The sequence below is a fragment of the Lynx rufus genome, unplaced genomic scaffold (assembly GCF_022079265.1).
Source record: "Lynx rufus isolate CCGP_SWC_20201006 ecotype Redwood Valley unplaced genomic scaffold, mLynRuf1.p SCAF_6, whole genome shotgun sequence".
NCBI lineage: Eukaryota > Metazoa > Chordata > Mammalia > Carnivora > Felidae > Lynx > Lynx rufus.
The window spans coordinates 2957607-3238666 of NW_025814878.1; the positions used below are offsets into that span (position 1 = coordinate 2957607).

The 281060-nt window shown below is 47.2% G+C and overlaps 4 protein-coding genes and 2 long non-coding RNA genes across 11 annotated transcripts; 3 read left to right on the forward strand and 3 right to left on the reverse strand.

Annotated features, from left to right (window-relative positions):
* Nucleotides 1-3662: 3662 nt before the first annotated feature.
* Nucleotides 3663-12727, reverse strand: LOC124529389 (uncharacterized). 3 transcript variants are annotated; one of them, XR_006966322.1, is made up of 3 exons: nucleotides 11969-12727; nucleotides 5965-6071; nucleotides 3663-4968 (listed from the first exon to the last, which is right to left on the reverse strand). It is a non-coding gene; the product is annotated as an uncharacterized LOC124529389 (long non-coding RNA). The 3 variants fall into 3 exon arrangements; XR_006966323.1 differs by having other exon boundaries at nucleotides 3663-4965; nucleotides 5965-6068; nucleotides 11969-12726; XR_006966321.1 differs by having other exon boundaries at nucleotides 3663-4965; nucleotides 11969-12726.
* Nucleotides 12728-12811: 84 nt separating this feature from the next.
* EZR (ezrin) lies at nucleotides 12812-64873 on the forward strand. The gene is given in 15 exon segments (XM_047103288.1): nucleotides 12812-12899; nucleotides 13794-13881; nucleotides 38888-38971; nucleotides 43884-43979; nucleotides 44906-45180; nucleotides 45776-45859; nucleotides 47077-47223; nucleotides 54565-54661; nucleotides 59737-59900; nucleotides 60195-60325; nucleotides 60977-61137; nucleotides 61488-61580; nucleotides 63177-63239; nucleotides 63241-63429; nucleotides 63551-64873. Coding segments are annotated over 14 exon segments (1761 nt in total). The 5' UTR covers nucleotides 12812-12899; nucleotides 13794-13869; the 3' UTR covers nucleotides 63716-64873.
* A 284-nt stretch (nucleotides 64874-65157) lies between these two features.
* Nucleotides 65158-148425, reverse strand: SYTL3 (synaptotagmin like 3). 4 transcript variants are annotated; one of them, XM_047103285.1, is made up of 15 exons: nucleotides 147944-148425; nucleotides 144736-144954; nucleotides 126297-126361; nucleotides 107497-107548; nucleotides 106399-106468; nucleotides 103768-103846; nucleotides 99661-99785; nucleotides 92071-92202; nucleotides 80264-80442; nucleotides 74971-75073; nucleotides 70899-71069; nucleotides 69034-69139; nucleotides 67940-68045; nucleotides 66828-67048; nucleotides 65288-65487 (listed from the first exon to the last, which is right to left on the reverse strand). In XM_047103285.1, the coding sequence occupies exons 1-15, from the start codon at nucleotides 148051-148053 to the stop codon at nucleotides 65378-65380; spliced, it is 1848 nt and encodes a 615-aa protein (XP_046959241.1). In that variant the 5' UTR covers nucleotides 148054-148425; the 3' UTR covers nucleotides 65288-65377. The 4 variants fall into 4 exon arrangements, with proteins under 4 accessions (XP_046959243.1, XP_046959241.1, XP_046959242.1 ...); XM_047103286.1 differs by having other exon boundaries at nucleotides 66843-67048; nucleotides 92071-92205; XM_047103284.1 differs by having other exon boundaries at nucleotides 92071-92205.
* Nucleotides 148426-156202: 7777 nt separating this feature from the next.
* On the forward strand, nucleotides 156203-159463 carry LOC124529391 (uncharacterized). Its single transcript, XR_006966324.1, has 2 exons — nucleotides 156203-157626; nucleotides 158669-159463. It is a non-coding gene; the product is annotated as an uncharacterized LOC124529391 (long non-coding RNA).
* Nucleotides 159464-166209: 6746 nt separating this feature from the next.
* Nucleotides 166210-173929, forward strand: DYNLT1 (dynein light chain Tctex-type 1). The gene is made up of 5 exons (XM_047103290.1): nucleotides 166210-166291; nucleotides 169177-169218; nucleotides 172408-172531; nucleotides 172927-173004; nucleotides 173513-173929. Exons 1-5 carry the CDS (start codon nucleotides 166265-166267, stop codon nucleotides 173581-173583), a joined length of 342 nt encoding a protein of 113 aa, XP_046959246.1. The 5' UTR covers nucleotides 166210-166264; the 3' UTR covers nucleotides 173584-173929.
* A 668-nt stretch (nucleotides 173930-174597) lies between these two features.
* Nucleotides 174598-226930, reverse strand: TMEM181 (transmembrane protein 181). Its single transcript, XM_047103289.1, has 17 exons — nucleotides 226888-226930; nucleotides 214408-214511; nucleotides 207829-207884; nucleotides 205960-206050; nucleotides 204164-204285; nucleotides 200823-200933; nucleotides 190282-190362; nucleotides 188432-188531; nucleotides 187725-187855; nucleotides 187429-187520; nucleotides 186171-186228; nucleotides 183785-183887; nucleotides 183124-183175; nucleotides 180878-180960; nucleotides 179694-179783; nucleotides 178270-178336; nucleotides 174598-177849 (listed from the first exon to the last, which is right to left on the reverse strand). The coding sequence occupies exons 1-17, from the start codon at nucleotides 226893-226895 to the stop codon at nucleotides 177771-177773; spliced, it is 1428 nt and encodes a 475-aa protein (XP_046959245.1). The 5' UTR covers nucleotides 226896-226930; the 3' UTR covers nucleotides 174598-177770.
* Between the last annotated feature and the right edge of the window lie 54130 nt (nucleotides 226931-281060).

Here is a 281060-nt window from a genome sequence, read left to right on the forward strand (position 1 = left end):
TGAGTGACAAACCCAGGTCTGTTTCTCTCCAGAACTACCCGGCTGTAGGCAAGGAGCTGAGGATATAGAAGATGGCGGCCTAGATACCATTGTCATACCGGGTGTGATGGGTTGAATTGCATCCTCCAAAAAGACATGTTGAAGTCCTGCTCCCCCATACCTCAGAATATGAGCTTATTTGGAAGTGGGGTAATTACGGATTAATTAGTTACAGTAAGATGAGGTCAGATGGAAGCAGGGTGAACCCTTAATCCAATATGACTGGGTTCTTATAGGAAGAAAAGAGACACGGAGAGAAGGGGGCCATGTGATGACTAGGCAGAGACTGGATAATGTGGCCACAAGCCAAGGAATGCCCAGGGCTACTGAAAGCCAGAAGAACTGGGAAATCACTGGGAGGTGGTTTCTGAGGGAGCACGGCCCTGCTGACATCATGATTTCAGCCTTCTGGCCTCCAGAACCGTGGGACAATAAATTTCTGTCGTTTTAAGCCACGAAGCATGTGATGCTCTGTTATGGCAGCCCCAGGAAGCTAATAAACCAGGTTAAATGAAGAGTGTTTTAATAGAGGTATGCAGCAAGTAATATAAGACTGAGTCTGTTGGGGCACCTGGGTGGCTCAGTCGGTTAAACGTCCGACTCTCGATTTTGGCTCAGGTCACGATCTCACGGTTCATCGGATTGAGCCCAGCGTCAGGCTCTGAGCTGACAGCACAGAGCCTGCTTGGGATTCTCTCTCTCCCTCTCTCTCTGCCCCTCCCCTGCTTGTGCTCTCTCTCTCTCTCAAAATAAATAAACATTTAAAAAAAAAACTTAGTCTGTTATGTAAGAAAACAGAGTGGGAAGGCCTGAAAAGAGAAAAAAAAGTGCTCGTTTGCACTTAGTCTTTTTTTTTTTAATGATTTAAATATTTTTCTAATATTTATTTTTGAGAGAGAGCAAGCACAGGGGAGGCACAGAGAGAGAGAGAGAGAGAGAGAGAGAGAGAGAAACATAGAATCCAAAAGCAGGCTCTGTGCTGACAGCAGAGAGCCTGATGCGGGGCTCGCGCTCACAAACTGTGAGATCATGACCTGAGCTGAAGTTGGATGCTTAACCGACTGAGCCACCCAGCACCCCTGTACTTGCTCCTGAAGGGTAAGTGGGCTTCAGGAAGTGAATAGATGGGGCGGAGCGCTGAGCATCACAGCCAGGCCACGGAAAGGCACAAGCCCAGGCACAGAGGAGGCGGCCTCTGATCCGCCTGGAAGGGGAGAAGGCCTGTGTCAGTGCAGTAAGGGGGTGGGGAGTGGTTGTCGGGCTGTTGTCCCCAGCCTTGTCCGGCACCCCTTCCTCAATGAGGGGTCCAAGTTGTCTCCTCTGGGCCCAGGACCCATCTTGCCCTGAGGCAGCTTTACTCTGCGGGACACAACACCAAGCTAGCCAAGGTCTGCCCCCTTTCCTGCTTGTTTTTATGACACCTTCAGGTTCCCCAGTCTCCTTGTGCTGCTCAGTCTAGTAACCAGGTTACTCCATTCATTTGCAGGTCCCCTCCCTGGGAATCGAGTCCTTCCTCTGTTGCCTGGGCCCTGGACCTTCCCGGAGCCTGGTGACTCCTTCCAGGACCTTCTACCCATGATCACGCCCACTGAGCTGCCTGGCTGTGCCCTCTGCCCAGCTGGGCCAGCCTGTCTGGCCCCACAGATGGCCTGGTTCCAAGTCCCAGTTCCTCGCAGCCACTCCAGCAGGCCCTGCCTTGAGCTAGAGCCCCGAAGGTTTGCGAGCAGGAGTGTGACATGATCCAAACCATAGCTCCAGCTGCCGTGTCAATGTTGCGCTGAAAAATAGATCATGTGGAAGCTGTATCTGGCAGGAACAGGGTGCTTAATGAGTATTTGTTGGCTCACCTAACAGATTAAAAGGCAACAGCATGAAGACTGTTGTGATTGTCCAGGGCAGAGGTACTGAGCACCTCAATGTGGCCTTGTTTCATTTCATTTTATTTTATTTTTGTAAAAGTTTATTTATTTACTTTTGAAAGAGAGAGAAAGAGAGGGAGGGAGAGAGTGGGGTAGGGGTAGAGAGAGAGAGAGAAAGAGAGAATCCCAAGCAGGCTCCATGCTGCCAGTACAGAGACTGACTCAGGGCTCAAACCCACGAACTGTGAGATTGTGACCTGAGCTGAAATCAAGAGATGCTTAACCGACTGAGCCCCTCAGGCGCCCTGGCTTTGTCCCATTTTAGATACAGATGACAGCAGGACAAGGGACGAGGGGCCTTGGGCTCTATGATGTAGAGGGGAGAGTGAGGGCTTTGCTGTTCAATCGTCTGGCTCCAGTCCTGGTTCTGCTGCCTTGGGGAAGTGACTTCACCCCTGGGCCTCAGTTTCCTCTCATGGCACATGTCATGTGAACACCCACCTGTCAGAAGGACTGGAAGAGTGAGTGTGGAGCATGTGACCGTTGACGTATGTGGTGGTCTGCCGTGGGAAACGGGTCAAGGGGTGGTAGACCCTCACCCCAGCCTCTAATTGCTTGGGGGAAGAATCAAAAGAATAAGGCATCACCGAGGTTCTTGAGGGTCTGGGGCACCTGGAGAAGGGGGTTACCTGGCAGGCACGCAGACTCAGAAAATAAAACTAAGGCGGTTGAGAAAACATAGACCAATTACACACATGACTGGATCTGGGAGCAACAAGAGAATAAGAAGTAGAAGCCCAGGGGTGCCTGGGTGGCTCAGTCGGTTAGGCGTCTGACTTCGGCTCAGGTCATGATCTCGCGGTTTGTGGGTTTGAGCCCCGCGTCGGGCTCTGTGCTGACAGCTGAGAGCCTGGAGCCTGCTTTGGATTCTGTGTCTCCCTCTCTCTCTCTGCCCCTTCCCTGCTCATGCTCTGTCTCTCTCTCTCTCTCTCTGTGTCTCAAAGTTAAATAAGCATTAAAAAAAAAAAAAAAAGTAGAAGCCCAAAGCCAGCCGGACTGCCCTGATGCACACTGTGGTGCCAAGTCCCAGAGTGTTCGGTCCACACAGCCTTGGGGCTGGCAGACGGCTGGTGTGGACCGAGTGGCTCTAGCTGGGGGAGAGCAGGGCTGGATGCCAGGCTGAGAAAATAGCTGCGGGAGTCAGGCCAGAAAAGAAGAGGTGGATATGAGTGGAATCGTCCAGATCCGTCCAGAGGGTGTGGATGGGCAGAAGATAAGGAGCTGAGAATGAGACAGATATTTACACCCAGGCTGACTGCCAAGCGGGCGCTGAGCCCCTCCAGGGGCAATGTGGCCCGCAGCCTGCCTGGCACAGCCGTGGAGTGGAAGCCGTGGACTCCCAGAGCACCTGGCTGTGGACAGGGCCGGGCTGCTCTGCCAGTTATCCTCTCAACTGGCAAGCCGGGCACAGTCCTGCCCACATGCCCAGGTCCCTTCTCAGCAAAGGGGCCCCGACACGGTGTGCTGCATTCACTTTTTCAGAGGTTTGTGCTCCAAAGCTTCGTAACAATTATAATTGAGTAGAAATGAAACACCACTCTGAGTTCTACAACCAAAATTTTAAATTTGTAAACAGAGAGAGAGAGAGAGAGAGAGAGAGCAAGCAAGTAGGGGAGGGGCAGAGAGAGAGAGGGAGACACAGAATCTGAAGCAGGCTCTGGGCTCCGAGCTGTCAGCACAGAGCCCGACGCGGGCCTCGAACTCATGACCTGTGAGATCCCGAGCTGAGCCTAAGTCGGACGCTCAGCTGACTGAGCCACCCAGGTGCCCCACTGAAGTCTTTAATGAAGAAAGGTTTCGTTGTCTCAGGAGGCATTGGGAGAGTCCAAGCAGGAAGTTTCTGGCAGTCTGATGGCACTGGAGGGACAGCCATTGCTTTCCGCTTGTGTGGGCAGCCTGGGGGAGAGACTAGGGGTGCCTTTAGAGTGTGAAGGCACCTAATACAGAACGCTCCTCTTTCCCACCCTGGTTTCAAAACAGTGGAGAAACACTGGAAAGCTTTCTTGTGCTAAAGCAGCTGATGGGAATGTGGCCTACATCTGCGGGCAGGTGGACATCCTAGAACCACAGAATTAGAGGGGTATGCCGCCCTCCCAGAGGTGGCCCTGCACCACGTGGGCCTCCCAGCTGGGGCTGGGCCCTACCACACATGTGGCCCGAAGGGGCAGAGCCCCCCTCTTGGCCGGTGAGCTGGCCCCAAGAGAGACAGAGACAGGCTTCACATGACCAGGTTCTCCTTCCAAATGAAGGCCTTCTCCATCGAGGGGACAGCGGAGGCCAGACGCGTTACCCTCGTGGAGCTCCCTCAGAGGGAAGGAAAGAGTCTGTCTTCCACACGGAAGTGAGGTAGGTGTTCCTCAGTTATGGGATCTTCTCAGTTGCAAGTTCCAGAAGGCCACGGCCAGGCTTTGGGATAAAGGAAAGAGGACGGATAACACCAGAATTCTGAACTTTGAATCTGTCAGCGTCTCTACCCATTTGATCACTACCGGCTGGCTATCACCCGCCCCAAAGTCCTGAAACCCGGGACGGGAACCCCAGCAAACTCGGCTCTAAGACTTAACATAGCTTTGGGATCCAGCGTAGGCTGCTTTGCCTCCTTTCGTAAACAATTTCAAAATAAAGGCAAGTCTTGGGAGACGCATGCCTAACACCCCAGGTGTGTGGTAGGTGGGTCCAGGAGGAGAAGCGTGTTCTAGGAGGGTCGGACATCTTGAGAAGAAGAGGGCTGCCTGGAACAGCAGCTCTGCACCGAGTACCCACATGGCGTGCTAGGTCGTCTCTGTGGCCTCCCCGGGGGAGGTTTTGTGGCGACAGAGATCAACTAGCGGAGGAGCTGGCCAACGACAAGGTTGTGAGCCATTGCTAGTCTAGGTGCAAAACGGGCTGTTCTGGCAAGGAGATGTGCAGAAACCCAGAAGCTCCTCTTGCTCGGTGGGTGCATATGCAGGGCAAGGGGCCGGGCAGGCAGCTCGGACGGCACCATAGCAGCCATCGCGGGGAGGACCTGCTAGGGAGGACCGACACACAAATGAGGAGATCCCTTCCCTGAACATCCCTTAAGTCTAAGCCCTTGAGTTATCAGCCGTGCCAGACAATCCCCAAAACAGAAAGTATGACCAGAAGTATGTGCAGAACGGAAAGACTGGATAGCAAGGCCTGGGGACCACCTGTTTTCTACCGCATCCCGACGCGTGGAGAACAGCCTCTTCCAGCTGCTGCCCACAGGGCAAGAGCATGTCTGCAATGACAGCACTCTGGAGCCGGGGGGCGCAGGCAGGGGCGGGGGGGATACTACATGCACGGCGTTGAACCCACGTGCACCACAGATAATCAAGCCGGTCTGTAGAGCACAAGGCAGTGGATGTACACACCCAGTCTACAGATTTTGTTTGGCTTGCAGCGTGTTTTGGAAAAAAAAAAAAAAAAATTTAACTCACTGCCAAATGTAAGAATTGGGAAATTTCATGTCAAAATCAGGATTTCAAGCTTTTCTTGAAAGGGTAGACATGTGGCAGGATAGGCTCACATTCTAGCCTGGCAATAGCCATCAGCAGAAACCGAGGGGTGGCTGGTCCTCTAGACGGTCCTGCTTCTCCAGTGACCACCATTCCTTCAGTCTGGCTGCTTCCCCGCTGTAGCATTCTCGTCTATAGTGGGGTCTGCAGTGGTGTGCCAACAATCCCAGATAACGGCGGGTTGACACCCGCTCCAGATCTTACAGTTGTCTTTGGATGTCCAGCCATCCACGCATTCCTGAATCCAATTGGTGTGTGTGTGGGGGGGGGTCCGTTGAGGACCAAGTCCCAGGAGGTGGCTTGGAATTGCAGACTGGCCAAGTGACAATGCCAATTTCATGGGAATTCACAGGAAGTCTGCTAAACCCCCAACAGCCAAAGGCCAAGTTTTATTAAGTGTGATCTTTAGGGGTTTCATCTGTCTTGCTCCCCCCTGTAACCCACTGCATGACAAGAAGCAGGAACTCAATATTTGTTGAATTACATACGTAGTCCGTGTTTCATCCTAAAAGCCTTGCTCACGATGTTGTAAAGACGAGTTCATTCCGTAGATATTCAGTAAGATCCAGCCAGGTCAGGTAACCTTCAGCACCTGCTACAGAAATTTGCCCTGTTAGCAACCAGTTTTTGTTGTTGTTGTTGTTGTTTATTTTAAGTGTCAAATCTTCAGTGTACGTTCAAATCTCTAGGATCCACACATTTCAATGCTTAGTGAGATAATATAGTCACTACAAATGCGCAGGGCTCTGTGTTTGATTCAGCCCAATAAATATTTACTGAGCTCCCTTTATCTGCAGGGTTCTGTTCTAGGTACATGAGCTACTAAGAGAGCAGATTCTGGCTTTCCCTTCAAGGAGCTCATGGTCTGAGTAGACAGCAACCCAAACAAATGCTAAAGCTACCTCTGTCATGCCGGACATTTCCAGCTCATTAACCACTTTATTAACTTAGCTTTTGTGAAACCAAAAAAAAAAAAAAAAAAAAAGAAAGAAAAAGAAAGAGTCATGATAAAAATGTTTATGGTTGATTATATTCTGCAACCAAGCACCTGATTAATAATAAGTAATTTATTCGGGACCTAGTCAGCTTTCACATTAAGTGTATTTTTTTTTCATGTAAAGCATTAAACCAGGCATGGAAGAGACACATCAACTTTAGAATAGGAGCTTCTCCAGGGGAGGGCTAGGTGGGCTTCAGTGCTTTCTTTTTTTCATGAAATGTGAAGATAATGTGATAAAATATTACCATTTGTTAAATCTGGATAGCGGGTACACAGTTGTATATTGAATTATTTATTTATTTATTTATTTTTAATTTTTTTTCAACGTTTTTTATTTATTTTTGGGACAGAGAGAGACAGAGCATGAACGGGGGAGGGGCAGAGAGAGAGGGAGACACAGAACCGGAAACAGGCTCCAGGCTCTGAGCCATCAGCCCAGATCCTGATGCGGGGCTCGAACTCACAGACCGCGAGATCGTGACCTGGCTGAAGTCGGACGCTTAACCGACTGCGCCACCCAGGTGCCCCTTGAATTATTTTTTGAAGATGAAAACATTTTGGGGCGCCTGGGTGGCTCCGTTGGTTGAGCGTCCGACTTTGGCTCAGGTCATGATCTCGCGGTCTGTGAGTTCGAGCCCTGCATCGGGCTCTGGGCTGACAGCTCAGGGCCTGGAGCCTGCTTCGGATTCTGTGTCTCCCTCTCTCTCTGCCCCTCCCCCGCTCATGCTCTGTCTCTCTCTCTCTCTGGCAAAAATAAATAAACATTAAAAAAAATTAAAAAAAAAAGAAAACATTTTATAATTTTTACAAATTATAAAACAACATGCTTCCTGATAATACAGAGGAGACATAAATCCGTTTCCCGGGAAAACTATCATTAGGAACAGCATGGGTTCCACTTTGTGCCCTTGGGGCCCCTGAGGGATGTGGCCCTGTCTGTCTCTGGCCTATGTGACCCTAGTCGGCTATATTTGGGTTATTGTCTGTTCTTGGTAATATTTCTGCCTCTTTGCCGTCAGGCATTGCGTCTTACTGCTGTCAGGGTGTCTGCTCATACCTTGCCGCCTCCTTTCTAATCTGCTGTGTCCTGGGAAAAGAGCTCATCAAACTTGTTAGAACCCCAACTAAAACTGGAATGAAGGGAAACACAGAAAGAGTCTTAATAGATGAATTGTTGAAACAGTTTTCCCCCACCATCATCTGCTTTTCAAGGGTGTTTGGGGATCTAAGGAAGTCAAGCGTTTTCCAGGGCACAGCAGTAAGGCGTGTTGGATAGAAAACTAACCTGACTCCTGTGACTTCGATACTAACTAGCAGTGTTCATTCATTTGTTTATTCAACAAATATACATTGAACGCCAACTAGGCGCCAGGCACTGTTCTAGCTGCTGAGGGCATAGCAGCGAACAGACAGACAGGAGGAGCTTCAATTCTTGTAGGGGAGGCAGAAAACAGCCGCAAACAAGCAAGACACAGCAGAGAGCCTGAGGTGCTCTGAACACAGCAAATGAGGTGAAGGAGCAGGGAGCCACCTGGGAGGTGGCACTTCTTGTGGAAAGGTTGGGAAGTGCTCTCGCAGAAGGCAGTATTCGGATAAAGGCCAAGTTGGCAGAGATGGGGGAAGGGCATTCTAGGCAGAGGGAGTGTCACATGTGAGGTCCCCGAGGCAGGATAGGTTTGCTACATTCACGGAACAGAAACTCTGGACAGCTGGGGCACGGTTAGCACAGCACCAAGGAGACCAACAGCGGGTGCAGGTGGAGAAGCAGGCAGGAGGGGATCCTGAGGGGCCGAGGAAGGGGTGTGAGTGTCATGCTAAAACCCACTGGCTGGGGAGATACACAACGGGGCACATTCTGCGAAGCCGCTGGTAGGTCTGCTGGATTGGATGCAAGACGGATGAAGGATGAAGTGGGGTCAGGGGATAGAGAGGAACTCAGGCTGGCTTCTAGGTTTGGGACCAAGCAACAGGGCTTGGATGCGCCTGCTGTTTGCCAAGAAGGGGAAGGTTGGGAGACGGGAGACACGGAGTAGAGAGTTGTTCCTGGTGGGGGAGGTCGGGGCTGGGAATGCTATGTTAGCCTTGGGACTGGATAACATGGCCTAGGGAGTAGCTGCACACAGGTAAGGGCCCAGAAATGAGCTCTGGGCTAAGCCTGCGGTAGGAGGTTGGGGAGAGGGCCCTGGAGATGGGAGATCGGAAAAAACAAACCCTAAGAACAGAATGCTCCCGGGGACTGTTATGTGTGGGGAAGGCTGCTCAGGAGAAGGGTAAGATGAGGCAGAGAAGTTTGGCCCCTGGATTTAGCAAGACGAAAGTCACTGGCTATCTTGACAAGAGAAGTTTGGGTGCAGAAGTTCGGGCAATTAACTCAATTTCTGTGGGGCTATTTCCTCTGTGAAGTGTGGGTCATGGAATAAATGACATCTGAGGTCCCGTCCACTACCTCATTGTACAATTTGTAAGCTGGATTAAAAAAAAAAAAACAACTCATAAAATGATCAGAGATAAGAAAAATGAGAAAAGAAGCTATACTAAAATTTTAGGGCATTTATTAGTTAAAAAGTTGTGTGGTCATTAATACGCTTCTACATAAAACCCAGTAAGGCTATTTATGCAAAGTTTTAAATAAGCTAAGGAAACTTTAAAATAGAACACGGAGTGGCCAGAATTCTTAGCAGACCCAAAGTATAGAAGCTGTTCGATCAAAACTACCAAGAGACTCCTTCTAGCTTATTGGCTGGGAAGTCCCTTAAACATGATCTCTAGACACAAGGCAGTGGCCACCTGTCGGGCTGCCTGAGTTCTTACCCCTCCTTTGCTCTTTCACCCACCGTCCTGAATTTTCACACAAGGTTATTGAGTCCTGAGAAATAACCCCAATTCTTGTTTGGCCAAGGGCACCCTGCAGTCTTCCCTATTGCCTGTTGCCTATTCTTTTGAAGTGAGAGAGACTAGAGACTGTCATACTATTTGTGAGCTTCGGTTGAGATAATTCAGCACCAGTGGGAGACAGGCTCGGAGGTGATCTCGGAGGAAACCTGCCCTCGAGGGATGTGCCTGCTCTTGTCCTTGCTGTTGTGTCTAAAGCCACCTTGAGCTGCCCTGACTTTAGTATAAACTTGCCTGAAGAACTCCAAGCAATTTACCAACGGCCTTTCACCAGGTTCAGGGGGAGACATAGGATTTCCCTCATCTAGCTAAAAAACGGACGCCCTGAAATGAGAAGGGAGTCAGCCAATCAAGGTGATGGGCAGGTTCAACGAGAGCAAGGAATGGAATCCAAGACGCTCAGCTCCCAGTCTCCTCACTTCTTTCCGTGACATGGGTTACCAAATGTGAACAAAATCATGATTTACAAATACAGGGGAATAACTTTACAAAAGAAGCATGAAGGGAGGGTAAGTAATATTTGTCAGGATCCTGACACATCCTAAGTCAGCTGTTCTCAAATTCTGGTATACATCAGATTCACCTGTGAGCTTGTTAAAGCCATAGGTCCCAGGGTTCACCTGAGGCTTACTGGCCTGTCATTCCTAGAGGGGCTCTTTGGATGATTCTAATAATGCACACTGGGGGCGCCTGGGTGGCTTGGTCGGTTAAGCGTCCGACTTCGGTTCAGGTCATGATCTCACGGTCCGTGAGTTTGAGCCCCGCGTCGGGCTCTGTGCTGACCTCTCGGAGCCTGGGGCCTGTTTCAGATTCTGTGTCTCCCTCTCTCTCTGCCCCTCCCCTGTTCATGCTCTGTCTCTCTGTCTCAAAAATAAATAAACGTTAAAAAAAAAATTAATAATGCACACTGAAGTTTTAGTACCACCGTCCTAAGCAATTCTCATAGATGCCTTGGAATTCAGTCTTCTGTGTGTCCTGGGGCCACAGGAGGGAGAGTGGGAAGGGGTTTAGGTCCGAATGTCAGATGAAAATAAATTTCTCCTGGTAAATCCTCTGCAAGCACTCATAAGATACAGCACAAATGTTTTTTGTGGGGGCAGAAAACCCTGTACATGTTAGTATAATGCTTACAGTTAAGATGTGAATACGTATGCAAACCATGCCTCTATGCTATTTTAACTCACACGGGAAATTATGCCTACAAGTCAAAACTAAATGCTCCACTCTATGACTCAGTGACCCAAGAACACCATGGAATATGTATTATTATCTCCATTCTGCACATGAAGAGCTGGGAGCTCGTCACTTTAAGAGACTCGCCCCAAATGACCGGGACCAGAATTCAGACTTAGCTCTATTTGCTTCTGATCTTTTCATTAAACTTCTTGAGATTATCTGTAGATTCACATGATGTAAGAATGTGATCTAGGGGCGCCTGGGTGGCACAGTCGGTTAAGCGTCCAACTTCAGCCAGGTCACGATCTCGCGGTCCGTGGGTTCGAGCCCCGCGTCGGGCTCTGGGCTGATGGCTCGGAGCCTGGAGCCTGTTTCCGATTCTGTGTCTCCCTCTCTCTCTCCCCCTCCCTCGTTCATGCTCTGTCTCTCTCTGTCCCAAAAATAAATAAAAAACGTTGAAAAAAAAAAAAAAGAATGTGATCTTTTCATTTGGACCACGTTGCCGCAGGCCAGTTCATTTTTAAGCATTCCCCTGAAGGGCAAAGTTCGGAAATGCTCCAGAAGGTCTTAGGGCCACTGCTATTTCAAACATCCAATTTAAAAGATGATAAACTGGGTAAGATAAAAAAAAAAAAAAAAAGATTAGAGGCCTATCCTATGAGAAGAGTTGGGGACCAAACATGGCTAATGAGACTCCAGACAGTGATAATGAGCTAGAGATAGCGTGCTAGGAGTGACCAGTTCCATCCAAACTATTATCACTGGAGGGTATTTAAATCTCTTTTCATAGTTCCTACCACAGTTACATCTCATTTTAATATAAAAGAAAGTCTCTCTTCAGGAACACACTTGTCAGAATACAGGACAAAATCTCAGAAAAGGCCTCCGGCCACACCTGTGCCCCTGCAACGCTGTGGGCCTGCAGCTTTGGGGGGGGGGTTACCCCATGAGCCATCTGTCCCTGTGACAGGTTAGGCCTTACAGGGAGGTTGGCACTGTGCTAGGCACTTTGCATGCATTATCTCATTTAACCCCTACCTGTCCTTGCAGGAGGTGCTAGTCGCATCCCCGGTCGACAGACGGGGAAACTGAGCCTTAGAGTCTGGTGCTTTGCCCAAAGTCACCGGTTACTGTCTGTGCCAGGATAGATTTGAGCACTGTTTTAGGCATCCTCCACATATCACCTCTAATCCTCATAACGACCCCATGAAATAGGTGCCATAACTGTGCCATTTTACAGATGTGAAAGCACACACGAGCTCAATAACTCGCTCAACTCACGTAGGGAGTTAGTGGTGAGCCCAGGAAAGGAATTCAGGAGAGGCTCTGCTCTCAAGCATTGAGCCTGCATCACAATCACCTGGAGGGCAGGGAGACACAGATTGCTGGGCCCCAGCCCTAGTTTGTGATTCCGGGGGCGGTACCTGTGAATTTCCATTTCTGCAAGTTCAGAGGTGAGGTCGACGCTGCTGGCCTGGGAAGCACGCTTAGAGAACCACTGCCTTAGAGTTAGCTGTCTTGATCACTGAGTGACAAATCCTACTGGCCACCAAAGTCCATGTGTGTTTTTAAAATGTCCTCTGGAGAACCATCTGCAAAAAAAAAATATTTAAAACAATTCCTAGAATTCCTGCCTATGGAGATTTTACCATAGCTCTGAGTTAGTCAAGTCAAATTAGACCACAATGTGCCCTTTAACCGGAGCGTTCAGCCGTGGAGCGTCTTCTATGCTTGTGTCCTCAGCCGAATCCGAAGCCAGGAGCTCCGACCACGTGCACGAGAACGGCGGCCCGCGGGTCTCAGAACCCGGCCTCGTCCTGGTGCAAGAACTACAAAATGACCTGACCACAGGGGCTGCCCCACTCTAAAACGGCCCAGGCTCCCCTGGGGCCGCCGGCTCCTTTGGGTTTATTTACGTTTTTCCCCCGCTCTGTCCGCTGTGGAGCGAACGATCTCACACCCTACATCTGCCATTAGGACTCGAACCCTAAATCCGGCAAAGTCCTCCGCAAGGCAAGGGGACAGGCAGCGAGAAGGGAAAGGTCTTTACGACACAGGCGGCGGGGGACGCGCCCACCGGGTCCCCGCGCCCCTCGGGAGGCGCCCGGCGGGGTGGGCGTGGCGTGGCTGGGGGGCTCCGGGCGGCGTGGGCGGGAGGCGCCCCGGGGCGCGGGCAGCGGCCGCAGCCATCTTGCGCGCCGGGTGCACCTCGCAGGTCCGGCGGGCGGGCGGGGCAGTTAGGGGCGCGGCCCCGGGACCCCGCCCCGCCGAGGACTCTCGGGAGCGCGGGCCGCGGGCTCACTTCGCCGACACACCGACAGCCGGGAGCGCAGCGGTCTCCTGCAGGCGCCGCGGGTGAGCCGGGAGCGCGGCCGAGGCCGGGGGGCGGAGGGCCGGGGCCGGGGGGTCCGCGCCCCACGGAGGGGATCGTGGCCCGGACTCGCCGGCAGGTGTGGCGGGGCCCGCCCGGCGGAGGGGGCGGGGGGCTTGCGCGGGAGCCCGGAGCCGGTGGTGCCCGGGAAGAGCCGGGGTGGTCCCCGGGCCGGTGGGGTCCCTCGTCCGGCCCTTGGCGCACGGTTCTCTCTTTCGGCCCAAGTAAGAGGCAGGTGAAGCTGAACCTTCCGGCGTGGCCGCCCCTGGTGCTCCAGACCTTCCTCTTTCGACTCTGTCCCCGGGGGTGCCCCACCCGAAGTGCCCGCGGAGCCCGGGCTGCGCGGGCGCGCGTCCTGCCCGCGCCCCTCCCGCCTCGCTCGGCCCGTGGCCCTCTGGCCGCTCCGGGGCGGGGACCATTTTTAAAAAAGTGTTTCTCAAAGGCTTGACGGTTGCGGTTTCAGCCCTGGGGCAAACGGTTGCTTCACAAAGTGAAACTTGCTGTCGGCGGCGTTCCCGCCTGGCTTCCTGGAAGTCCGAGAACTACCTCGGTGTACCCCCCACCCCCACCCCCACCCCCACCCCGCCCCGCTCCGTTCCGCTTCCGCGTCCCCGAGCGGGACCCCGCGCCCCCTCCCCGCCGCCCACGTCCCCCGCCGGGGTCCCCCGCGCCCCCCTCCCCCGCGCGGCCCGGCCCCCCTCCCCGCAGGGCCCGCCCGGCCCGCCGTAATTGCAGGTTGGGCGGTGACTCACGCCGGCGCCCGCCCGGCCGGTTCTTAAGCAGCAGCGCGCGGGGCGGGCGCCGAGTGTCGGGCGCGGCGGCGGGAGGAGGCGGCGGCGGGCGGCTGCGCGCTCTGAAGGGCTCTCCTCTGCCTGCAGGTCGGGAGCGCGGTCTCAGCTGCTGCGGCAGAGTCGAGTTTCCAGGGGCTTGAGGAGAACCCGCCAGGAACCGAAGATGCCGAAACCAGTAAGTGACCCAGCGTCGGGGCGGGTCGGACGCTGCGGGCGTTCTTGCCGGGCGGCGCTGCCTGGGCGAGGTGCTGGGGCCCTTCTTTGTGCCACCGGGGTTCTCGTGCAAACGGCGAGACGGCCGGAGTGGGGAATTGTCTCCCCTCTTCGGGATTCTGTTGGTCCTTTTGTGTGGAACTCTTGGGAAGTCCACTGTGCTGCCCCTCTTTCTACCGTCTTTTTGTTTGTGAACGCCCCCCTGCCCGCCCGGGTACTTTATGCTCTTTTTTGTAAAAGAAAGTTTGGTCTGCTTTAAAAAAAAAAAAAAAAAAAAGTGTATTCTAATGCAACTTGGGAGTTGTTTTTTTTTAAAAGAAAAGTCGGGTGGCTTCCGAAGGCACATCAACTCCCGACTCCCTTTAAGCACCGGAACCCGATTCACCCCAAGTCTGCCTTTGGTGCTTTAAAGGGCGTCCAGCTTAGAAGACCCCGTCTTTCTGGCGGGCAGCTTCCTGCCAGGCCTGTGAAGTTGTGCTCTCTTAACCTGGGAATTTGCTGCTGGCAGCAGGATTCCTATCTCTGAAAGCGGTTTAGTAATGAACTTGAATTGCAGGTGGAGGAAGGTTCCCCTGCGCTCCTGGTCGTGCGCTCCTGGGCTACATCATAAACGTCAGCTGATTCTGGTGCCCGCACCTCTGTCCCCTGAATCTGATTAGGCCGCTATCGGGGTTAGATTGCTGGCCAGGCCTGGGGTGAATCACTTTCACTGAAGTTGTGGGAGCAAACAAGGCAGGTGCTTTGTGACCGGCGTTTCTTGGAAAGTTGTATAGATTTACCTGCTTTAACACAGGTGAACGGTGACCAGATGCTGCAGAGAGGCTTTAACTTTTTTTTTTAATGGTTTTAAATCATGATGAAGAAAATTTCTGGATTCATGAAAAATTGCAGTAAAAGATACATGTGGGATTTTTCTAGTTTTTCAAACAATTTGGTTCTGTAGTCGATGTTCATGTGCTTTTTGTACCATGAAGTCGTAGATTCTTAATAAAAGGAGCTCTTTATTAATAAAGTCTGTACTGTTAGGTTAAATAACCATGTTAATATGCTATCAGAGAAGAAGTCAATATAGTTTTGCCTGAATTACATGATTAAAATGATTCATTCATGATGTAGAAATTTTTTTTCCTACACAAATTTATTTTTTTCTATTTAAAAAAATTTCTTTTAGAGAGCACAAGTGGTGGGATGGGTGGGGGGTTGGGGAGAGAGAGAATCTCAAGCAGGCTCCAGGCTCAGTGCAGAGCTGAAGCAGGTTCCATCCCACGATCTGGGATCATGGCCTGAGCCAAAATCAAGAGTCAGGCTCAACCGAGTGAGCCACTCAGGGGCCCCACAAAATTCTTTTCATTTCCACTTGCACATAACATCCAGGCCTTACAATGCCTGTGATATAAAACTGACCTAAAAACACAACCTTACTCGGGGCACAGCCCCCATGCAGCCTTTTGCAGAGCTGTGGTCAAGATATTACTGTAGGTATGGTTTTCTTTATTTCACTAAAAGAAAAGATGCAGAGTTCAGCTTTGAAGATCTCACTCTGAAAAAAGTCAGTAAACCAGTTTCCTGTTACTGCTTTTCTTTCTCATTTCTCAAAGTGAACCGTAATTTCTTTTATTCTGTTTTTTTTTGTTGTTGTTGCAGTAAAATAATACATAATATGCAATTTGCTGTCTTAACCATTTTTTTCAGTGGCATTAAGTACATTCATCCATCTGTAGAACTTTTACATCTTTCGAAACTGAAACACTGTACCCATTAAACACTAACTCCCCATCCCCTCCTCCAGCCCCTGGCACCCACCCTTCACTTCCTTTCTCTATGACTTCGACTGCTCTGGGTCTCTAATATAAGTGGAATCACACAGTATGTGTCTACTTGAGACTGGCTCATTTTAGTTTAATGACCTCAGGGTTCATCCATGTGGTAGTGTGTATTAGAATTTCCTTCCTTTTTAAGGCTCTTTGTATTTCTTATGGCAGGCATATTTTAATTGTATGTGTAAATATAGAAACATCTGAATAGTTGGGGTTTGAGGCTTCTACCTGATCCTTTGAATTCAGTATTTTTGATTGATATCTAAACTGTGAGTAGACAACTTTATAAAAACAGTGTAAATGAAATATGTATTTGCTGCTTTCCCTCTTAATACTGCTTCTCGAATCACTACTTGCTAGAAAGATGGAGTGTTCTCTCATCTGGCAAGCATCTGTCCTGCAAGCTGCGTGTGCAAAGTGTGGGTGGGTGAGGCAGCTTGTCTTCAGGGAGCTTATAGTCTGGGACCTGAGCCCAGACACATGCAAATGCTAAAATAGAAGCTGGGTCACTCTGAGTGCCACCAAAGAGGGAAACAGGCTTAAGTCAAGTGTAACACAATTAAGAGGAAAATCATCCAATGGGGAAATGGGTGGACTTCATTGAGAACCCTTCAGCTGAGTTCTTGCTCAAGGCCTGTGGGTAGGATTTGATCGGCCTGGGCACTCAGAAGGAGAGCTGTTGTCTGGTTTTATTTTTCCCACAACTGCTTTGGGGCTCTACTCATGTGTGACTTGTAGACAGACTTCCAGGGAGAATGATCTGAGGCCTAGAAGGCACTATGTACGCCCTCTGCTCAGCTGATATGTTTGGCCTTGTGGGTCCTTCTTATTTGGAGAGAGCCGCGGGGGGGGGGGGTGGGGGGGGGTGGGGGGGGGTTGTGCCCAGGGAGCGGTCTCAGGAAGCAGTCTTTGTGCCTGTGGTTCAGCCAAGGGTGACCTGTGGTATCCTTCCTCCTTACTTCTTACCACTACAGCTGCTCTCTTCATCATGATAGGAAGGAGGCATAGGGCGGTAGGAAGGAAAACCACAGCAGTCAAGCTTAGGAATGAAAAAGGTGTTGCATTCAAGGCTAAGCTCTCAGAATCTGTTTTCTGAGTTTAGCCGCGAGCTGCCTTAAGTGGTACTGGCAGATGCCTTAAATGTTCCTTTCTAAAGTTTTGATCTGGAAGTTTCTGATATAAAAGCAAATATTCTCTTCAGTAGGAAAACTGTGAAAACAGGTTCAAGATTCTGCCTTTTGCCAAAATTTGAAGATAATTTCTCAAATTGCCTTGTCTCTCTGGGAATATATTTTTTCCCCTTGAGTAGATACCCGGTATGGAATAAGTCCTTGTTTCTTAGCTTGTTTCTGCAGGTTCATTGTCTATAAAATGGGACTGCTGGCATCCTTAATTCATATTGTTGCGCGAGACAATGTCTACTAAATATTTCAACAGGCACGGGATTTACTGAATATACACTGATACATTTTCCATCCCCTCTATCAATTGAGAAGCACACATGGGATATGTTTTGTGTATCCCTCCGTCTTCAAAATGGGCAGATGGTGAATTAGCTAAGATTTTCCCATGTGGTGGTGAGAAGTGCTGGCTAGGATTAGTCATTTGTCATCATCACACTGTCTGTAAGGCACAATGAGTCTATTTGTACATTCATCCATTAGTTCAGTCATTTATGCGTTATTATGGTAGATGTTGAGGTTACCAAGATGAGCAGGCACAGAAATAGTCCTTGTCATCATGGATTTACAGTCTGTTGAGGGGAACAGACAACAATCTTAGAATAACTTGATTGTGTACCATGGCATGCATGTGGTGGTGGTGGTTGGGGGGGAGAGTTAATCGGGCAGGACAGGAAGGCACTCCCAAGAGGCAATGACTATTCTGAGCAATGTAAAGAATGCAGGGCCATTCACTAGGTGAAAAAGGGAGGCAAGGAGTGTACCAGGCAGAGGGAACCCACTTGTGCAAAGGTCCTGTGGTAGAAAAGGGGGGGGGGGTAGGATGAATTCAGCGTTCCAAATATGGACGAGTATAGCTAGGGAGAAAAACAGGCCAGCTGTGCCTAGCCTAGTAGGTCTTAAGAGGGCATTTTCAGGGCTTAACTCAGGGGGAAGCACTGATGGGTGTTGATTGGAAGGAAGTGACCTGATCAGATTGGCTTCTGAAAGGTCACTGCACCTGCAACATGAGAATCAGTAGGAGGTGAGAGGTGGAGACTGTAGACTATTGGAACAGCCCAGGTGAGGGGTGGTAATAGGATCGACCAAAGCAGTGTGATGCAAGTGGAGAGAGGTGGGTGTTAGGGAGCTCTTTGGGAGGTATACGTGATAGGACTTAGTGATGGATTGGATGTGCAGGGGCAGAGGGCGGGTGGAAGGCTGACTTCTGGCTCCTGGCTTGCATAACTGGACGGATGGTAGTGCCATTCACTGAGATAAGGAACCTGGAAAAGGACTGGGTGTGGGAGGGAGGGTTGAGTTTGGTTTGTACTTGCTAATAAATTCGTGACTGGAAATGATGAAAGGAGTCCCTTTGACTTCTCTCATTATTATAACCGCTACCTCCTGAAATACAATATAGATGTCAGTGTTTTTCTTAAGCTACCGGTTTTTAAGTCCACGTAAAGTAAAAGTAATCCACCGGCTTCTAATTTTTCTTCTGAGTGCGTGTACACATTACACATAAAGTTAAAGGTGAGGATTAATTTAGTGCCGTGTTTTCCGACTTTAGTATCGGTAATTATCTGGAGATCTGAAGATTCTGGAGTCTCTCACAGTTCTACTGAATCCCCGTCTCTAGGGCCAGGTAGGATGTGCTTTCTAGTAAGCTCTCCAGATGGTTCTGAAGTGCCCCCAGATATTGGGAATTGCTGATTTCATAAGAAAGGGACAGTTTTTACATAGTTCTCCCTTTGGAACCCCACCAGTGCGGTGAGGCCCTCTTGATACTGGTGGTTGTGTGTGAGCAGAGACCAGAGCCTGTGGTGTGTTTAGGGGGGGCGGCAAAATCCAGTGTGATTCCAGAGCACCCATTCAGGCAGATGTTCTTGTAGGGAACATCTGTGTAGCAGTGGATACACAACCACCTTCTTAAAGTTCCAGCTTAAATGCCTTAGGTGCCATCATTGGTATTTAGAATGCGGCTGGGGTGGGGATAAAGGAGATAGCTGGATGGTTATCAAACTCCAGAAAGACTAGCTAAGATGTCCAATTGAATCTCTCTGATTTGAACTTCTCTCTGTGGGGGTTTGGTTGTGGAGCTTAATTTGGCCGCGACTGGTGTGTGGTCTCAAATTTTGGCTGTCTTTGTTTTTAAAGGGGAAGAAAAGCCAGCCGTTTTCCATTAAATGGCAGGGAAGAAAGAGATCCCATTCTTATGTTCCTCTTTGCTCTTCAGGCCTTCCACACTGGCCTCACTTAGTTACTGGTTTTTTGTTTTTTTTAATGTTTTATTTATTTTTGAGAGAGAGACAGACAGACAGGTAGTGCAAGCAGGGGAGGGGCAGAGAGCGAGGGAGACACAGAATCTGAAGCAGGCACCAGGCTCCAGGCTCTGAGCTGTCAGCACAGAGTCCGACGGTGCGGCTCAAACTCACGAACCCTGAGATCACCACCTGAGCCAAAGTTGGATGCTCAACCGACTAAGCCACCCAGGTGCCCCTCCTTAGTTACTATTCTAAGTAACTAGTGATTTCTAACAAAAATTTCATAAACTTACAAATACTTACAGGTTGGGTAAGGAAAACATTACTATTCTTACTGAATTACCATAATTTCTTTATTTTACTTTAACTTCTGTTTAAGTGTCTTTGATAATTTGAAGATTCTTAGGATGATTCAATATATGCCTGCTTTCTTAAAGTATTTAGATGTTTTACCTGCAGTCTTAAGCAGTAAAATTCAGTCTGCTTTCAGAATCACTGAATGCATATTTTATGCATTATATTTTATTTCATTTCAGTAGTAACTGCATTTGGGATTCCCCAGCTACTCCAGTTAGTTTTTAGTTTAAGCACTAAATGTTTGGTTGCCACTGCTAATTACATGTGAATATTTATTGAAGAGACCAGAAGGTTGCATTATTTTCCTTCTAAGAGACTTACCATCTGTGCCTGTGGACATAAGGAAGATCTTATTCTAGATGTCTTTTTAAAGTTTACTTATTTTGAGAGTGAGAGGGAGCACAAGTGGGGGGAGGGGCAGAGAGCGGGAGAGAGAGAGAATCCTAAGCAGCTCAGAGCCCTATGCAGGGTTTGAACTCAACAAACCTCTAGATCATGACCTGAGCTGAAGTCAGAGGCTCAGCCGACTGAACCACCCAGGCGCCCATAGACTTCTATAAATGTTTTTTTGTTGTTTTGTTTTTGTTTTTTTTTGTTTTTTAAAATTTTTAACCTTTATTTTTTTGAGACAGAGACAGAGCACGAATGGGGAAGGGTTAGAGAGAGGGAGACACAGAATCCGAAACAAGCTCCAGGCTCTGAGCTGTCGGCACAGAGCCCGACGCAGGGCTTGAACTCACAGACCATGAGATCATGACCTGAGCTGAAGTCGGACGCTCAACCGACTGAGCCACCCAGGCGCCCCTGTTGTTTTGTTTTTTAAGACAACTATGCTATAATGTGAGTTGGAGCGTTATGGCTAAAAATGCTTAGTATAGCTAATATACATATTTTTTCCAAGTAAAAATACACAGCCATATAAAGAATAGTTTCATAATTAATTTGGTATTTTACTTGTACTTTGGCAAGCTTCTAGGAACCTCAATTTTGTCCTCTGTAAAATGGAAGTGAAGTTTTTACATGAAAAGAATGTTACATAAACAAAGCTTCTATGAAATCCAAATAATTTTATCTCCAGGTGCTGTTTCTTGTGTACATTTTTTCCTGGAAACGAGCTTTACTGACTTTTCAGTGTAACAGAGAGCTAAAACTAAGGGTTTTAGTTTCCAAGTTGCTATTAACCAGGTAAAGTCTGTCACTAAGCCTTCTAAGAAAAACAGCGATGTGAAGTGTTTGGGTTGTGTAGTAAAAGGGAACATTCTTTCTCATCCTCTTGTAGTTGTGCAAATTCCCTGGGAGGTCATATGGGCTCCTTCCTTACCCCATTGAAGGCCTGTTGTATGCCATTACATTCTGAGTGCTAGAACTATGAAAAGAAATAAGCTGGATTGTTGCCTTTAAGGGATTCTCAGTCTAATTGGGGAGTCCCATATGTAAGCAAAGAATTATAGTGCAGCGTAGTAAGTATGATAATAGAGATACCTACAGAAGAAGAGGAAGTGTGCCCTGGAGAGCTAGGGAAAGCCTCTCAGCTGGTGAGATGCTTGGGGTGGGTGTTGAGGGATGCCTAGGAGCTCACCAGTACACAGGGGCAGAAGTGAATTTAAGGCAGCAGCACCGGTCAGTTCTATTTTCCTTTGATTGTGAGTCACTTTTCATTCTCTAAGCTGTTTTTAATACCGATAGGTAAATGGTAATACGGTTCAAAGAATGGGGAAGGCTGCATTAACATAGTAATTACCTTTTTAATCTAATGTATTTGAGAAAACCTTAAAAGCAGAATGAAAATTTCCTGACCCTGACCCAACTTTTACTGTCAGCAGAAAGGAACAAATACCACCGAGGAGGATCAAACTATAATAGCCAAGTATAGATTTTGCTTACCTTTTTGTTAACTATGAAGACACTTTCCACGTCCTTTTTTTTTTTTCTATTTTTGCCTGAAAGCCAGTTTTAAGCTTTCTGTATCAAAATCATCGTGTCAGATATCGTCACAAATAATCGCTTTTACTTTAGGTGGAATAGTAGGCCAAGGCCAAATCTGGCTGTGACGGTTTTGGTAGGGGATACCAGCTAGGGATGGTTTTTACATTTTTAAAGGGTTGTTTACAACAAAAGAACAGCAAATCTGCACCAGATACCAAAATGGCCCGCAAAGCGTAAAATACTTATCTGACCCTTCACGGAGGATTTCACCAACCCCTGCTTTCGGATAAAAAGAATTACTGTTCAATATGCTATCCTTGTATATATTTTATGACTAAGCTAATATTTTGAAGCAGACCCACACCAATTATTCCAGTTTTTAAAAATTTCTTCTCAAAGAGCAAGTAATCTGTTTTCTTAGCCAGTATTAGGTGTATCACAGGCTCTGTGCCTGGACAGGTATTGGGAAAGCTGTCATCACCTAGAAGCAGGCATGGTTGGTGTTGAGGTAATACTTTAAACAAGGCTGGTCCCCCAGCAGGTCTTTTGTTCTGTGGAGAAAGTGCTAGTATCTTGTGTCACACTTGCTAAGCCATTGTATAATGACAGATTTCTGGCATATACTAAAAGAACACAATTTGTATCTGATATTTGAGTCGAAAGCAGAATATTCTATAAATGAGTTGCTTTTTTTTATCACTGACAGTTTGAAATTAACTTTTGAAATTACTATCGCCTATGTGAATTTCTGACTATAGATGGTTTTCTAATTCAATCCCTAATTTAGACCACTCTAAAATAGAACCTTCTCACTGTCCACCCTTTGGCCCACTTTATTTTACTTAATAGAACTTAGTTCTATCTATAACAATGTTAGATACTTGGGGTGGGGGGTGTTTTTTATTTTTTGTGTTTTTTCTTTCCTGGCCACGAAGCAAGATGCAAAGTGACTTAAAAAAAAAAGGCATTGTTACCTGCTTCAAGAACAAACTTTAAATTCCTACTTTATTGGCTGACCGACTAGATAAACATGCCTGCCTCTGACAGGGTGTTCTGCGGTGAGCTTGTCAACCTCCCTGTGCCCTGCCCCCTCACCTGTGAGACATGATCCAGGGACCTACCTCCCAGGTTCTGATGAGGCAGGACTGGAGAGCCTAGCACCGGAAGCTTCTGGCCTCGTGCCTGGCACCCGGGCACCGTCTCTTCTCACCATAGAGAACAGAGTAAATGGCAGAGGAACTCTACTTTAACTACTAAATTCTAATCTGATTAAAAGCTTTTGTAACTCATGATGGGCATTCTTTTTCTGACTTAGCCTAATAATGCAATATATTTTCCTTTTGCTACGATGAACATCACCCCCCTCCCCCCTTCTGTAACCTCCACTTGTTCATTAACAAGTAGAGCACCTACTATGTGCCAGGTTCTTAGCTCCTAGGGTTACACTGATGAACAAAAAGGGGAAAATCCCTGCTTCCAGGGGCGCCTGGGTGGCTCGGTCGTTGAAGCCTCTGACTTTGGCTCAGGTCATGATCTCATGGTTGCCTGGATTCAAGCCCCACGTTGGGTTCTGTGCTGTCAGCAGAGCCCGATTTGGATCCTCTGCCCCTTCTTTGCCCCACCCCCTCTCGTGCGCGCTCTCAAAAATATTAAGAAAATCCCTGCTTCCAAACCTCTAACATAAAGTCAGGGAGTGATAGCAGCACTGCTGTTGGTTTTCATCCAGGCTTTGCCGAGAGGCAGAGGTGCTTTTTTTCTCTCACTGACTCTTTGTTGGGTGACCAGTTAAAACGACTGGGCAGAGTGTGGTTTGTTTTTGTCTGTTTTGTTGTTGTTTGGTAAATCACTCTTGCATTGGGCAGTGAGCCAAGATACTTCTCTAAGAACTTGTTTTCAAGTAGGTTTGATGATAAGCATGTCATCATTTGCCATGCCCCTGTAGATTCTTCCATCATTTCTCAGGCATTGAGGTTCAGGGAAAATTAATTCTTTTTGAATAATATTTGGACTTTTGCACCATTACTGCATCCATAGGTTTCTTGTAAAATATGTCTTAGAGGGAGAGCCAGCCATGGTTATTATGTTTTTAAGGAGAAAATTGAACCACAGGTCACTTGGTAAAAGCTTAGAACATAAATATTATTTTGGAACCACCTCTTTATGAAAATACGTTATGTATATTAGTGTAGTGTTCTTGTTAAGGTGTTTCATTGCTTTGGTTAAATAATTACGGATGTTGCTTCTTCTTTTCAAGTATCTGCTTACATAAGTGGGACTTAGATGGGGAGATAGGGTGGGGAAAACTGGATGTTTGTTAAGAAACTGACCAAACAGGGCAGCTTGGAAATACAGTATGATGACAAGGCTGCAGAGTGCATGACACAATTCGAGGAATTCAACTGTAAAAAGTTTTTGAGACAATGGATAATTGAATATTAACTGAATTTTAAATATTAAGGAACAGTTTTGAATTATGTTGGAAGTGATAGTGGTCTGGTGGGTAACACTCAGAGTCCTTTCGAGCTACGTACTGAAGCTTTTACGAGTGAAATGATCCTGTGGCAGCCTAAAAAATGCCAGCAAAAAAATTTTTTTTTATCTTAAACTGGAAGAATATTTGAATCGAGAATGTTAGAAAGTTAATGGCATCCAGCTGGGTGACAGACAGTACATGAGGGGAGGGGGGAGTCCTTGTACTGTTCTATTTTTGTGAATGTTTCAGATTTTCCAAAGTAAAGTTTGTTTTTTAAAAGCACATAGGGGTGAAAGGGAAAGATGCTGTCACTTTTACAAACCGCCAAACGCTGGAGTGGTTGGAGGGCAAGCAGGAAGGGATGTCTCTGCCCTGGGATCTGGAGTCCCAGGCGGGTCCTGCTGAGCGGCTCTCCACAGACCCCCGAGTGGATGCGGTTTCTTGGGAGACCTTGGGTGTTCTGATCAGATGAGTGACTGACCTAACCCCATCTGGACCCTCTAACCTCCCACATACATATTTTATTCAAGGGGGACCTCCAGTCAACATTGCAGTTGATTTGAAAACACACAGAAGTGTTTGTTCCCAGCTAGTTCCAGTTACTCTGTATTCCCACAATCTTGGGGGTGGGGGTGGGGGTGGGTTGTGCTGTGTTCTGAGCCCTGGCTGGAAATAGGTCATTGTCTCAATGGCAGCATTTGCGCAGCTGAAAATTGGAAGTGAGCGTAAAGCGTGGGGCATTCCGGGGCAGGGTTTTGGAGCACTGGGACCATGGGTAGGGGTAGGGGCGGGACGAAGCAGCACAGACCTCCCCCGCCCCCTTCCCCTCCACTAGTTATGTGCATAGATGTAATCCATCCTGGACCTGACAGACCAGATTGTGACCAAGTATAAATTGAAGGCTTTTGTTTTTGTTTTTCCCCGACACTTAGTGTAATTTCAGAAACGCTGGGCCGTTTAAAGTAAGTTTGGTTGAAATGTGCTTATGCAGGCAAATTTTGTAAGGTTACTGATTTCATATGGAGTTTTAAAAAAGCTAATGGGGTCTTGCTCTCTGTTTTTGAAGATGTCAAAAGTAAGGGCTTCTTGGTCAAGTTCAAATGTATTTTGCCTAAGCTTCTTACAAGGGAAATGTTCTGTACCCCAAAATATTATGGCATATGTGGTTTTAACACTTTTTATTTTTATTTTATTTTATTTTTTTAACGTTTATTTATTTTTGGGACAGAGAGAGACAGAGCATGAACGGGGGAGGGGCAGAGAGAGAGGGAGACACAGAATCGGAGGCAGGCTCCAGGCTCCGAGCCATCAGCCCAGAGCCCGACGCGGGGCTCGAATTCGCGGACCACGAGATCGTGACCTGAGCTGAAGTCGGATGCTTAACCGACTGAGCCACCCAGGCGCCCCAACACTTTTTATTTTTGAAATACTCTTTACACCCAGCATGGGGCTTCAACTCACAAACTCAAGATCAAGAGTTGCATGCTTGGGGCGCCTGGGTGGCGCAGTTGGTTAAGCGTCCGACTTCAGCCAGGTCACGATCTCGCGGTCCGTGGGTTCGAGCCCCGCGTCGGGCTCTGGGCTGATGGCTCAGAGCCTGGAGCCTATTTCCGATTCTGTGTCTCCCTCTCTCTCTGCCCCTCCCCCATTCATGCTCTGTCTCTCTCTGTCCCAAAAATAAATAAACGTTGAAAAAAAAAAATTTAAAAAAAGAGTTGCATGCTTAACCGACTGAGCCATCCAGACACCCCTACTGCACATGGGATCTTAAGCAGGGGCAAAGATCTGTCAAAGAAAGAAATGGCACAGGATTTAAGTACAATTTATCTTTTATGTCCTTGCCTAAAACAACAGGTTAGTGAAAAGAATTCTGCTTGGACATTTCTATTTTTTCATAGGCTTCCCCCCACATCACGCCCCCTCCCCAGTAGGTTAGATAGGAGAAACCCTTCAGAGACCTGTAACTTTACAGAGAAAACATTCCAGGTGGGTAGTGAAGTTTAATCTATAGGCCTTTAATTTCCTGTATTTTATGAGCCTAGAATTAAAAATCATTGCAGCGAGGGGCGCCTGGGTGGCGCAGTCGGTTAAGCGTCCGACTTCAGCCAGGTCACGATCTCGCGGCCCGTGAGTTCGAGCCCCGCGACAGGCTCTGGGCTGATGGCTCGGAGCCTGGAGCCTGTTTCCGATTCTGTGTCTCCCTCTCTCTCTGCCCCTCCCCCGTTCATGCTCTGTCTCTCTCTGTCCCAAAAATAAATAAACGTTGAAAAATCATTGCAGTGAGTGGTGGCCATCGTGGCCCTGGCCCTTCTCTTCTTTTATGGGATCCTCAGTTTGTGGATATAATTAACCTCCCTTTTCAGTGGACTAAATTGATGCTGAAGTATGTATGACACATCTAGCAAAACTGAAATCACGTGTTACAGAATCAAGACTTCACAAGCTTATTAGGTAAAGAGAAAGTGATCTTTGAGTGGGGAGAAAAGGATGTAGACAGCATCTGTGTTTCTGGAAAGAAAGAGTTTCTTTTGTGGAACGTGACATTCTTTGATCATTGCCTCCCCTTTCCTAGGTCAGGTGTCCAAGCATTGTAGCTAGTTTAGTGCCCATATTAAATCTACACACACAGTGTATGTCATTTCTACTTACAGACTCTCACAAAAAAAGGTTCTTTAAAACGCACAGCTATGGGCGCCTGGGTGGCTCAGTCGGTTAAGCCTCCGACTTCGGCTCAGGTCATGATCTTGCGGTCCGTGAGTTCGAGCCCCGCGTCGGGCTCTGTGCTGACAACTCAGAGCCTGGAGCCTGTTTCGGATTCTGTGTCTCCCTGTCTCTCTGCCCCTCCCCTGTTCATGCTCTGTCTCTCTCTGTCTCAAAAATAAATTTAAAACGCACAGCTAGTAGGCGTCAGGAAAATGATTTTTATGTGCCCTCAAGCTGATAAGAAAATGTCCACCAGTATTCCTCTGCAGCACAGGTCATTGGAACTTGGGTGAGAGGGCCGATCCTTTCATTTTGTCACATGTCTGGAAAGCAGTGTCTTCCTGCCTCTGTTTCCTCCTTCTAGAAGCGGTGGCTGAGCCCATGAACAGAGGGGAGCACGAAATGTTCCCAGCTCAGTTTTCAAGTAGTGGGAACTGACCTTCTTTTTAGTGGGGCTGCTCAGAAAGTTCCCTTCTAGCTCTAAGGTTGTGATTTTCTCTGGTTATAATGAGTACAAACAAGACTGGTTTGTCTGCTTTTTGTATTGCAGCTCTGCTTGACAGGAAGTGGGTCTGGGGGCAGGAAGTGGCTTATTTTCAGAAGCAAAAGGAGCCATTTAGAAAGACTTGGGGTTTCATTACGTGCTCTTGAAATTATGCGATGGTTGATCTGGGCTCTTCCTTTTTGTATATCTATAATTTTACATAATTTTATCCTGGAATTTGGAAATATAAACTTTTCAGAATTGAAAACGATTGAGTTATTGAAAGATACAACTTTAGCAATAACATTTAGAAGCCCCATAGATACAAATAAGTATTTTTAGTAGCTGATTATCAGAAGTTGAGGAAGTTGCATACACTTTTCTGGGCCTCAGTTTCCTCAGCCTTTCAAAGAAAGTTGTTGGACAAGGATAACTTTTCACCTCTCACCAAGCAGTACCCGTTTAGAATCTCCCTACAAGATAGTTTTACCTTGTCACTACTTTTGTTGTTCCGCTTATAATGTATGCATTTATGTAACATAAAAATATGATCTAAAATGTAACGTGTAGAAAGTTCTTTGGAAATCCCAAGACCCAGCTGTGATGTTAACACTCTGCCCTATTGTCCACTGCACATTAAAAATTTGACGTTTCTAAAGTTAAGAAAGGAGGTAAAGGGTAGATAGTGTTAACTCTTATTATGATTAAGTTACCCTCAAAATTCCTTAAGTGGTATCGAATTCTTAGCTAAAATGATGTTGGTGCCCCCCTCATGGTGTCAAAACGCTCTTGGGGTAGGAAGCAGGGGCCTGGCACACCCACCCCTGTATTTCCATGGTCAAAAAGATATTTTTAAGTGTTTACTTTTTAGAGAGTGTGCGCACACGTGCACGCAGGGGGGGGGGTGGGGACAGAGGGTGTGAAATGGGCTCTTCGCTGACAGAGAACCTGATGTGGGGCTCAAACTCAAGCCGTGAGATCATGACGTGAGCTGAAGTCAGACGCTTAACCTGCTGAGCCACCCAGGCACCCCATCCGGGTTAAAATTTAAACTCCCATTCCCTACTACTAAGGACTGTGCTTAACCTGAACTGAGAAACTCTACTTACAGCTACTTGGTTGATAGTGGAGTTGAGCTGGCTATTTGTCATTGAACTCTGTGATTGTGACCTTACTTTTCATTAGTAGTTAGCATCTGGGCAGATGTTAACCGACCACTGCTGTTTTTTACACTCCCATCTAGAAGGAATAGGAGGGGAGGGCACAGGATTGCTTTAATCCAGAAGGATAGTGGCCCATCCTGAGGCACTAGATTGTGGCAGGTTAATTTGGTTTCTTGATAGATACTCCCTCCCATTGGGACATTCTCAGGCTCCCATGAACTGTTAGCATCAGCTCACATGTAGCCAAGCTTGAATTGTCCAGGGGAAATGACTACCATCACCAGGAATGGAGTATCTGGAGCCCCGTGATGGGCACCATGAGACGGGAGGACAGCCATCAGCAGCATCGCCCAGTCCTTCTCTGTGACTTTCAGTGCTTCCTATTCTCAGGAATAGTGGGACCACCCGCCCATGGTTCCTGGGAAGGTTCCAGGAATTACTGAGAACCGAGGATCAGCACTTTGACCTCTGTAGAAGTGCTGTATTTTGGTTATCAGAGCTGTCAAAATGGACTCTTGGTCAGCCTTAACATTTGATGATTTTATTATTCCTGTTACGAGGCAATAAAAGACTGGAAAAGACCAGTATGTTGTCCTAGTTTTGTATAACTATTTGAAAACTATCAGAACATGAGTTTTATATCTATTCTGCCCTTCTGTCTTCAATGGTTTGTTGTGCTGCAGATAAAACGATGATGCATAGAAGAATTTTTACTGAATTCCCTGACCATTTTTGTTATAATCCAGCCTCTACATTTGCAAAGGTGGTTGACCGGTTCTCTTTGGCATCTGAAAACGTTCCTGCCCCAATCAACCAATTTGTTCACTGCTACTCAGTTTCTTTAATCTTGAAATAGAAGAACATATAAAATGATGTGATTGGGTATAATTTAAATGTAAGATACACAGGAGCTCAAAAGAAAGGAATAGCAGTATTTTGAGTCCTTATCCGTTGATTTACAGGTTTGCTGTTAGTGTTATTTAATTAGTAAAATGTATTTATACTGCTTTTTCCATCTTCTCTGAAGGTCTGGTGTTAAGAGCTAGCACTAAACATGTATCTCTGGAATTTTAAACTTTGAGCCCAGCCTGCTTTGGGCGTGTGGTGACATGTGGTTCTGCTGGTGGTGGGAACATTTCAGGAGGGACTGCTGCCCCCCCAGCTCTGACCGACCGAGGTGCTGGTGTCGGGTCATTACGGACTTGTCTCCATTTGATGCACAATCGTATTTTAAGGACCACATTTCTATTTTCCTTGTCTTCTCTCTGTACATCAGTGTTGTGCTGTTGTGGTAAATACCTCCCCATAGCAACATACCGGTTTTTCTTTTGGCCTCTCTATCCTTAAAAGAATGGTATACGACAGCAGGGTGGTTTCTGGACTGGCTTTCTTCAATAAAAGCCGGGCTCGTCTAATTATATGCTTATTAGAAACTATAACAATGTAAAATATGGTCACTGGATTTTCTTTTTTTTTTTTTTTAACGTTTATTTATTTTTGAGACAGAGAGAGACAGAGCATGAACGGGGGAGGGGCAGAGAGAGAGGGAGAGACACAGAATCGGGAGCAGGCTCCAGGCTCTGAGCCATCAGCCCAGAGATCGTGACCTGAGCTGAAGTTGGACGCTTAACCGACTGAGCCACCCAGGCGCCCCTGGTCACTGGATTTTCAATGGCAACTACTTCTATATAATTTTGTTGTTTATATAAACAGTGTTACTGGGAGCAGCGATGTCCATTTGAAACAAACATTTTATATCCTAGGTAGAAAAAAGTTATCTTTTAAGTAGTAGTCATTACCATGATCCCCTAAAAAGGGCTGATGATATAGAGGGAGAAAAGCTAAAAAAATCGATTTGCCTTTGGGGCTTGGCTGAATTCATGCATCTGCATTTCTACACTAAGCCGATTAAGGTTTGCTAAGTTAACGGTCATGTTTACGGAGCTTGGTCATTTGTTAGCTAGCGTTTGTGAAAAATGACCACTGTGTGTCATAGCTAATGTTAGGATTATTTATTGAGTTGGAGTATTGCTCATAAGGACTTGATCTTTATCTCAAAGATCGGGATCCAGAGAGACGACCAAAATAGGGGGTCCATCTGTTGGGATATGGAGTATGTGGGATGGGAGAGCATAGGTCTGTAACTGTTTTTAGTTCTAATGAATGAAAATTTAGTGAAGATATTTTTACGTAGTGGATTATAAATAACAGCAATAAATGCATTAATTTGGCCAAAAGGCTGTGGCTTCTTGTATGTTCGGGATAGTAACCTCTTGCCCTGAGAGCAGGGGCTGTCTGGGGTGGCTCACCTGTGAGTTTGGTAGAGCGGTGTCGACTTATGGGCTCCATCCCAACTTACTGAGTCAGACTCTCTGGGCCTGGGGCCCGGAAAGCTGTGTCAACAAGCTCTTCAGGTGAGTCTTTTGCGTGTGCAGGTTTGTGGAGCACTGAGGACCCAAGGAGTAGCTTATAAGGTGCAGCTGGCTGTATTTCTTAAACGATTACCAAGGGACACCAGATTTCCTACAACATGTCTGGTGTGGTCACGTCCTTTGGGCAGCAGTGAACAGGGCTCTGGAGGTGTTTGTGTTAAGTAGCTGTAGCGTGCCCGGCACCATCAGAGTTCAGTGTCGAACAGAAGACTCGGCCGCCTGCCTAAAAGAGCAGGAACACGATTTACTTGGAAGAACCCTGAACAAGAGCCTGGGTTCTCCCCTCCTCTCCTTGGTGGTGAACGCCCAGTTGTCTTCCCTCATGTGTAAGGGGAAGGAGTCGACTAGAATTCATGATGCTAGAAATACTGCTGACTTCAGAGAGTAAGTGTGGGAGCATAGGATTCAGAGTGTCTTCTACTGTGTTCTCATCAGTTTGGCAGCTTGGACCGTCTTCCTGTGAGCACATAGAATATTTTCATTTACAACTTACAGCAGTAAACTTAAATTGAATTTTAGTTTTTAAAAATTCATTTTTCTGAGTTGCTGGGCTGGCTCAGTCGGCGGAGCATGTGACTCTTGATCTCAGGGTTGTGGTTTCAAGCCCCACATCGGATGTAGAGATTACTTAAAAATAAAATCTTTTAAATAAATACATAAAAATTCATTTTTCTTTCATCTTTATTTTCCCCTAAAGATTTTTTATTCTTACGATTTTGAATGCCAAACTGACAGTAGTTAGTATAGTTCATATTTGCAATCACTAAAGCAACATGGAGCTAGTTAATAAGATACTCAACCAAATGTCCCAAATGGTGAATGGATGGACAGCAGTGACGTATCCACACACTGGAATGTTCCTTGGTGATAAAGAGGGAAGCCCCAGTACAGGCTATATCATGGATGAACCTCGAAAACATTACACTGACTGATGGAAGGCAGAGTGTTTATACGCCCTGTTGAGAACAGGGAAATCTATGGAGACAAAAAGTAGATGAGTGTTTCTCAGGGCTGGGGAGAAAGGAGTATTGGCAGGGGTGACTGCTAATGGGCACCAGGTTTCTTTTAAGGGAATGAGATGCTCTAAAATTAGATAGCGGTGCTGGTTGCATAACTCTGCTGAAAACCACTGAATTGCATGTTTTAGATGGGCGAATTGTGTGTAAGTTATATTTCAACAAAGCTGTTATTAAAAAAGAACACATAATGACTCAACATGAAAATCAAAATACAATAGTCTCTATAATTATTGAATTACATGAACCAAAATAGCATTTCAGAAAACTGTTATAAATCATTTATTATCTGTTGTGAGAATTTTTCCTTGTTCTACTTCCCTGCTTCCCCCATTTGTGGGAGAAAGTTTACTGTATCTACTTCCTATCAGAGCATTTCTAAGTATTTGAAAGGTCTTATCCAAATATTTGAAAGCTGTTAGAAGTTGCTGAAGTGGCACCTTCGGAAGAAGGCTGGAATGTTGGAAAACAGCACTGACATTTTTAAGTGATTATGAAAGGTCAAGCTCTCAATGTAATCTTGGTGGCGCTTGGATGGTTCTACTGAGGCTAATTTTTGAGTAAATGCAGGTGTGATAGTATAGGGATTAATCTGTTATCACTGAATCCACTGCCTGAAATTCAAACATTCATCTGTTACGGTTTGTATTTCGCTGTGTATTTTAAATGGTTTTCCTGCTTAAGTAGGTAGGAAAATCACTGCAAACTTTCTTCCCCCACCCGCCGACTAAGATGAAATCTGACTGCCTTGCCCAAGAAGACAAACGAGCGCTTGCCTGTAAAGGCTGTAGAGGAATTGATTGATCTTGAATGTTTCCTTCTTGGTCTTTAGTGCACTATGAATTTATTCTGTAAAAAGTGTGATTAGAGAGGTAATCTTTTTTTTTTTTTTTTTTTTTTTTTAGAGAGGTAATCTTAAACCAAATTCATTGTATTTCAGAAGGAAATGGGCACTTCCCAAAGGAAAAATTGCGGTACTGGATTTATTTACCAAAACAAGGGAAAGAACTGGCAGATACTATGACAGCCATACGTGGGTTAGAAGTAAAATACAGTATTTCATTGTCAATATCATTTTTATGCCTCTCAGACTCTTAGAAGGCATTTTAGATACCATTTTGATCAAATAAACTGGGAAGACTTAGAAATCATGTTTTCCAGAGTACATTCTGAGACCTACCAGTCCTTTGGGATATTCCATGGAAGAAACTTCTGTAGGTAGAACATTCCTGGGGAACTTTGACTAGGACACTGCCCTGGGGTTTTGCACCAAAGATATTAACACAACAAAGACACTCAAGCCTTTCCATTAAAGAAAGAAAAAGAAAACAGAAACCACCTTAACATATGTGACCTCCAGATAGCCCCCCCCCCCCCCATTTGTATCACCTCTTTGTCTCCCTATGAAGGTCAGATAATGTTCTACAGAACTGCACCGCCCCTGACTTGGGTGGTGTCAGAAGCCGTTCAGATAGTTTTTTAAGTTATAGAATGTTACAGTTGGGAGATCCCTCGTAGATAAAACGTTTCCAGTCACAGGACTTCATATTACAAATGAGGGGAAGGGGCTTTCTTCAGGATGTGGACCACTGGGCAGGGATTGGCCGGGATGCCTAGGGAGGCGGGTCTTGGCCCCCTACCTGCTGTCAGGCCTGTGCTTGTGGTTTCTCAGCTTTCTGGGGGAGTGAGCAAAGGGAACAATGGGTTTCTTTTTTCTTTTTTTTAAAGTTTATTTATTATTCTGAGAGAGCAGGTGGGGAGGGGCAGAGAGAGAGAAGCCCAAGCAGGCTCTGTCAGACTTGGGGCTCAAACTCCTGAACCATGAAATCATGATGCGAGACGAAATCAAGAATCAGTCGTTTTGACTGAGCTACCCAGGTGCCCCAATTTATTTTTGTTTTAATAGGGTAAATTGTTAATTGAGTTTATTTAAAAAAAAATTGTGGTTTAACACACTTACATTCTCCTCTTGGAAAAAGAGGTCAGTTGCATCAGAGCAATAAAACGTGTACTACTCTGTGTCCAGCCAGAGAGTTGCATTTTCCCTCCTGGAAATGTGAAATCAGGTATGAGCTTTCCTTTTACCCATGAAAACCATCTCCTGGCCGGCTTTTAGTAGCATCACAGTTGGCTATTTTTCTCTCATCAATCTTTCTGGTCCGTCCACACAGCTTTCCTAAGAAGACAACCTACCTGTTTTCACAGCTCCAGCCTTCATTGCGCTCCTGCACCTCCCTGGCGCTGTTGGACTTCAGACCTAGCATTTCTGAGGTGGAAGGGACCTCGGGACTTCTAGTCCAAAACTTCAGCTTGCAGACAAAGCGGGGTGTGAGGCCCAGTGGGAGGAAGTTCTCAGGCTACAACACCAGCTCTCAAACCCGGGCCCCCTGGCTGCTGTTCTCTTGCCCGTGTTTCAGTGATCCCCGAATTCAGCTGGTTTTCTTGGGCTGAGGCCGAGAAACTCAGGCTGCACTGGGGATTCTAATAGTTGGACCCATTTGGAAATAACTGTGAATGGGCGCTACTTGAGACCCATCTCTATCGATCATGTTGTAAGTGACAGAAAGGCGAGAGAAGTCGGACTCCTCTGTCTGCAGTGCCCATGGCACCCAGGGCACCCAGTAGGCACCCAGGCACCCAGTGAGCGAGCCTCCAGGGCATGCCATGTGCCCGCTAGCTGGGGTGGGTTGCCAACAGTGAAATAAAACCCCTATGGTTCATTGGCATGTAGTGTCACAGTTTTGAGCTGAGCTAACCCATAAGAGCAGCAAATAGAATTTTTTTAGAGTAGATTATTAAGCGGAGGGAGGACAGAGACAGCATTACAGTTAGGTTTTCATTAACTTCATTAACTAAGGCAAAGATAGGTCTATGTGTTAAATTCCCTATCAGATAACCTATTCGTTATCTAGTCAAGAAGCATGGCTCATACACCTGTGAAACAGCAGTCATTTCATAAAAACTAAACATGCATGGCATTTTGCTTAGATTTAAGAACTTTTACTGGCCAGATTTGTTCTTGTTTTAGAAATGAAACTTTTCATTCCTATTTTTGTTTTTATAGCCTTTGTCTCTTTCAAATACAGACCGACCTGCAGCATATACTAATATTCTAGTAATCAAAAACGCGCCTGTCTTACTGAAATGAGAACACAAGTTCCCCACTAAGCTAGGCTGCTGGGGCAAAAAGAAGAAAGATTTTTCTGCTAAATATGGCCAGTGTGGAAAATCTGCATTATACTCATTAGAGCCTCATTTTTTTTGGATGTGTTGGGGCATCTTCATTAACATGTTTTCTTGACTTGTGTCTAAGCAAGTCCTCTTACTCTAAAATTTATGACATGGCATAGAGCAGTAGAAAGACCTCATTATTTTTAATCTGTGGAGTTGAAAAAGCTTTTGCTAACTTAACTCCATTATCTACAGTTATTTATGAATTCCCATTATACGTAGTGGGGTCTGGTTAAGTCTAGTTCCTTCTATGTTGTAACATTTTAGAACTCTCAGTATGGCTTTGTTTCTTAGTTTCAGTTGGAGTAGCACGGGGAGGGAGACATGAATTGTTGAGCTACCGTCTACACCGTCCACGGCATGGGGCATGTGTGTCTGTGTGCACGTGAGGGGGAACTCGAGCAAAACTCAACTTGAATCACTGTCATCACCCCTAAACAAAGCAGAATGTTTAAAAGGCTTTCAGGCTTTCAGTATTGTGTCAAGCCTGAGAGAATCCCTGCCTTTTGGGGTTAGACTTTCAGTGACTGACTGCATGCTGTCTATACACACGTATCCCACACATTACTATGGGATTTTGCTGCCTTCAGCAGATGTTGCCTTTGATAAGAAAAACTTAACCTGGGGGTAATTACCAGACAATAAAAGTTGCAAACCATGCATTCTTTCCCCCAACGTTTGCACACGGTTTGGGTTTGTGTGATAGTATGTTTTAAGCCTGTGGACCTCTGGCTTTTTTTGTGGAACCATGCTCACATTGATCGTGCAGGACCACACAAGCCCACTTTATTTCTGTGGCACCGTTGCAGATACGAGCATCAGCTTCCATCCCAGTACTGAAAAGAGTTGCTTACCGTGGAAACTCAAGACAAAGAGAATCAAAAAGGAGAGTTGGGATTTAGACATGTTTCCTTAATTGCTAAAGTCTGATTTCTTTTAAAGGTACTGGATAAGTGGATCAAAATATGTATATAAATGGTCTTGTCATCTGAGTAAGTGCTTCATTTTAAACTTGGATACAAGTTTGTGCCATATTTCAGTATTTCATTATTAAAGATCTATAAAATTGAAAATAATCTTAACAGGCTTTGTAAACCCAGAGCTCTATATCCTGCTTCTGATGAAGACAGCGCCTCTCTGTGGCCCTCAGTCTGGGTAGCAGCCTCCCGTTTCCTCAGCATCTGGAAATGATGAGAGCACTTTTAGATTGTCCCAGGGACTGGGGACACTTGTGTTTAGTAGGTGGGCTCAGACCTGCACTGGAGATAGTCTTGGCAGAGCGAGCACCTGTGCCTGGAATGCCATTCATGCCCCCATGAGAAACACTAGCGGGGCAGTGACCTTGTCCAGGAGCACGCACCTGTGACGCAGAGCAGCTCGGCCACCGGTCATCATGTATTGTTCGTTCACGTGTTGTTTAGGGTTCCTGAGATATCTCGTCCCAGCCTCCTATCAATATTGTAGAGCATGCACTATATATGAATATACCTGTATGTTGATAAAATTCATTTGATTTATAATTTGGGGGCGGGAGATTGAAAATAAGAAAAATTCTGTTGTGTCTCCAAATCAGAACTGGAAATTACAGGGCCAGGAGACCAAACAATGGAGGAAAGCCTATTTGTTTCCTGTTATTTGTCCCAATTTTATTTGTTACTGCAATGCCAGATAAACTCACCCTGATCTTTATTTAGGCTCACTGTCTTTGTTGGAGATTCTGTACCACACTTCATGCTTGCCGGTGGGTGTTGGGCCTCACAGAAAGAATTCTCTGGAAAGACCAGACCGACTAAAACTTGGCAGAATGGCTATGTTGGAGCTGTGGACGGCAGAGTAGGTCCTTGTGGTGGTTTGTGTACTTTGTGGAGGTTATGCAGACCTTCTCTTCATGCTTCATTTTTAAGAAGTTTACTTTCTACGGACTACTGGCCTGTTACCCCCATCCTCAGTAAAACTACTCATTTTACTGGATATTTGCTTTTTCAAAGAGTTGTGTGAACTTGGAATCAAATGTAGATCTGATTTAAACCTTAAAATCATTTTTTTTTAATATTCCTGGTAATCAGTTTGCAATCAGTGAATCAGAAAAGCATATCGAAGACCCCGTATTTGTGGGCCTCCACCTTAGTTTTGGGTGTGATGTATCCTTGTGGGCTTATGAGTGTGTAATTGGAGCGACATTCGTCTACTGGAATGTTTGACTTGGGGCTGCTTTTTCATCTCCAATATGTGCATTTGGAACCATAATTGAGAAAGGTACTTTTATCTTCTGCTTCATAATAGCTGTTTTGTGATTATTAAAAAAATAAATTATTGCCAGCAGGGAAAGAAACTTAGGTTTTTATGTTTTAATATAGTTGAAGAATTTACAGTATGTTTCCTTTTGCTTCTCAGTAAACTCGAGTTTTTTAATTTGTAGACTTGAGATTGAAAGGGAGACTTTTCTTGAAATCCTGGAAAATTTATGCCTCCCTTCTCTTTACTATCAACCAGAGAACCTTTAAGACACAGTGGATTGTATCAAAGTATCTCTCCACTATCAGTCTTCAGGGTTAGGGGGGAAAAAAACATCCCTAAAGACTGGTTTTGTTCCTAAAGAGACAACCAGAGTGGTGACTGCTAAGCATGTGTAGTGTGCCAGCTCTCCTTAGACCTTTGTCAGCAAAGCGTTAGTCCTGTTGCTCTGTCCCCATGATATTTACATCTGAGGAAGGAGGGGTTTAGGGTACACGTCTATCCAGCTACTTACGTATGTCACTCGAAAAATGGTGAAAAGCAAGCGTTTCCTAACATTGAGCATTCTGGGGTGCCTGGATGAGGCACTGGTTGAGCGTCTGACTCTTCATTTCGGCTCAGGTTGCGATCACTGGGTCGTGGGATTGAGCCCCATGTCGGGTTCTGTGCTGAGTGTGGAGCCTGCTTGGGGTTCTGTCTCTCCCCCTCTGCCCCTCTGTCTCTCCTGCTCACATGCGCTTGCGCTCTCTCTTTGTAAAAACATAAATAAATAAAAAATAAAAAAGATAATTAAGCTTTACTCTTGCTGTGTGGTGGTGTTTTTCTTTAGGACAGTCACATAAAGTAGTATGTTGTCTGTTTCATATGCTGGTGAATTTGAGTTTTCTCGAGTGATATATTTGAAAACTACTTTGAAATGAGTTTTTTAAACAAAACACTCCATGGGAATGTTAGAGACCTCGTTAAGGCCCCTCATCGCCCCCACCTCAGTTCCTTGTGCTCCGACCATCTTGTGATCTGTCCGTCCCCATGTCGTACTTCTGTCTTCTGCTGGATGGCTCTTACAGGTTTGTATTGATGGGATGTGTGCCATTTTGCTTGTCATAGCTTTCATTTCTGAAGCAGTTTTCCACGTTTCTACCATCTTCTTAATTAGCATTTCAATTGCTGCACAATATCCTCTTTTGATGTGTCATCAGTCATCTGACCGTTTCTCTTTTCACTATTCAGTTTCTGATGTTTCTAAACCTTCTGGTATATTGCTTGCTCCTTCTCTGTTCCTTTCACTTACTGTCTTGGTCTGACTTCTCAAGGAGGCTGGCCAGCCCCCTGGTGCCTTCCTTGGCTGTTGTGAGGGTCAGTGCGAGCTGGTGCATGGAGAAATGTTAAATGTTTATCAAGGTATTTTTGTAGAGAACCAGCTTAGATCTAAATGCGAATGTGATTAGTAAAGCAAAGGAGGCCTGCGTTTGAGTCCAAACTGTGCACACACTGAGACTCAGCAGCTGTCCACTGTGAGTGGACACTCGCAGCGTGTGAGTGTGTGCGCATGTGTGTGTCATGACAGCATGAGAATGGATGTCAGTGAGGAATTTACTCTTGCCGTGTTGCTAAGTAGCTTTGAGTTTATGCCGACGGCTCAGAAGATCATTACAAGAAAGGAGCACCCAGTTAAGTGTAATTCATTTTCGTTCTGTTTTCTAGATCAACGTCCGAGTTACCACCATGGATGCGGAGCTGGAGTTTGCCATCCAGCCAAATACAACAGGAAAACAGCTTTTTGATCAGGTTGGTCTTTGAGCTTAGGAGGGAGAATCCCTAATTAGAAAATTATTTTTTGCAGATCTGAATAATTTTGCTGAGCATATTGGCTTGCAGCTTACCTCTTTTTGTAGAGGAGAACATTTCTCCTTCTTCCAGGGGGTTCACACTGTTGTAAACACCCTGTGCGAGTAGCCCCTGTTCACAGCCCTGTGAGAGGAAATTTGGGGATGCTCTGAAGTCTTCATTAGCACAGCCCGTGAGCTAGGCAAGGCAGAGCACGTCCACATCCCTGCGTATTTCTTCTTGAGACCTGAAGGTGGATGCAGAACGCTGATCATAGTGAGCCACCCAGAAAGCGGTGATAATTCTGCCATGGAACAGTTCCAAGTTTTGGAACAAGATCTGCTTCTCTGGGCTAAGTAAAGTCTGCTCCGGGGCCAGGGCTCCAGGAGGGCAACAGGCGCAGACATGAGTTTACAGGTCCCTTGAGCTATAGTCTGCCTGGCTAAGAGGCTCCGCTGATGGGACAAGTGATGTTCTGAACCCTAGCACTAAGCCCAGAAATTGGAGTGGGTGGTGATCAGGAGCTGAGGGAGGGTGGGTGACTTCTAGCAAATTTCGAAGGTGTAGGGGACTGCCTCCTGCGTCTGGTCATATCTCCTTCTTGTCCCCAAAAGTGAGCACCCGGTAGGTTCATCCCCACCATGTGCTGGGCCAGCACTGGTGTGTGTGCTGGGCTTCGTGGGGTGGGCAGGGACACCTCCGTTCTGCCTGTGCTGCTCTCGTGAGGTCATTGCCTGGCTCTGCCCATACCCAGTAAGGACAGAGGCATTTACTCTTCGCGGTCAGGCTGGACTTGGGGCAAAAACCTAAAGGTTTCTTCTGAAAGCGAATCCTGAAGTAAATTAAGTGGAGCCAGCCGAGCCCTGTGTGGGTTGGGTCAGTGGTTCGAACGTGGGTCGTACCAGAGTCCTTGTCTGTAAATGAGTGGTGGGGCTGTCCTCAAGTGACTGTTCTAAAGCGGAGACGGAAACTGGGGGTTAGTTACAGAATTTCGATGCCTCGGCCGTTTACCTGCCCGGCCTCCATCTGCCTTGTTTGTTCGCGTGTCGCTTCTCCGACATCGCGTGAGGAGTCCGCGGTGACACCACTGCCAGTGTCCGAGACATCCGTGTCTGCCTGTGGGACCCTTTGGAAGCATAGGGAGCGGAGAGAGCAGCGGGGCCTGCCCTGCTCCCTGAAATACTCCGCTTGGGTGGTCCGGTTCCACGGACGTTTTTTTTTTTTTTTTGTTTGTTTTTTAATTTTTTTTTTTTTCAACGTTTATTTATTTTTGGGACAGAGAGAGACAGAGCATGAACAGGGGAGGGGCAGAGAGAGAGGGAGACACAGAACCGGAAACAGGCTCCAGGCTCTGAGCCATCAGCCCAGAGCCCGACGCGGGGCTCAAACCCACGGACCGCGAGATCGTGACCTGGCTGAAGTCGGACGCTTAACCGACTGCGCCACCCAGGCGCCCCTCCACGGACGTTTTTAACCGCACGCTCGTGTGCTAGGCGTGGATGGAGCTGCGTACCGCTCGGGGTTCACCCCGCTTCCTGGTCCAGGGTGCCACGTTGACAGAACTCGGCATGTTCCTACATGTTGAGCGATTGTACTCGTTTGGTGTTTGCGTTGGTTTGGTTTTTTTCCCTGCATTGGTTTAAAAACAGGTATTTTTATTAGATTATCTGCTTAACAGAAGCATGGAGCTGTGGGTTAATAGGTATACAAAAAATGGACCCTGAACTCAGTTGGTAGGTGTGGGTTATTTTAAAAACGTATTTAATAAATCCAGTCAGCATGCCAAGTCTGGATAAATTCAGTATCTAAATTGTTCCAGAGCTCGTTAGCCCCATCAGCCACATTCAAGCGCGATGATACTGTTCCCCAGCCCTGAAAGTGAAGTCCCCAGATCTGTGTGCTAAACAGAACACAAGGCCACATCCCACTTGAACCTCTGTTCCCAAATCATGTTTCCTGCCCGAATCTCAGCCAGCCTCCAAGACAGGTAGTGAGATTCTACCACCAGTCAGTTATCAGAAAGGGAAGTAGTGGGAGACAGAAAGATCCCGAACTCCGCCTTCAACAGTAGGACCTGGATCACAGAGTTCACATTTAATTTCTTTTCAGTTTGGTGTGTCCCTAAAGAAAAATGCGATATAATCTGAGGGTGCTGAGGTTGGAGCTGACCTGGAAAGCGACTAACTCTATGTGTACATGGACACATGGAAGGACATGGAAGTTAGAGAAGAGAGTTGCCTGAGGTCATAGTGCTCACCAGGGCCCGGGCAGGTTCTGGCTGTGTGGCATCATAAGCCTGCTTACACTTGTCTTTTTGAAGATCCGTTTGTTTATCCTTCTGTGTCTTTCCAAGGCAGCACATGACACTGCGAAGGTCCCGCCTTCCCGTGAGTAGGTCATCAGGGGTGCCCTGGGTGCTTTCCGGGGCTCCTTCCCGCACCCCAGCCAGGCTGCGCGTGTTTTCTTCTCGATGCCTTTGGAGTCTGTGTCCTTTTCTCAGTTGCTCCACCTGATTCTAGGTTTGGGCCAAACTACCAGGCACTAGAATATGGTCCTTAAGTAGAAGGGGTTGAAAGACACTTGAGAGGTAAGCTCGTCCGAAGCCTTCTCTCCCACCGCATGAGCAACATGAGTCTCTTCTGTGGGTCCCGGCCCGTCCCCGTCCCCGTCCCCGTCCCCAGCGCTCTTGCTGGATCTGCCTGGATTCTAGTCCAGGGGTCTGACTTGATGGGGGGCCTCCCAGGCCAGCACCGCACAGCCAGGTGAGATCGTACGGTTCCGGAGGCAGTGAGAGAGCTGTGACTTTGTGTGCCCTTTGTTTCCATCATCACAACCTGTGTTCAGCTGTCACTTGAGGTGGAGTCAAGTAGACAGACTTGTCCCTGCATTTTCCATTCCAAACTGCCATGTAAAACACTGCTGAAGCAGAAATGAAGGGATATTCTCCACACCTGTTCAAATTCCGCTTCCGTGTTGCGTATCTGCTTTAGTAAGCCAAGGATACTCGCGGGGGAGGGTGAAGTGTGTTTTTTCAGGAATATTGGATTTCCCTTGTAAGGAGGACTTAGGGGTTGGTTTTTGGAATGGACTGAAGGAAAGCAGGTTAATTCAAGTGTGCCGTTTTGGGGAAGCCATAGAAATAGAAGTAAGGCTCTAAAATATACTCTGCGGGCAGTTACCCTGGAGTGGGGAGATTCATGCCACAGAGACGTGTGGCGGATCGGGGTACCCAGGGTTAGGCGTTTCATTGCGCAAGGGTTCTGTCCACAGCGTGGTTCTGGAGTCTGTGATCTGCTTTGCCAAGGGGGCTGGCTGCCTCATAGCAGAGGGGAAGAGAAGTCTGAGCTGTGGCTGCGGCTATCAGCAGGGGTCTGACCCGGTGGGAAGGGAGGTGGAGCAGACAGAATCCTCTCACACTGGTTGGCACCCAGGCTAAGGCTCCAGTTTGGTGCATGGAGTGGAAAGACCAGATGCTTCTGTATGTGGGCCTTTCATAGGTCACTCTGAGACCACCTGAAGAGGAAGGCAAGGCAGGTTTTATATCCAGATGCTGAGACGGAGGTTTATAGAGAGTGTGAAATTAGCAGGATTGGGTATGGAAAACCTGGTCTTCAGATCAGCGTTCCCTGCACTTAGCTGCCCTGACAGGACTTAGGCAGGGTTCCCAAGAGACTTGGGAGTCAGCACAGAACCATCCAAGTTCTTCCACATCGTGCCATGATGGGGCCCTGCCCCCCTCCCCCCATGGGAGAGTGGAACGAGTGGGATGGGAACAGGTCCCTCCTGGGGGTGTGACGACCAGGCTCCTGGAGCCCCAGCAAGTATCTGGTCCCCCAGCAGAGGAGAAGACACGCTCCCAAGCAGGAGTCTATTTGGAATTTCCAATTTTATTTTAAGCAAATGCTCCAGATACCTGATTTGTCATTTCTCGTGTGTTTGGGTCTCTTTCCCTTTATGACATTTGAAGAATGGTAACCTTTTTATATAGAGGCTGAGCATTGTATGTCATGGGACTCAGCATTTAAACTGCAGCAAAGCCCTGGGACTCAGTTGTGATGATGTGTAACAGGTGTCCCCAGGAAGCTGCTTTTCTGTTCCTAAGACAAAAGAATAACCAGGATGGGATTCTGTCTGTAGTGGACCACAGGAGACTTTTTCTAGTGCTGTGGAGAATTTTAAAATGTGAAATCCTTACGATGACCTAGGTTGAATTACACCTTCCTATATCAGAATTCCAAATTTCTGGAGGTTGAAGGAATGCTAGTCATCCCTTGGTGTGTGAAGCATAACTCCCCTGCCCCCCCCTTTCCCTGGAAGTTTGCCCCCATCTTTCTCCTGCCTCTCTGGGGACTGCTGTTGCCCTGTTCCCAGTTAAGCAGAGGCCTGGGCCACTGAGAAGCAGAGACAGGCAGCCGGGGAAGACCCAAGTATTCCTTTGCTTCACATTAGTGACTTTCAACCCCTTTTTCATGGGAGCACACCTGACAGGGGCATTCACACTGGGCCACACACCCTCCCTGGTGTTCCCTGGTGGGGTCCGGCTGTGTGTGCTCGCTCCACCCCAGCTGGTTGTCTTTACTTGGGAAAGCGTGGGTGGGGTAAGAGGAGGGGGGGGCAAGAGTTTACAAGGTCTTAATGATTGTCTGAGATTTAAAGTGAACCCTGAATCTGCTCAAACGTATGTTAAAAATAAGCCATCTGTGGCTTTGGAGGAGCAGCCTCTGTTGGTAACAGGTTCCCTGGGATGGTGCAGGAGAGGTGTTGTGCAGTGGGACCGGGCAGCCGGCACCTGGCTCTCCTGGCGACCCTGCTGTGCCGTGTGCCTCCTGCCCTTCCAGACGTCAGCCTCTGCCCCTCTGTCTCATTCACGCAGGTGGTCAAGACCATCGGCCTTAGGGAAGTGTGGTACTTTGGCCTCCAGTATGTGGATAATAAAGGATTTCCTACCTGGTTGAAACTAGATAAAAAGGTAAGTCAGAGTTAACTATTCACAGGATATTTGAGTGTTGGTCTGCTCTGCTAACTTTGAAACTGGAACACCTTCTTCTGTCTTTTGTTTTTTGTTCTTTTTATTTGTGTAAAAGTTTCTATAGACAAAAAGGTTACAGGTTTCCAGTAAACGGGGATATTGGTTGGAAATTAGATCCTGGGATTTCTCCTTACTGCTCACTCATTGGAGCATATGATAGTTAATTGCTTAGCTTTTAGTTGACCTTAGTTTTTTTCCCCCCAATGAGATTGTTAATCTTCTAGACCATGAATCATTCACTGTTTTGTAAGAACCTGTTATTGCTTTGTTTGAACCTGTGATAGATTATCTTTCAACTCGAAAGACTGGATAATTCCATTAACAACCGTAAAGAAAAGCAGGAAGCTTAAATGTGTTTTCTCCACACAGTTTGAAAATGTCCCTTTTCCCAAACCTGCATCTTCCTCCCATATTACTACAGCAAGCCTGAGGGCAATTAGAGATGGCAATGGGCAGGGGGGTACATGAGCAGTTACTAAACATAAGTTCCGTGGCTCATGGCTCGACTGGCCGCGCAGGCAGATGCCAGGTTCACAGGTCACTAGGCAGGCCCTTTCTAAATTCGAGTTCTCTGGAATTGGTAACATTGTTCCCAGAAGTTGGGGCTGGTTCTAGTGGCTTGGTGAGTCCCTAACTGGCTGCTGCTAGACTTCCAGCTGAGTATGGGAGGGCGATAGGACTTTAACTGGCCTTTTCTTGTCTTACGTGCTAAAAAGGTGACTTTTGGAGTGAATGCTATCTCCTGAAAACTGGCTTGCATGATCCTTTTGACCCGGTGGTTATGACCTGTGTTTAGGGAGGGAGGGGGCGGGGGGGTTGGTCTCATCCTCTACACTTGCAGAGGGCATTTGGCTTTTGTCGTCCAGGTGTCTGCACAGGAGGTCAGAAAGGAGAATCCTCTCCAATTCAAGTTCCGGGCAAAGTTCTACCCCGAAGATGTGTCTGAGGAGCTCATTCAGGACATCACACAGAAGCTTTTCTTCCTCCAAGTGAAGGAGGGAATTCTCAGCGATGAGATTTACTGCCCTCCTGAGACCGCAGTGCTCCTGGGCTCCTATGCTGTGCAAGCCAAGTTCGGAGACTATAACAAAGAAACGCACAAGTCTGGGTACCTCAGCTCTGAGCGGCTGATCCCCCAAAGGTGAGCACAGGGTGGCCAGGCCTGGACGAGAGCGGCGGGTTGCACCCTTGAAGGGCATAGGTGGTGTGTGTGAGCAGAAGCAGTTGGCAAGCACAGGGGTAAATGCTTCTTGAGGCTGGGGCTCTAGCACCCGCTAATCTGCGTGCTGGCCCGCGTGTGCTCTGGCCGGCACATGCTGCGTGCTGACCCGCCATGGCCTCCCCTCGGGCTCTGATCCACCTGTACAGGGTCTGTGATAAAGAAACATAGCAGGACGGGGACCATTCCTAGCTCTCCCTAGCGTATAATGATTTGGCCCCATTAAATCTGTTTGTATTCACTGATGGTCACATAAATTACCCCTTTTGGAAGAAGAGGCCCCTTAAAATATAAAATACCTTTTTAAAATTCTCCAGCAAGACTGGGTATGTCTCATTCCAGGTTCTAAGTCTTTCAGGTCGTTAATGGTCAGAAATGCTACACATCAGGAAGTAGAAACACTCTGTGTGGTCTTATTTGAAAGAAAACTCAGGTTTGCAGGTGAGCAGTGGCCTGCTGCTTGCCTTCTGTGGCCCTTTGTGGTGACAGTTCTGTGCCCTCTTCCTTTGCAACCCAGAGTCATGGACCAGCACAAGCTCACCAGGGACCAGTGGGAGGACCGGATCCAGGTGTGGCACGCGGAGCACCGCGGGATGCTCAAGTGAGTGCTGGGCGGCCCCTCCCTCCCTCCCGGCTCCTTTGCATGGAGTTCAGTTGGGGTCCCCAGGGTGGTGCTTCAGGAACCCCACGGGGCTGCAGCCTGGGTGCCACAGAGCAGTGAAAGGTAACGGTTGCACAGGAGGTTTTCCCTAAATAAAGCCGGGTGTTCCTGACTCTGGGGTAAGAAGCAATTTAGTTCAAGCTTAAGGCCCTAAAGTCTTCTCCCTTGTTTGTTTTAGAGGAGAGACCGTCCTGTGTCTAAAACACTGTTCTAGTCAAGGGGGAAAGAGCATTATTTTTCTTTCCTGTCATAGAGGTGCTGGCTTGTTCATTGTCTGTAAAGTGTTTCCTTTCAAAGGTGTATAAATGGGAAAAAATTGATCCCAAGTGAGAACCCCTTGCTATTCAGGGAGCATGAAGGAGGGACATGATGTGACATGTGGCTATTAGGTGTAAGAAATGGCCACATTCTGTTGCCCTGGATTCTTCATCTCGGGCGTCACGAGCAATTCTCTGTGTCCCTCCCCTCAGCCTCAGAAGCTCATTTACAGTTTGGGCCTCACAGCCGTTGTGTCCTTCGAGTATCCTCTGTCCCAGGCATCTCTTGTTGGAGGGAAGGGACTCAAAGCCTAAGTGGCAAGTGCTGGTGAAATAGACAGTGGGAGTCCCTGCAGCAGTGTGTGGGCAAGAGAAAGATCGTGCCTACCGATACGATTTAAAAGAAAGATCTTTGGGGCGCCTGGGTGGCGCAGTCGGTTAAGCATCCGACTTCAGCCAGGTCATGATCTTGCGGTCCGTGAGTTCGAGCCCCGCATCGGGCTCTGGGCTGATGGCTCGGAGCCTGGAGCCTGTTTCCGATTCTGTGTCTCCCTCTCTCTCTGCCCCTCCCCCGTTCATGCTCTGTCTCTCTCTGTCCCAAAATAAATAATAAATAAACGTTGAAAAAAAAATTAAAAAAAAAATAAATAAAAGGAAGATCTTTGTGTCCAGAGAAAGCAGCATGAGTCCGTTCAGTCCTTTCAGAATGTCTGAAGCGCATCGGTGGTCAGCATCCAGGACAGCTTGGGGCGCAGGCGTGGACAGTCAGCAGAGGGGCAGCCGCTAAGCCACGGCTGTGGGCCCACCCTGCACGACCTGCCTGAGGCCGAAGACCCTGGTAGCGGATTCATGGCTCGGGACGCGGCTCTAATGACCACGCTTGTTTGTTCCGCCCGCTAGAGACAGTGCCATGTTGGAGTATCTGAAGATTGCCCAGGACCTGGAAATGTATGGGATCAATTACTTTGAGATCAAAAACAAGAAGGGAACAGACCTTTGGCTTGGAGTTGATGCCCTCGGACTGAATATTTATGAGAAAGATGATAAGTGAGTTGAACTTTGTAATTATCTTCGGTGGGTGGGGTATCGGGGCTGGAAACGGTGGAGAAAATGGCATCTGTGTGTGTAGTGTGTTTTGACACATTTGTCTAGCGCGTGACTCTCTTAAGGGCTTTTCGGCTGTGATGTGCCCACGTCGTGTCCGAGGTCAGCTCGAGGTGTTTGCCGTTTCTCTTCCGTCACTGTAGCCTGTTCACTAGCCCTGGTGTGTGCTGACCCGTGACCCCACATGCCGGAGCTGCAGGAAGGCCTCCCCTGCCCATCTGCTGAGGCCCGGCCACCAGCTGCCCATAGGCACCAGCACACCCACAGATACCACCCAGGCAGCCCTAGCTGTGCTGGTGGCTTAAGGCTTGTGCTAATCCAACCAGGGATGGTTACAGTGCTATCAGAGACCTTAAGGTTCTGTAAACAGTGGCTTATGTACAGACAGTTTAGCTAAATCCTCTGAGCCTGTGAGAGTATCTGATTGCCCCGTGCTAGCTGTGTGCATTGAGTAAGGTCTGCGAGAGCCAGAGCCAGCGTGGAGCCAGCTGGGCCCTGCGGCTTCCTTTGCCCTTCCCTGTGGTTACAGACACTGCGCATGGGTGTCTGCTTTCTGCCAGGGAGCTAGATACACAGAGAAAAAGATCTGAGTCAGCGGGGGCAAGGTCTCCATGGTGTCTGTGGAGAACACATCTCCTCCCGTCGCAGCTCTTCTCCATGTCCGGGCTCTCGGAGCCCCCCAAAACCCTCTCTCTGGCCTCCATGAAGGGCATGCTGCTGCCCGCGACTGGTGATGTCACGTGAAGAATCTGTCTTCTTGCCAGAACCCAGGGTACGGATACCTTTGACTTGGGTCAGGCAGAGGCCCGTGGCAGGCCTTCCCAGACCCTCTCCTGAGTGCCAGAATTGGAGGAGGACAGTCACTCTTAGGAAGTTATGGTTCCAGTCAGGGAGGACTCTGGTTACGGTGTAGGACCTGATACGCTTATCAGAGAATGGCAGGAACTCCCCCAAGAATCTAGAAGTGAGTTATTGAGGACTCCTGGTGTGCTGCTTCCCCAAGTGTGCTGGCAGCCGTGTTGTAGGGAAACGTCAACGGTCCGGGAGACTCCAGAAACCAGCGCCTGGTCCTTCCGGAGGCGCCTCAGTTGGAGGGTGGTGGCTGGTAGCGGGCGGTGCACACACAGTGAGAACGCGGTGCCCTCGTGGGAACGTGTGTGGGAAACTGCCTGTGTCTCTGCACTCATTTCTTGAATGAGCAGATTTTGTAACATAGCCGTGGCCGGGGCTGTCCGGACAGGTTTTTCCAGCTGCAGGAAACAGCCACGGGCAGGAACTTGCTGATGTCAGCTGGTAACTACCTCCAGCCCACAAGTTATATGTTAATTTTTCCCAAGTAAAAATTAGAGTTGCACGGCTCATTCAGTCGATCCCTGCTCTCCTCCCTCTGCCCCCACCCCCAGTTTACCAGTGAAACTGACAGTCCTCTCAAAGGGGTCTTCTCCCCAACAAAGACTGGGGCGTAGGGCGACCTCACTTCTGCCTCGGAGGGCACCCCTCTTTTCAGTTAGGAAGAAACACTTAGCCAGACATTCGGTCACCAGCGGGCCCAGGTGGTTCTCCTCGCCAGCAAGGATGGACAGCTTGCTTACCAGCGCCAGCAGGACCCTGCCTCGAGCCTGAGCCGCGCTGGGACAAGTCCTGGCTGTGGCGGGTGTTGGGTTACCCCCCTCGGTGCAGGGCCAGCAGTGAGAACTGATGTTCGTGGAGCGCTGTTCAAGTGAGAAATTGGATCTTTTGAGTATGTAAGTTGGGCGAGGAGAGACTTAGTGCACCTGCAGATAAACAAATATACCTTTATTATCCCTTTTTAGAACTAAATATATCCTGGTTGGGAAATGTCTCTTGAGGTCCCTTTTCAGTGTGTACGTAACCACGGAGTGGGAACGCGTGGGACAGAAAGCATCTTAGTCTTTTTCATTCTGTAAACCGTAGATGAAGAGGGAGCAAAGGAAGTTCCCATTAGTGTGTTATGTGATCCTACCTGGCATCGTCAGACCCAAAACAGAACCGTGAGAGGAGTGCGCCCTTGCCCCCGCGTTTTTCAGTCCTGCGAGAGCACCTCTGTGCTCCCAGGGCTCACCCTCCCCCACCCTCCTCTCCTTGCAGCCTTCCTGGTCCTCCCAGGGGCAGGAGTCTGCGCCGTGTGACTCTCTGGGCCCTTGAAGGGAGCGAATGCTGCAGAGGGCTGTAGACAAGCTGGGGCCAGACAAGGACTAGTGTCTTTCTCCCTTAAATCTCTCGCTCAGGGTGGTAAATCACACACACTGATCTATACTTGTTTTGTTAGCTTTATTATGTATATAGTAAGCCAGTGGTTATTGTTAGGTTCTATAGCATACTGGTTATATACAGCATACGTATACTACAGCATATAGTATATGCAGTACAGGATCGTAAAACTAATACAGTGTATATGGTATTTATGTATCATGTAGATACTTCAGAAATTATTTCCAGTTTCTAAAATTACGCTCATAGGCACGATATGTTAATTTTGCCTCCACCCCCACCCCCCCTTTTTGTGTGTATGTTACATCTTTGTGCCTTAGTGCTAACAGGTTACCTATTTAAGAGAGGAGAGCAAAAGGCAGTTCTTTGGATTTGTGGGAGTTTTCTTTTACCAGATATGCAATTGTCAGATACTTCTCTCCTTTCTGGTCTTTGGAGCCCTAACTTGAACGTGGAACAGAATTTCCGGAAAAACCTCCTAGTCTCTTGCAGAGACCGTTGAAGGGAATACAGCTAATCCACTGAGAGTACTGAGTTTAAAAGTTCCCCTCCGACTGGCGAAGAGGAGGGTTTGGCCTCTGTGTGTCTGGATGTGCATGAGGGCCGAGGGAGAAGCGGTAGGACCTGGTTAGGAGTGGCTGGCAGGAGGTGGGCACAAGGGATGCGTGGGGACAGTTCCTTGACACACCTGCCCTGCCAAGAGGTGGCGGCACGCCTGGATCGGCCCCTGCTGGTTCAGATCAGGATGTTTGCTTCTGTTGTAGGAGTGCCCGCAGAGCCGTCTGTGGAGCCCACAGTGACCTCCAGCCCCTTCCAACACCCAGACCTTTTCTAAATGTTTTTAATGAAAAATTTCAAGCAAACCACAACATGGAGAGGATTTTATTGTGAATGTCCCGTGCCTGCAGAGATTCTGTCCTTAGCGCTTCACTGCTCAGCCTCACGTCACTGCAACCTCGGGCCCCTTTCTTCCAGATACATTTCAGAGTAAATTGCAGGCATCTGTGTGCCTTCCCCAAAATGCATGTTGTTTACTAGAGCTCTTGCTTGTCTTTTGTTTGATGTAATATTCAAGTACATTGAAATGCACACTTCTTAAGTGTTCATTTGTTGAGTTTATTTTTTTTAAGTTTGTTTATTTTGAGAGAGAGAGCAAGCAACAAGAACGGAGGAGGGGCGAGAGAGAGGGAGAGAATTCCAGGCAGGCTCTGCACTGTCATTGCAGAGCACAACGTAGGGCCCGAAGTCACAAAACGATGAGATTGGACGCTTAATGTACTGAGCCACCCAGGCAGCCCCATTTGCTGAGTTTGAACAGACATGTGCCTGAAAAATTCAGACTCTTGTCAAGATACAGAAGAACAGTATCATCACTCCTCCCACCTGCATACTTTGAATTTAAATTTTTTAGCCATTTATTTTTTTTCATTTGACATCATTTCAGACTTTAAAATTGTTCCAAAAGTAGCAGGTATGAAGAATTCCCATATGCCCTCACCCAGCTGCTCCATGTGTTAACGTCTTACATAACCACAGTCCAGGTCAGTGTTCACACGATGCTTTTCACAATATACAGACCCTATTTCCATTTTGCCCAGTTGCCACTAACGTCCTTTTTCTGCCCCAGGATCCTGCCCAGACTCACACCTGCACTTAGTTGCCTCCTCCCCAGTCTTGACCTTGACACTTTGGAAGACTACTGGCCATTAACTCTTTAGAAAGTCCCTCAGCTTGGATCTGTGTCGTGTTTTCTCAGTTAGATTTGAGTTTTGCGCTTTGGGCAGGAATCCCACAGAGGTCTGTCATGCCTTCCCGGGGCCTCTCACGAGGCAGTGCGTGGTGTGGGAATATTTTACCGCTGCTGGTGGTGTTAACTTTGGTGTCTGGTCAGGGTGCTGTCTGCCAGGCTTCTTTGTGAAGTTACTGTCCTTCCCTTTGTGGTCAGTAAGTACATTTCAGGCAGACACTTGGGAACTATGTAAATACCCTGTTTCTCATTATACTTTAATCTCTTCTAGCATCCATTCGCAAGTCTTAAACAATTACTACTGTGGTTTTGAGGAAACAGTGATCCCCCCCCCCCCCCCACACACACAAAAAAACAGAACATTTCTTTTACAGGTATGGTTTCTGAACAGAGTCAGTTTTCTACTCATGGATATTTTATTCTACTGGCTATAATCTATTACCATTATTATTTTCTTCAAATTAAGATTTGCCTTTAGGATCCCTTTCGAGTTGGCTCCTGTGCCCTTTTGATATGACCCCATTTTTAATTTTTTTTTGTTTATTCATCTTGAGAGAGAGAGAACATTTGTGGGGGAGGAGCAGAGAGAGGGAGAGAGCAAATCCCAAGCAGGCTCCACTCTGTCAGTACAGGGCCCGATGTGGGGCCTGAACCCACAAAACTGCAAGATCATGACCTGAGCTGAAACCAAGAGTCCCAAGAGTCAGTCACTCAACCAGCTGAGCCACCCAGGCACCCCAGACAGACCCCGTTATTTTTTTGAGCACTTCTTTACTTCCTGGCTCCTCAAGGTGTTCCAGGATCATCTCGTACTTTTCCTCCTCCAGCCCTGGAATCAGCTGTTTCTCTAAAGAGCTCTGGTCCCTGTTTGGAGAATCCCATTTTTAAAAAAAATATGTAGTCCCATCTCTGATCCTACAGTTAGGTTTCTGAACGGCTGTAAACCGTTATATGAGGTTCCAGAGTCTTAAAAAGATAGACTTTACAGACACCTCAGAAAGCAAGCAGAGGGCTGGAGGGCATGGTGACCGGACGCCCAATCCTTAAAATTAAAAGAAAGATGCCTGTCTAACCTGAAGGTCCAGGTTTTCTGGGATTAGAACTGTTTTGAGAACCTCATATAAAGCTAGGAGCCTCAGGGCTGCCTGGGTGGCTCAGTCAGTTAGGTCGACACTTGATTTCGGCTCAGGTCATAATCTCACAGTTTGAGGGTTTGAGCCCCGCATCAGGCTCCACACTGATAGCCCGGAGCCTGCTTGGGATTCTCTCTCTGCACCTCCCCCACTCACACATGTATGCACACTCTCTCTCAAAATAAACTTAAAAAGAAGAGGCAGAATCTTAAAAAAAAAAAAAAAAAACAAAAACAAAAACTGAGCACCTGAGATCCTTACCTCCTTGGCATTCTGAGTGTTGGAAGTCTGGCTGCGGTGGTGACTGCACAGGTGAGAAATGAGCTAGCAGAGAGGCCTCGTGCTGTGGAGCGGGTGCTACGAAGCAGCAGATGTCTACCTGTTGTCCCTCTTACAGCCATGTAAGGACCTGGGTTAAAGCCAGCAGTGGGACTAGGTGGTATCCTGAGTTCCTTTCTGGTGCTCAGAGGCCTGCAAACAACGTCACCTCTTTGCTCAGTAGCAGAGTGAACGTCTTGCGTGTCTGACTGTGTGAGGCATGTTGGCCAGATACGTTTCAGCAGGCATTGGTGACCCTGGAGGACAGAGCTGTAAAAAGGCGAATGCCAAAAAGGACTGGCCAGTGCCCTGACCTCTTTCCTCCAGGTGTGTGGAACTGCTGTGTCCCAGAAGAGCCATCTTTGAGGCTTGGGTGTCCTCTCTTGGCCATCAGAAGCCACCCTGCCACCTTGACCTGGCTTGTCATAGCAAACCTACATTGCCCATCAGTTTTTATTTAAACGTGTTGGTAGGCAATTGGTTTCTGTCCATCTCTGCTTATTTTCTAAATTGAAAGTTTTTATGAACTGGGGGAAAGGTTGGGTTTTGATGGTAGGATCTTTGGATGGTGGTTTGAGGGTCTGTCATTCTAGATGGTGTCCATGGTAATATGTTGAAAGCATAGGGCGAAAGAGATGAAGAACAGGGGCGGGTCGTGTGGTAAGAGCCATGTGGTTGATCTTAACCCTCTGGAGAACTTCTCCTGGGAATGCTAAAGAGCCAGAGTTTGAGCCAGTGGTCGGCTAGTAGCGACCAAGCAGAGAAGTGCTGGGGCTTTCCTCAGGGGGTTGTGGGCCTCGTGCTGTCGTAGAAGTTGGAGGAGGACACGGGAGGGTGTCTGGCCAGCCGGGTGAACATGCCATGCACCCCTAAGATGAGACCCAGAAGAGCAGAGTCCATACCAAGTCCTCATCAGGGACCTCAAACAACTGTAAATACATGCACACCCAGCCCTGGAGCACCTAATACAATAAGCAAGTTCTGACACATGAAGGGGAAATAGACAACAATAGGTAAGAGTAGGGACTTCAGTACCCCCCTTGCAGCCATGGACAGATGATGCCCACAGAAAATGAGCAAGGCACTCTTGGAGTGGAAGCACACCAGGCACCTTTCCGTTTCCATCAGCAAGCAGCCGCTCTGAGTACAGCATGCCTAGAAAACCTAAGACATGAACTTTGACATCAGAAAGCTTACCTGTCTGGTCTTCAAAGAGCTCAATAAAAACGGAGGAATTGGGGAAACACGAAGAGAATAGTTGATGTAGCACAAGAGACTACAGGTCAAGAAGAGGCAAGGCTGTTGAAGGAGGCTGAGCTGGCCTGAGGGTGTATGTTTGTGGCGTAGAGCAGGGAGCTCTACTGGCCAGGTGGGCCGTGGGACGGGTGTTGAGGGCCTGGGTGTGAATCAGGAGCTCGATCGGAAGCCTCTTGGATGCTAAGTCGAGGCCCCTGGATTCCATCCTATGGAAACAGGATTCCTGTGTTGGCAGTTTAGAGGAGAATGGATTGACTACAAGGGAAATGAATCAGACCCAGTGACTAGAAGTGGGGTTCTGGGCACAAGGACCCAGTTAGGCTACAGGAGATGGCTGGGCAAGCTGTCACAGGGTGAAAGGGTGCACCGGGTCAGGAATCCGAGTTGACCTGGAGCTTACTGGCTGGTGCGGCCCGGTGCAGGTCTGCTGGAGCCTGGACCTGACCTCACCTAGCACAGGTAGGAACTCCGGTAACGTGTGTTATATACTGTGCTTCCTGGGCTTTATACTTTTTCAAATTGAAGCAAAAATTCTAAGAATAGATTTGCAATCCAAATACACATCTAACTATCCCCTTCCCTCTTTTTTAACCTCAGGTTGACCCCAAAGATTGGCTTTCCGTGGAGTGAAATCAGGAACATCTCTTTCAATGACAAAAAGTTTGTCATTAAGCCCATCGACAAGAAGGCTCCCGTAAGTTTCTATGAATTCTAGGCGAGGGGTTATGGTTTTCTTATAGCCAACTATGTTTTCCGGGTAACAGTCTGATTCTCTGGGACAAGGAGCTGGTGATATGCAGGATCCCTTATGTGGTACAGGGTAAACAAACTGCCAGCAGTTTACACTGAGGGTCAAGGACCCCTTGCATCATGTGACTGACCGCTACAGGAGAGATGCACTGGGGCCCAGGTGTCTGTCAAAAGCTAGCTGACTGTGTCCCCTAAGTTTTCAAATGGTCTTCGTTCCTTATGAAGAAAAGGACAGTTCTGAGTCATTGACCAAATGATAAGCATTTCATGAAAGGTTGCATTTCTGGGCTTGTGAAATGTTCGTTTTCCTGCGGAAAACCAACCTGCCTCCAGATGGTGTACCTGGGGTGGGGGCTCTCGTCGGCACCTCCCTGGAAGCCAGTTGGGGCACAAGTCTCAAGGGCCCGAGTTGGCTTTCTGAGCCGTCTTTGCAATTTACCACGTTACAAAAAGTCACACCTGCATCCAGGGCACCGCGGGTCCTCCTGTCCCCCACCTACATTCTCTTCCGGGACTGTGCCCCTCTGCTTTTCTCCAAGCACCTTCTGCCCCCTCCAGTGCGCTTTACGCAGGTGCCTTCGCGTTGGAGCTGATGTGGGAAGTGGGTCCTCGCAGAGATGAGGCTGGTGGGACACTCTTCCTGGGAGGACTTAGCTAGAAAAGGGACTTCATTTCCTGCAGTCTGAAGAACGTAGACTGTTAACTAACAACCGCAAAGACTGGTGTGTGCGGGGACCGCATTCGGTTTTATCGTTGATTCTGCTAATGTGTAAGCTTTCAGCTATTTGGTGAGAAAATTTGAGACGTACATGCCATAGTGTGACGGAATGAGTGAGGATTTTGTCTTCTAATCAGAAATCTGGTTCTTAAAACTGTCACTTAAAGGATTCTCTCATCCCGTGAGCCTGTTATGATTTTTACAGAACTGTAGATCGCAAAGGACTTTGTGTCTTGGTTACAGTGTTGGGCTTAGAGAGGCCAGCATGGGCTGTGGTCCAGGCCAGGGCGTCGGGAGCCTTCCTGGGCCGGGGCCCCGCTGGGCAACAAGAGACCCACGTGGAACAGTGAGCCACATTATTGTCCAACTGCCCCTCCCCATGTATCAGTTAGTCTGGCGTAAGTGAAAAACAGGTCTTGACGCTGTTTGTGAAAGTATTTTCTCCTTTATTGAAAACGTTTCCTGCTGTTTGTAAACTCTTGACCCCCTACTCTGTGGGTAGTTGCCCAGTTATTTACAATTAAAGCAGCATTTAATACCGAGTTGCGAGCTCCATGGTAACAGGCCACGTTAACATGCAGCATCGCAGCCCAAGGGTCACAGTGTCCCCATGTTACCATGGGCCCTGAGGTGGGGCAGTTGAGACAGTGAGAAGACCCTCAAGTCCTTGGGTAGGCTGCCGTCTGCCCATAGGGTGGTGCTCAGTTTTCAGAACTGTTTAAAGAAGTTTAGGGGCGCCTGGGTGGCGCAGTCGGTTAAGCGTCTGACTACAGCCAGGTCACGATCTTGCGGTCCGTGAGTTCGAGCCCCGCGTCAGGCTCTGGGCTGATGGCTCAGAGCCTGGAGCCTGTTTCCGATTCTGTGTGTGTCTCTCTCTCTCTGCCCCTCCCCCGTTCATGCTCTGTCTCTCTCTGTCCCAAAAAATAAATAAACGTTGAAAAAAAGAAGTTTAGCAGAAGCAATACTGGACTGGACTACTTAAGGATTAATGTGTGTGTGGGGGGGGTGTGCGCGCGCATGCGCGTGCGTTTCTTAATTCGGCTTAAGTTTAGCTTTTGAAAACCTGAAGAATATTTCCTTTTTTTTTTTTTTTTTTAAACTTATTGTCAAATGCTTTCCATACAATACCAGTGCTCATCCCAGCGGGTGCCCCCCTCAATGCCCGCCACCCACTTTCCCCTCTCCCCCACCCCCCATCAACCCTTAGTTCTCAGTAGTTGAGTCTCTTATGGTTTGCCTCCCTCCCGAATATTTCCTGATCTTAAAATTCCAAGCAAAGGTTGAATCAGCTGAGCATACTTTTACTATATACTAGTTCTGTGTGGGGCCGCTGATTAAAGAAAAGGCGAGAGAAGCACTGGTTGGTGGCATACTGCGAGCAGGCTCTTGTAGGATTGTGCACACAGCATGGGGTTCCTGTCCTCATGGTCCACATTCTAGTGCAAGAGACGGATGAAAACAAGTACCGTGCTTTCCGGTGGGGAATTCGACAGTGTGGTTATATTTAGTAACAAATCAGGGTGAGGGGACGGGAGACGGTGTGACCGCTCCAGGTGGTTGGGACTGCCTCACCAAGAAGGCTGACCTTGTCAGGCTCCTGTCGGGGGGGGGGGGGGGGGAGCAGGGGTTCCAAGTGAGGAGCTGGTTTGAGGGGACGCGTCCCCATCCCCCTCTGCACCTCGCCAGGGTCGCTCTGCTCCTTCCTGCTTCTGCGGCACTGCCCCGCTTCTGGCCCCGTACTCGGGGCCGTAGAAAATCCCGTTGGCCCAGGAGACAGACAAGGAAACGCCAGAGGTCCGGGCTGGCTCGCTGGTGTGGCTTAGGATTCCTTTGCTGAGGCTGACTTGTGGAGGGCAGTTTCCGTGGCAGGCTCACAGACGAGCCACTGTCGCCCACTGTCGCCCACTGTCGCCCGTGCTCCCGGCGACCGGGCGTGTCCCTTATAAAAGCTGGCTCTCCTTCTGCCTGCTGGGACACTGCACGGCGGGCTGGGGCACCGAGAGTGCTCGGAGCCTGCCCCCTGCCCGGTCATCCTGCGGGGGCAGAGACCGGCTCTGCCTCCTTCAAAAAGGGCTTTTTGTCCCTGTGGCCTCGTGGAAGAGTGAGGGCTCCGGCAGCTACCTGTTTAACTTAGGAAAACTGCCGTTTGCCCGGGAGCAGCTCTGCCCTCAGTCAAGGGCGGCCTCCTGGAGGCTCCTGGGGCTCCTCGCTTCACTTGCGTTTCCATCTCCTTGACTTGGATCCGTTCCCTTGAACTCGCCTCATGCCTCGAGTTTCAGGTTTTAGGACGTCCGTTCTCTCCAGGGTTGGGAAAGTCCGCTCCAGGTCTAGTTGGTGTTGTGGTTTTGCATGAGGAGGCGTGGGCTGGGTACTTGGATTTAGAAATCCTTAAATAAATACTGGTTTCAGTTTTTGTTTTTAACTTGAAGTCGGAAACCAGCCTCCTTCAAAGGCAGCATAGGAAATTTCCTCTGCTCTCAGGCTGTGTGCAGAGCTTGACTCGGGATCACCTGCCGCCATGATGCTACCGCAGTTTCTGTCTTTGTAAGGAGGAGTTGGTGCTAATCGGAGCTCCTTTGCAACGCTTAGCCACAGTCGACATCTTTTTGGGTGGCATGCCCGCGCGACCCTAACAGAAGATCGTTTTCTCTTGTGTAACAGAGATAGGTGCGCGGTGAACACACCTGCTTCTCCCAGCTCTGCAGACACTCCCTGGGAAACCCGATGACTTCGTCACAAGTGTGTGGAAGCCCGAGGAGAGCCCCCCACCCCCGGGAACTCCATGGGCTCTCGGGTTCAACATTACTGTCTTTCCAGCATTTCTGGCACAGATGAAAAAACAGAGAGGCTACATAGGGCTTCGGGGCGTGTTGCTCAGCTCAGTGGCATGTCCCTTCGGGTTGCAGAAGCTGCTGTGTCTTTGTTTCATCCACCCTTCCCCTGTTCCCCTTCCCCTGGTCAGAATCTGGATGCCAGGAGCCCCATACTGAGAAGAGAAAGGGGAAAAAAGCGGAAGCAGACTGGCATTTAAAAACAACTTCTCACCGGAGTTTCTAAACCCTCTCTCCCCTCCCATCCCCTGCATTAATCACAGCAGTAGCTGGAGCTAGGAGGCGAAGTCGTGTGTCCTCCCTGTGGCACATCCCAGACTTCTGTGCTCATAGTCCTAACGTTCTTGGATGCTTTGTTCGGTCTGTTCTCTTCAAAAAGGTTCCACTTCCATAAGGCAACCAGCACTCTGTCTGAGCCTCTGTGTACCAGGCAACTCCTGTCCTGCCAGACCCCATTCTGAGTCCTGACAAACAGGATCTGAGTTAATCTTCTCAGCAGTCCAGTTAGGTTACTGTCCTCCCCACTGTGCAGCTGACGGTGTTCAGCCTCAGAGGAAATGACTCACTCAAGGCCACAGGCTCAGCCGTGGCAGTGCTGTGTAAACTCCAGCACCTGGTAAATATAGGGTATTCGTTGGGTCCTTGAGACAGAGATGGATGAACACAGGCCTGCTGGCAAGGGAGGTGCCTGTCCAGTGGAAGATGGAGACCAATACAAGTCAGCCGAGGAAAGTGTGGATGACCCCCTCAAGTGCAGGGGGCACAGGAGGGGTCGCAGAGACCGGAGATGATGGCTTCATGCCGTCTCCTGATGGGCTTATGGGATTGGACAGTACTTCCCAAGTAGCAGAGATGCTTTGAGCAAATCTGCTTGGGGGCACGGAAGTGCAGTTCAGGTGAACAAGGGGTAGGCTGGAGCCGGAGCCAGAAGCCTCCACACACACGTGCCCGGCCACGGCATTTGTACCTGGTCCTGGAGCTCAACAGGCTGGCGTCAGGCGTCCGGAAGTGACCCGATTGACAGCTGGTGGCAGTGTAGGAGGTGACGGTTGAGGCAGGGAGACCAGCCGCACCCCAGGCAAGACTTGGAGATGGTGGCTCTGGGGTTGCTGGGGATGGGTGTTACCTGCAGATCAGGCAGCGCGGGAATCGGGGTGCTGGGTTTCCCAAGGCCGTAAGACCCCCTGTCCTAGAGAGGGGCTTCGTAGTCCAGCCAGAGGGGTTTCAGTGCGCGTGTACACCCGCAAAGACCACACACGCTTGCTCCCTTTGTTCCGGAGAATCCAAATCCGGTGACACCAGGGACTTTCTGTCTGGCCACTTGTTGTCCCTGGCTTTTCCTTGAAGCCCCATTGTGGCCCCATTTGTCCTTTTGGAAAAGGTTATCCGGAACTTTGTGAAGTCGGGTTTGGAAGAAGACAGCCAGAGGAGGGAGCTCCCCCTGAGGGTCGGCCCTGTTCTTTTCTGTAGGACTTCGTGTTCTATGCCCCCCGCCTGCGAATTAACAAGCGGATCCTGCAGCTGTGCATGGGCAATCACGAGCTGTACATGCGCCGCAGGAAGCCCGACACCATCGAGGTGCAACAGATGAAGGCTCAGGCACGGGAGGAGAAGCACCAGAAGCAGCTGGAGCGGTGAGCGGGCGGGAGGCCAGCGGGGCGGGGCGGGGCGGCGTCTGCCTGGGCTCACTGCCCGCGGGACACCCGGGCCCTTCCCCATCGGAGGAGCCGCGGGCACCTCACCTGGCCAACGAGGGTGGAGCTGCCTCGCTGCGGGCCGGGCAGCGGGAGGGCCCCGGGGCGGGAGCGCCGGGGGTCGCTGCTGCCACTGCGGAGTCCCTTCCATTGGAGGGCGGTCCTGGACTGGGCGCTGGTGACATGGCAAGTGCCTGCCAGCTCCTAGCCTTCCCGTGCCCCCCCGCCCAACAGGCAGCAGCTGGAAACCGAGAAGAAGAGGAGAGAAACCGTGGAGAGAGAGAAGGAGCAGATGATGCGGGAGAAGGAGGAGCTGATGCTCAGGCTGCAGGACTTCGAGCAGAAAACCAAGAAGGCAGAGAAAGGTGGGTGTGTGCTGGGCACTTTTGCCGTAGGCCAGCGTCCCCGCGGCGAGGGCCAGGTGGCCGGGCAGTACGCTCACAGCCAGGATGGTCTCCGGTGAACACGGCACCCAGAGTAGAGGCTCGCGGACCAGAGCCGATGACGAGGGGTTGGATCGGATGGTTCTGTACGGTTTTAAGTGCTTTCTGCACATCATCCTTTTAAATTTCCGTTCCTCACTCCTTTGGGGTTAGTACTGAGTTACCCCCGTTTTCCTGTTGAGGATGTTAAAGTTTAGCGGGTAAAACAGTTTGCCCAAGGTCACACGGCTAGTGACTGCCCAAACCATGCCACGTGGCCCTGGTCCGTCTTAGAAACTAAAACTTGGGCAGGCGGTGCAGTTTCTGCATTTGCCAGGAGAGCCTGGCCCTGGCCAGGAGGGAGAAACCCTGCGCAGCAGTTTCTGACCATGGTGAGGATGCCGATGTGCGCAGCAGGAACGCGCCCCAGAGTGCTTTTCCCTTCGGTGTCCGTGGAAGCAGAGGCCCCGGTGCAGTGCTTTGTAGCCCGTGGGGTGGTTCCCGCCCCGGCCCCCATCCTGCGCCTCTGGGCTGGGAATTCGGGGCCCCTGGCTGAAGCCGTCGAGCAGTCCTGGGTCTGTGCCCTCTCTCCAGAACTCTCGGACCAGATTCAGAGAGCCCTGCAGCTGGAGGAGGAGAGGAAGCGTGCACAGGAGGAGGCCGAGCGCCTGGAGGCTGACCGCGTGGCCGCTCTGCGGGCCAAGGAGGAGCTGGAGCGGCAGGCGGCGGATCAGATAAAGAGCCAGGAGCAGCTGGTACGAGCTCCCTGAGTGTCATGAGGCTGAAGCACGGAGAGGCCGCCTCTGGGGATGACACAGTGACACCCGCCGTATCATCCGTCCTTTGTGTCCGTGGCCGGAAAACCACCTGCTCGAGGGCTTTCAGCCTGGTGGGAGAGGCCGTCCCGGTGGGTGGACCTCGGGTGGTTCCACCGTGGTCCTCTGAGCGAGGCCTCGAGGACACAGTGGGCAGCAGCGGCCGGGGAGGAGGCGGGGACGAGGCTGAGTTGCCCACGGGGCCAGTTGCCAAAACGCGTGGCCGTCCGTCGGCAAGAGGGCCCTGGCCACAGGCCCCGCGGTAATCGGAGCTTCGTGCGCCCCGCCAGGCCGCGGAGCTGGCCGAGTACACCGCCAAGATCGCGCTCCTGGAGGAGGCCCGGCGGCGCAAGGAGGACGAGGTGGAGGAGTGGCAGCACAGGGTGAGTGCGCGCACTCCGGGCTGGGGCTGGCGGCACACGGGCCTCCCCCCCCCTCCCCCCCCCCCCGCCGACACCAGCCCCACGTCATGAGCCAGACCCTCCCGGGGGCGGGCTCGGTCTGCCCTGCAGGGAGCCTCGGGTTCACTTCCGCCCACCTTGCCGTGCCCCCGCCCCCCGCCTCAGACCATTCGGCCCCATCAGGCACCAGCTTCAGACGCAGCTGTGTGGGTGTCCCTGGCAACGGGCCACCCAAGGCCTCCTGCCTCTCGCGACCCCTAGCGTATGCAGCGTGGCACCATGCAAAGGCCCAGGCTCAAGGTCTCAGGATCAGGCAAGGGTCTCCACTCTGTTCCTCCCTGTGTGATAGGACAGGGGCCTGACCTCTCCAAGCCTCAGTTTCCTCGTTGCAGATCAGGACTAATAGCCAACCTGTAAGGTTGCTCTGAGGACCAGCCTGCAGAGGGTGAATGAATTGTAGCTGTAACAGTAAGAACCATGTTCCGCTGCAGTGTCCGGGGAGCCGGTCTCTCCAGCTGGGAGTCCCCCACACCCAGCAGAAAAGCATGGTCCCCGGGGGAGCTTTGGATGTGGTTCCGTGTAGACATCTGCTGAGCTGTGACAGCCCCCCACATGGACCTCCCACTGTCCTTCCCTGGTGCCTCCCTCACCATTCGGCCCCCACACCCCGAATCCAAGTTGCATGCAGATCTCCGGTCTTTAGGTTTTGGAGAAAGCACTCATTATAAGGTATTAAGTGGCAAAAGCTGATTTCAAACTAAGCTCATCTCCAGGGCTGGAGTGGCAGCAAGATAGGCATGATTATTTGTACCGCCAAGAAGTTGCCGGAAGGTTTAGGGGTAATGGCAGGTAGGAAAGTGCTTGAACACAGTGCAGGCAGGCAGTGAGGAGCTTAATGAAGAGTGGCCACACCAGGAAGGAGAACAAAGCTGCACTCTAAAACAGTATAGTGGCTTTTTCTGGTGGCTAGAGGGTTTCTTGTTTTAGTAAGTTCCCTTTAAGAAACCTATACAATGAACATATTCTAGAATTAGGCACAGAAGAAAAGTATGGGGTTTTTAAAAAATTTTTTTTTATTATTTTAAGAGAGAGAATGCAAGTGGGGGAGGGGCAGAGAGAGGGAGACACAGAATCCGAAGCAGGCTCCAGGTTCTGAGCTGTCAGCACAGAGCCCGACGTGGGGCTCAAACTCATGAACTGTGAGATCATGACCTGAGCCAAAGCCGGATGCTCAACCAACCGAGCTACTTAGGCGCCCTAAGAAGCTATGGTTCTTAAAGTCGACCCCCTGGCATCAGTTTTTTTTGTGCCCTGGGCACGGTTGAGAACTGCTCAGAGGATCTGGAGCCCCAGACTCGGGAAGAGGCTGGTGAGACCCTGCACAGGGACACGTGGTCCCCTCCTCCGTTCCATGCCGCTTAGGCTCATGCACCCAGCCCGCCAGGGGAAGGGGAGGTGAGTGGCGAGACGAGGTGCAGAAGCCTTCGTTGGTTTAAGAGAAGGGGATTCTTCCAAAGATGGTCTAAACACGTGGTTCCACGTGACAAGTGGTCACCTGTGTCCCGACTACTTTCAAAGGCCAAAGAAGCCCAGGATGACTTGGTGAAGACCAAGGAGGAGCTGCACCTGGTGATGACCGCCCCCCCCGCCCCCGCCCCCCCCTGTCTACGAGCCGGTGAGCTACCATGTCCAGGACAGCCTGCAGGACGAGGGCGCAGAGCACACGGGCTACAGTGCCGAGCTGTCGAGCGAGGGCATCTTGGATGACCGCAACGAGGAGAAGCGCATCACCGAGGCCGAGAAGAATGAGCGGGTGCAGCGGCAGCTGATGGTGAGGGCAGCGGGCCAGGGGGCGCCCCTCCTCCTGTCTCCCAGGGTGGCGCGGGGGCTGTCCCCCCCCCCCCCCGCCACCTCTCCTGGTCGTGCCTGACCTGTGCTGCTTCACGTTGTAGACCCTGACCAACGAGCTGTCCCAGGCCAGGGACGAGAACAAGAGGACCCACAACGACATCATCCACAACGAGAACATGAGGCAAGGCCGGGACAAGTACAAGACGCTGCGTCAGATCCGGCAGGGCAACACCAAGCAGCGGATCGACGAGTTCGAGGCCATGTGAGGCCAGGACTGGGGTGGGGTGGGGCACAGGGGTAGGGCCTCACATCTGGGCTTTGTGGGGGGATCGCTGGCAGACTCCAGAGCTTGTATTTGTAGTTCTTTAAATCTAGAACCCCCACCCCCATCGAAGTCCAGTTCCTTTAAAATGAGAGTAGTTATGTCAGCGGGAATATTCTGGGGCTGGGATCAGTGGACGCTTCCCTGGTTTATTTTTCCCAATTGTATCATTGTGCCAAACAGGCCTGGTTTCATTATTACTGTTATTGAATCACCTCCTGGTCTTTGCCTACAGCAGGACTGAATTAAGGAAAGATGCCTGTAAAGTCCATGCTGGCATGTGTGATACAAGATTCCCTGTAATTAAAACCACATCGTGGCTTATATTCTGTGCCATACTTTTTTCTGTATTTGAAATTAGCTCAAGTTGATTTTTGATTTCTATGAAGGATCCATCTTTGTATATTTTTTGAGGGGTGAAAATTATCTTGAAAACCGAGTCTAAAGCACTCACACACAGTGCACACACTGATTTTTCTTCCTCCCCTCCTCCAGTTCAGGATCAACAGGGAGGACACTCCAGTCTTAGATGAACTTTTGTTTTCTTGCTTAACAGAGGGCTACCTTGTTGGACTCACACCAATTAATGATCAGCTGTCGAGAATAGTTATTTATATATGTGACAATATGGGTTTGTAACATTAGTTTTACAAAGGGAAAGTTTCATTCTGTATATTTTGTTACCTTTTACAGAATAAAAGAATTACATATTAAAAACCATGCAACCATGGCAGGTGATGTGACGTGAGGGCAGTGATGAGGTTGATTAACTGCTATAATCACATCTGTGAACATGACTTTTCACTCTGCTCTCTGTGCACGTAACGGACTATGCACGGCTCGGTTTTCTGTCCGAGCTTCTTGTTTGAAACCATGCACACATAGCCCCAGCTATGAAGGGACTCTTCCAACCTGGTCCGGTCTCTGTTCCCACAAGGAGAACCTGTTCTGACCTACCGCTTCCTCGAAAAGTTGTTGAAATGCCAGGTCTCGCCACCGGTGCCCTGTCACGCTCAGCTGTGTCCTTTTCCTTTCCGGGCAAGAGTCCTGTGCAGATGAACCCCGCACCACAGATTGAGAAATAAAAAGATGTGCAAGGCAAGCCGTGGCCGTGGGTGTGTACTTGCGTGTCGGGGTGGGAGGGTCCTCGTCGGACTCTGCATCCTAGCGGCCCTGGGGGCCGTGCTCTCCACACCTGCTGCTGCCCCTCGGGTGGACCCTGGCGCTTACCGAGCCGAAACGGGGGTCCCCTCGGCACTCCCCAGGGCAGCCTGATCTGCCTCCTCGAGGGACCTAACACCCTAACACCCGCCAGGGCTCTTAATGTTTCTTTCAAATGCATATGCCGTAAGTTTCACTCTTTGATAAGCACCGGGGGACAGAGGGGAGTGTTGACCATTTATTGAAATCGGACCATTTCCACACCTCAGCACAAAACCAACCCGAGACTCATGTTTATACCATCAGCCGTTGAACATAAATACACGTGGGGGTGTGGAGGAATGTTCTCGCTACAGCTGCAGCCGGCGAGCGTCCACACCCACACGTCCAGCCACCTTCTGGCATGCGGCACTCGAGACTCCCACTGCGGACTGGAACCTTGGCTTCAGTGAAGAATGAGTGTCAGGTCTGTCCACAGATTGGGGCTGGAAAGAACTTTCTGCCATTGAAGCTCTGACTGAGAGCATGAGTCCACACCGCCAGCTGCGTCTTCCTCTGCGAGGGCAGTGAGGTGACAAATCAGTAATGGGGGGTGATGAGACATGCCACCTTCCCAGCCCTTTCCTCGGCTTTATTATTTTTGAGAGCGCGAGTGGGGGGGGGGAGAGAGCCCCAAGCAGGCTCCGTGCTGCCAGCACAGAGCCCAGCGTGGGGCTCGAACCCACGAACCGTGAGATCGTGACCTGAGCCAAAATCAAGAGCCAGACGCTTTACCGACTGACCCACCCAGGTGCCTCACCTTGGCTTTTTAAAAAGGAGGACAATCGAGGCACCTGGGTGGCTCAGTCAGTTAAGCATTCGAGTGGCTGTCAGCACAGAGCCCGCTTCAGATTCTCTGTCCCCTTCCCTGCCCCTCCCCCATTCAGGCTCTTACTCTAAAAAGTATTTTAAAAAGCCAAAGACAAACCTCTTAAAGCGTTTTTCACCCTCAAGACCATATGAAAATGCCAACCACTGGTGAGGAAGGGCAAGACCACCTCTGCCCCGATACGAAACTTGGAACAGAACGCGCTCGGGCCTCCCTTCCTAAATCCTGTGTGGACTTCAGAGCCCAAAGCTGCTTTCTTTCCCATAGTTTGAAAGGAGGGGACGCGTTTGGTGGGTTGGCTCTTCGAGGTGAGTGGACGGTCTTAATACATTACTGTGGCCGTGGATCGAGGGGAGGGGGTGTCCCAGACTGGGAGCCAGGTTTGCAGACAGAAAGGAATCCCGACGGGAAGGGGGTGTGCCTTGAACAATGTTCCTTTCAAAACAGTAATTGAACGATTCTGGTTTGTCTTCAGAGGGCCTCGGGGCGGGAGGGGGGGGCCCTCTGGAGATGGGTGCAGGTGTCTCTGGTTGGCACAGTGTTTGAGGGGCACTACTTGTGGGCAGGAGCCAGGGTGTGCGACCCCCTGCACCAAGGGCCACCTCCCCCACAAAGCCAGCAGCACCCCAGCCCAGCAACACTGAGGAGCATCACCCTTTCATCCCACTCTTTCTGAGCTACTTTGAGTCGCCATTTGTTTGGATTAAGGTATTTTCCCGTAAGAAAATAATCCTTTTATGATGGACACCACAAACAAAAGCCAGTACTGTTCCCAGCCCATTTTGAAGCCTATCATTTTTGTGTCGTTAGCACATCTACATCTGATCTAAATTGTTGAAATGCTTCTCTGTTAGAGCTCAGTTGTAGAGTAAGAACTAGACGTGGCCATCTAATTAATTATAGTGAGTTAGGCCATTTCCAAGTCCGTCAAATCACCTGCCATCATGGAAGCACGATTGCCCTTTCAGTGGTAACCACGTAAGGCAGTCGCTAAGGATAAGCCGTGCTGCTTAGGCCCAATAAATACCTCGGACGGACTTACTGGAACCAAGCCTGGCTGCCCCCAGCAAGCGGTCGTTCACACCAAAGATGGCCTGGTCCCAGACGGTTAACTCCAGGCTGGACTGCCTCAGCTGAGAAGGGCTTACGCCACTGAACGTGAAGGAGTGCTTCCACTGGGGGCAAGCTTGCTTCTTGACGACTGGGGACTTGAGCTTCAGCCTGTGTTGGTCTGGCAGAGTCAGGCAGCTGCAGGAGAGAGAGAGACCCTGACTCTGCAGTTCTGTCCTGCCCGGCTTCCGCCCCTGGTGCCCTCCAGAAGGGCTAAATCCACCACAAAAGAAAAATTCCAAGCCGGGAACCAGGATGGGAATTGCAGGATTGGCCATGTGACCTCTTGCTAGGATGTTCCGGATTTAGGGCTAAAGTCTGCTCCAGACACTAAGGGTAATTGGGATTCCAGGCCACTCGGCCCCTCATCGTAATCCCCCCTCTCGGTAATGCCTACCACCAGGCAAAGCAGGGCTTTAGACCTGCTACCCAGGGACGGGGACTCCGCACACACATTCTCTCCCCTTAACCCTGTTCTCAGGAAGTAAATGCAGAAGGGCCACATAAGTCGCCCAAGGCCATATGTTATGTGGCAGCCTGAGGATAGGAACTCAGCGCTGTCTTGACATGGCAAGCCCCCATTTTTCCATTATGTCACTGGGGACGAAGCAATTCTGTATAGTAATTAATGGTGGTGCTTTACTTTTAGAGACACCGGCACACCTGTAGTGGATAAGGATGAAATAAACAGACTCCATCTTCTTGTTAATCCAGGAGGAGACGCTAAACTGAGGGAATGTGTGCCAAACGCACTGCTTTTTTCCAAGCTCCGTTTCAGCCAGGAAAGGCTGACTTTCTGATGCAATTATATCAACCAGTAAGATCTGGGTTTGGGGTTAAAATGCAGTGTTCCAGATCTAGCCTCCACACGGCCAAATCCCCTGAGTTCTGGAAATCGGAGTCTTTAACACAGTGTCGGATTTTCCCAGGAAAGCTAAAATACAAATTCAAAATGGCTTGCCCTTTCTGGTGTTTCCTATGTAGCTTCCAGGAATCGGTAAATGATGGTTGATTAAATAGAATACTTACCCCTTAACAAAGGAGTTTAGGGTACCATCTGACCGCACAGGTAAATTCTTGGCTCCCAGCACCACCAGACAAAGCTGACCGTTAGGGGATGGCCCATCTCCCGTCCCTGGAAGGAAAGCAGCATTTGCTGTGAGCCCCACTTCTGCACGTAGCACCCCAAAACCGACAGCAAGAGGACGTTAGAGCCCTGAGGCCCCAAGGGAGCAGACGGGAAGAGGAGGACATCCACTGGGGGAAGGCTCTGCTGGCCTTGTTCACATGCTGTCCCACTGCAAGGCCAGCGTGGCAACAGGATGGAGGGATCACCCAAATCCAAGAATGGAAGCTGCAAAGATAGTAAAGAGGGACCCAAGGAGAGGAAGGCTGTAGGGGTTTCGGTCTAGCTGTAGGGGGTGGTTTGGGGGGATGTGGGGGCCCCAAGACCTCTCTTCTAGGGGGTTGGCCTGCTGGTGGCCCTGTGAGCTCTGGCCACAGACCTTCCTCTTCCAGGCAAGAGGTCACTAAACGCATCATGGAATCATTCGTTCCCTCGTCCCCCTCCACCCTCCTCTCTTCCATTAAGCCCCACTTTATTTCACTTAAATCTCCTGTAAGCACCTCAAGCGCCTGCCCTTGATCCCTTATCTAGCTGGGCAATAGCTCCCTGCTTGGGAGCCGGTGCGCATTCACACACAGCCTTGTAGGCCCCAGCGCCTTGAGATGTGCTCTTGGTTCTCCTAAGGAGCCATACTCCCAACCTACGTGCAGGCGGTCAGGGGAACATTCCCCGTTCCAGACAGGTGGCAGTGGGGTGGTTTGCACCAGGGGGACTGTCCAGACCACCAGCCCCCTGGGAGGAAAGCCCCAGGGCTGGTGTCCTCAGAACCTCGCAAAGTGGACATCAAAGGCGTGGTGGCCTCTTTGGCCCCTCACTTCCGTTCCAAGTCATAGGTTCCAAGAACCCACTCCCCAGGCTGAGCTTCCCAGATCCTGGAAAGTCACTGGAGCATTGCAGGCTCAGCGGGTGGCAGAAAAGGAAATCGTCATACCACCTGTTGCTCTGGAGACAGTGACACGGTGACAGATGAACATTCGTGGGGCTGGAGGCCACCTACCTTCTTGGGCCTCTTTGAGCTTTCTGGGCCCTGCAGGGAAGACCAGTTTGGCCCGGACTGCAAGTTCTCCATTATTTGGAAGAATGCTGTCTTCATGTTTCTCTGCCTGGGGCGAGAGACAGAAGCACAGGCAGGATTCCTCAGCCCCCAGAACTTTCTGGGCTCCTCTAATTGTCCCCCTTCCCCACTAGCCTTACCCCTGCAAAGCCTCTGCAGGTTGGGGAGTGCCCTGGGGTGGAGTGGACATGCCCATGGCGGGACTGGTCCTTCCTGCCTTGGTGGGGACTCTCCATTCCCACTCCACTGCCCTGAGCACACTCCCCTGCATACCTGGTGGCTTCTCTGGTCTGGAGTGATTTTGCCAGACTACAAGCCAATCCTATCTTTAACCCTGAGGGGCAGAGGAAGGGTCTAGATTCATCCCGCTGCAAGAGGAACGGTTGCCCAGGACAAGGACTCCTAGGAGAGGGTGGGGCCAGCCCCTGTCTACACTGGCCTCTAGGTCTCCTGGCTGCCTCACACGCAGGCAGCTGGCCCTCGGGTGCCTCCACCCTCACTAATGGGGCAGGCCCCTGAGCAGGACCCTCCCAATCCAGCAGGGTGAGCCGGGGTGGAGGGAGGGGTCGCACTGTCTATTAGCTGGTATTAGGAGGGATGTCTTTTAGCCTGGCACCTTCTCTTCCCACAAGCCTTGGTGGCGGCTAGTCTTGTCCCTAAGCAAGGGGTCCTAGAGGGAAGACAGGCAGGGCACCCAAGTACAGGATCCTGGGGGAAAGCACATCTGGCAGGGAGAATCAAGGAAGCCTTCATGGAGGAGGTGGGATTTCAGCTAAGTCTTAGGCAGACCTTGGACAGGAGAAAGCATTCCAAGCAGACCTCCCAAGTGGATGTCTGGGGACAAACTAGGCTCTGAGAAGGGTGAGCGTAAGGTGCCAGGATGTAGATACCGAGTTGCGCAGAGCAGCACAGAGAGCAGGTGGCTGGAGACCCTTGCGGTTTGACCTGACTGAGGCCGGGAATCAGAGAGATGGCGAATCAGCCTCCCTGGCTTCTGAGAGGAAACAGCACACAGGACCTGCCCCGGCCTGGTAGAAACTCAGCCTCACTGCCAGACTTTGGGGCAATTGGCACACCTGTAGTCATTTCTTAGATGACAGGGCCCCACGCTCCTCCTCCCCTATGACCTCATCCGTACCCTCTCCCAACCTTGGATCTTGGCACAGAAAGTAAAAAGCAGCTGCCCGGAAAGGTGAACCTTTCTCCCCTGGCTCTCCTCTTACCTGCGTGGCCTGTGAGCAGACCCCTAAATCTATCAGCTCCTCCTCTCCTGGCCTCCCCAGCGCCCCACCCTGAAATCCCTGCTGGTCAGGGCAGCCCTGGCCCTGCCGAGAGCATCTGGCCCAGCTTTTTTCAGCTATTACTGTTCTGGGAGTGCCTGGGTCGGGCATCTAGAAACAATACCTCACAGCCTGCATGACAGGGGGCGGTCTGACTGGTGCAGGCAGTGGACTCTGGCTATGGCAGCAGGGAGCCAAGGGCTCCCCTGCTGAAACCAAGTGATCCCGAATTCAGGGGCAGCATGTGGCCCGCAGGGGAGGCCTCAACCCCGAGACCTGACCCAGGCTGCTGTTTGGGCTACGCTGAGGAAGGGGCTCTTGGGTACTCGGCACAAACCTGAGCAGGTAAAGATCCCTCAGCCCAACCCCACCCCGGAGATCGCAATATGAAGCCTCTCCTCCGTGGGACGTTCCTATCTAAGAGTCACAGCCAAGGTTTCCTGGTAGGTCTTCTCTTCTCCAATCCCTTTGAATGGGTTTCGTTTTCACAGTGGGAGTCGGGTAGCTCAGTCCCAAACCACACATCACCTTGGCCCTCAGCGGATACCAGCAGAAACACTGCGTCGAGCTGTCTTCAAAGTCCCATGTGGCCAGAGGAATGGTCACCTCTCCAAGAAACACCCTCCGGGTGAGCGTGCCCAGGTGCCACACGGAGACCTGCAGCCACCGGGTCACCAGCTGGGCGGGCTCCACCCGGTACTGTGGAGGCAGAACAGAGGCGGTCAGTCTGGGCCCCCAGCCCACACTGCCCCCCCTCCCCTGGGCCACACGGGCCTTCCTCCCACAGGCTGGAGCCAGGGTCCTGATGGGGTCAGGATGTACTGAGCAGCTTGGAGCGGGGGTGAGGGGTGTCTCTGCTTTCTCAAGCACAGAACAACTCCCCTCCCCAGCTAAGTGGCCTGTGCTCAGCCCCGGGGAGGGGTGGGGGAGGGGGGGTGGGAAGAGTGGGTTGCTAAGTCCTCTCTCGCTGTCAAGTTCTGTCCCCAAGGCAAGGATGAAAGTCCCCATCCAGCTCGAGATCTGTCCCAGCTTAGGATCTGAACTTGCCTGGCCAGGATTGTCCCAAAATACTGAAAACAAGGTTTTCAGGTTTTGCTGTTGTTGGTTTTAATGTAAAGCATGAGTTTTTAGCATGGGCATTTGCCTAGACGGCCCGTGCCAGCACTCAGGGTCACACAGTATTTCTTGACCATCCTCCCCTTGTCCCCGCCCCCCCCCCAGAAGCCTCAGCCCAGACGGAGGCCAAGAAAGCTTGCGCCTCCCCTCCAGTGAGGGTGGGCTTCTGCCCCCATGGGGACTAGAGGCCAAAGGCCCTGTGTGAGGGTGCCCTGTGCCCCTTCCCGAAGGCCAGGGACACAGCCAGGCTTCCCAAGAGCCGGTGACTCCACTCAGCCTCTGACAGCCTGTTCCAAGCTTCTTTGTTGGATTTTCTCAATAACAACAAAAGTCAAACTTTACTGAACCCTTGTGTGGCACCAGACTTTTAGCTACATTGCTCCTTACCCCTCAGGAGCACCCGAGGTGAGTATTGCCATTCACCAATTTACAGGGGCAACAGCCAGTCTTAGGGCTTCCTCACTGGGGGCCCAGCAGGCCAGACCTCGGATCTGCCCTGCAGACCTCGGGAGCCTGCTCTCTGCCCTGTGCTGCCCCCACGACAACGTGTTGAGGGTGTGCTCCTGTCACACTGCGGGGCGGGACCCTCACACCCACTTACAGCAGCCACGCACATTTCCCTGAGTCGCGTCTCCTGACCACCGTTAGTGCCCTTCCAGGTAGATGATGGACGAGAGGGAGGGGAAGTGGGCCCAGGCCGGTGAACAGCCCCCGCTCAGGCCGGGCTGCCTTCTGCCCTCGCCCCCCCTTTTCTTCCCTCTGGGATTATCAGCGCCCATTGTGGTCGGAAGCCACATCCCTCTACTGCCTTGGGCTGATTCTCAGTCTGTCTTCCCTCAAGTCCATGGTCCGTTTCTGACTCTGCCCTGCACTCCTTCCCCAGTCTGTCCTTAAACTCTAAGTTAACCTGGTTATTCCCTTCATGGCCACACTGTGAGGGCTGACCGCTCACGGCGCCGCACCTGCTCCCTCTGAGAAAGAATCGTCCCAGGGAGGGCAGGTGACTGTCCCCCATGTGATCTCCATCCACCCTGTGTGCGGAAAGCCCTGTCCTCCACTCCCTTGGGAATGCAGACCTGCTTCTCAGGTGCTCACACACGAGCGCCCCTCCTCCCCAGCGACCAACGGGACTGCTCCCTTTGGTCCACTAAGTCGCTTTTGCAAAGAAGACCTGTTCCCATCGCCATGGTACATCCACGAGGCGGTCCTGGCAGACCGTGGGGTTGCTACAGCCTCCCCTGGGAACCCAGCCCCACGAACGCAGACCGCCGCTGTCCGGGGGCACCCAACACCTCCCAGATCAGGGGTCGCATTCCATCCTTCCCCGGCCCCCTACACTGGTCTTCAGGTGGGGTGCCAGCAGCCCTGGGGTGCAGGACGGCTTCCCTTCTGCTTAGAAAACCTTGAGGATCAGCTTCTAGATCCTCAGTTTGCACAGGAATATTCTTGAAATTGGCAGAGGACAGTTCTCACATCCCAGGCTCTCTCGGTGGCTTGCCCACGGTTGGATGAACCTCCCGCGTGCTAAACACAGAGATCATCCGAAACACTGATTTCTGAAAACTCTCAATGATTGCTCCGCTTCTCTTCCCCCCCATCTTTGCTGCCTCACATGCCTTTCTGTGAAAAGTAAGGCTTGGCCCGTGTCAGGATGCTCTGATTTGAGAACAGATGAGGGACACGGATTCTCTTCAATGTATCCGGAAAGTTTTCCAGGACAACCGAAACATTTACCATCTACTGGGTAGAACCAACGGATACAAATTTTAGGTGTTTTCTTTGAGATTCTGCATGCATTTTATTTATTTTAATGTTTATTTCTGAGACAGAGAGAGACAGAGCATGAGTGGGGGAGGGGCAGAGAGAGAGGGAGACACAGAATCCGAAACAGGCTCCAGGCTGTCAGCACAGAGCCTGACGCGGGACTTGAACTCATAGACCGCAAGATCATGACCTGAGCCGAAGTCGGACGCTCAACCGACTGAGCCACCCAGGCGCGCCCCCTGCGTGCATTTTGAATAAGGTGGCTAAAACTTTAAAAATCAAACTATATATTTATCTAAAATATAGTCAATCCTCCTCTTTGTCTCATTTCGTAAAATGTGAAATATTTATTTGTTTAGTACAAAACACCTTAAACTTATAACGCGGTTTTAGATAAGAACTTACAATGTGTGAGGTGGTACACAGCTGTTCAAAACTCTTTCAGCAGATGTGTGAGCAAAACCACCTGAAGACCAGTCTCTAGCGACTTGGTACCAGAGGGGTCCTAGACCGGTGATCCGTTGAGCCCCACCCACACCTGCTGAACCACAGGCTACTTTAAAAAACATCCTTCGGCAGGGTGCCTGGGTGGCTCAGTGAGTTAAGCTTCTGATTTTGGCTCAGGTCGTGATCTCACAGGTTGTGGGTTCGAGCCCCACGTCAGGCTCTGTCGGATTCTGTGTCTCCCTCTCTCTCTCTCTGCCCCTCCCCCACTCACATTCTGTCTGTCTCTCTCTCAAAAATAAATAAAAACATTAAAAAAAATTTTTTAAGCCATCCTTTGGGGAGTCCTATGAACATAGATCTTGTAGAGGTCTGCTAGTCCCTTGTGAGTTAGAGTTGTCCTTCTGAGTACTCTCTATGCCTCGGTTTCCCCACTGGGAAACGAGGATTGCAATACCTAGCTCAGGGGGTATAGAAAATACTTGGCCACAGCAGGGACACAGAAAACAGTGGCTTTTAGTACTTAACAAATGGGACTCGTGTCAGCCCGCCAGATGGTTCCTGGCCGGGCATTCACAAGTGTCCCTACTTGCCAAGGAAGGCAAATCAGGCCCTCTCGTGGTTCAGGCTTAACAATGGGGTCCCTGGGATGCCCAGCGCATCTGGACTGTTCTTCTAGCACGGAGCCTCCCACATCTAGCTCTCAGCCGATGCCGGACATCATCTCCACCCGTCGACCCCAAATCCCCAGAGTCACTTTCTAGCTCTGCCCCACATCACAAATCGTGATTTCTCAGCACCAAAGTGAAAGTACAATGTTTTTCATAAGATGACTATTCTTTTTTCCATAAAAGCAGCAGCCTGGGGTTGCCAAGTGATTACGATAAAGGAGCACTTTGATGAACACGGTAACTCAGCAGAGGAATACACAGGGTACCCGGCCGAGAAGTCCCTCTCTGAGAGTCATCAAAATTCAATAGGACAAACCAGTTTTAGAGCTTGGGAGGCAGCCAGGTTCTTTTCCACCATTTTCTCAGAAATCATTAATCAAATGCCTTCTCAAGTCCAGCAGACGCTGCACTTTTCCTGTACAAAGGCTGCCATTTAGTTTCTACCAACCTGTCACTGATTGACAGAGGCCTGCAGAAACGTACAAGTGTCTGTTACTTATGTTTAACTGACTCAAGAGTTTCGAAGAACACCCTGCTGAACTCTGGCCCCGTGTGCCCAGCCTGGGACGGGGGACTTAGCATGTGAAGATTTGTCCAGCAAGTACCTTCAAGGTCTCTTGGAAGGTTGGGTCCACGGTGTTCCTTTGGACTCCAGTCTTGCGTTTTCCCTGGGAGGATCTGTCAGGCAGCAGGTAGGTCTTCACGTACCTGGTGGCCAAACGCAGACGGGACAGGGTGAAAGCTCAACCAGGGGGTGGGGGTGGGGGACAAAGGGATCAGGAGGAGGAGAATCACACATCAGCATTTTCTGTACCCTGCTTCTCGCTGGATTTGAGGTTGGCAGGGCTTGGTGGCCTCCCCTGACAGGGAACAATGATAGTGCTGGGTATACGGCTTCTGGTTTACACAGTCTTTGGCCATAATCCTCTGGAATGTTCCTGGGGGTGGGAAGCTCCCCTGCTTTCCTCACGCCCTACCCCTCGCTCATCCTACCCCATCGCTCATTCCTCGCCATTTGGTAACAATCCTGGAACCAGAGGCTGGGCTGCTGAGGCTGCACGAGTGACAGATTCTCTGACCGCCTGGGTGTGGAGACCCCGTGCCAGCTCGTCCTCCCTCCGCTGATTGCTTCCTCCAACCCGCCAAAAAAAAAAAAGTGAAATAGAAAGTACACGCCTCACACTTGACTTTTCCCTTGTGGGGCCTCTCCTCCCGCATTCTGCCCATCCCCTGAAATCCTGTCCAGAAGGACCCCTCCCTCCAGGGAGGTCCCGAGACTGTCCTGGTGTTGCTCTAGCAGTTTTGGTAACAGCAAGGACCCTTCCATCCCCAGGCGCGCCCCCCACAGGCTTGACTCTCCCGAAGCAAAACAGACCAGTCACATCTTGCTGTACGGAACCTCTTATTAGCATATAACATCCTTTATCTTTTATGATCTTTGTTGCTTTAAAGTCTAGTTTGTGTGGGGCACCTAGGTGGCTCAGTCGGTTGAGTGACCAACTTTGGCTCTGGTCACGAGCTCACTGTTCGTGGGTTGGAGGCCACATCGGGCTCGCTGCTCGCTGCTATGGATCCTCTGTCCCCTTCTCTCTCTTTGCCCCTCCCCCGCTCATGCTCTCTCAAAAATAAGTCAAAAAAATTTTTGAAAAAAAGTCTATTTCGTGTGATATTAGCACAGCCCCTCCTGTTCTCTTCCGGTTACTATTTACATGGAAGATCTTCTGTTTCTGTCTTTGGATCCGGAGGGAGTCTCTTGTAGAGGGCACAGAGCTGTGAGACACTGACGGTCCCTGGGAACTAGCCCCAAGCAAAAGACTGTGCACCTCGGGCACTTTCTGTCAGCTGCAATTGTTTTTGTTTAATGTTTATTTTTGAGAAAGACAGAGTGTGAGCGGGAAGGGGCAGAGAGAGAGGGAGACACAGAATTCGAGGCAGGCTCCAGGCTCTGAGCTGTCAGCACAGAGCCCGATGTGGGGCTCGAACTCACGAACCATGAGGATCATGACCTGAGCTGAAGTCGGATGCTTAACCGGCTGAGCCACCCACGTTCCCCTGTCAGCTGCAATTGTTAAACTGCTTCCCTTGCAAAGGGGAGCCCAGGATGTGGCCCCATGTACAAGCTGGACTTAAAGCAGAGGACCCCAGCTCCAAAAAGCACCAACAAGCAGCCTGAGTTGCCTTCCAACCGATCAGGATGAGGTTACTTTCTCTGTAGAAAGGGGCCTCCCCTGCTCCCCCCTCCTCCTGTTTCGTGAGGCCAGCCTCTTCCCTGCACAAGGCCATCAGCCCAACCGCTCTGTTAGTGCCGTCTCTCTCTTCAGCTCGAGCTGCGGCCCCAATAAAGCCTTGCCTGCACTTTGATTGTGGGGTCCAGCCTTGTGTCTATTGTTGTCGGGCCCAAGAACCTGATCCTGGCAACCTTTGGCTCCTATGTTTTTATCCATTCCAACAATTTCTGTCTCTAAATCATTGACACTTGAAAGTAACTCTGATAAGGAGGGACTTCTTCTGTCACTTGCCATTTGTTTCTATCTTCTAGCATCAGTGTCCCTCACTACCTGCGTTATTGTATTCATTCTTCGTATTTAGCTCAATTTTGTGGTGAAATGTTTAAATTCCATTCTCATTTCTTTTTGTGGATGTTCTTTTTAATGTTTATTTTTGAGAGAGAAGGGGGCAGTGGGGCAGAGGATCAGAAGCGGGCTCTGCACTGTCAGCAGTAAGCCCTACCCGGGGCTCAAATCCATGAACCACGAGATCATGACCTGAGCCGAAGTCGATGCTCAAGGGACTGAGCCATCCAGGCGCCCCCCTTGGTTTCTTTATAGTGCCAACCTCACCTCTGTGCGTTGCCGAGGTCACAGAATTGCACCTTTCTACACTGCGTGACCAAAGTCACCAACTAATCATTCCTTTAAATGCATTCCGCTCTTAAATTAGTTTAAAAAACAGTGTGGAGTTACAAACGAAAGTTACAGCAACAGTGAGAGATGAATAATTAAAAATATATATATTAGTCTCTTCAGTCTTGTGGAAAACAAACAGTGGAAGCACATGCCACGGTTAAATAATACTTGCTTTTATAATTGCCTGTGTATTTGCTTTTCCTGAGGTCTTTGTTTCTTTGTAGGTCTTTGAGTTACTGTCTGGTATCCTTCCGGCCCACCCTGCAGGGCCCCTTAGAGCATTTCTTGCAAGACAGAAATTTCTAGTGTTAACAAAGTCCCTTGGCTTTTGTTTATCCAAGAATGTCTTAGTATCTGCCTCAGAACAGAAACCTGAAGAACAGCTTTGCTGGCTATCGGGTTCTTGGTTGACAGCTTTTTTTTTTTTTTTCCTTTTAGTACTTTGAATATATTTCCTTACTGCCTTCTGGCCTCTATAGTAGCTGATGAAAAATCTGTGGGTAACCCCCCTGAGGACCCCCTTTGGATCCCAGTAACTGGAGGAGATACAGTCATGGCTGCCCACCTCTGTGTCTGTGCCTCTGTGATCAGAAGCGGCAACCTGCAGTCAGAGCACAGATCCCTGATATTTGGAGGACAGATATCCCACGTGGACTCCTGTGAGAGATGTGTGAGCTGCTCCAGGAACACTGGCATGGCTATGGCTGCGAGTGAGGGATGGGTAGCTGCTATCCTGCTAAGAACTGACATTGACTGAAATTGACCTCGATGTCCCCTCCAAGGCTTCCTCTGGAAGTTGCCAGCCTTCACTAGACTCCAGAGTTCCAAAGTAGTTACATCGGACAGATGGTACCAGTGCGATTGTTGTCTGCCAAGGGAGACCGGTTCCTGGTGCTTCCCACCCTGCCACTGTCCCAGAATCCTCTCTGGGCTATTTTTCCTTGAAAAAGCATGGAGTCTTGTTCCAGCAGGCATTTCACCGATGGGCAAGTCAGTTTGCCCCTGGCAAGGTTTGATTTTGCTCGGCTGGGGTGAGTTACAGTAGCCCTTACTCCGGGGCTGGACAGGTCCCGCTGCTGTGTCTCCCTGACTGTCCTGGGAGTGTAGCAGTCTCCACTCTGGCTGTTCAGTGGCTCACCAGCAGTCACTCTGTGACAGACCGCATGAAATCTCGTCCTGTGTGTCAACAGCTGAGTATTTGGCCCAAACCTCAGGGGGGTCCCTATTGTGGATTTTTAGGTCTACTTGTCTGTGTGCTTCATGTCTCACTTGCTTCCTGTTGAGTGCTCATCATGTTCTAGACATTGTTCTGAAGGCTCAGTACGGGCAAATTCAGGGAAACACCACAACAATCCTTTGAAGTAGGTGCTATTATTATTCCCATGTTACAGTGAGGGAACTGAGGTATCGAGAGGTTGAGGGGCTTGCCCAAGGTCAAACTGCATACATGGTGGACCAGGGTTCAATGTCCATCCTCTCAACCACCTCACCATAGTCCTTCTGAGAATTACAGCAGAGGCCCAGCATGCATGCACAGTCAAGGGCTGAGTAAATGTCTCTGACTGGACTGGAGTCTGAAAAACGGACAGGATCAGGGTTGCTACTTGTAGCAGTGGCATTGGGAAGGCAGTCCCAGAACAAACATGAGGAATGCCTCTGTTTGGAAAAGTCAGGGCGATAGCTTTGAAACAACGACTATTCCAGGTTTCCTAAGCATAAGGTATAAGTTGGGGGGATAACAGAAGACACTAGCAAGACAAGAAGGACCCTGTTTTGGAGAACCATGAGTGCGACAGTGATGTACTTCATCTGTGCTTCGTGTCTACCCTGAAAGTTTCAGAGCAGAGGAGAGTCTGGTTGGACCAACAATCTATCCCCCCTCCCTAACTGGTAATCAAAAAACTGTGCTCAAAGTTTCCCATGTAGGCAAGAGAAAGACAAAGATGTGGTCCTTAACCTTAAACCATACACAGAAAATCAATTCCAGTTGTAATGCGAAAGGATCTAAGTATGAAAACATTCTAATAGATAAAAATAGAGAAGAAGAGATTTATAACCTTCAGTTTTTCTGCAGACTCAACAGGCAGACATTTTAGAGGAAAAGACTGATAAACTGGACATCAAATCCTCTGCAAGGGAAGCTATCATAAACAATGTTAGAAAACAAGTAACAAGTAGAAGATATGCAAGATACACATAACCAATGAAGAATGGGTTTAAAAAAACTCCCACCCTCCTGTAAATAAATGACAAAAATGACAACCCAATAGAAAAATGGCAGAAGATAGGAATGGGAAGTTCACAGAAGGTGACCCCTAAGTGTCTAAGTTGCTCATCTTTCTTAGTAATCAGGGAAATGCACCCTAAAAATTAATGTGATATCCTTTCATAGCAATTGGGAAAAAAACCCACCTTTTTTTAAAGAAAGAGAGCACCACAGGGGAGAGGGGCAAAGGGAGTGAGAGAGAATCTTAAACAGGCTCCAGGCTCAGCACAAAGCCCAATGCATGGCTCGATCCCATGACCTTGGATTCATGACTTGAGCCGAAATCAAGAGTCAGACGCTCAACTGACTGAGCCACCCAGGTGCCCTGGAAAAAATCTTTAATCTGTTTACAGATTGTGTGAGACAGGTTTTTGGTTTGGTTTTTCCTGTACGGGAAGTCAAATTTCCCAACAGCATGCATTGACGTTCATCTTTTCCGCACCGATTTCTAATAGCCCCTTGATCCTAGCAACTCCCAAATATAGCTTAGGTCTGCATCTGGACCTCTGATTCTGCTCAGTTGACCTACTTATCTATCATTGCATCAATAGCACATTGTTTGAATTAGTGCAGCCTTAAAATAATTCTTGTTATGGCTTTTTAGTTTAGTTTTTGTTTTTGTTTTTTACAAGTGTCTTGGTTTATTTTCGACTTTTACTTTTCTATAGAAACTTTAGACCCAATATGCCTATCATCTAATGTCAAAACTTAGAAAAAGAAACTTACGGATTGCACTTTTTCTTCTTTTCCTCTCCATAGGCAAGATTCTTACAGGCCTTGATGCATATTTCTAAAGAGCAGGTTTTGAAGCAATAACGAATGGCAAACTCTATCTCTCCAGTGACATTAGCATTGTCAAAATTTCCCATCTCTGTACAAGTGCTGTTAATGCTAAGTAGACTTGCCTGAAATCAAGAATGGCAGATACAATAAATTAGTTCACAATTAATCCTTTTGTTGTTGTTGTTGGCAGTTCTGGCTTCAAGATCTCAAAAAAAAAAAAAAAAAAATCACACAAAACAAGCATCGTGACTCACAGCAAGTTAATAATACACCAGTTTGTACTTTGCCAAAATAAATTGCCACACATTCTTTCCTAAGGAGATGAGAAATCCTCAGAAAGTCTGGTCTTGCCCAGCTTGCACAATCTCATTCTTTAACACAAATCAGTTGGGATAAAGTGGCTGATCTCCTCCGTAATTCTGCAAAGATAAGTCTCAGGAGAGCAGATAATACCCATGGCAGGAACAGCCACGTGGAGAGCCGGAGAGCAGGCCTGCCAAGCACCACGACTGGGAGTCCCACAGGGCTAGATTCAAAGGCTTGTTCTGCTAAGGGAGCGACATCAAAGTCTACATGGAAAAATTAATACTAGTCTCCTTGGGTTACGGTAAGGAGTAAATGGAATGAAACGTGTGAAGTATGTAGTCAAGAACAAGAGTAATTGTGTTTCGATTTTTATGGGTACCTAAAATGAGAAACAGAACTGCCACCATAAGTGAGGACGCTGTGAGCTTACATAACATAGGTCGCGTGGGACGCCTGTGCCTAAAAGACAAACGAACTGCTGTATCACTGTTAAATTGGTTTCAATATTTGCCCCATTCACATGCAAAATCTCAGTGCTGACTATGAAAATAGAGGGGAAAAAACAATGATTTCCACTTCTAATTCCCAACAAGTTCCTCCACAAGTTCGGGATGTTTCAAACATCCCGAAAAGAAACGAAGAAGAAAGTCCGGGGCTTTCTCGCCCGCTAGAGACAGCGCCGAGCCGAACCAAACGAAACCAACAGCTCATCAGAGGACCCGAACCTGAGTTAACTAACGTCAGGAACACAACCAACTTCGCCGCACCCCGTCACCGGCTCTGGAGGGCAGGTGGGTGCTCAGCCGCCCACATCCACACCATTGTTGGAATGGAACACAATCTTGAAATCTCGCATCCAGACAGGCAGGGAGTGGGGAGACAGCATGAAGCAATGAGGCGCACAGCAGCGAAGAGAGACAGGTCGGGACGCTCGGTAGAAGGTGGGCTCCGCTGGTGAGCAGAACAGGGGTGTGGATCGCAGGTGCTAAAAAGTTCTGACAATTAAAATGGCATTCGTCCCGTGGCTCACTTGGGGCCACGTCAGACTAAGTTGTATTATAGCAACTTTTGTGCCGAGAACAGACGGAAAACTGAATTAAATCACAAGCGGCTTCATGGCCATTGTAGAGCTACCAAGACAGCCAGGGAGAGGGGTCCATGCTACTAGAGAAGGGCAGTGTGGCCGCGAGCCTGACCCTCTGAGCGGTCAGTCTCCCTTTGAGGCATTTGTCCCTTTGCAAGCAGAGCAGGAAGACAGGGAAGTCAAGCGAAACACAGCAGCCACGGGGCTCAGGAGCCAAGCACAGGGTTGAGAGACACACACCGGTGTCCAGGGCCCTGAAAGGCACACAGAACTTGAGCTGGGTTCACAGACAAAGGGGAACCGCACCTAAACGAGACACAGCGAGACAGACTCTAGATGCTTCTCTTCCCCTCAAGGGATTTGCTGATTTGGAAGGGCTCACTGAGCAGCTGAGAAGCTCAAAAATGCTTTGAGAAGTTCATCTTACTGGAGAAGACCACCACAGAGGAGGGGCCTGGAGACCTCCAGACTTTCAGCGGGGACTCCCCCACCGGCTTCCTTCCCAGGAGGAAGAATCAACTCGAAATGGAGCAGTCCTCACAAAGACTGAAACCCAGCTTCAAACGAGCTGGACACCAGATGGATAAAGACTGTTGACCTTCACTCTGTGTGCTGGAAGCAAAAGTCCATTCTCTCTGGAGGCGGGTCACACCCACTGAAAGCCACTGGAAGCTCCTAGCACGTGGGGCTCTGCACGTTCCTGCCCTCCGCCGTATCTCCAGCACCCAGCTCGGGGCCTGGCTCACCAAAGAGTCCCCGGTAAATATTTATGGAGGGGATAGAGAAAGCACTTGGAGTACTTTCATTTATTTTTTTAATTTTTTTTTTCAACGTTTATTTATTTTTGGGACAGAGAGAGACAGAGCATGAACGGGGGAGGGGCAGAGAGAGAGGGAGACACAGAATCGGAAACAGGCTCCAGGCTCTGAGCCACCAGCCCAGAGCCCGACGCGGGGCTCGAATTCGCGGACCACGAGATCGTGACCTGGCTGAAGTCGGGCGCTTAACCGACTGCGCCACCCAGGCGCCCCTGGAGTACTTTGATTTAAAAATGCTCTACGTAAATATTCTGGCACGATGGGTAGGCGGTCTTGTGCCTGAAAGAGCCATAGGTAGAACTAAGTAAGACGACTCACTCGGTTGGTTCGGTAGTCGTCGTAATCTTGCAGGACTTCCTTAAGTCACTTCACTGCAGATGCCAGAGGAAAAAATTTTTTTTTTTATTTTTTTTTAACGTTTATTTATTTTTGAGACGGAGAGAGACAGAGCATGAACGGGGGAGGGTCAGAGAGAGAGGGAGACACAGAATCCGAAACAGGCTCCAGGCTCTGAGCAGTCAGCACAGAGCCCGACGCGGGGCTCGAACTCACGGACCGTGAGATCATGACCTGAGCCGAAGTCGGATGCTTAACCGACTGAGCCACCCAGGCGCCCCAAATATTTTTAAATAAAACTACATGTCGGCACATAACAAACTTGCTGAAAATCAAAGACGAAGACAAAAATCGCTAAGACAGAGAATGAAAAGACATGCTATCTTTAATGGAAGAAACAGTAATGGGCAAGAGAGAAGGGGCCCCAAGATACTGCCGGGGTGGCTGGCTTCTTCCGTTGGGGAGGGAAAGGACAGTAGGTTGGGCACAGACACAGTGAGGTTAATTTTGGTATCAGGAGAATTAGGCAATTCTGAACAGATGCTTTTTTTCTTTTTTTCATGTTTATTTTTGAAAGAGAGCATGGAGAGAGGGAGACAGGATCTTAAGTGGCTCCCCAATGACGGCAGAGAGCCCGATGGGGGGCTCGTACCCACGAACCACGAAGTCCTGACCTGAGCTAAAATCGGACGCTCAGCCGACAGAGCCACCCAGACCCATCTCCCCACCCCCCCTTTTCTTTTTTTTTAAGTAAAAAGGGATATTTGCTCAAAATGAGGAAGTAAAGCAGGGTGGAAGATCTGAAAGAGTCTTGAAAAAAACTGGAGAAGGCATGAAATGGTGGATCTGAGTCGGTAACTGAGCTACCCAGAGAAATACTTCGGGCCCAGGGGACAAAACAGGGCAGACCTGATCCCTGCACACTCACACCGGCCGTGAGGCCCGCCCTGTTGTGTGTGCAGCTGTTCAGGAACAGGTCCAGAGAGGGCTGCCCTTGGCTCACCCAGCTCGGTGCCCAGAGTGATAACGCATCCAGGAAGCGTTAGAATGACTCCTCCTTCATTTCATAAGTACGTTCACGGAGGTCAAAGCCGGCTGGGACGCACCCAAAAGTTGCCCAGGAAATCAGAGGTAGGACTGGAAGTGGACTGGGGGGCCTAACTCCTTGGGCCACCAGCTTCTGGTAGGATCTCTGAGCAAGTCAGCTGCTGTGCCTGCTTCAGGAGGAAATGTGCAGCCTCAGACCGTGAGAAGACAGCAGAGCACATCCTCTGGTCAACCGCATCCCTGACATAATTTATGTCTTTGCCACTGTTGCCTCGGGAGGGCTTTCTGGTTCTCTTTCCCTTGCCAGCCAGAACGGGAGCTAAGAACAGCAGATGGAGTCCACCAAGAAGTCCGGGCCCAGAAGAGCAACTACGAGCTCAGCCTGACTTTTCCTGGAGCCATTAGTGCTGTTGGGCCTTGACAGGAAAGGAAATCTGAGCGAAAGCAAAGGAGAACTACTCCAGCTGGGCAGGGAACATTCAGTGGTTTTCTCTGAAGGGCACACGTTATCTACCGTGACCTTGAGCAAGGCTCCATGCCCTCTTATTTTACCAAGTTAAGACGGGAGGGGTCAAGTGAAACCACAGCTACAGCTGACCCTTGAGCAACATGGGTTTGAACGAGGCAGATCTTTCCAGTAAGCACAGGATGGTACGACAGATGTGATTTCTCTTCCTTATGATTTTCCTAACGTTTACCTTTCTCTAGTTTACAGTACGTTAAAAAATTTCTTTTTAATGTTTATTTTTGAGAAAGAGTGAGAGAGAGAGAGAACGAGCAGGGAAGGGCCAGAGAGAAAGGGAGACACAGAATCTGAAGCAGGCTCCAGGCTCTGAGCTGTCAGCACAGAGCCCGATTTGGGGCTCAAATCCACGGACTGTGAGATCATGACCTGAGCCGAAGTTGGATGTTTTAGACTGAGCCACCCAGGCACCCTCTAGTTTACAGTAATTATACATATAACATCCAGAATAGGTGTCAGTTGACCATTTGTGTTATCAGTAAGGCTTCTGGTCAACAGTGGGCTATTAAGTTTTGGGGGAGTTGAAAGTTATACACTAATTCTCGACTGCACAGGGGGTCAAATGCCCCTAAGGTTCACATTGTTGAAGAGCCAACTGTATACTTTAGGAAGAAAAAGTCCTGATCACCGAGAACACGCTGAGAGCATTACTGCAGAGTGGTCCAAATGGTGGCAATGAAGCCCGACGGGCTTTCATTCAGCTCCTGGCCCTGACACTCAGTGGCTGTGTGATCTTGAACCATATTCGTAACCTCTCTAGTCTCAGTTTCCTCATGTGTAAAATGGGGATCTATTCCATAAGACTGGGATGAGGCTCAACTAGTTAATGCGTCTAAAGAGACTTAGAGGGGCACTTGGTGGCTCAGTCAGTTAAACGTCTGACGGCGGCTCAGGTCATGATCTCGCGATTGTGGGTTCGAGCCCTGCGTCAGGCTCTGTGCTGACAGCTCAGAGCCTGGAGCCTGCTTCGGATTCTATGTTTCCCTCTCTCTCTGCTCCTCCCCTGCTCACATTCTGTCTCTGTTGCTCTCTCTCAAAAGTAAACATTATATATATATTAAAAAATACATAAGGAGACTTAGAACCATCCCCACGCATAGTAAGTATAGAACATTCGTTACCATTTGGAAAATGCCAGACAATGTGGCTGCCCTTTGTAAGCAGGATAAATCATCTCCTTTTCTTTTCTCTTTTTTTCCTTCTTTATTATAAAACTATATCAAAAAGTACATATAATTGATATAGTTAAATAATAATTATGAAATGGACATCCATGTACCCACCACTCAGCTGGAGTAAAACAACATAACCAGGACCTCAGAAGTGCCCCGGGGCCCTACCTTTGTCCAGTGCCTCTTTTCTGTCCCTGAGGAAATGCTGTTTCGAAGTCTCCTGTTAATCATCCTCGTTTCTCTTTATGGTTTTAGTACAGATGTAGTAGGTCCCCCCAAACAATATATTGGTTAGTTTTGCCTGAGCTTGGAATTTATATAATTAGAATCCTACTGGGTACCTATTCCTCTATAACTGACTTTCTCTTGATACTCTGCTTTTTAAATTCGTCCATGTGGTCGTTGTGGTTTGAGTTCATTCACTATCGCTTCCAAACAGTATTCCACTGTCACGCCTGCCAATCACAACACCTTCTGGCAGGAAAAGTGTAAGCTGTTTGAAAACACTGATATAAATGCATTCCTTTTTAGCTTTTTTTAAACATAAGTATAAACAAAATTAAAAACCAGACAGGAACTCTGGTAGGATTTGTTTTCCCGTGGGAACGCTAAAATGTTAACGTATTTCTTCACTCCACCAAGTTCTACTTCTGATAACTGAACTTATTTTTTTAATTTTTAAAAAATATTTATTTATTTTTGGGAGAGAGAGAGAGAGAGAGAGACACAGACAGACAGAATATGAGCAGGGGAGGAGCAGAGAGAGAGGGAGACACAGAATCCAAAAACAGGCTCCAGACTCTGAGCTGTCAGCACAGAGCCCAGCGCAGGGCTTGAACCCATGAACCATGTGATCATGACCTGAGCCAAAGTTAGACGCTTAATGGACGGAGCCACCCAGGCACCCCTGAACTTATTTTTTTTTAACAACTTATTTTTTTCTCCCGAAATATTACATGTTTATAGGAAAAATACAGAAAACACACATGAGCCCCCAAAAAATGTTTAAGAAAAAAGCATAACCCCATCATTCCAGGGTCAAATTTGGGTATAATCCTCCCACTTGGTTTGCAAAGTCTATAGTAGAATCACGTTGCTTTTATAAAGATGTGCTATCATACTATTTTATAACCTTATATTTTCATTTGTCAGCATATATTTTCTATATTAATATTCTTCAACATTCTTTTTAATAGCTACAAAGTATTCCTCTGAATCAATATACCATAATTCATTTAACCATTGCCCTATTTTGAATATTTTGGTTGTTTCCAATTCTTCAAAATTAAAACAGTTATAAACAAGGCTCCCTGGACATCCACGTACACACATTTTGGGCAACATTCACGATAATTTTTCAAGAATATTTCCTGTAACTGAATTGTTTGATTGAGGAGAACAGGCATTTTCAAGGCTTTTGATACACATAGGTAAACGCCCTTCCGCAGACGCCAGGAGTTTATAAAGATGCCTGCAGCTAGCTCCATACCCCTGCCAACATGGACCTGTATCACTTCTAAAATTTGCTGAAATGACCCTAAAGCAGAGCTCGCTTTCATTTTGCACTGATTTAACTACCTGGGAGGTTGAGTGTTTCCCCCTATTTACTGCCCCTTTGGCTTTCTCCTTTTGTAGTAAGTAGAGATTTGGTAAGCTTTATCCAAACTTCCTGGCTCTTAGCCTCAAGGTCTGTCGGAAGAACAGGCAACATCTCTGGGCAAGAAGCAATAATCAGTATTTGCTTTGTGGGAGTTTCGTTTCCTCAAACACTGCTTCAGCCTAAAGGAACAGGTTTAATCACATAATAATTCAACTCCACGAGGAGAACTTGAAGGGCACACATCCGAGCCCACTAGAAGAAAGGACGAAGGGGAGCCCAGTTGAATTTGCGGTGTGGTTTGAAGGACAGAGCGAGACAAACACACTCACCCGCGTCTCCTTGCCACAGCATCATTTCCCAGCAGTCCGAGAGGTTTTCTAGGTGCGGGGCGGCCCCAGGCCAGTGCAGCTGAACCAGGGACTGAGGGCAGGAAACCCACTCCCTCGGAGAGCCCAACGGAACCCCAGGGCTTTGACTCGCGCGGCTCTGGGTGTTGAGTCAGGGCTCAGCGGTTACCGTCTGACCTCAGTGAGCCTCCTTAACCTCTGGGAACCTGTCTTCCCATTTGTGAAATGGGACAATAGCATCCACCTGACCAGATGGTTGTGTGAACGATTGCCAGGGGAGACACCTGGCTCGGTCGTTAGCACACAGCAGGCTTTCAGGAAACCAGAGCTCCGGGTAGGAGTAACACGGTCATTCCGCACGTGTTTACCGAGTGCTGCTTCAGGGTCAGGCACTGCTTGGGCACGTGGGACTTACAGGAGACAACAAACAACAGATAAACCAATTACACAGCTATAGAAGGTGATAAGAATATGGGTAACAGAGAGAAGGTAAGGGCGATGGAGGGCAGGACAGGGCAGGGGGTAGACCCCGCCTACAATGTGACCTTGGAGCAAAGATTTAAAGGAAGGGAGTCAATGGGTGTGGTGCCACATGGGAGAGGGCAGAAATGCCCCCAGGGCAGGCTTGCGTCTCGCGTGTTCAACGACCAGTGCGGTTGTGTGGAACGAGCAAGGGGGCAGGTGGGGCGTGTGTGGGAAGTCGTGTGGGGCCTTGTGGACCACATGGGGTGGATCCTAGCTCATGTCTGTGCCTATGTGTTAGTTTCTGGGCACCCAAAGACATGATTCTGGCCCCTGGAGGAGCTTAGAGTTTAGTCTGTGGGACCCTGGGCAGTTCTGGGGAAGCTGCCCCTTGGACTCTCCCAGAAGGCTAGCGTCACCCTCAGGACCAGCCTTTTAAAAAAAGCTCAAGCTAGCTGGCATCCTTCCATCGGCTGGAGTAGGGGCAAACCTTGCAGAGAATCTTGGAAAAGCTCTTCCTGTCTCAGACCCACCGCAGGGTTGAACCCAATGAGAGAATGTTCTGGAACCATCCTTGCCTATCTCACCCTCAGAGAAGCGTTTCCTCTGCTCTTCCACCTCGCTGAACTATTCTCCAGCACCTACAACACCCAGCTGTGAAGAAAGGGGCTAACCCACCCTCAAGCATAGCTTTCTGAGGCCTCCTGGCCCGGCCAGCCGAGGCTCTCACCACCTCAGTCTCTGGAACGAAAAGGCACCAAGAAGCAGAGGGCCAGGGCGCAGGGTCGTTTCTTCCCCGGGGGCAGGTGGTTACACCCCGCTGGGACTCGGAGGCTCCCGGGAAGAACTTGTGTGAACCGAGTTTGCTTTTCACTCCTGGTCCTTGACCAGTGTGGGTGTGCAGACCTGTCTGAGAACTGATGGAAACACGAACCTTCTTCCCAGGAAGCGCACAGAGGCACATGACGCCACATTTGGGTAATTCCACGTTAGATCATCCCAGGTGCCACTGAACGCACAATCACCGTACCCAGACCGGTGCTGTTCGACAGAACTAGAATGTGAGCCGAATCTGTCATTTAAAATTCTCCAGGGGCACCTGGGGAATTAAGTGTCTGACCCTTGATCTCAGCTCAGGTCATCCTCTCATAGTTCGTGGGATCGAGCCCTGCGTCGGGCTCTGTGCCCACAGCCTGTTTGGGAGTCTCTCTCTCTCTCTCTCTCTGTGCCCCTCCCCTGCCTGTTTGTGTGTGTGCTTTCTCTCTCTCAAAATAAATAAACTTAAAAACTATTTAAAATTCCCTAGTGGCCTATTTTTAAAAACAGGTGAGATTAATTTTAATCATACAGGCATCCCTGGTTTTATTGCATTTCACAGATGTCGTGTGTTTTGCAAACTGAGGGTCTGTGGGAACCCCGTTTCCAGCCAGTCTATCACTGCCGTTCTAACCACGGCGTTTGCTCACTTCGTGCCTGTGTCACATTTTGGTAATTTTCACGATCTTTCGAACGGTTTCATTATTACTATATTTGTTATGGAGATCTGTGATCAATGATTACAACTCAAAGCTCAGAGGATGATGGGTAGCATTTTTTAGCAATAACGTATTCTTTAATTAAGGCACGTACATCGGTTTTTTTAGACATAATGTCATTGCACACTGAAACCAACTAGGGTGTAGGGTGAACATAACTTTTATATGCACTGGAAACAAACATTCATTTGACTTTATTATGATCTTCACCTTACTGAGGTGGCCTGGAAGTGACAGTATCTAGGAGGTATGCCTGTACATTTTATTAATGTCATATATCCAAAATACTATCATTTCAACATATGTCAATATAAAAGTTATTAATGACACCTTTTATATTTTTTCCTACTTAAGTCTTTAAAACCCAGTGTGTATTTTATTTATTTAGATATAATTGACAAAAAACATTATAATCAGCTCCTGGGCAGTGTGTATTTTATATACTCATTTCGGACTAGCCGTAATTCAAGTGCTCGACAGTCACATGTGACTAATGGCTACTGTAGTGGACAGCATGGCCCTTGACTGTTAAGAAATCCTTAACAAATGACATACTTTACTCAGGTTTGAAACTGCTAGAGCTCAAGCAGCGTTTCTCAAACTTCATGGTGCATATGAATCACCTGGGGCTCTTGTTAAATTGCAGATTCTGACCCAGTAGGTCTGGGATGGGGCCAGAGACTCTGATTTCTGGAAGGTCCCAGGTGATGCCAGGGCTGCTGGCCCCACATTTTGAGTAGTGCGGGTATAGAGCAGTGGTTCCGAAAGAGGCAGGACCACTCAGTGAAGGGCTGGTTTGGGAGCGGCCAGCATTTAGCAGATTGAGTCTAGGATGTTACCTATTCAGTGCACGGGTCTGGCCTGCTTTTGCCGTGACTTTGTAATGTTCTACCAGATATTCATCTGATAGGATCTGATAGATAGGATGGGGGTAAGTTAATCGTTTTCTAAAGTGAGTATCATTTTCCATAACAACACAACCACCCCAATGCACAGAGAGGTTAAGGGACTTGCTCTGGGTCACACTATAGGAGCTGGAATGTGAACCAAGAAGGTGGTTTCTAGGAGCTGAATTCTTTTTATTTTTTTAAGTTTATTTTGAGAGAGAGAGAGAGAGCGTGCAAGCAAGCATGAGCAGGGATGGGGCAGAGAGAGAGAATCCCAAGCAGGTTCTGCACCGTCAGTGTGGAGCCCAACGTAGGGCTCGAACCCACGAGACGTGAGATTATGACCTGAGTTGAAATCAAGAGTCGGATCCTCAACTGACTGAGCCACCCAGATGGCCCTGGAAGCTGAGTTCATAACCACTATAATACACCATGGAATGAGTGCATTTTCATTCTCAAAACAATCCAGTGAAATGAAAAGAACAGGCTTGATACCCATTTCCTTGATGAGGACACTGAAGTTTGGAGAGTTTCTGCCATTGTCTAAGATTATTATTTTTTTTAAATTTTTTTAACGTTTATTCATTATTGAGAGACAGAGAGACAGAGTATGAGCATGGGAGGGGCACAGAGAGGAGACGCAGAATCGGAAGCAGGCTCCAGGCTCCCAGCTGTCAGCACAGACCCCGACATGGGGCTCGAACTCACAAACCGCGAGATCATGACCTGAGCCAAAGTCGGACACCCAACCGACTGAGCCACCCAGGCGCCCGTCTAAGATTATTTAATAAGGTAAAGAGCTATCACGGTGATCGAGGCCTCGTGACCTGTCACCCAAGGCTCTGTCACACCACATATCACAATTTGAGGCTAACGTAAGCATTCTGTCAGTGTTTTTGAAGCCACAAAAGAATGAATAAAAGGCTTGCCTATCAACAGAGCCAACCTTTAAAACATGTTGAAAAAGAAGAGCACAGTTGAAGGACTTAGGAAACTTGACTTCATGACTTCCTGCAGTAATCAGGACGGTGTGGTCTGGGCTAGAGCACAGAGATGAGAGGAACAGAGTGAAGAGTCCCAAAAAAGACCCACTCCTGCACGGTTACTTGATTTTCAACAAAGATACCAAAGTCAATGGGGAAATGAGAGTCGTTTTGTGAACAAAGGGGGCCGGAATAACTGGGTGTCCACGTGGAAAGAATGAACCTCAACCTATACTGTTCACAAACATTAATGATCAGGGGCACAGACCTACACAGAACAATGAAATTTTCCTAAAGTTTCTAGAAGAGAACAAGAGAATGTCTTCATGACTTGAGGGTAGACAAGACACAGAAATAATTGTAAGAGAAATATTTGATACGTTGACCTCATTGAAAGTAAAAACTGCTCATCCAAATATGCCGTTATTTATTATTCATTGCTATCTGTGTGTATGAAAGCAAAACCATCAAAGTATATAGCCAGGTTTCCCCAGCTCCCAGTCTGAGTAAAATATTACCTCCAAGTTCTGTTGTCACGTTCCAGTTTATGCCACAAGACAACACTTCCCTCCTACCCCCGCCTACCAACCCCGTCCGACATCATGGCGACCGCCACACATCAGGGGTCCAGAGTGTTAGATGAGACTCACGTGTCTCAAGCCTCCTGAGAACAAAGTGCTGGGCGTTGGCCTGGATGAGACGTCCTCTTGCTTCGAAACAGGGTTAGTAAGGTGTTTGGGACTCTCTTGGTTGAGAGGTTTCAGAATATCTGGTGTGCTTGGCTTCTGGAAAAGGAAACACGGAATTAACAACAGAGTCTGTGTCCTAGTGTGATTTTGTTCAAAGGTGGTGACTTCAATGAGCAGAGCCTGCACCTCTGACCTGACGGCACTCATATGCAAACTTCTGGGTGCTGAGTAAGAGAGCACGCTTGCGTTTGAATAAATGCATACACACACACCGGCAGGGCCCCGGGCAGGCATCAGCAAGCACTGGGATATTCATGAACGGTGGTGGGTGGGTCACTTATGGATTAGTGAGTCTTAAAGAAAAATCAAGTCCACATGTTGACCTTAATAGCGATCCCTGCATTTAATCACATGAAATACGATATTTAGCCTATCAGAGTTTTAGTTGTAATGTGCTCATTAAAAAAAAGGGAAAAATTAAAATATGTCTCTAAATTTTATAAAATAGTCAGTACCCCTTTTATCATGTATAGAGCTGTGCTTTCCAATGTGCTAGTCGCTAGCTACATGTGGCTATAGAAGTTTAAATTCTCGTTGGTTAAAAGCAACTAAAATTTAAAAAATTTAACTCCTCAGTTGCACGAGACACAGTTCAGGTGCCCAGCAGCCACATGTGGCCGTGATTAGAAGCTTCTATTGGACAGGGCTAGCACAGAGCCAAAAACACAATGCCCAAGGTAGGAAACCTCTTCCTGGCTGGAAGTACAAAGTTTCTGAATCCAGACTTTACATTTTGATGCTGGAAGTGGAACTTGGAAATATAACAAATGTAACATTTGCATCATAGCTGTAATTCTCAGGAATGAAAGACTGAGAATATTAAGGAATACGTGGAAGAAATGATTAGCTCCCAATTACTGCTCATGCTCTCGATCCCCAGAACGCCAGCTCAGCTCCATCAGACATTTGTTAAGCGATCCTATCTTTGACCCACTGCTCTAAGTCCTGGGGCAGAAAGAGGGGGGCAGAGGAGAAGGGAGGGGGGAGAAGAAGCATCATCCGCTCTCCAGGGGCTCACCTGGCTGGTAGGAAATAGACCCACCACTGAAATGGAGGCACAAGCCAAGTCCATGGGAAAGAGGGGGTGGAGAGCTTATGCAGAAGGGGGTGTCAGGATGATCTTTAGCGGAAAGTAGGACCTGAGTGGGAGGTTCAAGGCCGGCTGTGGAGAGACTCAAAGGAGGGGCATCGTGAGTGGTGGGCCTATGCTGATGGTCAAGTACCGAGCACGTTCCTAGACTTGCTGATGACCCACGCAACCAAAGAGACTCAAGAGGCCAGATTCCTGCTGTGTCAGGCTTTCCAGAGAACAGGTAGCTTGGCGGAGGGGGGGGGTCACCAAAGAGCCAGCCCAGGGGACAAGACAGCCAGAAGAATCACAGATCCAAGGGGAGGATTTCGGGCATGAAGGATGTTCAAAAAGGAGAAGAGTAGGAGAAAAGGCTCACCTGAAATTAAAGAAATGGAGATTTTTAAAACTGGCCTATCAAATTAGCAAATATTAAAATAGAAAGTATAACATTTGGGGGCACCCGGGTGGCTCAGTCGGTTAAGCTGCCGACTTCAGCCCAGGTCATGATCTTGTGGTTCGTGGGTTCGAGCCCTGCGTTGGGCTCTGTGCTGACAGCTCAGAACCTGGAGCCTGCTTCAGATTCTGTGTCTCCTTCTCTCTCTGTCCGCCCCCTTCTCTCTCAAAAATAAATACACATTCAAAAATATATTTTTTTAAAAGTGTAACATTTGGTGCCAGCAGGGGTGCTGAAAAGCGGGCTACTCCACCTCTGGTGGTCGTAAACCGAGTCAACCTCAGAGGAGGGCAATCTCGCAGCATGAATTAAAAGTCCTACGGGCGCCCGGGTGGCTCCCGTCATGATCTCACAGTTCATGAGTTCGAGCCCTGCATCAGGCTACACACTGACACTGGGGAACCTGCTTGGGATTCTCTCTGACCACCACCCCCCCCACCCCTCCCCTGCTCGTGCTCTCTCTCAAAATAAATAATCACTTTTTTAAAAAGCCCTAAAAAGTAGCTGTAAAACAATGACAATATGTATGTATTGACAGGGAAGAAATTAAAATATAAAGTTAGAGATTCTTGAGAAAGCAAATAACAAAAGTGGATGTGCAGCACGGCATCGTGTTTGCAAAGTGAATGTACGTGTGTGCTCCAAGTGACTGGCCTGGCTCAGTGCTTGCTTGATTTTTCTCCTCTCCTGCCTCCTCCCCCTCCTCCTCCTCCTCGTCTGTGTTTTCTAAACTTTCATGAGTGTGTAGGCCTAGGTTTTATTATACATACAAGCAATAAAACCATTTTTGTAATTAAAGAAAAGAGTGGAATTCTGGTCAACTGTGTCAAAGGTGACAAAGTCATTGATGAGGGTGATGCTCAAATGGGCCAGCAGGCTTTTCAATCAGGGGTGCCTGGCGGCGCCCCAGGGAGCAGTGTCGCACTGGCACAGGGAACGGACTGCACGGAAGGTAGGAGTGAACAGGAGGGAGGGTGATGGGTGGCAAGGGCAGAGGACGTTTTTGTGGACTTGGGCTGAGATGAAGAAGTGGAAGAGCAGCTTGAAGGGGATCCTTCAGAAGATGCTGTTTTTCTTTTTTAAGCGGGGGCGGGGGGGGCGGATCGGGGCTAACTTGCAGGTTGAGGAGAAACAGAAGCGGGGAAAGCGGTGAGCTGATGGAGCAGGTCCCAGAAGAGAGCGAGGAGGATGAACCCAGCCCCCAGGGGAGGGCTCCACCTCGGGAAGGAGCGTCCATTCCTGAGGCAGGAGGAAAGGTGGCTGAAGATCCCGAGAAACTGAGCGGGAGGAAGTAGTCAGAGGGCTCTCCTACGGCAAGGCCTCTACCTTCTGACTGTGTCCGGGGCGGGGCGGGGGGGGGGGGCCTTGGAGGACGTGGAAGATTCCATTTGGAACGGCCTGTAAGGCAGCAGTCGGAATGGGACAGAAAGAATAAAATGGGCTAAATATTAATATACAGCTTTGTAACACGTAGGCGTTCAATATATAACCACCTAATCCAGTTTTCTTTAAGGCAACATAGTTTTTAAATCATAAAAAAAAAAAAGTTGATGACAGGGGCGCCTGGGTGGCTCAGTCGGTTAAGTGTCCGACTCTTGATTTAGGCTCAGGTCATGATCTCACGGTTTGTGGGACTGAGCCCCACATCCAGCTCCACACCTAGAGTATGGAGCCTGCTTGGGATTCTCTCTCTCCCTGTGCCTCTCTCTGCCCCTTCCCCCTTCCCTCTCACACAATAAATAAATAAACATTTTTTTTAAACTGATGACAGAAGTTTCCGAAAAGGGACAAAGAACTATCTTTATAAGAGCGATCATGTGGCATGTCAAATTCATAGCCAGGAAAAAAGAATTCATAGCCAGGGAAGACTGTTTCCAAATATGTTAGGATTCCGAAAAAACGTTAATGAAACATAAGCGCCGATATAAATATTTTGAAATCATTAGAAAAGCCGACACTGTTCTGAAGAACATCCCTATTTCGACCAAGGAATCGACGTGAACTTTGGCGTTCACCTCTTCCCTGGTAAATTCTGAAGGATCTAAATGACTCTGTCAGACTCAGTGCCCTGTGAAAGGGCATCGAGATTCAGATGGCAGCCTATCGACGACATTGAGAAAGGCATTTATTTCCCCTGTGATTTTTTTTTTTTTTAAATTTTTTTTTTCAACGTTTATTTATTTTTGGGACAGAGAGAGACAGAGCATGAACAGGGGAGGGGCAGAGAGAGAGGGAGACACAGAATCGGAAACAGGCTCCAGGCTCTGAGCCATCAGCCCAGAGCCCGACGCGGGGCTCGAACTCACGGACCGCGAGATCGTGACCTGGCTGAAGTCGGACGCTTAACCGACTGCGCCACCCAGGCGCCCCTCCCCTGTGATTTTTAATGTATTTCGGTAGCTATCTAGTTTGGGTCAGATTACAGAGAAAAATGATCGCCCTGAATGAGGTCTACTCTGTACAGAGTTATTAAGTTTCATATTATATGCTGAAAGATCAATAAACATTAGGCTCGATTTGATCAAATTATGGACTCCCTAGAACCACACAATTCACGCGTGTGGGATTGTTTGTTTTAGCTGGTCTTCAGTGTGGAAAGGGAGAGCACCTGTTGCCACCAAGCCTGCATCCGAGGGTCTCAGACAACCACCGGGGCTGGGCTCGGCCAACAATACGTGCTCTGAGCAACGTCCTGTCCCGGCCGAGAGGTAGGCCGCCGCTCCTGGGACCATCGAGGGGGTCAACAGCCCTCAAGTCTAAGACCAAGTGTTTTCCTCCTTGAACTCAATGCCATTGCCTCCCTTTTCTCTGGCTGCTCAGGCTTTACGTGTGGCCGGCAGGTGGGGGAAAGGGGGATGCAGAAACGCCATGCCCTGGGGGCGGATGGTTCCTTCAGATTTCACAGGACGTGGGAAAACTTCACATAAAGGGGCACCGAATGGAAGGAAGGGTTTCTTCCCCGCCTCCGTCCTTGTCCCACTCCTCGGAGACAGCCCCTCCCAACAGCTTCTCGTGTTTCCTTCCTGGTTAACCGGGTCTTTACGGCCAATATAGATCAGCCACACATTAATACGATGCACAATAAAATCCCACGGGGATGCACAGGAAGTCTCAAAGGACAGGGGAGGGAGTTCACCTCTTAAAGAATCCCGGCCCACATGGGTAAATGAGGGTCTTTACGGGAGCATTTCCAGAACATGCGGTGCATGCTTAATGGTCAGAGAAGTGGCATAGAAGCCGTCCTGAGCCGTTTTCTCAGTTACCATCTCAGAGTCACCACGTGGTCCTAAGAAAGTTATCTCCTATTTCTGTGCCTCAGTCTAGCCACCTGCAAAGTGGGCACTGACACCCCCTGCCTCCAAAGGGCACCACGTGGTGTGCTTAAGGTTGGCAGAATGCTCCGAGGCGTTCCGATGGAAATGTGAGTGTAAGTTTTATGAGCTCACCGACGAGGGCATGTGTAATTGCAGTCTGACAAACGTCCTATTTAAAGATGTACTCTTTATATGTCAACCCTGTGATTATTTAGCATTTATAGATCATGCCATGATTGCTGAGTACTTTATAAACATTTGGCTACATTGCTCCAAAACAGCCATATCCTCAAGGAAGGTGGGGAGACAGAATGCCTGCAAAAAGTAGAAAGCGTGTCGCTTCAAGAGCATGGCAGTCAACTGGATGCAAGTGGCAGAGCGTCCAGATGGTGGGGGCTGTCTCGCCATGGCCTCCCCTGCTCCTCCTCGCTTCGACCCTCAAGCTCCCTTGTCCCATCAGACAACCCTGCAATTACGCAGCAGGCTCGTTCCCCATGCACATGCAGTAGGGGAGGCCAGAAACTAAGCCTGGGAAACCTGGGATGCCCTATCACACGGCACAGGCATCGGAAGCAGAAACATGCCGTCCACAAACCCTGTTGGCATCTTTTCCCGCAGGCGTCACAGGTGTGGTGTCTGGAACAGACTCTGCCTCGCCCCGACACTTCCGACCACATTACCCCCTTGGTCATCTCTTTCCCCTTTGCCCCTCATCTTTCATAGGGACAGTGATAGCCCAGACCTCACAGGGTTGCTGTAAGGACTTAGTATCTATAAGGGCTTTACACGAAGAACAGTGCCTGGGAACCTTAGTGAGTGTTAGTTAGCATCCGAGGGGCTCCATCCCAAGGATTTGGGCCCTCATTTGTCCTCCTTATGTGGGGCATATAATGAGGAAGTTACAAGTTTAGGATTCAGAACCTACAAACTTGGACTCTACTCCCGGCTCTACATTGTATTAGTTACGTGACATTAGGCAGGTTGGTTACCCTCTCGCTGAAACTCAGATCCTGGATCTTCATCATGGGAGTGACAATATCCGCCTCAGCATTTCTGCAAGAACTAAACGTGACTAGTACGTAATAACCACCACCGTGCCTGGAACATAGTGGTTCCTAAATGCACGTGAACCTCTCCTCCGTCTGTTGACTCAGGGATGGTGTCTGGACCGGTGTTTGTGTAGACCCTGGGGAGCCAACAGGAACGAACGCTTGTTGGCCCTTTGGCGTCTCAAAGGCCTTCCAAATGCATCTCACACACTCTAGACGCCTCCTCCTAAATCTAGCGAGGTCCCAGGGGCCAGGAGCCACAACCCGCTCACCCAAGAGCTCCTCAGAAACTCACTGGAGATGCCACATCTCACACCTGCCCCAGATCTACTGAGTCAGACTCTGCATGTCAACAACATTCCCAAGTGACTCACACACACACACACTGAGAACAGCTGCTCCAGAATTCAGCCTCCAAGCCAAGACCGCCCACCGCTTTCGGGTTATGTAACCCCGGGCACTGACATCATCTCTCTAAGCCTCAGTTTCCCTAAATGGACAACAGGGCCAAATGCAATACATAGTTCACGAGGTAGTGTGAGGATAAAATGACATGGCCCGGGTAAAGCCCTGAGTGGAGTCTGGCACATAATTAGGAAGACCGGCAATTTAGATAGTATATGTAGATGGCTTAGGTAGCAATTTAGATACTATATTATCTCAGGGATCTTTATAAGCAGCCTGTGCCTTTGGGCGGAACAGGTATCATCACCTTCATCTCCACCAAGGGCATAGTGACGTTCCGGGAGTTGACGTGACGTGCCCAAGGCAGAGGGTCGTGGATGGAGGCAGAATTTGAAACCTCGAGAGTGGGTGTCTGGAAGTTCCAGCAGGAGGGTGGGGCTAACCTCATCTCCTTGCCTAAAGGAATCTGTCTGGGGACATCCTGAGCGGAGCCCACAGTGGCAGAGAAGGGACACCTGTCCTATCCAGGCACCCAGTGCAGTCCTGTTGACCAGGTGATGGCATCTGCCCTAGCCAGGTCGCCTCCGCTGGACTAGAACCTAGGTGTCCTGATTGTAAAGTCATTTTCTCTCCTGTCCCAGTGCATCTGCTTCAGACTTGGTTAATCCTGGTGGAAAGCCAGAGTAATTATTTCCTTAAAAGCCTTTATTAGGTGAGCTCTCTCTCTTGTGGTTTAGATCCCGGGAGGGAGCCTCCCTGGTGACTGCCCTCGGTCAGGCGGCACGTAGGTTTTTAGTGGGTTTCTATCAGACTCGAACTGGAGGTTGTTGGAAACAAGAAGGCCTCTTGACCCTCCATGAGGTATTCGGACCCCAGGAGTAACGTGGCACATCTCAGCCCTGCAGGGGGCCACTCTGCCTTTGGTGTGGCCTTGAGACCAGCGAGGCGTTCCCGTGGACACCTGGGACCCCAGGGGCTCAGAATTAGGCTGAAGCTTTTCCCTGCTCTGAACTATTTTCCGAATCGACCCTGGAATTTGACCTTCATTTGGCCAGGCCTCCCCAACAGAGAAGGGTTTATAATTATGTTTTCTTCAGACTGCTTGGTGTTGTGCAATAAAAGAAAAGGAAAACGAAATCTACAGAGAAAATGGACTAGAAGTAGCTCTGGTGGCGGCCCGGCGGCCTCAGGGAATACCCTGGTGGTGACGTTGATGGCAGTGTCAGACTGGCTCCTCCTCTCCGTCCGGCTAGCACACTGCCTGGGACCCGTGGCTAGGAGTTGCTTGTCAGAGGTCATGTCATTCTGGGACTTGGAAAGCTCTAGAAAACAAATACAAGGGATGACAGGTGGGAGCACACAGCTTTGACAGACTCGTGGGGCCCTCCTCTGAGATGCCCTGCAACCACACACCCCTGAGGAGCCTCAAGGTCTCTGAGGCTAGGCTCACGGCGTGGGGACGACGGCTCTGAGCTCTGGGCTCAGGGGGAGCCACCCCCAGAAGCCACATGCTGGACGCAGGGCACACGGCGCCCTGCACAGGACAGAGGAGCCAGATTCGCAGAAGGTGACAGTGTGGCCATGTGCCTCTGTAGGCAGACAGCCATCGTCAGGGCGAGAGTGAAAGGAAGGACTTCCAGCCAGCTTACTCTGTATCCCGGGCCACCCGTCATAAGCACGCAGTTGTCCAAACACGAAAAAGGCAGCCTAACAAACCAGCCAGCTTTTTTAGGGCTGCTCACAAAGATTTATAACTAAATACCATCTCTTGGGACACTTTGAAGAGAGGCGGAAGATTCGGGGTACGCTTATAACTATTTTAATAGACAAAGCCTGAAAATACACCTCCCCTCGCCCCCCAGCATACCAGTGGTCCAGAAGAGATGAATAAAGTGGGAAGGAAGGAATGCACACAAAGAAGTGAGACAGCCACCTCAAAGGTGATTTTGTCTTTCAAAAATGTCTTCCCTTTTCCATGGGGTCCTTGTTTCTCTCAAAGATGACCTTGAAGCCATCTTTAGAGTGGCATTCTCTGATGGCTGACACGTGGCTCACATATGCCATCTCAAATTTTCTAGTTGCCACATTTAACACAGAGGTAAGGGGTGCCTGGGTGGCTCAGTCTGTTAAGTGGCTGACTCTTGATTTTGGCTGAGGCCATGATCTCGTGGTTAGTGAGATCCAGTCCCATGTTGGGCTCCAGTCCACCCTGGCAGCTCGGAGCCTGCTTGGGATTCTCTCTCTCCCTCTCTGTCTCCCCCTCCCTCTCCCCCCCCACCGCTTTCTCAAAATAAATAAATAAACATAAAAAGAGGTAAAATTAATTTTAACACTATTTTTCATTTACCACAATATATCTAAAATACTGTTAAAATATATGATCAATATTAAAATCAATGACATTATTTACTGGGTAATTGACATACAGTCCTTACTAGTTTCTGGTGCACATTATAAAATGATCACCACATCAAGTGTAAGACTGTCCATCACCAGGTAAGATTGTTCCAATATTACTATCAGTATCCCCTATGCTGTGTGATTAATTAGCTTTTTAATTTCGCTTTTTTAAATACTAAGTTTCCAGAATCTGGTGTGTGTTTCACTCTCCCCCGCCCCTGCCCGCGCCCCCCAGCAGGCCACTCTTCAAGAGCCACCTGTGGTTAGCATACTGGACGGCCCAGCTCCAGGGTGTAAATAATCCTCAGTTGTTGCTCTTGATTAGGTATTCCTGCATGTACTGCCAAAGGTACATCTGCAGAGTGTCTCTTTTCTCCGGAGGAGAAGCTCGCCTGCCCCCCCAAACCCCAGGGCATTCTCCTTCCCACCAGGATGTGCGGGACCTCTCCTCTCTGAGAGTGCTGCTGTCCACACTGGCCGCGGGTCTACCCTCCGGAAACCGTGGGGCAACTTTCTGCTCCTGGAAGTGAGCAAGGTCCCGGCACACCAGGCCCTCCAGGTGGACAGTGAACCTGGGCTCCTCATACAGCTAAATTCCAGCCCAGCTGTGAAGGGGGTGAGGCCCTCGGGGCAGGGGGAGGGGGTGTCCCCTCACCACCATCTGTTTGGCATTCACCCCAAAGCCTGTGCCTTCATCTGGTCCATTTATGTCCACAGACGAGGCAGGTGGGGTGTCTCCTAAGTATCCAGCTTCTAACAAGTAGGCTTGTGATCAGCATTGTCAGGTGAAAAGGAAAAGTAACAGCGAGAAGCACAGAATGGTCCTGAAATGAAAATCAACGATTTGCTCCTCCCCTTCTGAGCGGGGGTGGGGGGGGGTGGGGCTATAGTACTGGAATCTCCTAGACATGCAGAGATAATAAAAAGGGCTGGAAATCGCTTTCTTCCAACTGGATCGGCTTCACGGGGCAACACGGGCCGCCAGAGGTCATAGCTCTGGGGCAGCTTCCTAAACTCTTGAGGCTAAGGCCCCCTCCAGCCATCCCCCCAGACCCCAGGCACCCTCAGAATGAGGCCGTCCTCTGTACCCACTTCTGTAGGAAACACACAGCAAAAAGGATCAAGAGGGACCTGTGCACGACAGCTCAGGACCTGAAGAAGCAGGAATCAGCCCCACCCCTGCTACGTGCCCTGAGGCAGAGACAGGGTGAATGGTGTAGAGCCTGTGCCCTGCCCTGTGGAAGCAGCGGGGAGCACCTGAGAGAGGCCCCCCCCCCCCCCCCCCCGGGCAGACCGCCCGGGGGGGGGGGGGCCAGAAAGCTGGGTCTTTCCACCCCTGCCTCTGGGCTGAGGTCCTGGCGTCCCATGAAGCACCAGTGTCTGAACAAGCAGGGAGGGGACCTGGGGTGGGGGGTGCTTCAGTCCATATTCCATGGCAGAGACAGGATGCTGCTTTGCTCTTTTGAATCCCCCCTGCCACCCCCTGCCACCGGGGATTAGCCCCAGCTGTCCATCTGGGTCTGCTGCTCTATACTGATGCCATCTCCAGAACACTCGAGGTATTGACACGGCAAGTCTCCAACATGTAAGCAAGGGTACAGGCGAGGCTATGGGTACGAAAGCACGCTCCAATGTACCCGTGCGTGGGTCCCAGCGTGTGTAGGAGGGCGAGTGGGACATGGGACAAGATGAAACGTGCATCCTGCCTCTCTGGGCGTCTGGCTGAGGGATTACCAGGCCAGAGTTAATGCTGAGACATGATTCCAAAATACAGTGGTGGGAGGGAGTTCACATAAGCCGCATGGATTTGGGTAGAGGCCGTGCTTCTAGAAAGAGACGCTGAGAAGTTTCGACAAGAGCAGCGTCAGCAGGAACGGGGCCAGCCGCTCAGAGTTCAGGCCGCCGTTCCAGTTGGAAACCCGCGTCCAAGGCTGGTGCGCACGGAGGGCGGATGTGGTCCGCAAGCCCGGCAGACTAACGGGGTGGTTTTAAACCTCCGAGCTCTATTAGCAAACAGGTGGCATGAGATTTGGCTGCTTCGCCCTTCTGAAGCAGAGGGGGACAGACGGTCTCGTGAGATGGTCACTTCCCTGTTTATCTAAAACGGGTGCTTTGATTTCAGTTGTCACGATACGGCTCGGAAGGGCTCGTGGGGGAACTCAGAGGACTAATTAAAATCAAATAATAAGACTGTCTCAGAGCCAAGGCACAAGCCCGACCCCATCCACAGGCATTGGCATGGGCAGAAACCAAACAGAAGCACCGTGAGAGAGAATGGATGCCCGAGACCCCCTGATCCCACTCAGGACCTTCTCTAAATGCCTGGCCTGCTCTGGGCACCTTAGCAGGTCTAAGTGGGGGCTATTCTCTGGGATTTGCAGCTTAAGATCCACAGGGGGAAATACCTGATAGGAAACAACATCGAAAGAGGCAAGATTCTGAGCAGTGGTAGTTCTGGGTTCCTTGAGTCTACAAATCATAGGGTTACTGCTAACTGAAGAAGATAAATTTACCAAGGAGGAAAGGACAAGTAGTTCCACGCAAGCGACAGACGCTGGGCCCTGCCTGGCCTGAAAGCTCCCAGTTTTCATTCATTGGAACCCTCTACTGTCTCCGCTGGTCCTTGGGAGAGGCTGTGATGGGTGCCAGGACCGGCTGCCAGGTCTGTGCTGAGCTCTGGCAGGTTTGGGTAGCAGTAGGGGTAAACTGAGCCACTCCAGTGGCCTGAAGGGTGTCTCCTCTTCCCCCGGGAAACCAGAGGCCTGCTCTGCATGGGAGGGGTGAAGGGCCAGCGCTGTGGCTTTCCCCAGGGCCTAGAGACAGAGGTCCCTGGCCGTGCCTCGGCCAATGGGCTTGGCTGGCCCGGGGGGTGGTGGGAGGAACACATCGGAGGCATCCACTTACTTTTCATGTGGGTGGTAACAGACAGAAACAAATTTTCCATGGACTTATTAAATCCTTTAAACTGACCAAGTTCCTGTAACTAAAACAGAGACAGAGGAGAGAGAATGAGAGTTATATTTGAAGACCCGTGTCTGCCCCAGCAGCCTCCAGGTCGCCAACCCCCAAACACTGGCAGGTGTGAGTGGAGTGGGGGTGCTCCGGGTGCGTGCAGGTGTGTGTGCATGCATGTCTGGAGAGGGGAGGGCACTATCCTCTCAGGAGGTAGGGACCCTCTTACTCAGCTTCTTTCCTCTGAGGTTTGACACCCACATCTAAGGAAGGGGCATCAGCAAGGGGCGTTGACAGCAACTACCTCTTGGAAATAATAACCGACATTTCACTGGCTCAGACTGCACTCAAGTACACTCCTGCTTCTTTAACCTGCTCTTGTATGACCCCACCCCAGCTCCAGGCGGAGGGGATGGCAACACAACAGCCAACACAACAGTGACACAGGGGCCGATGGTGGTACCAGGCTCAGGGGACCAGCCTGGAGCCAGGAGTTAGTTCCACCCCTCCAAGCAGGAGAGAGAAGAAAAAGCAAAAATGACAGAAAGGAGATCACTTCCCCTTCAAGTCCCATCCATCTATCTACCCCTCCATCTATCCTTCCCTCCATCCCTCTGTCTCCCCCTCCATCCATCCCTCCATGCCTCCACCCTTCCAGCCACCCATCTACTCATCCCTCCTTCCCTGTTTCCATCCATCCATCCCTCCTTCCCTGTTTCCATCCATCCATCCCTCCATCCATCCACTCATCCCTCCTTCCTTCCTTCCGTTTCCATCCATCCCTCCATCCCTCCATCCACTCATCCCTCCATCCATCCATCCATCCCTCCATCCCTCCATCCATCTATCCATCCATCCCTCCTTCCCTCCATCTCTCCTTCCGTTTCCATCCATCCCTCCATCCCTCCATCCATCTATCCATCCATCCCTCCATCCCTCCATCCACTCATCCCTCCATCCCTCCTTCCTTGTTTCCATTCATCCATCTATCCATCCATCCATCCATCCCTCCATCCCTCCATCCATCTATCCTTCCATCCCTCCTTCCCTCCATCTTTCCTTCCCTGTTTCCATCCATCCCTCCATCCCTCCATCCATCTATCCATCCATCCCTCCATCCCTCCATCCACTCATCCCTCCATCCCTCCTTCCCTGTTTCCATTCATCCATCTATCCATCCATCCATCCATCCCTCTATGCCTCCATCCATCCATCCATCCATCCATTCCTCCATCCATCTATCCTTACATCCATCCTTCCCTCCATCTCTCCTTCCCTGTTTCCATCCCTCCCTCCCTCCATCCATCCACTCATCCCTCCTTCCCTGTTTCCATCCACCCATCCACCTATCCCTCCATCCCTCCTTCCCTGCTTCCATTCATCCTTCACTCCATCTCTCTGTCCCTCCCTCCATCCTTCCCTCCCTCCTTCCCTGTTCCATCCATCCATCCATCCATATCCATCCATCTGTCCATCCATTCAGGAAATACATCTGTGCTGGAACAAGTTGGGAGGATTTAGAATCTCAAGTAGAAAGTGGACAACAGAATTTTGAAGTTCATTCCAGGGTCTCAGTTTGAAACTGGAAAAAGAATGAATATACTCTCTCTCTCACTAGCATATGAATGTGCCTTTCTATGTACAGCTATAGTTACTCTCTTTAATTTGCAGGATGGTAATAATGAAAATAATCAAGACCATGTGTTTTCATGGCACTTTACAGTTTCTTTTATTTATTTATTTATTTATTTATTTTTTTATTTTTTTACTTTACAGTTTCCAAGTACCAGTACAGACATTATTTTGTTAATTTCTCACACCAGCCATGAGAAACAAGCCAGAGGAGTATAATTATTTCCACCTCCCAAGTGGGAACACAGGTAACTCCAAGATCATACCACTAATTTCTGTAGACAGAAATGCTCCTGGTCTACTTTATATTAGCATCTAAAAACACACAAAAGTACACACACACACACACACACACCCCAGGCACTCCCACACGTATAAATCACACACCTGTGAATCGACATGTATTTCTTTCTTTTTACACCCCCAGAGGCCCCCAACGCACTGCAGCCTATTCAGAACCCCACACTCAAGAGCACAGTGCACAGTTAGGGAAGACAGCCAGCAAAATGACAAGAGTAAAGTGGTGGGGATGTGGGGTGCAGCCAAGGATGTGGGGTACAGGCCGGGATGCAGGGCACAGGTGAGGACATGCGGTGCAGGTGGGGATGTGGGGTGCAGGTGAGGACAGGGGGCACAGACAAGGATGTGGGGCGCAGGTGCAGGTGAGGACGTGAGGTATAGGCGGGGATATGGGGTATACATGAGGTTGTGGGGTGCAGGCAGGTGAGTCACTGTTATGCAGATGATCCCATGGCCCCCAAAGCATAGCGGACACACAGACACTGGGCAGGCCCAGCCCTTCTGGCCTCTATTCTCTGCCTCCCTCCACGGCCAGCTTCAGCCACAATTGGATCCCTTTGCTCTGGGGGTCTTGGTCCAACCTCTCAGACCCCCTTTCTTCCTCCATTTCTCTCCCACGTCCCCTTCCCCAGGGAGGCACAGACACATTACCCTGTGGGAGCTGCTGGTGCACTGGCTTTCACTCAGAGGAGGTGGGGTAGGAGGAACCACGGAAATGTTGCTGCCAAGGAAAAACACAGGAGTAAGAAACAGGTCATGGATGATCCAACTGTTAGGCTTACAAATACACAAGACTCGCCATCACCCTACAGTTCATGTTCTCTGATTTTTTTTTTCCTTTCCTTCCTCGCATTTTAGAAGAGGAGCCCGCAGCCCTGCCTGGATCTGCTCCTCCCAACAGGGCATTACTTCCCGGTATCGGAACGTGGCCAAGGAGCACCATGCTGCCGGTGTCCCTGCCTCGCGCCCCACCCGTGTCGCCTAAAGGAGCCCGGCCGCTCTGGGACCCAGACTCCACGCACGTGTCTGATACGGACGTGCGCGTTCTCTCGGCCCAAACCGCACCAGCAGAAGTGCCAAAAATTCCGTGGATGTCATAAATCATCAAATCGAGCATGAGAGGAATCAGAAGTTTGTGATGGGGGAGTAAAAGAAATGAAGAGGTCCCAAGATTGGAAAATCTCATTATGGGCCAAAAAAAAAAAAAAAAAAAAAAAAAAGCTGCTGGTGGGGAGCTTTCAGCAACACTTCAATAAATTCGGTGCAATCAGGTGTGTGAATTGTTGCCGGCTTCAAGAACGCTGGGTGTTTAGGATGTGCATCAAGAAGTTAGCATCTCGCAGAGTCTCCACTTCATTTCCATTGGATTACGCAGATGTCTGAGGCGTCAGGCACTGGGCATGATGTTGGAGACAGGAGTGATTCGTAAAACAAACGCTCGGTTTAGAATTTCATTTAAGATGCCATCAAAAATAATATTTCGTTTCCTTACAACATTTCAGAAGAATGTAAGCAATAAAACCTGTCGTGAGAAAATGCTCTGTGAGCTGCTAAGAAGGCTTTTCATAAGAATCTGGAAATATCTCTGTTTAAATCTTTTCCAGGCACTTTATCATTTAAAAAAAAAAAAAAGTCACATTCCAAAGCAGCCAGGTCTGAAAGTCAAGAGATCTAGAAGTTCTTTCAGCGAGTCCTTGGTGCTCCAGCCCTTGGAGGGGCCAGGACGGTCTGGCCTGGTATAGCACTCACCTCAGTTCCTGATAAGATTGCAAGAGCTTTGCTCCAGCCCTGTCGTGTTTGCCTGGAAGAGATACCAGGAAAGGTCACTCATTAGTAAGAAGACAACCTTGGGGAGGCAAACACAGAAAGTAATCGATTAGAATTCTTATTTTTCTAATACCACTTCTTGCAATTAAAAAGTAAAAAACCATCTTGGGGGTGACAGAAAGGCCCTAGGGGGCGCCTGGGTGGCACAGTCAGTTAAGCGTCCGACTTCAGCTCAGGTCATGATCTCACCGTTCGTGGGTTTGAGCCCCGCGTCAGACTCTGCGCTGACAGCTCAGAGCCTGGAGCCTGCTTCGGGTTCTATGTCTCCCTCTCTCTGTCTGCCCCTCTCCTGCTTGTACTCACTCTCTCTCTCTCCCTCTCTCTCTCTCTCTCCCTCAAAAATAAATAAATAAACTTTAAAACAACAAAAAAAGAAAGGCTCTAAAGTTCTATTGTGGTGATGGTCACATCAATAAATTGACTAAAAAAAATTATGGACTTAAATGAAGTGTATGTTCTATAAACTACATTCTGCTAAAGCTGTTGTTAAAAACATGCACATACACCCACGCTAAGAGACCACAATTGCTAGGAAAGGCTGCTTTTATTAAAAGTTGACGTTGGGTTAGATTTTCTAAATCTGGAAAATTTGAAAAGTAGTCCTAAGCTTCCAAGCTTCCATTTGTCCGTTGGAAACATTTCATAATTGAATGACTATATTCCTCTAAACATTCCTTGTTATGGAGATTAAATTAATCTGTTAAAAAATGTAATCTGCTTATTTCTAGTTATGGAGGCTAATAATTTCCTAAATAAGACTGCATCTGATATAGTACTCTTTTTGTTTCAAATAAAGGGGATTTTAGGATGTATTACGTCCCCAAAAATAGAACTCTACATGTTCATAGTTCTGTGAACACAATGTTTCCTGGCCCAATGCATAGGAAGAGGTTAGTCTGCCCAGCTGGGAAGCCTTCTAGCAGATTCTCTTGCTCAGGGACGTTCCCCATTGGGCTTCACGCTGCTCAACACACAGCTGAGAACCACCGGACCTGGCATCCTAGGAGGTCTGTCTAGCTCCTGTGTTGTGTGTTTGAAAGTTTTAATCCATTCCAAAGAAAGGCTTACGCACCCACATCATCTCTGTAAGACATGGAGAAGGCAGGGAGGAGCTTGGGAGGGGGAAGGCAAGCGTCTCTGATGTCGAGCCCAGAGGCAGGTGGTGCCCAGCTGACCCTAAGCCGTGCAGCCCCCAGGAGCTGGCCTCAGGGACTGCATGAGCCCTGACATCATAGGTCGGACTTTGGGTCTCCCTGTTTGTGTACATTTGGGGGGAGGTTCATGATGGTGTTCACCAGATTCTAAAAGGAGTCTGTGAGCCCTCCCCATCCCCCCTTAAGAAACGCTTCTGGGGGTATCCGGGTGGCTCAGTCGGTTGAGCTTACAACTTCGGCTCAGGTCATGATCTCGCAGTTTGTGAGTTCGAGCCCCACGTTGGGCTCTCTGCTGTCAGTGCAGAGCCCGCTTTGGATTGTCTGTCCCCTCGCTCTGCCCCTCCCCCTCTTACGCTCTCCCAAAAATAAATATTAAAAAAATAATAATAAAGAAACGCTTCTCCAAGGCAGAACAGAAAGGCGGCCCCCAAAGGCTGAGAGCTGCGCTGGTGATGGATGAAATCCCACATCTGCAGGAGCCACTGGAAAGAAAAGAGCTAGGCCGGAAGGAAAAGAGAACCGCCCCAACTGCAACACGGTCGGTTGTCATGAAAGCAGAGAGAAACAAGGCCAAGAAAGAGAAAAGGTAGTGACGCTGTTTACCCGCGGTGTCCTGGTAAAGACGCAGAACCCAAGAGAGAGTGAGTTCTGAGCCCTCTTGTGGGTTGGCTGGTTCGCTCACTCTGGCTGCTGGCTCCTTTCCCGGCTGCCCGCCCTCAGCAGACCCTCAACATCTTGTCCCCAGACTGTTGTGACAGCGTCCCCATGGCGCCAGAGTTACAGTCTCCCCGCCCCCCAAACGGTGCTGTCCTTCCACCGCCTAACGCGCTGCAGTGACTCCGTATTGCCCGTCGCCCAGCGTCCGAGCCCCACGCAGCATCCCTGGGCCTCCACACCTGCTCTGGGCCCACCTCTCCTGCCAGCCCCAGCAGCATCTCTTCTTACTCATTCTTTCAGCCCTGCTTCCCCAGACGTTGTCTACTTACTCCCACCTCATCTCCCAGTGCCCTGAGCTCCACCCTTAGCTTCAGTTCAGTCCCCCTACACGGCATTTCCAAATACCCCTCCCCAGGTCCCAGGGAAGGCCTGGCCACAAACGGCTCTCTGCTGCCCCCTGCTGGCCTCATCGGGCCTGGCCGGCCACGCCATGGGCTCAGCAAACCCTTTCTGTAAGGACCAAATAAGTATTCCAGGTTCCGCGCAGGCTCTGTCCTCTGCCCCTGTGACAGCAGCCAGACACACTACGAAAGAGTGGGCTGTGATAAAATATGATGGACACTGAAATTTGAATTTCATGTTTTTTTTTTTTAATGTGATACAAACATTCTTCTGGCCATTCAAAAATGTAAAACTCATTCTTCACTCACAGGACATACAGACACAGACAGAGGGACAGGCTTGGCCCTTGAGACCTGCTGCACCCCATGTCCTAGGTACCCCAAGTGTGGGCAGTGCGGCCCGCTGCATCACAGCCGGAAGCTTGTCGGCAATGCAGAGCCCTAGGCCCATCCCCGAAGTCCGTTCACCGGAGTTTGGGAAGCGCTGCCCTGGGGCTGTGTCCCGTTCACTGTGTATGTCCATTTTATTTCCTCTCCCATCCCTCAGTTGTTTCTTACCAGGGGCTTCCTTAAGAAGCACTATCTACTGTTTGTTAATATTTACTTATTTATTTATTTTTACATTTATTTATTTTTGAGAGAGTGAGAACGAGTGTGAGTGGAGGAGGGGCAGAGAGAGCAGGAGACACAGAATCTGAAGCAAGCAGCAGCAAAGAGCCTGAGGCAGGGCTTGAACCCTTGAATGTGAGATCATGACCTGAGCCAAAGTCAGACACTTAGCAGACTGAGCCACCCAGGCACCCCTATTTATTTATGTTTAAGAGAGAGAATTGATTTCTTTTGAGAGAGAAACCTCGAGTCTGTGAGTCGGGGGAGGGGGAGGGAGAGAGAGAGAGAGAGAGAGAGAGAATCCCAAGAAGGCTCCACACTGTCAATGTAGAGCCTGATGCAAGGCTCGATCCCACAAACCATGAGATCCCTGACCTGAGCTGAAATCAAGAGTCAGACGCTTAACCCACTGAGCCCCCCCAGGGGCCGGGTGAGATTTCTTATTTTAGAAATGCTTTCTATTTGTTCTGTGTATCTTACCCTGCTTAAGTCAAGAAACAAAGCTGGTGCACGTGGGTTGGGACATCCGGCCTTGGGTGTGAGGGCCCTGAGGGGAGGCACGGGCCTGGCAGTGTGTGTGCCAACAGCGCCCTCCATGCCCCCCCTCGGCTCCCCGTTGGGTCCTAGCCCTGCCCCTCCCCCTCCAACACATCCTCCAGAGGGGGAGGTGCTGTCCTTTGCGTGCAGCGCCCCGTGTGGATCCGACAGCCAATGAACTTCCTCCACCGCATCCAAGGCTGCTCTGGGCTGAGTTGTATCCCCTGAAAAGACATGCTGAATCTAACCCCTAGCACCTGCCACTGTGACCTTATTTGGAGGTAGAGTCCTTGCAGATCAAGCTAAGGTGAGGTCATTAAATGGGCCTAATCCAACATGACTGGTGTCCTTATAAACAAGGGGAAAATGGGGGGCTCCTGGGGGGCTCAGTCCGACTCTTGATTTCGCCTCAGGTCATGATCTCACGGTTGGTGAATTCAAGCCCCACATCAGGCTCTGCATTGACGGCATGGAGCCTGCTTGGGATTCTCTCTCTCCCTTGCTCTCTGCCCCCCCCCCCATGCTGTCCCTCATTCTCTCTCTCTCTCAAAATAAATAAACAAACTTTATTTTTAAAAAAGAAAAATTTAGTCACAGAGAGAGACATGCACACAGAGAAGACGACAATGTGACACCTTGACTTTGGACTCCCAGCCCCCAGAACAGTGAGCCAGCAACACATTCTAGCTTTGTTCTAGCTCAGAGGTCCTTTGTGATTCAGTCCCTCCTGCCTCCCAGGATCACCTTCTGCCGTATGGGTCACCTGTCCCCTTCGTGGGTCCTGGTGAAGGTGGATTTCCCAGATGCCGGCGCCTCACGAGACTGTGCTTCTCCTGTGTTCCTGGCTCACGTGGCTCTCTGCCCCTGCCAGGGGATTATTCCCCGGGATCCGGTGCCTGTCCTCACCAGGCTGGCCTCTTCATGCTTGCCCTGCACACTTCATTAACATTGCCGCCTGCGCTGTGATGGTGCACCTCTGTGTCGGTCTCCCCGACTGGACGGTGAACTCTTTGAGGACACGGGTCCCATCTTATGCATCTTGGTGTCACCGGCATCAGCAAAGGGTTTGTCATGCGGGGGTGGGGAGGGGTGGCTATAAATCCAACAGCCACCAGCACTGTTTTACCGAGAAGCGTTACCTCCTCGTTTGAGCCATACGACCAAATACACGCGAAAAGACGGTCATCGTGTTTTCACAACTCAGCTTACGTGTAACTCATCCGCTCATTCACACTCGTCGTGTAGAATCCACAGGGGCGCTTTTACGGGGACAAGGATAAGGAGGACGCAGCTCTGCTCACAAGTGAGAGCATATGGTGCTGGAAGGGTCCATTCAAGCTACAGAACACGGCCGTGGTTTCTGGAGCAAAACCCAGGTCTGCAGCTGGCACAAGCGTGCCTACGACAAATCACCTTCCATCTCTGCGCCACTTCTCGATGCAAGGGGCGCCTGGGTGGCTCAGTGGGTTGAGCGTCTGACTCTTCACCTCGCAGGTCGTGATCTCACGATTCATGAATTCGAGCCCCACGTGGGGCTCTGTGCTGCACTGACAGCTGCTTCGGATTCTCTCTCTCTTCCTTTCTCTGTGCCCTCTTCCACTTGTGCGTGCGCACCCCCCCCCCCACACACACTCTCTCTCAATATAAACTTTAAAAAAGAAAAAATAAATACAGGTACGGCACTCTATTTCACGTGCTCACGGAAACTCCCATAGAACGGATGTCCCTCCTGGCTGGGCTGCATCGTCATGCCGGTCAAGCACACTAACCGCCAGCCTACCAGCACCCTGGACCCCAGGCCCTGCGGCAGGTGCCACGCCCCGCTCCCCCAACACTCTTCCCGCTTGGGTGACGTGTTCACAGCAAAGAGGGCGCGGAGCAGACTCTCTGTAATGTCCCAGTGCAATTCAGCCAGCCCGGCAACTCACGCTGTCGTGGTGGCCAAGCGGCCTCCCGTCCTCAACTGCGGGATCTGTGTGGGTTATTCTTCTTGCAAGACATCACCCCTAACTTCTCCTGCTACACTGTAAGGCCCCACAGCGGCCCTTTGTCAGAACAGTTAAACACACCCAGACAGCCATGTGGGATCCAGCTGTAGAGCTAACAGACCGTCAAGCGGAAGGATGGCCTGGCCCACAACCACCTCTCTGTTGGTGCCCACGGAGGGGAGCAGCGCCCTATGTAGGAACCCACAGCCTGAATTCCAGGTATGACGCAAAGCATAAGGCAGGCGGGGCTATCCCATGTGGAGCCTTCCTGGGAACAATGCAAATGTGCCCCTTCCTCAAGACACTTTTGTCCACCCTTAGGAATTGGTCGTAATATACGGATTTTGTTAGAACAACGCATCGCGCTGATTCTTCCAGAAAAGTCATCACAATAAGCACACAATTTTTGGATGTCGTGAACTGTACCCCTTTAGTGGTGGCTCCCTAGTACGGCATTCAACCTGTACAACTGTAGGTGACAGGCCCGATGGTCGGTCCACACTGGAGCTTGAGTATCCTCTAAATTTTAGAAAAGGTGAATAAGACCAAAGGTTGGAGGGGGTATTGGACAATCACAGCGTGTTTTAGGACTTTTTTTTTAGTAGGAAAGAAAGTGCCTAGAACAATAAAGTTTTAAACCAATTTTTGGCTCACATATGCAAAATGGAAAATGTCTCAAAAAACTTGACCTATAAACCCCTCAGCATATAAAGAATCACGATATCCTGTCATAAATGATTTTGGAGGTGGATTCCAGAAAAATTTTTAAATATATTTTAGTCCTTAGAGAAGCTTTGAGTTTAAATAGCACTGGGGCCAAGCCACTAGCCCAATATGAAAGAAGATGAAGTGTGCAACTGTGAACCAGCAACTAATACCTCCAGGGGAACAAAAATTAATAACAGTAGATTTATGACCCTGTTGGCAGAAAATATCCCTCATCCAGTATCCTTCTGCCACTAGACATTACTCTTCTGCTTAGTTGCAAGAGAGGAAAATAATTTTTGCTCCTTACTTAAGCTCCCTATAGTCTATCGGCAGAAATCCTGGATGGCTTTCATGTTAACAATAATCACCAAGCGCTGGGCAGTAACTCTTCCCCAAAGATATACTTCAGGTTGGTAGTAACTGGCCTAGGTTTGAGGACGTGGGGACTAGAGCATGGACTGCCTTCCTGGGTCTCTTGATTTTCTCTAAAAGTGGAATGTAGGTTTCAGGAGTTCTCTATTCTAAAGAATTTGGATATTAATCCTTTATCAGATATGTGATTTTGCAAATACTTTCTCCCATTCCGTGGGTTGCCTTCTTACTCTCTTTACGGTGTCCTTTGATGCACAAGTTTTTCATCAGGATGTAGTCCCATTAGTCCTTTTTTTTCTCTGTTGCCTGGGCCATCTAAAAAAATCATCGTCAAAGCCAATGGCATCTTTCCCTCTATATTTTTTCTTCTTCTTCTTTTTTTAAATGTTTATTTATTTTGGAGAGAGAGAGAGACAGAGCATGAAGGGGGAGGGGCAGAGAGAGAGGGAGATAGAATCTGAAGCAAGCTCCAGGCTCTGAGCTGTCAGCACAGAGCCATACGCGGGGCTTGAACTCATGAACCGTGAGATTGTGACCTGAGCTGAAGTCGGATGCTTAGCCAACTGAGCCACCCAGAGCCCCTATATTTTTCTTTCACAACCTTTATAGTTTTAGGTCTGTTGTCCATTTGTACTGTGTTAGGTAGGGATCCAACTTTGTTCTTTTACACGTGAGTATCCAGTTTTCCCAGCACCATTTATTAAAGCCTGGCCCTTCCGCCTTGAATGATATCGGCATTGTTGAAAGTCATTTGACCACGTATGCAAGAGTTTTTCTCTGGGTTTTCTAGGCTATTCTATTCCACTGTTCTCTGCTTGTCCTTATGCCAGTGTCACATTGTTTGGATCACTGCAGCTTTGTAGTAAGTTTTGAAATTGGGAAGCATGAGTCTTCTAACTTTCTTCTTCCTTTTCAGGAAACAAACAGGGGCACTTGGGTGGCTTAGTCGGTTAAGCGGGCTCTTGATCTCAGCTCAGGTCATGATCTCACGGTTCTTGGGGTCAAGCCCCGAGTCGGGCTCTATGCTGATAGCATAGAGCCTACTTGGGATTCCATCTCTCTCTCTGTGTCTCTCTCTCTCTCTCTCTCTCTCTCCCCGTCCCACCTTCCCTCCCTCCCCTCTCTCTCTGCCCCTCCCCTGCATATGTGCACTGTCAAAATAAATAATTATTTTTTAAACAAGAAACAAAATGATCCAATTTTTAAAATGGGCACAGGACTTCAATAGTCAAGAAAATATACAAATGGCCAGTGAGTACATGAAAATGAAAAGATGTTCAACATCACTCATCATTAGGGAAATGCAAATCAAAATACAACAATGCAGCCACTATGGAAACTAGCGCAGAAGTGTCTCAGAAAAATTAAAAACGGAACTACGATATGACCTAGCAATCCCACACTGGGTATATATCCAAAGGATATGAAGTCACTACTGAACAGACATTTACACTCCTACATTCACTGCAACATTGTTCACAACAGCCAAGACATAGAAACAACTTAAGTGTCCTTCAACTGATGAACAGTTAAAGAAAATGTGGGATATATTAAAACAGAATATTTTCAATCATAAGAAGGAAGAAATCCTGGGGCGCGTGGGTGGCTCAGTCGGTTAAGCAACCAACTCTTGATATTGGCTCAGGTCGTGGTCTCATGGTTCATGGTTCAAGCCCCACATCTGGCTCGATGCTGATGGCACAGAGCCTGCTTGGGACTTTCCCTCTCCCCCTCTCTCTCCCTCTTCCCTGCTCACATGCTCCCCCTCTCTCAAAATAAATAAATATTTCTTCTAAAAAAAAGGAAGAAATCCTGCCATTTGTAACAACATGGATAGACCTTGAAGGCATTATGCTAAGTGAATAAGTCTGACAGAAAAAGATCAATACTATATGATGTCACTTATATGTGGAATCTAAAAACATGAAACTCAGGACAGAGAGTAGAATGGTGGTTGTCAGGGGTGGGGGGGGTAAGTGGGGAGATATTGGTTAAAGGGTACAAACTTTCAGTTATAAGGTAAGTTCTGGGAATCTAGTATATAGTCACCATGGCAACTACAGTGAATAGGACTGTGTTGTGACTTCAAAGTTGCTGTGAGAGCAGTGTTAATGTTCTCACCATAACAACAATGGCAAATGGTAATTGTGGGAGATGAAAAGATGTGTTATCAAACCTTATTGTGATACATTTTTTTTTTGCAATATATACATCTGTCAACTATCCAAAAAATCCATACGCAGAATGGAATAAATGTCAGGCTAGAAGATACCTAATACGTACCGAGGGAATGACTTAAAGAAATACAAAATGGAATACCACCTCATGCCCGTCAGAATGGCTATTATGAAGGAAAGAGAGAAAGAATGAGAATCACAAGAAGGATATGGAGAAACTGGAACCTTTGTGCACTGCTAGTGGGAACATAAAATGGCACAGCTGCTGTGGAAAATAGTATGGTGGTCCCTCAAAAACTGAAACATAAAATTACTGTTCGATCCAGTAATACCACATCTGGGTATAAACACAAAAGAAGGGAAAACAGGAACTTGAACAGATATTTGCACACCCATGTTCATAGCAAGCACTGTCCCCGATCGCCAAAATGTAGAAGCAAGCCAAACACCCACTGGGATGAATGGTAGACAAAATGCAGTATATATAACCAACGGAATTTTGTTTGGTCTTAAAAAGGAATAAAAGTCTGACACATGCTACAACATGGATGGACCTTGAAGACGTCATGGTAAGTAAGAAAGACACAAAAGGACGAATATACTGATTCCATTTACATGAGGCAACTAGCGTCGTCAATTCATAGAACCAGAAGGCAGAACGGTGGTCACGGGGAGCTGGTTGGGAGGGCGGAATGGACGGTTTGTGTTTAACGGGAAAGAGAGTTTGGGTTTTGCAACATGAAAAAGCCCTGGAGTCAGATGGTGGTGTTGGTTGCACAAAACTGTGAACGTGCTTAATGCTGAATTCTGCACTTAAAAATGGTGACAGTGGGGGCGCCTGGGTGGCGCAGTCGGTTAAGCGTCCGACTTCAGCCAGGTCACGATCTCGCGGTCCGTGAGTTCGAGCCCCGCGTCAGGCTCTGGGCCGATGGCTCGGAGCCTGGAGCCTGTTTCCCATTCTGTGTCTCCCTCTCTCTCTGCCCCTCCCCGTTCATGCTCTGTCTCTCTCTGTCCCAAAAATAAATAAAAACGTTGAGAAAAAAAAAAATTTTTTTTTTAAAAATAAAAAAAAAATAAAAAAAATGGTGACAGTGGTAAATTTTATGTCTATTTTACTGCAATAAAACAATGAGCATGGAGTTCTTAAATAGAAAATGATTTCCTTAGTTAAGTATGTATGTGTCTGGTCTTTCCAAAGATGTATTCATATAAGGAGATAGCTCAATGTCCAATTGTCAGGGTGCTCCCTACAAACTACCCTGATCGATAATTTGGTCTAAACATATGAACACATGAATTCTTAATTCAGAAATCCTATTCAGTTCAGTGATATCACCTTGGTTTCTTTTTTTTTTTAATATTTATTTATTTTTGAGAGAGAGAGAGAGAAAAAGGGGGAAGGGCAGAGAGAGAGGGAGACACAGAATCCAAAGTGGGCTCCTCACTGTCCACACGGTCAGCTCAAAGCCCGATGCAAGGCTCAAACCCATGAACTGTGAGATAGTGACCTGAGCCGAAATCGGATGCTCAATCAACTGGGCCACCCAGGCACCCCTCACTTTGGTTTCTCATTCTGTTCATAAACAGGAAAATAATGATGGTCACCAAAATGTGGTAGCATCATCAGCCTATCATGTAGAGCGGAGGGCAGCAAACTTTCTGCAAAGGTTCAGGTTAAAAAAGTATAGGCTTGCCAGCCATAGGATCCCTGTTGTAACCTCAACCATTGTATTGCAAAGCTGGCCACAGACAGAAAGGAGCGAGCATGGCTGTGTTCCAATAAAACTTTACATAAACAGATGGTGGGCTACATTTGGTCTACGTGCTATAGTTTGCTGACCCCCAGTGGAGCGGGGAGTATTGAGCAAAATAAAATACTGCTAGCCTAATAACTAGCCCATTTAATCATGGTTTCCCCTTCATGTTAAAAGCAATGGATCAAAACCCAAAAGGAGATAGGGAGGTAGTCATGACAATTCGGGACCAGTTTACATAAACTGCCTAGGGTGGCCTCATCATCAAGGGGCAGGAGAGAGGGCACAAAGGACAGTGGCAGAGGCAGAGACACAAAAATAATCCTGGTAGGAAATCTGGCACCCAGAAACCAGCAGGAATACTCTAGTGGCCTGGGGAGATATCTGAGATATAATACAGTAAAAAAAAATCTGGGTTGACTTGATGTATTCAAAGCACCTTGGACAATGTAAGCACTTCCATTTTTGAATTGCTCCTCTGAACAAAGCCAAAGGCGTCATGAAATCAAAGATGACTAAACTCAAGAACCTGTCTCCGGAAGACTATTACCTAGAAACACTGGGTCAGAACAAAAGGTTTGAAGGTCAAGGCGTTACTTCATACGGTAATCATCCAATCTGACTTGACAGTCTCTGTTCTAACTAATTTAGAAGCACTGGTCTGAAAATCTGTCAGGGACGTGACAAGCAATCCGATCAGCTGGGAAAATCACTTCTAGGACACCCACTGCCCATTGTGGGCTTGTGTTCGTTTCGTCTTTCCTCTTAAGGACAGCAGTGAGAAAGAAATATTCGAGAGAGTAAGACACCACATCTTCTTTAAAAGAAGACAAAAGCATATACAAAATTATGTATCTGGTAAATCTGATTTCATAAAGACACCCTCTTGTGAACGTAAGCATATGAACTAGGCACTTGGTCTGCAACCTCTAGGAAGCTTTACTGAATCATCCTTGCAGACCCCACCTGCTGAATTGCACGGGTCAAAGGTCTTTCCTGAGCCAAATAACAAAGAGGCCATAAAGGCAGAGTTTTGCAATAGAGTCACCCCTAGTTATTCATACCTACTTCTTTTAATCCACGGGCCCAAGTTTTCCAACCGCACACAGCCAGTCCTGACAGCTGTTCTCATAGCCCTGCAATCAGATGGGCCATATCTGAGCTGCCCGTGTAGAAGAATAAAACTCTAAAAAGTCACATGAAGAATTAAATCACAGTTACTACTAGGAGGGGGTGATAAAAATTCTTTTCCTTCATGATAGTGAAACATAATATGGTCCTGGTTAGTTATATAAGTGAGACCATCATCAGAGGCTATATTAAGGTACAGCCTTCCTAAATTATTTTATTTTTGCATTACTAACAACAAAATGAAAGTCACAACAGATTGTTTATAGATAACATTTAACTATTCTTAAACTTTGAAATATATTAGTATTAAGAGTATTAGTATTGTCATCTTTCCCCTCTTAAACTGAAACATCAAGCAAGAAAATGTCATACTTATAAAAAAAAATTTTTTTAATTAAAAAAAAACAAAAACACGCATTCACAGCGAGGAGCCAGAAGAGGGCGCTATCTCTATAAGCTTAGCAGATGCCAAAAAAAAAAAAAAATAATAAGATCGGGTTTTCAGTTCATTTTCTAAGTTATTAGTGATCTAGAAAAGGTCCATCATAATTGTTTATTATATTTTCTACTTTGCCAGGGGCTTTCAAACTTAAAATGCATAAAAGATTATTTGGGGACTTGTTAAATACACACTGTTGAGTCTCCCCTGGTCCCATAGCATCAGGAGATTTGAATTTGAAACAGATCAGAGCTGATCCTGGAGCAGAGTTCCCAGAAGCCACAGTAAAAACCTTCAATGCAGAGACTGTCAAATGCCCCACGGTGAGGGGCAGGAGGTGACAATACCCAAAAGGTTGGGTAGCTGCCTACAGAAACACTGGAGACCCCATGAAGGTCTGTATGTTTTCAACATTCTGAGGCACCCCAGATGGACCGCAACTATGGCATACAAGGAACTATTTTCAGACAGTAAAGCTAAATATCAAACTATGAAATCTTGGACAGGGAAAAAAAGCCAGTTTATAATCAGAAAAAAATTTAAGTAAAGCAAAGTATTTAAAATATTTTTTGTACCATCTACCCGCAAAATAAAAAAAAATGGAGTTCATCTTTTCTTGCTTTTAAATCTTTACAAGGGTTGGGAAAGTAGCACAAGAAACTGCTACAATATCTATTATTCTTCATTGGATTACTACTTATACCTTATCTACTTTCGAGGAAAGTTGGGGAGAATTTACCATAAACGACACATATCTAATAGAACCATTAAAAGAGACACATAAAAAAGAAATTGGGTGACAATGGGCATAATTATTGCTGGAATTACTTCCATTGGACATTAAATTTGGCTCACGGTTTCTGGATGCTAAAAAGGAAACGGACGCCTAACTTTTCATCTGTAGGTACCTTCTTGGTATCTGACTGTATACCCACAAGAAAAGACTTCTGTATGTCAAAAAACATAACACTGTGGGCGTAGCTGACAGAAAAGAGCTAAGAGCCTGAACGTATACAGAAAGGACAGCTGCAGAAGTTCACACAGGTGGAAAATACTCAACTTTGCGAGTAATTAGACGAATTTGATGAAAACCACAGGAAACCACTTGAGACTACCAATGTGGTTTTGCCAAACTGACAAAGTTGTGTTTGCTTTTCAGGATAATTCCTACTGGTGAGGAGGGCACACGCTTCCCGGAGGCGATGTTCCCCACCTTTCACCTTACCCTTTTCTTTCTAGAAATATTCAGAGATGTGCTAAAGATTTATCTACAAAGAAGTCCGCTGCACTTTATTATTTTAGTAATATTATAAACTTCCAAAAATGTAACAGCAAAACTGGAAATTCCCTCACTGTGCAATAGCGATTTGGTTCAATAAATCAAGTCACATTCCAATGATGGAATGAGATGCAGTTATCAGAAATTATATAGCTGATGACAGTTAAGGATATGGAAGAATGTTCTTTGTGAATTATTATGTAAAGAAACAGTATAAAACTATATATATGATTTGATCCCAATTATGTAAATCTATTAGCTTGGCTCATACAAAATTGCCTTTATTTAATCATTTTTACCTAAAAACATCAATTTCTTATGGTTTAATCTCAATACTCTTAAAAATGTATGTGTGTAGTTATGTGCGTATATGTGTATATTTATATACACACACAGGGGCACCTGGGTGGTTCAGTCGCTTAAGTGTCCAACTTCGGCTCAGGTCATGATCTCACAGTTTGTGGGTTCGAGCCCCGCATCGGGCTCTGTGCTGATAGCTCAGAGCCTGGAGCCTGCTTCGGATTTTGTCTCCCTCTCTCTCTCTGCTCCTCCCCCACTAGTGCTCTGTCTCTCTGTCTCTCAAAAATAAACATTAAAAAAAAAGAACTATATACACACATATTTGTGTGTATACACTCACAAACATACATACATTTCCTCACCAAATAATAGAAATAATGTATATCAAAATGTTAACAAAACATTTCAGGGTGAAGTCATTGTATTTTTAACATTATTTGGTATGCTTTTCTTCACTTCTTTTTTTTTTAATGAAAATATATTACTTTTACACTCAGAACAAATGTAATTTGAAGTCACGTTTCAAGAGATAGGAGGTAACGGGGCCAGAGTGTGGTAGGACAGCTCATGTACCCTGCCAAAGTCGTGTAAATGAGCACACACTTCCCAGGGGGCAATTGGGCAAAACATATCAAAGCCTTTTAAGTGTTCACACATTTGATTACTCATTCTTCTTCTAAGAATCTATCTAGAGGAAATAAAGAGATGCCAAGATAGTACAGGATGTTCACCACAGAGTTATCTGTAATATGAAATTTTGAATACCTTGATACACTCACTGACAAGAAGGAACAGGTTGCATAAAAGATAATTCATCCATCTGATATATTTTATGCAGTCGTCAGGAAGTGTCTTAATAGCATAAGAAAATGTGCTAAATTGAATTTTAAAAGCGACATTTTAGTCTATGTGCTGCTGAAGCAAGCACTAAAAGCCAGAGTAAAACCTACATATAGTCTGATCATATATTCGTTTAAAAAATTATCAAGTCTGTACATGCACACACATACGCACAACATCACACAGAAAGAAGACTGGAAGAGTATGTGTGTGCATGTGTGTGTGTGTGGAATTAACAGTGGCTTGTTGAGCGGGGGGATTTTTATTGCCTTCTGTGCACCCTTCTGTATTTCCCAAATATTCTGCAATAAGTATGCATCCCTTCTATGATCGGGAGATGAACAATTCATTTTTAAAGAGAAAAGAAAACTCTCTTTACCAAATGGGAGGAGGGAATGTGGGGGAAGCAGGTGGAGTCATGGGGACCAGCTAGGAGCTACTACACTGTAAGTGGGAATGAGGAGCAGGGAAGATTCTAGGACTGGGGAGGCAGAAATGTCAGGATTTGCTGACTGACCGGATGCGGGGAGGGAGTCAGGTATGATTCTCAGGTGCGTGGATTAAGATTAGGATAAGGACGAGGATAAGGAATACGGGCTATGGTAGCCTGCTTCCTGATGGGCTCCAGGGCCCCTTGCCTCCTGACACCCCCTGTGCCGTCCCCTTCCACCCTGAATCGAGCAGACCCGTGTCACCACAGGACAGAGCAGCAATGACAGGGAGAGCTTTCTGAAGCTAGGCCATAAAAGAGATGGAAAGAGACAGAAAGTAGTTAGCAGAATAGAAGTTCCCAGGGGTTCTGTGGAGGTGAGGGAAGGGGAGAGCGTGGGAAGATGACAAATTTCTGAGTATGGATGGTAGTGACGGCTAGACAGCAGGGCGAACGCACTCAATGCCACTGAACTGTGTGGTTAAAAACGGTTAAAATGGTAAATTTTATGCCGTGGGTATTTTACCATAATAATTTTTTTTTTTTTTAATATAAAAGGGTAGGATTCTGCCTTTGTCTCTCTTGGCCCACGAGGCTGGGGGAGGTCAGCCACCACGTTGTTGTGAACACACTCGAGCAGCCCCGTGGGGAGGCCCAGGTGTGGAGGGACCCAGGGTTCCCGCGACAGCGGCACGAGCTCGCCAGGTACGTGCGTGAGCCCCGGAGAAAGCAGATCCTCCAGCCCCGGGCAAGCCCCCAGCTGGAGACAGAAACCATGTAAAATAATACTGACTGTTTAACCCAGTACACTTTGGAGGAATTTCCTACCCAGAAATAGAAAGAGGCACAGATCTGAGCTGTCTCATACTCTCTCGTGGTTTAAACCACCATCTCGTTTCTCTGGCTTCGGATTAGGATGTGGAAGGCTGGGAAGAGCCGTGTTCACACCATGACAGCAAACACTGGATAATACGCAGAATCTGAGTCTGGAACACATCACAGAGCAGGGATTGCCGCGGGCTCCCCATCAGGGCCCACAAGGGGGTGCCAGAGAGACTGGAAAGCAGAGGGCTCCCCATCAGGGCCCACAAGGGGGTGCCAGAGAGACCGGAAGGTGGGAGGTTCCTGGGAGCGTCTGCTGAGAAGAGGCCCACCTGGTACTCACTTCCTGCAGTTACCATCGCTGTGTTCCCACAGGGCTCCCTTTTTGCCTTTCTCCCTCCAATAATACCTGTCTAACCAATTCCCTAAATTAAATTCTCTTTGCTCAAAGCCCCACGTGGTTTCCATTTTCCTAACTGGTCCTCAGAGCATACCGCGCGTGGGTTCAAGTCAACTCCTCAACTACCGTGCCAGCTTCTCTCCCAGGGGGCACAGATGTAAGTGAGGTAGAGTTCCCACCTGTCCAGACAAGCCTTCATCACCTCACCCCCACTGCCCTTCCCGACGCCCGCCTGCCAACCCCCACCTACCCCTGGTTTAGCTCACAGAACTATGTGTGCTCCCCCAGCATGGCACTTTTCTGGGTCTTTCCACGCATTTTGAGCGCATCTCGCCCCAAATTGGACAATAAGAAATGAGACACCTCAGCACTGGACGAAGCAAGAGTAGAGGAGGAAGGAATTGGGGTTTTTTATTTTTTTGTTGTTTGTTACTTTCACACCTTGGGAGAAACAATAAAAGGATGATTTTGTCTCAGGCTGCCTTTCACTGTCTGATTTTTCTTATCTTACTGATATTTTCATGCTGGTGGAAAGTCAGTGGACAAAAAAGAGAGACCCAGGAGTTCAGTTTCAGTCCTTAGCTCAGGTGGCCGCCATGCTGGTTGCTTCTATTCACTTCTACTCACTGGGAGAGTGCCAGAAAGACGATGAGAAGATAATGAGCATGCATGCGCACACACGCACGTGCACACGCATGCACGCATGCACACACCTGTGTTCCGGCCTGCAAATCAATTTCCCTGATTCAAATAATGATACTAACACTTTCAACAGTGCATAAAATAGTTGCCAGGAGAGGTCTTCCCAGACTTGTTATTGAGAAATTACAGGAATTTCACTCCCTACAGTCTTACCGTTTGTGAAGTAGAAACAGAGTGAAAAAAAAAATGAGAATCTACCACCTGAAGAAGACCCCAGCCCCCCAACAAGAAAATTATTTTTTTTTTAATTTTTTTTCAACGTTTTTTATTTATTTTTGGGACAGAGAGAGACAGAGCATGAACGGGCGAGGGGCAGAGAGAGAGGGAGACACAGAATCGGAAACAGGCTCCAGGCTCCGAGCCATCAGCCCAGAGCCTGACGCGGGGCTCGAACTCGCGGACCGCGAGATCGTGACCTGGCTGAAGTCGGACGCTTAACCGACTGCGCCACCCAGGCGCCCCGAAAATTATTTTTTTAAGTACAGTCTACTCCCCAACATGGGGCTTGAGCTCACGACCCCAAGATCAAGAGCCACAGGTTTACCGACTGAGCCAGCCAGGTGCCCCCCCCCCAAAAAGTATTTTAAAGTCACAAAACAAAGCCTAAAACTTAGACCTCACGCTGCCAAGCCTGCCTAGATTATGCCCTAAATGGGGACGGTGGCCCCAAGGGGCCAGAGAAAGGAGTTAGTGGAGGAAGCAAATGTTAGTGTGCTCCAGAAGGCCTCGGTCCACAAACAGATATGTACCTGAGATATGAAACTTTCACGGACGGGTAGTATTTAGGAAACAGTGTTAACAAGGCTGCTTGGGAGAGAAGGGGGGGGCGATGAGAAAAAGGGTTGAGAAGCGGTGTCCCAGGTGAGGTCACACGCACTTGCTCACCCTTTTGCTTCAGCCTGCCCGTTAGCACTGTGCTTCCTCCCAGACTTCTGATCAACTTGGCAGAAACATCGTTTTTTCTCGAGTAGGGAAGTCAGGAATATGATCCAACAGAGAATTTAATGCCGACTGAATGTCAACTTCAGCCGACCGTGCCTTTTACAAAAGCTGAGTGTCAACACTCAAACAAATGGCTTCCTTTCCTCACAACGCATCTGGGGCTGTGGCTACATAGCTTCTTTCCGGCAGAAAAAAGGTTTCAAGCCGCCCCATTCCCTCTAGGTCAGCCTGGGCTCCTTGTGTGCAGCCCCCGCTGTCACACACGTCAGAGGATGTGTGTTACCACCGTGGACGAATGTGATTCACGGAGCACGTGAGCTCTGCTTTATTTTGATGACGCATGCGTGCGCCTTTGTCTGAAAAGTTGTTTTCCTGTCCATGCGGCTCGCATCCTCTGATGTGGGCGCCTCTGTTACCGAGGCAGAATTAGTTCTCCCCCTGGTTTCCAGCCCCAGCTACCAATTACACCGCTACATCAGCTTTGCAAAGACTCTGTAAGATATTCTCGTGGTACCCAGACCATATGCGCATTCACGCTCCTACAGTCACGACATGTGCTCGCTTCCTAATCATCAACATCTGCTAAATTCTAATCCTGTTCACTCTCCGTGGCCTTCAGTTATTCAGTCATTTTGACCAAGTCTCAGGAACAAGGTATTGTGCTTAGTGCTGTCAGGGACTAGATTTTCAAAGCATAGTTTCTGCTTATGGAGAGAAAGGGAAGTATGCAAATGGTAATACCACATAAGGCACTTGCCACAAATTTTGGAAAAGATGGACAACCCAGAGCTGCCCGTGTTTCGGAGGAGGGAGACCTCACTCCCACACGCAGGGAAAAGCAGGAGGATTTCAGCAGTTAGAACTGAGCTAGAGAGGGGTGGTCTGCGGTCAAAGGCGCTGAGCAGGGTGGGCCAGGGGGCAGGTGGGGGAAAGCATAACCGAACAGAACCAGAGGTCAGAAATAAAGGCCTGTCTACCAGGACCTGTAAAGTTTTGTGTATTCAAATCTTAACACCAAATATTTTAAAACTGGGAATGACAGTATCATTTTACTTTAGTAAAAAACTTAAGGGCATTTACCTTCAGTTGGAAATTTCTTGGCTCGTTCCTCAAAGAACCATTCTCCAGTTTTTATTTTCACATTTCTGAAAAACAAGCAGACAGGAAGCCTCAGATAGCGATGCGGTCGGTGCTGTATTTGGCTCATAAGGGGGAGGTAGATAGTATCACAAAAGATTAGTCTCGCAAGGTTCCTCAGAGTTCATGTTTCTGATCTCCCCCCCCCCCCCCCCCCGCTAACTTTACAGATCCCCTAGAGAGGTTAAGCAACCTGACTAGTTAAGTGATCTGACTAGTTAAGCAATCTGACTGGTTAAGCAACCTGACTAGTTAAGTGATCTGACTAGTTAAGCAATCTGACTAGTTAAGCAACCTGACTAGTTAAGTGATCTGACTAGTTAGCAGCAAGGCTGGAAGACTGTGCTTGGGTATATTTTACCCTACACGTAATACGTACTTGTAATGTTTGCATACTAACATATGTGTATGACCAACACATATTAAGTTCTTAATGTTTTCTGAAGAAACATACAATGAGAAACAAAATTGCCATCAAAATGGTCAATTTATGGGGTGCCTGGGTGGCTCAGTCAGCCGAGTATCTGACTCTTGATTTTGGCTCAGGTCATAATCTCACGGTTCATGGATTCAAGCCCTGTGTTTGTGGAGCCTGCTTGGGATTCTCTCTCATTCCCTATCTCTCTGCTCTTCCTCCGCTTTCTCTCTCATGCATATGCACACGCTCTCTCAAAAGTAAATAAATAAACTTTAAAAAATGATCAATTTATTATGTTTACAGCAGCAAACAGTGGCGTGAAGGATAGTCAACACAAAACCCAACGCTGCCTATTTGGCTAAGAGGGAACTCATCCCTAGGTTAGGTTAAGGTTAGTTTGTGTTAACCACGATGTTTACTAAGAGCTAACAGAGTAGCTGAGAAGTTTCCTGGAAGGCCCTGAAGTCTGGAATATGGGATCAGTGCACTTCATGGAGATCCGGGACCTGGGTCCGAGTGGACCACCTGAGAAACAGGGGAAATGACCTGTTCTTGCCCAGCTGCTTGGCCAACACCCGCTAGGGTACGTCTACACCCCTACACCTCCAGTCTCGGTCACATGTGGAACAGGATGCAGGGCCCTTTATATGCTCACTGACTGAAACCAAAGTCCCCAAATGCACTGTGCTCTTCAACAGTTCCCAAATTTCTGGAGAAGCCACTGTCAACCTCAAAAAACCTTGGAAATGTAGAATTGTTAACACCCTTTTAGGATACAAAGAAGTAAACACACAGATATTACAAGTTATCCACACCCTTAAAATGATGTGCCACAAAACTTGCCAATTCCTGGGTTATGAAAGTTTAAGAAAAATTAACACTGTAGCCTTACAAATTCTCGTCTATGTTTACCGAAATAAGTGTTCTCCACTGGGTTCTTTTAGGCTATATATGAACTCAAATGCGTTTTTCTGAATGAATGCTTACAATTGCTGTAAATGTAAGCAAATTCACAAATATATGTCCATCTACATGTTTTTAAAAGAAATACCCTCTTTCTCTACGGAGTTCTAGTAATTGTTAGAAGATACTAACCATCTTTCCCCCTTCATCTAGTTAGAAACTATTATGTTCTCTGATTAGTAAGTAAACCACGATTCCCAATGCTTAGCGACTAGAACAAGAGAAAAATACACGGGGCATTTATAAATTGTGATAGAAGAATTTTGATAATCAGTCACTACCGTTCAGAGCCAAAATATATAAAATGTTCAACTGTGATATGTGTCTAGAGAGACAGAGAAAAGTTTGCACCATAAAATTGAATATCTAGTCTTTGAGAACTCAGCACCTCGAAAGGGCCCCCTCTGGAGCAAGAAAGCAAGCAAGGGATCAACCACCAGGGGAAGTTTGGAGAGATAAACGGGCCAGTGGTGAATTCACGCCCCTCGAAGGGCCACACCCACCAATTTCTCCATGCCTGTGGGGGCCTCCTCCGTCTTTGTCAGCAGGGCAAGGTCTAAGTATCAGATGAGGAGAGTCAAAGAGCAAAATCAAATGTGGAACCAGGAGGCTTCCATCGAATGGATGAACTCCACTTCCTGGATTTCTTTTCCTGGTGGTGGTGACCCTTTCAGCTAATCAGCGCTGTCGCGCTTTGCAGCCATTATCCTTGTGTCCAAAAGCATCCGTATACAAGCCGGGGCCGGGAATGGGGCAAGGGCTCAGACTGGAAGGAGGTCGGAGCTGAGAATTCATCAGGGAGTCAAACCACCACCCCCTACAGCCAGCAGAGGCTAGGCAGACACAGGTGCCTGGCTGAGAAGTAAGCGCCCAGGTGCAGGGCCAGGAAAGGAGAGCTCAGCGGAGGGAGGGGGGAAGCTGAAGGCACCCGAGTAAGTCAGTGTTTTATTTTTTTTTTTAATTTTTTTTTTTGTTTTCAACGTTTATTTATTTTTGGGACAGAGAGTGACAGAGCATGAACGGGGGAGGGGCAGAGAGAGAGGGAGACACAGAATCGGAAACAGGCTCCAGGCTCTGAGCCATCAGCCCAGAGCCTGATGCGGGGCTCGAACTCCCGGACCGCGAGATCGTGACCTGGCTGAAGTCGGACGCTTAACCGATCCTCCTCTAGCCTAGTGCTCTAGGTTTCAGACAATTAAAATATACGTCGCCTGGTGCCAGTCATCTAATTGAACATCCCAACTGAGCACTTGCGAAGTTCAACAGGAGCTTATTTGGCAGGACAGATTTGGACACAAACTTGCACAAATTTGGTCTCTCGGGCTTGTCTGTGTTTAAAGAATAGAAGGAGAAAAATGCCACAGTCCTAAACCACATGCCAAACAGCACTTTTTTTACTTCTGAGGCTGTTTGCTTCGAGAACAGATTTGAGCGGGATCTCCCTAAACACTTCTTGCAGAACCAGCCGTTCCTAAGCAATGATTCCCTAAGACCCTTAATAAAGGCTCCCTGTGCACACCAATCCCAGCTGCAAAGGGGGGACCATTTGTTGCTCTTATCGTCTCAGACAGAGGTGAGCAGATCTTGCAGTGGTGACACCATCACATCTGTCCTCAGTAGGGCCAGCGCAGGGTAGACGGACTCACAGTAACCAGAAGAAGCGTTTATTATTTCTTCCCAGGTGATTGATCAGAATCTGCCTATGAAAGCTTCTTGGAATGAAATATGGCCCTTTGTAGCAACGTGGATGGAACTGGAGAGTGTGATGCTAAGTGAAATAAGCCATACAGAGAAAGACAGACACCATATGGTTTCACTCTTATGTGGATCCTGAGAAACTTAACAGAAACCCATGGGGGAGGGGAAGGAAAAAAAAAAAAAAGAGGCTAGAGTGGGAGAGAGCCAAAGCATAAGAGACTCTTAAAAACTGAGAATAAACAGGGTTGATGAGGGGTGGGAGGGCGGGGACGGTGGGTGATGGGTATTGAGGAGGGCACCTTTTGGGATGAGCACTGGGTGTTGTATGGAAACCAGTTTGACAATAAATTTCATATGTTGAAAAAGATAAAAAAATTTAAAAAATTTTTTTAAAAAAAGCTTCTTGGAACATTTTCTGAGCTCAGCAATGGGGCTAATGCTTTTACATTCCTCAGAATGGAGACTTGCGTCTTTCAAACTTCTTCAATCAATTGCCAAATACATCTCAAAAAGCAGAAGCCGAGGGTTGTGGGGACAGCAGAAGATGCAGAACTGGGAGACCTGAATTCCGTGCCTGACCTTGTCAGTAACACTGCATGAGGATCACTATCATTATAAATGCCAAGCTCGTGGTGCATAGCCAGCTCTCTCTACACTTCTGGAGGTTCCAGCGTCCGTTTTCATAGCCTCGACCTCTGCTAATGCTGTCATTTCATCAGTAAACAGGAAATAACAGTTGGAAAGCCCTTTGCAAATTCCAGCATACACACTTGCTCAATGATACAATGAACGGATGGCCCTAACAGAAAGACAGTCTGACCTGTTACTCTCAGCGAGCAGTGAGCCCAACAGGCCTGTTGGAAGGCAGTGTTATTTTGCATTTAATTACTTGCATCTGCAGATGGAGCTGTCCCATCCACGCTGGGTGCTCTTCAGAAAGCCAGCATGATGTCCCCGGAGTTGCTTAATGGATCTTCCACCATGCAAAGGACAAGAAGTGGAAAGTCGATCTGCAGAGTCAGGATTCCTAGAAGGCCTAGAGCAGCACGTTTCTCTGGGCAGATCTGTTCTCCACCCAATGTCCTGATGGCCAGGGTGCCTCAAGAGTGCCCTGGTGGCTCATCAGACAAACAGGCTGCAAAAAGCCCAAGTGGAGAAGCCTAATAGTGTAAAACTGAGATCAACCTAACCGCTTTGCATGAGCTTGTCCACCTGCGTGGTCATTCCCAGCCAGAGCAACCTTGTGCATGCAGACAGCTGATTTTTTTTTTTTTTACTTCAAATAATCTTGCATCTAAGATGGTTTTTAGTTACAAAGCAAAACAGGTTTTTTTTTTTTTTTTCCTGCCAGCTCAGTAGATCGGCTTTCAACATTTTTACAGGAAAAAAAAGACTGATCATTGTGATTAAATCCTCGGTAACTAGGGGAGGGCTCGGGGAATCGAGATGAAGATACAGAAATGACTGTATCGAGCTGTCACCACCACTTCTTTCGAAACATTAATAACTCTGCCTCACTGGACCGCAGAGAGAAGGCAGGTCCCCTCTGTGTCACTCTCAGGGCTGTATCCACAGCCCCAAGCGTGACTGAGGAGCAGGGCAGGGGCCAGTGAATGAAAGCAGCTTGGTGAATGAGTAAAAATGCCCAGCTCTGTGGGGAGCACCCTGGGGACTGAAGAGACAGGCTGGGACCCTGCTGGCGGTAAGCACTGAGGTCTAATGTGTGTCAGACTCAGGCACCGGGCAGAAACCGTAAATGAGGAAAGCGGGCCATTGTGAGACAGTAAGGAGGAGTGGGCGCCGTGGTGAGCGGGAGAACCCACGGCCCATTTTAAGACATTAAAACGATAAGTATTAGACTTCACGCAGGCCCCAAAATAAACAAGGCCTGTGGGCTTATGCAGCCTGTTGGCCACAAGTTTGTGACTCTTGGTTTGTTACATCGGATAACTAATTGACAAAAGTGAGAAAAATTCCACTGTGGCCGCACAGAGCTGCGCTTAAGACCTCAACAATAAAAATCAGATTAGAGGGACGCCTGGGTGGCTCAGTCGGTTAAGCATCTGACTTTGGCTCAGGTCATGATCTCACAGTTTGTGAGTTTGCGCCCCGCATTGGGCTCTCTGCTGTCACCGCAGAGCCCACTTTGGATTCTCTGTCTCCTATCTCTGCTCCTCCCCTGCTTGCATGCTTTCTCTCAAAATAAATAAGTAAACTTCAAAACAAATCGGGTTAGATGCTGCACATCACCCTGTCTTCCCCAGAGATTGAAGGGGGGCTTCCCCATCACTCCCCTGCACCACCACATGAATGGCGAGAGATACGGAGCACGTAATAACTGAAGAGACAATGGAGAGCCTCTGACAAAATGCCAGCCGGCAGGAGAAACGGAGTCCCGAAGACCAGAGAAGTGGCCTTCTCAGAAGGTGCACCACAGGGGAATCCAGGGCACATTCCAGAAAGCACTTCGTTTTCAAAAGCACCTAAGCCCAGCCTCCAGGAGAAGAAAACAGAAAGACATAAGGACAAGCCAGGCTGACATGAAGAGACATCAGACTCTTTTCAGAAAGAAAAATCTAGGAAACTAACAACACAAAAGCAGAGTGGCTCCTGACCAACCAGAAGGAACAGAACTAAGGGCCTAGGAAATGGAATCAGTGACACAGACTCAGTAGAGGCGCTGTTCTAGAACATGAACAGAAAAGAAAAGACATTAAATGTTGCAGGAGAAGATAACACAAATGGGGGATACAGAACAAAGCCAAACTACATATTAAAAGGTATTTTTTAAGAAGCAAGGGCAAGGGGCATAAAAGATCATCAGAATAGTCACATCCAACTGAAGAAAATATTACTGAGTCAAAAAACAAACTGACCTTCACCCCCCCCCCCCCCAATTAGGATGACTATTATCAAAAACAGGGGCGCCTGGGTGGTGCAGCTGGTTAAGCGTCCAACTCTTGATCTAGGCTCAGGTCATGATCTCACGGTTTGTGGGTTTGAGCCCCACGTTGGGCTCTGCACTGATGGTGCAGAGCCTGCTTGAGATTCTCTTTTTCTCTCTGACCCTCTCCTGCTGGTTCTCTCTCTCTCTCTCTCTCTCTCTCTCAACATAAATAAATAAACATCAAAAAATAAAAACAAACCAACCAACCCCTGAAAATAACAAGTGTTAACGAAGACATGGAGAAGCGGGAGTCCTTGTACACTCTTGGTGGGATTATAAAATGGTGCAGCTACTACGGGAAAGAGTATGAAAAAATTAAACATGTGAGGACCATATGAGCCTGCAATATGTCCCAAAGAACTGAAAGTAGGGTCTCAGAGATATTTGCACACCCATGTTCACAGCAGCATTTTTTACAACAGCCAAAATGTAGAAGCGACTCAAGTGTCCATCAACAAACTAATGGCCAAACAAAATGTGACATACTCGCCCTATGGAATGTACAGCCTTAGAAAGGAAGGAAACCTGCAATATCACTGCAACACGGAGGAGGCTTGAGGACATCATGCTCAGTAAAATGAACCGGTCATAAAAAGACAAGTACGGTACGATTCTACGTCTAGGAGTACCTAGAATATGCAAATTTACAGAGACAGAAAATAGAATGCTGGTTTTCAGCGGGAGGAAGAAATAGGGTGTTGTTGTTTAACGGGTACGAAGTTTCAGTTTTGCGAGATGAAGAAGTTCTGGAAACAGATGGTGGTGATGGTCATACAACATGAACAGACTTAATGCCACTGAACTGTAGACTTAAAAATCGCTAAGTAGTAAATTTTATGTTGTATATATTTTACCATGATTTAAAAATATATATATTTTTTAAATCATGGTAAAATTATATATATATATATATATATATATATATATATATAAACAAGCGGGGCACATGGGTGACTCAGTCAGCTGAGCGTCCAACTCTTGATCTCAGGTCAGGTCCTGATGCTGGGATTGTGGGATGGCTCCATGCTGAGCGTGGAACCTGCTTCAGATTCTCTCTCTCTCTCTCTCTCTCTCTCTCTCTCCCTCTGCCCCTGCCCACTCCCACTTGCACAACACTCTCTCTCTCTCAAAACAAAACAAAACAAACAAAACAAAACAAAAAACAAAAGCAAGAAATCCAAGGGATAGCTCAAAGGAGCTTGAGGGAAGGCTACTGATGTCATCCTCAAATATGCCATGACTCAGACAATATGCCACCCACTTGGTCTTCTGGGGCAAAAAATCCTTCAAGAGGCACTTTAGTTTATTGAAAAATGAATCAAAGTGAAGAACTTGCACACTGGGAAATCATGGTCTCAAAAGATTGGCAACCAGTGCCTGAATCTATTAAAATTTAGACTTAGTTTACTAATTGTAAATATAATCCTAAAACCATGCAGGTGACAAACATAATTACTGAGGGAGATATTATAAAACATAAAAGTAATAATTTATAACAATATAGATACTTCAAAATATTTGACAAAATGAATAAAATTTATAAAACGTTTCTGTCTCTGTGGATTCCTGTCTCTACTCTGGATACCGCATGTGAGTAGAATCATACATTTTTCCTTCTAGCTTATTTCACTTAGCATAATATTTGCAAGGTTCATTCACATTTTAGCATGTGTTAAATTTTCATTCTTTTTTATAGCTGAATGATATTCCATAGCATGTTTATGCCACTTTATCCCTTCATCTGTGGATGGACACTGGGTTGTTTCCCCCTTGTGACTATTCTGAATAATGCTGCCATGAACACCAACTTATTATCTGAATATGTGAAAGCTACATATTGTTGTCAAAACCAACATTAATATTTTCATTTTGTTATTTCAGGTGGCAGAAGGCTTTACAATACACTAGCTCTTAGGATCTGTCAGCATTCATTCATTCATTCATCCATTTATTTTAAGTAGGCTTTATGCCCAACATGGGCTTGAACTCACGAGCCTGAGATCAAGAGTCACATGCTCAGGGTGCCTGGGTGGCTCAGTTGGTTAAGCATCCACCTTCGGCTCAGGTCATGATCTCATGGTTTGTGGGTTCAAACCCCACGTTGGGGTCTGTGCTGACAGACAGCTCAGAGCCTGGAGCCTGCTTCAGATTCTGTGTCTCCCTCTCTCTCCGCCTCTCTCTCTCTCTCTCTCTCTCTGCTTCTCTCTCTCTCTCTCAAAAATAAATAAACATTAAAAAAAATTTTTTTAAGTCACATGCTCAACTGAGCCAACCAGACACCCCAGGATTTATCAGCATTTATAAGATTCAAATTTTAAATACTTGCAGTTCCTAAATCGAACTGAAAATGAACTCAGATACCTTTAACACATAAGATTATACATTATCTAGGATGTTATGTGCATCCTACCATCCTTTCCCAAGCATAAGGCAACATAAATTTACTGCCCCTAGATTATGGAGCCTTAAATACAAAGTAACCATTGAAAGAGGACTCTGTTCAAGTTAACAGTTTCACTGCCTTGTTAGCAAGTTTTTACAGTTTTCAAAGGGGAAGAAATAATTGATTTCTTATCTGATGACTTCATTTCTGTTGTTATAAAAGTATTATTCATATGGGTAGAAAAGTACATAGCAGAATTAGGCAGGCATATTTCTTTCCATTTGTTTATTTGTTGTTTATTAAATTTATTTTAGAGGGGGAGAGAGTACACAAGCGGGAGAGAAGGGCAAAGAGAGAGAGCATCCTAAGCAGGCTCTGTGCTCAGCACAGAACAGATGTGGGGCTTGATCCCAGGACCCTGGGATCATGACTTGAACCAAAATTAAGAGCCAATGCCCAACTAATTGGCTGAACCACCCAGGCACCCCTCTTCCCTTTTAAAGAAATAGTTTTATTAATTTCTTTAAAAAAAACATTAAGTGTAAGTTTGAATCTGACAAAGATATCACAAAAGTGAATCCCATCATTACCAAAGCATCCTAAAGATAGAAGGTGTTTCAGACCTCATACAGAGGTCAGCTTTAACATTAGCGAGAAATCCGTGGGCAACTTTCTTTCAACAAAAATACTGATTCTTAAATATCTGCATTAATGGAACGGTACAGGAGTTGAAACATCTAAAATCGCCAAATACACACATGACTTCTCTCTGGCGTTGGAATGTGCTTTGGTCTGACCTAAGGGCATGGGTAGGCTGTTGTGGAAATTCCCATGAAGACATGACTTCAAAGGACCCACCAGCCTGCCCAGCATCCCTACGCCTGCCAGTACCCTTAACTCTAGCTCAGAGTGTTAACTGAGGCAACACTTCCCTACCAGGCAAAGTGCCGGCTGGGACGGCAGCCTCCTCGCTCTGACCTTCCCTGTCGGGTGAAAAGTTTCAGCTCGGCTGAGTGAGGTGACAATGTCAAGTATGAGTAAGAGAATTAATGGTACGGAAAGCTTACTAATCTCAAAGAAAGGTTTTAAAAGCAAGAGCCTGCCATGACTAATCAAGCACTGATCGCAGAAGAAATTTCAGCCTCGACAAAAGGAATGATAGTCAAACTACTGTGAAGGTATTCCCTTTGGTACGCACAAAATACTTTTCAAAATAAAAATTTTCTCAAAATGTCCTATAAATGTCTACCTTTTTACTGTATGTATTAGTAGCATAAGACTTCAAAGAATATTATATAGTCATTACTTCCATCTGGTCAATGGATTAGAAAGGAAGTCATGATCCTATATCTGATTACCATCTATCGCATTCCTAGAGAAAGCAATATACACAAGCCGTGTGAAACAGCCATGCTGTTGTGAGGACCAAAGCAGATGCCATCTGTAAGTCAGAACTGACAGGAAAAAAACACTTCATTTTCAAAGAACAAAAGGCTTTTCCCTTGTGAAATTAGATTCAGTGGCTAATCTCTCAAAAATGTGCAACAGGGGCACCTGGGTGGCTCAGTTGGTTAAGCGTCTGACTTCAGTTCAGGTCATGATCTCACGGTTCATGGTTTCCACTCCCGCATCTGGCTCTGTGCTGACAGCTTAGAGCCTGGAGCCTGCTTCAGATTCTGTGTCTCCCTCTTCCTCTGTCCCTCCCCCACTTGCACTCCATCTCTCTCTCTCTCTCTCTCTCTCTCTCTCTCTCTCTCTCTCTCTCAAAAAGAAATAAACATTAAAAAAAATTTTAAGAAAGAAAGAAAATGTGCAAACATACAACTATGTGAAATATTTTACTCAATATATTTAACTTGTGTATACTTTTTGGTGTGAAACACATGAGCATAGTTTCCATCAGCAATGTTCAAAACCAGATTAGAAAAATTGCTTCTTGGCCTTTCGGCTGAGATCAAGTATTAAAATGAGATTAGAAAAAAAAAATCAGGTCTTGAAATAGAAGACAGGCAGCAAAGAAATGTCACTTTAACCCTGGCATCAAACTAAACTCCTTCTTTTCCAGCTCTCCCATACCACACCCAGCATTCAATTTCTTTTCAATATTTCGTAGAGTTAGACCTTTTACTCACATGAAGAGCAGAAGTGTTTACAATAATGACCGCAAATCATTCCATTCTCATACATTGGCTATTTCCCTTGATGGGGATAAAGTGGGGATTCAGTATTTTATCAAAACATGGGATTAGGAAAACACTGGGGGTAGCAGTCTGAAATTTCAATGATTATATTTTCCAAACTCTGGGAAGTTTAACTTTAAACAGGAAATACAATTGTTAGAGAACTTGTCTTGAAATGTCACTTGATTTTCAACAATTATTTTACGTGTTGCAAAAAAAACGTCATCCTCTAATGATATCTTTACATCTAAATCCCAATCTAAAATGTATTTGGGGGGCGCCTGGGTGGCGCAGTCGGTTAAGCGTCCGACTTCAGCCAGGTCACGATCTCGCGGTCCGTGAGTTCGAGCCCCACGTCGGGCTCTAGGCTGATGGCTCAGAGCCTGGAGCCTGTTTCCGATTCTGTGTCTCCCTCTCTCTCTGCCCCTCCCCCGTTCATGCTCTGTCTCTCTCTGTCCCAAAACTAAAATGTATTTGGACGACAACAACAAAAATCCCCTTTAATAAATTCCAAAATCCTATTTAACCCTTACTGCTCTGCAGCATTAATGCAAATCCCAACCTGAGAACTAAGAACGTGACAATAAATGCCAACGTCTGTATCAGTTTGGAACGGGACACGCTTAGGTTTCTGTCCGTTAGCCTCAGGCATAGTTCATCACAGGAATGTGAGCAGCCCATACTCTGAAATCAACAGTACTGCCCCCTACCATCTGAAACCCTAACTCTAAAATCTCTGCTCTAGTTATTTTATGAATAGCAAACGTGCCTAATGAAACCGAGAAAGCATTCCAACAAATCTCTGAGGCTAAAGAATGAATGAATGATTGTTTATGGTCACAGCCGATTACGAAGCAAGAGAAACGATCACAGTTTGAAGAGAAAATGTCTTGAACACGTGTAAGTCCTCAGCAATCTACTTCAGGGAGATGAGCAGGTTTTTTCTAGACACGTGGAATTTGATGCTATTGCACAGTAAATAATTTTGAAGGGAAAACAATCAGTGTGAACCTAAGTCATCAACCTCAATCTTATTTTTTAAAACAAAAGCTAAAACAAACAAGTAAATATAAAGCTTAGTCTCCTTGACATATTTCAACATGGTTGTTAACCTCGTGCCATTTCATCGCGGAAACTGTCCGTATACTTGAGGGTGGGGGGTTGTGGTAATCAACCAAAGAAGCAAGGATATTTATGTCTCTTTCTCTTCTTTCCTTCTCCTAAATCAGCCTCTTTGGATGGCTCCTGCTAAGGACAATATACGTCTCCTCACGACTGGAAGCAACTTTCAACCAACTTTGTTCTCCCAAGTCCTTTCCAACTTGTCTTTGTTTCCTGGGGTCTTTTCTTACTGCTTCTCTTTTACTTCCGAGTTCTTTTCGCCTCCAGCCTCATCACTTCATAGCCCCTTCACTGCAAAGACTGTCTTGGATCATTGGCCTTCATCTTCCTGTCCCCTGGGTTGCCCTGCAGAACGCTGGTCCACTTTGGTATGGCTTTCTTTTGGCAATGGTTCACACCCCATTTCCTACGGCCCAATATCCAAGGTCTTCTCTCTCTCTTTTTTTAAATGTTTATTTATTTTTGAGAGAGAGAGAGAGAGAGAGAGAGAGCCCAAGCAGGCTCTGTGCTGATACAGGGCTCGACCCCACGAACTGTGAGATCACGACCAGAGCCGAAATCAACAGTTAGATGCTTAACTGGCTGAGCCACCCAGGTGCCCCCAAGATCCAAAGTCTTTTGAGTGGCTTTTCTCCCTTCAGGTAGGACGGGGCAGAGATCTAGGAGGGATGGGATTCAGGAGACCAGGGTTTTCATCTAACTGACTCCCTGACCTTGGGCTAACTTTCTTATGTCTCTTAGCCTCTGTTTCTTCACCTGTAAAATTAGGATAATAGTTGAAGCTGCCCCATAAAACTGTTCTAAGGTTTAAATGAAACATGCAGTGTAAAGAAATGCTAAACACTCATTCCCACACTGTCCTCTCTCCCTGAGGATGCCTGTCTCCCTCTCTCCCACTGACCCTCTTCCAGAAATACTCCAACCACAGATACTCTGAAAGTCCCTTCGAACCAGCTCAGCCCTCCATCCTCTGAGCTCCTCGTGACCTTTAGCAGCTCTTGGAGAGAAAACCTGCCTGTAGCAGAAACCTCAAAGGTCTCCTGGAACCTCCACAGAACCCCAAGGCACATTCCATAGGCCTTTTGTGCCAATTTGTAAGTTGGTTTTATTTATTTATTTATTTATTTATTTATTTATTTATTTTAATGTTCATTTATTTTTGAGAGAGAGAGACAGACAGACAGAATCTGAAGGAGGCTCCAGGTTCCGAGCTGTCAGCACAGAGCCTGACGTGGGGCTCGAACTCACAAACTATGAGATCATGACCTGAGTCAAAGTCGGACGCTTAACCAACTGAGCCACCCAGGCACCCCTGGTTTTACTTTTTTAAAACTGCTAGCCTACTCCTTCTTCTTTCTGGATTCAAAAAACCTCCTTCCCTCCTCCTGGTTCCATGATGGATCCACTTCTTCCCAAGGACTGAGTCTCCAGCTGAAGGTGACCAGGGAGAGGAAAACATGGGGCTCAATCACCCCTCTAGGACCCAGCTCAGTTATGACTGTCAAATACTCTAAAGTTTTACCAGGCTCTGCTTTGGCCCTGAAACAGGATAGCAGGGCAGGGTGACAAAACCAGAGAGAGGACACAGGGCTGCAAAGAAAGGAGAACGAGAAAGTGTGTGTTGTTATAAATTATTTCCTTCTCTCCCCATACAATTTCCTGAGGCAATGGACTCCTAGTAATGCAATTATCTTAGGTATTTTGAAAAGCAACCTTATTTCAAAATAAGGAAGCCAGGGTTTTAGAAATCACACTCTGTGTCCTTAGCGGGTAGAGTTACAAGAGCCAGGACATGACGCCCTCTCGGGTGGAGAGATTTCAACACCGCCGGCTTCCCGGGAGATTGCCTCAGCCTTGTCCTTTTGTTTTGATTTTGAACTTATAGTTAACTATTAGAAGACAAAAAAAAAAAATGCTGAATTTAATCCCTTAGCGGGCAATGTTTACCATTAGACTTCAAATACATATGGCTGACTGAAACGAGGGAAGAAAATCTTAAGACCTTTCCAGACATTCTTTGGAATTGCTTCCCGCTCTCTCTAGAGCCCGGGCCTACGTGAGCACGGTGTGGCCGGCTCACAGCAAATCTCCGTCTTTCCTTCTCAAGGTAAGAAAAGCCTGCAGGGCTTGAGCAGGGAGCACTAGCAAAGGGAGAAAAGAAAAGCCTCAAGGACACTGGCCTCCACAAACCAAGGAGCACATATAAAACGTGCAGACTCAGCTGACTGAAGTCTGATTTCGCAGCTGCCACAGAAGTAAAGGAGCAAAGCAAAAGCTGGTCAAACCACTTCTCTCTGGATGAGGGATTGAAATGAAGCCTCGCGAAGGGACAGGAGGTTTGAGGCGATTAATGGCAGGCGCCCAATAAACACAAGCTTCCAGTTTAGGGGGAGAGAAAACCCGGCCAGCGCGCGCACACCGCGTGATCTCTGTCCAGGGCACTCGCACTTCTGCAGCAATGTTTAGAAGTTGTTTTCAAATCTCAAAGTCTCCAATGACTCTCCTAGACTCACACCAAGCAAACATTTCTCCCTCCCTCTGCGTTCTGCGATGCCCTCGTGCACGCTGACCCCAGCAGACAGAAACGCCGCCTCTTGCGTTTTCAAGGAATCGATGACCAGTGCATGCTTGCTTTGAAAAGCGGGAACCCGGGACGCCTGGGTGGTTTGGTTGGTTAAGCGTCTGACTTCGGCTCAGGTCATGATCTCACGGTCCGTGAGTTCGAGCCCCGCGTCGGGCTCTGTGCTGACAGCTCAGAGCCTGGAGCCTGTTTCAGATTCTGTGTTTCCCTCTCTCTCTGACCCTCCCCCATTCATGCTCTGTCTCTCTCTGTCTCAAAAATAAATAAACGTTAAAAAAAAATTAAAAAAAAAAAAGAAAAGAAAAGCGGGAACCCAAGCCAAACACCCTCTTTATCGCGTTCAAAATGGGTGGTTGAAAATACCAACTCTGTGGCAAAAAATGGTTAAAGACCTCACAACTTCTCTATCACGCATTTCTTCATTTCGAGTATCCGATAGAAGTCAGCTCGCCCCCTTCCAAAAGGCCTTATCTAGAGCTGCGTGGGAACGTGGTGGTGTGGGAAGAACCCGCCTCCGCCCACGGGCACCCCAAATCTGCAGCCTCGTGGAACAGCTCCCTCTGAGGAAGCCCTGAAAGCCGCCTCACCTGCTCCTCCACGGCAAAGGATAAGGAGACCACACTGAGGTGGGTCGGAAGGGCCGAGACGCGGTCTCAACAAAAACCCCGCCCCGGCACAGAGATCCACGACAGGGAGGGATCTTATAATCACGGGCTTTCTCCTAGAGGAGCGAGGGGTTCGTGCCCCATGCCAGGAACACCAACCCGTGGGACCTGCCGCAGAGAGATGTGCCCCCGAAAGGTCTGGCTTAGAGAAACGATGAGGCCTATGTGCAAAGGGGCATGTGGTCTCACTCCCATGGAGACCCGGAACCAAAGCAAGTGTGAAAAGTGTCAAGACTCTATGTGAAGGAGGTTCATTTGCTAGTATTAAAGCGCCTGTCAGAGGGGCAAGGGGCAGTTGGGACCCTCTCCAGAGACGAGCACCATTATTGCACTGGCTCTCTACCCTGGTAGTGCAGACGTCGCACTGTCCCACTGCCTGGCTAAGGCCAGCGGGGTGAGAGGTCACGGCCTCCTCCCCCTGACTTGCTGAAGCCAGTAGGCACGCTCCAACCTCCGCACTCCCCAGATGCACCGCAAAGCCAGCAGGTGCGCACAGCCCACACAGAGGACACCCATTGGTCACCTGGCCCTGGCAGCCAGAGAGCTCGTGTTCCTGGGCACCACGGGACTGTAACAATCGTAAAGATGGTTCTTGGCGGGCTGCAAGCCCCAGGGCTGCACAGACAGTAGACTGAAGCACGTCCCCAGTCTCCCTGTGAAAAAGATCCATTTACTTGTCCTGGAGCTTTAGCCTAAGGGACAGACTTCCTGTTTGCCATAAAACTGGAGGTTATGAGCTGTTTCAGGGAACATATGCAGGGAGACACAATCCTTACACTCTCCCCTGGCCTCACTATGGTCTCTGGTACCTCCTAGGAAGGAGCTTATACACTTGTCTGGAGCCCTGAGTTTTGTAACCTCCACCCAAAGGGCACCTTCCGATCTCCTGGTCTAGAGGCCAGCACAGTTTACGATTGTGGTCCCACAGGACTGGATATGTTTGCATACTTTAAAAGCTGCTGCCTACAGATCTGGCTTCCAATCAGCCCGAAACTAGGTTCTAATAGATCTTTCCTTTTGGAATGCTGACAGGTCTTAGCACACCAACAGAGCCCTATCGAGCATTTGGGGGGTGGGGGGCTCAGTCGGTTAAGCATCCAACTTTGGATTAGGTCATGATCTCACAGCTCATGAGTTTGAGCTCTGCACTGGGCTCTGTGCTGACAGCTCAGAGCCTGGAGCCTGCTTTGGATTCTGTGTCTCCTTCTCTCTCTGTCCCTCCCTCACTCATGCTCTGTGTGTGTGTGTCTCTCTCTCCTTCAAAAATAAATAAACATTAAAAAATTGAAAAAAGAGGAATAAATCAGGCTGCTTGGGCAATCACAAGGGTTGGGGAAGACAAGAAAGAGCTAGGGCAAGGTTGAACGACAAGGTTCATCACCCATACAAGTCCACTCCTTCAAGATGGGGAGAGGTTGCTGTTTGTCCTAATGTATAGAAACACATAGAGAGAGTCAAGCCAAATGAAGACACAGAGAAGTACATTCCAAATGCAAGAAGAAGACAAAATCTCAGAAAAAGGCCTTAATTTAACAGAGATAAAGATAAATCTGTCTGATAAAGAAGTCAAAGTAACGGTCATAAAGATGCTGGGCAGACTCAGGAGAAGACCAGATGAATGTGGTGAGACCATCAACAAAGAGAGAAAAGATCAGCACATGCCAAACAGAAGTCACAGAGCTGAGGCATAACTAAGGGGGTTCACCAGCAGACCAGACAAAGCAGAAGAACAGATCAACAATCTGGAAGACACAGCAGTGGAGCTCACCCAAACAGCAGCAAAGTGAAAAAAAAAAAAAATGAAGACAACCTAAGAGCCCCATGGGACAACATCAAGTGGAATAATTAACATTCACATTACAGGGTCCAGAAGGAGAAGAGAGAGAAAGGAGCAGAAAATTATTTGAAGAAATAATGGCTGAAAAGTTCCCTAGCCTGGGAAGAAAAACAGCCAGACAGGCCCAGGAATACCAGAGAGTTCCACGTAAGATGAATCCAAAAAGATCGCACAAAGCCCAGTATAATTAAATGTCAAAAGTTAAAAAGAGAATCTTAAGAGCAACAAGAGAAAAACAACTTGCTACATACAAGGAACCCCCATAAGATGATCAGCAGATTTTTTCATTAGAATTTGCAGGCCAGGAGAGAGTGGGAAAGGAAGTACTGAAAGGAAAAAAACTTCCAACCAAGAATACTCTACCCGGCAAGGTTATCATGCAGAATTGAAGCAGAGATTAAGAGGATGGTAGTAAGATTTACTGTGCCAATCACCTTGCAATGCGTACAAATATCTAGACATTATGTTGCACAGCTGAAATCAATATAACGTTATATGTCAATTATACCTCAAAAAGATATTTTTAAAAATAACATGAGGCATGTGAGTGGTTCAGTTGGTTGAGCATCCAACTTTTGATTTTGGCTCAGGTCATGATCCCAGGGTCATGGGATTGAGTCCGCTTAAGGCTCCACACTGAGCATCGAGCCTGCTCAGGATTCTCTTTCTCTGTCTCTTTCTCTCTCTCTCTCTCAATCTTTCTCTTGGCACCTGGGTGGTTTGGTCAGTTAAGTGTCCAACTCTTGATTTTGGCTCAGGTCATGATCTCACAGTTCATGGGGTCAAGCCCCATGTTGGGCTCTGAACTGATAGTGCAGAGCCTGCTTGGGATTCCCTCTCTCCCTCTCTCTGCCCCTCCCCCTGCTCGTGCACTCGCTCCCTCTCTCTCAAAATAAATAAATAAACATTTTTTTAAAAAAAAATTCTCTGTCTCTGCCCCTCCCCTGCTCGCGTGTACACACACACACACACACACTCTCTCTTTTTTTAAAGTTTATTTATCTTAAGAGAGAGGGAGAAAGTGCAAGCCAGGGAGGGGCAGAAAGACAGGGAGAGAGAAAATCCCAAGCAGGTTCTGCATTGTCAGCACAGAGCCCGATGCGGGGCTTGAACCCATAAACCACAAGATCATAACCTGAGCTGAACTTAGACACTTAACCAACTGAGCCACCCAGGCACCCCTCCTCTTAAATAAATAAATAAATAAATAAATAAATAAATAAATAAATAAAGCTACACAGAATCATTCTAATATTCCCTAGGTTAAAATTCACTCCACTTTCTCTGAAAGAGATAAATTAAGCTCTGAGAAAACTTTGGCACCTAGTTACAAAATCCAAATGGATCTTAACTCCTGGGTTAGCCCATCCTCAGCCATTACAAACAAACATTTGCAAATTTAAAAATATCTTTTTTATTTAATAAAATTTATTTTTAAATTACTAAAATTTCCAAGTCTAGAAAGGTAGCTTTGTATTAAGCACTCTATGAACCTTTGAGGAGGGACAGCTCTCTCTGTCGGGGGGGTGTCTGGGACCGTCTCCAGGGCTGAGTCCACGGGAGGAAGTGAACACCCGGGCAATCTCACCTGTCCTCAAAGCACACGGTGCACTTCCAGGCACGGGTCCTCTGCAGGAAGACTCGGCACTCGGAGCACACGCGGTGGCTGCAGCCCTTGCACACGGCCCCCCGGTTCAGCAGAAGCCCGAGCTGGCACTGGCAGCGTGCGCAGGACTTCTCTTTGTATTCTGGGCTCACGCTCCTTGCTCCTTTCCACCTGAGATGTTGCAGGTGCGTCTTCAGTTTCCTGCGACCCAAAGAGTCAAACGATGAAACAGGACTGAATGGAAGGACAGGTGCGAGGCACACTCCCACGCGGCAAGAGCCCCAACGCTGCCGCTCACAGCACGAGAAGGCAGACGGCGCTTTGGCATCCAACACCCCCAGGCGACAACATGGCCCTGAAAGCGAGGGGTCTCCCTCAACCTTCCAAAAAGAGGCTCAGAGATTTTCTCAACTGTGAAACAGAGGCGAGAAAAAGGTGATCTCCCAGGGATGCCGAGAAGACCAAATGGCAAAGCATAACAAACTCCTGGCACAGATGAGTTAGCTACTCACTTTGTTCTAGGCTCATCCCTCCACGCCCAAAGGGCGTCATAATGGTTAGCAAGAACAGTGGGAGAAGAAAACAAAACAAAACAAAGCAAAACAAAACACACATACACACAGAGCATGGCATCAATTTTAATACAGAAGGCATAGAAACAACTATAAAGATAGAACATACACACTTGCTATTGTCATAAGTTATCCAACACAATTATTCAACTGATGCTATGCTTTTGCTACTGTGTTTGTTTGTTTGTTTTTGTTTTTTTATGGGTGGTCAGTTCACCCCCAATACCTATTTCCCCTAGACAATAGCACAAGTGCAAAGGGACCTTACACTGGACCCCAGAGAGGTGTCATTAACCAGAATACTCTTTTATGAAATGTCTCTGCCACCTACTTTTAGAAGAGAGAAGCCAGTCCCAAAGAAATAGCTTACATTCAACTTGCAGGATTTGCCCTACAATCAGGGCAAATGTCCCTTTGTCCCTCTGGAACAAAGCTTCCTTTCCACGGTGTCCATGTTACTTTGTTGATATTCAAAATGACGTTTCTAAATCACTGAAAGACCTCTAATCATCAAAGACAATTCCATTTTGTTCAGTGTATTCTATTTTTTAGTGGAAGAAAGTATAAGTACATTTAGAGAGCTTTGGGATAACCGAGGAGTACAGAAAAAACATTGTACCTTTCAGTTAACCAGCAAATTTCTCTCATTTCTCAAGCATTTGGGTGCCCAAAGTTTTATTTTATATGTGCATTTTTCTTGGCAAACTCTGAAAGAGTTCTGTCATTAAAAACAAAACAAGGGGCGCCTGGGTGGCGCAGTTGGTTAAGCGTCCGACTTCAGCCAGGTCACGATCTCACGGTCCGTGAGTTTGAGCCCCGCATCAGGCTCTGGGCTGATGGCTCAGAGCCTGGAGCCTGCTTCCGATTCTGTGTCTCCCTCTCTCTCTGCCCCTCCCCCGTTCATGCTCTGTCTCTGTCTGTCCCAAAAATAAATAAAAACGTTGAAAAAAAATTTAAAAAAAAAAAACAAAACAAAATACAGGGCACCTGGGTGGCTCAGGTGGTTGAACATCTGACTCTTGATTTCAGCTTAGGTCATGATCTCACAGTTAATGAGACTGAGCCCCACATCGGGCTCTGCACTAACAGCACAGAGCCTGCTTGGGATTCTCCCTGTCTGTCTGTCTCTCTCTCTCTCAAAATAAATAAACTTTAAAAAATGTTTAGTCCCCCCACTCGTCCTCTTTCTCTCTCAAAAATAAATAAACATTAAAAAAAATTTTTAAAAAGAGGTGCCTGGGTGATTCAGTCAGTTAAGCGTCCGACTTTGGCTCTGGTTATGATTTCACGGTTCGTGGGTTCAAACCCCATGTTGGGCTCTGTGGTGTCAGCCCAGAGCCTGGAGCCTGTTCTTGATTCCGTGTCTCCCTCTTTATCTGCCCCTCTCCCACTCACACTCTGTCTCTCTCTCTCTCTCTCTATCTCAAAAATAAATAAACATTAAAAAAAATTTTTTTAATGTTAAAAACAGGGGACCCTGGGTGGCTCAGTCAGTTAAGCGTCCGACTTCAGCTCAGGTCATGATCTCACGGTTCGTGGGTTCTAGCCCCACGTCGGGCTCTGTGCTGACAGCTTGGAGCCTGGAGCCTGCTTCGGATTCTGTGTCTTCTCTCTCTCTCTGCCCCTCCCCCACTCATGCTCTGTCTCTCAAGAATAAATAAACATTGGGGGCGCCTGGGTGGCTCACTCGGTTGGGCGTCCGACTTCGGCTCAGGTCATGATCTCGTGGTCTGTGAGTTCAAGCCCCGCATCAGGCTCTGTGCTGACAGCTCAGAGCCTGGAGCCTGTTTCGGATTCTGTGTCTCCCTCTCTCTCTCTGCCCCTCCCCTGTTCATGCTCTGTCTCTCTCTGTCTCAAAAATAAATAAAACATTAAAAAAAATAAAAATAAAATTAAAAAAAGAATAAATAAACATTAAAAAAGTTTAAAAACAAAACAAAATAAAAAAGCCTATTCCATGTACTTATTTTCTAGGCTTCATATCCTTTACAAACATTGATAAACAAGGCATCACCATTTCTAAAGGTGGATCTTGACCGCTATCGGTCGGCAGTTTTGATACGGTGCTTTAGTAAGCGTGAACCACTACCAAACAGCCGGTGCAGCTTCAAGACAGACAAGGAAAGAAACTGCCTATTGCAGATCAGTCAGGGAACTGGCTGAGCAGGTTCACATTTTACACTCCCCTCCCCTCAAAGCCAACTTGTTAGCAAAAGCACACAAAGAAAAAGACGGGGAAGGATTGCACCAGATCTGCCGCAGGATCGCACAACGGAGGCAGCCCTTCCCTGGAGGTCTTTCCCTTGAGAGGTATAGAAGAGGCCTGAACATCTTCCTTTGAATTATTCCCAGGAAGTAGCAAAGCGACAGGCAGCAGACGACACACTTATCACAGAAAGGCATAATTTTAAGTGACTGACAAAAGCAGCCTCCCTCCTCCCTTAGGGAAGCTCAGTCACACGGCCGGGCCACCTGGCCTCCACCCCTCACTGGGACGCTTGCGGACGGGACGCCCCGTGGGCAGCAGGGAGCCAGCGGCCAGCCAAGTGGCATCCGGCTGTGCTGTGCGCAGGAAAAGCCCAGCTCCCAGGGAATCGCGCGGCACGGGGACAGCATACCGGATCCTCTCCTCCTCGGTGTTTTGAACCGCCTGGTCTCGGTACAGGACCTGGAGGATGACCTCGCGTTCCAGTTCCTGGAGGGAATTCAGACTGACTTCCCCGGCCATTCCGTCTCTCGTGCGCGGACCCGTGTTGAGTGTCGCTCCACGACCGAGCCCCCTGGCTGGGGGGTGGGTGAGCTCAGAGCCTCCAGGAGCGGCTCGGTGGCTTGAAAGCGCTCCCTCTCCTATGTCATTGGCAACTCTTTGGCTTGTGGCTCTTTTTTTTTTTTTTCCTTTTTAACTGCGTCACGCTCCTCAGGGAGAAGAAAGTCCCAAGAGGCTGTCCCTCAGCTGGACTGGTGGCTCCCAGAGCCTCGGGCCACCGGAAGACCCTTTCCACCGGCCCCGCTGCCGCCTCCGAGGTCCGTCGAAGACAAGAGTGTTATCTCTTTTCTGGGGTTTTGCCAGAGATTGTTATAAATCAGGCAGGGCTCTAAGCAGATAATTTCTGCGCAAAGCGGAAGCGAGCCCCGGTCGGAGGAAACTTACGAAAGGCGGTGAGAAGACTGTCGAGGACGTTTAGAAAATAACCTTCGCCTCCAATGCTTTCAGGTCAGCAGTAATGGTAATTAGAAGCCCAGCCAGGTCAACACCTGTAGAAAAGACAGCAACAAAAGTGGCATCATTTTCCTGGCTTGCGTTCGCCCGCGGCATTACTTCGGAAACACCGAGTGTTCCACACGGACCCTTGCACTTTCTGCCACGGCGATAACGTAAGAATTTAACTTTTATTAAATTGGCCTTCTCATGTTTCTCAAGGCCAAAACTTCTAAACTTGAATTGTTCTTTTGTTTTTTTTTTTTAACTTTATTTATTTATTTTGAGAGAGAGTATGTGGGAGGGGCAGAGAGCCAGGGGTCAGAGGATCCAAAGCGGGCTCTGTGCTGACAGCAAAGAGCCCAACGTGGGGCTTGAACACACGAACTGCAAGATCATGACCTGAGCCTAAGTCAGACGCTCAACCGACTGAGCCACTCTGAACTTTAATTGTTCTAATAGGAATCCAGTATCTCCATGATTAGAGGCATAAAGGTCCATGATTAATGTACCTCATCCTAACTGACAATACACTAGAAGAACAATATGCTCAACGCATAGCTATTATTTTTACAATTAACTTCAAAACTCAAAAAAAAAAACCTTTTAATCAATTGGGGAGGTGTGAAGGGACATCATCACAACCTCAATATAGCAATTATTTGTTTTTTAATGGTTTTCGTGGACTGCCTTATGCATGGGGTCTCGTTTCTGTTTAATGCTGATTGAAAGGTTCTGTATACATTCTCCCTGCCTTTTCCCACCGTTGGTGACACTGGACTCACATGACCTTCCATTTGTTCCTCTCCCCAACCAAGAAGATGGCATTGGATTGATAAAACACTGGCTAGATGCGTATCAGTGAAATGCAGAACGTGTAGATCAAATCAATATACTTTCTGTAAATGCCATTTTGTTATCAAATCTACATGATTTCCTCAGTAATAAGACTTCCTTTCGATGCTTCAGAACCTAAACTCCTTTTGTTGGGCTTCAACAGAAACTCACATTATATTATGATTCACAACAAATCACTGAATAAGAGGTTAATAGAGCCCTAAGGGATCATTTCCTTTTTTTTTTTTTTTTAGTTTTTTTTTTAATGTTTATTTTTGAGAGAGACAGAGACAGAATGTGAGTGGGTTAGGGGCAGAGAGAGAGGGAGACACAGAAGCCGAAGCAGGCTCCAGGCTCTGAGCTGTCAGCACAAAGCCCGATGCGGGGCTCAAAACTCACAAACCGCGAGATCATGACCTGAGCCCCAGTCGGACGCTCAACCGACTGAGCCACCCAGGCGCCCCAGGAATCATTTTCTTTAAGCAGAGATTCTTATTCTTTTTTTCTTAATCTTTGGTAGTCTAGTGAAGCCTGTGTACTTAAATGCATAAAATAAAATACATTAATTTACAAAGGGAATCAATTATACTGAAATGTTTTAATATAGGAATATGTATGTTCATTGATGCATGAAGTCGTGAGTCTAACAACTACTATAATTTCAAAGTAGTGGTGATTATAAATCATATTTTGAGATATCTGTAACATGCCTTGTGGTATGAAAATATTTATGATTTCTAGTGGTGACAGTCAACAGGTCCTGCTAGTTCTTCTGTGGTTTGATGCCTATATTCACAATGGAAGGAAATGCTATATTGTAGTTAGAGGTAAATAAATAAAGGTGGAATCCCTTCCCCATCCAAGTTCATGGCCCTGTAGGCTAAGGACCCGTGGCTCAAGGGAGTCTAGATTTGTCATTTCCTCTGTCATGAGACAAAGTTAAAATACATCGCTCACCCAAATGCACTGGTTGCATGACAAATAGGGTGTCGCAGAGCTCTGCAAAGGTGCACGCTTGGCCTCTAGTCTTCAGTAAGGTTCTCGTCAGCGCCTGCTCTCAAAAGGCATCCGATCTAGATGGTGGGAAGATGACAAATCAACAAGGACTCTGGGCTCTGGCCCAGCCTGGCTGGTAATCGCTGCATGGCTGTGGCAAAGCCTCGATTCTCCTTGGTCCCCACTTTCCAGGTGAACGGATGGACCTTGTAGATCTTAGTTCCCCGGGGATCTGAATTTCTGGAAAAGAGGAAAGTACTGTGGAATAAAGTATCATCAAATGACAGGTGGTGAGGCGCAAATTGGCCCAATAAGTCACCAACCTTATGAGCCTATTTCTTCTCAACTTGCCCCTTGGTTCTTCTTTCTTTCATCTTATTTCTAATCATTAACCATACCATTGGACCGAGAACTATATCAGCGGTCTGATTCTCAAGTCTTTAAATTTTATTTATTTCTTTATTTTTTAAGTTTCTTTATTTATTTTGGTGGGGAAAGGGGCAGAGAGAGAGAGAGGGATAGAGAGAGAGAGAGAGAGAGAGAGAGAGAGAGAGAGAGAGAATCCCAAGCAGGCTCTGCACGGTCAATACAGAGCCCAACGTGAGGCTCGAACTCACCAACCACGAGAGCATGACCTGAGCCGAAATCAAGAGTCAGACGTTTAACCGACTGAGCCACCCAGACGCCCCTCAAGTCTTTCAAATGAAGAGGTTTGCACTTGGCTCAAAACACATGATTTGTGTGCACTGAGCTTTCTTTTCAGGTGGTTTTCGTACTCCACCCTCTAGCTCTACTCGCGCAGTGCTAGGCTAGAAATGACATGACCAATGAACTCACTGGGGGAATCCTGGAACGTGTAAATGTTCACTCGTTCAGATGGCAGGGTTTTACAGAAACACAGGATACAATTATCATTTAACAACACTCCTCATCTGCTATCCAATCTATGGCTGTGGGCCTCCAGTGGGAAGTGCCCTTTTCATGGATGAGAGGGAGCTAACCCTCCCCTCAGTGGCCATTCACTCCTGGCTACAGAAAAGCGAAATTCGGTTTGTTTCTAGGATCCATCCATCCATCCATCCATCCACCCAACCACCCATCCAGCAAATACTTACTGAGCACCTGCCAAGTGCCAACACTGCTCAAGTGCTTAGAGCACACGACTTGATTGGTGATTTACACCCTATCCCCTGTCTAACAAGAATATGATGCTACTTACAATAAAAGCACAGAGGACAATTAAGATAAAGTCAGAGACATATCAGCAGTCAGAGTGGCAAGAGGAGATCATTCTAGCAGGAACCTGCAGTGAAACAGTCATTGTACTTGAGCGTGGACGTATTTCTGACCTTCTTAGTAGCAAGACAAAACCAAATAAAGAAACAAAACAAAAGAAAAATCAAGGTGGTATAAGGGCGCCTGGCTGACTCAGTCGGTAGAGCATGTGACTCTTGATCTTGGGATTGCGAGTTCAAGGCCCCCATTGGGTGTAGAGATTACGTAAAATTCAAATCTTAAAAAAAAATCAAGGTGGAGTATATCATTCTGATAAACTGAAAGAACACAAGAAGGACATCCTTGAGGTATAAAGGGCATAGACTAAGAAAACAATCAATTATTTGAGCAGCGGTTTGGCAGAAAGTAGCAAAGTTGTGCTTGAGGTATCGTTACTATATCGGTTTTAAAGCTAAGAATATAGAACCAAATCACAATTCATGGAATGCATTTCAAATAGAGAGCCAAACGTGGTGGTTTCTGGTATTCCAAATTGATGCTGGCATAAGCTTAGAACACTAGAGGTGTAGGTGTTCTGTATCCATCCCACTGTGTTTTTTTATCCTTGACTTCCAGAAATTTGATTCCAACTTCTGTAAACCTTCAGTCACACAAGCACTTGGCTAATATTTATTAGGAGTAAAGCCTTATTGTTAGATGGAAATGTGCTTTTTTTCTTTGACCTGAAGGATCTGTCTCCAGAGCCTATCTAACCAAGGGGTGACTTTTGAAGTGATGCCCTCAGCACTGCAGAGAGCATCACTCCAGAGTCATAAATCGGTACTGTTCATAGGGCATCACCCCAGGATCAGTCACATCAAGATTTAACAGAAGTGGAGGAAGATGTTTTCTCTTTGGTCTCCAGTGTCCTCCTAGTGTCCTGCCTAGCCTGGTGGCTTGGACTTTCCATGTAACAGGTTTGAGCCATGGTTGCTTCATGGTTGTTTCCTAGGACTCATTCAGGATTTTCAATGGGGGCAGTAACACCCTTACATCTTTAGAAATTTGTGGGGTGCTTCTGGTTGGCAGAGTGACAAAGAACTGTCTCGCACTCCCATGCAAATGTTGACTATCTTACCAGACCATGTAATTGGGGAAAAATTACAATTATCTGATAAAATTTAACTCTTTTATAAACACAGAGTATACCTTCAAGGTTTTTAATATGTTCTGAATTTTCCAGATTGCGAATTACAATATATTTCATATAATGAGTAAGCATTGAATTTCATAGTTTTAAAAACCACTGAATTAGAAGATCCAACAATTTCTAAGGTCACTTACAAATTAAATTGTATAATTCTCTTGTTCATGTTGCAACACATTATTGGGTTTGTAGGAGAATGGGGTAAGGGAAATACAGAATTGGTTGGTGGTGGTGGTCTTTTGTGTTTTGATCTGGGGACTTTAGTTTGTGAATTTACACATGTAATTTCAGGTCTGATTTCCAGGTTATAATTGAGAGCTCAGAGTTCTTCTTTCAAGATGCAAATTATTTGAATTATTTCAGCTGCATTTTTTCCCCATCCTCTTGAAGAGAAGTTCTGGGGCTCTTCCTGCACTGGGATTTGAATTCTTAGTTTTGTATCAACTGCTAACTTGAAGATTCTACTCTGTGACCCATTTTGCAAATCACTCCACAATGATTCACTAAAACTGTTCTTAGCTCATGCTCTATTTCTGCAAGACAAAGCACCCCCAGAACCGTGGTAACAATTCATTTTTAATTTTTAAAGTTGCTTGTGGTTTTTAGCGAACTTCCCAGTCAGTAAGCAGCACAGGCCCATGGTAAACACCCAGAAAGCCAGAGAGAATCTCAACCACCTCCTGGCGTTAGCAGGGCGAGGTACACCTTTACAGATTCTAGTCCCCTGTAGTAGAAACCATGCTGGAATATGTTTCATAGTCTTTGAAACACGGATAAAACAAACCTACTTCTCTTGTGGATGTTTTGATTGATGCGATGTTTTGGAGTAGAACACAGAGGTAGTAAAAGAAGTACATGAAATCTATCAAAATCAGTTTGCATGCTCCTTGCACTGTGCTACGTGTTACTGTCTGGGATGACAGAGTAAGAGAGAAGAGTAACATCTGTAACCCTCACAAGGTGTCTTCGTGGCGAAGTAGAGACCCACCGAGCCTGGGGGATGAGGAGGAGCTGGTCTGAGGCATGGAGAGGGCATCTCTCAGGTGGGAACAGTGTATTTACCAACCCTGAGGCGGGAATGTGACATTCTTCCTCCAGCACGGGAGTCCAGCTTCTCCACAGCCTATAAACAAATTCCGAAGCACGAACATGGCCTTCCTGACATCCCCGGATCTGGGGTATTCCTACTTCTGCATCCTCACTCCCACTAAGTGCTCCATTGCTCCCATAGTGGACTCCTTCAAGACTATTCCCTCGAGCCCATCGGGCCCTTTTCCTTTTCTGTGCATTGATTGGCGCCTACTCTTCCCTCCGTCGACCAAAATCTAAATTACTCAGAGACAGTGAGGGAACAGTCAGGAAAGCAGGCTTGGAGCTGACTATGTGGGCGAGTAGCTCAGCTCTGCCTCTCACTAACTGCTGAGATGCTGGACAAGTTACATAAACCCACTGGGATTTAACTTCCTTGTCTATACAGAGAACGACCGTGCCTACTTCATAGAGTAGTTGTGAGGATTAACTGTGTTGCTACCTATCGAGCACTTAGATCACAGTGGCAAGCACATAATAAGCAGTTGATAAATGTTCGCTGTAATTACTAGCGGTAGTGACAGTATCACCATCATCATTTTTAATCTTTCAAGGTCCGGCTTAATTGCTACCCAATTTTCCTTATTTGCAATCGAAGGTAATCACTCCTTCTTCATTATAACACCTTTCCACTTCGTATATTTCTCTATTGGGACGCTGACTTCATGCTGGCTTGTAGTCAAGAATCCTTTCTAGTGGTGACATTGAGTTTTAGTGATCCCTCACCACCCAGCAAGTAGTATTTGGCATGTGTTGAGAAACCCAGTAAATATTGTGTCACGCGGGTTTGCTTGCAAAGCAGGAAGCACAAATTCAAGTCGAGTAGGAAGTAAGGAGAGTCAGGTGGGCAAGCACCCAATTCTGAAAGCTTCAGCCTTCAGAAATGTGAAAAGCACAGGAGAATCGGAGTCATTTCAGAATTTGAGAAGCATACTAACAAGCGTTTTAACGATCTCATGCAGAAATTCACAACCCCACAGCCGGAGAGATGAAATCTCCCAGATCCATTTTTCTGAGATGCTCCTTTTTCAATCACTCTCTCACCCACCTGACAGATTCTTAAATTGTATTTATTTTGTCCCAAGCAAAGAAGCCAGGCTCCGTTTTCATCCATGGGATGCCCCAACCTCCTTTCTCCACTGCACGTTTGTAATTTTGCAACCGTGACTGCCTTGGCTTTACAGCACTCCCCCACCTGTCTGTTTGTATGTAACAATTAAAACATAAAACCAACCAAACTGTACCATCTCCACATCAGTGGGGATACAGGGCGATCTGAGATCAAACCCAATTCCAGGGCATAGCCACGTGCTCTCGGGCCAGTTGTTCAATCTCTGCAACACACCCCTTCCTTCTCTGCCTCCTCTGTGACCTCCTCTGTGACCCTGCTCCACAGGGTGGATTTGGGGATGAAATAAATCACCCAGGTGGAGGCCTAGAGCAATGGCTGGAACGAAGCAAGCAACGCTCAAACATTCCTCCCTGCAATCCGTCCCCCACGTAGGAAGCCCCCAAAGTAGGAGAAGAAGCCGTTTCTCAGGGACTGATAGGGACAGAGGCAGCAGGGTCCCCTCCTAAACGCAGCATGGTACTTCAATCCGTGTATTTCCATTTTGTCTATACCAGTCAGGCTGCATCCTGGTGCAACTCTGGCCTCCAGACAAACACAGCTGGGTTATGGTGTTGGGGGGCATGGGTTCAACAACATGGATCTCCAGGCCTTCTGTGTGCCAAGCATATGCCAGGTATTAAGGATGTACAATAAGGAAGACCCAATTCCTGCATTCAAGAAGTTCACATTCCAGCCAGAAAATTTACTTGCAAGCAAATAAATTATAACACGGTGGGTTGAGTGTAAAGACGCCAGAATCTATCAACAGTAGCCAAGTTACGGAAAGAGTCCAAATGTCCATTGATGGATGAATGAATAAAGAAGATGTGGTGTATATTTACAATGGAATATTACTCGGCGATCAAAAAGGATGAAATCTTGCCATTTGCAACAACATGGATGGAACTAGCAGGTAAAATGCTAAGTGAAATAGTCAGAGAAAGAAATATCATACGATTCCACTCATATGTGCAATTTAAGAAACAAAACAGATGAACATAGGGGAAGGGAGGGAAAAATAAGATAAAAACAGGGAGGCAAACTATAAGAGACTCTTTTTTTTGAAAGAGAGAGAGAATGGGGAAGGGGCAGAGCGAGAAGGGGACAGAGGATCTGCAAATGGGCTCTGCGCTGACAGCAACTAGCCCAGTGCGGGGTTTGAACTCACAAACCATGAGATCATGGCCTGAGCTGCAGTCGGACGCTTAACTGACTGAGCCACCCAGGTGCCCCATGAGAGAGACTCTTAAATACAGGGAACAAACTGAGGGGTGCTGGAGGGGTGCTGGGTGGGGAGCACGGGCTAAATGGTGTTGAGCACTGGGCGCTGTGTATAAACGATGAATCACTAAATTCCACTCCTAAAGCCATTATTACCCTACATGTTAACTAACTTGGCTTTAAATAAAATTTTAAAAATCAAATTAAAGAATGGAATTCTGGAAACGGTCCTTGAGTTAAAAAATAATAGTAAAGTGCAAAAAGCTACAGAGCGGGAGAATGCTCGGAGGAAGGTGGGATTCTCCTTATGGAGGAAGCAGAGATGGCTGGGGGAGGGGGGACAACCCTGTGGGCCAAACATGTGGGGACAACCTTGCCGCGGGGACAAAACAGTCAATGGTGTGTTGAAATGCTGCCTGCTTTCCTTCCTCGGCCTCACAGCAAAGCTGGCCTGGCTTTTAGACCTGACAAGGGGGAGGCACGAGAATCACGGAACTGAGGCAAAAGAACGAGGAGGACAGGAAAGGAGACGTTCTTTGCTTGCCGGCGGGTGTCCCCGGGTCTTTCACCCGATCCCGTGTCATCTCTGAGCAGCTGGTCATCAGATGCTAGGCAGGAAAGCTCCCCCGCCCGACCGTGATGCAGGGGACGGGGACAGTGGAAATGCGGCAAACCGCAGGGGCGTGCGTGCGCGTGGCCGGACGGTCGGCGCTGCCGGGATGTTCGAGGGCAACTACAGAATGTTCTCAAAGCCCAAAAGCCACAGCCGCGCAACGGCGGGTCGTTTCGGGGGGCCTCAGCCTCCGCCGCTCTGCTGCTACCACAGCTGTTTCCTGGAAGGGCCGCAGTCTGAGAACACGGCCCCAGCACTCTGCCTGGTACGCGGGGGGGACTGAGCGTGGGGACGCTGACCCCCAAACTTCACCCGAAGCGCCGTCCCTTTTCGCTGGCGTATGGCACAGCCACAGAGGACACCCGTCCACGTAAGGCAGGAGGTGGGCGAATAACCGCTCTTGCCTCCGTGGTTCCGGCCCAAACGGGGCCGCTTCGTTTTTACAAAGGCCAGGTGACGCGCATGCGTGTCCACCAGAAAGCCCGACAGGGGAACGGAGGGGCGTGTCTACGGATCCTTCGCCTCCCCGGTCCCTTAACCAGACGTGCGTTTTCCGGGCAGCTGGTGAAGCTCACGCTTTGGCGTCCCTCGCGTGGCCCCGTCCGGGGCCCCGACCTCGTGTTGCATTCGTTCTCTTAAAAAAGTCTCCACAAGTTGTATGCGCTTCAAGTCCTTACGGTAGGAAGTTGCGCATACGTGGGCTTAACTCAAGAGGACGCAAAGCCCACCTGACATGGGAGAAAGGGAAATGAGCCTTTGTCCTGAAAGGTCGCTGCAGTTCACTGCTGATTCTACCGGTTCTTTCTCGTTCAGGTAGGTATCTTGCCACGAGAAAACCCCAAAAGTTGAGATCACGGTGCTAAGCGTAGAACACGCAGTTGATAAACGTTAGTTTTAGAATCAAAGTTAAACACTGAAATAGAAACCCACAACTTCCAAGGCTTACATTTGACCTCTTCTCAAGGAAGAGTAAAGAAATGAGAATTAAAATTATTACCTTGTCACAGACACTGCTCATAATTGTTGTTATACTTTTTGTTGGACCAAAAGCAACTGTTCATTTAGCACTTACTCGGGGCCAGTCTGACAAGGGCTCTGCATACATTACCTCTACCTTCATTACAACACTATGAAGTAAGTACACCCATTTCACAGATGAGGAGTGTGAGGCTGGGAGCGATTAAGTAATTTACCTAAAATCACACTCCAATTTGGGTCTGTTGAACTTCAAAGCCTTATGCTTTATTTAGGCAGAAAAGTTCAGAAGCTAGAGTCTCCCGTTCAGCTAAGTCTTCAGTCTTAGCCAAATAATCTTTTTCTTAACATCGATTCTAACTTCATAGTGGATCCTTAATACCTAACGCACATGTCTCCCTCATCATCTCTCCTCTTGCCAAGAAATGCATTTGGAGGTGAAGGCAGCTTACCCGAAAGAAGTTAAAATTAGACCCCAGCTAACTGACTTTTTTAATTTTAAAAGTATATTTATGTTCTATCCCCAAACTGGAGATTATGCATGATGGAAACAATCTGAATCTATGAATCCACAGCAAGGCAATAATAAACTGTATGTACACTAATTTACAAGCCACAGAAGAAGTCCAACATATGCAATAACCACAGTACGAAAACAATATAAATACAATCAAAACAAGCACCACCTTAAAAAAAAAATCACAACATATAACTTTTAGATAGAGTTGTTTGGTTTGGTGTGGTTTTCAACTAACTCTCAAGTATTTCCTCCATTCCATTTAAATCATTATTACCCTACCGTTTAAGTGTATGCTAGTCAATAAAATTAGAAGTCATCCTCTGGCTAATTTACCACTGTTTTTGTCTCCCACCTTCTCAGTCATTAATTTAGGAAAAGTTACAATCACCATACTCTCTACCCACCTCGCTCTCAGCACAACCTCCCCACATGGCTGGATGTGGATACTCACCTACCTTGGCATCTGCTTCAAGAGAGGAGACAGGGGGGCCTGTTCTGAAGAGAAGGAAGTCAACTTTTCTTCACTTTGGAACAACTGACGCATTTCTCTTTCCTTCCTGTCGGGCCAGTGCTGAAGCGGGGCAGCGTCTGCGCCCGCCCAGACAGCTTCTGTGGTTGCCCCCACATCGCCAAGGACCTCAGGAGCGAGGCCACCCAAAGCCACACCCAGGGGCTCTTGTAGGCCAACAGTCCACGGTCTTCAGCTGGAGGACAGACGAAGCTGACGTTCCTGAAACTTTCACCCCTACCAGGGAAACCCCAAGACAGACTAGAGGCTTCAAATATTCAAACGTTTTCACATTTGCGAGGGGTTTCACACTGACCTCAAGTGTAAATGACTGATCACATTGTGAAGAATGGTTACAAACGCAAGAATAACAAGACTGGCATAAGCTTTGGAGGGGGGAGGGTGCACCGCGGGGCGGGGGCAGGGGGTTTCACTGAGGTATCCCATACAAATAGAATACGATAAAATCACAAGCGGGGGGAACACACCCCTATCAAGAAACTACAACGGCACCCCGGAAGCCCCTTTGTCTGCCCTCCCAGTTACTACCTTCTCCCCCAAGATCACTATTTTCCTGATCTCTAACACCACTGAGTCGCTTTCCTGTTTTTGCACTTTGTGTCAATCGATGAACGTATATAATATGTTCTGCGTCTGGCTTCTTTTGTTCAGCATGCTTGAGGTTCAACCGTACTATTGCAGGTGTTGGAGAAAACAGACCTCCGTGCTTTGGAGACAAAACATAATGCCAAGACAGAGTTCGGGATGGAGAGGAACCACAGCTTTAGTGCTTTGTGGGCCCGGGAGGCTGCTGCAGGCTGAGGCTTTCAAGAGCCTGCAAGCCCGCCTGGAGGAGGAGTGGGGAGGGTGTAGGGAAATGCAGGATGGGGCCGGTTTCCACAGGAATAGGATACTTTCTGCCAGCCTCTTCAGTCGCGTTTTCAGGGTGGTGCCGGGTTCCTGAAACAAAAGGCTGACGAGGCAGGAGGTGAGGTTTTGCCAAAGAGAGGAAAAAGGCGACTTTAAAATCAAGCTTCTCTGAAGCATTAGTGCAGCCATTTTGATTTTTTGTTCAACTTTATGCTTTTAAGGGGTTTCACATGTGGTTATAGTTTACTCATTCTCGTTGTGGCATTATATCATATGAATACATAACAAGCTTATCTATAGCACTAGCGATGGCCATTTGTGCGACCCGTCGTTTGGGCTGGTCTGAACAGTGCTGTTACGAACATTCTGGTATAGTGTCTGGGCGAGTTCTTGTCCGTGTTTCTGTTGGCTATGTGCCCGGATATGGAACGTTCAACACTAGTAGCTGCTGCCAATCTTTCAAAGTGGTTATGCTAATTTGCACACCTATCAGAAACATGTTCCCCCAACACTTACTATTTGCCTTTCTTATTTTATCCATGCTGGTCAGTGTGTGTTGGAATCACATTCTGGTTTCAATTTTCATTCCCCTGATAGTTAAGGCAGCTGAGCAATTTGAACGTTATTTTATCGGTTTATTCATCATTTAGCTAGCTACTTTGATGCAGGGCCTGCTCAAGTCTTTTGCCTATTTTACGATTGGGTTATCTGTCTTTCTGTGATTGATTTATAGAAGTTCTTTATATATTCAGGATATGAGTCCTTTGTCAGGTATTTACATTACATATATCTTCTCCCACTCTGTGGACTTGTTTTTCCATTCCCTTAGTGGGTTCTTTTGAGGGTCTCAGACTCACCTTTGGGGGTGAAGTAGTGTGAACTCTAACTGAATGATCAGGCAAGTCAGATGACCCCTGAAAATAAGGTGCACTGTGTGGCCTTGGGAGTCACTGGATACCTCTGAACACTACTGGGCCTCAGTTTCCTCAACTGTAAATGAGGTTCACTTTGATCATCCCTCCGGCTCCTCAGTTCTGAAATCTCATTCTTCTGCGGCCTGAGGATGATGACCTGAGATGGTACATTCCATCAGGGGAGGAGCAGGGCTGGGAGGGTGGGTGGTAACGGGCTGTGAAGGGTGGTGGGCTGCGACAAGAGGCAAGAGTGAATTAAGAGGGCAAGCTCTGGGGTGAGACAGACAGATCAGAGTGACCTTGAGCAAACCATCTGGCCTTCCAGAGCCATTTCCTGGTGAAGGCCACAGGCTTCCCTCTTCGTTTTACAGTTCATTCTGTTCACTCACAGATATTTATTATGTATTTGTTATATCAGGCCCTGCCATAGTGACTGTGGTTGAGGACCCCTGGCCTAAGAAGATCTTTAGTAAATAATACCTGTTATCTGTTTAATAGTAATTTTACTATTTGTAGCATAAGACACTAAGTGAATCCATTTAGGAATATTTGGAAGAAAATGTTTTTGGAATGAGGGTACCCTATGATATTTATTTCCAAAGTAGGTGTGTTACTTAGCTAGGGGCTGCTGTAACAAATACTTGTGTGGCTTAAACAACAGAAATTCATCTTCGCATAATTCGGGAGTCTAGAAGTTCAAGATCAAGGTTTTGGTAGGATTGGTTTTTTTCTGGAAGCCTCTATCCTTGGCCTGTAGTTGGCCGTCTTGTCTTTGTGTCTTCACAAGAGCTCTCTGTGCCTGTCTGTGTCCTAATTTCTTCTTTTCTTTAATGTGTTTTATTTATTTTTGAGAGAGAGAGTGAGAGAGCAAGAAAGAATGCTCAAGTTGGGGAGGGGCACAGAGACAGAGGACAGAAGATCCACAGCAGGCTCTGCACTGACAGCAGGGATGGGACTCACAAACAGTGAGATCGTGACCTGAGCCAAAGTCAGACACTCAACCGACTGAGCCACCCAGGCACCCCTAATCTCTTCTTCTTAAAAGGACACAGTCATATTGGATTAAGGCCCACCCATATGACCTCATTTTAACTTGACTACTTATTTAAGGACCCCATCTCCAAATATACCTTATTTCCAAATACAGAATGTCACAGTCTGAGGTACTGGGGGATTAGGGCTTCAACATATGATTTTGAGGAAGGACACTTCAGACCATCACAGCAGGATATAGTAAGAAAATACTAGAACTTCTATTTATATTTAATTTTTAAAGCTAAAACTTAGACTTGATGGATGTTTAATGAATGGATTCACCATTGAATATATCACCATGGGAATAAACATAACTTTGAGATACAAGATCAAAAATTGTTCCTGCTAGGGGGGCAAAATTAAAGAAGTCTGGAGACCACTGGCCTAAGGCCTTGGGCTGCAGCGGACGGCAGGGAAGGGTGGAGACAGGTGGGTGTTGAGAGGCACCTGACTGGCTTGGTTGGTGGCGCATGCGACTCTTGATCTTGCAGTTGTAAGTTCGAGCCCCACCTCGGGTATAGAGATTACTTAAAAATAAAATCTTTTAAAAAACAAAAATATGGGTGTGGAAATTGAGCAGGTATTGATGAGATCACATCTAAAAAAAGAGCGAGGTGACACAGGGCTGGCCTGGGGCTTAGACCAGAGTAGCCCTGGAAGGGGAGAGTGCCAGGATTGGTGCATGGCCAGGAGTCAGGCAAAGAGAGTGAACATGATAAATCATCAAGACACAACTCCCGAAGGCTCCGTGTGGTGGGTTGTAGCCCTCTTCTTCCGTAAGTGTCCCTGCCTGTAAACTCAGGCTGGTCGAGAGACTTGCTCTGGATGATGAAACGTGTGCAAAGGTGACCCCTGCCTCCTATGAGCAGCACCGTCCTAGCCAGCACACGGGGCCACTGTTCCCTGTCCCTTCCCCTTCCCTCAATGATTCTGGCATCAGGCTGCTCCATCAGTCTGGTCCCAGTGTGGAGAAGACATAGGACAGAGCCGTAACAGACCCCTGATGGTCACATAGTGTGGGTGACAAACACATCTTTGTTGTTATCAACCACCAAGAGTCTGGGGTCATTTGTTTCTGCAGCTAACCTAGCCTGTGCTGATACGGTGTAATTTTTCATACGCACAGAACTGATCAAATATTTAAGAACTACTATAGCATAAAAATCAACCAGTCAGAGAAATGCCCGCTGGAGGCCCCTGCTGTGCCCCAAGTCATCCTTTAGTTGTTGGATCTTGGGTATGGGGTCTCAAGGATGGGGCGGAGGGAGCCAGGATCAGGGGGAAGAAGGAGCCAAGGGGCCCGGTGCAGCAGGCATTTCCAGGTACGGAGGAATTTCAGTCCCACTTGCCTGTGCTTCCCCGCAGGCAGCAGATCTGAGTATAGGCATCTCTTAAATAATCTTGTTACCACATAATTTCTCAGCACGGGACTCTCACTTCAGGTATGTGTCAGCCACAAGTTTCTTTTCTTCTCCATTACGGCATCAAATTCCTCAGGCCCGAGTGTTTTGGCATTATCAGCTTTGTCATCAAATGGGTATGATTCTCACTGGCCTGGCACGACTCCGTGGTCCATCTGAGTCACACACTCCTGGGCACAGAGAAAGGCAGGAAAACTCGAACATCCACAAGATTGGATGGTGAGGGGCTGCAGATCACACACAGCACCGTAAGACCCAACTGTGCCTGTTAATATTCTTTTTTTTCAGGTGACACGGCTAAGATTATGAGGTCAGCACTTGCTAAATAAAGGCACTGGCAAGGCCAATCCCTACTTTAAAGAGTTTGTGTTTAAGGGACTTGACTCAAGGGGCACCTGGATGGCTCAGTTGGTTAAGCATCGACTTCGGCTCAGGTCATGATCGCACTGTGGGTTTGTTTGAGCCCCGCATCGGGCTCTGTGCCGACAGCTCAGACTCTGGAGCCTGCTTCGGATTCTGTGTCTCCTTCTCTCTCTGCTCCTCCCCTGCTCGCGCTTTGTCTCTCTCCCTCTCTCAAAAAAATGAACGTTAAAAAAACATTTTTTAAAGGGCCTGGGTTCACAGGAAGAGAGCACGCAGCATCTGCAAGCCCACAGCTAATCCCCACACTGAGAAACAAACCAGAGATTCGTTCCACTGGCTTGCTGCACAGAAACTAAACATTCTAAACTACGGCTGAATACCAGAGATTAATGAGCAGCTATGAGCCGGTGTGCTTATACTTCAGTACTTATGATGGACACTCACTCTTGGCAGACTGAGGGTGCTGGACACGGCAGCTAGTGAACGGTCAATGCCGTAGTGATTTTATTCCTTGGCCCTACGGCCTGTCTGCCAATTGGGCGGCATATAATAGCATGGCACATAGCATTTTTCCAAGCACTGCAACACCACTGAGCATAGAGAATTCACGTCCTCCTGTTTACAGAAAATGTGTTCTTAACATTTTCCCAGAGATCATATCTTAGTAAACTCTGTAGCCTCGACTCCAGCTCAGAGGCTGACACAAAGTGAATGTTCAATGTAAGTGTGTTGAACAGGTGAACGAACTGCTCTAAAGAGAAACAGCCCAATTTATCCATTTCTGAGGCACAATGTGCATATGGCAAGATCGTTTAATGAATGTTCTTTGATAGTTAAAATTGGAGAGCAGTACCCAGTGCATATGAGATAAAGTCACGTAAAATTTTTTTAAATTCAGGGGCGCCTGGGTGGCTCAGTCGGTTAAGGGTCTGACTCTTCCGCTCAGGTCATGATCTCGTGGTTTGTGGGTTCGAGCCCTGCATGTCAGCACAGAGACTGCTTGGGATTCTGTCTCCCTCTCTCTCGGCACCTCCCCTGCTTGCTCTCTCTCTCTCTCTCAAAATAAATAAAAATAAAGTCAAAAAACTTTTTAAATTCGCCTGTACATGTTTTCTATGGATTTCTGCACCTGCTGAGCTTCAATTACACTGTAACTTAAAGTCTAGGCATTACTAATGCACCATCCCAGCAGCCATTTAGAACACTCCGTTGAATTAGGAAGTTCCTAAAAGGCTGTGGAGCAACCTCTAGAAGATGCCCCAAACCACACAGCACTCAAATACAGATGTCCACTCAGAACCTGTTCACTCTGCTTTGCACATGATTCTAAGACACTCACCTGATTTCAAGGACATAGCAAGACCAGAAAAAGACCTGGTCTCCAGGTCCACAGCAGAGTAGCGAGAACAAATTAGGAAACAGTGAAGAGACCCGTTTGGCTGAGGAGCGTGGCGGCGCTAAGGGCCCAGAACCCGGCAGGCAGAAGGACACCTAAAATGGATCTCAGGTGAAGCTGGGAATGCCGGGAAGCCAGATAAAGACATGTCAGAATTAGAACCACATGTGAGGCACAAAGGCTGAAACACTGGGACAGGTGACTCGAAGCCAGATAATAGGGAGGGAATGAATAGCAAAGGAAAATACAGTTAGCTGAGGTCAGGTGTCTAGGGCAGAGCAGCCTTGCGTGTCTCACCGCTGGGATCTCTGCTCACCAGCCCTCTGCCTCCCGCAAGGGAGCAGATAATTGCATCTTTTTTCACTCCGCAGCCCTCTGCAGTGGCCGTGAGGCAAAACGGATGACCCTGGGGAAATCATTCGTTCGTTCATTCATTCATTTATTCATTCAGTCAATTGTAATTATATACCTACTTGTGCCAGGCATAATGGAAGGGGTAGGGGATAGTGCATCAGTGAATAAAATGGCTTCTGCCTGCCTGGAACTTAGATTCATAGGGTAGAAACAAAGGTTTCTGAAGGATTGAAAGTGAGCTCTGTAGCTTAATTCTACTATATCTCAAGGGCTTGTGGTCAGTGCTTCCTGGGGGGATGGAAAGTGGGTTTCAGCAACTGCACTTTAGAGAGATAAGAAGTGACAGCCTGATTTCCAGGACATAGCAAGACCAGAAAAAACAGCCCCCCAAATCAAAGATCTTAGCCACAAAGTACATGCAAACAAGTGCCCAAACTCCAGTCCTTCTTGGAAAGTACTGTACAATTACTAATTTTCAGAAAGACCCCTGTATACAAGTGTCTATTTAGGTCAGTTTGGTTAAAGCAGCCAGGAAGTGTGCAGCATTTCACAAAATTTTCCACCCAGAATGGCTTTTTTTTTTTTTATTGGTACTTAAAAAAAAACAAGCTCATTTATATGGAAAATTTACCTCCCTAAAACAGGAGGGTTTCGTTCAGAGCTGAAGTTTCCTAATCCTGGATCTCCAGGAAGACTGTAACTAGTTTCTCAGCTGCTCATCATTCATATTCAGAAATCCCTTTGCAGTGTATTACAGGATGTCCGAATCCATTTGAACATTAAAACTAATCCATACAGCACAAGCTGGAGGGAAGGTCCGGACGACTCTTCCTCTCGGAATGGCTTTTGTACATTTGTTTTGTTGTAGTTGCTGCCAGGCTACCTCGCGGGTTCCCACGGAAACCACCCTGGGGAAGCCTGGAGGAGGGGCCGATCCCGAGTCCCCAGCCCAGCTAGCCGGGCGTGGGAGGAGCCCTGGAGCTGCGCCGGCCCGCAGGGAAGGCGGGGCGAGGCGCGAGCCTGAGGGGCGGAGCCTGAGGGCGCCTGCGCGGTGCGCACTACTCAGGGAGGCGGAGGCGACGTGCAGGAGGAAAGATGGAAGACTACCAGGCTGCCGAGGAGGTAACCGCCGGGTCAGCAACAGGAAGGGTGGAGGCCGAGAGCCCCGGGCGCGGGTGGGCGGCGGCAGCCAAGGGCGTGTGTGGGCACCCGGGCCGCGTCTGGACGTGGGCAGCGGCAGTCCGAGGTGCAGGCTGACGGCACCGGCCCCCTGCCGAGCGCTTCGCGGTGACCCCCGGCCCGGCCTGCTCTGGGCGTCGTCACCCTGCCCGGGGGGCGGGGCGCGGCAGGGGCTCCCCGCGCGGCGGCGTGAGCCCCGTCGTTCTTCCGGGAGGGGCCCCGCAGCCCTGGGACTTCTCCCTGCGGCCGGGAACACCCCGCCGCGCCTCTCCCGTCTCCGGGCGTCCCCGGGTGTGCCCGGGGCGCGTCCCACGCCCGCCCCACGTCCCGGGCCAGCCCGGTGCCCGCCGCGCCCCTGGCCCAGCCCCGCCCCGAACCTGGCCCCGCGCCGGCCCACCACGCCCCCGAACCGCTCCACGCCCGCGGCCCAGCCGCGCCCCCAGACCTTGCTCCACGCCGGCAGGGCCGCCGGGAGAGTGGTATCATTCGCTCCCTTTATTCCGTGGTGCAGACCCCCCACCCTAGATTAGGTGCTCCACGTCCACGGGTGGGGAAGGCTGAAGGCCGCGTGTGCGTCTGCTGATGTTTTAACGGAAGACTACAGAGTGACATATATGCGTGACACGCACGTCCAGTCACATCTTCTAAGTCCCTTCAGTAATGGATTTGATGCACCTGCAAAATGCGGAAGCGCACAGGAGGAGAGCCTGCCTTTGTCTTCCGTTCCGCACCTTGTTCTTCAGTGTGGTGCTTACATCCACCGTGGCCACCATCCCTTAGGTTTCATTTTGAGTTTGAGATGTCAGTATGAGAACTCCTACTTGGGAAAAATAATCTCTTCTTGCCTCAATGAAGAAGCAGCAGGGTAAAGCACGCAATTATTTGCCAAGCAGAAGACATTCTAACAGCGGGCTGGTAACATGGCTTTCCTTCAGTTCAACATGCATTCAGGGACTATAGCTGATGGATGCTACTATTATAGAAAAATATTTGCCCATTTTCTTCCTGCTAAGTAATAATTCTTGCTGCCCATTTTCTCCTTGCTAAGTAGTAATTTTTGTTGAAATAGAGTCCTACAGATTATGCAGCCTGTCAAAAATAAAAACGATAGACGAATTTGGTAAGGTTTGCTATTTTACCATTTTTGAAACTTAGTTTAAGCAGGGATGTGTAGAGGGGGAAAAATTCTAATGCTTGTACCATGCGAATTGGCAGCACAATCATGTGTTTCAGTGCTGGTAAAAAACCAAGTGGATCCATGGTGCGTAAGCAGCCAGCAAAGGAAAAGCTTTTCCCTGTAAACTAATGTAGGAAAATGGCTCATATTATAGGAATGTCTATAAAACTTTAAAAACGGAAATGACCCTGTAAGAGAAATCTCTTAATACTGGCATTTCAATTCTGGCTCTCCCACCAATGAGGTGGCTAAGTGACTTCATTATTCCAGATCTCACTTACAGATCTGAGGATTGAAGGGGCTGAACAGAGCATGTGTTTTACAGGAGATAAAGCCCTAGGCCCTTGCATGATAAGAGGGCAACTTCTTCCTAGTAGGCGTGCCTTAGGTATTTACTAATGGATGCCAGTCCTAACAGCTTCTGAACTAAGCCTTTTCTGCATATCCTCTAACTTCATATAAATATCTGGACCTTTGTAAGACTATTCTCAACTCCTTGTTCCTATTTCTTGTAGAAGTTGAAATTGCCCAGTGGATTCTGTACAACTGCTCTACTTTTCCACTAAATCTCCACTGAAATGCCCCTCAACCTTTTCCATATTTTAGCAATGTGGATAGTCACACAGGGGTTTTCCTGTATGATTTAGGATCACTGAAGTCCCCTGGAAGGATCCTTTAAATCTCAAGAAGTCATTTAACCTGTAAGATAGTGCAAATTTTCATCATTTGGTGAGTTGGCTTTGTCTCCCAAGTATGCCTTCTGAGCAGAGCAAGTGAGAGGGCTTCAAGGCAGTCTGCTCGTGATCCTCCTGGAAAGAAAGGGGCATTGCTCAGACGGGGCCACAGTGGACGGTGTCCCAGCTGGGAGGGAAACTCACTGCCAAAAGCAGGGTGCTCTGACTTTATTCCACCAGGATTCACAATGACTAAGGGCCTCGGGCTGCCCTCTAGAAGGAATGTCCAGAGCTAAGTATTGTTCCCAGGATTCAGACAGAACCTTGTACCCATTCACATGTACAATATGTGTAAAGAAAACCCATTTGTAAACTCTGCCTCTAGATTACTGCAGCAGCCCAGCTCATCGTGACACACCTGTGGAGAACAGCTGTGCTAACAGCTGGTTTTGTAGTCTTGAGGTAGGACAGCATTGAGAAGAAAACATAATTATCAGAAATAGTTTAATCATTGTACTTTATCACTAATGGTGGTTAAAAACAGAAACAGAAATGTCTTAAGTGTCAAACCTCCTAATGAGTTTGATCAGAGTGTTCACTAATGTAAACAAAAATCAAGTCAGTCAGTAAACTTTTGTATTTGTTAATGATCCCAGCAACCAGTTGAAATGGCTAGAGAGATTGAATCTAAAGCGGAGTCAGTCTTTTGGACCATGGCATGATTAAAACAAAGCAAAAACCTTTAAATTATATACGTTGTCTAGACTCCTGACTGTACCAGCTCTGCGATTCTCTAAGAGCCACTTGGTGTTTCTGAGCCTCATTGTAGTGTTTTCCTTGGTAAAATGAACAATCTAGTTCAGTTATTTCTAAGTCTTCATTTCTAAATTATGTTCATTACCTAAATTTGCATTAATCAGTGCAGTGGAAACAGATCTTTTAAAGCCACGAAACTTAACTAATTTTCTTCCTTACAGACTGCTTTTGTTGTTGATGAAGTGAGCAACATTGTAAAAGAGGTAAGAGGAAAGATGCTTATTTTTTAAATGTTGATTAACGGCTTTATGAGTAAAATAACGTGTTTTAAATACTGCCTTGGAATTGTTTCAGCTGAGCCTGTGTGTTTTGGCATTTAAAATAACAGTTTTTACGTCAGTGAATATGTAGATAAGAATTACTCCCATATTATGTAAATTATATATTTTAAACCAGACAGGAAACTGTATGTACTGACATTATTATTGAATGTTACTAAGGTTTGATTCTATAACCTTTTAGCATAAAAGACTCCTGTCATGGTATACAAATAAATGTTTCTGGTGTTGAATAAAGAGTATGTAAAAAAAATGAGTAACTTCCAGTCACTTAAGACCTGGTGATCCATTGGGGCTTACCTGCTTATTTTTCGTATATTCCTAAACTACCTATTTTATCATTATTGACCATGCCCCAGTGGATGCATGGAAGACAGTGGATGACAGTGGGAGACAAAATAGCATATTTGTTCTTCATTCATTTAAAAAGTACATTGCAAGGGGGCATTAGGGACCGACCTTCAAGGACTTTACAGTATGGGGCAGGGGAAGGCAGGCACCTGTCAATGACACTGGGAATTGTAAACTTGCATTCCCTGTGTGGTAACTGCTATAGGAAGTGGTGCTATGAAGGATTTGACCTATCTGGTGAGTTCGGAGCTAGAATCTGGAGAATGAGTAGGAGTGGTGTTAACTCTGCAAGAAGAGGGGGTAGACGTTCCAGGCATTACACGTGTTCAAAGGCCCTGTGGTGGGACTGTGCTTGATATGTTTGAGGGACTGAAGTGAGGCTGATGGGGCTGTAGTGCAGAGAACTGGGGAGCCTGGGGCAGGAATGAGGCCAGAAAGCTATTCCTAGTCTCCTTCCCTTCCTGTGTAAATTGAGACCAGACTGAAGCCATTGGCCAGGAGAAAGCCATTAGATGATTGAAGTTTAACAGTCTCAGTTGAGGGGCGCCTGCCTGTGTGGCTCAGTTGGTTGGGTGGCCAACTTCGGCCCAGGTCATGGTCGCGCTTTGTGGGTTCGAGCCCTGCATCGGGCTCTGTGCTGACAGCTCAGAGCCTGGAGCCTGCTTCAGATTCTGTGTCTCTCTCTTTCTCTGCCCTCCCCCCAATACTCTGTCTCTTTCTTTCAAAAGTAAATATTAAAAAAAAAAAATTTAAAAATAGTACCAGTTGAGATATGTGTAATGGGGAATTGACTCTAATGCAGATTACTAACGAACGCCAGAATAATGAAGAATCACAACCTGTTTTCGTGACCCAACACCAAAAAGCAGAATGTCGTTGTCCTACCATGTACATTATTCACCGTCCCACGTGATCTCCTGGTGGTCGTGCAGGATCTGTAGTGGTGTGCTTTTCACGGTTTTCCTACACATGATGTTTCTTACGGAACACGGGTGGGGGGAGCCACACCAGACCTGTGACACGTGGGGCTGGCTTGTTGTGAAGTCCCCTTTGCTCTCGCTGGTTTTCGGCCTCCTCTTAGACTCTACTGCCTGCAGCAGGTATGGTTGAAAGTAGACCTTCCCAGGCCCCGTGGAGGCCTGAAGTAATACCCTGTAGTACCTTCATGTGGTCACCGGCCTCAACAGCTTTTTCACCCCTGGCAGTAGGTTAATTCTTCACTTGAGCTATTTTAAGGATTGGGTAGTAATAAATTTGGGTGCGTCCAAAAGTGGAGTTTTCCTCCTCCCTGAAAAACACTGAATTCCAAAGGGTATGTGGACAGTTGCCAGAGTTGAGCTTGAGTGGTGCCTCCCCCTTTCTTTGACCAATGTCCAGATCTTCTAACAACCAGGTCCCCTTAAACCAGGAGTGCCTGTCTCCCAGTCCCAGAGCTGGGGAGGGGGGCAGAACATGTCAGGATGAGAAGGAGCTAGGACAATGGTGGGGGCAAGAGGTAGAGGAAGGCCAGGTGCTACATGTGGTGTGTTTCATGTCACCACTCAGAGTCCCGGGACAGACAGGTAGAAACCAGGGTGGGACTTAGGTAGCTCTTTGTTCCTCAAAAGCAAGATCACTGAGCTTATGTTCCAGACAACAGACCCTAATCCGTCTCCAATGTGCACAGCTCTGAGCCCAGGACTGTTTTTTTCTGCTTCTCTGAGGACAGAACTGGGCCCTCACCAAATGTTTACATTCTATCTAGGTCACAACTGTCATCAGAACTCAGGTTTCTGGTTTCCAGCACAGCAAGTTAGAAAAGGGGTAGAGAAGGAAGTGGCTTAGAGGCAGGCACACTGGCAACCAACGTAAAAGGCCCAGAAAATCTTCAGATGGTAATAGCCTGACTACAGACTTGCAGCCTCACTACACAGCAAGAGTAGGGGCAAGTGGCCATATGTATTCCTGAATACATACATACGTACATAACATGAGCCCGCACTGGGACGCAACACAGAAAAAGACCAGGAATTTCAGATAGAGAAATTCATCATAAACTTAAAATAATTTTTATAATATATAGGGGTCTTTCTTTTGTAATCTGAAAAGTGTACTTCTGTGTTAACATAGTTCCAGAAGATGCTGGATAAAGGAAGTATTTTTGAATACATGATTATTTGGATAGGTTTGTGCATTGTCAGTTGTGCAGACAACCCATATAAAGTCTTATATCTACTATATTTTTAAGAAAGGAACAGGCAAGGGCCCCTGGGTGGCTCAGTTGGTTGAGCATCCGACTCTTTGATTTTGGCTCAGGTCATGATCCCAGGGTTGTGGGATCGAGCCCCGCTTCAGGCTCTGTGCTGAGTGTGGAGCCTGATTTTCTCTCACTCTGCCCCTCTCCCCCGTTTGCATGCTCGCTCACTCTCTCTCTCTCAAAAAAAAAAAAAAAAGGACAAAGGGAAATATTTTCTAGCCTCAGTAGGAAAAGTATTGATTATCTCCAAGTACCAACTGCAACAGTAAACATTAAGTTCAGTCAAAATGTGTTTAAAATTTGACAGACTCTACATAAGTGTGGATTTTTAAAAATGAATATAAACCTTAATGAAATAGAACACTGATAAGCAAAGGATGTATTTGCACAAGAGTCCTCATGGTGATAAATAAGCTTACGTTTCAGGTAGATTGTATTTTAGCAGTTCTTAGGGTGATGAACTCAGTACTACCTGGAAGGTGTTGGCTGTGTTCTGCCAGCAGTGACCTCTGTCCTTTGTGTTCTAGGCTATAGAAAGTGCAATCGGTGGCAACGCCTATCAGCACAGCAAAGTGAACCAGTGGACCACAAACGTAGTCGAACAGACTTTAAGCCAACTCACCAAGCTGGGCAAGCCATTTAAATACATCGGTAATGCATTTTTGCTTCTCATATATACTGTCGGTGGTTCTTCTCATATATACTCATCATATATACTGATGAGAGGCACGTGTAGCAGTGTGGTGTCTGACCTCAAAGTTCCCAGTAGCAGTTGGTCGCGGTGTCGTGTGCATTACCACCCGCCTGGCTGGAACAGTTGCAGGGCGCATGGCACAGGATTTCCCAGCATTGCAGATCAGCTGCTTTAGAACAGGCATGTGGTGAAGGAATGGGAACGGTGTGATGTGTCACTGTCATAGGACCAATCTACCCTGATAATATTTATCGTGCACATCAACCACGTGATCTGCATGTATATGCCCAGAGTAGGCTAAAGTAGGGTTGCCAAGTGTATCTCTCTAATAAAAAGTTTGTTTTAATTGAAGTGACCTGTGTAATTATGCAGAAGAACGGAGCAGGGTTACACACGGCAAGTTCCTGCTTCTGGGACAGCTCTACGGACGGTATGGTTTTCCCTGTGTTTTGTGAAGGCTTGTCATGGGCTTTTCTTTTCCTTGAAGGCCTTGAGGCGCCTCCTTGATCCTGTTGAGATCTAGATCATTCAGCGCAGTATTTTGTGAAGTGTGTGCTTGGACATTTCCCGTGTTTGAATGCATGCTTATTAGTGGCGCCCGGGTGACTCAGTTAAGCATCTGACGTCGGCTCAGGTCATGATCTCGTGGCTCATGAATTTGAGCCCCACGTTGGGCTCTGTGCTGACAGCTCAGAGCCTGGAGCCTGTTTCCGATTCTGTGTCTCCCTCTCTCTCTGCCCCTCCCCTGCTTGCGTTCTCTCTCTCTCTCTCAAAACAAATTTTTTGAATGCATGCTTATTATTAGACTCACCTTTAACACATTTCCTAGAAGAGACTTACTGGCTTTCTTTCTTTGTGTGCCGTGAAGAAAGGTGACAAGTCAGACTAGCGAGCCCCGTCTTCCCGAGTTGAGTGACGCTGTGCCTTCTTCCCCACAGGCAGCTGCACTGTGCGGTGGGAGAACAAGACCATGTACTGCATCGTTAGCGCCTTCGGGCTGTCCATCTGAGCCGCGGCCGACCCTCCGCTCCGCTCCCGGTCCTCCGGGAGGCCGGTGAACGCCTCCTTCAGCGTTCTTAGCTGAACCACTCCTTAGCGTGGTTCTCGGGGCGCTCTCCAGATGGAGAGAAAAGCCGAAGGCTGGCCCTGTTCTGCGAACAGCACCCCCAGGTCCGAGGACTTGCCATCCCAGGCAGTCAGGCCTCTGCTGCCACTCGTCTTAACTATTTCTTTTCAAAGGTGCTAAAAACTGAAATCTGCTAGTTTGAAACTTTCTCTACTCTCTGAATGATTCAGATACACTAATTTTCCACACTTTGTACTTTGGTTAGAGTAATAAATTATTCCAATTTAAAGTTTGTGTTTTTCTTCATAGTCTAAATAACACCACAAATGAATTCTTTCAATGTCATTAGTGACTTCAGAATCTAAAACTGCAAAAACAAAAAAGGAAAAGTTACAATTTGGCTTTGGTCTTCTCAGTACAATGATTTGATGCTTTTACCCGCAGGACCAGGATTCCACTGGCTTCTGGGAGTGGGTGAGCTGGTTCCTACTCCAGCCAGAGAGCTCTGGTCCCCACATGCTGCCCAGTCTCCATTTTTCAGTAGCAATCAATCACCAAAAACATGTTTTAGTACATCCGGGCTTCCAAGATGCTTTCATAACATTCACTTTGTGTCCACAATTAGACCATTATTTATAAGTCAGTAAACATGTTTGGAGGTTATCTGATTTAAAATCTTCTCCAAGTAAGGGGAGGGGTGGGCCCCAAGCCTCAGTCTGTGACCTCCTCTCCGTGCTCATCCACAGGCACATTCACACTGTAATAAAGACAGGCTTCTATATCCACTTGCTGAAATGAAAAAAGCTCTCCTTTTGTCCCTGAAGCACTCATGTCTGAATGGCCAAATTAACTCCACACACAAGAGCAAATACATCACATATAAATAAGGACCGAATGTTTCAAATTTATTAACATTTACCAGAAAGGCAGTCTCAGAATGAAGCCATTTCCAAAGTGTAAGTTTGCCATAAACAAACATTTATTCACTTTTGATTGATTACAATGATCATTCTGTGATCAGGTGTTACTGTGCTCACTGACACAGTTCCAAGACCTAATACATAGTTCGTTCTTCTGAGCTTAAAGTTGTTTTTATTTTACAAATATTTACAGGCTTTTTGTAAAAAGGCAGTTTTCAGTAGCAGAAAATTCTGTGTTTTATTGTGTGGTATTATAGTTACCAGTATATCTAAAACCTGTCAGGTCAACATGAACAGGAGAACAAGATGTCACAGACGAAAGCGACTTCCCTTTGGCCTGGGGAAAAGATTAACATCTTTTTTTTCCAAAAGTCTAACCTCTAAGGCAACTGGTTTCTAAAATCCTCAAAATACATAAATATTCTTTAGTGACTTAAGTATGTACTAGCTAGCTATCTCTTGTCATCCTGTCTATGAGCTCCCGTGGTTTACCCTGTGAGAAGGATTCCAGGAAACAAGTCACTGACCACACGGTAACCCATTTAACAACTGTACCTTCAGTAAATAGTTCAGGAAATACTTGAGGCTGGTGACATTTGTCTTGTGACCTGCCCATTTAGTGGGCTGGGTTTACATAGTGTATCTTAACTTTTATTGCAATCTGTAATTATGTACAGGAACAATCTTACAAACCTTGAATATATTTTATATATCCCCTTCTCTAGCCTTTCAAATGGGGCTTAAGAGAGAGAAAACTGCATCACTTCACTGCTGTAATGATTTAATAATAAATCAAGCAGACCTATTACCCACATGGATAATGATGCTCTCCCTAGGGAAACTGAAATACCGACAGGCACCTTCCAGATTCCCCTAGACTGGACCAGTATAAAAAATTATCCCAAAGGTGATGTTATACAAGCCATTACCATGCAAGAACTGAAGTCAGCCCTCTGAATTTATAATTTAAGTTTGCAAAACTTTGATACTCTCCAAAGAAAAAAAAGTTTTCTTCTTGCTACTGCCGAAAGTTTCCGGCAGACTTTAGTGTTTGAACCTAATATCTACGGCATATATAATACATGCTAAATGCTATATACTTTAAGCAAATTTTTACATGGAGTGTGTAATTTGTTGATACATGTGATGCACCAGAGATCCAAAATGCACGATTTAACAAAGAACCATTTTCCCTTTAAGTACTTACTTTTATACCTTTTTTGTCTCCAACTTAGTTATAAAAAGTAAATAAATACTCCCAAATTTTCATTTCATTGACTTGATACCATGAAGACTCAAGTATGAAGATATCAGTCATCAGTTTATAATTATACTACAGGACAAAGACAAGGTTTAAAAAGTTCTAACGTGTATGGCTAAATGCCTCAAGTAGTTTACTGATAAATAACAGCATTCCAAATTATGGACAGTTATTTTATAATGATTAAAACCTGTAAACTATATCACATACTAGAATACATTAATCAGTCCAAGTAAGTTTTCATCAATTTACATAAAATTATTTATAGTTAGTAGAAGAAAAATTTGGTAACAGAAAAGTTTTTCCAATACCACTGAATACAATAAAAAAAAAAAATCACACCATTGGAAATGTAAAAACCATGTAAACTCGAATTACCCTTGCAATAATACAGTTGTTTTAATTCAAACTTTCATATTTACAGGGTTTTAAAAACAAATTTAAGTGGAATCCATATTAAAGGTACGTTATCACTAAAGTTTAAATTAAACACAAAGAGGTAAAGTCATAACGAATAGTCTCTCATGAACCTCTAAAAGGTTCCAGCATTGTCTAAAGTGAAATCCAATTTTTAGCTTGGTAATCTAAGAGTTAATGCATAGATGAAGAAAATGTAGGTACTGTTTGCAGAGCCGAACAATCCTATCCTGTGCCATGCCATCAATCAGGATGTTAGCAATGATCGTATGTCAACAGTTCAAGACAGACATTATTGTGCGTGTCAAAGGAAAAGCAAAGGAGGTATCTATACCAGACTTCTACACTTAGTCTCTGACAAAAAGGAACTGGCAACTCTCCAGGGCCTTCTGTGATGCCACAGATTCAGACAACTTTTCTTTTCCAGAGCAAGCCATCATCTTCCCAGGCCACTGTATGAGGCCGAGAGGGTGGGGCATGATTCCCATCAAGTGACCTTCCACCCAAAGATGTGCTTCCTTCCACAAGTCATCAAAAATGTTTTACTTTCTTTCATTTAGCTTCTAAATGAGGAACTGAAAAACCTTTTTTCAGTAAAGAAACTATAATATTTTATCGATCCTTTGTTTAGCTTTTATGAAAAAAATAAAGTTCCACAGGGTGTCATCTTTAATGGAGTTGTAGAAACTACAGCTCATGGGAACTGTAATGGATACCCTCTTCCCCACCCCAATCACAGCAACATCCATTCATATTCATACATGTAACCCTCACATGCACAGACGTGTGTACACAGGCTCTTGGAAAACTGTATGGTAGCAAGACCTCTCCCAACAAGAGCTGGCACTTGTCAATTTTCTTACCCTTTCCTTATGAAGCTCACCCAGTCCTCCTCAGAAGCCCACAATGCCAGTTCCGCCCCCGGGGGCAGGGTGGGGGGTGGGCAGTGAAGGGCTAGAACCGGCTCGCCCACCATTTCTCTAGTGAGACATGACACAAATTTCACACAACAGACAAGTTACGAGTCACTGAACATGCGTGGTTATCCAGAGCGCTGGCCACTCAGGCTGCCCTCATGAGACAGGCACAAAAATAGGCTTCCCTTAGAGTTTAAAGGGTCGAAACTGGTACAGGGCAGAGAAAAAAGGAAGAGAGAGAGAACGTCACCATGCTGACAACTTCATTCATAAGGGCTTTCCGTGGACTTGGAGTTAGCAAATTATTTAAAAAAAAAAACCTACTAAAAACAGGAGTAATTTCCTCCTCACCACTAAAAACAAATCCTTTCTCATCTGAAACCCTTGAAAAAGGATTTGCCTGTTTACATTTTTCATCAGCACCTCTCTTCCCAAACAAATGTAGCCACTCTAACAATAAATTTGACCCAATGTTTAAATTTATCCTTGGTTTTGGTTTTCCTTTCAAAAATACGTAAACCAGTAAGGACCGGGAAATCTCTGTTCACGACACAAGCCTGAACACCAGCAGGAGCACGGAGGGCCAGGAAGCGGTGCTGCAGGACAGCCCGAGGCTCAGTCACTCTCAGACCCCTCCTTGTACTGCGCCCGGATGGCCTGGCCGTTCTGCAGAGGCATCTCTTCATAGTCACTCCTGTCACAAAAGAGACCTTTGAAGCCACTCGGCTTTTGACAGCTCCTCATTTATTCTCCTCTTCCACACTGACATGCCATTCTAGCAAGAACACATTCATAGCTCTGTGCTCCCCATTTCTATAGCCAACTGCCCCCACCTGCTCCTCACCACCCCCCCCCCCAATCAAGCACCAGGGCTCAACGCCAGAACGAACTGTTCCTCCTGTGGTCACCACTCGTGGTAAGTGTTCAAAAAAAGGAATGCCACTCCATCTAGTCAGAACAATGTGAAAACAGAAAACCATGGAATCACATGACACTCCCAGGTAAAAGAAAGGTCATAATGCCTTGAAAATCATTTTAGGATTGTTAACACCTGTTCCGTACACCCAGGCCGAGTGCTCGCTATAGCACAGCCTTCAGAGAGGCAGTGACTTACCCATAGATCACATCATCGTCGGAGTCATTCAGCATGGAGAATGCAGGGTTGTCTTTCAGCTGGGACTCTGAAAACCAACAAAGAGCATTTTCATGCATGAGCCTAGAGAGGCAGGATGCTACAGAAAAAGGACAGGAGTAGAAAGGGCTGGATTTAAATCCCAGCTTCCAACATTTATTATCTATGTGACCTGAACAAATCTCGCCTCCCCAGCGTGCTTTCTCATGTACAAGCCAGGGGCAGCATCGCCACCGGGCAGACCGACTGGTGGAGAAAAGAGGCACCAGGGGAGCCCTCGGACAGGAGCTGCAACCCGGCCACTTTCTCCCAAGTCCACACAGGTAGCAGGGGCGGAAAATGCCCAGGAGACCAGAGGTGCCTGCCCTCCCTCCCGCCCTTGGGAAGCAAGCCTCTGTCTGGTTTCTTCACCTCAAATGGGAGTAACTGCATCTTCATCATAAAGATGCTGTGAGGCTCAAACAAGACATTTTCATGAAGGCGCTTTGAGAGCTCACACAACATGAAAGTCAGGTGGTGGTCCCGAAAGGCTATCTCCCTGCCCACATTCCAGAAGGTTCTCATCCTTCTCATTGCCTGTGTGAGAGTTTAGTTCTTCTTTGGGGGGTGGGGCGGGGGAGCTGGCACCTTGGCTTTCCTTGAATGGCCATGGCACTGGTCTCCAACAGACTTGACTTCATATGTGCTAAGACCCACTAACTATGTAATAACACAGCACATACCATGTTCTAATGCCTCAGAGCTCACGCTGCAACTGACCTCGTGTCTCTCTCTGCCAAACAGTCATGGTGCCCATCCCAATGTTTACAGCAACACTATCAATAATAGTCAAAGTATGGAAAGAGCCCAAATGTCCATCGATGGATGAATGAAGAAGATGTGGTATATATATACAATGCAGTATTACTCAGCAAACAAAAAGAATGAAATCTTGCCATTTGCAACTATGTGGATGGAACTAGAGAGTATTATGCTAAGCGAAATAAGTCAGTCAGATAAAGACCAGTATCATACAGTTTCACTCATGTGAGGACTTTAAGATACAAAACAGATGAACATAAGGGAAGGGAAGCATAAATAATATAAAACAGGGAGGGGGATAAAACATAAGAGACTATTAAACATAGAGAACAAATAGAGGGTTGCTGGAGGGGTTTGGCAGGGGATAGGCCAAATGGGTAAGGGGCTTAAGGAATCTACTCCTGAAATCATTGTTGCACCATGTGCTAACTAACTTGGATTAAATTATAAAAAATAAATATACAGAATGAATGAATGAATGAATGAATGAATGAATAAATAAATAAAAGAGACCCAGTGCCCAGCACTAACAGGGGATCCGGGAGGTGGGTCCTGAACTTCTGTGAAGCTATCTGGCCAGCGTCCTGGCCCCAGGAGAGGCTTACCATACAGGGCGTTCTTCGATGGAGAATACACGAAGGCCAAAGTGTAGAGGTAAAAGTTCAACAAGCCATAGAAAGATAAGAATTCAGCTGGTGATACCGGTTAAGGGAAATAAGCAGCCCCGAACACTGCGTATTCAGTTGGCGTCTTTGCTTTCAGTCTGGCTGCCTCCGTCCAACCACCCGCAGTCCTTGCTACTGCTAACCAGCAGTGAGTACCTCAGTGCTGCACAGCCCAGACGGCAGGAAGCCACAGGGCAAGCCCACAGCTGGACGTTACAATAACCTTTCAAGGTCACCTGTGAACAACAGGTGCACCGTCTGTCTTCTTTCCATGGAAACCTCTGGAGGTGGCAGGACCAAAGGGCAGGAAGGCCACGCGTGCATATGGGTAAACCAAGACTGAAAGGAAGAACGGGAAACAGTTTCTCGAACCAGTTTCTCTTCGCCTTCTCTGCATTACAGACTCCTCTGATAAAAGTTTAGTGTGAAATTCAGTCACTGAAGTTTGACAAATCCTGCATGAACTCTAAGGATGTACAAAGGCCCAGGGGAAGAACCTGAGATATAAGGGATGAAAACTCCAAAGCGCCCCCTGATGGATGCCATCACAGAAAGGGAGGGGAGGGTGCGGCAAGAACACTTAAGCTGCCAGACAGCCGAAGGTTTAGCTCGGAGCCCAGGAGCCCACCCCACTGGCCCCAGGCACATTGGGAGCCGGGACTTCTGAGCCCTTTCTGGGGACACAGGCTTAAACCGCCCTAATCTCCACCACCTGTGGACACTGCAGCTGGACACACCCCAGTGATGGGGACAGAGGACTCTCCCATCAGGCTCAGTCTCCCTCGGTGCTCTGCGGGCAGAAGCGGGCACCGGGGTTGAGGCGAGGCTCTGGATGGAGTCTGGGTTCCTAAAGAATCCCCAGCAGGCGGACAGGAGAGCAGGGTGGCGGGGAGAGCAGCTGGGGAGCGGGAGTCCCTTGGGACAGCTTGGCCCTGCTGGGCCTGGGCCGCTGCCCGCAGGGGAGGGCAAGGGAGGGCAGGGGAGGGCGGTGGCGGGGCCGCAGCACACAGGGCACCACAGCGCAGGGGCCCGCCTCTTCTTCACGTTTGCAGACCTAAGACGCTAACCACTCCACGCTGAGCGTGCTCCTGAAGGCCGGCGGCCGCCTCCCATTGAAAGGATATAATTCTGGTAGTGAGTTGACAGTTCAGCTACAAAATTGTCTTGTAATACTTGCGCTCCAAACCTTAAATAAAGGATGACGATGCTGGAAAAAAGGGGGTAGGGACAGTAAGTAAAAATACACGAGGAAGTGGCACTAGCTTCCCAGAGCGCCTTCCACTCACCCCATTCACACCGTCCATTCGCTACAAGGTCTGCACGGCCCGAGTGCGCGCGCACGCACGCGCCCACACGCGCCCGAACACGCGCACGCGCACACCAACCCTGCCTTGGCTGGGGTAGAAGCGGCTAAAGTTGACACAGGCCGCGTCGCAGCCTCGCCTCGGGGGCCGGGAGCGCCCGCCGCGTCCTCCTTCCCTTCTCGAGCCGCCTTCGAGGACGCTTCCCGGACGGGTCCCCACAGCAGACGACAGCGCCCGGAGGGGAGCCCGCGGCTCCTCGGCACGCGCCCCTCCTCCGCGCGGGGTTCTCACGGTGAGGCGGCGCCGCACCCCTGTGCGCACACCCCACACCCCACACCCGCCTTCGGCCGCGCGCCACCACCGAGGGTCCTGACACGGAGCTCCGCAGCCTCCGAACCCGCTCCCCTGCGCTCGTCTCCCCTCCCCGCGGCCCGTCCTCCACAGGGAGCCTGACTGATCGCTGACAATCTAAGCCTTCACCTCTGGGCTTCGACCCTTCCAAAGGGTTCCCATCGCCGAGAACAAACTGGGACTCCTCATGGCGGCCTGCGGACCCTGCCCTGACCTCTCCGGTGGCCTCTCTCCCTGCCGGCCTCCCCTCTTGCGATGTCTCCTCTCCTTCTCCTCCCCAAGCCACCTGCTGTCCCCAGCGCCCATGTATTTCCAGGGCTCATCGTCAGGCCTCCGTCACCTCCTCAGAGAGACGTTCTCTCCCCTCCCCACCTGCAGCACAGCCTCTCCTGCCATCATCACATCTGTTTTCACGACGGGACTGCTATTTACTTGTCACCGTCTTCCTCCCCTGGAGTAGAACCACCACCATCGGGAGGAACATGTCTGCCTGCCGACCAGGGAGCAGACACTCGGTACAGGTCTGCTGGGCAAATAAACGAATCCCCTTGAACCTGTATGAAGAAAGACCATGAGGGCGTAACAACTTCTAAGACTCCTCGGAGGGCACTACAAGTATCCCACTCCTGACCTGTGGACTGGGTAGCAGGAGGGTAAGGATTGGGGGGGGCGGCGAGGGTGTGTGTGTGAGAGGGTGAGAGTGTGTGAGAGACAGTGTGTGAGAGTGTGTGACTGTGTGAGAGGTGTGTGAGGAGTATGGGTAGGTGTTGAAGGACGTGAGGGTGTGTGAGAGAGCGCGTGTGTGAGAGACGGAGTGTGTGAGAGGAGGCATGGGAGAGGTGGGAGACAACACACGCACCAAGAGATGAAGAGGGCCCGCCTGCGTGATACGGGCACTGCTGTTTTCAGGCAAACGCAAATTCTGAAGGATCTCACTTGGAAGCCCACGCTGAGTTCACGCAGCGTGATGAGTGATGTGCACAACCTGGGAAAGGGAAGGGACGCAGGTGCCCACAGGAGTCTGCCTGCTCAAGCAGCCGGGGACCTCAGCGCCTCCTTGCAAAGCTGGCCTCTCAGAGCCCAGTGTGGCTCGGGCCAGAGAAGAGGGCTGGCTGCCATTTATTCGCCACCCAAACAACCAAGAGAGAAAAGCAGGTAACTAGATTTCTTTCCCTCTGGATTTTGATTTTAGCAGAAAGAGACAAACCACAAACGACCGAACAATGATCTGGCATTGATTCACAGGGACAACTGGGTCACCTGGGCCTTCGTAGTCTCCAGGTACAGCATCCCTTCCTGTCGGGGCCACCACATGGGGTTCAAGGACACCTATGGTACTTAGTCCTCTACTTAGAGCACCAAAAGGATGCCAGGTGCCAAGTACATGCGTGGTGTTCTAATTCTTTAACCTGAGTTGCTCTGTGGCTGATCCACCTACATGGTGACATCAGAGCAAGTAGTGAGCTCCCCCAGCACTGGACCGGCTGGGTTCAAGTCAACGTTCTTCATTCCCCAGGGCACATTCAACACAACTGTACTCGCTCCACCACTGTGCACACTCAGCGCCTGCCCTGGGCAAGAGGCTCTCTGACCCAGTGAATATGTTTGGCTAGAAATGCCCTAAAGTTAACTTTGTAAAAGGGGGAGAAAGATATTCATGGTAGGAAAATAAAATTCACGGTTTTGTTTCTTTCAAAAAAATAAAGTCTTCTTACCTAATGACAAGTACTACAAAAGTCAATGCAGTCAAAAATTTTAACCTGAGATCTGAAAAAGAAATAAAAACCCCGTTAAACCACATTGGAAGTAAATTCCATTTTCAGCTCAGAGACCTTAAAAATAAAAACAAAAATAAACAAAGCCTCCTGAACAAAACCCCTCCTATGTCTGGACTTTAAGCCTGTGTGTACCTGAAGCCCAGAAGAAATGCTATCCCACCTCCCAGAGAGACCATGGCCATTATTATTTGGTTGTGACGGATTGAAGGAAAGGATCCTATGAGATCAGGTGAGTTGCCCAGATTCAGGACCAGGAAAACCACAATGGCCACCTCCTCTATATAGGTATGATATGATTCTGGAAGGATCCAGGCAGCTCCAAAGCCACAATGGCACCCAGGGCCCCAGGTGGCTTCTACCCCACAGGCCTCCCTTCAGTGCTGGCCTAAGGCACTGTCCAAAAGGCTCACAGTTACCCAGTCAGCCCTGATACCAGACCTCCCCAGGGACCAAAGACACTGGTCTCTAGCCTGAGGGAATGCGATGGGTCCCCATCCAGGTCAGGCCTCCTGCTGGGTGGACTCCGGCCACTCCTCCCACCATGTGAGGTCAACTCCTGGCTCACCTTGCCCTGGGCAATTTGTGATGTGGCACTTACCTACATAAGGCATGTGACGTAGCTCGGAACAGGCCCGCACTATCAAGAACAAAAGGTATAAAATATACACAGCTGCCACCACCATGAAGAAAATTTTCATTCCCTAGAACGACACAAGATGGGCAATCGAATAAGAACAGGGGCTCAGTGCTGCTCCTCTTTCCAATACCACCACAAGCAGGAAAACCAAACATTTTTAAAAGGAGCCTAGAATCCTGAAGGTCACTCCATAACACAGAACAAGGATGTGTTCCCACCACTGTGACTTCCTTATCCAGACCCAGCCTCTCACCCTATCTGTGAGCACGGGTGGCTCACCTGGGTGGGCATCCCCAGCCCTCGTTCATCAGATGAGCGAGAATCCAAGCTCCTTCCATGACACATGGAAAGCTCCTAGCACAGGGCCTGGGACGTAGCAGGTGCTCAATACACCAGTGCTGGGTCTTCAGCTTTTTTCAGCTTCCTAGAAGTCTCTGGTTTCCAGTGTTTTCTCTAGTAACAGACGTAGGTCACTGATTGAGAAGGGGACAGGTGACAGCTGCCTTGCTCAAGTCCTTCTAAGTGCTGGCCACGTGCTTTGAATTCCTGGTCAATTCAACCCACACAACAACTCTTTAAGACTGCAGCATTGCCCCCTTTTACAGAGGGAAACAGGCTGGGATGCTGCCCCCAGGACACAGGTTTTACCCCGAAGGCCATCCAGGGAGCTGGGCACACTGGCCCAGGTACTGGCCCCAAGTGACCTCAGGCAAGACCTTTCACCGCCCTCAGTTTCCTCATATGAAAAATGAGGGGACTGGACCAGACAAAAGCTCCAATAACAGATTAGCATGAATTTATATTATTTCATCTAAATCTGGGGAATTATGCTCAACCTACAGCCCAGTATGTGATCCATCACTGGGGTCTGTAGAATCTTCATGAGAATGTGTCAAAGCCGCTCCTCCCTGTCCCTTCCTTTAGTGCCCTGCCCTCAGGGAGAAAAGGCTTCTCTGAAGCCCAGCCCCTCATACACAGGGCCTCAAGCCTTCCTAGGGTGCGGGTGCCCTTCTCGAGCACAGCCCCCATTGAGTCTGCCCTGACTCAGGTCTCCTGCATGGCCTCCTCCCCCTGTGGCCCCATACAAAGTCTGGAACAATTCCTCCCTTCCCTGGCCCAGAATGCCTCCCCTACTCTCCACTCCAGGTGCAGCCCCTCCCCACAAAAAACTTATTAAAGCATTATAAGGCTAAATAAAAGACAAAGAAAAAGGACAAAACACAAGTAACTTGTAACTTGGGCCCACTGTATGTAAGGATACAGCTGTCAGGACACTGCACACTTGTCAATACTGGTCTGTACATATTTCTAAGCTTTTTCTCCCTCACAAGGTCACGCATTCTTTGAGAGCAAGAATCATGGCATGCTGCTCAAAAGGCATTCATTGACTGACCTTCAAAACTCCTCAAACTTCTAAATAATGGAATGGAAAGGCTACTGGCACTTCCCTGCTGAAATTCGATTAAGAATCAGGGCTTATTCTGTTTGCTATGACATGTGTAGTCTCAACACGCATTATACATCTTTCAAGATACCATCATTCACTAAACCTCCCTCTTTCTCAGAGGCCATTCCCATAAAGAGCCACAGATTTTATCACTTCACAGGAAGCTCTGCAAAGCATCAGAGAAATGCTGGCTGTCACCAAGCTCAGAATTCAACTCTGTGCCTCTGGGATTGCCCTGCTGGAAACATCCCTCCTAGACCCCTCCCAGGGCTCCCTCTGCGGCGGCCCCCCCCCCCCCGCCCCCGCCTCCCACCAGCCCGGGCTGAGCAGCCAGCTGCGTGTGACAGGGGCTGCCCTGCAAGACTTGAGGGATGCAGATAAACCTAGAGACTCAAGGGAAAGCCGCACTCAGGGCTGACTGCCATTTGTGAACCTCTGTGTAAAATAAAAACATAGGACCCCTTGTTCGAAAGTATAAAGAATTCTGGGTTGGCAAGAGCAGAGCATCACCCAGGGTGCTGGGCCCTGTGACTGCCCGGGTTGCACGCCTACAGAGCCGGCCTGGCCACATCATTCATTAGCTGGAAACCTTCCTCTATTTTAGAGAATTAAACAAACAAAAATGTCTTCTTAATTGTTCTACAATGCTCTTAAATCTGACACCTCTTCTGTGCCTCAACCATATACCAAGCAATGGAAGCAACAACTTTGTTTTTAAAAGCTTATTTTTTATACTATTCAAATACCTTTTTCCAAATTTTGCACCCATGAACCTTCTGCATTCTCCCCCAAAGTGCCAGCCAATGAGCTCATGTCCCTAACACAATTTAAGTTACGAAGTTCAGTAATTTTGAAAAACGGCATTTAAAAAAAACACCAGGCATCATTAATAATTCTTACCTGAAAATTTCCTGTGTCAACTCGATATTGGTACATTGGATCGTGTAATTCATTAACTCTGAAAGTACAATATTATAAAAAATATCATAGATTAATAACTAGTACTTTCCATTTTATACTTTCACTTGGCTTTTTAAGAAACTTATTAACATAAACTCCTTGCTAACCAACAGTAAAAGATTTTTAAAAATAATCCTAAATTTATAAGAAACCCTAAATTTCACAATGAAAATGCATCTGGTGCTACTAAACTTAATCGTTTTCCCATAGTCATTAGTACTATGAGGCTGCAGTATTTTTCATTTCAAAGAAATCCCTATACCATTTCTCTTGCAAGGCCAAAAACTGTTTTCAGGCACCTTTTCAATGGCATTCATGGGCACTGGGAATAGTTGAGTACACAAAGAAAGTTATAAAAGTAAATACCAACTTCCATGCAACTCATTTTTTTTAAGTGTTTACTTATGTTTGAGAGCGAGAGTGTGCACAAGTAGGGAAGGGGGCAGAGAGATAGGGACGGAGGATCCAAAGCTGGCTCTGCACTGAGAGCAGAGAGCCTGATGTGGGCTCAAACTCATGAAATGTAAGATCGTGACCTCAGCTGAAGTCGGACGCTTAACCGACAGAGTCCCCTAGGCACCCCACCATGCAACTCATTTTAAAATGAAACTAGGTAGCTGAGGTGGCAGGCAGGGACGGGGAAGGGAGACGAGGTGAGCTGAGTGCTGTCATGGGCCATGAAGTCAGACGTGCCAAGTGCCAAAATCATACCCCTGAAATGGAACTCATTTCTATAGAAAATCCTACTTGGATGCATCAGGCTGTGCCCACATCAGGCTTCTACAGTGGTCCCAGTTTACAGGACAAAACTACTAATATCAACAAGCCTTGGGAGCTGGTGCAGGGATGGGAGTTTACAGATGTAAGCCCAAGGAGAAACTAAAGCTTCTGGCGGGCAGGGATGAGCCAGGACCTCTGAGCATCATTCCTAAAGACAATGTCTTTGCCACTTTGAAGGGGCAAGCTAAAATGACACATACTTTTTCATTTTCCAAACTAGACTATAAGGACTGTGTTACCTGACGTGACATTCAAGCAAAAATGAATCCTCAGTTCAAATCACACTATCCAGTCTTGATACCCTGGTGACAGATTCCTTTCCAGACGAGTTCACAAAACATAGTGAGACTGTGGATCTTTCCACCTTTTGTCAAATGCTTCTCATGCCTGAAGTTTCACACATAACAAAATTACTCACGTCTGCCATATTCCTAGTGTAACAGAAGCCAACCACAATAGTCCAACAATGAAGAATTTAGGTAAATAGAAAGTCAAACACTTCCTTTCTCCCTAAAAATCAAAAAAAGTAAGAAATAAGTTAGTAATTCTACCAAACCATTAGCGTCTAGCAGACCACACTAGATCATAGATAAAAGCATTTCCACATAGCATGCAAGCTTCTGCTGACTGAGGCTGAAGACATTCTCAAGGAGAAGTTTACCTCAAGGACTATTGCCAGAGTCTGGACTGGCAGCGCTGAGGGCTGGTGCTCACCTGAACCCGTATCCCATGGTACACGCACAGCCAGAAGAGCAGCAAGGCACACAGGAACACAGACTGAAAGAGATCGTCCAGCATGCCTGGAAACCAGCTGTTCACCAGAAAGGAGAGGGGGAAGAACGGATCTGGAATGCAACAGGCAGAAAGGCCTGATGAAGGCAGGCTCACCCCACCCGGCACAGGGCTTCCGGTCCCCTCTGTGAGGGCAGAACTCACAACCACCTTCTCCTCAGGCAGAGCAAAGGGAGGTAGTAAACTAAAGGCTGTTTTGTTTTTCAAAAAACCTGAGAGCCACTGAACAGATTGCTCCAGTGATCATTACAGAGTGCCGTCTGCTCCCGCCATCCGCTCCTCCCCACAGGCCTGGGAATCCCAGTGCTGCGGCTCTGGAAGCAAATGCTTTCTGAAGCAGGGGAAGAGGAACAGACGGCAGTGTTTGCCGCCTTCAGCCAAGTTCCAAGACGGCTGTGTCTGTAGCCCTTCCAGGTTTTAACTACCAAAGCGATCACTTATTTGTGAAAGCAGCCAGGCATCTGCCACATCCCCGTGCAACAGCGCTCATGCACTCTGGGGGATGCTGCTACCTGTTCCTTCAGAGGCTCCCACGCTCTTCTAGAGACTCTGGGGCCAGACTCTTTCTAGGACACCTTCCAGCTTTAAGCCTTAGAGCTGAAAGCTCCAAAATAAAAACGGGCACCTACCATTGTAAAGCAGCAGCAGAGGCAAAAGAATGGACATCCACTTCTGCTCCATCCCCCAGTCTCTCATGGAAAACTTCCGGAGGGAATGGGCAAACAGGCACTGCAGACCAAATCAGGCACTTGAGTTACTGTTTTTGCGTATACCTTGCTTAGTATCGTGGTAAGCCATCCCAAATTGATGGTCAGCCAAACCTCGAAGTTGACCCCTTGTTGCGCTGCCTGCTGAGACCATCAGTGCCAACGGAGAGGAGATGGTGAATGTCTGCCAAGGGGCCACGGGTAAGATGGCCACAAGCTGTTCTCGTAGTGGCAGGTGGGGACAGAGAATATATACCGGCCATAACCCCTCTGCAAAAGGGAAGAGCACCCACCCTCCCCCTTCCCGGACAGGCTACTTCTATAAGGCCGGCCCCACAGAGCCACACAGAGGACCTCCCTGGGGACAGGCCACACGCTCCCAGCCATGCAACATCTGAGGATGACTATAGCCTGTAAGGAGGGCACTGGGGGGTCCCCGAACAAAAACCAAGAGAATGAGGCTAATAACTATGGTCACTAGATGTGTATGTTTTCAAACACGTCCCTGAAGAAGGTGTACTGATTGAGCCATAGAAGTTTCTTTCAAGTACTTTAACACATTACACTATCTGTATAAAAAGACCTGGAGTTTTTTGTTTTGTTTTTCTGTAATCTACATATGCCAATGATTTTCTGAGCAATCTGGGCTTCCTGGGCCAATGGGCCATTTCTCCTGGTCTGTTAGGCTCAGGCTCATGTCTCTGGTTTATGAACATAGTGCCCTGGGTGCCAGCTCTTTGGGCCCCAGAGTGTGGCAGCAGCAACTCAGACATTAGAGATGCTTCAAGAAACAGCAAAGATTTCTGCTGACCAAATATAAATGGCACTTCTCCACTTTTCTTTAGTAGTTCACTTGGGGAGCCCAGAGCATGGCCGGGAACGCAATGCAATCCCCAGCTCTCTGCGTATTCTACTATACTCCAGAGGCCATGTCCCACCCTCCATCCACACCCAGGTCCCATGTCACCACCATCTGGCACTTTTCTCACGTGCCTACCCCCCACGAGCCTATGTCCTGCTGTGTACCGTCAGATTGTAAAGCACCAAGTGATCCCTGGGTGGCGACTGGAGTGGCCACCACCGCAAAGACTCAACAGATCTCTTGAATGTCACACCCTCTGCATCAGCAAGCGGCAAGCAGCTGATGGGCAGAACACCACCCTTTGGATGGCACTAAGTACCAAGGCACACCCCCTCCTCCTCCGGTTTTAAATTCTCATCAGCACTGATGGGGCCTCTGTGGGGAACGCTTGTGCTTTAAGGGTAAGCATTTCCCCCAAAGTCACAGGGTGCTTGTGGATGCTGAACTCAGACCGCAAATGAGACAGAAGCTTGTACTTCCAAACCCACTCATCTGAGGCCTGCCTCCTGAAAACGCCCAAAGACTGAAAGGTCTCATACGATTTCCCACATGTAAAAACCAAAGAATGTCCCTGCTGTATCTGCCTACATGCCAAGAAGATGATTCAAACAAGTTAGGTTAAATGGCACACAGGTTAAATGACATGGTCTTTGCATTCTGATGAGCATTTACTTAAATGTCAGCAATCTGTAATCACTATTACATGGAAGTTCTTCCGTCGTTCTTTTTGCCCTGCAGCATCCTAGCAGACATACAGAATATTTGGTAATATCAGGTTGGCCCATTGGATGGAGCGTCTCAGAGTTCAGATAAATCTCCTGTGTGGGTCATATGTCCGTAATCATCATTCATAAAGTAACTCTGCCCTTGTTAGGATCCTGACGTGGTCTGTCGGGCAAACAGGACTTACAGTGACAATGAAGGTAAGCACCACAAAGACGAATCGGAACCAAATTTCCAATTGGGAAAATGCAGGGTCATAAGTCTTCCACTAAAATGCAAAGTAGGAAAATAATTTGAAAAGATATATGCATCTAAAAGGACGTACACCAGATCATTAATAATAGTTCTGTCTTGATATGAGGCTTTAACTTTAAATGTTCTCTTTCCTTATACTTTCTCATATGTTCTAAAATTTTAACAGTACATTTTTATGTTAAAGAGCACAGACTTAAGAAAATCTTAATTATCAAACATTGAAAATAGTTTTAAATGGTTTGCACTAATGATAAATCTGGCAGACAAATCATTCTGTAATCACAAGAGCATTTTACTTTTAAACCTGATTTTGAAAATTAACACTGTCAATCCCTTTATTAGAAAAAGCTACGCTTTCCATTAAAAGAAACAGATTCTTAAAAGATGCGAAAATGTGAGTAGGTAGGATGTTCTAAAAAAATAAGTGAAACATACAAATATGAATCTGAAACCAAAAGCACAATGGAACTACAGGTGTCAGCTCTCATGCTGAGTAGACTCACCCCTATCAAGTGTACACCTCACACAGCTGAGGATGCAGGCAGCACATGCCAATGGCAGGCAGAAGGCAGCCCTTCCAACCTCAGTCACCAGCCAGATTTACCACCAGACCCCAGGGCACTGCACTGGGCCAATGAGCCCTAGTGTGTTAATGCATGGAATTCAAATCATCTGAGCAATTAAAAAAAAAATCTACTTCAGAACAGAGTTACAGACACGACATTTACCTTGCTTACCTGAAACATTTAAAATACACACATACACACACAGGTAAGTAAACACACACACAACCTAAAACCCTGGACAGCTGTAATGAAGGACAATAATCTCTGGCTGATAAGAGCGGTACACCCTCCAGCTGCCCCAAGCCACGGCAGGGAGGGAACCCAAGCAGAGCATCACGGACACACCTGCTGGGAGTCCAGGGAGACAATCCACCGGCTGCGATTCAAAGGACAGAGTACAGAGAGGAGAGCTGTAAGAGAGAGACCTGGATACCTGCCAAAGACTGTCCTTGTCACATCTCCACCTGAACACTCATCAGGGCATGAGTGTGAGTAAACCCACCTTCCGCTGGGAGAAAAAATCTCTGAAATGGATCACTGGCACTCACAGAGGGCCAGTAATAGTGCCTGCTCTCACAGACAGAAAAAAACACACAAAGGGGCACAAATGCTCTCACCCCAGTGGTGAGAAAAAAAGTACCCTTAGATTTCATGCTGCTTTGGCCCTATTTAGTGAAGTTTAAAAGACCTAAAAAAAAAAAAAATCAATCCATTTCCAAGTAACTTGACAACATCCCAGAACGAAGCTCAAGGATTATTTATAAGAATACAAAATCTAACATCAATAATGTCTGGCATTAAATACAAAATACCACACATGTAACACTGTGTCAATTATACTCAAAAAAAGAAAGGAAAAAGAAAAATACTAAACATGTAAAAAAACAAGAAAAATTGAACCATAATGAGGAAAAAAATGATCAATCAAAATTGTCCCAGGTATCACAGATGATATAGAATTAGCAGATAAGGACAGTGAGAAGCTGGAGGAAAGTCTGAACATGTGAGGGAGAAACCTGGAAATGGAACAAGAGCAGAATAGACATTGCAGAGATGAGAGAATGTGGAGACATGACAAGAGAAGTGATTTTAAATGAACTGGAGCAAAAAATAAACAGAACACCAGTAAGTACGAGACGACTTCAAATGGCCTAATAGATGTATATTTGAATTTCTCAGGGGCGTGGTAAACAAGAGGACGAAACAAAATATGTGAAGAAGTAATGAGCAAAATTTTTCCAAATTTAATGAAAACTATGAAATCACAAATCCAAGAACTCAATGAACCCTAAGTAAGAAAAACATGAAGAAAAGTACACCAAGGAACACCAAAATCAAATTGTTTAAATCAGTAAAAGAGAAACCTCTTAAAAGCAGGGGTAGAGGGGGAGGAGAGGAGCACCAGCACAGGGTCAAAGATACGGACAGCATATTTCTTGCCAGAAGAACGTAAGCTAGAAGACATTCTCAAAGCGCTGCAGATTAAAATCACAATGTAATACCACTATACACCTATTAGAATGGCCAAAATTAAAAACACAACCATACCAAGTATTGATGAGGATATGACGCAACTGGAGCATTCTCATACACAGCTGGCAGAATGTAAAACAATACAACCACTTTGGAAAAAGTCTGTCAGTTTCTTAAACAAACATACCCCTACCATATGACCCAGCCACTCTGATCCTAGGAATTCATCCAAGAGAAATGAAAGCACACGTCCATACAGAGATTTATACACCGATGTTCACAGCAGCTTTATTTATAAGAGCCCTAAACTGGAGACAATCTAAGTGTCCATTAGTGGGTGAATGGATGAAGAAATTCTGCTGTGTCCACATACCAGAATATTACCCAGCAACAAAAAGGAATGAACTGATACACCCAACATCATCAATTAATCTCAAAATAATTATGCTGGATGAAAAGTAAGATTGTGTTTATATAAAATTCTAAAAAAATACAAATGAATCTGTAAGGAAAACAGATCAGTGGTGGCCAGGGGACAGAAGGTAAGAGGAGGAAGAGACATGAGGAAACTTTTAGGAAGTGAGGGGTTATGCATATTATCTTGATTATGGTGACTTTTTCCCAGGTATGTATGTATGTTAAAAGGGATCCAATCTGGGGCGCCTGGGTGGCTAGGTCAGTTAGGTGTCCGACTTCAGCTCAGGTCACGATCTCGCAGTCCGTGAGTTCGAGCCCCGTGTCGGGCTCTGGGCTGATGGCTCGGAGCCTGGAGCCTGCTTCCGATTCTGTGTCTCCCTCTCTCTCTGCCCCTCCCCTGTTCATGCTCTGTCTCTCTCTGTCTCAAAAATAAATAAAAACGTTAAAAAAAATTTTTTTAAAAGGGATCAAATCTTGTATTTTAAATATGTGCACTACCCTGTATGTCAATTATACTTCAGTAAAGCCATCAAACAAAAACCAACAATTAACAATGTTAACGAGAAAGTAGCAATTATGAGCACTGATGGTGGTATCAATGGGAACAGAATATTCAAATAGAAAAAAGTACAATATGTATCTTAGCTGAAAAAACAGATTTAAGACATAATCAAGAAGAGAAAGAAAAAGTGTTAACGTTAGGCAAAAAGTCACAAAATATGTTTAAAGTTAACAGTGAAGAAAGTAAGTTTTTCACCTTCAGGAGACTATAACTCTTCAGAAAGGAAATAACTACGGACCCCCACTGAAGGAGGGAAATTCTGTTTTAAAGACTGTCAGAACAGTATAAAACTCACTCACTTTCAACATTAACACTAGAAAACAATGCATTATCCAATAAATAGAACTAAACATAAAACATGCACTTTAGTTCTAAGCTAAGAGTTCAAAGGAAGGAGGAAGAGGAGGAAGGTAAGGTGGAACAAAGACGGTGCTAAATTGTGGCTTCACAGTTGTGCCCCGAGCACTGGGCTGACAGCTGGTGCACGGTGGACACTCAAAACTGTACTGCACTCAATCCAGTCTTCCTTTGCTCCTGCTGTACCTTTCCCTGTCCTTCCCGATCCAGGGAAACCATGTTCACATAGCATTTATCTCTGGGAGGATGCCTTCACTAGCAGCAGCTGAGTTCCTTGGAGACCCGACCAGCCTCACGGCTCAGTCTGGCATTCACTTGTGCCAAGGGCTTGAAAACTCTTTCTTTTCCTTCAAGTGAGCCCAAGAAGAATGCAGGAAGTTCAGAGAACATGGCCTTGGCCCCTCCACCTCAAACAATGGATCCAGTGATGCCAGGCCCACTGGGATTCTGTCAATCAGTTGGCCAGTGCCTGTGCCAGTGCCATGATTAGGACCACAGCCACTGCATGGACCTCATTCTATGGAATTAGGGAGTTTTGTCTTTGTGTTTGCTTTTAAGTGTGAATATGTATATTTGAAATTAAAAAGGAAATAAGTAAAAGAAAATAAACAGAAAACACTCAGGCTCTAGACATTTACTGTGAAATCTTCAGAGCCATCAATCCATTCACTGGCATGTGTGTTAAGGTCCTTTGGCCTTCACAAAGCCGCCTTTGTCCTTTCAGAGATTGGGCTCACCCTGCAATACCACAAACTGACTTTGGAACAAGTATCCATTTTATGCCCTAGGGCACTTCTCCATAATCAGAATCTAGAGAGTTTTGGTCCAGTTTCTCCATTCATCCATTCAACATTTGTTGAGCACCTATTCTGACTATATGCAAGCAAATACGATGTCAAATATGGTGCAGACAGGAAACACTAACAAACAAAATCAGAAAAATGCCTCCAGGAGCTAATGTTCTGGCAGAGAACACATACTCTATGATAACCTTCAAGCCCTTTGACTAGGAAAGCCACAGGAACACACAGGGGTGGGGGCACATTGGGGTACAGGCTGCTCAGGTAGGTGGTATTCCCAGAAACCTAATGGAACTGGTTCACAGCCCAGGTTTCCAACACTTGAAAACCAATATAAAAGATTATACACAGAAATATCTGGAGGGGAAGAACTTTTGTAATGTCCTATTAGAACAACATATCAAGAGTGATCCAAGAATCCAGTCAGTGCTTATCAAAGTGCTGCCTGCTGCCAGACCTCTCAATTCACATGAAAACTGGAGGGCGTCCACTGGATGGAAAACTGAAGGACTTGGGAACATTAGCTGTTGTTTTCATCTCATCTCCCAGTGAAAGGCTGTGGCTTAGGAAGAAAAAGAAGGAAATGCAAACAGCTGGCTGCAGTGTCGCTCAAGAACCAACCAGAAGGTATTTAATTAGAGGGGAAAATGCCCAGCTTGGCCCTGAAGACACAGGGAGCTGATGTGATGCGGGTGGAGGTGTTCACAAAGCTCAGGAGAAAATGACAGGCAAGTGAGTAAAAGCAATCTGCACCATGTCTAAAGTCTACACTCCACTGCATATGCAGAGCATGGCCAATAGAACAAACCTTTTTAAAAAACACCAGAGATATGCGCTATCTCCCACATACCTTAAGGCCTGCAGGGTGGTCTTGACTTGAACATGGTAATGGGATGTGGGCAAGAGGTACTCAGAAGAACAGCTGATAGAAGAAGCAGAGATGGAGGGACTGCCACTCTACTTCAAGGAGATATGAATGTAAGTGGAAATCAATGAACCAGATGTTCACGGAGTATGGGAATGAAAACGAAAGGAGCGAAATCAAGCTTCTCAAAGTAAGGGTACACAGCCTCAACAACCACACCAGATGGAAGATAAAACCCACACAGCAGGCAAGACAGGAAAAGGGCATCAACCATCTAGGTGTCTGCTTAAGGACAGACGCCTTCTGCCAAAAACGTAGCATGTGAATACTTGGGGCCTGCCCTCGTGACGATTCTCTCTCCCAGTAGGTTGGAGTAGCAACCAGGGTAATTTTCACCCTGAACACGACTTCTATCAATGAGAAAGAACTGGGGAAGCCCAGGGGAAGATGCCCACATGGACCTGCAGCTCTTGGGGAAGAGCCACAGCCACCACCCCACACAGGGAGAACACAGAACTCAAGTCTCCAAATGCCAAAGGTTTCCTAGAAATCACCAAACAACAGGAATAGAATAATACATCAAATTCTGTCAAAGAAGCAAGGACAGTCTAAAGAATGCGGTTAAACAGGCACCAACCTGCTGAGCTCTGATTTTTAATCACATATCTTGTTAAGTTTTTACTGAAAGGTAACATACCTATGAAAACCTGTATGCATACCCTAAGCGTACAACTCAATGAACTGTCACAAATGGAACACACCAGTGTGGACAGCATTCCGATCAAGAAACAGCACCACAGCACCCCCAGAAGTCCCTCCCCATATGCCCCCTTCAAGTCACTAACCTACCCAAGTAACACTAATCTTGATTTAACGGCACAGATTCATTTGCCTGTTCATATAACTTATATAAATGGAATCACACACTGTGTGCTATTGTGTTCATCATCATGCTTGTGAAAGTCACCCCTAAGGCTGCACGTAGCTGTAACCACTCCTCCTCACAGCCATACATACTCCATTACAGGAAAGGACGTGCCACTATGAGCATTCCTTTTATTAATGGGTACAGTTTGGAGCTATTAAGAATCATGTTGCTAAGACATGAACAATGAAATGCATGTCTTCTGGTTGATGTCTGTGCATTTCTGGTGTATCAGTTTACACTTCCACTAGTGGAGCACAGGAGCTGTGGCTGCTAGGCGGCCTTGCCAGCTTTGGCATCTTTTTGACTTTGTTATGTTAGCCATTCGGTGCATGTATGACAGCATCACTGACATACTTTTTAAATGTATTTCATTTGTTACACTTTGTTTACTTCTGAGAAGGAAATGAAGTCAGCTTATAATAAAGAGACAGATTAGACAGGAACAAGTTTTAAAGTTTTTTAAACGGCAAAACTGTAAAGAAAGAGGACAAATAATCACACCAGAAACCTATATCAGGATATTAGTAATTGTCACAATTCAGCATAAAACTGGTATTTCTGAAATTTCCAGCAGCTAATAGCAAAAGTGACATGTGACAAGCTATATACCTTTCAGTCTCTAGTAAAAGGAGTTTACAACAAATGGTCAAAAGGAATCCTATATGGAGGTTTAGATCAGTGTTCACAACATAATGGATATTTTTCAACAGCAGTTTTATAAAGATACAGAAGTACTTTGGGTAAGGTTCTCTGATTTCTCAATGCATCTCTGTATGAGGTTTAGACATAACAGTAAATTGTGATTTACTGAGGTAGCTCTTCAATAACTAAGCTTCTTAGATTGAATTGCCAGAAGGTATCTTGGACTTCCTCTTTTAAATATCAGTTGTCTCAGGAGCCTTTTAAAAAAAATAATTTTCACTTCTGATTATAAAGGTAGTAAAAAGCTCGTTATTAACACACACACACACACACACACACACACACACACACACAGGGGCACCTGGGTGGCTCAGCTGATAAAGCATCCAACTTTAGCTCAGGTCACGATCTCAAGGTTCAGGAATCTGAGCCCCACATCGGGCTCTGTGCTGATGACTTGGAGCCTGGAGCCTGCTTTGAATTCTGTGTCTCCCACTCTCTCTGCCCCACCCTCCCCCCGTTTCTCTCTCTCTCAGAGATAAATAAATATATTTTAAAAAAAGAAATCAAACAGTAAACCCACCACCCAAAGATAGCTTTCTAGAGTTTTCTATAATAAAAAATATTAATCAACACTTTTAATTCATACACTTTTTCTTTTCCTTTTTAAATCAATAGCAGTTTGTGGTATTTAATATATTTTGTGACTAGTTCATTATTTTAACAGCTACAGAAAAACTTATCTATTTATTTAACCAGAACTCTACTGAAATACAGATTACCCACAACTTCCTGCTACGAAAAATAGAAATCTTTGTGTACATTTCTAATTATTTCCTTAGAATAAATTCACAGAAGTAGAATTACTATGGTTAAAAAAGAACATGCACATAAAGGCTTTGCTACACCACCAAACTGCCCCCAACACTGAAATCAATTTACACCATTAAACTGTACGAGAGAACGTATGTCCTTGCATCTCACTGACCTTAGATGTTATTTTTCTTGTGGGTATTTTCATCACTTTCCAGGTTAAAATAAGACATTTCTAGGGGCACATGGGTGGCTCAGTTGGTTAAGCATCCGACTTCGGCTCAGGTCATGATTTCAGTTTGTGAGTTTGAGCCCCATGTCAGGCTCTGCGATAACAGCTCAGAGCCTGTAGCCTGCTTCAAGTTCTGTGTCTCCCTCTCTCTCTGCCCCTCCCATGCTCAATCTCTCTCTCTCTCTCTCTCTCTCAAAAATAAACATTCAAAAAATTTAAAAAAAAGACATTTCTTTCTGAATTCTCTGACCCTTGGGTTTATAAGCAAGGATAAAAACCGAAGTCCGTTGGCCATCTGAATTTCTTAATTTGTGAAGTGCTATGGTGTTATCCTTCAATTCAACCCAGATATATTTATTTCAAGCTTAACTGTTTCCAGGCACACTGTTGGGTACTGGGAATACAGAAATGTACAAAAATGTAGAAAAATCTTAGGTGACATCCCTCACAAATCCCAAGGGTCTTATGTATTAGCATTCTGGACTTCCTGAAGAGCGCCACCCAAAACAAAGCTCTGCCTATTGGCATTCAAGGTGAGCTGTTCTGACAGCAACTTCCTCATTGACTCCCCCAGTGAGATCACATCACCTGCCTTCTTTAGCAACAGTGGAATGACATGTACCAAGTTTATCTGAGATGTGTATCACATTATTTGGGAAGAAGTCCCAGAGAAAATAAAACAGATACAAAAGATGAAAGGAGAGAACCTCAGTCAAAAACAAACAAAAGAAGAGTCCAAACCCTTGTAACAGGGTCAGGGTGAACTAAGCCTGGGGGAGAGCTGCTGAGAACGTTGGTAAAGGCCTTCAGGGGGTGATGCTCCTATAAAGATGAAAAGGAGAGGTCCCCTATCTGAGAAACATGGTGCTCTTTGTTTTCTGCATTCTTGATTCCAGGTAATTCTGAAATAGCAAAGTCTAAAGCACAGATGATTAGCACAGGACAGGATCAGCAAGGCTGAGCTTGGGGCATCTGTCTCAGACCCTGTGAACTTGAGGACACAGGCAGAATGCTGGCCAGACTTTCTGAGGACAAAGCTCTAGGAAATCTTCGTACGACAAAGAACAGAATCCAGATTCAAACTCAAAAGATCAGGAGAGGCTAGGCCAAGAAGTCAAAGCTGCTGAAAAGAAATTCAAGAGCAAAGTGTTAAGGTCTGAGCAGAGTCTAAGAATTGTTACAAACCAACCAAAGAAGCAGAGAATGAAAAAGGCCGGACTCAACAGCAGTTACGGTGGAAGAAGTCCAAGGAGTCCTAACCAGCAGGCAGCACACAAGCCGACAGGTGAGGAGGCTGCCACAGGAGCCAGCTGTCTGGTTCCAGCAGCACCTGGAGGGCCACCTACTCCTTCTGCTTGACAAGCAGCCGTCCCCTCGGCCAGGCTGACACGGGCAGCCACAGAAAGGAAACCCAGGAGCCCGAGGGGCACAGAAGCCACCCCGAGGGCCATGTCAAGGCAGAACCTCAGAGGGACCGAGCCAACATTTTTAAATATCTGCAAAGCTATCACATAGGTACAGAATAAAAGTCACTTCGGGGTAGTCTGGAGACAGAAAGCGAAAAAATAAGTAATATGAACGTTAACAGGTGCCATTTGTGGAGCGCCTACGATGAACAGGCGCGATGAATGATTCCGAGCCTGGCTGGCCTCCAGAGGCCCCCCCGGGAAAATGGGGACCGCAGGCACCAGTACAGAGGTGGGGCGGGTGAGGCCGTGCATGTCAAGACCGCAGAAGAGGGCCTACACGTCAAACCTCTCAGGAGAGGGTGCCCGTCAGTCCACATAAAAGCCCTCCCATGAACGTTCACAGCAGCATTATTCATAAAAGCCCCAAACGGAAACATCCCAAATGCCCATCAAGCAACGAGCAGACACACAAAGTGCAGTCCACCCACACAGTGAACCATCACGCCGCAGAGAGACAACGAAGTGCTGACGTCCTCGAGAGCACAGATGAACTCTTGAAAATACTACGCTTCAGGAGAGAAGTCAGTCACAAAAGACCACACGTGGTAAGAATCCAGTCACATGAAATGTCCCCAACAGGCTAATCCACAGAGACAGAAAGAAGGTGAGTGACTTCTCAGTCCCTCAGGGACGGGGGAGGGAGGAGTGGGGAGTGGCTGCCCCCAGGCTGCTTCTAGGGGATGTGAGGTCTGGCTCAATAAAAGGCTGCTTTTCAAAAGGAACCCATTACCACCTTCATTTGATCCACAGGCTTTGTGAGGCAGCTGGTTTACAGATAAGAAACAGAGGAAACAGAATCTGCTCACGGTGCCAGGATCTAAACCAGCTCAAAGCCATACTCCCGGTCACTGTGCTGGCTCTACCGTGGAACAAACAAACGGAAGGAACAAAGAGGTTGATTTCAGCGGGGCACAAGACTGGGAAGTCTAACCCTGCAAGCTGCACACCGGGTGGGCCCTGTGAGAGCAGTGCCCGAGCCTCACCACAGGTCCCAGCGGAGCCCGAGGGCAGACCACAAGCAAGGTGAAGGGGGTCCCACCTGTTCGGCTACCAGGAGGGTGCACCCGACAACCTCTTCCTGACCTTCCAACTGGAAGGCTACTCTCTATTCTCTCTGTTCTGAATCTCAGAACACCACAAAGGCTTTCTAATTTCATGTTGTTCCTTTAAGCTATTCTTGGTTCCGTATATTTAAGATATTATGGTTTCTCTATAGTTCTTAAAAACTGTGCGTGTCTGCCCTTGTCCCAAATAACAGGATTTCAAAGCTGACATTTATTTCAATCATTTGGCAGAAGGCTGGGAACTAAACAAGCCACGGAGACACTGAGGGCAGCTGGCATACTTACTGTAAAGTTCATTTCCTTGATGGCTAGCTTCAGGTGTTCGAATCCCACAGTCACGGTATACTGAGTGTAATTCAAGTAGCCGAGGTGAGCCACAATAATTTCTGCACACTTCTGCAAAAACACAAGGAAGAGCTGTGTTTTTAAAGCAAGCAAGGTCGGCTCCCCCAGCAATTGACCCATGAAGTAACACATGGCAACGACACAGGAGCACAATGAACCACCTCCAGGGAACTTGCCAGAGCCCAGAAAAATTCAGACATCAGCCAAAAACAATTCTTAGAAAGAAAGAACCAAATGGGTATTTTTGGAAACAAACAAACAATATATGGTTTATAATCATTAGAATCTTTCTACTTTGGATGATTCAGAACAGTGTCACCCGCATAAAAAAGGTAACTACACAATGCAAACCTGACGTTCACACAAATACAATAGGGTGGGGTGGGGGGTGGTGTCAGCCAAGACACAACAAATCAGACCCCCCACCCTCACTCTCCTCCCTGCTCACTTCCACAGCTGCTGCACAATATACAGAGTGGACTGCATGCCCCCTCACCCCAATGCCTGGTCCTTCCTACGCAGAGCCCCTGTAGTCTCTGTTAGGAGGTCAGGCCCACACCTAAGACAAAGGCTGTGGGAACAATGGCTAGTGTGATCACACAGGTGTGTGTGCTCATCTGTCGGCCAAGAGCCCCCCCGTCTTCTGTCTTGTACAATTAGGAACCGGCTCCCCTCTATTCACTGGGGGTGGTGGAGCCCTCACTCCGGATGGGGATGTGTACTCGGTGGCCAGGCAGGCAGTGACCTTGGCGCAGCCACGCCGCCTGGCACACCCCCTCAGAAGTTCTCTCCGTGTCTGACAGCCCAGTCTCTGGGTGGCAACTGTGACGGCTGTGGCTTTGAACAGGGCAGTCACCCCTACCACTGATCAGAGGCTCCCCGAGCTAGGAATGTCTGAGGTCAGGGTAGGAAAACAGATCTGGGTGTTTGTAAGAAGCCTTCAAAAGATACAAGGACAATCTGAAGGCAGGGGTGCTGACCTCAGGGCCGGGGAAGAAGTCAGAAGAAGGTGGTGTGCATGCCTTCCCAGCAAAGGGAAGGGTTTGGTCTCAGCAAACCCAAATCCACCTTTTGTTCCTCAAAGTCGGGTCACAGGAGGACGCATGGAGAGAGGGGCAGCTGAGTCCTGGGCGTGATCAGGAATGGAAAGGATCGCACTCGTGAAGGTATTCATGTCGCCCAGGTGACCACTTCTTACAAATCTGGACTTTCAGGGGATGTTTACGTTAACAACACGGTTATACCTCAGGCTGTACATATCTTCAGGTTTAAAAAAGCTATAGTGAGCCCACCTGACAATCTGGGAGGGAGGGGTGGGGGTCTGAGTTCAAGCTGTGGTTCGAGCACCGATTACGATGTGCTTGTGCAATCACTTGATGAGAGCACAGCAGCCTGTCACCCGCCCAGTGCGGACCACTTGCTACCCGAGGCAGACAGTGTTTTCTCTTCACATCAAGACAAAGGCAGCGTAAAGGGTGGTTGATATCTCTACAACGTAAAAAATCCCATCTTTTTTTAATTCAGGGCAATGCTCCTGGGAGAGCTAGGGTGGCACCTGCACAGACAGAACAGAAGAGAGAAGTCCCCAAGGCGACACAGCGTAAACTGAAGTAGGGCCACCGACAGGAGAGGGGAGACACCGCGGCGAGGCACAAAGGGCCACTGTCAAGGTGCACAGTGTGGCGGGCAGTGCCACAGCAGTGCAGGCAAGCAGCCTCACAGGCGGCCTGGCACTATACAAGGTGCCCGAGTCTTCCTAGTTGGCCTGAGACCTTCCCCAGTTTCAAAGGGAAAGTCCCCCATCCTGGGTACTCCTCAGTCCTCGCAAACCAGAAAGATTAGTCACACCAGCCTTACGACGAAGTCACTGACCGCCTGGTCGGTGTGAGAAAGAGCAAGGCCAGCTGAGGGCGGACTCCAGCCTGCCCAGGGGTGGAGGCAGGGCCGCGGCCTGAGCAGAGGTCCTTTCAGACCCCACATCCATCATCCCTCCCGTGTACTGGTGGAGCTAACACAGCACCTACTGGACACAGACACGGCAGGTGCAGGGCCCCATGGGCACCAACACGCAGGCGCTCACATATGATATTCGACTTGATCCTCGCCACTTTATGAGGATGGTCAGGGAAAGCGTAACCCCATCCTGCAGTCGAGGAGAACACGTTACAGGCCGGCCCAGCCCTGCTCCCGTGGGTGATTACAGAGGAGGCAGAACGAGGGTCTGGTCACTTGTGTTTCCGGAGCAGCACCTGCCAGGCCCATGAGGCCGACCCAGCAGGTGGAGCTGCCACGCGGTCCCAGGGAGCAGGCCCTGGCAGGGAGGAACCACAGATGCGGGCCAGGGAACCACAGACGGGGGCCAGCCATCCAACAGGAGCCCTGCCATCTGAATCCTTTCCTGCCAGGACAAACAGTCCTGCTCTTCACTCTTCTCAACCGGGTGGTGTGTGGTTGCTAAGGATACACGCTGCACAATAACAAACCACGAGCTGAAATCCTGGCCCCCCGTCACTAGTGTCACCTCAGGCAAGTACTCTGACCTTTCGGAGCCTCAGTTTCTTACATAGTTTGGGGCTCTGGTAACAGTGCCTGCTCCGTGGGCCTGCTCTGGGGACTCAATGAAACCTGACTGCATGGAAAGCCAGGCATGAGGCCTGTCAGGGAAACCACTTTCCTAACCCTACACTCCAACGCATTCTCTTTTCTGATGTTCCCCATGTTCTCCAGGCCACCTGCTGAGTCCTAGGGAGCTTCCCAGCTCTATACAGAGGGGTTCTGGCTCTGATTCTTGGGATTCCAACAGAATATGGTGCCAAAAAATAATCGAGAGTGAGGGTTCCTTTCCCACTTTGGACCGCCAGGTTTCCTAACCCATGACCACACAGTACGTCCGAAAGTAGACACTCAAGCAAGCAGGCTGCTCTTCCTAAGGGGCCTGGGCCTCAGCCCCCACAGGTGGATCAGGGTGTTCATCACAGGGCTGACGCCCAAGACCCCGGCAATTCGGAATGACCACGAACAACGGCAGACTTCAGAGATGACAAGCAGCCCGTTAAGAGTCACCTGTAGACACCAGGCATCATATGTGGGTTCACGTATCATGTGTACATGTGTGTAAGTTTGTAAGAATTTCTAAGGGTATCAATGTATAAAGTTAGGTGCGTTTTCCACACCACCATTGGTATGACTCAATGCTTTCACTTCAGAGAGCACATATGTAACAGTGCAGCAGTGATGCACTAATAGTGATGAATAATCACTGACCAATCAAATGCACTCACCCCCGCACAGGTGAGGGTCCTTGTCCGATTGTGAACTTTGTTATGAATGAACATGGTGGTTCCATCTTGAGCTACACCATCAACTTTAACAGTCATGAGAAAGCTTGTCTGAATAGATGTTTCTACAAAAGAAAGAAAGTCAGCATCAGAGACCATGTCAGGCACATCACACTTGCAAAGGTAAGAGCCCAGGAGGGTCCTTTGACCACCTCAGCCTTGGCACATTTGAAAACCTCACACTTGTCAGTGAAGTAAAACCTTTCCATTAGGTTCTACTTCCAACCCATTGTCCAGGAGCCTGTGTGAAAACCTTCATTCCAGATCCATCATTTTTGGTTCACAAAAGGGCAAGTATTTGATGGCTAATGAAATTTTATTTTTTATTTCCCCACATAAATGTTTAACTTCACTTTACACCACAATAAAGTTAGATTTATTTTTCTGTTTATATAATTTATTATTTTGTCTTTATGTCCACTGTTAAAAAATCAAGGAACAAAAAATACTAATCCTGGGGCACCTGGGTGGCTCAGTTGGTTAAGCATCTGACTTTGGCTCAGGTCATGATCTCATGGTTCTGTGCTGACAGCGCAGAGCCTGGAGTCTACTTCAGATTCTGTGTCTCCCTGTCTCGGCCCCTTCCCTGCTCATGCTCGCTCGCTCTCTCTCTCTCAAAAATAAACATTAAAAAGAAATAAAACACTTATAATCCCATCGCCAAGAGATAACCATAATTAACATGTTGTGTCCATCCTTCCAGACCATTTTCTAGACATAAAAATACACAGTGATGCCAAATTTATTTTTGTTTTTTAAAATGTTATAAAAACTGCAGCGCCTGGGTGCCTCAGCCGGTTAAGCTTCTGACTTTTCGGCTCAGGTCATGATCTCATGGTTTCGTGAGTTCCAGCTCCACATCAGGCTCTGTGCTGACAGTGTAGAGCCTGCTTGGGATTCTCTGTCTCCCTCTCTCTCTGCCCCTCCCCCACTTGCGCTCTCTCAAAATAAATAAACTTTAAAAAAATAATGAAATGTTATAAAAAAGGATTAAGTTTTTTGTAATATACATTTTTTTTTCATTTAATTTAATTTACTGCGGTCATGGGGTTATCTTTTCAAATTCTTTCTCAACCAAATTCTTTCTCGCCTGATCACAGAACATGGAAAATAACGTGGGTGGTCATTTCTTCAGTTGCCCCCGGATGGTATGTAACTAGTGCCACTCTAGACGAACAGAGCCGATGCGTTATAAACCGTGGGTGCTGCAGGGCAGGGCTTCTCAGCCTCAGCAGTACTGATATTTTGAGGCCAGACAATCCTTCGTCATGGGACAGCCCCGTGCACTACAGGCTGTTTAGAAGCATCCCTGGCCTCCTCCCTCTAGATACTGGTAACATCCTCCCCAGTGGTGACAACCAAAATGTCACAATGTTCCTAGACACTGCCAAGTTTCCCTGGGGGACAGAACCATTGGCTCAGGGCATCAGAACTTAATTCTCTCCCAGAACCCCAAGGCAAAAGCTTGCTGTAGCAGCACCTACGCTTTGCAGCCACTTAGCTAAGCTGATCGCTGATCGGTGCTCCCTGAGAGCTGACCAATGCTGACTTACTTCTAACTTACTCTGGAAGACACTGGCAGACTTTTGAGGGGCTTTCAATTTGTTGCCATTATAAAGAATAATGACCATCCTTGTGATCCACCTCTGAGAACTTGTTCAAAGATTCTAAAGCTCCCTCCATCTTTCAAATATGGTGCTTTGTACAGAAAAATCATTCCAAAATGCCAGACTTCATACCTTTTGATTGATCCAACTCAACAACACATGTCAGCCACAGTTGCTGATTATATGTAGACAGTGGATTTGAAAGTATTTGAATTGGCTTCAGCTAAGGCAAAAAGAAAAAAAAAAGTTAAGGAATCCATATGACCTTTTCATTCAGTCTGTCTTAATATACAAAAATTTACATTTAGCAAAAAAGGTTGGAGTGTTAGCTCTGAAACAGAAACGTGCAGCTTTCATTTAGACAATACAGGGAAATTCTGCCTCCAGAAAAAGAAAGGACTTTCTACTGCAGTCACCTCTGTCTTACAAACACCTCTAAGCAGGCGATTTCCACCACCTGCAGCCTTGGGATCACATTCCTACTTAAATACCAAAAGGCCATCTTGGAGAAAAAAATTAAAAGTACATATAATGAGATGTGTTGTTAAGATAATAAAGGACATCAAAGACGTATTTCCGTATTCACAGGAATCATTCCCCAGTAGCAGTGGGCCAGACCTGTTGCTGGGTGAGGTTGGTTGTCTTCAGCTTTTGCGAAGTCTTAACACCCCTGGAGAGAAAAATTAGAGGGGACCAGGTTGCCAATAATACTTCTGCCAATGACACTTTCAGCAGTGTCTGCTGAAAACCACAATACTGGCTTCTGGCAGCCTGGGATACAGAGAACACTGTGTAAGTGTTTGAAAACCACCCAGGGTTCCAAAGAAACACATTATTAGAATGTGTAGTCTCTGCATGTAAATATATCATTTCTGTGTTTTAGCCCCGCGGAAACTCCCTGTGCCCGAAGGCGTGCCCGAAGCCACCGAGGCAATGATGCCTACCGGCGGGTGGTCTAGCATCTTGCAGAAGTGAGCGTGAGCTCTTGCAAGCAAGTCAGTTTGGTGGGACGGCTGTTATTTTCGGTGTCAAAAAAGGACTTACGTTCTGAGACAGAAATTGTAAAAGACCAAACTATGGTTAGGAAGCTCCATGGCGGCACCTCTTAGATCAGATCCTCAGGGCAAGAAGTAAATAAAATAAACACACATGCTAGCGGGCTAACCAGAGGGCCCTCTGAAACTAGGAATAGGAAGAAAAAGGATTACAAGGTAAGCTTTAGGGCATTTTTGTCCTTTTGCTTTTTTGAAAATCTTAAGGGTGAAAACCCACCAGGGAGCTAAGAGAAGGAAGACAAGGGGATATTTGGGGGCAAACAATCCAATTTAAACTTGTTATGATGCCATGAGAATGTAGGACAACTGAATTCAGTTTACAGATAAAGATACTATGTCTGATATGCAGAAAAATAAAGGGGTTTCGTTGTTTGGGCTCTCACAAGTTAGCATTTATTAAAGAGTACTGAAATTCTCCAACTGGAAGGACCTTTGTTTTTCTCTAAGGATGGTGAAGAATCAACCACATGAAAGAAAGAAAAGAGAAAGGATTTTTCACTTAAACCGAGTTCATACAAGGAATGACCAAACAATCGTCAGAAAGACCTGTGCCTGTTAGAAACCTGACATGGAGACGGCATCTTCGCTTGCATAAAAATAATAAAAAATAGTCAGACGCCTGAGTGAGCACTGTTAGAACTTACAGTCTAGTAAGACTCATGGGCGGGAGGAATCAGGGGGAGTTAACCAACATTTGGAAAGGAACCGCTGCTCCCTCACAGGTAACACCACCGGCCTCTCACAGTGCTGCGGTATTCACTGCAGCGGAAAAGGACCTTTCGGCAAATAAGAGCCCAGGGCCCAGCGCTGTAGGAAATGCGTGCTGCCGAAGAAGGGAGCTGCAGGGCAAGGGTGGTGCGCGGACCCTCCACGCAGGACAGGACCGTGTCTGAGTCACCGGGAAGTTTCTAGGGCCCCTCCAGCTGCCACTTCGACCCAGTCTTACCTTTTTACTATTACTTAGTGAAAAATTAGCTGCGGAAGTCTGGATCACTTTGGGCCCTAAAAATGTAACAGAGAAGGAAAAAAGCAGGTTATATCTATATCAATAATTAATTTATTGTTTTTCACTTAAAATTTTTTTTAACGTGTATTTCTCAGAGAGACAGAGACAGAGCACAAGCGAGGGAGGGGCAGAGAAAGAGGCAGACAGAATCTGAAGCAGGGTTCAGTCTCTGAGCCGTCAGTCAGCACAGAGCCCAAAATGGGGCTCGAACTCACAGACCGCGAGATCATAACCTGAGCTGAAGTGCTGAAGGTGGACACTTAACTGGCCACCCAGGTGCCCCTATCGATTGTTTTTCAAATGCCAAGAAAGACTCGCATTATGTAGAGGTGGCCCTATTTTCCTGGTCTGTCCTTAGGGGACATATAAACATACAAACAGACACACAACATCGCAGACCAGGCAAACATCAATGACCAGTCACACAATGTGTGTGACTTCCACGGAATCTAGATATGCAAAACCTCTCCTTTGCTTTCAATGAGGGCTCACTCAGTAGTGCTCCGATCCAAGAAACCGTTAATGACACGGACACTGTCTATAGATTTTATAAAGTATAACAATTTCTGCTAAAAAACTAAGCCACATTTATCGGTTCATCCAATTAATCCAGTCTTCCAAAAATATGTATTGAGTTCAGGATATAAAAAAGTATAAAATATTTTAATGCATACTCAAGGCTTTTCCTGAAATAACAGATCTATAAGCTTCATGGAATCCTACAATGTAACTGTTCAGAGCTTTGGCCTTAAAAGAAGCAATCAAAGGAAACAGCGTGAAGCAGATTTTAATTTAATTTGTTCTACAATAAATCACACTCAGCTGGGATGCCAGTTTTCTGGGCTGCCTGGGTGACCATCCCCAGCCTGCTGCCCAGGAACCGCCATGTACAGAAGGAAATACTCGAGTACGTACAGCAAGTATGTAAGTGACGTAGCAACATGTGTCTGGAACCGTTATGAATGCTGACAGGCTGTCCCTATGTGGGAAGGAGGCTTTCGCCCACAGTGAGGCTTATTTTAAATAGACTCACAATCTCAGCAAATCCCTGTTCCAGGAAATAAGGCAATCTGCTTTCTCAGAAAGAATTAAGAACTGGGAGTCGCAAAGTCCAGACTCTAGTCTTAGCCAACTTGGCTTTTTGAATCTGTTTTCACATCTGCAAAACGAGGGGTGACAAACCCACTGGTCGCTAACACACTCTTAATCTGAAATCCTAACAATGTTACCACAGGATGTAGGATGGTGATTTTTGTGTCAACTGACTGGGCCCTGGGGTGCCCAGATACTTGGATAAACATGATTCTGGCGAATCAGTGGACAGACGAGAAAAAATTTGGTCCTCCCCAATGTGGGTGGGCCTCATCCAAATGGTTGAAGGCCTGAACAGAGCAAAAGGCTGAATGGGGGAGAATCTGCTCTCTGCCCGGTCTTGTCCTCGGTCTTCAAGCTGGCACATAGGTCTTCATCTGTTTCCAGACACAAGCTGGAACTTAACCAGCTCTGCTATGCCTCCATATCTTGAAACTTCTCAGCCTCCATTATCATGCAAGCCAGTTCCTTACAGTAAATCTCTCTTTCTTCTCTACCTCTGCCCCTCTCTCTCCCTGTCTCCCTGTCCCTCCCTCCCCCCTCCTATGCGTATGTGTGTCTGACTATATACATATATATGTATCTCCCCTTTGGTTCCATTTCTCTGGAGAACCCTGACTAATACAGAGCTTGGCACGAGAGTGGTTAAAGAGGAACAGAATATTAATAATGAGCTTTTTTAATATTGGTTCTGGGGTTTCTGGAATTGGCTCTCTAATCTGATTAGATTTAAAGATGCTAATGATTGGGGTGTCTGGCTGGCTTACTCAGTTAAGTGTCCCACTTGCTTTCAGCTCAGGTCATGATCTCACGGTTCGTGGGATCAAGACCCATGTCAGGCTCTATGCTGACAGTGCGGAGCCTGCTTGGGATTCCCTGTTTCCTTCTGTCTCTGCCCCTCCCCTGCTGTCTCTCTCTCTCTCAAAATAGATGGATAAACTTAAAAAAAAATTTTTTTTTATAACAAACAAATAGAATGAGGTTGACTGGTTGTTCCTAATGTCCCTGGATAACGTGGTAAAAGAAAAGGCGAGGTCAGGGGTTTGAATTCCCAGCTCCAGAGCTGCATAAATGATCTGACAGCTTCTGTGCGCCCTGACAGAGACCCTTATCACCTGTAGCCATAGGGGCTGAGTGCTGAAAATCAAGCTCAGAATCTCATCCTGCAACTGGCAGAATTACAATGCAAGTTGGACACCGGCCTCACAGGCTCACTGCTGAAGCGAGGGCACTGACTGGGGAGCAGTGGGGTCCTGGTCTGGGGATGTGGGATCCTGGTCTGGAGACGCACAGGAGGATCCTGAGGAAGCTGGGGGTGTGGAGCTACTGCGTTTCAATGCATCTTCTTTGCCGCTAGACGAGTTCTCTCCATTCCCAGTAGAAACAGCCCTCCCACCTCCTTCCTAGACGAAGACCCTGCATTACCTAGGCAAGTGATCCCTGAGGATCAGGCAAGACGATGCAGATTCTGCTGAGCAACCTTCCCTCTTTGCTTCTAGAACAATAACTAGACTCAAGTCCCAACAGGCCCCTGAAGGTGAGGCACCAAATATGACCCACGAGGAGATGCACTACTCTCTCAAAGAATACTTGAGTTTTCGGATTTATACAGAGAGAAATCTGGGGAATGTGTATGGGAACGACTACTAAGGGTGTGGGGAACACGGTGGAAGGAACGTAAATTGGATCAGGCTGGATTTATGGACATGGGCTCACTCAGCAGAGATACTGCGTTGCGTGCTAGAGCTCAGGGAGTTAGGAGGGGCTCTAACAGTTCGGTTGGCTGGTTAAAACTTGGACCAAAAGGTGGTCCCCAGTGAGCAAATCAGAAATGCCACACCTGCCTTGGCTTAACGGAGAGGAGGGGATTGGGAGACTTGGGGAGACTAGAACATTGGGGTGGATTTGTCATTTAAGACCTGCTGGAAGAGCCCAGAAGACAGACCTTTCACCACTACTGTGAGGAATAAATTTGTGAGGGGAGCCCCAGCATCCTGAAAGAGCTCTGTGACGGCCCTGCTCGGCAGGCCACCCAGAGAGCAGGAGCCATGACCACTGCACGGGGGGAAACCAAACGCTATGGGAGTCGCTGAATCCCAGCAGCGGTGGGGCCAAGCAGAGGGACTCAGCCACCAAAAGCAAGGTGGGTATGGTCACTGTAACGAACAGGAGAGTCAAAGCAGCAATCCGACCATCTGATTCACACAGACCTGTGGTGCTGGCTAGTTGATGATGGTGTTTCCAGAAGTGAAATACACAGGAAGCCTACTATAGTCTTACCCGATCTGTGTAAGCAGAAAATTCTAAGTGAACAAAAGTGTAACCTGAATCATAAACACAGGAAGTTGCAGCCCATCGATAGATTCCAGATTTGAGCCGGGTTACAGACTCAAACCTTGAGTGAAGAGGAGACAGGATCCCCTTAAGAAAGCACCCCAGTACACTGCCAAAAATGTGTACTATTAATCATTCTCCCAAAGGAACCTACAACCTTTTACCAAGATGACCGCACACTGGGGAAAAGGAAATACATTTTGGGGACCCCCGGACACCGGCTCTGAACTGACCCTAATTTCAGGAGACCCAAAACATCAGTGCGGTCCACCAGTCAGAGCAGGGACTCACGGAGGTCACGCAATCAGTGGGGTTTTAGCTCAGGTACGTGTCACAATGGGCCCAGTGGGTCCCCAGTTCCAGAATGCAGAACTGCACTAGATACACTCAGCGCCTGGCAGAATCCCCACCCTGCAGGGAGCCTCTACTTAACAAAAACATAATCAAAAGCAGTATCGCATGCCTGGAGGGACTGCAGCCGTGAGTTCTCCCATCCCCCAACCGGAAAGGTTCCCACCACACGGCCGTTCAACTCGCCTATCTGGCCTGGGCAGAAGGTGGGTGGGTCTTGGAGAGGACAGCAGATCGCCATTAAGCATCACCGGGTGTGGTTGGAACCGCAGCTGCTGTTGCAGGCAGGGTTTCATTGCTTGAGCAAATTCACACATCCTCTGGGACCTGACAGGCAGCTGCTGATCCGGCAAACGCCATTTTCTTCATCGCTGAGAGCGAGGCCCACCAGAAGCCAGGCCAGCAATACACCTTCACGGTCCTCCCTCAAAGGAGTGTCAAATCTCCGGCCCTACATCCTAATTTGGTTCGCACGGACCTTGGTCACCTCTCCCTCCCACAAGCCGCCGTGAGCAAGAAGCAGCGAGTACTGTAAACTTCCTGGTAAGACACTCGCACGTGGGAGAACAGAAAGAAATCTGGTCAAGATACAAGTGCGCCACGTAGAGCTATCCCTTCTGAGGTGAAAGATAAACCGTTGTATTTGGCTCCCCTACAACCAAACCAGAGGCGCGACGCCTAGCGGGCCTCGCCTCTTTGCATTTTGGAGGCAACGTGTTCCTCGCTTGGGTGTCATACTCTGGCCCATTTACCTCGTGAACCAAAAAGCTGCAAGTTTTGAGTGGGGGCCAGGACAAGAGAAGGCTCTCCACCAGCTCCAGGCTGCCGTGCGGGCTGCCCGCTGCTGGGGCCACATGATCCGGCGGATGTAAAGGTGTCTGAAATGTCAGAAGACAAGGATGTCATCTGGAGCTTTTGGCAGGGCCCACACATGAATCTTCGCGCAGCCTTGCCCTCCTCCACAGATAACCACTCCCCTCGTGACACACAGCTCTTGCCTTCCTACCGGGCCTTAGGAGAGACTGAACGCTTACCTGTGGGCCACCAAGTTACCAGGAGACCTGCGCTGCCCATCATGAGCTGGGTGTTAGCTGACCCATCAGGACACGGAGCTGGACACGCACAGCGGCACTCCCTCATCCGACGGAAGTGGGGCATATACGATCGGGCCCGAGCAGGCCCCGAAGGCACAATAAATCCATCTATATAGGTATCTACGTATATCCTATTGGTGTGTTTCTCTGGAGAACCCTAATACCAGCACTCACTGGGAAGAAGGAAAGGGACATGGAAATCCTGACATCGCTCTTCCCGTCTCAGCCCAGGTGTATCACTTTTCACTTATGCAAGAGTGGAAAAGGTTGAATATAATCACGGATGTTGCGGCCAACAGTGGCTTAAGGAAACGAGTTGGCTGAGGTCCCATGAGACGGCAGTTCAGGAGACTATGAATGCCTCTCCTACCAATCTTAAAAGGACAGTTATGAAAATCAAGTAAGATGACTGATATGTCCTGTGCTGTGATTAATGTAACTTATTCCTTGGTGACTTCACGGGCAGGAAAAGAGGAGGCTACAGTTGCTTGTCACCATCATTTTCGTCACCAGCAGGCAAACAGCACATAAACGACCTCCCTCTCCCCAGCTTCCTTGGGCCATTCACCCAGCCCACATCCAGTGTAGGTTAAGAAACTAGCCTCTGAGGGGCACCTGGGCGGCTCAGTTGGCTGAGCATCTGACAACGGCTCAGGTCATGATCTCGCGGTTGGTGAGTTCAGGTCCCACGTCGGGCTCTGTGCTGACAGCTCGGAGCCTGGAGCCTGCTTCGGATTCTATGTCTCCCTCTTTCTCTGCCCCTCCCCTGCTCACGCTCTGTCTCTCCCTCTCTCTCAAAATTAAATAAACATAAAAAAAGTTTAAGAAACTAGCCTTTGGAGGCCCAGCCGCCTCTGGGACAGGCTAAGCCTAAGTGTCATTTGACTTTAGTAGGAAATGCCATAATCAAACACCTATCAGAGACAACCCTCAGTAAAAAATATATTTAAGAAAGAAAGAAGAAACAACCACATAGGCTCCTGGTCTCCTACCCCCCAGACAGGGCTGAAGAGACCAGGTTTCTGGGAACCTGCTGAAAACAGGCCAGCTTCTCTGGTTCTGTTTTCCATCTGTGCGAAATGGGGTTGGACTGGATGATTTCAAAGGCATTTCTGAAGCTAAAAGCATTATGATGTGGCTCTGGAACCCCAGGGCACCTGGTGCCCTGAACACAAGGCAAAAGCCAACCTGCAGGCTCCCTCCTGCCAAGAGCTTGGGGCGTCACTAGAGCAGCCTCCCGGGTCCCCTCGGTCACCCCAGCCCCGTGCTCACAGCTATCTCATGCCCTCCCTGGAATCTGCTGCGCCGGGCCGTTTACATGGCCTGTGGCCCCCATCGGCCAGCATGTCCTGGACTCGCCAGCGCCCAGGCTGGGTCCCGAGCACAGGAGACTGCAGAAATGTTGGACCGTCCGCTAAAAGGTACGCCATCGAGGCCTCCCGGTACTGCCAGGCTAAACTCAAGCCCTGGCTGCTGTGTGGGGCAAGGCCAGGGTTACCCCTCACCCAGTGGGTTCAGAAGAAGTGGCACTTCACCCTCTACAGCGGGGCTCTTAGCGGGTGACAGCGAGTGGGGACAGCTCAGCTGGGCTGAAAAGCGGGTACTAAGGTAACTGTAAATGATAAAACGATCAAAAACTGCGGCTTACCTCTGATCCCAACGAAGACGGTCAGGCCGAAACAGACGAAGAAGACGACGAACACGAGGACAAAGTGGCGCTTGGAGAGCGTGTACAGCCGCATGGGCGCCAGCCTGCAGAGAAGCCAGCGGGTGAGGGTCACACAGGGGTGGCCGAGGCTGCATCCGGCCATCCCCTCCCCACCTCGGGAGCGGGCCTCCCCAGGACCCAGGTCGCCCGCCTGACCAAAACACCTCTGGGGCCACCAGGAGGGTGGGGGACTGTCCGCTAAGCCCTGGGTCAAGCGCTCCGGGGAGAGGGCTTCTCCGCAGGCAGCCAGACCCCACTCCTCGTGGCGCGAGAACGTGCTGCGGCTTCGACGCCCACTCAGGGCGTGTTTCACCACCCCACCCACGTGGCGGCTCAGCCCTTCTACACAGCCCGACTTTCAGCAGCCAGAGCAGAGCCCGGGTGCAGGGAAGACCCCAACTCACACGGGCACGCGGCTCCGTCTGCTGGCGCAGTCGAGCCCAGACCGGGAACTGCAGGTGCCTCCAGCACGCATCTTCCTACCTGGCCCTCCAGGACGCCCACGGCCTCACGTTTCCTGTCCAGGGCTCCGCACAGCCCCGCACCTGCACCCACCCGCACGGTGAAGCTCAGCCTGGCCTTTGCTGAGCAGGCCGCCCACGGTCCCCTGTGACTTACTCCAACGCGGAGAGCAGCTCAGTGGATCCATCCCACCCCCCGTCAGAAGGTCCCTGCCTATTCAGTCCTATTTTCTGCTCTGGAAGAAGACGGCAGTGGGGAGGGATCAGTTCTCCTTTCGAATGCCCTACCTCAGGCGTCAGAAGAAAATCCACGAAGGACCACACTTCAAATGTGTGAGGCCCGGCCAGCCACACGGCCTCTAGTCCTCACTGCTGCCTCTACACGCAGGCAGGCGTGATGAACACGCGTGTGCGTGGCTGTGTTTCAGTTCAACCTGACTGCAAAGAGGTGGCAGGCCAGGTCTGGCCCGCAAGCGGCCGACCGCTACCAAATAACCTAACGAGGAGACCCATAAACCCAAAGAGATGAGCGACGGGGGTGGGGGGCTGTTTTGCTTTGCTTTTTACATTCTTTTTATTCCCATAGCATCTCCTGGTCTTGGGAGCTGGGACAGGAGGAACTTCTCACACCTCAGAACAGTGTACACACGCCTGGGACAGGGAGAACCAGGCCGAGAACTGAAACGGAAGGAAAGGTTATTTGCTTTTACGGTACTGTGTGCACACATACAACCTCTCCTTTACGTGGCTGACGATTCCAGTTCCTGAGCAGGAAATCAGCCAGATGGTATCTCGGGGCAAAGGTGGGGCCCAGAAGCCACCTTGCCTCAGACGTGGCTCAGCTGATACCAAGCCAGCTCTCTCCAGCAGGACCCACCAGACCTTTGGACGAATGAACTCTGAGGTCAGTGTCACCGTGTTTCATTGAATGACGGCACCAGTGAAGAAATAAAGGAACGAGTAGTAACTCTGTCTCTTCCTTCTGGACTCAAGTCCAAAGGCTGACCCACAAGCGACCCTGCTGTGCATGAAAACGAGGGCCAGTGAATTAACTAGTCTGACCCCAACTCTGATTTTGGATCCTAATGATTATAAGAGGCCTGAAAGTCTTAAAATATTAGAGCCAGAAATGACCTCAGGGAGGAAGTCTAACCCCTTCGACTGACACATGGGGACACTGGGGCCTAGACACTGCAGAACAGTTGCCTGAGATGTCACAGCTCTGCCCCTTGGCAGTAACTGCCACTCCCCAGGAAGGAGGCTCAGGGAAGCAGGGAGAGCTGAGGGGACCCACCTCCGTGAGTGCCCTTCTGGAGAAAGCCCTGTGGAGGCGGGGCGGCATGCGAACAAGGTCCTCTTTGTCATTTCTCTGCCATCCCCAGGTGTCGAGGCTAATAATGCAGATCCTTAGCACAGTCTGCAGAAGGGAAGATTTCTGTGCAGCTGCACAGGGCATTTTCACTTGGAAAAAACACTACACAAAGCTAAATGGACTAGATGCTGGGAAAATGCAAATAGTCTGTAGTTCACAGGACTGCACCGATGTCGCTCTCTTAGCTCTGATAAACGTGCCGCGATGCTGAGACGCTAGCAAGAGGGGAAGCTGTGTGAAGGGTGTGCAGAGGCACTTTGTACTATCTTTGCCACTCTTCCATAAACCTAAGGTTGTGTAAAAAATTAGAGTCACTTGCGGCACCCCACTCTGCTGCTCTCAGGGAGACCTGTTTCCACCCCCTCCCCCCACCCCGTCCACCCTGTGCTGAGGCTCTGAGGGGCGCTGAGGGCTCTGAGCACAGGCGAGAGCCCAAAGGACATTAGTTAGAAGCAGAGAAAAACAGAGTAAAAATAATTACATTTAAATTTTGATATTTAAAACCTATCATTAAGACACATTATCAATCATTTGCTAGAAAAGCCTAGTTACTTAGCAGAAGAGAGGGTATGGGGAGAAAAGAGATCAGCAGGGCAACGGGAGCACAAGGCCAAGTTCCTGCAGCAAACACCTGCCCAGGGACGCTGTGCCAATTTCCTCCTCCAGGGCTGAATACAAATCTAGTGCTTCCCTTCCTTAACCCTGCTACTTAAGGGGTGCCTGGGTGGCTCAGCCAGTTAAGCATCCAACTTCGGCTCAGGTCATGATCTCACGGCTCATGGGTTCGAGTCCGTTTGAGCAACGGACTCTGTGCTGACAGCTCGGAGCCTGGAGCCTGTTTCGGGTTCTGTGTCTCCCTCTTTCTCTCTGCCCCTCCCCCACTCACACGCACCTGTGCACGCACTCTCTCTGAAAAATAAATACTAAACATTAAAAAAAATTTTAAACCCTGCTACTTAATTCCAATTTATTACAGATTTTCCTGGTTCAGAAATCAGACCTCACCCAAGTCAATGGAAAAAAGACACAGAGAAAGCGGAATAAGCCCCCTGCTCGAGAAAATGTGATCGGGCACAATCGCGGCCATGACCTCGGCTTGCTGGGGGCAGGCTGGGCACGGAGCCACATTTCTGCTGTCTTCCAGCGGTAAACCTTTCCAGGCATCCTCACCCTGGGGGCCCAGGGTCTGAGGACCCCCTCCAGCCACAGGGTGCTGTGGGCCAGCACCAGCACCAAGATGGCTCAGTTCCGCACGACGGTGCCTCCTCTCCAGGGTTCCTTTTGCTCTCGGCTTCGTGTCTAAAAACTCCACAGCAGTTCGCTCAAAAACAAGGGACTTCCTAAGCCTCAGAAACACCTTCCTATTCGAGACAAATCACAGTTCTGCACTGTTGCTCAATCAAAGTAGTGGCGCTGTGAGTGGCAGCAGCGGGGAGTCGAGGCCACTCCCCAGAGGGTCTCCTTTCACGTCTCCTCCCGCCCTGCCAGCCGCCCCACAACCACTTCCTGCCTGACCCAGGCTCCCAGCGCTTTCTCTGCCTACCTCCCACTTCACCTCCCAGCTGAAACACCAACGTGTTTCTGACCATCAAGCTAGCCGACGGCCCAGGCAAGTCTCAGTGAACAGGCAACCTGTATTCCCTAGGATCCGGCCACCAATGGAAGGAATATTCCCTGAGTGCTCAGAGGCAAGGCTGTGATGTAGGCAATACACACTGCCTGACACCAAGAGGCCTCCGATCCAGGAGCCTAATCCGCTCGGCCTCTGCTGTCACCCATGCCCCCGCACTGCGTGGACTCTCCGATGCCGGACCATCTCCTGCTTCCTCTCTCCTGCTTCCTCTCTCACACTCCTTCCCACCTCCAGGAACCATCTCAACCCCCTCCCTGCCCCTGATCCCACCCTGAGACAGTGTCCCCCAAGACATTTTCACTAAGGAGTCTACACCACTTTATGGTCAGTAAGTTTAAAACCGAACCCATTAAAAAACAAAGTAACAAATGAAAAAGCTGCTTCCACTGCCCATTTCCTGCCTCTCCCTTCTGCATCCCACATCCTGCAACCTTGGAGTCACCTCTGAGGATGCCTATCTCTCATTCACCCCACGCCTGCGGCCAGCCAGGAGGAGGGGCGCTTTGCTTCCTAACGTCACGTTCCCCATGCGGGGTCTCGCGGCCCAGGCCCTGGCCACGCCCAGCACGGTCACTGCAACCGCCTGCCCGATGCCTCCCCTGGGTGCCGTGCCACGGCTCAGCAGGTAACCTGCCCTAGACCAGCGAGCTACTAAGTGGCCGAGGCGGTGTTCAAACCCAAGCATCAGCATCCAGGGCTTAATTTCTTTAATGTTTCCCACCATGGCGGAGCCAGACTCTAGACCAGCCCCTTCGCACACTGCTCTCCTGATGTGAAATGCTCTCTCTTCTCCACACCAAACCATCGAAATCTGCCTCACAGGGCTCACCTGAAGGTCCCACCTTCTCCAGGAAGCTTCCCCTCCCTCCCATCTCTCGTAACTTTAACCTATTATGACACACGTGGCCTGCACGACACAGCCGAGGGCCTGAAGACAAAGTACCCATCTATCTGCCATGGACGCTGGACACAAGAAAACACCTGCCCAACTTGCATTAGTTATCTCAAAAGTGTTCACGTACTTCCCTTGAATTGGTGTGTAAGATACTAGGGAGCAGGGAGAGGACTCCCCACTTCCCCAGACACCCTGGGCAAGTCAAGCACCGCATGTGGTGGGATCTTCAACCCAGATAACCAGAGCAGGAAGGCCCCGGACAAAACCCTGCCAGCTCGGGACAGCTGTCCCTCCTTTTTCTCTTCTGGATGGGACCCAGACGCCAGTCTTCCTCTCCAGGCCCACGTCTCTTGTCACACTCTGGCATTTAACACACACACTCTAAAATGCAGACCTCCCTGGAGCCCCCGGAGCCTTGGAAGACCTTTCAAACTCAATGGAACAGGTTGTCCCCTTAGCTTTGGCTTGGACCGTTCAGATCCCTTCTAAATTAATCTCAGTTTCACGGGTGACTTAAAATTGCACCCAGACTTATTTCCTAGAGAAACTAAAACACCTTTACTGGAAAGCCAGTCCCCCAAACTGCAGCCATCATCCAAATGGCTGCAAGCCGCGCCTGCCCTTCGTCGTGCATAGTCATAACCATCTCCCAAGGGACTGCTTCCAGGTACCATGAAGTCTGTGAAGCCATCAATACCCACAACGAAACAGCAGGAAAACCATCCCGCAGGACCCTCTGCAGCCAGACGTCACCGCTGTCCTGCCGGGACTCATTGGCACGTGCTGCCCTTTGCCCTCTTCCCTTGTCAGCTCTCCGCAGTGATCTCACCCTGTTCCAGGCGAACAATTCCGCGTTCACGGCCCGGCCCAGCTGAGCCCCAGGCTGACAGCGAACACCTGTTTGACCCTCCGCTTGCACATCTGGTGGGCGGCTGGTGTGATGCGTCCAAAGCCAGACTCCGGATCTTCCCCCACCCCGTCCCGCAGAGTTCCCCGCCCCAGGACGTGGCAGCCCCGGCCTTCCAGGGGCTCAGGCCGAGAGCGGGGCGGTCACCTTCGACACCTGTCTTCTGCTCACTCCCCACATCTAATGCAACAACACAGCCTTCAACATACATCGTGTCGCGGCCCTTCTCGGTCCCCCAGTCAGGCCCTGCCATCTTTCACTGTGCCGCAGGCCTCCCCCGGGGCCTCCGCTTCTGGCCTGAGCACCCACGCTCTGCTCTCCGCCTCGCTGCTCTGAAAGCCACGTGCGTTCACTCTCAGTCCGGAACCCTCCAGTGGCTTCCCTATCACGGTGAGTGACAGCCAAACACTCCACCACCAACAGTCGCTGGCACGCCTGTGACGTGATCACACGGGGTTCTTTGGAAACAACTCACCCGCCATAATCCCCACTTCGTTCTAAAGGAGGACCAGGAGCCATGGGAGATGAAGGGACCTCTTCGGGGGCAGGGCAGAAGCACCACTGCTGTCTGCCCAGAGCCACACTCTGCCTCCTCCTCCCCTGGTCCCCTGCCCTCCAGAGACCAGCCTCACTTGCCCAGTCCCCCCCCCCCCCCACCCTCTGCCGCACTGGGGCCCAGAACCTGTGGGAAACCAGCCAGGCGCTGCTAGACAAGGTTTCCCTGCCTCACAAAGCGATGTGTGAGAAGAGCCTCCTCTGTCCCCGTGGGGAGAGCCGTGCAGGGGAGCGCCGCCCGCACGGTCACAGCCACACGGCACGTCAGAAGGTGCACACGGCCGACAGGCCCAGGCTGAGAGCCAGAGACAGAGACTACCTAGGCCACACAGGGACACAGCGCTGCCGAAGCGGCCCTGGAGACGCCCCCTTCAACTTCTTGATGCTCCTGTTCTTTAAGCCACTTTTCACGGGTATTCGATTCGAACCAGAAGCTTCCCGGGGCACCCAGGTAGCTCAGTCGGTTAAACATCCAACTCCTGATTTCAGCTCAGGTTGCGATCTCAGGGACTGTGGGATCAAGCCCCGAGCTGGGCTCTGCACTGAGAGTACAGAGCTTGCTTGGGATTCGTGCTCGCTCGCTCTCTCTGACCCTCCCCTGGCTCACAAGCTCTTTCTCTCTCTCAAAATAAACATTAAAAAAACAAAACAAAACAAAGCTTCCCTTCAATATACGTACCAAAAAAAGATAAAAAAAAACCACAATTAAAAATGAAACTCGAGACACTAAGTCACATAAGTATAGAAACCTCCCTGTTCAAGCACCTGGAACTGTCCTGTCAGAATGTGAAACAGTCACCAACCATCCTTGTTGCCTGCCCTTCCTATTTCCATCGATGATTAGTCACCGAGTCCTTCCTCTCCCTCCAGGCCTGACGCACCCTTCCTTCCCCCTTCCTTCCCGGCCCGGCTGAGTCCTGCCTCCTGTGAGGTCGCCCCCCAACCACACTGACCAGGCAACTGTCTCCTCCAATGGAGGACCGGAGGCACGTGCCCATTTCCAGATTTCACTGTGGGTAGCAACTGTTCACAGACTTCCATGCCTCTCCCAGCCTGGAGCTCCCCCTTGGCCTCTCTAGGCCCAGTGGTCCAGCGCTGAGCCTTATAAATGACAGGCCATGAACTAGAGATTCCTTAGTCCAATAACTATTGATTTCTTCCATTTCTATGCATTCCTCCCTGGTTTTACTCTGGTTTCCTCCAGGTTCTAATTTCTTTGCAATTAAATAAAGTATAGACCACTGAATTGTAAAATTGAACGTTTTCTCCCACTGTTATCTTGTAATTTTTTTGTATGGTTCCGGCCTTTGCTGGGTCTGGGAACTGGCCAGAACAGCTCCAAGAAAGTGCCTTCCCCTCGGCACACACCCTCAGTCAGGCCCCTGCTCAGCCGCCTGGAAAGCCAGTGTCCCCATTAGGGCCACCGAGAACTCCAGAACTGCTTGAGCCAACATTACTTTCCCACTGGACGCTTCTCCCTCCCACACAGGCCCTGTAAGAGTTATTAAAACACCACTGGAGAGAAACCATGGGAGAGGCACACACTCAACGAGTCCCTTTATGGGCCTGGAGCAGAATGACCATGACACGGACAGAACTTGGCTGAGCAGAGAAGGCGAGAAGACACCTGAAGGCACGGCCTTCCAGTGACGCGGCAAGAGGAGACCAGCAGCAGTCTCTGCCTTTGACAGAACCCTAAATGATATAGTCAGCACACACAGGGAGGCAGGAGAAAACAGCATCCAGGAGGCCGAAGCGTTCTTATAAATACGTATTTCATCTGGTCTCATAAAGTCACAATACAGTAGGTAAGTTAAGACTGAAAATATTTCAGTATCACAAATCTCGCTACTTGTTCAACTCCTTCCCAGATTTCCCACTGGAGAATTAAAAAATGACATCTGGGGGGCGCCTGGGTGGCGCAGTCGGTTAAGCGTCCGACTTCAGCCAGGTCACGATCTCATGGTCCGTGAGTTCGAGCCCCGCGTCAGGCTCTGGGCTGATGGCTCAGAGCCTGGAGCCTGTTTCCGATTCTGTGTCTCCCTCTCTCTCTGCCCCTCCCCCGTTCATGCTCTGTCTCTCTCTGTCCCAAAAATAAATAAACGTTGAAAAAAAAAAAATTTAAAAAATGACATCTGGGCAGTGGGAAGGGCCTTTCAGTCTCAGTACGTGGGCATGCTTTAAGCGAAGATTTTGTTTTTCTCATCATGTGTATAAAAGTAATCTCTTCTCCCGTGGTCCAAAGTGCTGGCCTGGTATCTGCAGCCTGGCTTCAAATCCTGCCCACCCACCCCCACTTGCTAGGCAGACGACTAAGTAACTCTCAGGGCCCCAGTGTCCTCCTCTGTGCATCAGAGACACGTGGAAAACCCCCAGGGTCGTTGGCGGGCATAGATGAAAGAATGAAGAATCCCAGACAGTGCAGGAAGCATATAGGAAGAACTCAATCAGGTTTGCTATAGTAGTAAGAGTTGTGCTTTTGTCCCCATCCCCTACTTACTCTTTTTTAAAAATCTGTTTTTGGGACGCCTGGGTGGCTCAGTCAGTTGGGTGTCCGACTTTGGCTCAGGTCATGAGCTCGCGGTTCATGGGTTCGAGCCCCACGTCGGGATCTGTGCTGACGGCTCGGAGCCTGGAGACTGCTTCGGATTCTGTGTCTCCCTCTCTCTCTCTGCCCCTCCCCTGCTCACTCTCTCTCTCTCTCTCTCAAAAAATAAACATTAAAGAATTTTTTTTCTAAAAACGTTTCCATCTTACCATTATCCCTGATGATCCACTCTGTAATACCTCCCCTCCTCCAGCTCAGAACCTGGCCAACTGAAGAAAAGGGCAGGGCCGTCATTCCCTAAGCACCTATTTGGTACTAGGTTAGGTGCTTCCCTGTGAGGCAGGTACTATGAGCCCTTTCACAGACGGGACACCAGAGGCTAGGGTTGGCATACACTGCTGAGGTCCCAGTCCACATGAGGGGGGCGGGATTTGAACCCCCAAAGTCAGCAGCAGAAAGGAGGCCCACCGCTCCCTCACTCTCGCTTTTTGGCCCCCTCACCAAAATCTCCCCTTTTTAAACCTACCGTTCAATGGGTTTTGAGAAGAAAAAACTCTAAGGGGAAGAACAGAATAAGAACTCTGAAATTTCTATCAGGGACATATATTGAATACAGCCAAATATATTCAAATTTCAAACTTGTCTATATTATAATTTATGGCTACCTAGTCAAAAAAGCCATTATACCAACATTCAAGGCCCAACAACCTCAAAGCGTATTTTAATGAACAGTACGCTCATCGACACTCCTCAAGGAACCATGAATCCTTGTGTATCCTCGCCAGGCTGCAAGCCCAGTGACTCACACCCAGGAGCGTGTTAGGTAACTGAATAGCCTTCCCGGGGCAAAGACAACAAGGAAGCAGGCCACACGCTGGTCAGCGCAGGCAGTGCGCCAGCCAGGGGGCAGCACCCAAGGATCTGGGTGAAGAACCCAGGATCTGAAGGCAGACTGCCCGGGCTAGAAGGCCTCTCCGCCATGACCTGCAGGGTGACCTGGGGCGAGCCACTCTCCTTCTCGGCACCTCCAGTCCCCGAACTGTAAAATTCAGAAAATGGACATGCCCCACCGCCGAGGGGAGCCGGGGTAGGTAATTAAATGAGTCATTCGTTACACGAAAGCCCTCGTGAGCACTCGTTCATCGCCAGCTGCTACTGAGAGATGTCACTAATGTGGGCTCTGGAGCCAACCACTCAGGCTTCAGCCTCAGCTCTGCGACATGCTGTGACCTTGAGAACCTCGGACCGGACTTCTCTGCACCTCAGTGTTGCCATCTGTAACAACGGGAATGGTCACAGGGCGAGTAGCTGTGAGGATGGCACGAAATGACACACAGAAGGGGCTCACGGCAGTATCTGGTACAGAGAAAACAGCGTTACTTTTTATTAGCTCCAGAGATCATTTGGGTTCAGGGGGGGAAAACAAAAGATTCCTAAGAGGCAAAATCCTAAAAAACTCTGTAGTTGCAAGACAAGGATACTGACACAGGCCTGCTGTCCCCTCGAGCACTGGGACACTCGGAAGGCCTGGGACACAGAAACCCCAACAAGGTCTGTGTTCATCTGTCTGAGCCGCGCCTTCACTGCTGGCAGAGGAGGAGCCCACTTAATACAATTCCACTCTGAAATGCAGGCAGAATGAAACAGACATGTGAAACATACTCTCCAAAAACTGGTTGTAAGTATCAAACACCACACACACACACACACACACACAACAACAACAACAACCACCTTATCTACGTCTGCAAGAAATGCTACTGCGAGAGCAAAGCAACACACGAACCTGAGACACCTGAACTATGCGTAGGGCTGTGATGGCTATGCTCAAACAGGAAGTCAGGGCAACAACTGTTTGAGACGCCCACGGTCCTTACCTCCTGAACCCCGGCACCTGTCACTTCCCAGGCATTTTCAGAAAAGGAAGGGAGTTTGCAGGAATTTTAAGCTTAAAGCTTTAAGGACGGGGAAACTATTTATCCTGACTGGTTTTGACAGCAATCTCTTCTGCCCTTTTAAGAGTAGGCAGGGCTGCATGTGAGCAGGGAGCTCACAGTCCTGCAGACCCTGCATTGGCCCCAGCCCCCCAAGCTGAGCTCCTCCACCACGCTGCTCTTTTCTCTTCCGTCCCCCCCACCCCCCGCCGGCACTCTTTCTCTGGCTTCTCTTCCTGCTCCTGTCACTTCTCGCCACGGGGCTCTGTCACATCTGGCAACAAGAGCACTTTGACCTTCCCGGGGCCTGAAGCAGGACACGCTTCGGGCTTGTTTCCTCGTAAGATTCTGATGCGCAGCAAAGACTTTTTCTGACTCCCACTGCTTTCATGTCCTCTTGAATGAGACGATGGTGGCTGGCTGACCTCCAGGTACCTCCAACATCCCCCAACCCCAGCCCCTTGCTCCACAGAGCCCGGCATGGCTTCTAGGAGAGCGTCGGGCCGCCGACCGCTCCATGGCAGGAGACATACTCCGCTGAAATCCTTCGCTCACACTGTGGTTTGCGAGTCTCGCTTTAGTTAACAGCCCCCACTTGGTCTAGTTCCCCATCACGTGACAGACAGCCCCCGACCTCCCCAGGAGACCCAGACTGCAGTCCTGGCCAACGCCCACACCGCTTCAAGCTCTCTGCTCCTCTGGTCCAAGTAAACGGGAGGACACCCCACACACCACCCAGGGCTGCTGTGCTGCGTGGACCCAAGGACGTTCGCTACGGAGGAGAACCTCCCAAACCATGCTGGTTGTCACTCTGCCGCAGGGTCACAGCTTTGCACGACCCCAGAAGGCATCTTCGCGCGGCATCCCAAGTACACTATTCACACAGGTCACAAACGAACGGTGTCCCTGGAGTTGTGCGAAGGCACCACCGGTAACCCACCTCTGCCTGGGGTTTAGTTAAAAGAAAGACCTTTCAAACATCCATGTAGGGCTACCATTTTAGGCTGGCCCGGTTTCCTATGCTGTGCTAAAGTAATTAACCACAGTCAGAAACTTCGGAGGAGGTGGAGGAAAACCTTTCCCTCCATCACATAGGTCTGCATTCTGGCAACACCCTCCGATCTTCTCTATGTCCACAGTCAGAGGACTCGGCAGCGGTCCAATGCAAACCCTCCCAGCCCCTACGACCCCAAACACACAGAGAAACTCACACAGTCCTGTCTGAAGGTTGCCTTCAACTGCCCAAGGGGCCCTCCCAACCTCCTGCCACAGACACTGCTCCACACAGCAGACAGACTCTGGGCACTCCTTCTCTGGGACTTCTGACTTTTTGCAACTCAAGCACAAAACTTGTTAGTTTTCTCTCCTCTTCCCGGATGTCCCCTGGGAGGTACCCAGGTGACTCTGCTGCGTCAAAGGCAAGCTTTAGGGCTGGCGTCTGTGGGGCCCTGGACAGGTTTTTCCTCCTTAAAATCCCTGAACTTCACAGAGGTAATAAGGCCCAAAGTCAGCAGATTAAAACTCATAAAACTCGGTGTCCCGGAGATCTAAAAGGGCTGTGGCAGGCTCCCAACGTGCCACCATCATCAAAAAGCCACTGGAAAGCACCTCTCTTTAGTCTCAGCTGGGCTAGATCACAAAGAGCTGAGTGGGGTGCTCTGGGCGCTTTTAACAGAGACGTGACAGATAGGGCCACTGTCGGGGCAGGGGGCCACCGCCCTTCCAGCGGGGAGGCTGGGCCCCGGGTTGCCCCAGGGAAGGCGGTGAGGGACTCCCGGGAGGGCCGCTCCTTAGCCATCCAAACCTGGGGAGCACGGGTCTCCGGAGACAGCAGGGCCAGAGCTGGCCTCCGAGGGTCCTCCCGGGGCGCCTCTGGCCGAGACCCGTCCCGGAACGCGGCCCCCGTCCCCACCTCCTGCAGGCCGCCGGGGGGGGGGGGGCAGTGCGCCGAGCCTCCCCCGCGAAGCCCCCGGCGTCGCGCCCTCCCCCCGGGGCCCGGGCTCCACGTGGGCGGAGGGCCCGGCGTCAGGGCTCGCGGGACCCGGACGCGGGGCCCGGGCGCCCAGGGAGGGGAGACCCCGGCCCTCGTCGCCCGCCCTGCCGACCGGCACTCACGGTTCCATCTCGGCGCCCCGGCCCTCGGCCCCGGCCCGCGCCCCGAGCCCGCCCGGCGCCGCACGGTAGCCGCGGCAGCCACAGCCACAGCCGCAGCCGCAGCCGGAGGGACAGCGGCCCGGGAGCAGAGCAGCCGGCTCCGTGGAACTCGTCAGAGCGCGACGCGCCGCGGGGTCACGTGCGCGGAAGCGACCGCGCGGCGGCGGGAGGGGCGGGGGGCGGCGCGGCCGGGGCGAAGGTGGGGGGTAGGGGCGAAGGTGAGAGGGGGCGGGGGCGGGGGTGACAGTGGGGGCGGGGCCCGGGTGAAGGTGGGGTGCAGCAGGGAGCCGAGCAGGGACGGGAGAGGGGGCGCAGGACCCCGCCCAGACCCCCCCCCACTGGCCCCATGGGAGGGGGTCCCGCGGCGCGCCCACCTCCCAAATTTCTGTAATCAAGAACAGAGGAGGGGCGCCTGGGTGGCCCAGTCGGTTAAGCTCCAACTCTAGGTGTCAGCTCAGGTCTTGACCTCACAGTGGGAAGATAGAGCCCTACATTGGGCTCTGTGCTGAGCATGAGCCTGCTTGGGTGTCTCTTTCTCGCTCTCTCGCTCTCTGCCCCTCCCTGCTTCTCTTTCTCTCTCTCTCAAAATAAATAAACTTAAAAGAGCCACAGTTTTGGATATTTCCAAGATTCTCTTTGGAACATTTGTCAGAATGTCCCCTTATTGCTATGGGCTTAAAGTCAATCTGAATGAGGAAAAGAAAAGACTCGAGCTTTCTTCCTGCCAACAAGTGTGGTGTTGGCAGGAAGAGACCAACACGGATAGGATTCCGTTCCTGCCCTCAGCAAACTTACAGGCAAAGTAAGTTACCAAAACTAAGTGTGAGGAGCACAGATTGCTACAGTGACCCTGAGGAAGGGCACCGAACTCACCTGAGGCGGGGTTGACCGGGATAGGAAAGCAAGTGCTCCATGTTTGGGCTGATCTCAAGATGGAAGGGGCTTAAGAAGTTGGAGGGAAGAGAGGGCACCAGGCAAAGAAACAGACTGAACACCGACTAATAATGATAAATTCCATTACCACTCTGAATCCTAAACCACAACTCTTAAAGAATGATAACAAAAGATTACCCCTCGAATTCTTTCCACAGACACTTGGAGGAAAAGGGGTCTTGATGACAAGACCAGGGAATATAAACACCAGTACCCGCGGGACAGGCAGGTAACAGGCACGGGCCAGGTGGGTGCTGTGCACCTGAGCATGCATTGTCTAAAGGGGCCGCACTCAGCCCTTAAGAGACTCTAACTTCGGGGCGCCTGGGTGGCTCAGTTGGTTGAGCATCTGACTCTTGATTTTGGCTCAGACGGTGATCCCAGGGTTGTCGACCAAGACCTACATCGGGCTCCGTGCTGGGAGTGGAGCCTGCTTAAGATTCTCTCCCTCCCTCTCCCCCTCATTGTCTCTCTCTCTCTCTTAAAAAATTAAAAAATAGGGGCGCCTGGGTGGCACAGTCGGTTAAGCGTCCGACTTCAGCCAGGTCACGATCTCACGGTCCGTGGGTTCGAGCCCCGCGTCAGGCTCAGAGCCTGGAGCCTGTTTCCGATTCTGTGTCTCCCTCTCTCTCTGCCCCTCCCCCGTTCATGCTCTGTCTCTCTCTGTCCCAAAAATAAATAAACGTTGAAAAAAAAAATTAAAAAATAAATGAGAGATTCTAACTTCAAATACGACTTTTCATGTGACACCTTCCATTTCTAAGGTATTGGACACTAAAAAAATACTTTGAACTTCAAGAGGACTAAACAAAACATTTCCTGGCTGCTTTGCTCAGGGACAGCCAGTTTTCCCCTCCAACCTGAGGCAGGCTTGTCTGGTACAGAAATGCCTGCTCCAGAGACTGTGCTAGCTGCCTGGCCTCTCCTGAGACACCGCCACGGACCCCTTGCTGTTATCATACGGTCCCAGGTTTTAAAAAGAGTTGACATCCGGACGCCTGGATGTCTCAGTCAGTTAAGTGTCTGACTTTGGCTCAGGTCATGATCTCCCGCTTTGTGAATTCGAGCCCCGCATCGGGCTCTCTGCTGTCAGCACAGAGCCTGCTTGGGATCCTCTGTCTCCCTCTCCCTGCCCCTCCCCTGCTCACTCACAAGCTCTCTCTCTCTCAAGAATAAATAAACATTAAAAAAAAAAAAAGAAAAAAAAGAAAAAAAGAGTTGACATCTTTGACACCGAAACTCGCTCCTGGTAACTTCTCCAACTTCTCCTCCCTTGGTCTGCTGTCCAACATCACCTAGATTCCCTCTTTTTCTCACGTCTGTGTTCTCCCAGCATTAACCAAGTGCTCAGTGTAACCAAGTGCTACACACTTCCCTCAGCCCTGGAAACACCACTCGAATACATGGACAATCCCTGTCCTCCTGGGACTTATCTTCCGGTGAAGGACACAGCCAGCAAACAAATAATAACCAAATAATGACATAATGACAACTGTGATGGAAAAGGAAATAGAAGGGTGCAGTGACAGTGTATATGATGAGGGGAAAGGTACCCATCATCTCCTGGGCTCCAAGAAAGCTTATCTAAGCCATCAAGCATCACTCACAGGTGACTCTGTGTTCACCTCCAGTTCACCTCCAGGTCCCTTCTCTGAGCGTGCTTCTATTCAGCAAGTTTCCTCTCTAAGCTCACCACGGAACACAATTCAGATGAGGTCTGTGTCACCCTGATAATGAGTTGCTATTCTGGCAGCATTAGCCCATTCATCTCATTACTGAGTTCTTGTAACGCCTCCTGGGCTCTCCGCTCAGGGTCACGCTATCCTGTGAGAAGAACCAGTAATTACTGATCCCCTGCAAAGCCTAGGGCCTGAACCAAAGAATTCTCTTAACGACTTGATGAGTTATTCACGGTCACTATCCTCATTTCACAGATAGGAAACTGAGGCCTTAAAGAGATTGATTTTCTCAGGGACTATTGATCAGAACCTAGGACCACCTGACCCAGGCCCATGCTCTTCCAGTGTTGGTGTCCCAAGCATTGAAGAATGTGAGAGGGTCAGAGTGACTAGCACAGGCCTGAAGCAAACAGCCTATTAGTATGTGTCATCTCTCTAACCTCAGAGGCACTCAGCCCACATTTATCAACATTGTTCTTATTTTAAAAAGCCTTCTAAAGTCCATATACATGACGTGTCACAGCACTCCACAGTAGTCCCATTTAATTGGGGGATCGGACCCATAGGTAAGTGAGTGCATCCCAGCTTTGTTTCAAAAAGAGTCAAAATAGGGCGGAGCTTCCAAGGTGTGGCCATCACGGGGCCTCCTCCCGAGTGGCTCCTGGCCCCCCTGCTCCAAGCCTGCCTTTCACCCACCACCCAGCCAGCTTCCCAGCCAAGGCTGAGCAGGAGCTCAAGTTCATTGCCGTCAAGCCCGAAGGTGTGCAGCATGGCCTAGTGGGTGAGATCATCAAGCGCTTAAGGCCGAAGGGGTTCCGACTCGTGGCCATGAAGCTCCTACAGGTGTCTGAGGACTCCTGAAGCAGCACTACATTGACCTGCAGGGCCTCCTGTTCCTCCCCGGGCAGGTGAAGTACATGAAGTCAGGCGGACTGGGGCCATGGTCTGGGAGGGCCAGAATTCGATGCTTGGGGAGGCCAACCAAGCAGATTCTAAGCCGGACACCATCCGTGGGGACTTCTGCCTTCAAGTTGGCAGGAATGCCATTCATGGCGGTGATTCAGTAAAAAGTGCAGAGAGGGGTGCCTGGGTGGCTCAGTTGGTTTGTGGGGTGGAGCCCTGCTTCTGGCTCTGCACTGACAGCCGGAGCCTGCTTGGGATTCTCTCTATCCCTCTCTCTCTGCCCCTCCGCTGCTTGTGCACATGCGCTGTCTCCCAAAATAAATATTTTTTTTAAGTGAGGAGAAAGAAATCAGCCTATGGTTTAAGCCTAAAGAATTGGTTGACGACAAGTCTTGTGCTTTTGACTAGATCTGTGAATAAAAAAGGTGGACAAAGCATCAGTCCCCTTTGGCACCATGTGATGTGGCCCTGGACACAACTCTTCATTCCACTGACTTGGAAGTAATAGAATCAATCTTTCTTTTCTAAAACATATTTACCAATTAAGCCTTTGGAAACTGGAAAAAAAAAAAACAAGAACAAAAAGGATCAAAATGTCAGAAATTAGATTTGTCTGATACCACGTATTCTTAGAAAAACCCCTACTCATACCTAATGTCCATATTCATTTTCTAAGGGCCAAAAAGCCATCCTTTAAAGTCATTTCCTCTAGAATTGGGCCAAAGTCAAGTCCACCAGTCTGTAGTTTGCTGACTCCCACTCACTGCTATTTTTCAAGGCTAATGGCAACAACTCAAGGGGCTCATCTGCAAATATTCTTGATACCCTAGGAAATTCATGGTCTACTGTCAAATTTACTTCCTAATTTAACAACACTTGTCTAACATTTTGTAGATACACTGCAGTGATCTCCTTACCTATCTTATTAATAATAATCAATAACGGGGCACCTGGGTGGCTCATCAGTTAAGCCTCCCAACTCCTGATTTCGGGTCAGGTCATGATCTCACCATCATGAGATGAAGCCCCTTGTAGGGCTCCGTGTTGGGATTCTCTGTCCCTCTCCCTCTGCCCCTTCCCCTCGAATGCTTCCCCCACCTCCTCTCTCTCAAAATCATCATCATCATCATCATCATCATCATCAGTAATGGCTAACATCAAGTGCTCATGCTCTAGTGGGGCCCTGAGTTAAATAGGAAGGAAACAGAAATGGCTGATTCCAATTCTCTCTAACCCATTGTGTTAGTTGCTTGGGCCACTGTAACAAAATACGAATGGCTCACGCAGATACTGAGTGGCTTACACAGTTAAATTTTTCCTCACAGTTCTAGAGGCTACAAGTCCAAGATCAAGGCTCTGATCGGTTGAGTTTCTGGTGAGGACTCTCTTCCTGGCTTGGAGACACCACCACATGGCCTTTCCTTAAAGCGTGTGTGAGAGGATAGAGAGATAGCAGGAGCTGTCTGGTAGCTCTTCTGATAAGGATGCCTAATTACTTCCTTACTCCAAGTTCAGGTATAGTGGGGGGTTAGGTCTTCAACATATGAACAGGAGCTGGCTGGGGGCAGGCGGAGGGTGACACACATGCATTCAGTCCCTAACACCCCTAAATGGAAGACTTCCTAAAAAGAGAAACTGACCTACATGTTCAAGGCAGAGAATATAGATGAATTCAGTACCAATGACTCTAATTGCCTATTTTTTGTTCCAAGGCAGGAAAATCTCACAGTCTTGACTCTCCCCTGAGCCTGGTTATAGTTGATGCCAGCTGACATTAGCGACCTCTTTGGCCTGGGTTTCAACAGCTCCTGGATGCCCATCACCAGCTGACTCATCCCCTCTGCAGTAAGCAGAGCAGAACTAAGGTATTTCCACCAGGGCTCAGTTCTCTCGCCATGCTGCCTTCCCCAAAACCTCCTCCAGTCATTTGCAGGAGGGCTTATGCCTTCTGGCCTACTTGTTGCACCAAACATGGGAGCTTACTTTTCATGGTCTTCTTGACTCCTGAGAACTGATCAGGAGAAGCAAGGTCTAACCTCTTGCTGGTTCCAAACCTTATCTTTTTATCAGGTTTAGTAATTCCAGAGCACAGACATTCAGCTTGGGGTTATTGACAATATAAATGACAATCTTTTTATCAGGTTTAGTAATTCCAGAGCACAGACATTCAGCTTGGGGTTATTGACAATATAAATGACAATCTTTTTATCAGGTTTAGTAATTCCAGAGCACAGACATTCAGCTTGGGGTTATTGTTTTTGCTTTCTTATTGTACTCGTTCACATTATTTATTGCTGCATGACAAACTACCCCAACATATAGTAGCTATATTACTTATCTGTTGCTACAGAACAAATTACCTCAGAACTTTGGGCCCTAAAACAACATGTATTATCTTGTGGTTTCTGTGGGTCAGGAATGTGGGCTCAATTAACTGGGTCCCTTTGCTCAGGCTCTGGTTCAGGCTGTAGGCACTGTGCCATCTGGAACTGAAATTATCCTCAAGCCTAGACTGGGGAAGGGTCCACCTCAAAGCTCATGCTTGTGGTTGTTGGCAGGAGCTAGTGCCTCATGGGCTGTTGGTTGGGGGCCATTCTCATTTCCTTACCCCTTGATACTTTCTACAGGGAAGCTTCTGACAAGGCAGCTTTGCTTCATCTGAGGGAGTCAGTGAGAAGAACTAGATAGTGAGGGTAAGACACAAGTCACCTAACCTCACCGGTGACATCCCAATATTTTTACTCTATTCTTTAGAAGCAAATTACAAGTCCATCCAACTCTCAAGAGGTGGGAATCATGCATGAAAGGGTGTGAATATCTTGAGGTGGGGAGTCACTGGAAACCATTTTAGATGGCATCTACTACGGTGGCTTAAAACAATAGTTTACTATCTCTCGTGGTCTTGTGTGTTGACAAGCTCAGCTGAATGGTTTTTGCTGGGGGTCTCCCTTGTGAATACAGTCTGATGACATTGGGGCCGCAGTCATCTGAAGGCTTGACTGTGTTGGACATCCAAAATGCGTCCTTTCACATGTCTGGTACCTGAGCTTGGATGGCTGGAAAGCAGGGGGCCAGCCAGGCAGTCTTTCCCATGTGGCTTCTTCCACACGGCTAGCTTGGGCTTCCTCATAGATCTCCAGGAAGTTTGACTTCAAACTTGTGGCTGGTTTCCACATGGAAACTTTTGCCTCAGATTCTGTTTTTGAGGGAAGCAAGCCGAGATCTTACTAAACGTGAAGACAGTTTTGCCCAGGAAGTTGGACTTCAAACTTGTGGCTGGTTTCCCCTCGAATGGTGGCTCCGAGACACCAGAGAAGAAGCTGCAGGGCTTCCTACGACCTGGCCTCAGACATCATTCAGCATCACTACCACCATATTCTGTGGGTAAAAAGCCAGTCAGAGCCAGCCCAGATCCACGGGGAAGAGACAACAGAAGAGCATGAACCCTGGGAGGAGTGGTTCTCTCGGGTACCATCTTTGGAGACTGGTTTCCATAGTCTTGCTACATAATGTTTGCTTCCTCTGTTCTCATCTCCAAAGGTAAGATAACTGCACAGAACTCCCAGAATCACTATAAAGTTGACTACTATGCTAAGGAGTTTACACAAATGATCTCATTCTGTCCTCTTAGCACTTTGAAACAAATGCCCTCTTTCTTCCTTGGTACCCATTGGTTTCTGGTACTGGCTCTCACACACTCTCATGGGGCACAGCCCTTGCTCACGGGCCCCACTGCTTCGACTCACCAGGAACTAGTGTCCAGCATACTGATACCTTCACCTTCTCTGCCTGTGGTAATTTAGGATTTTTTAAGTATCACTCTCAATTTATTTGACTGAAACGTAGCTTTTATTTTGTTCTTTGCATTTGGGAGACACTGCATGAACCAGACTAACGCCATCTTAAACAAATCCGCCATGATGACTGGTCTGTGACCTGAAACATTGAGCACAGCACCCCCTCCATCTCTTTCCTTTTGCTTAACCACACCCTTAACTACACCCCATGCGGTAACGTCCTCAATCTGGCCTGTGGCCATGACACACACCTGCTCTCAAGCTTTGTCCTCCTGGCTGGTCCCCCACATGTACTGTCAGCCTCTGGGGTTACAGAAGCAGGTCTTGAGGAGGTGGGGCTGCAGAGATCTCCTGTCTTATGATGCTCAAGATATGCTTCTGTCCATAAGACCCCTTAATAAACCACTTCTCCTCAAAGGGGACTTGTCGGCCTTTTCCTTCAACCTTTGGAGGTTGTTTTGCATACACTTCACTTTCACCAAACAAGTACCATTCCACTACCGTCACCTGCGACTTCCCTGTGCCGCCCTTGACTTCTCATTTCTCCAGGGCCTGGCACAAAGCCCGGTATGGAAAGACACCCAGCATGCATACTGAACGCAGGACAGCTGGATTTGCCAGATGACTGGCAATATACTGGCGTGTCTTCTCACGGTTTCGAGGATGGGGCGGAGGGCGCTTTCCCACGGAAGGAAAGGGCGGGGGCTGTGGGAGCAGCAAGCGTGTCATTCAGAGGTGGGAAGCTGAGTGTGCTCCCCCGTCTGTGAGGACACCTTGCTGGTCCCGGTTTTCCTGAGACTTTCCTAGTTTTAGTACTGAAAGCCTGATTCCCGGGGTCCTGCAGCCCCAGGCAAACCAGGACAGCTGGCCACGCTCCTCCCGGCCTGTATTTCTTCTATGGGTCACTGGGCAAAACTGTCTTCACGTTTAACAAGATCTCGGCTTGCTTCCCTCGAAAACAGAATCTGAGGCAAAATTTTCCATATTAACTTTATGGGAAGCAGGTGCTACCCCAGGGAAGCATGGAGAGAGAATGGAGGCAGGGGCTCAGGAGAGTAAATTCAAGGGAGTGCAAGCTGTCCGGGCTTCACTACCAACATCTCTGGTTGCTTGATCTTGCAGAAAGATTGCCAGAAACTACCATGTCTGGAAACAGTCTGTTGGCTCTGTCCTGCCATCTGGCTTCCGCGGTCCAGAGTCTGACCAACACATCTAGGTTGTATCCCGGGCCCCTGCAAGCAGGCACTGGGGAGTCAGGGCCTATGGGCACCAGTCCAGCCGATGAGGGGTGAACGAGCCTCCCCCCAGTGGGGCAGAGGCGGCAGAGGCCAGGAACTATGTGGACCTTTATCAGGACGACTCAGGTGCAGAAGCAAGCATGGCCATGGTGGGGAGGGATGGGAGGTTGGGGGCAGGGCCCAGGGGGCTCTGGGGACTTGTCCACTTGATTCAGCACAAAGAAGTGGAGAAGGTTTGAAGTCATTGTTGCAAAGACTGGGCAAATGAGCGTCCTGGGGAAATCTAACAGGATTCTGGGGCTTCCTGGAGGCCCCAGCTGACGTCTTTGATCTCATATTAATGATGACTTCTAAAAAAATGTGACTCCTACTAATGCCTGCCTGGTGGTGATTTCTTCCTGCAAAAGAGCAGCTTAAGCACAGAGAAGAGAGTATGGGTATTGGTCAAAGACTGGGAGCTCCCAGGCAGGCAGGACAAAAGGGCAGAGGAACAAATTAGTTTAGAACAATGGGACTCAAAATGTATTGAAGTCAAAATCACTTGAGAGCTTTAAAAAGGCCCAATACCCAGGCTGAACCCCAAACCAATCCAATCAGAATCTGAAGTAGAGCTTAGGCATCGTCATTATTAAGGCTTTCTAAAGGCTTCCACTGGGCAGTAAATTTGGTAAGTGGTGGTTTGGGGCACTGGTAAGAGATCAGAATGACAAACCCATGAAATCAATGCAGAATCGCTTCCAGCTCCTTCCTGGGGTCCAGCTGCATTTTTGCCCTTTGATTCTGTAAATTATCTCTGTGTCTTTGTAATAAATTCCTTCTTTTGGGCTGAAATTAATACTTGCAATCAATAGTCTTAAATGCTGTTGTACCATATCTCTATAAAGTGACAGTTAATGCCTGGAAGTGTCCCTGACATCGCGCTCGACAGTGAGAACTACAGCAAAGTCATTATTACTATTGCAACCTGAAGGGACGGTGTTTGATTTTGCATTTTTGCCCTGCAAGCAGCTGAGGAGAACCGCCATAAGAAGAATGCCAGGTCTGGAGCTTCTCAATCATTCACCACCGAGCCGTCCGTGTGCTTCCCCTTTCCGAACTGACTTTTAAGTTATCCTTGTTGGCCTGAATCAAAATTGAGGGCTCTCTTCACCGAGCCCATGGGGTTGCATGTCAGAAATGCTGGACAGGTAAACTGAGGAAACTGGTAATAGTCCTCACATAGAAACATAACCCTTCTTCAAGACCTCATGGGGCTTGGGGATTGGAAATCAACACGATTTGTTAAGAGCACTGCCCTACGAATAACCGCACCCGAAGGGCACTTTCCGAGCCATGTGGGTGTATTCAAAAGAATTGAAAGAACACAGCTGTCCCCAGGTTATGGTATTTTTTCCAAGTTCGGTTTGCTTCCCTCATTCCCTAGGAGACAAAGGAGGTAGGACAGCATTCCCCCCCCCCCGCTAATGCTCCCCCCACTTCTGTGTGCAGCACCCCCAGGGCCCTGGCTCATCACATGGCCTGCCTCTACCTTCAGAGCTCTGCTTCCAGAAGGGGACCAGCCGGCCACTGGAGCAAGCCACTTCCTGCACAGCAAACCAAGCTGCTCAAATTAGATCCACAATTTGCCATAAATTGCCAAGTTAGCGTAAATGTTGAGTTGGCCAGTTCCAGGTACGAGAAGGGGCCGTCCAGCTGCAGGTCCAAGGGCCCTTAGGCCACAGAAAGGCCACCAGGCTACTTTGGCCTTGAACATACAGAAGAAAGGTCTTTATCCTGACTTGCAGGATGCAGACTAAAGGGCACAAAACTCAAGAACTTACAGGGTCAGGGAGGAAGGCAGGAGCCCTGGTATAGAAACGTCCAAAGTGGGCAGGGCAATGCCCTGCAACCTGGGCTGAATGAGGGGTAGGGGTGGGGCAACCTTCAGAGAGTGGCCTCTTGTGGGGAACAGTGTGGGCGCCCACCCACCCCGGGGAATGCCTGCAGAGGGGTCAAAAGCAGTGGCTTTTGAAAATCTTGCCCCCGGCACAGTTCGTGCCTTTTTTTTTTTAATGTTTATTTAGTTTTGAGAGAGAGAGAGAGAGAGGAGAGAGAGAGAGAGAGAGAATGTGAGTGGAGGAGGGAAGAGAGAGAAGGAGACACAGAATCCGAAGCAGGCTCCAGGGGCTCAAACCCACGAACCGAACCGTGAGCTCGTGACCCGAGCGGAAGTCAGACACTTAGCAGACTGAGCCCCCGGCGCCCCCAGGCACATTTCCTTTTAGTGACTTACCAGAGCATCTGCGGGTTGAAATACATACTATTTATGCATTGCTTTCATTGCTTGTTCTGATTACATTTATGGTAGCTGTTTTTGTTTTTTAAGTTAAGGAAGCATGCAAGATATTACCAAGGAATTTCATTTCGGGACAGGAAAGGCGGTGCCCCCCAAATAGTAGTTGCTTTAAAAAGAGCCTTGAGGCTTTCTTGCCTTGGGGGGACTCGCCTCTGGGAACCACGGCCCCAAGGTAACCAGCCTGTCTTTATTCCGCAGGCAGGGCGGACAAGGGCTGAGGCAAGAAGAGAAAGCTGGACAAAGAAGGGAGAACCAACAATCCTGAGTGGAGAAGTTCAAGGGCGCACCTTCTGTCCCCTCTGCCCAGGACTCTGGTGCTGCCACCCCACATGCACACACGCGGCTCCAGGCGGTTGGTGCAGCCTCAGAGCCTCAGACCCCACGTCCTCAGGCTGCAGCCGCAGCCGCACCTTTGGGTGACCAACCTTTGGACACTCCCAGGACTGAGGGCTTTCCCAGGACACTGGACATTCAGTGCTAAAGCCAGGACACTTTGGTCACCTTACCTCTGACCCAACAGCCCCCAGAAAACTGGTTTCCCACACACACATCACACCCATGCACACCACACACATACTACACACATGCCATATACACACACACCATACACCACACACACACACACACACACACACACACACACACACACCTTTCCCAACCTGAACTTCATAAAGTTCAGGCAGCTCAGCGTAATCATCTCTGCTGGGAAGGCCATTACCGGGTCACCCCCTTCAGGCCCACAACACCCCCCCACACTCTGTGGTCTTGGGTTTAGAGCCAGGAGGGATCTGAGATCCTTCTGTGAGATGTGCAGACCTGATTTCCAGGATGGTAGCAACAGAGCCAAGTCAAGACGCAGCCCTCCTGGCTCATGTTCATCAGTCAACTGCTAGTTTAGAAAATATCCAGAGGGGAATCTAAGTCCACAGCCTGTATCCACACATGGGCTATCCTCTTCAAGGAGAGCCTGTTATGGGTGGAACTATGTCCCCTAGTTGTCGAAGTCCTGATGCCCAGTGCCTGTGAATGGGGCCTTATTCAGAAATAAGAGTCCTGATGCACCACGACTGGTGTCCTCATGGGGGAAATCTGGATGCAGAGGCAGACAATGTGAAGACACTGGGAAAAGACTGAAGGCCATGTACCAGCCAAGGAACAGCCTCGGAAGGAACCACCCTGCGGGCACCCTGAGCTCAGAACTCTGGCTTCCAGAACTGGGAGACAATAGACATCTGCCGCATAAGCCGCTCGGTTTGTGGCACTGTGTCACCGCAGCCCTAGGAAGCTAATCCAGGGTCCCGGCTTTCATATTTCGAGCTTTGGAGGCCTGTTCTCATCTGGAAAATGATGGTCTTCTACTGTAAGGGTGGAGTCCTTGCTGTAGCTGAATGCTAACCAGCCCCGGGGAACAGTTGGACTTCTTCCTGCTTTGCTCTCAAGGAAATGAATGTCTTCTTTATGAGTTTCCTATCGGTTCAGAACAAGATGCAGCTAGCTTTAAAGAAAAGAGAAAGGGGTGCCTGGGTGGCTCAGTCGGTTAAGCGTCTAACTGGCTCAGATCACGATCTCACGGTCCATGAGTTCGAGCCCTGCTTTGGGCTCTGTGCTGACATCTCAGAGCCTGGAGTCTGCTTTGGATTCTGTGTCTCCCTCTCTCTCTGCCCCTCTTATGCTCTGTCTTGCTCTCTCGCTCTCTCTCTCTCTCAAAAGTAAACATTAAAAAAAAATAAAAAAAGAAAAGAGAAGAAAACAACTCTGCTGCATGGGCCAAGGCTCTGTTTACATGAAGGCGCACATAAAAATAATTAACTTGGGTGAGCCACCAGGAAGAACCCTGCTGTCTGAACCACAGGTGCCATACAGACACCAGCAGCCAGTTAAGGTCATTCAGGACATCCCATAAGCACAGAGTTGTACAACCTGGCAACACCAAATGATAAATGAAAGAAAACATGAGATGGGCTGGTGGCATTACCTATTAATTGATTTTTTTTTAATGTTAAAACAACCTTGCATTCGTACACCACTTGGTAATGGTGCATAATCCTTTTTTTGATAATCCCATTGCTGGACTCAGTTTGCTAGCTTTTTGTTTTGTTTGAAAATTGTTCTGTCTATATCCATGAGAGATTGTGGTTTTCTTGCGAGGTCTTTGGTTTGGTAACAGCATAACAGTGTCTCTTAGAATTTATCCACGTCAATTATCTAATGGCATTCCCTTGTAATCTTTTATTTATTTTATTTCTGTAAGATTGAGAGCAATGTTCCCTTTTATTCCTGATTCTGGTAATTTGCATCTTCTTTTTTTTCTTGGTCGGTCTAGCTATAGGTTTGTCAAGTGAATTGATCTTTTCATAAAACCAACTTTTAGTTTTATTCATTTTCCCTATTGTTTCTCTATTTTTCTTTAGTTAAGCTTCAGCATACTCTTTACTATTGTTTTTCTTCTGCTTGCTTTGGGTTTTCTTTTCTTCCCCAATGTTTTAAGGTAGAAGGTTAAGTGTTGATATGAGCTCTTCCCTCTTGTTTAATATGTACATTTACAGCTATAGATTTCCCTCTAAGTACTGCTTTATCTGTATCCCAGGTGTTCTGGTGAAGTGTGTCCTCACTCCATTCATCTCAAAATATGAATTTCCTTTATGATTCATCTTTTGCCAATGGGTTATTTAGGAGTGTGTTGTTTAATTGCCACATTTGGAGATTTCCTAAATTCCTTCCTATAATTGATGTCTATTTTCACTCCATGGTTGTTGCAGAACTTCTTTTGTTTGATTTCAGTCCTTTTAAATTTATTACATCTTGTTTCACAGACTAATATATGATCTATCCCAGAGAATGCTCCGTGTACACTTGAGAAGAATTTGTATTCTACTGTTGTTGGGCATAGTATTCTATGGGTTCCTAGTAGGTCTAGTTGGTTTATGCTGTTGTTCAAGCCTTTTATCAACATCATCAATCTCTTGGCTAGTTTTTCCATCCATCATTGAAAGTGGGTATTGAAGACTCCGACTATTATTTTTGAATCTTCTACTTCTCCCTTCATTTCTGTTAGTTTTTGCTTCATGTATTTTAGGCTCCGTTGTTCATTTCATACAAGTTTACAGGGCTATATCTTCCTAATGGTTTGACCCTTTTATCATTATAGAATATCCCTCTTTATCTCTCAGTAACATGTTTTATTTTAAAAGCTATTTTATCTGGTAGTGGTATAGTCACACCAGCTTTTCTAAGTTTGCTGTTTGCATGATCTATCTTTTTCCATCCTTTACTTTCAACTCATTTATATCTTAGAATCTAAAGTGTGTTTTCTGGGGGTGCCTGGGTGGCTCAGTTGGTTAAGCATCTGACTCTTGCTTTTGGCTTGGGTCATGATCTCACAATTTGTGAGATCAAGCCCCACGTCTGTTAGCGCAGAACTTGCTTGGGATTCTTTCTCTCCCTTTCTGCCTCTCTCTCTCTCTCTCTCTAAAAATAAATAAACGTTAAAAAAATAGTGTGTTTTCTGTAGACAGGATATAACTGGATCTTGCTTATTATCTCATTGACAACCTCTGCCTCTTGATAGATTGTTTTGTTTATTCACATTTCATATTATAATTGATACAGCTGGAGTTATGTCTGCCATTTTATTTATCTTCTATATGTCTCATGTCTTTTTTGTTCCTCTAGTCCCCTTTACTGTTTTCTTTTGCATTAACTGAATATTTTCTACTGTAAATTTTAATATCTTTAATAATTTTTCACTATATTTTAAAAATTATCTTCCTGGTGGTTACTCCAGAGCAACTACTGCCCAGCAAGCAATTCCCAATTTTACTGGGGGCTCATGTGGAACTCTTCAGTTCATAGCTTCTACCTATTAAAAACTGGGGCAAAATCTCCTTGCCTGTAATTTAGTGAAACTTCTTCCATTGTTTCATTCATTCATGCTTTTAATGTAGCAGGTATCACACACCTATTGTGTGATATACTTTGTTTTAGATGCTCATGACATAGAGACGGATTAGACACAGCCTTACCACAATAAAGAATGCTAGCAAACCCTGGCGGGGGGAGAATTGAAGAGGAGACTTCTGTGTACTGGTAATATTGCTCAACAGAGGGAGGAAGGAGTCTCTGAGTCAGAGAACTCCCAAGGGCAGCAACAGTTTGGGGTCTTTTATAGCCACAGGGTTTGCCATATCTATAGCCAGCAGATGTTGAGTGCGGTTTCACAGGGATACAAAGCAGGCAGACTGCAAATAACTAAAAATATGCATATTGGGGCTATATGTAAAGCAATTAGATATGTAAGAATTTGAGTTAGGCACCAGTGGGAGTAAGTCAGGCATCTGCTATGAAATCAGTGAGGAAGGAAACAACATGGGAGCCAACATGCAGGGACCACCCTTAACTCAATTGCCGGACAATATGGTAAAGGAAGAAGTCAGGCCAACATTTGTTGAAGAAGACAGTGTGGTTGCACCCAAGGAGGCTGGGCTGAAGGAAGTTTGGACTAAGCATTTGGGAAGGAGTCAGAGTTGAGGGAAAGACTGAGACATGAGAACAAGACAGAATAATTGATGGAGCAAGATCCCAGAGCATGGGAGCAGAAAGCAGTCAGGAGTCATGGGGGAGGGGTGCTGCCCTGGGAGGACTTGGGTAGGTCTGGGAGTTGCTGACCTGTCCTAGTGCCCACCACTGGCCCCTCATACACATGTTTGCTAGGTCCTTGGTCCAGGGCCCTTCTGAGGCCTATCTGTGTCTTGTCCCAAACAGAAAACCAGCCTTTCTCGCTGAGCCAGATTTGTACATAACTCTAAGTTCTCAAGCATACAAGTTTAATGAAATGATTTTTCTACCTTTCTAAAATTATGGTCTCATCAGAGATACTTACGTTTCCTCCCACCAAAAAAAAAAAAAAAAAGACAAAGAGAGAGGTCACTACTCTAATTACAATGAATTGTCCCCAATAACTTGAAAAGAAGGACAAATGTTAGCCAGCTGAAACATTAACATGAAAATCATGTTAGGTGGGTCGGGTCTGATGGGTCATTAACATCAAAACCAGCACATATATGCAGGTTTGCCTTAAATGGAAAAAATGGTCTTCAGACCTTTAAACCTACCTATAACCTGAACAGATGTATTAACCTAAAAAGGGAGTTAGGTCAGCCTAGAAGTGTGGAAAAAGCCAAGGTGATTGGTGACAGCGGCTACTGTGCTTTGCGTGGGGGAGGAGCCTTAATTAATGATTTCCAGTATTGCTGTCCTGCTGGCAAGTCTGGCCCATTGAGACGGACGTACCAGGCACCCTCAGCTTAATGCTCTTAAACATTCTACCCACCCCTCTTGGGTTTTCCATCCTGGCTGAGATCCAGCCCAGGCCAATTAAATCAGAATTCTTGAGGGTACTACTGGACATTTGTCCTTTTAATTTTTTTAAAAAATGTTTAATGTTTATTTTTGAGAGAGAGACATCATGAGCAGGGAAAGGGCAGAGAGAGAGGGAGACACAGAATCTGAAGCAGGCTCCAGGCTCTGAGCTGTCAGCACAGAGCCTGACGAGGGGCTCAATCCCATGAACCAAGAGATCATGACCTGAGCTGAAGTCGGACGCTTAACTGAACCACCCAGGCACCCCTGGGCATTTGTCTTTTCAAAAGCTCTCCCAAGTTATCCTGATGTGCAGCTAGCATTGGGAATTCCTGATCTAATAATCCCCTGGTTGTGATGCCATGACCACCATTATCTGTGTTCTCAGGGGTCCGCATAACCCAATTAAATAGACTGGCATCCTGATTCTGTACATTAGCCCAGAGCTTAGTTAATGAGAATCCTTCTCTTGATGTGCTGGCTAAAGTAGGCCATCAAGACTAAAGGTGGGCCCCTGGGCCCTGATGAATTCACCAAGGTGACGAAATGTTGCTTCTGAAAGCCTCTTGGGTAAGGACCACTGGCATCACTTTTCTGGCCAAGAAAATTCAAGCCCATCTTCGTTTTGCAGTAGTATTTTACAGAGGTAAAGTAATAACATGAGAAACACAGTATGGGTCAGCAAAATGACCAACCACAAAGTCTCCAAGAGCCGAGCTCCAGTGGGACATATTTACTGTCCTTCATTTTTCTTCAGCTCCTTACTATGTATTTCATGGACATGGGGGCCTGCCTGGTATCCATTCCTCACATCTTCTTCCTAAATGAGTTCCAACTGTGTTTTGCTCTCTACCTCTCCTCCCTTGAGGACACAAGCCTTAGGGAAATTAGCCCCACCCTCAGCTCCTGGGGTGCTCTGATTTGCCTCTATTTCCTTCCCAGGAGCTCAAGAAAGAGCAAGGGCCCTGATGTCACCAATGAGACACAGGAGTTGGTTTTCTTTTAAGCTTTCTATTGAAGCATAATACACAAACAGCAAAGTACACACTTTGTGTGTATAGCTTGGTAGATGTTCACAAACTGAATATGCCTGTGTAACCAGCACCCAGATCAAGATACAAAATATTACCAGCAGCCATAAAGCCCTTTCCTGCCCACTTCCACTCACTATTCTCTCATGGGTAACCACTACCTTGACTTCCAAGAGCATAGAGTCATTTTGCCTGTTTTATACTATATATAAGTAGAATCAAACAGTATGTAGTCTGTGTATATACTCTGAGCTTCTTTTGCTCATGTTATGTGTGTGTGAGACTCATTTTTGTTGTGTATAGTTGTAAGTTGTTTACTTTCATTGCTGTATAATATACCATTATGGAATAAGTCAAATTTATCCATTCTACTGTTGATGAGTATTAGGTTGGTTTCCAGTTAAAGAGTATTACAAATTGTGTGGCTATGAACATTTTAGTCCTTGTCTGTTGAGGACATGTATAAGCACTTCTGTAGGGTAAATACCTAAAAGGGATTGCTGGGCCAAAGGGGATGCATATGTTCAACTTTAGACAAACAGTGGCATATGGGACTTGTCCAATTTATCTTCCCATCTGCAGTGTATGAAAGTTCTGTCCTGGTCAACACACGTCTGTCTTCTTCATTGTTACATTTTGGTGGGAGAATAGATGAGATTCAAGGAGTTTTGCTGCAGGCTTCAAGTTATCCCTTGTCTTTTAGAGGAAGCCAGCCCATTCTGCCCATGAATGTCAATAAGAAGCAATAGCTTACATGATTATTAGTGGCCAATGGAGGCCAAGTGCCATCAAGTTAAAAAGAAAGGACTTGATAACAGATTAGGCTGCTGGATCTACAACTCAATTCATTGCCTCCCGCCTGCTTTGGTTTTTCTGTTGTCTGTACTGGAAAGCATCTTCAGTGTTATTTTCACAAAGCAGTTGAGCCTATGAAATCTTTGCTTTATTTTTCTTATGTGGAAATTTATCACCAGTGAACTACAGCGATTACTCCCAAGGCCAGGGAGTTGGCAAAGGGTAGAGTTGAGACTTAGACCCAGGATTCAGACCCAGCTTACATGGTGCCGACTCCCCCTTTCCTATCGGGCTGTACCATTGTCATCTCTCAGTTTGTGCAAATGACTAAGAGTCCTTTGATAACGTGGCTGCCATTTTTCAATGATGTCAAATCATGTAGCCAATATGCAAACAGTCATGGCATCTAATGGAGGGACCAACCATCTTTTGAAAATGGGCATTAGCAGCTGTCTTCCTTGCTGTACCCTATTACGAGGAAACTGTCAGCCACATGAAGCAAGGCCCAGTCCTCCAGGGGAAAAAGGAAGGGTGCCTTTTAATCATAAATCACTAATGAGGAAACAAAGGCAGTGAGAAAAGCAGGAGCAAAAATTATAGTAGCAAGTTCATCTTCCAGCTAAGCGGATGCAGGAGCTGTGACTATCAGCTTCCCAACTTAGAAGCTCAAGAATATTTCGCCTAGTTTTGTAAAGGTACAACCCATTGATATAAAAATCCAGTGGAGCAATGGAAGATAGATCGATGACCTAAAACATCGCCTCACTATAAACCAGTCTTCATGATTCAGCCTCACTGCTCTGCCAACACACAATATTGTCAAGCATTCTGTAGTTGACTTGTTCTCATAGCAGGGGGACAGAATTCACCACTTTCCCCTTCCAACCATGGTAAATTCGTGGTCTTCAAGATCCACATCAACTGGTGGAGTTGTTCCTGAAGCATAGATTCAGATGTTTGCTGTCGGACAGGCAGCCGAACTGCTCATATCACTCCCCCCACTTAAAGCCTTCAATGGCTTCACACTGGAATTCTAATGAAATTCACACTTCTCGGTCTAACATTCAAGGCTAAATATGACCTGGCCCTACCTGTTTTTCTGACCATGCTGGTCTTCTGTCTATTCCTTGAATACACAGTAGTCCCCACCTTATCTGTGGTTTTGCTTTCTGTGGCCGCTTCAGTTACCTGCAGATAATCCTGCCTCTGATATATGGTCAGCAGGTCCATAGTAGCCTAATGTCACATCACAAAGCCTATGTCATTCACCTTACTGCATTTCACCACATCGGCGCATTGTCGTCTCACATCATCACAAGAAGGGTGAGTACAGTACAGTAAAATATTTTGAGAGAGACTACATTCACACAATCTTGATTATATTATAATTGTGCTATTTAATTTTTAGTTGTTGTTAATCTCTTACTGAGCCTAATTTATAAATTAAACTCTACTGGGGCACCTGCGTGGCTCAGTCGGTTAAGCACCTAACTCTTGATTTCAGCTCAGATCGTGTCATGGTTTGTGAAATCAAATCCCCCATTGGGTGCCATACTAACAGCATGGAGCCTGCTTGGGATTCTCTCTCTCCCTTGCTCTCCGCCTCTCCCCAACTCTCTCTCTCACTCTTTCTCTCAAAAATAAATAAACTTTAAAAAATAAATCAATTAGGGGAGCCTGGGTGGCTCAGTTGGTTAAGTGTCTGACTTCGGCTCAGGTCATGATCTCACAATTCAGAAGTTCAAGCCCCGCGTAGGGTTCTGTGTTGACGGCTGGGAGCCTGGAACCTGCTTTGGATTCTGTGTCTCCCTCTCTCTCTGCCCCTCTCCCGCTCATGCTCTGTCTTTCTCTCAAAAATAAACATTAAGGGGCGCCTGGGTGGCGCAGTCGGTTAAGCGTCCGACTTCAGCCAGGTCACGATCTCACACTCCGTGAGTTCGAGCCCCGCGTCAGGCTCTGGGCTGATGGCTCAGAGCCTGGAGCTTGTTTCCGATTCTGTGTCTCCCTCTCTCTCTACCCCTCCCCCGTTCATGCTCTGTCTCTCTCTGTCCCAAAAATAAATAAACATTGAAAAAAAAAATTAAAAAAAAAAAATAAAAATAAAATAAAAAAAAATAAACATTAAAAAAAAAAGAAAGAAATTTTAAAAATTAATTAAACCTTATCATAGGTATGTATGTATAGGAAAAAACAGTATGTCTAGGATTCAGTACTATCTGTGGTTTCACTGGGGGTCTTAGAACATAACCCTTGCAGAGTAGAGGGGACTACTATACCGTGTTTATATGGCCTCAGGGACTTTACACTTATACTCCCTCTTCTGGAACTTTCCTCCTTAGCTCATTGTCTAGTGAGCAACTCATTCTTCACTCTTAGTCAAATGTCACCTTCTCTAAAAGCCTTCTCCATTACCTTCTCTGAAGTGGCACCCCCATTGCTCCTTATCATGGCACCTGGTTTATTATCTTGCTAGCCCTCATTACAATATGTAATCATTTGTTTATTACCTATAAGCTCCACGGTATCAGGGACCCTGTATCTCTAACACCCAGAATGGTAGCAGGAACACAAGAGTTAACTCGATGACTATTCATTGAATAAATGGGTGAATGAACAAAAGATGATCCAACTGTGAATTAACCAGTGGTGTGGCTTTGTTCTCTGCTACCTGAATTAAGACCATTTAGCTATTCACTACATCCCTTGCCAAAGAAATGTTCCCAAGAAAATAAATACAGAGAAAAAAAAATAGAGTGGTGAGAAATTAGTAGGAAAGGAAACTGGAATATTCGTCAAACATAAGATTGAAAACTACCTGGGTTTTGTTGATTTGTTTGTTTTTACCATACTGTCAGGTCTCCCGGAGGGCTGCATTAGACAGATTGTGAGTCTCACCCAGAGACTCACCACAGGGATCACTTATCTTTTAAATGGGCTTTTCCACTCAGTAATTCTGTGACCAATGTATCAGTCAGCAATATATTGCTGATTAGCCCCTGGGAAGCCATTGGACTTTTGAAAAGGTCTGATGATAAGTGTGATATATGTGTTTCTAGCACATATATGGCTATTAGGGCCTGTTGTGAAAAAATGACTATCACCCCTTCAAAGATAGCTGTGTGGTACAACTTCCATCCTTAAGCACATAGTGAGTACATCATCCGTTGAATTTTCGCCTCCTCACAAACCTTCTGGTTCAAGCTACCCATTTTACAGATGAGGAAGCTTGCAAAGCAAAGTCAGCAGATAACTTTCTCAGGGTCACAGAGCTAGTTAGTAACAAAACCACCCTAGGGCCCCAGACTCCAGACTCCAGACGGGGTTCTTGCATGACAGCACAACACATCAGCTAAGTCCACTCGCTACCGATGGACATGGTTTCCCATCAGAACAGCAAGGGACCACTGCCCTGCTGCAGGGCTCTACCAGCCCTCCTAGCTGTCACCTTAGCTACACGGAGAGGGTGCCAGAGATGAACACAGACAAGCCCAAACCAACAACTCCTTGGGGTTGCCAACCATGACCCACAGCATCTTCAGCAAGGTGCTGCTTAGCCCTGAGGCCATCTGCCCCCAACGCTCGGGAACATCCCAGCCTCAGAGATTTTCACCAAAGCCCAGGGGCCTGAGTAGCTCAAAAGAGAGGCCAAGGCCCTCCCTGCCTGACGCTGGAGGGGGAGTGATCCTCTCCCCAAACCCGGACTCAGCGAGGCCTGAGCAAGACCGTGGGGGCGGTAGGCCTGCGGGTGGAGGGTGGGAGGGGATGACAGGATGGGAGGAAGAGAGGGAGGAGCAAAGCAGGGACGAAAGCCCGTGGGTCCCCTTCTCCGGATTTGAGAGTCTCGGCTCAGGTTTCTAGGGGATGGCTATACAGCTCTTTACCCCGGCTCCCCGATCGCAGCCAGAATCCACAGACCTGCCCCCATTTCCGCCCCTCCTCCCACTACTCGACACGCGCGCCGGGGTGAGGTGGCGGCCCAGGGGCTGGACCCTGCCAGGCCGGGAGCGCAGCCGGGTTCCCGGACTAGGGAGGCGGGAGCGGGGGCGGGGGCTGCCCGAAGCCCGGGGTCCGCGCCCCCTCCCCGTAGCCCGGCCGGCGGGGGCCCGCCCGCCCCTACCTGTAGTAGCGGTCATCCCTGAAAGGCGTGAGGTCCTCCTTCAGCTCGCGGTACGCCTCCTGGAGCCGCTTGCACAGGTGCTTGAGCTCGCTGCAGAGCGGGGGCTCGAAGGCAGGGTACTCGGCGTCCATGCCCGTGCCGCGCCCGCCGTCCCGGCGCCGAGCCCTGCGTCCCCTCCTCTCGCCGCTCCGCCCTTTGTATTGCTTCCTTCGTCCCTCTCTCTTCCCTGCTCCGGGGATCGGGGGCTGCCAGCGCACTGGGCGGGACCGAGAAGGAGGAGGAGCAGGTGGCGGGGGAAGTGGGGAGGGGGCGCGGGGGGAGGTGGGGCGGGGCGACACGAGGGGAGCCGGCCCCTGCGGGGCTGCCGATGGGATCCGCTGCTGAGCCGTGGGGGCCTAAGGAGGGGTGGGTGCCGCGCCCATCGGCCGCCGCCCAGGGAGAAGGAGCCAGGGGGGAGATCCAACACAAGGTCATCTGCCGCCCAGGACAAAAATATGAAGGGCCATCCTCTCTGCTGCTCGGGCTGGGAAAGGGGAGAAACTGGAGGTGACAGAAAAAAAGGAAAATGGGGCTTGGAGACGGACCGAACAGGTCAAAGGCTGGAGCCTGCTCCACGTTCAGCACCATGGACAGCCCCTGACTGCTTTCCCCTCCCCCCCACCCCCCTCCCTGGGTTCTGCTGGGCCTAATGCAAAAACATTTAAAACCAAGCCCATTCTGGTTATGTCATAATAAATATTTTTTAACGATAAACGAATGTGTCCAAATGAGATGCCTCTTCCCACACGTTCTATAACCACAGGATCTGGGGGTGGGGGGAGGCAAGGGAGTTTCTCATCCTCTACAAGCTGAACACTAGAATATAAAATAGAAGCTCACAAATTAACACATCTTCCGTGGGACTAGTTATCTAAAGATGGTGATGGTGTCATCTCTTGTGAATTTTCACAATAATAAGTGAAGAAGCAACTGTTCCTCATGAGGTCGGTGCATTTCCACCGACAGGTTTACAGGACAGGTTTACACACAAGGTTTATCTTTTTTATGTATTGGAAAACATTTTGCAAATATACATTTTGGGCCACCACTTACACTACTGAATATAAATTATAGAATACAGGTCCCAGGAATCTGTATTTTTCAAAGCTCCCCAGGTGACTCTAACCATCACTCCTTTACATATTCTCAGAATTCCGATGTTATGCTCTAATTTCACCCACTCTTCCATGCTCTTTTTTTATAAAACATTTTTATTTTTAAACAATCTCGACTGAGCCAGCCGGGCGGCCCTATCCCCATGTTTTATTTCCTCCTTCCCCTTAGATTTTGGAACAATGTTTTGTCTGCTAGCCAAGCTCTCTTGTCAAGTCTTGCAAACATTCCCATAACTTCTGATTATCCTGTACCCTGCACAGTTCAGTTTTAGCCTTAATTTGTTAACATCTCATGTATTTAAAAATTTGTATTTAATAATCTCTGGGGGGCAAAGAATAGAGCTCAGAACTGGCTATACCCAAAATACAGTGCAGAAAGACACTCTTAAGAAGAGGGCTTCAGAAAGCATACATGCTGATTTGTTTTCTGAAATGAGATAGGGATGAGACCAGCATCTGCCACATTTCAAATATTTTATAATTGGCTACAGAGAGTTTCTCACTGGGGGAAATATTAATCAACCTCGAAGATACACCAGAACACTTAAAAATCCTCTGGGAAGACTTCCTAACTTCTCCAGCCTCAGCCTTTTTTTCCCTTTGAACCACAGTAGCCCTTGGAGGACAATGCAAGTTTTCTGACTCCAAAATTATGGGGTACTAACTTATTTTGTTGCCTCTTTCACCACAAAGAGCTAACACTGCTAGATAAAATATAACATGTACACACCTGCATATATATATTTATATATATATATATTTATATAATTTATATTATATATATATTATATAATATATTATATATATATAATATTGTAATAATATATAATATTATGTAATATGTAATATATATATAATATATATATTATATAATATATATATAATATATATATATAATTATATTATATAATATATTATATTATATATATAATATATTATATATTATATATTATATTATATATATATAATATTGTAAATGTTATGCACAGTTGAGCCATAGAGTGTACTACAATTACTTTTCCTTTTCTACACATTTTATTTCCTCTAGAATTAGCCAGGTCTTTTTTATTACTTAGTTGCCTATGTACTAATCTGTAATTCAACCTCAGGTCCTCCCAAAATTGCCTAACTCCACTCTTGAGATATTCAAATACATTATGCATTCTATCAATTTCATCGTTGAGAAATCTCTTCTTAGCCTTCTGACCAGTTCTGGACCGGTTGCCCTATGCCTGGTGCATGATTGTTATCTAAGCAATCTCTCCACCATCACCCTGAGGATTCTCTTCCCTCATCTGTTTGGATCCCACGTCTTTCTCTTTATTGATGAAGCATATCTTGGAAATGCTTGGAAGCTCCATGACGTCACTTTCTCTGCATCCTGTAAGTCAAAGCAGTGTAGGTCCAGTCCAGATTCAAGGGAGTTAACATGATTCAACCCCTTGATAGCTGTAACATCATGCTCAAAAGAGAGGAGGGGAATTATTTGGGGCTATCTTTGAAGATTATCTTTTATTCCCATTTCAGCACAGTTCAGCTGCCCATGATTGCGGCCAGTGTGTCCCAGTCCAGATACCCTCTATTACATAGTCCTAGGGAATCAATCTCTAGTTTCCTGCTTTCCAGTTAGAGAATGACAATTGCTCAGTTGCACAGAGTGGAAAAAGATTGGGAAATTTAGCTTCTTCTCAGACTCTTGATCTATCCTTCTGGTTTTTAACTGAGGTACAACAAATATAAAATGTGCAATTTTATGTGTATAGATTATCCAAATTTTATATTGTATTTATCTATGTAACCACCACCCACATGAAGATATAGGACACCCCAGAAGGCTCTGTCTTGTCCTTTTCCAGCCACCCCTCTCCCAGTGGTAACCACTATTCTGGCTTCTATCACTATAAATATTTTTTTTAATATTAGATGAATAGAATCATATAGTCTGAATTTTTCTGAGTTTGGCTTTGTTTACTGAATATTATGTCTGTGAAATTTTTTATGTTGTTTCATATAGCAAGGAGTTCATCTCCTTGGTTAAATTTATTCCCAGGTATTTATTATTTTGATGTAATTGTAAGTGGGATTATTTTCTTAATTTCTCTTTCTGTTACTTCATTATTAGTCTATAAAAATGCAGTAGATTTCTGGGGCACCTGGGTGGTTCAGTTGGTTGAGCGTCTGACTCTTGGTTTTTGGCTCAGGTCACGGTCTCATGGTTCCTGGGATCAAGCTTTGTGTCGGGCTCTGCACTGACAGTATAAAGCCTGTTTGGGATTCTCTCTTTCCCTCTGTCTCTGCCCTCCCCTGCTCATTCTCTCTCTCTTGCTCAAAATAAATAAACATTTTCTTAAAATGCAGATTTCTGTATAATAAGTTTGTATCTGCAATTTTACTGAACTCCTTTATTAGTTCTAATAGTTTTTTAGTGGAGTCTTTAGGGTTTTCTATATATAGTATCATGTCATCTGCAAATACTGACAGTTTTACTTCTACCTTACCAATTTGGATGCCTATATTTTTTTCGTGTCTGATTGTTGTGGTTATGTTCATTAAAAAAAAAGTAAGAGTAGATACCCTTGTCTTGTTCCTGATCTTAGAGAAAAAGTTTTCAGTTCTTCCCAATGAGTATGTTAGCTGTCTATTTGTCAGATAAGGCCTTTATTATGATGAGGTATGTTCCTTCTAAACCCACTTTGTTGACAGTTTTATCATAAACATATGTTAAATTCTGTCAGATATTTTTTCCTGCATCTATTGAGGTGATCATATGCTTTTTATCATTTATTTTGTTAATGTGGTGTATCACACTGATTTATTTGCAGATATTGAACCATCCTTGCATCCCTGGAATAAATAGTACTTGATATTTACCATTGAACTAGGTTTGCTAATATTTTGTTGAGGACTTCTGCATCTACGTTCAGCACGGATATTGGCCTGTAGTTTTCTTTGTTGTTGTTGTTGTTGTTGTGTCTTTGCCTGGTTTCAGTATCAGGGTAATGCTGGCCTCACAGAATGAATTTCAAAGTTGTCCTTCTTCTGCTATTTTTTGGAATTGTTTCAGAAGGATAGATATTAGCTCTTCTTTAAATGTTTGGTAGAATACATCTGTAAAGACATTTGTTCTGGATTTTTGTTTGTTCAGAGTTGATTACTGATCAATTTTGTTATTAGTAAACAATTTGTTTAAATTTTCTATTTCTTCCTGACTCAGTCTCAGAAGATTGTATGTTTCCAGGAATTTACCCATTTATACTAGTTTGCTCAAATTGTTGGCATATAACTTTTCATATAGTCTCTTATAAACCTTTATATTTCTATCGTGTCAGTTGTTACTTCTCATTCCTTTCTGATTTGAGTGCTTTCTCTTTTTTTCTCGGTAAGTCTGGTTAAAGGTTTACCAATTTTGTTTACCTTTTCAAAGAACCAACTCTTGGTTTCATTGATCTTTTATATCTTTTTTGTCACTGTTTTATTTATTTCTGTTCTAATCTTTATTGTTTCCTTCTCCTACTAAATTTGGTTTTTGTTTGTTCTTGATGTAGGCCGGTTATCACTATAAACATCCCTCTTAAAATTGCTTCTGCTGCATTCCAAAGATTTTGAACCATTGTGTTTCCATTTTCACTCGTCTCCAGGTATGTTTAAAATTTCTTCTTTGATTTCTTCACTGACTCATTGGTTGTTTAGTAACATGGTGTTTAGCCTCCACATGTTTATGTTTTTTCCAGTTTTTTTTTCTTAACATGCAATTCTTTGCTCTTCAAAGAAACCATGCAATGCTTCTTATTTTTCTGGCTCTTAAATGAGATATTCCCTGGATATACTACTAATGGTAGTTTTATTACCAACAACTATAATAACAGAACCATTTTATTGAGCACATAACATGCGCTAGACACTGTGATAAGCACTTGATGGTATTGTCATACACCGCAATCCCAGAAGTTTTAAGAGATAGTGTATTAGTCAGGGTCTCCAAAGAGAGAGAGAGAGAGAGAGAGAGAGAGAGAGAGAGAGAGAGATAATAGATAGATAGATAGATAATAGATGATACATAGATAGATAGACAGACAGACAGATAGATAATGAGGAATTGGTTCATGTGATTATGGAGACTGAGAAGTCCCACAATTTGCCTGTAAGCTGGAGATCCAGGAAAGCCAGTGGTGTGATTCCAGTTCTAGTCCAAAGGCCTACAAACCAAGAAAGCCAATGGTATAAGTCCAAGTATGAGGGTCAGAGAAGATAAGATGTCCCAGCTCAAATAGTGAGTCAGAAAAATGGGGCAAATTCTTCCTTTCTCTGATTTCTACTCTATTCAGGTTTTCAGCAGATTGGATGACACCTACCCACATTGGGGAGGGGAATGTACTTTACTAAGCCCACCGATTCAAGTGCTAATCTAATCCAGAAATAATATTTAATTTGGGCACCCCATGGCCAGTCAAAGATGCATAAAATTAACCATTACAGGTGGCTATACTGTTATCACCTTTTCGAAATAATTGATGCACAGAGGGGTTGAATATATGTACATAATTCCAGGGCAAGTAACATGAATGGTATTTGATCCCAGATGTGTCTAAAATCAGAAAATTCACTTTTACTCAATATACGGTACAGTGTCTACTGAGGTACCCCATTAAAGACCAACTGTTTGGAGAGTGAGGTATTGTAGCTCTATTAAAAAAAACAGCTCTGTTTCCCTGATTTCATGTAGCATCATGCAATCCATTGAAGATACATCTTATATTTAAGGACAAATAAGGCTAAAACTTCTAGAGTGTTGTTAATAGATAGTAATATTCATGTATATATATTCATGAATAGTTGTATTTATGTCCTCCAGCCTGCCAGTCTCATGCCAGTGCCTCCTACTGACCAAATATGACAGGAAGCCAGATCAAGGGAGCCCAGGTGATGTAGTCCATAGACATCAGCCTTCTGGGACACAGAACTAGACAGCAGAGAAGGGAGGTACATGGATCTGGGGAGGGAGGCAAAGAGAGAATGGCCAGCACACCCTGCTCACAGAATTTTCCTCCAGTGTCAGTAATCCATGAAGTTGGCTGCTTGATGGTAGAGTCCATACAAGAGAATAAAACCAAGCCCCAAGCACAGCTTCAGCTCAGAGGGAAGGGTGTTTGTTAATCCAGGGTAGCTGGGGGCTCCGGGGAGAGTTGTTCCCTGTCACAGACTTGTGCTAAAGCTTTTGAAGATGAGGCTTATGAACCATTGAATACAACACTAGATCAACACTGTAAAGGATAAGGAAATTGAGGCCCAACATGAGTAAGCCGTTAATACAATAGCACACTTGGTAGCAGAGTGGGAGCGAGACCCCATCCTCCTGTCTCCTGAGGCAGAGTCATTTTGCCCATCTTTTTCTGAAAAGGACTCAAGGCATGTCTAGTCCCGTAAGACTATCACCATCACTAGACACTTCTGGAAATCTTACACAAAGCCACGATTTTTCTCAAAGCTTCCTTCACATTTAATTTTAACACAATTTCAGCTACAAGCAACATAAAAATGACTCATGTCTTATAACGAAATTAACAGTGGTGCTTTGTGGTAAACTAGCCACATCAGGGAAATCTTATCTACCCGTGTTTTATAGAAGGACTAGCACTCTGGCTTGCAGCTGGAATCACTGAGAGACTGGTGGGCAGGGAGGTGATGTGGGAATTGCTACCACCCACTCAGCTGTCAGGGAGGCCCCGCGGCTACCTTGTTATAGGAAAGGGCAGCATTCTGAGGTAAGTGTGTTGTGCCCAGATGAGCTTTCACAGAAAGCATACAAAAATGACTGAAATAGCATTGGTCTAGCTATGTTTTGACTGGTCATTTGTAAGTAATAAATTTGAAATATCTAGATCAATAAAAATGTCCTTCCACCAAAGCTTAATATAAGTGCCATCAAGCCAGTTTGTCCTTACACAGCTGAGACTCAGACACTGATTCATGAAGATCACATGCTCTGATTTCACCACTTTTGCCAAGTGAGATTCTGGGCTCAGATATGAGTCACATCAAACACATGAAGTTCCCTGGCTTCGTGGTTTGCTGATCATTTGTCATCAACCATCACCAACCTTCTAATGCCATCCATCAAGTGAAATACCCAAGCCACTCATGGGAATCCACAGGTGGTTGCACCAATAACATTGGACAATAGATACATCTTGATCTTTCTATTGAACATAGGGGCAGAATTAGGTACTTACTTTCATTTTAATCTTAGTAAACATTATATACCACACAATGAGAGATACTATAAATTCAAAATTGAGTAAGAATCAGTTCCTGCCCACTAGGGATTCATAGTCTAGTGGGGAACACATGTGCAAACAGGTCCAAGCAATATGACTAAGTCTACAGTGGAAGTAAGTTCAGGGTACATGAATTGAGAAAGACTTCACAGAGGAGTTCATGCCTGTGTTGAAAAATGAGGAATGGAGGGTTCACTGAGTGGAAAAGAGGAGGAGAAATTCCAAACAAGGGGGACAGTATGTACAGAGCTCATGTGAGGGCAAAGTGTTTAGGAGTCAGTAATAATTCAGCATGGATGGACTACAGAATTTGCTTCAGAGTGGCAAGAGTTGAATCTGGTCGTGTAGGCAGAGGACACACCATAAAGGACCTCTTTGATTATGATAAGGAGTTTGAGCTTTGTCCTGAATGCAGTGGGAGCCATTTAAGGACTTGGGGGCAGGAGAGTGACTGGACTAAGTGAGTTTTAGAAAGAAGGTTTCTGGGGAGCAGGAGAGCAGAATAGAGGTAAAGACATTATGAAGTAGGAGGCTGTCACAATTGTCCAGGTAAGAAGTGATGTTGGCCAGAACCAGCATGCGGTGGCAGTGGGATGGAATGCAGAGGATAATCATTGTCAAGACTTTTATTTTATTTTATTTTATTTTTAATTTTAATTTTATTTTATTTTGTTGAGAGAGAAAGCTCATGAGCAGGGGAGAGGTGAGGGGGAGAGAGAATCCCAAGCAGTCTCCACACTCAATGTGGAGCCCAACACAGGGCTCGATGTCACAACTCTGGAATCATGACCTGAACTGAAATCAAGAATTGGATGCTCAACTGAGCCACCCAGGTGCTCCATTGTCAAGACATTTAGATGGTGGAATTTACAAGACTGGAATCTGCGTGGGAAAGGAGAATATATCTGGATTCATTTATTTGCCTTGGATGACTGATGGTGCACTGCCAATTGTTGGAATGATGGGGACTTTGGCTTTGGGCCTCCGGGCAAGCAGCACTCATGAACTGCACCATAGAGATGGAATTGTGCTTCTAGTTCTCTGAGATCAAATGCAGATAGTGTGACCTGATGCTCTAGTCCCATCATCTCATCATGGTGAGGCAGTGATAATATACACCTTTAGTAGGCTCAATTTGAAGACAAATAGACTATTTTTCTTGTGACACATAATATGATTGAGTAGACAATGTATTGAGAGATGTGTTCCTGTTGTCACTTTCAACATTTGGAGAGAGGTCCATTCTCTCTTGTAGGATTGGCAGGGTTCTTCTGCTCCTGCCCTTTGCCCTCCCTGGAGGTTGAGTGGAATCAATGCATTATTCCACTAGAGATCAATGCATTATTCCACTAGAGTCCTCTGTCTGGTCTGGTTCTTCTCAGCCTCATTGTAGACCCCACTTGTCACTATGGAGCATTAGTGACACACATCCTGCTCCAGAGGCTATTGAAGGCACAGGTTCAGTGTGTCTATTCATCGAATGTCTGCACAGACCTATGAGCAGTTGGACAATGAATATGATATCAAGACCCTCAAGCTGTGTGGGCAGCTTGCCCCTGTCCCCAAGCTGCTGAGAATTGGCCTCTTGCTTTCATTTGAACTATCACTCCAATCACTGCAGTGGGTCTACTGTTCTCCAGGCCCTGCTGGCATGCCTGGGTCTGCCCTTCTCTCCTCTTCATTAAAAAATAAAGAAAGAAATCCTTTTTTCTTCTCTAGATCTTTTCACCTCTTCCCCTTCTACTTAACTTCTACATCTTGGCTTTTGTACCAGTGTATTTGGCCTTTGTGGCCATTACTAACTAGGTCTTTGTGGTTGTCAAGTCATATTGTGCTATGTATTGTCTGGTCTTTCAGCTGTTTTCTTTCTTTTTTTTTTTTTTAATGTTCCTGGCTTTATTTTTTATTTTTTATTTTTAATTTACATCCAAATTAGTTAGCATATAGTGAAACAAGGATTTCAGGAGTAAATTCCTTAATGCCCCTTACCCATTTAGCCCATCCCCCCTCCCACAACCCCTCCAGTAACCCTCAGTTTGTTCTCCATATTTATGAGTCTCTTCTGTTCTGTCCTCCTCCCTGTTTTTGTATTATTTTTATTTCCCTTCCCTTATGTTCACCTGTTTTGTCTCTTAAAGTCCTCATATGAGTGAAGTCATATGATATTTGTCTTTCTCTGACTGACTAATTTCACTTAGAATAATACCCTCCAGTTCCATCTGCGTAGTTGCAAATGGCAAGATTTCATTCTTTTTGATTGCTGAGTAATAGTCCATTGGATATATATATATATATATATATATATATATATATATATATACCACATCTTCTTTATCCATTCACTCATCAATGGACATTTGGGCTCTTTCCATACTTTATTATTGTTGATAGTGCTGCTATAAGCATGGGGGTGCATGTGTCCCTTTGAAACAGCACACCTGTATCCCGTGGATAAATGCCTAGTAGTGCAATTGCTGGGTGGTAGGATAGTTCTATTTTTAGATTTTTGAGGAACCTCCATACTGTTTTCCAGAGTGGCTGCACCAGTTTTCATTCCCATCCTTCAGCTGTTTTCTGCTGGGTGCCTCCCCACCCCCGCCTCAATCCTCTTCTAGCTGTGGAGACAGCTAAATGCCACCCTCAGGTAAGCCTCACAATGCCTTGTGGACCACACTCAGGTCAGTAGCCTGGGGATGTATTACGTTGGACCAGACAGAATTCCCAATAGTCAATCATTTGACCCTCAAAGAGGACTTTGGTTCACATCAAACTAGCCGAATTGGTTCATTTATAAAGATTAACTCCATGCCCAATTTGTATTGCATACTCCTTCACAGAGGGTCCATTATTTCATCACAGGAAATAACATGCAGGAGAAAATATTCTTTCTTTTCTTCTAGTCATACATATCTTAGCTCACTGATTAATTTGTGTTATATCTCTGCTGACACTGACACATCAAGATTTAATTCCAGGGATACATATTCTTTTAGCTGCTCATTCATTACCCACTTTATCTTGACGTTACAGATGGGCAGTTCATCACTATGAGCCATGGTACATAAACGTTAACCTCAGCATTTGTACTTGGGAACGACCCGCCTCCTTGACACTTTATTCTCTTACCCATAAAGTTCTAGCTATGCCATTGAACACTGACCACCCATTTAATTGAGACTAATCAATGTACAGCTGTTTAATTTGACATTATTTGACACAAGTGTTCTAAGTAAGAGTACTTATTAGTATTCTTTGTTTCTGATGCAATAAAAAAATGTATTTCTAGAGGTTGCTAAAAAACAGCAAGTAGCATTATCATTTAACACCTTTAAATTTCCCTTCCCCTTCTCTCTTTGGCTTTAATTAAGTTATGAACTTACCAAAGTATCTTATTACAGAATGTAGCTAAGCATTTTTTTCTCCCCAGACATGTGCGTTATCTAATTATTTTACAAAAATATAAACTTTACCTCTGAGTCAATTTCTCCCAAAGGAGGGAATACATAAGAAATAAATCCGCCTGTATTGCATTTATTCAACAAATATTTATTGAGGCTTACAGGCCTGACACTTTGTAATTGCAGGGAACTGTTCTGGGAGTTGGTATTGGGCTTTTAAAGCAGTTATGCCCTTTTTACTTAATTAAGAGGCAAGAGGTACCTGACTTGAGTTGAGCCAGGGCCCCTCCGAGTCATTCCAGCTCCTGGAAGAGACTCCTGCCCATCCTGACAGCTGCAGGCAGGACTAAAGAGGAGGATAGTTGATAACCCAATTAGTGATTTGTTTCTAGCTGTATAAAAACTTAGGTTAATTTACTTTCTTTCTCCTTTAGCTAGAAACTAAGTGTGAAAAATTCTAGGCCAAGAATAATTTATTACACTAGGTAAAAAAATAGGGATCTAAGAACACTTAAGCATTAGGCTGATCTGCCTATTTTTCTGAGTTAACCCAAAAGAGGAATCTCACACTTCAAGTGATTAAATGCTGGTTAGATGTGATTTGCCTGTCGAAATGCCAATTTCCTAGCAGGAAGGAGAAAGGGAGATGAGATGAAATGAGCCAGCCATTTCTTAAGTGAAGATGGCCTGTAATTTTCATTTTTTATTTTATCCCTGTCTTATTTGGGTACTGGCTACATGGGGGTTGGCAGGGAGTGTTTGCTCTTAAAAGAATATTTCTACAAGTGTTTGAATAAGAGAGGCAGGGTAAGTTACTTGAAAGTTGATGGCACTTCTCACTAAACCTATTTGGCTTGATATTTTCTTTGCAGGAAGCTTTTCTACTAATGATTACATTTCTACGTTTTCAAATCTAATGGCATACAATTGTTTATAGTGTTCTTACTCGCTTAACTTTTCAAAGTTTCTATCTGAAGTCACGTCCCATTTCCATTCCTAATATCGTCTATTTGTGCTTTCTCATTTTTCTTCATACACCATGCCAGGTATTTGTCAAATTCATTGATCTTTTCTAAGAACTAACTTTTGATATCATGGGCCTTCTTGAATGTAATTTTGGTTTTTATGTTTATTAAATTCTATTATCTTTGTTTCCTTATCCTTTAAAAAAAAAGTTTTCTGTTGCTTTTTTTTCCCCAAATGCCTGAAGATGTGTATTAGCTCCCTAATTTTCATTTTTTTTCTTACATAAAAATAAGCATTTAAGGCTATAAATTTGTCTCCAAGCACCATTTTCATGGCATTTCACAAGTTTTGATTCATTACCATTCAGTTGTTCTTTGACCTATGGGTTATTTAGAATGCATTTCAAAATTTCAAACATTTAGACAGTTTCGTCTGTTTATTGATTAATACCTTAAATGCATTGTGTTCTAAGAACATAGTCTACATGGTACAGATTTTGTAACTTTGCTGATACTAGCTTTATGGCCTAGTGTATGATCAATTTTTATAAATGTTTCATGTGTGTTTTAAAGATTTTGTATTCTCTAGTTGTTGAGTGCCAAGTTTTATTTATATCTGTGAAATTTAGCTTTTGGTTGTTAGATTGATCTATAAGTGAAAGAATTATGCTGTAAACTCCCGCCACAATGGTGGATCTGTTGATGGATTCCTATAGTTCTATCAAGTTTTGCTTTATATATTCTGAGGCTTTTAGAAAAGTTTCATTACAGAAGCTTTCACCCATTTTTGCTCCCTCCTTGTCCAAGTATACATCACCCCTCACCCACCTCCAGTTATCAACACGCTGCCATTCTTGTTTCATCTATTTCCCCTGCCGTTTTGTTGTTGGGATCTTAAAGCAAATCCCAGATATAGCATTTTACTTCAATACTTTAGTATGTTTCTCTAGATAAGGATGTAAAATGTGTAAGCAAAATATGCTGAGGCCACTATGTTAGGTGCCGATACGTGAAGAATTGCTCAATCTTAGTGAGTTCAAACTCCATGGTTTCCAGGATCTCCTTTGGAAAGTGGACCCAGTTCAGTCTTTTCTGGAAGAACACAGTCAAGGTGCTGGGAGGCACCCGCTATGATTTCCTGTATCCAATGGGTGCTTAGAAAGTGTTTGTGGTAATTACTTAACCACTGGAACTGTTAGGAATGGCCTTGGGAAGTCAAGCTTGCTCTCAACAGCTAGTAATCCTGTAGGGTAAAATACTTTGGCAAGGCCCCAAAGTCTTGATATTATCCTTGTTCTTTTCCTGCCATGACCAAGCACTTGGCAGAAATTAAGCAGAGCTCTTGGCAGTGTGGGGGAAAGGGGGTAACCGCGTGAAAGAATTCATGCCAAATCCAGGCATACAGCTAAACTTTCTAATTCCTACTGGAATTTCGCTGAATGAGACATTCTTATGACAAGTGGTCTCTCTGATGGGTGTTAGATAAGCCCTATTTATTATACTTTATATATACTGGTACTTACCATGTTCCAGGCACTCTACAGGGCCCTGGGCACGCTCATGGAGTCCACAGGCAGGACATGAACTGTTATATAGTCATCCTAATGAATGCCTGAGTACACAATGGGAGATGTGGTCCAAAGGAATGTAGCAAAAAATTTGATATAGACTGGGGAGAGGGAAGTCTTTTCTGCAGGCATGGTTTTGAAGGAGCTCTGAAGGAGGAGTGGAGTTAAAGGTAAAAGCAAGAGGAGCTTGGAGAAGGGCCAGTTGGTGAGGACTTTACAGAGAAGAGCAGAGGTCTGGAACACAGAGGCGGGGGGCAAGTGTTGAGCTGAGGCTGGAAGAGTAGGCAGGAGCAGGTAAGGGGTTTTTGGTCTTTACCCTAATGATAACAATGAGACTCGGGATAATGATGCACTGTTCTCAGCACTTCACATATGCTAACTCATCTAATCCTCAAGACTACTCTATTCAATGCACCACCATCTTATTCTCTTTTTGCAGCTGGGGAAATATACGCAGAGTTGCTATGTAATCTTGCCCCAAACCACCCAGTTAGTGAGCAGTGCAACCATGCAGGCTGGAGGTGAAGGGTCTCATTACCAGGCTTGACTGCCACTAAAGGATTTTGAGCTTGAGCTCAACACAAGTTTTTGTTCGGGTTTGGTTTTTTATTTGTTTGTTTTTAAATTAAGAAAACTACTCTAGGGGTGCCTGGCTGGCTCAGTCAGTAGAGCATGCAACTCTTGATCTCGAGGTTGTGGGTTCAAGCCCCGTGCTGGGTGTGGAGATTACTTAAAAACAAAATAAAATATTTTAAAAAAATAAAGAAAGGAAAAGTAAACCACTCTGGTTGCTGGATGGAGAGTGGCCTGGGGTAATAGGGAGTAGGAAGATCAGTTAGGAGGCTAGGTAAGAGGCGATGGGGACTTGTACTGGGGTTAGGGAAGCAGTAGGTGAGGAGAGTAGGGGGAGAAATGGCAGGACACGGGGGTGCACTGCTATGGAAAAGGAAGGTGAGGGAGCCGTCATGGCTGGCTTCTCACTGGCACAGCCGTGAGCCCTGCGTCAGGCTCCGGAACACCAGGATGAGTTGGCTGGGGACAGAAGGGGATTCGGCAGAGTCTAATAGACAAAGAACTGGCTGGGACCATATACTCTGTGGGGCAGGGCTGCGCCCACTCCATTCGCCATGAGATTACCTGTCTCAACAAGCGTTATAGTGGCTGGTAAGTAGGAGGCACCCCTTAAATATTTGCCTGTTAATGGAAGGACAACAGAAACATCTCTGTCCTGAACCTGCCAGCTGAGTAACTGTGGATGAAGCACTTCACCTTCTTGGATTAAATGATCCCCACATTGTCATCCTATCTGAACCCGGGCTAATTTGCATTCTGAAAACCAGCACACGCAACCAGGGATGGGCTGGAGTCAGCTAAATGGTTAAATTTTCAGGAATCTTGAGAGTGGATTGTTAAACAGTCATTAGGAAACATTAAATTGCTACTTACCTTGTATCTCTTTCCAACTCCTCTTTCAGTGACATTTGTCGGTTGCTTGAAATTGGCTCCGGTGGGAATATTTACACCATGGAAATCAGTTAGAGCCATTAATAAAGGGCCGATTTAGTTTTATTGTTTCAAGTCTAGGCTCTAGACTTAAGAACGTGATGGAGACAATGTTAAAACGCAGTTTAAATTGAAAATTATTTTCATTGTAAATAGCATAAAAAATTGAGGAAATTTTCTTCAAATATTTGAAAACTATTATTCAACTTAGCAAAGAAATTGCTCATGTCATTAATGTCTGGATAAAGTTCTGACATTTCACGGAACACACATCTTTGTCATTTCACTTTTGTTCATAAATGGAAATGGAAATATCAACCACCATTTATGTCAGAACTACACTTGTTTGCCAACTGCAACCATAGATAGGCTATGGACACAAGCGTTCAGCAAAAATCAACAAAAGCACTCTGTGAGAATCAACTGGCTACATGACATCATAACAAAGAGCACTGCTTATTTTATTATTTGTAATTGTGAGCTACACAACCTTCACACCACTACAATTTATGATTTATTACGATTTATATGCCTATGTATATATATTCATGCATTCAGGGTTTTGTTTCTAGAGAGCTGGTTGCTAAACACATTACCAGGACCCATTGCATTTACCCGTTAGCTGAAAGTATTGTTCTCATAAAGAGGGTAACTTGAGAAAAAGACAATAGCCAAACAACAGAGACCACTGCTATGAGGTCTCTCAGAGAGGCAGAGAAAACTATGTTGACCCCACAGCAAGGATATGGGCAGGTTGAATTACTTAAAAGGGAGCACAGAAAAGTCAGAGTTCTGATAAAGCTGCCATTTACATTTTACACTCACCACCTCTTCTACTGAGATGCTTGCAGGTGCAGTGACTGGATCAGTAGAGAATTAGATGTTCGATGAACTTCTGGAAACAGGGTGCCTTTAATAGTCACGTGCTGCTAAACTCTCTCAAAGTTGCTTTGCCTCCATCCCTTCCCCTCCAGTGGGATTCAGAATCCATTTTCCTCCTCAAGATGGTATTACTGTTTAGATGTGGGAACATTTTTATTTAAATATTTCAAAAGCAAGCAGCCTGGTCACAGCACAGCCTTATTATGGGGTGAGCATGATTTCCCTGAACTAAGCTCTATCAGTGAAGAGAATCATTGTTCCAACTCTGCCACAGAAGTTTTAAAGCTTTCAAGAACTCACTGTGAGCATTGCAGGTAGTTTTTATGTCCCTTGGGGGTAAACTCAGGCAGTAAAATTAAAATGGGGTTTATGAGCAATCCAGGCCTTCCAAAAGAAGGAAGAAAGATCTCAGATACACAACCTAAACTTATGCCTTAAGGAGCTGGAAAAAGAATAGCAAATAAAACCTAAAACCAGCAGAAGACAGGAAATAATAAAGATGAGAGCAGAAATTAATGCTATAGAAACCAAAGAAAACCAGAACAGATCAATGAAACCAGAAGCTGGTTCTTTGAAAGAATTAATAAAATTGATAAACCACTAGCCAGTTTGATCAAGAAGAAAAAGGAAAGGACCCAAATAAGCAAAATCAAGAATGAAAGAGGAGAAATCACAACCAACACAACAGAAATAAACACAATAATACGAGAATATTATAAGCAATTATATGCCAATAAAATGGGCAATCTGGAAGAAATGGACAAATTCCTAGAAACATATACAGTACCAAAACTGAAACAGGAAGATATAGAAAATTTGAACAGACCCATAACCAGTAAGGAAATCGAATTAGTAATAAAAAATCTGCCAAAAAACAAGAGTCCAGGGCCAGATGGCTTTCCAGGGGAATTCTACCAAACATTTAAGGAAGAGTTAACACCTATTCTCTTGAAACTGTTCCAAAAAATAGAAATGGAAGGAAAACTTCCAAACTCTTTCTATGAAGCCAGCATTACCCTGATTCCAAAACCAGAGACCCCACTAAAAAGGAGAACTATAGACCAATTTTCCTGATGAACATGGATGCAAAAATCCTAAGCAAATATTAGCCAACCGGATCCAAAAATACATTAAAAAAATTATTCGCCACTACCAAGTGGGATTTATACCTGGGATGCAGGGCTGGTTCAATATCCGCAAAACAATTAACGTGATTCATCACATCAATAAAAGGACAAGAACCATATAATCCTCTCAATAGATGCAGAGAAAGCATTTGACAAAATACAGCATCCTTTCTTGATAAAAAACCCTCAAGAAAGTAGGGATAGAAGGATCATACCTCGAGATGATAAAAGCCATATACGAGGGACCCAATGCTAATATCATCCTCAATGGGGAAAAACTGAGAGCTTTCCCCCTAAGGTCAGGAACAAGACAGGGATGTCCACTCTCACCACTGTTATTCAACATAGTATTGGAAGTCTTAGCCTCTGCAATCAGAAAACACAAAGAAATAAAAGGCATCCAAATTGGCCAGCAGGAGGTCAAACTTACACTCTTCGCAGATGACATGATACTCTATATGGAAAACCCAAAAGATCCCACCAAAAAAACTGACAGAACTGATTCATGAATTCAGCAAAGTTGCAGGATATAAAATCAATGCACAGAAATCGGTTGCATTCCTATACACCAACAATGAAGTGACAGAAAGAGAAATCAAGGAATTGATCCCATTTACAGTTGCGCAAAAAAACATAAAATACCTAGGAATAAATCTAACCAAAGAGGTGAAAAATCTATACACGGAAAACTATAGAAAGCTGTTGAAAGAAATTGAAGAAGACACAAAGAAATGGAAAAAGATTCCATGCTCCTGGATAGGAAGAGAAAATACTGTTAAAATGTCAATACTACCCAAAGCAATCTACATATTCAATGCGATCCCTATCAAAGTAACACCAGCATTCTTCACAGAGCTAGAACAAATAATCCTAAAATTTGTATGGAACCAGAAAAGACTCCGAATAGCCAAAGCAATCTTGAAAAAGAAAACCAAAGCAGGAGGCATCACAATCCCAGACTTCAAGCTATACTACAAAGCTGTAATCATCAAGACAGTATGGTACTGGCACAAGAACAGACGCTCAAATCAATGAAATAGAATAGAGAACCCAGAAATGGACCCACAAACATATGGGCAACTAATCTCTGACAAAGCAGGAAACAATATCCAATGGAGTAAAGACAGTCTCTTCAGCAAGTGGTGCTGGGAAAACTGGACAGCAACATGCAGAAGAATGAACCTGGACCACTTTCTTACACCAGACACAAAAATAAACTCAAAGTGGATGAAAGACCTCAATGTAAGACAGGAAGCCATCAAAATCCTTGAGGAGAAAGCAGACAAAAACCTCTTTGATCTTGGCCACAGCAACTTCTTACTCAACACGTCTCTGGAGGCAAGGGAAACAAAAGCAAAAATGAACTACTGGGACCTCATCAAAATAAAAAGCTTCTGCACAGAGAAGGAAATGATCAGCAAAACTAAAAGTCAACCGACAGAATGGGAGAAGATATTTGCAAATGACATATCAGATAAAGGGTTAGTATCCAAAATCTATAAACAACTTATCAAACTCAACACCCAAAAAACAAATAATCCAGTGAAGAAATGGGCAAAAGACATGAATAGACACTTCTCCAAAGAAGACATCCAGATGGCCAACCAACACATGAAAAAAAGCTCAATGTCACTCATCATCAGGGAAATACAAATCAAAACCACAATGAGATACCACCTCACACCTGTCAGAATGGCTAACATTAACAACTCAGGCAACAACAGATGTTGGCGAGGATATGGAGAAAGAGGATCTCTTTTGCATTGTTGGTGGGAATGCAAGCCACTCTGGAAAACAGGATGGAGGTTCCTCAAAAAACTAAAAATAGAACTACCCTATGACCCAGCAATTGCACTACTAGGCATTTATCCAAGGGATACAGGTGTGCTGATTTGAAGGGACACATGCACCCCCATGTTTATAGCAGCACTATCAACAATAGCCAAATATGGAAAGATCCCAAATGTCCATCGATGGATGAATGGATAAAGAAGATGTGGGATATATATATACAATGGAGTATTACTCAGCAATCAAAAAGAATGAAATCTTGCCATTTGCAACTACCGTGGATGGAACTGGAGGGTATTATGCTAAGTGAAATTAGTCAGAGAAAGACAAAAATCATATGACTTCACTCATATGAGGACTTTAAGAGACAAAACAGATGAGCATAAGGGAAGGGAAACAAAAATAATATAAAAACAGGGAGGGGACAAAACAGAAGAGACTCATAAATATGGAGAACAAACTGAGGGTTGCTGGAGGGGTTGTGGGAGGGGGATGGGCTAAATGGGTAAGGGCCATTAAGGAATCTCCTGAAATCATTGCTTCACTATATACTAATTTGGATGTAAATTTTAAAAAATAAAAAATAAAGTTAAATTTTAAAAAATGGGGTTTATGATAAAATGTTAATGTAGCTAGAACATGAGCTACAGAGTATTTCCTCATTATCTTTCTTATATTGCCTCTAGTGGTTCCTCACATGTTTTGCCTTTACTCTTGTTTCTTTTTTTTTTTTTTATTTTTTTAAATGTTTGAGAGAGAGAGAGAGAGAAAACAGAGCATGGGCAGGGGAGGGGCAGAGAAAGCGGGAGACAGAATCTGAAGCAGGCTCCAGGCTCCAGGTCATTAGCACAGAGCCTGACGTGGGGCTCAAACTCATGAACCATGAGATCATGACCTGACTGAAGCCGGATGCCTAACTGACTAAGCCACCCAGGCGCCCCCCCTTTACTCTTGTTTTTGAAAGTATACATAGTTCCATGTGCCTTCTCCATTTTTGCAAATTCAAATTAGAAACTGGGGAAGGATGCACGATTTATGGGCAACATTTCTTACCTTTTGTATATTTAAAAGTATAATTACACACGGCTGCCTGGGTGGCTCAGTCGGTTAAGCATCTGGCTTCGGCTCAGGTCATGATCTCACGGTTCATGAGTTTGAGCCCCATGTTGGGGTCTGTGCTGACAGCTCAGAGCCTGGAGCCTGCTTTGGATTCTGTGTCTCCCTCTTTCTCTGCCCCTCCCCTGCTCATGCTCTGTTCCCTCTCTCAAAAATAAACCTTAAAAAAAGATTAAAAGTATAATTATGCAATTGTAAGACAATCTTACTAATGTCAATTAATTTATTGTTCACTGGAGTAAGTTTGTTTCATTATGATAAAATGATAAAATTCAAGAGAATTAGAAATTTGCTTATTTAAACTGGGAGACTGAATCAATAAATGGACAGTGGCCAGACCATACATAAAAAGTGCCTTACAATCTACAGGAATCATCCCAGGAAGTAAGCTTGGTTGAAGTCAGACTGCTATCTCCAGTAACGGTTCAGGAAGTCAAACAGTAATAATTGGCCCCTCTGTAATAATTGGCCCCAGATGGCCAGGACTTAGTTAATAACTAACAGCAGCTCTAATTTTTGTCCCTATTTCCAATTTAGAAGCAGCCAAGAAAAGCCAAACACATACCCCTAAGCAATCACACGGGTGCCCCGCCCCTAGTTAGTTGCCCCCAGCTTCCCTGTGCCCACAGCCTCCGTCACCACACACCCAAAGCCATCCCTTTCTTCCCTAAGAAGCTTCCCACCCTGCCTGCCTTTGAATCTTTGCCAAAACACAAGTGATAGTGGCTGACTCCCTTGTTATATCAAGCACTGAACAAATAGTGTTGGCTTGTCTTTGGATGGTTGATCTTTATTTCCGCAACAGTGAAAAAAGAACCTCCAGATCATCTTGAGGCAGCCCCGACCCCTGCCTGGGCTGTCTCCCTGGAACCCATGGGCACAATTTAGCGTCTCTCTAGTGGCCTCTCCCAGGAAGGCCCTCACCAGGGGCTCGGGAGCCTCCAAGGAAAACACAGTGAGGCCTGGTCTCCATTCCACTTAGGTAGCCCCCTCGGTGACTGCCATCTCTTAGGGGCTCCCACGGGATATCATTTGCTATCTTTTAGGCCAAATGAATATTCTTAGCCCTTGGCTCTCTATTTTTGGCGACTGAAATGGCAAGAAGTCTTTTTTTTTTTTTTTTTGCAAGAGCTCAGAAGACTCTTATAGACTTTTTTTTTTTTCAACGTTTATTTATTTTTGGGACAGAGAGAGACAGAGCATGAACGGGGGAGGGGCAGAGAGAGAGGGAGACACAGAATCGGAAACAGGCTCCAGGCTCTGAGCCATCAGCCCAGAGCCTGACGCGGGGCTCGAACTCACAGACCGCGAGATCGTGACCTGGCTGAAGTCGGACGCTTAACCGACTGCGCCACCCAGGCGCCCTCTTATAGACTTTTATAAATCACCTACCCAGCCAGTTGGAGTTTTATTTATGACCACATGTCTGTGTATGAACTCCTAATCCCTGGAAAGCACAGACTTCAGCATGGCACCCAGTGTAATCCACTGGCTTCAATTCACATGAATGCTTGGTTGACCTTAAGTAGTTCTCTTCTCTAAATTGAGTGAAAGAGGTCTAGAACCCCCATTTAAATGGGAGGCAGAAACTTAAAGTATTACTTAGGAACAGGAGGTGAGCTAGGGCAGAGTGAGTTTGACGTCCCCAATCTGTTGTCTTATGAAGACTATATTTGTGTTAGTTAGAATTGCAAATTGAACAAGGTAAATGTTTGCATTTTGGTTGGTCCCAGTGGACAAGAGCTCATTTCTGTTTCAGCCATCAGCTGGGCTTTGGGAGAAAGTACACTGTAAAAACAAAATAACATTACACCTTTGCAGTTTGGCAAACATACTTCAGACTCAAGCAAAGGTCTGGTCTCTCTTACCTACTTGAGCAGAAGCAAAGTAGATCTTTTATTCTAGCAGAAGAGAGAGGACAGAAATCTGCTTTAAGTTTGCATAAAATTCATACACACATAATTCTGAAATTGTAAAGAATTTGGAGAGCATCAGTCCAATTTACCAAAGCCTATTCATTCCTTGGGCCATTGGTCCTTTAAGATGCTCCCTTAAAATAGGATTCCAAAGGCATAAAAGCTTGGGAAACAATGCAATGTATTTCTTCCCCTTGGTGGTCACTACATACAACATGTTAGCACACTGAAGTAAAGAAAGCCTGTCTTACTTAATCAGTGTGTGCAGCTACTGGGGAAATGTGGACTATACCTTGGGAAATTTTAATTTAGTCCAATCTCACTTTGTAGTTAAGCAAAATGAGGCCCAGAGTTGAGTGACCTGTGAAGGTCACACAATTTGGGTGATGAACCTACAACATGCTCCCTGATCCCAGCTTTCATACTACATCATCCTGCCTTCTCCATGATGCCCTGGCCAGTGACTCACCCATCCAGCTATTCTCACAGACCTAAAATCCTTTTCACATGGTTCATGGAGTGTTGTCACTACTGAATGATAGTGAGTAACTGTGACCCAGCCTTTCCCAAGGCTGTCCATTCAAGCCTGGTCTCAGTTATAACCCTGTCCTCCAAAGACACACATAGACCGATTGTGTGTACAGCATTGTTTGTTAAGGAGATTCATATTTCAGCAGTTTAACAAAATCAAAACCATTTCCAAGAAAAATGCCTGGGTATTAACACGTAAACCCTGTTGGTTTGCTCCTTTCCTTTACTTGTAACCCGTTGGAAGTTGACCAGCAGGGAGCACCACTCAATGGAGATTGTCAGGCACGCACCAGGCACCAGGGCTGAGGGGGCTGAAATATTTGGGAGACCAGGCCGTGGCAGAGCACTTTACCACTTCTATGGGGAGGAGGGGGAAGTCTGGAACACTTCGCAGCATAAGGTGGCCTACAGGAGACCTCTGGACAGGACGGTTTGGGCCAGGTCCCGCTCCCTCACGCAGCTGTCTGTCTGGCCCATGTGGGAGGTTCAGAGATCAACTCTCTCTTTCCCTTAGGAGGGTGGCTGGTGTGGAAAATTCTTTTTATTTTTTATTTATTTTTTGGCTTTATTGAAATATAATTGACATATAACATTGTATAAATTTATGATGAACAGCATAATGACTTTTTTCTTTTTAAATTTTCATTTAAATTTTAATTAGTTAACATACAGTGCAATGTTGGTTTCAGGAGTAGAATTCAGTGATTCATCACTTACATACAACACCCAGTGCTCATCACAAGTGCCCTCCTTAATACTCATCACCCATTTAGCCCATCCCCCACCTGCCTCCCTTTATCAACCCTCGGTTTGTTCTATACTGTTAAGAGTCTCTTATGGTTTGTTTCCCTCTTTTTTTCCTCCCTCCCATATTTTCATCTGTTTTGTTTCTTAAATTCCACACGTGAGTGAAATCATGGTATCTGTCTTTCTCTGACTTATTTCACTTTGCTTAATACACTCTAGATCCATCCATGTCATTGCAAATGGCAAGATTTCATTCTTTTTGATGGCTAATATTCCATTGTATGTGTGTGCGTGGTGCATGTGGGGTGTGTGTGTGTGTGTGTGTGTGTGTGTGTGTGCGCAGAGCACACCACATCTTCTTTATCCATTCATCAATTGATGGGCATTTAGGCTCTTTCCATTTTTTGGCTATTGTTGATAATGCTGCTCTAAACATTGGGTGCATGTACCCTTTCAAATCTCTATTTTTGTATTCTTTGGGTAAATACCCAGTATTGCAATTGATGGATCATAGGGTAGATTTATTTTTAGTTTTTGAGGAACCTCCATACTGTTCTCTAGAGTGGCTGCATGAGTTTGCGTTCCCACCAACAGTGCAAGAGGCCTTCCCTTTCTCTGTATCCTCGGCAACACCTGTTGTTTCTTGTGTTGTTAATTTTAGCCGTTCTGACAGGTGTGAGGTGGTATCTTGTTAGGGTTTTGATTTGTATTTCCCTGATGATGAGTGATGTGGAGCATCTATTAGCCATCTAGATGTCTTCTTTGGAAAAGTGTCTATTCATTCTTCTGCCCATTTCTTAACTGGAATATTTGTTTTCTGGGTGTTGACTTTGATAAGTTCTTTATATATTTTGGATATTAACTCTTTATCAGATACGTCGTTTGTAAATATCTTCTCCCATTGCATCGGTTGCCTTTTAGTTTTGTTGATTGCTTCCTTCGCCGTGCAGAAGCTTTTTATCTTGATGAAGTCCCAGTAGTTGATTTTTGCTTTTGTTTCCCTTGCCTCCGGTGACACGTCTAGTAGGATGTTGCTGCCTGTGTTGTTCTCTGGGATTTTGATGGTTTTCTGTGTCACAGGTCTTTCATGGATTTTGAAGTTATTTTTGTGTATAAAAGTGGTCCAGCTTCATTGTTTCTAATGCTGCTGCCCAATTTTCCCAACACCATTTGTTGAAAAGACTCTCTTTTTTCCATTGGATATTCTTTCCTGCTTTGTCAAAGATTAGTTAACCATATAGCTGTGAGCTGGTGTGGAAAATTCTGAAGATATTGTCCTTTCTACTTCTCTTTAACCAGATCCCTTTTTAACCACTCTGTCAGTGACTGTCTTGCCCCCATATCATTTTCCTCCATGTCCAGGCAGGTCTTTCTTGCTGGCTGCTCAGGGTGTCTGATGAAAAGTCAGGTGAACTGGAAATTTGGCCTTTTTTAAAGTTTTGATGAAGTTTCTTTTTACTTCCTCTAGGATGACCTGATGTCCAAATCATGGGTCCGGACAAGATGGGTACATGTCTTTGGAGCATCACATCCCTCACGGAAAACTGACTGCAAAGAAGAAAGGGAACTGAGAGCACCCGTCCAGGACAGTACACAGTCTTGTCCTGGGTCCTGGTGTGGCATTCATTTTCCTGGAAGGGCAGGTTTCCACGCGATGTGCTGGCTTCCACTCGCTGGGAGTAAGCACTCGTTCCATCATTTATAAAGCTCACAGAAGGCCTTTCCAAGAGGACCTGTGGTTTTTGGCTGTTTTCAGATTTGCTCCTGGCTCTTTCAACCTTGCCTGGCTCTGAGCAAAGTCACTCAGGATTTTCTACCTCAGACTTCCCTACCTCCAAACTGGGACCAAACCTCCCTGCAAAGGGTTGAAGAAGAGGGATTTGAGACATCACAAGTGCAAACTTTATCACAGTGGTTTGCAGCTCTTGCTGTTATTATGGAGTCGGGTTGTTGGGATCATTTTTACCTTTGCTTTATTTTTGGGTTCTACACATGCAGCCATGCACTCTTGGGTTGTATCATTTAGATATAGGACCTTAGCTCATTAAATTATTTTTAGCTGTATCTCTACAGTGTACTGAGAAAATAAAAGAGTACCAGACTCCATATAAAAGTCTTTTGGTACAGACACACTCATCTGTACCAATCTGGCTGTTTTTCATAAGTGATGTGTTTGAATACAAGCTTACTCGTTCTTCATTCCAGAATGATAAACTGCATTTTTCAAGTACAATCTCAAGAGAGCCACACCATAAAAAACACATTAGGAACCAAGACAGCTGAGTTAGTGGAGCCAGCACCCCCACGCCACTGTCTCAATCAGCAAGGGAGGCAGCGTGGCTGCAGGGTCTCGTCAGGACTAGGAGCTTCACCTTCATGGCTTCTGGCTGCTGGGGGCAAAATCCACCCAGTGAGCCACAGGCCAGGAACCAAGCAGGTCTTTGGAATGTGGTGTGGTCTAATGGTTTCCTGGGGACATCACCATCTGGGAACTGCTTATGGAGAAACTTGGCCGATCTCCCTCAGAAGTCTGTCGCACCCACTCTCTCTAAACCTCCCAGGAGTTCATCACCTGCTGTGAGTATGAGTGTTGGAAAATAGAATTTTTTTTAAGTTTATTTACTTAGAGTGAGAGAGAGAGGGTGAGTAGGGGAGGGGAAGAGAGAAAGAGAGGGAGAGAGAGAGAGAATGCTAAGCAGGCTGTCAGTACAGAGCCCGACACGGGGCTCAATCTCATGAACCATGAGATCATGACCTGAGCTGAAATTGAGTCAGTCACTGAACCAAGAGAGCCACCCAGGTGCCCTGGAAGAGAGGTTTCTAAGCTCATCCCACGGGAGGGACGCTCTGGAAGCAGCAGTGAGACCCACTGGGGTGTCACTGATGGGAACAGAAGGAAGGCTAATGCCACATGGCCTAAGATGGGGCAGAGATCCTGACAGTTCAGTAAATCAAATGCTATGCAGCTTTTAGAGCAAACTCCCTTCCCAACTGGCTTGGGATCCAGTGTCATCAAATGAACCACGTGGTGCTAGAAAGACTTTCTTCCACACGGCTGGACATAAAGTCTTGGTTGGGGCTGGTTATTCCAGTGGAGTGAGTGGAGACTGTCTCTTCACATCAGAGGAAAGTTTTCACTCATGACTTAAAGTTGCCGAACTTCACCCTGGTAAGAAACCACAATTCCAGGACTCCCTTCTCCTTACAGGAGTCCACTATGTGTTTGCATCTCAAGTAATGTGATGTCTGGGCTGCTTGCCTTTTTGCCGGGGGGAAGAAAATGCAATACTGGTAGAGCCCTGGTTTCATGATACTAGATATCAAAAGAACAGAGACTAAGGGATTTCTCCTCTTAATTACAGGGACTGCATGCCCTACTGGGTGAAGTGCAAGATTTTGATAGGTGGTTCGTAGGAGGCCCTCAAGATGACAGTTGAGAAGGCAGGAGACACTGAGTTAATAATTCGTGAGAAAGGAGAAACCACAGATTTTGAATGAGCTGGAGGCCAAACCAAAAGGAGGCACGGTGACCCTTGGTTCCCTGCAAGATGGGGAATGCTGTCAGGACTGGCCAGCTTCTATTTTGGAGAAAAGTAGGGAGAAAAAGTATGGGGTTCTCTCCACACCCTCGTGGTTGAAGGTGGTGGAAAGTGGCTGGCATGACTGAGAAGGCAACCTAATTAGGAGTTTGAGATACTGCTATGGGGCCAGCCTTTATCATCCAAGCTCCCCCCCATCTAGTTTGGGGGTGAGGGAGTGACAGGTCATGCACGCATAGAAAATGCTGCATAAGCACTGTTCAGAAAGTGTCCAGAATAGAGCAGAAGCTAAATGGCAAATGGGATATCAGAATTGCTGATTATATCACTTTGGGGGAAAAGCCTGTATTTCGTACAGCAAAAAGTGCTTTCTTTGCAAAGTGTTTGACACTGTCCTGAGAGGTGGCTGAAGTTTAATACATTCAATGAACTAGGAACAAGTCTGGAAACTGCACTGATGGCTCCCATCCCCACTGGAGAGACCTGTCGAGAGGGGTGGCTTTGACGTCACCTAAAGCACAGAGAAGCCACTCCCTGTAGAGGGAAGGGACATGAAGGCAGGGGATCCAGAGAAAGGAAACGGGAGGGATGAGGTAAAAGTATTTTTCACACCTGACATCCATCTTCCTCTGGAGTCCTGCTTCTGCGCTGAAGCATCTGCTCTTGTTCGCAGCTATCAACTCAACAGGACCTTGCAGCAGATTTAAGAAACAACCCTGTTCTTTGCGTGGATGGCGGCTTCATATCCTTTAGTGCATTGAGCAGAATGTTTCTATGATATGTAGAGGAATGAACCCACACAGACCTGCTCCTTTGTGACGCCCGGGTGAGTGATCAAGGCTGTGAGCTGCGTGTGCAACTGACCGACAGCTCGAAAATGAGCACTCACCCTCAGCTGTTGGGAGGTCAGGCTCACCGCCTGATGGGTGAGGGCGGCCCATCGGTGTCTCCTCTTTTTGCAGAAGACTAAGTGTAAGTAGCTCATTGCTCATTGCAGGCAAATCACCACATAACACCAGTGTAGAAGCTGGGAATAAACTAGGTCTATTCATTAATGTGACCCAGAAATCTTGGATTCTATTTCATAATTGGTTTTTGTCAATGGAATCCAGAAGTCATTTCAACCTTTCAGTGCTTCAACTTTCTTCTGACAGGAAGGCAAAAGATATCCGCTTTATAATGGAATTTGGAGATTTAGCTGTGCATTCTTGGTACAGTGGGATGCAGTCTCCATGAGGCAGTCATTTCTCCCCTGCAATGAGTTTTTGGGGCTAGGGTATGAGAGCTAAACTGATCCCCTATGCTTTTATCGAGGCCAGGAAAAGAATATTGAGTGCAAGGATAAACACAGAAGAATGCTCCTTTCCAAAATAAGCTGCAGGGATTTGCTAAATTTTCTTACCAGGGCTTTAGAAATAAATCACTTCTAGAGACACTGATTCCCACCGAACGGCCCCAAAGTTGACATGGGGCTGGTGGTGAAGGCAATCCTATGCATGGGTCCTTAGCGCAGATCCAGACACGGCCTTGCTGTCCAGGGTTTGGTCCCTTGTTTTTCTGAGGGGAGGGAAAGAGGGAGTTTGTTTTCAACCAGGCCTCCTTGCTACCTAGTTTAAGTAACAAAGCTAGAGTGAATATTAACTTGAAGCCCACAAACTTTCACAATAAAATATTTTGATTCTTAGACATAATTCAGGTCATTTAGCCTTGTATGACTACTGCTATTTCAAGCACACGTTTATAGTCCTACGATTATTTTTATATTTAATGCGTGATTGGAATGTTAGGTAGTGGGTTTTGGTGGTCTCCTAAAGCCTGAGTGATCACATCTATTTTTATTTCTGAAAAAAACAAAAGGGTAGCTCTCCAAATGTGCACGTGAACTAGTGTTTACAGAACAGCATCCTATGACCCCCCGAGTCCCCACCTCCCTCAGAGAGATCAGAGGGAGCTTCAGGGCAGAGCAGGGAGGTGCAGTAAAACGCATCAGGAATGACAACAATAACAGTTATAGCAGAACTGAGAGGGGAATTGCTCAAAACCTGGTTTTATCATTTCCTACAAAATAACAAAGTGTCAGTGTAACATCTCTGATCTTGTAGTGCTATGACAGATGCATCCTGAATTGGGTCCTCTTTAATAAACAAGAAAAACAAACTCATCAAGAAGACAGCACAGCGGGTGCCTGGGCAGCTCAGTTGGTTAAGCATCAGACTCTTGATCTGGCTCAGGTCACGATCTCACGGTTCGTGAGTTTGAGCCCTATGTTGGGCTCTGCGCTGACAGTGCGGAGCCTGCTTAGGATCCCCTCTCTCTCTCTCTCTGCTCCTCCCCCACTCGTGCTGTCTCTCAAATTAAATAAACATTAAAAAAAAAAAAGAAGATAGCACAGCCTCTGACCTCTCAAAAACCACAAGAATGAAAAGGACCCCATGGTGTCCACTTAAAGCTGGCAGTAACCCAGGGACTGAAGAAACAACTGGCTGGTGGGGCTGGTGGGTCACATCAATGGATAGCTGTGATTTCTTCTCCGAGGACTCAAGACCCACACCTGATTCTGCACACAAGTAATTTTTTTTTTTTTTTTGATCTGCAAAATTTTATTAAGCAATAGCTGGACAACTTTTACAATTTCAAATCATCAAGAAAAAAATAAGGAGATTAATCCATCTCAGTAATAAAGACAGAAAATAATTTGGACAAACCACGTCATTTTGAATGCAAACCATTAATGCCTTCTAGAATACCTCCCACACAATCTAATACACAAATACATAAGAAGAAAGGCAAATAAGGGTGAGCTCGTTAAAATGCAAGTGGGAATCTCAACAAATCTTGCCTGGAAAGTAAAACAAAGCAGGATGCTAAAATTGAAAAACAAACCAACATTGGAGGGACTGAGACGCACAGAGCAGCGCGCTATTCCCAAGGTCTGGATAAGAACATGCTGGTGGTCTGGTTTGGTCTGGGACCTGTGCACCTGCATCGTGCACTTACAGTTTAAAAAAAAAAAAAAAAAGGACAAAGAAAATGCCAGTAGTAATAAACTCAGAAATTATGTCCAAATTTACAGTACCAAAATAATGCATTTATTAACAAATGCAAAAACAATACCCCTTTGGTAAATAATACAGTGCCTTTTTCAGTCAAACGCATAACCCATGCTTTTCTACAACACGAAAAAAAATTTATCTACAACAACAAGATCTTAGAACCCTACCCCTCCCCTTTAAAAGAACTTGTAAACAGAAAATATCGGTACAAGTTACAAGAAAATTGCACAAAGCCAAAGAAATGAAAACAAAATAAGCCACAACCCTTTAAGAGTTTTATCAGCCGGAACTAAGGAAATACACAAATGGTGAGATCAGAGCTGTGTGTTGTTACAAAATCCCAGGAACTCAAGCATTTTTGACACACTTTGTCTCACTTTGTTCACAATTAGACTTGGCCAAGGGATAGATGGCCCGCACAGGGACACGATGGGGTCCTTCCAAAAAACCTTTTCAACTTGAAGACAGCGTAACACGGTTGAACACACTCAAGAACTCAAGCCAGCCCGGGCTTACACTCCTTTGTTCTTTTTTCAACCCACACTATGGCTTTTTGGGGGCAAATGGTGACTTACTTTAGGGCTGTTCACAAGGGTGTCCACTGAGCAGGGCACACTCATGGGGAGGATCCTGTCTCACTTGGAATTGATGCTTTGGTGTAATTTTACAAGAACATGACTCCAAATGCATTTGTTTCTAGAGGTAAACCTGCTAAAGATTATTTTAAACGCACTGGTTTACATTCACCAGATAGCTCATTGATGCCGGAAAAGAAATGTTTCTCTGTAAAAAGAATTATTTCAAAACACACCTTCCAAGCTTGTAAAGTGGAATGAGGACACGGTCACATTTTGAACCGTCGGCTGTTAGAGCTGGACACTTTAGAATTTCGTCCAGGTCATTCCTTTCATTTTATAGATGGACAAATGGAGGCCCAAGGTCACCCTCCAGCTCTGTGGCAGAGCAGGCTTGACTCCAGGGTCAAGATGACTGCATGCTGTTTTGCACGTCCTCATGGGACACTCAACTAGGGAGCAATGAACGTGGGGGAAAAGACCAACCTGTAAAATCCTGACTTCTGCTGCCATTAGAGCCTTCACATTTTCCTGCTTCCTTGGCACCAACTTTTCTTGGAATATACATTCAGTGGATACACTGTACCCAAATCTGTGCCTTTGGTTTGATAAGGTTAGAGGCGGAACAAATTTAAAATCGGTTTTTAGGTCTCTTAATACACTCCTTCCCTGGAAAAGGCATGGATTCTTCATACAGTTGCCTGGGCTAATGTTTTTAAATTTAGAGACTCAATGAGGTAACTTAATATTAATAAATTGCTATATTAATAAGCACGAAGTATGTAGGTAGAATTCCATTTAAAGTACTGACTTTAGTAGTATTTAATAAATTGGGACTGAATGAAAACAATTTTTACAATCAGTGAAACCATCACCATTAACCTGAAAGACTTAACTTTCCCCACGCTGCAGACGTCTGCATAAGCGTGGCTGGCAGGACAGGGTTCCTCCTCTGGGCCAGAGCACAGAGCCAGACCCCTGCTACACCTTCAGGGGCCGAATCCTGGGTATGCTAAACCCGCAAGACAAGGCCTGTGTCTCCATGTGCAGAAGAGACCTTTTGGGGAGTGAGTCAAGAATTTAGAAAGTTCAATTATTTGCTACAAATATTCACTTCCTCTTCACAAATATCTTTGTATTTTTATTCCAAGGACTTCCCCTTATAATTGCTTTTAGTAAGAAAAGTTCTGAAATATATCTTTTCTTGGTCTTTGTATCTCAAAAAACCAATCAGAATCTGGAAAGTGGACACTTAGTGACAATAATGCCTTCCTCTGCTACTCTTCTAATTAGTCTCCTCTTTTCATTTCATAGCACCTTTTATTTTTAATTAAAAGCGTTCAAAAGAAGGGACGATATTATTTTAGGATATGTCATCTTAAAGAAATCTACTCCTCTGTATATAATCAATACCACAGGATGGAAAAAAAAAATTACTTCTAAAGAACAGGAATTTTCTCCCAATTAGAAAAAGTTACAAATTGTCCAGCAAAAAACCCTTTTATCATATCCTCTTTATTTCTTGCAGCAAAATGTACTGCTACCAAATAACTCATTACAAACATACTATTTTTCTAAATAAATAAAATGGGCATAACTCACCAGTACATAGCCACAAAATAATTCCTAAGAACACCATTAAAGCAAGATAAATAATTATCTCTTGGACAACAAAACAGGGGAACTGCATTTAAATTATTTTAGAAATAGGCCATAACCATTATTGCACAACTAATATAAACACTGAAACATCTTACCAAGCTATAGAAACACCTATAAAAGAATTATATAATTTTGAATACGTTGCT

Bases quoted from the DNA above. Each gene is read 5' to 3' on its own strand.
- TMEM181 (XM_047103289.1), bottom strand. The intron at 188,532-190,281 runs GTAAGTCCTGTT...TTTGGTCTGCAG, and splicing joins TGCTTACCTTCATTGTCACT to TGCCTGTTTGCCCATTCCCT. The intron at 183,176-183,784 runs GTAAGTGCCACA...TTTCTTTTTCAG, and splicing joins ACGTCACATGCCTTATGTAG to ATCTCAGGTTAAAATTTTTG.
- SYTL3 (XM_047103284.1), bottom strand. From the start codon at position 148,053: ATGGCCGGGGAAGTCAGTCTGAATTCCCTCCAGGAACTGGAACGCGAG. The intron at 69,140-70,898 runs GTGATGTGTGGT...CTCTCGCCCCAG, and splicing joins GGTATCCGCTGAGGGCCAAG to GCAGAGAAACATGAAGACAG. The intron at 65,488-66,827 runs GTATTTATTGGG...CTGCCCTCGCAG, and splicing joins TTCCAGTAAGTCCGTCCGAG to AGGAAGACGCAGCTGGCGGT.
- DYNLT1 (XM_047103290.1), top strand. From the start codon at position 166,265: ATGGAAGACTACCAGGCTGCCGAGGAG. The intron at 169,219-172,407 runs GTAAGAGGAAAG...TTTGTGTTCTAG, and splicing joins TGAGCAACATTGTAAAAGAG to GCTATAGAAAGTGCAATCGG. The intron at 172,532-172,926 runs GTAATGCATTTT...TTTTAATTGAAG, and splicing joins CAAGCCATTTAAATACATCG to TGACCTGTGTAATTATGCAG.